Below are 256,176 nucleotides of genomic sequence, written 5' to 3' on the forward strand. Positions count from 1 at the left end.
GGTCCTTTTAGTATCAGTTTAAAATGTATAGCGCAACAGAAAACCTTTTGTCAACATGACCATTATCATTAGAAACCATAAATCATTCAGGATCCATTAAATGTGTACTGGAAGAGGCAACAATAGAGTGTGCAATAAAAATGTGTGATTATCAGAAGTTCCCTTGCTGAATGTCCCATCATTTCTATCTTACCATTTAAGCAGATTTGGCAGACACTTATAGGGGAGGAGGGGGTGAGTTAATGCTATTTAAAGCATTCTGACTTATTTACAATGTTTAAGAGTTGGATTCTCAGACTAAACATACACTGAAAAAGTTGGATCAACCTAAAAAATGATTTCAATTGATGACACTTAAAAAATGTATTCAAGTTTGTTCATCTTACGTTTTTTTACCTTAAGTGAAAAAATTATTTTTACCAGTTACCAACTAAAGAATTTTTTTAAGTTGATCCAACTTTTCACTTTTTATAATAAAAAAACACAGAGAACGAGAGCAAGAGCACCCCCATGTCGGAACCGCATTAAATGTCTGTGTTTTGTTTTGCAATCAGTGTGTAAGAGCATTTTTTTCCAAAACAAGATAAAATTTTGGTTAAAATGTATTATTATTATGTATTATTATCAGGTTTTTATTATTGTGTTTTATTGAGATATCTCGTTTTGGAACCAAACTTTTGTATTGTATTGTGTATGTTGCATGCCTTCGGAACGAAGAAAGAAGAACTATAGAGATATGAAGATATGAAGGATGATATGCCAGATGCAATACTACCCAAGATTTATATGATGTTGGCCTGTGTGTTTTATGTGACCTTTAACCAAAGTGACTTCTAAATGCTACCTTCCTTAAAAATAAGATAATCATATTGACCGAATGCTCTCGGCATGTATTCTATGTTCAATAGATACTTTTTCCTTAAATCTGCTTAATCCTGGCTTTAAGCAGAATCTGCTAAAGGAGCGTTGAAAATCAAGTAGGGGAGAACCGGAGCAAAAGTAACGTGGGATGAAAGTAACAAAGCTAATAGTATGTGTTGAAAATTGATATTATTCTAATTTGATTTAATTTATCTGTTCAAACTGTTAAAAAATGTTTTAATCTTAACAATTTAAGTTTGTATTGTTGGTTGCTTTTCAAACATTTGATAAAACTGAAATTTAAAATAAAAATTTAATTTCATTATTTTTTACAAAGATAAATGATAAAAAAAGTTTGCAGTTGCATATTAATGAGGTCATAGTCATGTATATTTAATGAAAACACGTGTAACACAAAAATCTATCTTGTTCTGTTGTGTTACTTTTGACCCACCTGTGTGTTACTTTCGTCCCTCCAGGTGGGGTCAAAAGTAACAATTCATTACTTATGTTCAAAGTGAAATTATACTGAAGTTGTTTTACATTTTTTAAAATTCCAACTGGTATTGATAGACCACACTTGTGAGTTATTGACCACAGCAAAAAGATATCTCTGTCTAAAACATTATCTTTTAAGTTTAAGTTTTTTACTTTCGCCCCTGCTCTCGCCTACTTCAAATTCTTTTAGAGTTTTAGAGACAATTAACCTGAATTCTTCCTTAAATGCAGTGAAGACAGGCCAGTATGTACAATATTTTTGCTCTTCTTTGTGCCATGAGCCTAACAGCTGCCTGTTGGACCATCTGCAGGCGAAAGCAAAATGAATGACAGATTCCCATTTACAGAGGTCATTAAATGAAATGAATTTAACAATAGCCCCGAGCGAACGAATACAGTTCCAAACATCTATTATTTTAGGACCAAATGTAACACCCAAGACCAAATAAAAACTGTTGAAAGTTTTTTTGCTATGGAATGTCAAACGTTTAGCATCTGCTGTTTTCTATGTCTTTAATGAACATCTTCATGACTGCAGACATTTAGACAGAACGGGAGGATGCTGGTGAAACATGAGCCATTTTTCAAAAGCTGATTGCTGTATCTGATCCAACAGGTTTGTTTGAGCCGGGTGAGGATGATGTAATGCATTAGTGCCCTTTGATAAACGCACCTCTATTAGAAACCTGTCCAAACATCACATGCCACACTCATACAATCTGCCAAAGCGGGGAACGTATCTGAAAGCCGTGACCGGAGGCATGTGACCTGGGCTGGTGTTTGCTGGAGAGAGGCCTATAATAATCCAGATTGCATGTGTCATGAGCTTAGTGTGATCATGGGAAAATAAAACCTGGACAATTTTAGCTGTCAAAGACTACGGCCAGAAAAATCATCTCACTGCAGCGTAAATAAACAGCAGTTAAATAACATGATTAATCCCACCAGGCATAGAAACATTCTGTCTCTTTTTTTTTTTTTGTGAAATTTAGCTTAATGAAGCTCAGAAATTCAAAGTGTCCAAAACCATTTTAAACCAGCCTGCTACACCAGCTTAAAAATATTATGCTATTTATATTTCAACATGACCTGGACATCACTAGGATATTTGAGAGATCTGTAGCTGTAAATAGACTATGTGTCACTCTGACGTTTTGTTTTAAAGCCAGTATAAGAAAACAAAGGAGTACCGTCAGTGCTAAATAGTTAAAGCGACAAGTAAATTGATATCTAACAGGGCTTGAGGATGCCTATGTAAGGTATACAACCCAAAGAGAATGTGCTGCCATCCAAATAAATTGGCTCTTGGCTGTGCACCAGTTCATTGCTGTAGGGTATTCATATGTACAATGAATATTTAAAATCTTACCCTCTTCTTTCCCTCTGTGATCGGAAGGACAACAATCATCAGGTTTCTGACAAGTCTCAGCGTATCTCAATAGAAGATGAGCACTGTCCAAATGGGAATTAAATGCATGCTGTTATTATTTCTTTACATGTTATTGTGCCATAGTTTCCTGCAATTACTGCTACAGGTGACTTAAACTGTGTCTATGCACGAAGACCTAGGACCGGATTTCTGCTTGGGCCGAAGCAGCAGGCACCTTTCTTTAACCTCTAAAAACCCGAGCTTTGGTTAGTCTTTTTTTCAGCTATTTAGAGTTAAGATTAGGAAGAACCAATAAATACAATAACCAAATATTTTTCTTTGAACATGAAACAGTGTAATTGTCCATGTTTGTGTACAACAGGTTCCAGTTACACAGAATTAAGTATTATGGTGCAAACAACAAAAAAAATGTGATGTGCACATATGTGGACATCCAGGTCTTAGGAGGTTAAACTTATAGGCCTCAACCTTGGCTAAGAAGAACTGCTAATAGGCAGCCAACCCAGCATCTTAGCAACTGCCATTGACCTACTGCGGAAACTATTTGTGAATGAGGCACAAGTCCTGAGACAAGTCTGCACCCAGGGTATAGGGCCATTTTTTCATGGGCCATAATAGTGGCTTTGTGAGCACATTATCTGCAGGCCTGGAGCTCCCTACTTGGGATGAGAAGCACGGGAGACAAAGCAGATTGTAATTGCACCAACGGCAGCATACCGTATAGTCTACCCGGACTCTTGTGTAATGGAAAAGATGATTTTTTTCTTCAAAATGAGATATTCCCCATGTAAGAAACTACATAAGCCTGTTTAAAAGGGTTATGTACGGTGCACGCCATCAGGCATCATGTTAAAACATCAAGAGACGCTGTTTTACATCAGACTGACAAATCAGCCTCCTCTTTATGAGAGAAAAGTTGATAAATGGCAAGACAATAGCCACTTTGTGCTGATGGAGAAGGAGGTGGTGGCACATTGTGAGTCACAAAACATCGTCATTATTACGAACACAGGCGAATGGCATGCTTGCAATATGAATAATATTTCAATGCTGATATTGAAGACTTTTTCATGGCGTTGCTGTGGCTTCCCACAAGAGAATCTAGTAGTATGCACTAAAATAACCCAGCTGAAGTCATTTATTTGTTATTTACTTAAATCATCCTACATGATGTAAAGAACATTCTGTAAAAATATAACCTTGATATCTAGCCTATAACCTTAATAGCGCCAAATGTCATATTTAGATTATGGGAGTTTAGGTCACATATATCACTAAAGCAAATACATATTATGGGGATGATTGGAAATGTGCAAGTGTTTATGTTCTGGACTAGGAAAAGCAAATAAGACAGTCTCACCACAGCTGCATGGGTAACTGAAATGCAACCCTGTAAGGGGACGAGATGGATAGAGAAAACACACAATAGACAGAATATAGAGATTTCTATTGTTTATGAAGATCTGGCCTTATTCTGTGTTTCATTTTGGGAAAACAATGCAGACAAAGATGAATCATTTCATGCATCATCGTTCTAAAAAAGAAGTGCGTCAAAGCCTTACCGGAAGCCCTTTATGCAAGCCCACATATTTAATATGTTAATATGACATGATGTCATTTATAACAGATTCTGTGAACACTATAGTGAATGATAAATGCGATACATTTTAAAGGGACATTTCACTTTTTTTGAAAATATGCTCATTTTCCAGCTCCTCAAGAGTCAAACATTTGAATCTTACCGTTTTAGAACCCATTGAGCCGATCTTCGGGTCTGGCGCTAGCACTTTTAGCATAGCTTAGCACAATCCATTGAATCTGATTAGACCATTAGCATTGCGCTAAAAAATAACCAAAGAGTTTTGATATTTTTCCTATTTAAAACTTGACTCTTCTGTAGTTACATCGTGTACTAAGACAGACGGAAAATAATAAGTTGCGATTTTCTAGGCAGATATGGCTAGGAACTATAATCTCATTTTGGCGTAATAATCAAGGACTTTGCTGCTGTGACATGGCTGCAGCAGGCGTAGTGATATTACGCACTGCCCGAAAATATGAAATGCTATTGAAAGTAACCAAGAGGACTATTTTCAGGCAGTGCGTAATATCACTACGCCTGCGGCAGCCATGTTACAGCAGCAAAGTCCTTGATTATTACACCAGAATGAGAGTATAGTTCCTAGCCATATCTGCCTAGAAAATCGCGACTTTTAATTTTACCTCGGTCTTAGTACACAATATAACTACAGAAGAGTCAAGTTTTAAATAGGAAACATATCAAAACTCTTTGGTTATTTTTTAGCGCGATGCTAATGGTCTAATCAGATTCAATGGATTGTGCTAAGCTATGCTAAAAGTGCTAGCACCAGACCCGAAGATCAGCTGAATGGATTCCAAAACGGTAAGATTCAAATGTTTAACTCTAGGGGAGCTGGAAAATGAGCATATTTTCCAAAAAAAGTGGAATGTCCCTTTAAGTTTAAGTGTCAAACAATACAAATACTAAAATTTCCATTTTAAAGAGAGATGAGGTCCCTGTAAACTTACACCACCATTAGGGCTAAATCACTCACAAAGCCTCGCCACACCTGACACGTACAGGAAAGGTTCCTCCTTTCATTAAATGTCACAAACACACACAAGGTACTGCTTGCTCTGAAGAACAGCCCATGTTTCCACACATCATCACCATGCACACAGATCAGGCCACAACCCTCCCTCATGCAGATTATATTACATTATTAGGAAAGAGCATTGTTCCTTGTTTCTTATATAATACACAATGTTTCCATTAGCAATTTCTAAAAAAAAGAGCAGGTGGTAAATTTGCAGATGACAAGGCAAGTTCGACGCAGAAAATTTACCGAAAACTCAGACAGAAAGGGTCTTTGTATGTTGATGTCCTTTTTCCGATGAATCATACATAATTATTCTTTCCAATCCCAGAAAAATAACCATTGTCCTCTGAAATATTATGAAACCAGGCACATTAAAATAATAGCAACAGTGTTTTTAAATTCCAAGCTTAAGTCTCATAATATACTGTAATGATGAAATGAGTTTATCTCAGACAATTTTAAAGATATCAAGGTTATATTTTCACAGAACGTTCTTTACATTATGTATGATGAGTTTATGTAAAAAAATGGTTTTAGCTGTTTTGGTCACATACATTTAAAAAAAAAAAAGAATCAATTCACCACTTTAACATTATCCTACTACTTAACATAGAATGGAATACAAATGCCGCAAAGAAAAATAAGTACATTTTTAGCCTGCTGGTTCTGCACATTATGACAAACTCAAACAATTTATTTAGTGGGAACAAACATTAGCCCCAAATTTCAACATAAGATGTTCTGTTTGCCTTCACATGAACCTCCTTCAGTATGGGTAATGTGGTCCCAGTGGAGGCTTGTCCATCTGACTACATGTGTTGGCAGGGTGAGGGTGGTGGCTGGGTGTCCATACTCTCTTGCACACAGCAGGGTAAAGTGCCAACCTCAGCGGGATGCTAATTACTGTCTCCTCGCCCAGCGTGACAGGGGGTGTGAACGCGCTGTGCACCACACCAGAAAGTAGAGCAGCAGAGATGGTACGGCAACACTCAAGGGAGCCCGGTTCACGCGCATAAACCTGTCTCCTGTCAGCAGACACTTGAAGGTCCATGTCATTTACAAACACATGGTCTTTACAATACCTTATTTTAACGTCCCATGATTGCACCCTTGTGAAATCTCCCAGTGGAAAATTATGTATTTTGGATGTGATCCATTACGCTAAAATTTGTTACGATGACACAGTTTAAAACCATCCGTCTTTTCTAATGTTAATGTTAAGTGTTCAGGCCAAAGTCATGCAAGTTAGGTGAATTGGAGTTGCAAAATTGCATTTCACAACAGTTGGACAAATGGTCAAAAATGGTCTCTAGCTGTCACTGGGGTGGTAAAATTTCAAAAGGTAAACTTAGTTAAAGTAGTTTATATATAGTTTATACCAAAAAGTACATCATTAGTATCTCAAAGTTGCTGTCAACACTGCAAAAAATTACTTTCGTACTTAGTTTTTTTTTTTTTTAGAAAAATATCTAAAATTTCTTAAATCAAGGTGTATTTTCTTGATGAGCAAAAAGAAAATAAGTATAGTTTTTAGACAAAAAATATACAATTTAAGTAAATTTGTCCTTAAAACGAGCAAAAAAATCTGCCAATGGGGTAAGAAAATTTTGCTTAAATTAAGTGTTTAAAAAAAAGAAAACTTATTTTTGTATTTTTTTTCTTCACCCCATTGGCAGATATTTTAGCTTGTATTTTAGCTTGTTTTAAACACAAATTCACTTAAATTGTTTTTTTTTTGTCTATAAACTAGACTTATTTTCTTATGTCATGTTGCTCATCAATAAAAAGCATCTTAATTTAAGAATTTTTTGATATTTCTACTGAAAACAAGACAAAAATACTACGAAAGTCATTTTTTGCAGTGAAATGTATACTGTACCTAAACGGTATCAGCAGCTTTTTAAATGGTCCTGCCCCAGTGACAGCTTGATTTACTTGTGTGTATATAGATCAATAAATATATATGTTAAAAAGTTGCTTCAATTTAAAAAATGAAGTTTCCTTGTTGATATAATTCAACTTTAAAATATTCGTTGACACAACAATTTTTACAAAACTTTTTTGAGTCAACTAATATTTTATTAAGTTTAATCAACTCAAATTTTAAAACAACCAGGTAACTTACTTTTTTAAGTTGAACCAACCAATCTTTTTTAGAGGCCTTGAACTAACTAAACAAAAATATAAGTGATCGAATAAATAAATAAAAAAGTACTGTAAACCTAAAGCAAGCATTTTTACATCAGGTTCATCTGAATTGCAAAAACTAAAATAGAATCTAGATGTACAAAACCACGTGAATCTGATTAGATCTTATTAAATGGGGGCTTTTTTGGGGTTCCCAGTGGTTCAACCTAGAAAAAGTGATAAAGAACAGCCCAGTAACTTAGTTTTGGTAAACCATTCTCTGCAAGCACTTAACAATGGGTAATTGAAATTTGTCTCCCCTTGTGATGTCAGAAGAGGATCTTATAATACCGCCCCTTAATCTGCAATATCCAATCACGGTACTGCCATTTACTGCAGAGAGAAAGAGAAAAAAATGACAGCACAATTGAGTTTTAATTTCAACAAACCTCCATTTTGGCAATCGGTGTTTGCATTTCATTAACTCATTGCATTTTAAAGCACACTCCTTCAAATACGTTCAAGGTGGGAAAACCAAAGATTTATTTCTCATCTTAAAAATGTCCCCTTTAAATCAAATCAAGCTATTTGGTTGCATTGTGAAAGTTAGCGTGTAATCCAAATGTTCCTAAAGTTGTGCAGTGTAACCAAGGTTGCACAACATGACGTGCAACGGAGACGATGCTGGAATGAGTGACTCAGGAAAGAGAGGCACAAATGTTTATTTTTGTTTACCCCACCCCGTGCTTGAATTCTAGTGATATTATGGTTTACTCCTGAGGCAAAAGAAAGCCTTACCGTCAACAAGAAATCATAAAAACAACAAACATATCGCTGTGGGTTAAAACAATATCCCAGGATTATGAAAAAGCTTAAGGGTGACTAGATAATTACTGCTTTACTTTCATAATCTCTCCTAACATCTCTGATTCGAAAACCTGTAAGGTGTAATGAGGTATGGTTGGTATTTTCCGCCCTACCCATGAACTGAGATTGGTTCCACATCATTAGATGCAAAGGCCAGAGGACTTTCCGGGAAAAGGGACGTTTACTGCCATACTTTGTAATTGGAACATTACTTCTTGGCTTCTACATACGTGGAGTTTAGGGATTGTCAATTTAAATGGATCAAGGACCAGATATTGCCTCAGTGGATTTATTGAAATGACAATGAAACCAGTTTCAAATGAGCAATTTAATAATAAACCTCCCCATCCCATGTTCTCGATCAATCCCAGCACATTTCTACACGAAAACAGAGCATGTTTCGACCACATTACTGAATAACATGCATTGGTGTAATTAAAAGGAGGTCTTTATTTGAACACATGGACACCTGTGAGAAATTATCGCATCTCATCTGATTAAATGGGAATATCCTGCATCAAAGACCACCCAAAATCAGAGTATACATGTTTGCTACATTTCCTGAATATTTTTTACCTTCCGCCTCACTTCTCCTCTCCGTCATGAAGTGTTTTCTTTCACACGCCTGTCACCCAATTCTCGCATGACTATTAAACACGTCTTATTAGCCTTTAGGCTGATGTAGAGACTTTCTGCGTTGCTCTTAACAAATAGACTTAAGCAAAAATGAGCTGTATTATGTCACACCACCTCACTATTCTCTGTGCTTTCCCATCAAATGTCTGGCAGGTTTAATGGACGAGGATTAAATGAAAATAAAACGATTTGTAGCCTTTAAAAAAACGTGTGATGCCTCGGGTGGAATGTAGGGCGAACGAGAAGCCGCAGGAAGAGATCAGAGAGTTATGCAATCTGACTCTTTGATAATAAAACCATGGAAAGGATCCAAACCAGCTGTTATTTTCCACCAAAGCCATCGCATAGCCCGTGTCGGTGTCCTCATGCGCTTCAAAGATAACTGACTACTGACACCACAATAAAGATTTCAGACATTTTAAAGAAATTTAGCATTGACAGACTCTGTACTTGCTCAAAAGATACAAAAATATACATGCATTAAAAGGGTTCACTTAAACACTATACTTGTTGGCTGCTTTTATTTAAAGGTCCTGTTCTTTATGTGTTTTTGAAGCTTTGATTGTGTTTACAGTGCGCAATATAAGATGTGTTCATGTTTCACGTGTAAAAAAACGCGGCATTTTTCACACAATTTTCTTATCAGTATACCGCTGTTTTCACTGTCCTCTAAACATGCTGATGTCTTCCTTGTTCTGTGAAGTCCCTCCTTCAGAAATACGTATCGAGTTCTGTTTATGTAGTGTGTTGTGATTCGATAGCAGCTTAGCTTGCCGTTAGCTTAGCTGGTGACTGACGTATTCCTGTGGGCGGAGTTTAGTCGAAAAACTGTTCTAGTGACGTCATTAAAGCAGGAAGTAGAGGACTGTAGTCCAAACCGGCCGTTCGCTGTAGGCTTTAAAAGGCGAATTCTGTTAGAGAAAATATATCGCCTGACAGTGAACTTCGAGCTTTATCATTCTGCAGGTATTATTTATGCTATTATAGCAACATTACACACTAACTAAAGTTAAAAAAATAGGATCAGAAAGAACATTACCTTTAATATATGACTAAAAAGAATTTTGTAATTGCATTAACTAACAATAAGCAATATAGTTTATTTCTATTTATTTATTTTTTACACTGTTAAACATTTCAGTATTACTGGCAGATGTTTGCTAGTAACTTACTGTTGATTTAAATATATGTTATTTACTGGCAACAGTTTGTTCAAAGTTAAATTGACATTAAACATTAACAAGTCTTTATCTTTACAAAATAAAACAGCCTCATGCAAAGCATTCTGGGAACCAAAAGGGAAAAAACAGAAAAAGGTTTATGAGGATTTCTGGTTGCCAGAATGCTATGCACGAGGCTGTTATTATTTTATAGTTTTATTCTCTAAAGATAAAGACTTTTAATGTGTAATGTTCATTTAACTTTGAACAAACTGTTGCCAGTAAATAATTAAAATCTACAGTAAGTTACCAGCAAACAGCTGCATAACTACAGCAAATGCTTTACACTATAATATTAGTAAATGCAAATACAATTGATTGTGTTTGTCTAATGTTAACAGTTTCAACTTTTGATTAAAAAAATGGGTAAATGCTAAAATTAACATGAACTTAAATGAATGAATGCTTTAGGTGTATATCTCTTTGTTAGGTAATGCTAGCTAATGCCTTAACTAAGTACAACTTTATTGTAATGTGTATGAAAAATGTAATTAAAATTTGCAAGGAAATCTGCAATACTTCATTAGCTAAATTTAACAATCTCATGGCAATTCAAACATTTTAAGAGGTGCAGTGGTGGCCGGTGACTTATTTTTTCAAAGGGTGCTTAATGCGAATTGCGTCACAACATGTATGTAGCCCGTCATGTGTGTGGTTTGTAATTTCAAAATTTGTGTTCTGCACGTCGAGTAAACCTACAGTATGTCCATCACATGTCTTGTGAAAATAAGTGCCTGCTGCAGACGCGTCTAAAGGGTTTATGATAAAAGAGACGCTTGTGTTTGCCAGATACTCGCATAATCTCATGCATAATCAGAGTTTACTGTTAAGAGAGTGTCTTGCGTGTTTTTTGTGAATGTGAGCGTCTCTTTTATCATGAACGGTTTTGAAGCATGTGCTAGCTAATGCCTTAGTTAAGGCATTAGCTAGCATTACCTAACAAAGAGATCTACACCTAAGGCATTCATTCATTTAAGTTCATAATCTTGCAGGATCTCATTTTGACAAAACACGTGATGCACATGGTTCACATGACGCAACAAACATAAATTCACGGACTGCCAATCGTAATCTTGTACGATTTGGGTTTAGGGGTGAAAATAGAAGTTATGTTCATTTATTACATTTTCCATAAATTATCATAGATTTTTGTACGACTTCGTATAAATTTATACGAATCAGCTGCCTCATAAAATACGTATGAAATCCATTGAGATCAGGTTGGCTAAATTACCAGCACACTGTAAGAAATATAGCAGGAAGTTTAAACAACTTATTTATGCAAGTCAATTCAACCTACTTCATAAAATTTTGACTTAACTTACAAATCAAGTTAAACAAACATAAAAACATAAAAATATAGGTTGATTTGACATCATTTTTTACAGTGCACAAGACTCGTTGGCTATACGAGATTACTGAAGCAATCCCGAAACTTTTCCCTGAGATAACTTTATTAAGGCTTTGTCAATAATGGTAAAAAAATAACAGATATGTGGCAGGACTAAGGGATAGCTGCCTTTGTAAGGATGAAGACTCTTCTGAGCCTTGAAGCTTAAAACATGGAAAACTCATTAATACATTTACACCTCGATAAATACCCTCTAAATAAATGCCATCTGCTGGGAGAGAAAGAGGTCAGGGTGAAAACAGCAGGGAGGGGGGATGAAACATTTAGTGTAAATAAGTACGATTCTAACAAAGATCTAAAACCAAACAGCTGCTACCACCAAAATCACTCAAAACGGCACCTGTACAGAACGTGCCAATATGAATTTTGGCAAAAAAAGTATATATCAAAACTAACAAACAGAAGCATCATGCTGTGCGGCCCCCGTCTCACTAAAGGCATCACGCACTCCGATTCCTTCTGTTCTCCCAGCATTCCTGCTTCTGCCTTGGCCAACGTCCTAACAACCAGGCAGCTCCTGTTGTTGTGCTTTTAGAACCAATAGAAGTTTTACATTAATCTGCTCTCGTTTGGAGCTCTCGTCCGGCTAATTATCCCATAGTTTGGAGTTTATTAGGTGCTTTGTGCCTTCCTGATAAATGCACTGGAGTGGATCTCAATGGTGAGGCCAGATGGTTATGCCTGGAAGGCAAAGTGGGATCACTCGCCTCTCCAAACCCAGCTATGACTCGAAACACCACATTACGCATGCAAAGATGTGTGTTACTTCATCTCTTTCAACACCTGTTATGATAGCAGGGCATTGCATTGTTTTATGAGGCCTATGAATGCTTTGAACATTGCTGAATATTTATTGGCATGTGAAACGCTTAACCGTGGAAACATTTCATATTTTAAGAAAAATAAAAACAACCAGTGAAATGTGGATGCTTATGATCCACAACATTCCAAAGAAAACACTGCACACTGGTAATTACTTTGGTTTCTTGGGAATGTTGTTGTTTCTTGGAAATGTGAAAACTATAGCTCTGGTCTCCCCCGTAAAAACTTTATCGATATGTTTTGTTTCTTGTAAATGTCAGTATTTGGCACCTTAACGACAACAAGTTTCGCCTTTTATCTGTAGCCTATACTTATTTTCAAAATATTTAAAGGGATTTATTTAGATAACTTTATAAATGGATAGTTCAATTTTTATTATTACTTACTCACCCTCATGTTGTTTACATTTTTTTTGCAGATTTTTAAAGTGCACATTGTCTAAACTCTAAACTGTTGTTTATTCAGTTTTAGGATGTTTACTTATAAATCATGTGTAACAACTGGAACAAAAGTAGAGGAATAAATGTCTTCCAGACACTTAAATGACACAAGTCGACTGGAGTTATTTATTGAACACTTTTGCATCATTTTGTAGCTTTAAGGATTTTCTGGTTATGGGCGGGGATGGTGACCACCTCGGTCTCTCAAAAATAAACAGAAAACCCCAAACAACACTTTAAAAAATCTGTGTTTGGGTTTTGAAGAACAAGCCTGGTCTCACTGTTAATTTGCAGTGTTAATACATAACTTTCAAAAACATAAAACATATACCAAAAAATGTAATACATAATGTATTCTTTTTATATTATACAACGTAACGGACAGAAATAAAAACAATAGTAACAATATTTAAAATATATTTTAAGCCTCTAATACAGTCCTACCCCTATACCCAAACCAGTTTATTAAAATCATGTACTGATAGAAATAAAAACATAACATACAGAAAAGTGTAATCACAATAATTTATTGCAAGATTTCAAAAGCAGAACCAAAAGTAGTTGTGCTGCAGCCGCAATCCTCTCTAGAGTATATAAAGTAATAAGAAGTATTAAAGTTATTATGCAATCCAATTAATTTTAAATGTGGATTACAGCGAATGAATAAAATTACCATCTTTTGTGAATTAATGTTGCATAAGAGAAAACGCCTTTTGTGTGTCATGGCAAACAAACTAAATATTACCAAATAGTTAAATGATTACAGAAATGTTATTCATTTTACGGCTTTAAAGTGTAATCTTGTTTGACAAAACAACTTGAGGCTGAGTAAACAATGAAAAACTTTTATTGTAATATTATTGTGTAAACGATCCCCCTGGGAATTTGTGGAAGTTTTTCTCAAGAACAACTTCTGTAGCTAACTGCCTATACTCAATTTTTATTCAATATTTTTTATTATACTGCACAGTGAAGTTAAAGTGACATATTTGCCAAATGCATGGTAACCCATACTTGGAATGTGACCTCTGCATTTAACCCATCCCGTGAGTAATAAACACACACTTAGAGCAGTGGGCAGCTATAAGGGAACAATGGGGGACAGCCAGGTGCCCTGCTCAAGGGCACCTCAGTAACAACCTCTCAGGTTACAAGCCCGTCTCTTTAACCATTAGGCTACGACTGCACATATATCTGTATAAGTATTTAAAAAGAAAAAAAAAACAGCTTGAAGCAGCTATACCAGTATAAGCTACTATAAGCTTGGTTTCCAGGAGGGTAATAAACTGATAAATAATGACAGTCGGGCTACTTACTCTCCGTTCCCATAGTTTACCACATAATATTGATCATAAGTGAACAATTTACTGTTGCTATGGTTAACTCCTCAGGCAAACATAACTTTTGTTTGTGAGCAACAATTTGGCGGCAGTGACATATAAACGCTCAGACTAACTTGTAATTATGAAATGTTACAATATTAGAATTAAGGTAACGTATTATTAAATACTATTACTAACGACAATGCTTGCGTGCACATTTAAAGCTACTCCACCCAAACATTATGAATAAAACCATTAAACAATGTTCACCTACTAAAACTCTTAAATTACAAGAACTGTAAATTCTCTTTCAAAGTGAACATATTACATTACAGATATTTCTTTGTGGTTGCTATAATTAAGTGAACTTAATAGGACGAAACGGTATTGTAAAACAAACTTTATAGGCAAGAGTTTAAGGTGTGTGCATAAACTGACTCTTCCCAAGAAAAGTTCAGTAGAGAAAAATGTGATAACTAGCCTCCCCCATGCTTGTTATAAAAGAAACCGGATAGAATATTCCAGTCCCACCTCCTCCTCTGATCTTGGAGAGCTGGTTATGATGCATGTAGGTATCCTGAGGGATGGCAAGTCTTGATTTGTCAGAGATATTTATGCTTTTTATAGATCTTTCTATACCATGCAATAATAAATACTATAAAAAGTTCCACGCAAATAAATGACATTATTTATTTATGTATTGTAGTTACAACCAGCAATTAAGTTACTCTGTTATTAGATTTGTCTGTTAGGTCCTAGATGATGTGTTTACTTACACGTTTGTCTAGGATGACTTACATATCCAGTCATTTTATGACAAAAACAAATGTCCCCCCTCACCCACATTTTTCTTGATGAGGGGTTATAAGATCAAGTTTGAGAGATGATAAAACAGGTTTCCTTTCTCTGCCAATTCCCTGAGAGAAAAAGTAGCAGCAGTCCAACAAATCAAAAAGAGCAGAGCCTTAGATACAAGTACATGACTAAACCTAACAACCCAACATTGTGTCTCATGTTTTGAAATTGTTTGCGGTTATATCAGGTAACATTTGGCATGAAAAACTCACACTAGTTTAGACAGCTTATTTTAGATATCAAAACATATTTAAAATGGTGTTAACACTTTACTTGAAGGGGTGTTCATAAGACTGACACCTTCATAATCATGACATGACACGTGTCATGAACATGAAGGAGATTTTATGCACGTTTATGACAACTGTCACTAAGTGTAATTTGTTCAATATGTCATTTTTAATGCAAGGTGGCATTGTTTGAAATGTCTTTGTTATGACAACGTGAAATTACCAAGACAACATAACTGACCACTTTTTATAGTGATACAAATTGAATTTGTCATTAAAATGTCATTAAGTGTTAATACTCTGTCATAAAGTTTTATAACAGCATCATTAATATTTTTCTTGACCTCAACTACAGTGGTACAAATATAATTTGTCATTAAGTGTTAATTCTCTGTCAAATAGCTTTATAACAGTGTCATGAATATTCTTCATGTTTAGGTTTCCTCTAGGTGTTTAAGAAATAAAATCAATCATCCAATAATAATAATAATAATAATAATTAAAATTGATAACATTTTATTTTATTTGCTTTGGGAGACTGATTCACCTAAAATTAACTCTACAATAATGGGTTAAGCCATGCAGCGTTGGGTTCATATGACTGGAAAACAGTTAATTACATTAAATTAATTAATTAAATGATTTAGATTTTTATGCCAGACGATTTCAGAAGATGTATTGTGCACATATCTAAAGTTAAGTATTATCCTTTGATATGTCAGTTGCATTTTGTTAAGGTATTTAAAATTATTTACATTATATAAATTCTAAACATTTATTGACATTTTAATGAGAAGTTCAATTCGGTTGAGGTCAAGAAAAATATTCATGATACTGTTATAAAATTATTGACAGAGTATTAACACTTAATGACATTTAAATGACATATTAATGTAATGTTAACCCATAAAGCTTGGTAGTTCTAAGTTTGATAATTATTCTGCTATATCATGTTTATGAAAGATTTATGACAAGTTGTGATGTATTGGTTTATGTCAAGTTGTCATAACAAAGACATTTCAAACAATGTCATCTTTGCATTAAAAATGACATAATTGAACAAATGATACCTGAAAATCAAATCAAAAAACAAGATTTAAAAAAACAGAAATTTGGAACCAAACTTTTCAAATACAGTCATATACCATCATATGCATATATAATATAGTCCTAAAATATTTCTTAAATGAATAGTTAACCTGAAAATTTAAATTCTTAACCCCTCTAGTTGTTCCAAACCTGTATAAATGTCTTTTTTCTGCTGAACACAAAGGAAGGTATTTGTAATCAAGCACATCTAACATTAACTTCCATAGTAGGAAAAAATTTTATGCAAGTCAATGGTGCTCCAAAACTGTTTGGTTACAAAGAAATTTGTATAGGTTTGGAACAGGTTTGGATAGACTCTGGGAAAAATAATTTTTGAATGAACAGTCCCTTTAAGATCAGATACATCTTAAATAAGCTGGAATTGGGCCTGTCAAAACACATTTAAGTGTGTAAACAATTCTGCTTCTCCACTGAGAAAAGTTTCTCATATTTGCCTAAAATGAGCCGTGAAAACCTCTTTCCTCACTCAGTGAGAGCAACTGGATGGAAGAGAACATCCAGGTAAAGGGATTAGGAGATCAATAAGAAAGATGACGAGGGGTAACGGGTATTCACCAAAGGGGCGTGTGCCTAGAGAGTCATGCACAAAGAGAGGGCATTGTGTTCTTGAGAAAGGTTTATACCTGTTGCCTAACTCTCACACAGGATCAGATCTCATTTGAGCACCATCAGTCAGCACCCCACAGCTCATTTTAGATGAAAATGTCAGTAAAAGGTCAGCATGTACTGAAGAAAGTGCTGCTTTTTATTCATTAGAAAAAAATGAGCAACATCTAGACAAATGTTATGTGAAGTAAAAGAGCATAAAGTGTTTAATTAAAACAATAAAGAAACAAACTTTTATTTCTAGTTTAAAAAAACTTTGTGTACTAGATACTATAAGACAGTTAGAGACAGTGTACGTGTGCTAGTCTGATGCAATGAGATTTGGGGCATGTATGATGCAGTGAAAGACGGAGCATGTGTTCATGTCTGATGCAGTGAGAGTCGGCGCACGTGTGCTATTCTGATGCAGTGAGATATGGTGCATGTATGATGCAGTAAGAGACAAAGCATGTGTTCATGTCTGATGCAGTGAGAGAGGGCGCTCGTGTGCTAGTCTGATGCAGTGAGATATGGTGCATGTGTGCATGTATGATGCAGTGAGAGACGAAGCATGTGTGCATGTCTGAAGCAGTGCAACATTGTGCATGTGTTAATTTGTGATGCAGTGAGTAATGGTGCATGTCTGATGCAATAAGAGATGGTGCATGTGCGCAAGTCTGATTCAGTGAGACATGGTGCATGTATGATGCAATGAAAGACGGAGCATGTGTGCATGTTTAATGCAGTGAGAGACATAGTATGTGTGCATGTCTGATGCAGTGAGTGATGGTGCATGTGTGTATGTCTGATGCAGTGAGATATGGTGCATGTGTGCATGTATGATGCAGTGAGAGACGAAGCATGTGTTCATGTCTGATGCAGTGAGAGAGGGCACACGTGTGCTAGTCTGATGCAGTGAGATACGGTGCATGCATGATGCAGTGAGAAACAAAGCATGTGTGCATGTCTGATGCAGTGAAACATGGTTCATGTGTTAATTTGTGATGCAGTGAGACATGGTGCATGTGTGCATGTTTGATGCAATGAAAGACGGAGCATGTGTGCATGTCTAATGCAGTGAGAGACGGAGCATGTGTTCATGTCTGATGCAGTGAGACATGGTGCATTTGGGCATGTATGATGCAATGAAAGACAGAGCATGTGTGCATGTCTAATGCAGTGAGAGACGGAGCATGTGTTCATGTCTGATGCAGTGAGACATGGTGCATGTGTGCATGTATGATGCAATGAAAGACGGAGCATGTGTGCATGTGTAATGCAGTGAGAGACGGAGCATGTGTGCATGTCTAATGCAGTGAGAGACGGATCATGTGTTCATGTCTGATGCAGTGAGACATGGTGCATGTATGATGCAATAAAAGACAGAGCATGTGTGCATGTCAAATGCTGTGAGAGATGGAGCATGCGTTCATGTCTGATGCAGTGAGACATGGTGCATGTATGACGCAATAGAAGACAGAGCAAGTGTGCATGTCTAATGCAGTGAGAGACGGAGCATGTGTTCATGTCTGATGCAGTGAGACATGGTGCATGTGTGCATGTATGATGCAATGAAAGACAGAGCATGTGTGCATGTCTAATGCAGTGAGAGACGGAGCATGTGTGCATGTCTAATGCAGTGAGAGATGGAGCATGTGTTCATGTCTGATGCAGTGAGACATGGTGCATGTGTGCATGTTTGATGCAATGAAAGACAGAGCATGTGTGCATGTCTAATGCAGTGAGAGACGGAGCATGTGTTCATGTCTGATGCAGTGAGACATAGTGAATGTATGATGCAATGAAAGACGGAGCATGTGTGCATGTCTAATGCAGTGAGAGACGGAGCATATGTGCATGTATGATGCAATGAAAGACGGAGCATGTGTGCATGTCTAATGCAGTGAGAGACAGAGTATGTGTGCATGTCTGATGCAGTGAGTGATGGTGCATGTGTGTATGTCTGATGCAGTGAGATATGGTGCATGTGTGCATGTATGATGCAGTGAGAGACGAAGCATGTGTTCATGTCTGATGCAGTGAGAGAGGGCACACGTGTGCTAGTCTGATGCAGTGAGATATGGTGCATGTATGATGCAGTGAGAAACAAAGCATGTGTGCATGTCTGATGCAGTGAAACATGGTTCATGTGTTAATTTGTGATGCAGTGAGTGATGGTGCATGTCTGATGCAATAAGAGATGGTGCATGTGTGAATATCTGATGCAGTGAGACATGGTGCATGTGTGCATGTTTGATGCAATGAAAGACGGAGCATGTGTGCATGTCTAATGCAGTGAGAGACGGAGCATGTGTTCATGTCTGATGCAGTGAGACATGGTGCATGTGTGCATGTATGATGCAATGAAAGACAGAGCATGTGTGCATGTCTAATGCAGTGAGAGATGGAGCATGTGTTCATGTCTGATGCAGTGAGACATGGTGCATGTGTGCATGTATGATGCAATGAAAGACGGAGCATGTGTGCATGTCTAATGCAGTGAGAGACGGAGCATGTGTGCATGTCTAATGCAGTGAGAGACGGAGCATGTGTTCATGTCTGATGCAGTGAGACATGGTGCATGTAAGATGCAATAAAAGACAGAGCATGTGTTCATGTCTAATGCAGTGAGAGATGGAGCATGTGTTCATGTCTGATGCAGTGAGACATGGTGCATGTATGATGCAATAGAAGACAGAGCAAGCGTGCATGTCTAATGCAGTGAGAGACGGAGCATGTGTTCATGTCTGATGCAGTGAGACATGGTGCATGTGTGCATGTATGATGCAATGAAAGACAGAGCATGTGTGCATGTCTAATGCAGTGAGAGACGGAGCATGTGTGCATGTCTGATGCAGTGAGACATGGTGCATGTGTGTGCATGTATGATTCAATGAAAGACGGAGCATGTGTGCATGTCTAATGCAGTGAGAGACGGAGCATGTGTTCATGTCTGATGCAGTGAGACATGGTGCATGTATGATGCAATAAAAGACAGAGCATGTGTGTATGTCTAATGCAGTGAGAGACGGAGCATGTGTTCATGTCTGATGCAGTGAGACATGGTGCATGTATGATGCAATAAAAGACGGAGCAGGTGTGCATGTCTAATGCAGTGAGAGACGGAGCATGTGTTCATGTCTGATGCAGTGAGACATGGTGCATGTATGATGCAATGAAAGACGGAGCATGTGTGCATGTCTAATGCAGTGAGAGACGGAGCATGTGTTCATGTCTGATGCAGAGAGACATGGTGCATGTATGATGCAATAAAAGACAGAGCATGTGTGCATGTCTAATGCAGTGAGAGATGGAGCATGTGTTCATGTCTGATGCAGTGAGTGATAGTGCATGTCTAATGCAGTGAGAGACGGAGTATGTGTGCATGTCTGATGCAGTAAGTGATGGTGCATGTGTGTATGTCTGATGCAATAAGAGATGGTGCCTTTGTGCATGTCTTATGCAGTGAGTGATGGTGCATGCAGTAAAAGATGGTGCGTGTGTGTCTGTCTGATGCAGTGAGACATGCTGCATGTGTTCATTTGTGATGCAGTGAGTGATGGCGCATGTCTGATGAAATAAGAGATGGTGCATGTGTGCATGTCTGATGCAGTAAGACATGGTGCATATCTGATGCTGTAAGAGATGCTGCATGTGTGCATGTCTGATGCGATAAGAGATGGAATATGTGTCCATGTCTAATTAAGTAAGTGACGGTTCATGTGTTCATGTCTTATGTCATTAAGCAAATAAAAATATTCAGTTAAACCTGTCCACATTACATGTAAAATGAACTGCAATGAAGTGCATTTTAATTAAGTTTATTTAACTAAGATTGTAAGGACACGATCAATAGGAAGAGGTCTCTATATAGCTATCCCTCACTTCTGTCCCGTGGCAGTTTTTGCAGCATTCCTTGTCCACATCCCATCGCCTTACTCCCAGCTGGTATATCTATTACAGTTAGGGAGAGGGGAGTACTAATATTCCAAGCTCTGAGCCCTCCCCTCGGACAGCACGCCAACTATGTTTTATTATCATTTTTGATGACATGTTCATACGAAGTCATAAAACTGAAATGTAAAAGATTCATTTCCATTTGACATGTTTGAATTAACTGCAAATTAGATTAAATTAGATGCATTTTATTGCAACAAAATGCTCAAGAATACCACTACAATAAACAAGCATCAAAAGTCAGATTGCAGTGTAGCATCTTACATTAATCTGTAAAATATGCCAAAGCCTAAAGACTGAGACAAAATCCTTTAGACAAAGCAGTAAAAGCCACAGCCACTGGAGAAATACTATCGTATGATGAAGAAAAAGTGGCAGAAAGAAGCTATATAAAGAGAATGAGGACGTATGGGAGGGATCATGGGAGCAATATTAGAACTTCAATTATAGTTAAAAGTCGTAAAATCCTCCTAAAATTGCCTGATGATGCCCATGAGTGGTGAACTGTGGAGATACTGATGTGAATGACCCAGATCTTCACTATGCAGCTGTCATTAAGACACATAACCAATGTACTTTAATTACACTGTGAGTCATAAGACATGGATTGAAGCACTCTACGATGTTGAAGTTGCCAAAGCGCGTATGACCTTGAAAGATGTACAACATGTATAATGAAACAGATGTTTTCAGCACATCTTGCACCAACAGACTGGTGGTTCTCAGCTAGTGGAAATAGATGACAGATTTATTTTGACAAGGTTGTAAAAACACCTCGGATGTCTTTATGTGTTAATGCCAAATGCTGTGGGTACAATCAAAGTCAATTGTGTTTTAGTGGAAATTCATCTAACAGACTGTTCATTTTCCCATTTATCTGTCATCCCAACAATTTTGAATATTGTTAGGCTAATATTAATACACTTCAATGTTTGTTTTTATTAGTTGCATGATAAGTTATTTTGGATTGCCTTTTGATGTTCAAAGCACAATACGGGTCCTGAAGCAAAACCACTAAACTACACAATTAGGCAAGTGAGAGACAAGGACATTTTCTTTCTTTTACCAAATAGTTACATGTCATTTGGACTCCTAAAATCATCAGTTGTCTCCACAGGGCAGATGTGTAATATGCAGGTACAGACAGGAATTGAGATGATCTATGAGCTCCTATGGTGTGATGGATTGGTCTGCTTGGCAGGGTATGAATGAACACATTGCCTTAAAATAGGTCTGGTCTGTGTTATACATCACAGTTCAAGGAGGGAAATATTTAGGTCAAGCAAGCAGATTTGTGTAAGTGTGTGTAAAAGAAGATCACGTTCTGGACAAAGAGCATACACTTAGTGAATATGTCATCCAAGATGTTGATTTCTTTCTTTGTTCAGTGAAGAATAAAATTAAGTTTTTTGAAGAAAACATTCCAGGATTTTTTTCATTTTAAGAGACTTTATTGGACCACAAGAGTTTACAGTTTCAATGCAGTTTAAAAACCTTTTTCAACGCAGATTTAAAGGGCTCTAAATGATCCCAAATAAGGCATAAGGGTCTTATCTGGCGAAACAATTGTCATTTTCGGCAAGAAAAAGGTACTTTTAAACCACAACTTCTTGTCTTGCACTAGCCTTGTGACATGCATAACATATTGCGTAAGTCCGTTGAAAGGTCATGCTTTACATATATAAAAACGCACACTTGCGGACCATTTGAAACAATAAACTGACACAAAGACATTAATTAGTATCATTCCACATACAACAACGTAGGAACAATCCACACTTATAAACAACGAAGAGGTAGTTTTGCACATAGATATGTTTAAAAAAGGCTAGATGTCTCGCTCGCATTGCTGGCCAATGAAGGTCGATGTCCGCACCTGGTGGCCATCTTGTCTCAGGCAGCTCGCTCACTCATAGCATTGTGTTCTAATGGTGCATGTACTTTAAAAAAACATAACTTGCTCAATTTTCTACCGATTTTCAAACAGTTTGGTTTGTTATAAACGTCAGAGATGTACCTATGACACTGCATACTTATGAATAATGTTCATGAATCCAGAATTATAGCCACGTTGATAACGTTTGTAAGAAACCAAACTAGGGATGCACCGATAGTATTTTTTGGGCCGATACCGATTTAAACAGACAACTTCTGGCCGATACCGATGCCGATATTAAACACTTGTATACAATACTATACAGTTGGTCTATTAGCTAGTTTATTTCTGCATCAAATTATTTTTACCTGAACACGGATTGGATCTAATTAACATTCAACTGACCAACATAATAAGAGAGGCATAAATTAAGCTAAAACAAATATAATAAGAGAACATGACAACCTTCAAAGGTGGTTTTTGCTATTCAGCATTTATTTTATTAACGACATTAACTCATTTTTTTACATATAATGGATTTCTTTATGCAGTTAATTAATAAACAATCGGTATCGGCCTTTCTCGTGCTATTGCCGATATGCCGATGGTTTCAAATTCATTAAAAATCGGCCGATAAATATCGGTGGCCGATACATCGGTGCATCACTAAACCAAACCATTTAAAAAGCGGTAAAAAATTGAGCAATTTATGGTATTTAAATGTACTTGAACCATTAAAACACAATACTACAAGTGAGCGAGCTGCCAAGATGGCCGCTTGTGATGACATTAGAGGCTCCGCCGTAACACATCTAGCCTTTATCATACATATCTATTGCATACGTCATGCATGACCTTTTGACGTGATTACGTAATACGTAAGGTCGTAAGGTCATGTTCACGCGTTATATGGCTAGTGCAAGACGAGAAGTTGTGATTTTAAAGTACTTTTTTGCCGAAAATGACAATCATTTCACTAGATAAGACATTGGTTGGGATTGTTAAGAGCCCCGTTTGAAGCTGCATTGAATCTGCAATTTTAAAATGCATTGAAACTATGAACTTTAGACGCATCTGCAGCAGGCACTTATTTTGACAAGACATGTGATGTACATGTCTCACTCGACACGCAGAACCCATATTTTAAAATTACGAACCACACACATGATGGGTTACATACATGTTGTGACGAACTTTGCACCGAGTGCCCTCAAATAAAGAAGTCACTGGCCACCACTGATTAGCCCAAAGCAGTCAGTGCGGTATGACGTTGTCCATTTGAAATGCCTGTAATCTTTCTTTTTTGAACATAGCGTTTACCAGTAATTACTGGTAATCTTAAAACCTCTCTAACTGGTAAATTAGAAGCACTGATTTACCAGAAAGGTTCTGTTCAAACATGACCTGTTAACTGCAATTTACCAGTATATTACCAGTAAAGACTGTATGTGTGAAAAGTACCCTTGACTGAGTAAGATCATGTCAAAGATTGAAATCAAACTTTCATAATCTCATAATAAGATTATAAGACTTTAACCTAAATTTCACAGACAGGGTCACAAATAACAGTCTAGTATTTATTTACAGTTGATATTTTTGAAGTGTGTGCCAAGATCAATATTTAATCACTGTCATTACTTCACATAACAGAGTTGACGAACCTAAACGAGTGCGAACACAGGAATGTGCAGCTACTACAAATTGATGACGGCTTGTATGGAAACATCAGGTGTTTAAACAACCCATCCCATCCGTATCAAAAGAGCTAAAATCACTTAACTGCACAACACAAGGGTTTTAGTTTAAACTTGCTGGTGCTTTATACACAATTCATTACAGGTTGTGAGAAGGACCTGTTTACAAAGCTACCCCACAGACCACATGCTCAAATTGTCTGTTATATTACTGTGGGATTTCCTCCTTATACAAAGCCTTCTCCCCATGACCTCTCGGTGCCTTTCAACACCAACTCGAGTGTTTCATCTGACAGGGCGCTGTGAATGAATGATGAATTGCCTCAGAATAAAGTGCCGTTTCTTCTGTTGAAAAGTGCTCTCTGCTGACAGGCTTGCTTACTTTAAAGTCAAGGACGCTGCCTCTTCCATGATCCAAACCGGGAGATAGATGAAGCTTGCGTGGCACAGAGATGCCCATGCGTTGTGTGCTGGACTGTGAGATTGACGGGCAGCGGGTGGTTGGGTGACGGAAGAGAAAATGGGCAGATGGTGGTCAGAAGGGTTTTGATTAGGTGTCTCCATAACAAACTGTCTGCAGGCAGGTAAGCTTAATCCTGCAGGGACAGCTCCGACTTATTCGGTTGTTTTAATTAGAAAACTTTGTGCTCCACTTTATGCCCATCAAGGCCATTTGATTGATTCAGTAAATGTGACGCCACACATCTTTGCTGTTTTATATACAATTAATATAAAAAAGCAAGCATAGGTATGTTAAACTGAGGTCTGTAAGAATCGTGCTGTGCAACACAACACAACGGCACGCTTGCAGTGTAAATAGCTTTGTTGATTATAATAGGAGGAAGCTACTGTGGTTTTGTTGCGTCATGTCCCACCACTCACTTGACTATAGATTGGGGGTTAATGACTAATGAGTCTAAATGACTCTAATTGACTTGTTTTGCTCTGTGGTAGTCAGGTAAACTTAGGCAGATGCTAGTGGAAAACTGCTGGGGGGTGAATAGATCGCCCATGCTTGTTGGTTTCCTGTCCCATGCTGGATGAAACGATCAGAGTGGAGCACGCACAGCTGTCAGTGATTCGGTCTGTACGCCCCCACCCCATTCATCCACCAAACACCTAAATAACTTTATACTGTACATCCGGAACACTTGAGAGATCCAGATGATTCCAAAAACTTAATTTCTACTTTATTCAGTTCAGCTTGTTTCAAAATCCTCTGAATGTTTTTGTATAATGAAAGGCTTAACATTGCATTTCCCATGTTTCACCAAAAACAATACAAAAACGCTTAAAAGTGGTCATTGGAAACAAGGCCATCTTTATTTAGCCCTACTTTCTGCGGCTCAGTTTATAGATTGATCATTAAGCAAAACAACTGAATTAATATAGTTAGTGGTGAGGGTCCTAAATTAAACCTTAAAAGTTAAATTTAAACAAACACAGTATTTTTGTCATTTTATGAAAGCTGTTTCCGAGATTAAAAGTTTGCTCGGACAGTGACAATATTTTCCTTGTTGTTTTGTACTGTCATGTGGATGGAAATATGAATATTGAAATGATATGCAGATGAGATTATGCACAGTAAAACTAAGCGTTGTACCTTACAGTGACCAGATTTTTAAAATGAAAAGTGAGGACATTTCCTAGTTTAATGGTCAAAATACCATTGAAATCTTATATGTTATTATCTATGAACTAAAAACGGGGACAAAACATTTTCAAAAAAGGAAAGAACTTCGAAAAACAGGACTGTCCACGGAAAACAGGGACATCTGGTCACCTTATTGTATGCTCTTTATATGGCTGTTTTCAGGACGAGATGATGTGAGATGCAAGTAAGCACAGCCTTTCAGCGACAGGGATTTATAAAATGCATTTTTTTAAATAAAATCCATGGTTTTATATATCTGAAAACTTCTAAAAATCCTCCTTATACACACTTTAAGGAGGACATCTACGCAAAGTTTTATAAATGAAACCCCAGAAGATTTGAAATGTCATTTGTATTCAGACTTGGGAGGGTTACGTGAAACTTTTAGACACAAACCCAATTGGGTCTCGGGTCGAACCTCGGGTTTTTGGATCTAAAACCTTTTTCACACTGTCAGTCCAAATCTGATTTTGATGCATATCCAATTGGAATCCAATCACATTTAGAACGTGTGAACGCCCAAAAACCACATGAAATCAGTTTTTTTCGTATCCGTTTCAGGCGAATAGTCACGTAAAGTGTTAACGCATCAGACGTCAAGGCAGAATGTCGCGCTAGTGTGCCGTCATTGCCATAGAAACAGTGCAGATAATCCAGAAAACGGCAGAACACTACAGGAAATTGTCTGACAGTGTGAACAAGGTATAGGTGGACCTGTGAAGACTTAATAGTGTTCTTTGTGCATGGACCAGCAGGTGGCTCACGTGAGTCATCACTGACAACAGAGACAGAGGCTGTTTCTCAATGTAAAAGATACTTCCTTGGCAGGACTAGTCTTTCCAAGTCACTTCCTTCAGAGGTTAGGCAAGCCTCCTCTTTAGAATTTGGAGAACACGTAAATGGAACAGGCTAGCAAGTGCACGTCATTGCGTCACTACGTCAGTAAAAAGGTGTGCTTTCGGCGCTGTGCGATTCGAAAGGGCTAAGAGCGCGAAGGATACACATATGCATCCTTTCATGTATGTGGGATATTTTTCAAACGAAGGACTCAGTCCTTGGTTGCAATTCCGAGGATCCTCGACATTGGAACAGTCCTTCGATGAATGTCGAGGACGTAGCATTCTCGACATTCTGGCTTCCGAGGATCCTTCTTAGACATTGAGAAACAGCCAGTAACTACTGTACAGTCAAGCAGTGCTTGAAAATAAGTGTTATATAGCAAAATGCTAATTGATTTAGTCTTAAGTGAAACCATTGCAATCCTGAAAGTATTCCCAATTTGTACAAAATGTAATTGTAATCTTATTACTTCCTTTTTTTTTAAGTTACTGTGATGGATTACAGTAACTAGTTTTTTGTATCCAGATTACGTAATCCCGTTTGATTAAATGTAATCAATTACTCCTAGGGTTGCCGGGACGTCACGTATTTTGAGCCTAATTATTTTTGTCCCGTAAGGGACGTCTTGCATCCCATTTTTTGACTGCTACTCTGATCTAAACAGTGACTGATACAACAGGCTTGTTCAACTTCATGCGGTGTGAAAAGAACCAAGCAGCAGATAACATCAAAATCCAGCGAGAGGATACTGCTTTCGAAATTTTCTCGCGGTACTTTGATGTCATCCACCTGTCAGTTCTTGCAGCACCACTAGCAGCAACAGCAGCAGCAGAGCTGATTACAACACTTGATAATGATCTCTTTACACCTTTCATCCAATCACAATCAGTATACGATTGAGAGGGTAAAATAATACGATTTCATGTTTTCTTTTATATATAGTGTGTTATTTAGCTGTTTGTGCATGTATAAGATCTGCATGGTTACAAAGTTCGTTCTAAATTCTGAAGAGATCGCTAATCCAGAGACCTACCTAAAACGCCCCCAAGGCATTTTCAACTTTGCTAGGAAATTCTCGCGCTTGTGATTTACAGACTGTATGAGGCTGTTTACACTTGGCATTAACATGCATTTTCGTCGATCGGATCACAAGTGGACGACGTTAATGCCAGGTGTAAACGGTGTTCAAAACGTTTTGAAGGCGTCCACTTTTGACCACTTTCAACCACATCCAGAGGTAGTCGAAACCACTTTCGATCGGATCGCTTTGGAGTTGCGGAACGCATATGTGGTTGAATGTGTTCGAACAGCCACACGCGACCACCTTCTCTCCGCCCATTTATCTAATCTGAAGTATTAAACAAAAGTTTTACGTCTTTTTTGACTTCTGGCGTGAACATACGGTGAACAGCGCTATTTTTAGCCTTTCATTGATAAAACTACTGCCGGTGTTCTCCGTAGTTTCGTTTTGAAAGCGTGAAAGTTGTGCGATCCTATTTCATCAATTGCGCTGCAAATTCAGAGAAAGCTCCAACATATAAACGTACAAAACACTGTGCAGCATGCATACTTGCTAAACAAGCAGTGGACTCTGACATTATATTAGTTTGCGTCCATATAAACTCAGAATTACTCCCGCTCGGGTTTGAATGACAGCAGAGAGACTCGCCCACCGTCTCACGGACCGTCCCCTCACAGTATTCAGGACAGAAGCGGTCGAAACTGGACAAAAGAGACGGATTTAAATACCAGGTGTAAACGTAACGTGTCTCTCTCGTCCACTTGTGATCCGATCGATGAAAAAACATCTTAAAAGTGTAAACAGCCCCTATACAGGTAAGTGTGCTTTAATTAAAGTATTTAATGTTGACTCTTAAAAAAAAACTACAGCTCACAGAATCTATGCTAGTTTAAGTTTGTCACATAAAAGATTAACATAAAGAGGATAACTTTTTATACCCTTAGTGCAGAAGTCAAAAGTGTTTTGTTTTAGACAGATATTAAAGGTAATATTAAAGGACAGTGTTAAAAGTACCTGCTGTAAGTTAACAAACTATTAATAAACTTGTTGAAAGCCCAAGGCATAAGAGTTATAAATTAATATTTAATTAGGAGATAAGTTATCATTTTGACAAATGGCTAAAATACACACAAAACCATATCCTCACGTCATCTTTTGTCCCGTATTGCAGAGTGAGAAAGTTGGCAACCCTTGATACTCCCCAACCCTGTTTATATCATTTTATATTTGTAGTTAGGGGTTCTGAAACACAAACTAAAATTAAGATTGATGCTTTTCTTACCTGATCACTATCCTCTTATTGACTGTGAAAGAATGAGGAATTTTGAAGGATGTTAGAACTGAGTAGCTACTTATGTTCAGTCTGTAAGATCCCTTTTAAGATACCTGTCAAACATTAAAAGGTACAAAAATCAATTGTATTTCAAATATGTTTGGCTTTACAAAAAAAAAAAAACATTCAGGCGAGTGGCTTTACTGCCCGTTGGGCACCATCTGTTTGCCATCTCACCCTGGATATAACCAGCTGTCTCATGAGAACTTTCTTCAACTGTGTCAAGCTCTCTGTCAATGCCATATTCCACCATCACCTCAGATAATGTTAAGATAACCTGACTTTTTGGATTAGTTCGTACAATATGGCAATGATTCTGAATTTCACTTCTTATCTTGTTTCAAAATGAAAAGAAAAACAACCAGGCAGGAACTTTAAGACGTAAGTAAACCTGACTCGATTTTGTTGGACTCTGCATATCTTTAAAACCATTTCCATTCACTTCCCGCATCTGTGTTTGAACTCTGGGACAATTTTCTCTTTTGTTCTACCCACGAAGCTTCTCACATGACTGCAATGTGTGGCTAATTCTCAGGAATTACAAGTATTATATTGCTTCAATACGTTGACATGCCCTGACAGCTTTACCTTACCAGCTCTCCTTGCCGCTTTTGGGAAACCGGGGTTAAGAGGCAAGCTATGAACATAATGACCAGACACTTGAAAGGATTTGAATGGCATAAAAGAGGCACGGATCCTTTCTTTTGTAAACACAAATTCTCACGGGGACTAGACTTCGGAAAGATTAGCTCCTCTGTAAACATGTGGCTGTGTCACATTGCAAAGCCTCACTGCAGCTGGCTTTACTGCACTGTGGGTAATATGGGATGCTGGCTATTTAATCTGAATGCTATTAAAATCTTTATTTCCTTTGGATTACAACGAGAAAAATAAAACTGGCAGGCTGTCCCTGACCTTCACATCAGCGGTGATTCCCTGTTGTCATAAACCTTGAAAGAGAAATAAGGATCGAGTTGTTCAGAAACTAAAGGTCACGCGAGTTCGGTGGTTGGCAGACTATGAGAATAAACATAGCAGTGTGCACTGAACGCATCTTATGATAAGTATATAAAATAACATATGAACAAATCACCTTTTGTGGGGCAAAAGCATAGCTTTTAGCCTTTCATTGTCAAGATATCTGTCAAAAATCGAACCAAGCAGAAAATATGACGATTCCAGAACCTTCAATAGCACAGTTGCCAACTCTCGCGAGACAAATACGCAACTGCAGCTTCAAAAACAAGCCCAAAATAAGCCCAATATAATATTATTTCGTTTCAGCATTATTATTTAATACCAATAAATGAGCCTGCAACATGTTAAACTGAAACCTCTCCAAAAGGATAAACAAGTTAGCTAAATCTTCTTCACAGGAGATAAAGATAAGAGCATTAATGGGAGCTGTAACATATTTAGCTTAATAAAATACATTTTGACCATATATATCTTCTTTTAGTATTAGTAGACTACTTTTTTTTTATATTACATATGCATTCATACATTACAAAAACATGGTAAAAATGACATATTTACCTTACAAAAGGTGTCCATCCATTACACTGTCAAGATAAATAAATCCACACTAATTGGTGTATAGCGCCATCTAGTGGATTTAACCCTAAACGCAGTTTTTAACGCGTAAGCTCGAAAATATGATTAAGTTTATGAAGCACTTACAAAACTGTTACTAAAAGTTGATACGTCGGGTTTAGAAGCGGAAATTGAATTACCGTTTACGAAAAAAAAAATCCGTTATGAGCTTGGTCTCCTGTGCGCATGTCAGAGAAACTCATGAATATTGATGTACGCTCCACCAATGAAAAATCTGTAAACAGCGTATGATCGAATATCCGAGTTCAACTCTTATTTATGAACGAATCATTTAATCCGATATGTGAACTTAATCAACATTTGTTTGATTAAATTTATTTAATTAGGCTATTTTAGTAATTAATACAAAATCTGAAAAAAACAGCAACTAGAATGAGATTACTTATAAGAACAAAGCAAAAATGTGTGAATTTCTTTTTTTATTTATTTTAATTCCTGTATCTGTCTATCATTGTATTTGTTATATTTGATGTATGTTCACTATTCAGAATATTTGAATTAAAAGATAAATAAATAAAAAAGTATGAGATTACTTACTTCCTGCCATGCTGCAGGGGTTTTCAAACTTTATGATGGCAAGGACCCCCAAATATATTATGCGAGGGACCCTGATCCTAAAATATATATCTATTTATTTGTTGTGTAAAAACATTTAAATTCTTTAAGGTAAATAGTAATTTTGATATTATAAAGACAGCATTTCCAAATAATTGGCTATGGATTTTTAAAATTTTTGTCTTTGTTCTCCTAGTCCCGAGACCCCAGTTTGAAAACCCCTGCTGTAGGAGACGTCCAGTCGCTTTAAAAAAACAACAACATCAATTTCAATAGATTATGTCAAGACACTGTGGGGTGATTTCTCAGATAGGCCTTAGTTTAATTAGGAAATATAACTAGTTTTAACAAACATTCCTTCCTTAAAACATTACTTGTGTGCATTTTGAAGCAAAACAAAGGCCACTGATGTATTTTAAGATATATCAGTTAAGTTGTTTTTAGTTTGGACAGCTTACATTTATTTTAGTCTAGGACTAATTCCTGTCTGAGAAACTGCCCCCATGATTTTATTGTGAAGTCAATGTGTGTCTGGGGAAGGGGTTAACACATTAACTGATGTTATTATTCATGTTCATTTTATGTTAAGCAATAGGCTATTTAATCGAAAATATCTAATATTTCTCAATTCATAGGCTGAATTATTGTGTTTAACCATCTTACAAACAAAACAATGATCATAAACTCTGAAACCTTTGGACATTATTACAACATACAGTAGATGCTATTTAATGCTTATAACTTTTCTGTATTCTCATATAACCTTGTACAAATTGAAAAGTCACACTTGAAAATAAAAATAAAATCCAATCCTGTATTTTATTACAAGTTTAATTCAACATTCACTGTAAGTTAATCAGAATTCTCTAATTCATATTTAACAAAACATTATTACAAAACACATTGTATCATAACCATCAGTCTTTTAATTAGAGGTACTAACAAAAAGCTTCTGCACAAGATCAATAACATTGTACGCTGGGGATTCCTACAAAAAGCTTGGACCTTATTTATCAGTATGTGGTGAAAGTAGGTGAGAGAACGAGGCTGAATATTTATTAACACTGCTTTACTTTTCCTTTGGAAAACCAATAGACCTCTATTTCTCTCTCTCTCTCTTTAACTAAGACATTTGTTAAGTGTTACATAAAAAAAGGACATGAAAAACAGAAGCAACACATCAACAAAAATGGGTATATATATATGAAACAATACAGTAGTTATGGGTGTAATATATTTGCATGTAATATTTTAGTAAAGGACGGTTATGACGGAATACTACGTCAATATGAAGTGCTTTGCACCACAGAAGCAATCACCTGTATCACCTGCAAATGCTGTAACAATTTCAAAACTGTACAAGGTAAAACAGGTAGAGATCAGATGAACTATCATAGTCACTACAATAGCTTTACTGCCTGGCCACAGCATGTTATAAGTTCACATTTAACTTTCCATGCAGTCATGCAAAAGATTCCTCTGAAGTCTCCTCTCTCTGACGTGCAAAAGCAATGAACAACAACATAAAACACCCAAAATGATCCATAGAGCACAAAAATGACAGCCCATCCCAGTGGAAGCTCAGCTCGGGTCAAATCCCTGAATTCTGCAGGTGAGCTATCTGAGGTCCATTAGGAAGCAGTTCATTTGTTGCCAACAGAGCACAGGAAGTTGGCTCACCACTTCCTGTGTTTAAGAGTCTAAGGGCAAATTTCAGCCTTGACGCCCACCAGCTCCTCCATCAAAATGTCCTTCCACACTTCACAATAGACATGCAATACACAGAGCGAATTAATTCATAGGTTAGGTTGTACATTTATATAGATTTATACATATTTATATCATTCATATATTTTCAGGAATGTTAATCTTTTTTGTTCGATGATACAAAATTATTTTTCATATGACACACATATCATAAAAACAGTCTCTTCTTTAAAAAACATTACTTAATAAAAATAAGTTCTATTTGTGTTTCCTTTATTTTACAATATATTTTCTTTTCCGCTCCATCTTCTCATAGTTTGGGATGAGGTGGGTGGGGGGGGTTTATTACAATGGACACTTTGTGCAGCCGCACTCCATGGTGGTCTCTATTTCTTCATGTATGGTAGATCCATCCGAGCACTTGAAGTTGACCTTCCGCCTCCTGCTCTTGGTCGGGGCGCAGCAGAGGCCTGAGTGACAGGCCTGAGGACACTCCACCCGTTGGAATTTACTTGTGGAGGTGCAGCTTTTATGACCCATGTGACGCTTGAGGAACTCGCGAACCATCTCTCCTTGGCACGTGAGCTCTGTGTGGAGGAGGGCACAGAGAACAGATCATCAGAGAAAGCACCAACATTTGGAAGATTTATTATAGTCAACTATTTATTTATATCTTTTATTTATTTATTATAAAAATTTGCCACGCAGCAGAAAAATAAAACCTTTTGAAAGATTGTACTCAATAAAACCAAGCAGATTATTAAGTCAATGTAGCTTTTAAAGATGCACAAAAATCGTACCCGTTTCACAGGTTGGCCCTGTATATCCAGGCTGGCATTGGCACCCTGGATCTCCGTTCTCTGTTAATCTGCACTCTCCGTGCACACAGTGCTGCCCCCTGCAGGCAGCAGGCTCATCTCGCCGTTCGCAGTATTGACCCGAGTATCCTTCTCCACATGAACAACTGTATGAGGAGCCCTTTGGTACACACACACCATGCACACACCTGCGTAGAAAGAGCAAGCATTACTTCCCACTAAATGTACAGGTATAAGAGCTTTTGTTAATTATTCAAAAACATAGTGTTAAATATTTATGTACCTGCTATTCTGGCAGGGGCTCTGGGAGTTTATTTGTTCACACAGCGGGCCGCTCTGGCCCGCGGGACACTCGCACGTGATGCCCACTTCTCCTCTCTGTCTGCAGGTCCCGTGGGCACAAACACTGCAGGAGTGACAGCCCGGTAAGATGCCCTCTACCCCTGCAAGTCCACTACCTAAATCTTGCAGTTCTCCGTTGAGCCGTACATTATGAATGCAACCGTTGAAGGACTGGAACGGTCGATCTGGACCTGGTCGCAAACCCGCTGTGCCAATTATAGAGGGCACACCTGAATAACAAACAGTAGGCACATATACAAGATAAAGATGAAGTAAAACCAATTATACTAAAATACAAATTGTTTCGTCGATACAAAAGTAAAATCTTTCTTACCCCCTATATAGAGTTGTGTGCTTTGGTCCACAGAAGGAGGACGGGGCAGTTTGCCAAGACTTTTCGGTGCCCCCTTGTCCACCACTAAACTCAGGGTCTGATTCTGTATCAGCACCTCCACCATGTGAAATAGTCCGTCATTTACTGACTCCACACTGAGACAAAACAAAAAAGGGACAATACAGGGTCAACTACAGTTCCCACACCTTAGTTAACTTCACATTCAAGGACCCTTTCAAGGACTTTCCAGGTCCAATACCCTCAAATTCAAGGGCTAAATGTGGGACACATTTCATGTGAGAGCAAGGTTACATAGTGTTACCTTTTAAGATACATTCTTACGCCTCCAGGAGTAAGTGCGTCTTAATGTGTTTATCAAATTCAACCAATGGTGAATTTTTTATAAAAAAGACAGGGTGACCAGCCAGGAAGTATATCGCTATCTGAAATATTGTCAAAGATGGCATTACAGGGACGCAGGAAGTATGGCAAGGGAGACGCAGCGTCTCGTTCCCTTCTCAGGAAACAACAGTTACATTTGAACCCAAGACGATTTCATGTGTCAAACACAACTATGCAAAAAAGCATTTTGGTATGAATCAACATTCGCATACAGAAGATATAAGCATTTAAAGCGAACAGTTTAGCATGTGTGCTTAAAAGTCTAGAATTTTATGATATTATCCTACACTACACATGGAATAAAATTGATTTTTTTTTTTAAGAAAACTTCTTGCATAAAATAAATTCAAGCACTTTCAATGACCTGTATCTATGTATGTATATTTTCAAAAACTTTCCAGGGCATTGCATCCCCCCCAAATTCAAAAACTTTCAAGGATTTCAAGGACCTGTGGGAACCCTGCAAGACTCACAAAGCACAATGCCACAGTGATCATCAATGAAGGGTTTCTCAAAACATTGCTACTGTAGTTGGTATAAACACTTCTGGATAGCAGATTTAATCACTTAACCATTAGGCACTGACAGTAATATGAGCTAGGAGACTGTGACAAGAAAAATATTGGAAGATGGGGTCCAAATTGACATTTGGTAAAGTTTCCAATGAGAACCTTGAGTCTAAAAGGGCAGTATAGTTGGTTAATGACTGTTTTAACTGATTGTGACCACTGTGATAAATGAACTTTATGCTTTAAACCTAAACAAAAAGACAGAAATAGGCCTTACAAAATATCTTCCCAACATTTAATAATGACATGGTTTCTACATTAGCCCCGGTCAGGTGTATTTTCAGTTGAGTTTGGCACTGATATGGCTAAATCTTTTGTTGTGGGAAAAGGAGAGCTTGCGTTGGCTATGATTTCGGTCTTTCTTTGACTTCGTACGCTCGAATCACATCCTGCTGAGTTTGGCACCGTGACCGCATGAACTCCTGAGAGCGATTCTGTTTCACACGCTCATTTTTAAACCATCGAAGAATGCCGTTTGTTCACGCTCTTCGTGAAACATCTCATGCACTACTGCTGCTTTTTTGCCTATTTTCTAGTTTCATGCGATGGATTATGTCGTTTGGCCCCAGTTTTGCTTTCTTTCGGGATTGCGCTTTGTTTAAAGGTGAGCCTGCAGTCTTAAGGGTTACGAACTTATCGGTATCCTCCGAACAACCTCCAGATCATGTGAAAGCAGTCGGGGTCAGGCTGTTGAAACTCCCGTTTTGTATTGTAGTAGTTATTGCTGGATTGAACACAAGTTGTTACAGACAGCTAGAGACAGTGGTTTGGCAACGAATGACCGAAACCAATAGAAACCGAGAGGGGGGTGAGAGAAATGATATTGTGGTAAGAAGGGTATATCTTAATCTCAGCCTCAGCACAAAACAAGGTTTTCCTCTTTTTCTGGCTTATGGAGTAGAAAAAATACAAGAGAAAAACAAATCTGAAAAACAGATCAAGTAATCCCTTTGTATTTTCATGAAAAGAGACCAGAATCAGAGACGAAACACTTTGAAATGTATTTTAAAAATACATTCGCAATTATAAAATAGTTATCAGGCTGTTCAAACCCAGGGAAAACACACACAGTACTAATAAAAATGCATATCTTGTAATGCACTGCAAGTCGCTTTGGATTTAGCGTTCTTCGACCAAATGCATAAATGTAAATGTAAAAACTGCATATCCAAGCATAACAAACAGACAAACATTAAAACAAACTAATTTATGCTTTGTGCTGGCTTGCTTCTGTATTTTCCATTGCTGGAATACCGATGGCGGTGCGGAGAGAAATCAGTGTCTCCTGATATGGAGGGGGGGGGGGGGGTGTATGGTTCACTGAGGTCCTGACTGAACAAAGACCCAACACAGGCACATGTGTGGTTTGCATTACAGGCCCATAATTCAATTCCTCTTTCAAAACAAGCTTTTGCAACAAACACTACAGTGTGCTGCTGGCTAGACCCCCCAAACCACCCGAAATGTCTACATCACCACCATGGACGACCGGCTTTATTATCATATAATGACATTTTCATCCACTGTCTCTAGTTTTGACAGCCGTCTCTCATTAAGTCAGTCTGAGGGCCCGCATGCTGGCTGAAAAGGAAACGGTTTATTTTGCAGAGAATGTGGCGGAAACATAATGGAAGAAAGAGGAAAACTCTATTACTGTATGTGAATGAAAACAGACTTAATCAGAATATAAATCTTACCACAGGAAGAGCAAAGATCATTGAAATTGACGAAAATAAGCTTGACTGAGTGCAGTGCAGGCTCAGGTCCACTAAGGGGCAGCAGAGATCAGTTTCTCCTTAACGTTTGCAATCGGCCTTAAGTTCATGATTTGACGGACAGAAAATATCCCGAGGCTGTAATATTTTTAGAATGGGGGGGTGAGAAGGTGGAGTGTTTTTGATGTACGCCTAACCTGCATATTAGCTTCAAGCGCCCCATTATGGAGCTCAATAAAAACAAACAGAAAACCGTGGACGATTTCAACAACCTCATGTCACCTCTTTCGTACGAGGGGAAGTCAATTTCCTGTCAGCTGAAAATAAACTACTCTGCGTATGTGTCGTATATAATGCGGTTTTGCTCGAGGAAAAACAAAGTTAGGAACTATTACCGGTTCCTTCATGTTGGAAAGATATCTAGATCAGCAAACCTGTAGACATATTAAGTTTTCCACATTTAATTATGCGGCACTATCATTTGCTTACACTGACTAACTGATATTGAATGGAAAATGTTACGGGACGCTGCTGTAAAGTCAATTATGCCTGTTTGGGACGTTAGTTACAAGGTTATTTAGCATCTGAGATATCATGGAGTATGGCCAAATAGCTCTAATAAGTCACAGAAGTACTCAAAGTAACAGCTAACATTGAATCCTCTGTAGGTGGCAAAGGGAAGTAGTATTACACTTGAGATGAGGATATTGATTTGTGCTAATTCTGTAGTATATCTCACAGGAAGGGGTTAAAAACATTAAATCTCAGATTTGATTTCTGCTGTCATTATTGCAATCACAGTGGAGCTTAAAACACAATGACCAGGAGAAATATCTGCTTTAAAAACTGATTTTTGTAAAGTTTTGTGGCTTGATTTCATGTCTGCCCATATGGCAAAAAAATCAATTTCTCTGGCCAAAAATATATTTAAAATATATGCTAAATACATTTTGTGGAAAGTAATGTTCAACTGAGTATATTTTTGAATTTAGAAATATATTAAGTTTTAAATTTTTTATATCAGTACAGTATTTCAAAATGTATTTCAAGGGCAAACAAATACATTTCTAATTATACATCCCACATGTAAATGTATTCTTTGCCAAAATATATTTTATGCTAAATACAAGTTAATTTTATATATGTTTTAAGCTGAAAATATATTTCATTTTAACCTTGAATTGTTATGTTTACAGGTTCGTAACATAAACAAAGTTTTTCTTATATGTCCAGTGCGGCATATATGAAGAGCAAAATATATTTTGAATGCTTTAAAATGTATTTTTAAAAAATATATTTCAAAATAAACAAAAATGGGTTTTTAAAGCTAACACCTATATGGCAAAAAAGGTATATTTTTAAATATATTTTAATAAAAATGGCCAAAAATATATTTGCTGAAATCACAGATATATTTGTTGGCCATTTTTTTTTATATATATATTTAAAAATATACCTTTTTTCCATATGGGTGTTAGGTTTAAAGACTCACTGAAGTGCCTATAAATTTCATTGAATTTTAGTTTTGTTTTATTTGATGTGTGGGATGTATCAAGTGGTTACCTTTACTTTTTAAATAACCAATAGTGTTTAGTTTCCCTCAATTCCTGGAAACAAATGAGATGATGAAGTGCAGAATGATGTCCAATCATACATACCGCGCCATATTTAAAGAATGATCATGTGACTTTTACGCACATCAGGTGACCTGTAAATTGTACCCATTGCAGTTTTGCGATATATTCCTTGTACGAAGTGCCTGAAAAGCCACCTAACCCGAGCATATAAACTTTTTGCGATATATGAGAGTTTATGCGAAATCGGCATGTTTCCATTGGGCGCATTTTCAATTTGCGCAATTTGAAGGGTGATGGAAACACAGTGATTCTTTGCGGAAGTCTACCGAAAGTTTGGGGCACAAATCAGTTTGTTTATGTTGTTAAAACTGTCTATATCAAGTAACTACAAAAATGATGTTATATATTACAGACAAATAGCTTTTTATAAGGCTGCACGAGCCCATTATCATGTCCCGCCTCAACTTCTTGTTTTAACAGGAAGTGCATCAACACTGCAAATAAAACAGTTTAGCTTTAAGCTCTAGCACTACAGCATCACCCGAGTCATATCCTAAAATATCCACCTGGTCTGCATTAAACTAAATCTTCTATTTTTACTCCATTAGCTTCATGCGCACTGTAACTGAGTGCTAACCTAGGTTGAGGGAACAAAAACAGACCCTAAAAACAAATCCTGCCCCCTCCTTCTTCACCCTACTGCTGCACAGCGTTAAAACCCAGTTAACATGCCAAACATTAGCCGCTTTTGGAAGGCTGTGGTTAGGCGTGGTGCAGGATGCCGAGCCGTGGGACGGATGAGGGGGGACAGCAATTCTGAAGTTCCCGTTCAATTTCCTGTGATGTTTCCACAAACCACTGTTTCTGCTGAGGAATTGCCCACATCACCGCTTAAACTAATACTCAGATTAGCGTGACATTTAGTAAAGGGCAACGCATTAACACGCTGCATGGGCCCAGGCATTCATCTCATGGTAATGAGGCATTACTGCTAGTTAAGAGCCTCCTCTGCCCTCCTCCCCAGTGAATATTTCCCTCTTACCATACCCGCACCTTCCGCGGAGACAGGATCGCATTGCAAAGATAAGAGTCCTTCACTCTTCGTCGGATCTTAGCCACTCTCCGTCTCTCCGGGGTCTGATCTGTCTCATTTCACACCAATGGTCCTCCTTCCCTTTCTCTCAAGTGTTTCTCCTCTCTTATCACGCCGTCCTTCATCACCGCTTCCATTTCCTCCATCGCATTTCCTTGTTTTCCCTGTTAGAGATCCCTTCTCTTGCTGAGAATCAACAGGGACGAGATGTAAGTAGATCTGAGGGCGACCTGTAGATGGTGTGGGAATCTTACAAGTTTTCTCTCTGATCTTTGCCCCACAGAGCCTTTTAATGACCCAGTTCCACATTTGAAGTCTAGCACCCGCAGAGAGCCACTGAACCAGACTCGGCTCAGGAATGCTCCAACCACAGCCTCGAAACTTCCATGGTGGGAAAACCCAAGCAAGGGAGCTGCCCAGACGCCGTACCCACGTCCAAGCTTTGCGGCGTGGGTTGGGTTACAAACTGAGCAGCAGGATCCAGAGAGGCTCTGTCAGCTCTGGTTCCACATTGTTAGCGTTAACTATGACATGAAGACCTTAGAAGCAAGTTCTCCTGTGTTGTGCAGTGCCACAGCCAAAATCAGCTAAATGAATAAGCGAGGACCTCAAGCTCCTAAACACAAGGTCTCAAGATAACTAGAAGATATGCATGGATCAAAGCCAAACTGGGGATGCCATGATGCATCTTTGCTTAAGTTGGAGTAACTCTGCATTGTGGAACAACTCTGAAGTTGTGGTTGAGCATGAATTGTGCTTTGGTGCTCATAGTACTTAAGGAAGTGCAAATCTGGACTGTGGATCAGCTTTGTGGGAATACTCCGTACTTAAAAAAGTATAAGGAAATCAGAGTCATCAATCTATGCATAGACTTGATTCTAGATACTGCATCCGCAGTCTTCCAAGACAAGTACCCTGCTTGAATTGTTATTTTCCATGCTGAGACTCCCTCAAAGAAATCGATTCGTCCCTCGCTGCAGGCAGCCGGGAAAAGTGGCCCTTTGCTACGGGAACGAGAGGTGCTGGATCAATATAAAATCATCAAGCAGGCAGGCAAGACCCGAGCACCCAGCTCGCCGCTGTTTACCTCCACTGCCTGCAAATACAACTGCCAATCACATGGCTGAAAAGATGCAGTCAGCGACCCTGCACCCCACACACCCCCTTTCTTACCAAATATGTATGTATAGATGGAGATCTCTATCTGGAAATCCTTTGAAACTGTAGGTTATCATTAGTTTTGTGTGTAGACTGGCTTTAAAAGCCTGAATCTGAGCTCTTGAAACCCATTACAGAGCAGCCCATGCTAGCTTAATGACATCCGCAGTGACCCACCAGGCCGGAGTCAGGCACCATCTGCTCTAGACTCAACAAGTCTGTTGTCTGCTGAAAGGGCTAAGAGCTCTGTGTTTATGGGGGCTTCAATGAGACATAGAAATCATGGCGGCCACACCGCAGAAGTGTTCGCATGGGAACCGGGTGAGAATCCCGCCCGAGGCAGATTTGAGCATGTAAACCCGCGGCTCCTGTATGGTTTTATGATGTGTCATGAGCTTACAGGGATTTAACCTGACAGAGAACCAGGAGCAAACTTACCCGCTAACACGCCCTTTTTCACCCTGACCTATTCTGGGTAAGAGTAGGGGGTCTTCTTTGAAAATGCACTTATTTTTATGGAACATTTTAAAATAACGTTTTGAAATAAGTGTGGTTTCTGTGTATATTTTGGTGCAGCCAAAATTGCTGTATAGATGTGCTCACTGTGGAGAACAGAGGTGCGATTGTTTGTCTGTGGCTCTGTTCCAAAACCTAGTGTGCTGCCTCTTTGCCTACTTTATAGGCAGCTGCCTTCAAAGCATCCGAACTTAAATGGGATGTCACAATAAGTACAATATGTTCAGTAGCAACCTATGGTAACAGAGCATGAACATGTTTATATGCTTACAAAAGACACTTTAACAGCCATAAAAACGTGCCACACGCAATGCATTATGAGATTGCCTTGCCAATATAACCTCAGTCACACAGCACTTTGGTCCCAGAAAATGTCTGTAAAATTGGCAGAGAGGCTTTTGTGTGAATGCAAACGTGTCCCGTAAATGCTCTGGGATAGCTCCTGTAAAGAGGACCTAGTAACATTGCTCTAACATACACGTAAAGCATTCTGTGTGAAAAAGACGCAGAAACAATGCGGTAAGGGGCGTGCCATAGTGAGAACGCATGTGTCATCACAACCAGAAGTTATGGTTCAGCTCTTTGACTAAGGGATTTAAATGCACATAAACATTCACGTTGATCTACTGTCGAAAACAGGGAGCTTGTCACTATCCGCACTGAATCTAAGATCATACACCAACATGACAGAACAGTGCCTTATGCACTCCTTATGATTTTGTCATAAACTAAAATGCACGCCGGATAGATGGATAATTAGCAAACAAAATACGTCATATGTCTTTACGGGATCTTTACGGTATGTGTGTGAATGCACGCACAGATTCCAGAAAATCCCGGATGCATTTTTCGTAAGCTCTTGGCAAAAACGGCTTATGTCACCCTGTGCAATAGGAGCACATCTGTGTAAGTAGGATTTTCCCCCATCTAGTGGTGAAATTGTATTTTGCATTCAAACAAATAGTGCTCTCTAGCGCCTCGCTTTCCAAATGCATGTTGCAACTACGGTAGTCGTCATGTACTAACTGATGTCCTTGTCCGTTTCAGCTGGTTCACGTGTTCTGAATGAAAACGCGGTTCGGTAGGCTAGTGCTTTTTGTCCCTCTCTGCTATTATAGTTTATCAGTATGGCAGAACGACATGGAAGCCTCCTTGGCTAACCCGTTCAATGTAAGTAAAGATAAGAAATTCAAAGCTTACAAAAAAGTCAGCAAAAGTCGGCAAAGGTAATTTGATACCAATGAGGACATATTTATGAATAAAGACATTGATTTTGACTAATAAAATACTTAAAAAACTACACATTGTCCCGTTAAAATGCTGTGCGCTTGTATGTGCTGTATCCTCACCTGTACACGGTAGTAGGAGGATACTTTGCGATGTCGTAGATCAACCGGATGTGTCCCTGGTACAGCTCCAGGGCAAGTGGGTCATGATCCTCTTTATACAACAAAACACCATTGTCCTTCTCGGTAGCTACCTATAAAAACATATAAGGAGAGATGATTAGAATAAAAAAAAAAAAAGAACAGTTAAGGAGAACGTCGAGAGAAGTTGGAAGATGGAGGGGCTACAAAACAAACAGTGCACGATAAGTACTCCCATATACACAGCACGACACGCACACTGAGTGAGAGAAAGGCCGCAGGCCTGGCCATTAACTCTCGGTTTAGTCAAGGGTATCAAATGGAACGTCTGTAAGCAGACATATGACAGAAAACAGCTCACATTTATAGAAAAGCACTATGATGGGATGACGAGAAGGAAAAAGGAGCAGTTGATGGGTTATGGGGTGTGGAAGCACCTCTACACATCAGTTGAGATAAAGTGGACTGCTTACTTTCATAGCCTGGAGGCATACGAGCAGTTAATGTATATTTGGTTTCTGTCGGTGGATGTTTCACAGGAGGGTTAAGTCATTAGCACAGTTTTGAGCATGATGTTTAGCACACTTTTACTGTTAACTCTGGAAATAAAAAAGAAAGCAAATTTGATTGCTTTCTATATTTACTATTCCCTTAGCGTGTGCTTTGTGTCCTGCTTTTGAAAGCTTGTTAACACTGAAGCGACTAAGTGACAAAACAATGTAAAATGTTTGGATGAACATATTACATTTCTGTGCCAATACCGATATCTGATAGGATAGATACCGTTAGTTTTGCTTTTTACTCCTTGTTTCAAATCATTGTTGTGGATTCCTAAAAGTGGAGAGCGTGCAAACTGCAATTCTGATGTCATTGTCACCCAACTCAAAATAATCACACAAGATGAGCTCAACATGCCTTTTTTAGGATATAATCTGCCCTGATCATCGGCTGTTTTGTAGAGTGATATATTGGTGCATCACTACATATTTATATTTTAAGTCGGCATTTTTTGCAACAAAGGAATGCATGAACATGCTTGAATGTGACTATCCGTCCAAGTGCCTGTAGACACATTTGCCTATAAACAGCAATGTCCCACAATGACACCAGATACTTAAAGATACTCATTGCACAGCTACGGAGCTCTTTTTAATTTCTCTGACTTTAATTAACATTAGTGCGCCCTCCTGACAGTGGGAAGATGGGCTCATTTTTATCAGATCTAGCTGTGACGCAGACCAGCCGATTGCGACGGATAACAGCCCGGCTCGACCTCGATTACCATAATATATGTCCTCGGGAGAGGCATAATTCATGCCAGTGGACAAGAGGTGACATTCTCATAATGTCAATGAGACCGGAGCTGGCTTAAACCAGCACTGCGGATGAAAAATCCCCCCAACAGATGCTAGGAGGGGCAGATTGCTTTTCATGACTGCAGAGAATGTGAATTTGGCTGAGGTCTGTCTCTAGTTTGTGATATGGTAATACTATATCAGTCAGTCTAAAGAAACTGATCTGGGATCCATTGTTAACAGTTACAGGAAGTATTTAGAAGCGTACCTGGAGGGATATATGCATGGGTGGTCGGATCCTGGCGGTGGGGAGTTCCACGTAAGCATCTTTGCCGAGGAAGTGCACTGTTATCATTTTTTGGCACTTGTTTCCAAAGAAGCCAGGCAGACAGCGGCATACAGGCTCCCCCTCGATAACCAGACACTGGGCTCCGTTTTGGCAGTCTGAATGGTCACATGGACTCGTCTTCTGAAGTAATATCATTGGTGGTGGGTGCTCACAGAACAGGCCACTGTAAGAGGGGGTTAAACAAGATAAATAAGATAAAGTCACTCACTCACCATCCATCCATCCATCCATATATCATCTATCCATCCATCTATCATCCATCTATTCATCTATCTATCATCTATTTATCTACCCATCCATTTATCCAATCTATCTAATCTATCTCATCCATCCATCCATCCATCCAACCATCTATCCATCCATCCATCCATCCATCCATCCATCCATCTAGTATGCCTGATTATGCCTTTATTAGTAGCTGTGGTGGGTTGAGGGACACACACTATCAATCTGTCCAGTCTGTCCATCCATCCATCCATCCATCTATATATCTATTCATCTATCAATCCATCTATCAATCCATCCATCAATCCATCAATCCATCCATCAATCCATCCATCCATCCATCCATCCATCCATCTAGTATGCCTGATTATGCCTTAATAAGTGGCTGTGGTGGGTTGAGGGACACACACTATCAATCTGTCCAGTCTGTCCATCCATCCATCCATCTATCCATCCATCCATCCATCCATCCATCCATCCATTCATCTATCGATCTAGTATGCCTGATTAATGGTGGGATCATGACACCATTAGGTCCTTTATTAGTAGCTGTGGTGGGTTGAGGGGCACACACCAATCCATCCATCCATCCATCCATCCATGCATCCATCCATCCATCCATCCATCCATCCATCCATCCATCCATCTATCTATTCGTCTATCTATCTAGTATCCCTGATTAATGGTGGGATCATGACACTATCAGGTCTTTTATTAGTGGCTGTGGTGGGTTGAGGGACTTACACTATCAATCTGTCCAGTCTGTCCATCCATCAATCCATCCATTCATCTATCTACAGTATCTATCTATTCATCTATCAATTTATCCATCCATCCGTCTATCTATCAATCTAGTATGCCTAATTAATGGTGGGATCATGAAACCATCAGTTCTATTATAAGTAACTGTGGTGGGTTGAGGGACACACACTATTAATTTGTACAGTCCGTCCATCCATCCATCCATCCATCCATCCATCCATCCATCCATCCATCCATCTATCAATCTAGTATGCTTGATTATGCCTTTATTAGTAGCTGTGGTGGGTTGAGGAACTCACTCACATTGTTATAATCAGCCATATTGAAATTCATCCGCTGTGCATCTCAGATTTAATGGTACATTGCCATATAACAAACACCAACTGTGGCTTAGAAGATTACTGCGTGTAGATATGTTTGTACCAGGTATTCAGGTTATCTAAAAAAGTATCCATTTGAGCAAGCATATATTCTTCTCTCTGTGTAAGACAGAGGTAAATAAAGATAAATATCTGTGTGTGTGCACATGTGGCTTAGTAGCTTTATTTTGAGGGGAGAAATTTGATAATGTGGAAACCCTCTTTTTGAAGTCATCCTCAAAAGGTTTTATAAAAATACCAATCATTAGACACCAAGGTAATTCTTACCTGAATCCCTCTTTACAGACACATGTATAACCATTGATAGCATCAACACACTCCGCCCCATGCTGGCATTTGTTTTCCATGCAGTCGTTGTAATCCTGCTCACATTGCTGGCCAACATAACCTGGCAAACATTCACACCTGACAAAAACACCAGAATGAAGAAATGAAAACTCACTCTCAATACAGTTTAGATGCTTTAAATGTCTAACAGAAGGTAATTACTGGTACTGTTACTGTCAAAGCTTTGACTGTATGTAACCTGACCCTCCTCTGGTATCATGGAGGTCATGCTTGTCTTTCTTGTGATGTTTTTTAAAGGGCTCTAAAGGTTTATCCCATTCCCAGCTGAGCTCCCACACTCACCTGTAGCCTTTACTGAGAGTAACACACTTGGAGTCGTGTTGGCAGAGGTCAAACCCAGGAAGGCAGGGGTCAACCACCTCCTCACAAAGATCGCCTGAGACGCACAAAAAGAGAAAGGAACGCACACTGTTAAACAGTTGCCCTCTTCCAGCGGTCAGATGTTTATCACATGCTGAAACACTCAGACCCTCGACTGTACGAGGGCGAAGCTCACAGTTGCGTAGCTAAAGGAACTCTTTGATTAAACAAACAGCATGTGTGTCACGACCGCCCTTGAGATCTACAGGATTTTTCGCATCATTCACCATCTGCCAGTGTTTAAAATGTGTGGGGCTTTTTCTCCACCAGCTTCAACTGAAACAGATCTCTTTGTGTCATGGCAAAGCCCTTCTAGAACGGTCAAGTCAGTGGGATCCACGTAAAGGCACTAAATCACTGCAAACCAGAACCTTCAATAGGATCCCTGTTCCTGTCCACCTGCTGTAGGAGGACATCCGGCCTGCCTGCAAAGGGTCATACAGGGTCCGAATACACTTCATCTGCCCCCCCCAACCCCCATAAAAATCCCATCGCCCGTTAACCCAAACTCATTGAGCAGAACACTTTCGGTCCAAGGCCTCTGTGCACACTTGTTGGGGTGTTGCTAGATGCATGGCACAACAACAGCTATGAAACAGATGTACCCTCTCTCTGCTCCGGCCCTTGAGACTGGGTTCAAGAACTCTAATGCCAGAATCATTTCCTCTCTTGGCCCTTTCTTGCAACAACTGAATATTTGTGTTCCCAAGGGTATTGGTGCAGTTGGGTGTCTAATTTAGATAGCTGATTCACCTATCTGGTTTGTCCGCGTTGTTCCTAACATTTACACTTCATCCGAAATTGCCTACTTTCATAAAGTATCCTGTAAGAGAAGTCACCCTACAAAGATGAAGGAGAGGCGTCGCCATATTAACAAATGTCGGTGATGCGGCTCTATTCAATTGTAAATACATATGGAAAACAGTTGCCCTTCCCAGATGGCAAAAAAAAAAAAAATTTTCCTGGCCAAAAATATATTTTAAATATATGCTTAATACATTGTGTAGAAAATAATGCTCAACTGAATATATTTTTTACATTTGAAAATATATTTAGTTTTAACCTTTATATATCAATATATATTAAAATGTATTTCGAGGGGAAGCAAATACACAAATTTTACATTCCATATGGCAATTTTTTTTGCCTGAATCTATTTCAAATATATGCTAAATACAAATTTATTTTATAAAGTATATTTTTGAAGATGAAAATATATTTAATTTTAACTTTTTTAAAACTGTTATGTTTACAGGTTCGTAACATACCGGTAAACAAAGTTTTTCTTCCAATACGATGTGAATATATTTCCTTGGATTGAAATATATGGAGGGCTAAATATATTTCTAATGGTTTACAATTTATTTACTTTGAAAATATATTTCAATAAAATTTACAATAAATGGCCGAAAAATATATCAGAGAAAAATATATCAGAGAAAAATATATTTTTCTAAACATATTCCAAAATATATTTTAGCAAATATTTGGCAATTTCTTGCATATTTAAAAATATATTAAAAAATATATATGTTTGCCGTATGGGTTGTGGTTTAAATTGCGCTTGTTTAACATCATCTGAATTAATGGCTTAATTGTTGTTATGATGACGAACTCAATCAATTTATTTAAGCTACATTTAAACAAAAGTTTTTTATTATATTTTATTTTTCTATTTTTTGTTGTTGTTTAAATGTAGCTTAAATAAATTGATTGCAACCACTTACCTTAAAAAACTGTATAAATCGAATGAAACATTTTTTCAGTGTATGTCATGTGGTACGTCCGAATTTCATTGACATTTCCCATATTTATATAGAAAGTACACTGAAAAAAATGATTCTTTAATTTACTCAATTTTTAAGGTAAGTGGTTGCAATAAATTTATTTAAGCTACATTTAAACAAAAGTTTTTTGTTTTGTTTTTCAAATTGTTTTGTTTAAATGTAGCTAAAATAAATTGATTGTGACCACTTACCTTAAAAAAATGTAGTAAATTGAATGAATCATTTTTTTTCCAGTGTACTATTTTAACGGTCGATGAGTACTTCATCTAATTCAATACATACTGTGATAGTATGCTATTTCGGATGCAGGGTTAGTCTGTAAAACAACGATTAGCAGTCTGCTATGTTTGGAGCACAACAATATTTTAATAGCTTTACAGCTTTACTAAAACAGTAATTGAAAGCCCTTTATGACATATTGTGCAATACAATGTTTCTCTGGGTTGGCTTTAAAATTCAAGTTTAAAAAAAGTTTAAAACTTCTTTAAGCTTGTAGGGCACACACAGCTGTCTCTCTGGTCCATGGTTAAAGATGTGGGCTCAAAGGCATATACAGACACGCACACACATAAACACACTACAGAACTGTACTCGCTCCAAGGAAGATGGCAAGGAGGCACCCAGTTATAATGACAGGGCCTGCTAAGAGCAGCTGTACACTCTCTCTGTTGAGGAAGAAGAAGTGAGGAGGAGAAACGGAGAATAAGAGTGGTGGTGCCACTGGGCGGCACTTGGCGTTTCTGAAGTAGAATCGAACAGGCATATTTAACAACAGCGGACATCTAAATCCCCTGCGTCAGGACTTATGTCAAAGGCTAGTTTGTTTAGTAAAACTGCCCACTACCAGTCATAAGATGTATATTATTTTGGTTTCCTAATGTTTGCTTAGCTCCCTCAGTTGTGGCAAAAGGATATAAATGCAGCTGGAACAGCCAAGCAACGCAGTGGCCTCATTGCGGCACAACTGAGTAAGACAAAAAGGGTAATATGACTACGAAAATAGTCCGAAAGATCCTGAAATGGGGTTAGAGAGTTTGCAACAGTATGGCTGCTGTTACTTGAAACAGAAAGCGTTTGTACCTCTGTAGTTAGGCGGGCAGATGCAGGTGTAGTTGTTGATTCCATCCACACAGGTGGAGTTATTCTCACAGTCGTTGTCTTCACAATCATCTGGATTCACCTCACACTGCTGCCCCTCGAACCCAGGAGGACACACACAGCTGCAGCAAGACAAAGATCAATACTTAAATGTTAGAACAAAAGAAAAACACACTGCACATGGTTCGAGTGATTTAGGCTATGGTTAAACAACCAAAAATTTCACAAAAACACGACAACCATGACAAAAAGATCCATGTAGAATGCTGTATTATGTCAGGCCAGTAGATGGCGATGTTACTTTGTAAAGAAACACGCATGCATACATAAATACACACAAACAAGATGGAGAAAGCATGGAGCAGTCTATTTTAGATGAATGATGAGGTTTATTACTACAAGTGACTATAAGGCGGACAAATTTTGTAAACTTTGCTGGAGCGTTAATAAACTTAAGCAACAAAAACACAGTCCTGTAGCCCTAAATTAACACATGCGCATCACTGTCATCAAAAATTTGGCGTTGTTTAAAAAAAATGCTTAATCTTGAAGATTTTTGCATTTTCAGGATCTCAAAACAAAGTTGTTATGTAAATGAACAGCCAAACCGCATAAAAACTTTCCTGTTTATTGTTGAAAATGTTGTTGTGTAAGCGGCCCCTTAATTCTGTTGTTTGACACCCAAATATAGAGAGATTGTTTGTCATCAGGTCTGCCATCAGGACAGTGATATTACCGAACAACTTAATTAACGACTTAACGGCTGTAATTTTTGACAAACGGAGAGAAAAATGCTAAATGCAACACCAGCATGTTTTGCTAAAATAAAGAGAAGCTATGATGCATAAGTTTTAATGAATCATACGTAATGAGACATTAATGAACTGTATTTTAATTTAAAAAAAGTAACATTTTTTAAAGTGTCGAAAACTACCTGTATCGGTAATGAGAATCAAAAAGTCGTGTACACAGTGTGACGAGGACATGAATCTTTTCACTAGAAAAATAAAAAGTAATCAGTTAACCTAATGTACTGCCAGATGTTTTTCTTCAAACAAAATCAACTTAATGTAAATATATGTGTGTACGTGTAAACAGTCCTTTAAAAATGTTACAATGGAGGAGAACAAAAGTCATAAACACTTCTTTCTTCCACTATTTCTTCATTTTTATTATGCATAAATATTCTGTAAATAATTTTTTTTTTGTCATTTGAGAATATCTAGTAGAACATCCAATTATTGTTTTCAGAATTTTTTCTTTTACAGAATTGTTTAAATTACTACCGAGCCCTTAAGGTTTTAAAAAAATCTAAAGTTTAGTTTCATGTTCTCACGTGCAACTTTCATGTGCTCACGCAAAACCTTCATGTGCAGAATTTTTTTTAAAGTTTAGTTTCGCGTGCGAAACTATCGCGTGCTTGCGTGAAACTATCGCGCGCGCACGTGAAACTATCGAAACTAAAATTAAAAAAAAATTCTGCACATGAAAGTTTCGCGTGAGCACATGAAACTAAACTTTACTTAATTTTTGCTCCATGTCCCCTTAGGGGCTCCGTAAATTACAACATAAAGATATGTTAGATATAGTGGGATGTGTTACGGTATAATGAGATTGTCAGAAGATAAAGCAATCAAATACAAAAATAATTTATTACCATGTTAAAATGATTGTTTGTGCAAGGTGTTATGATAATTTTTTGTGTTATATTTGCTGTCATATTTCAGTGGTTTCGTGAGAATGACCCTGAACCGCCTCATAGTGGCCTTTTTAGTTTGGAAGCTCAGTGACATATGTTTGCAAAAATTTCCATGGTAAGACATTGAGTAAGAGCAGTAACACATATCTCATCCTGTTGTTGAACCCACACCCGGTTTTACCCATCTACCCTGCCCATTGCCTGCCGGTTGAGCCATAAACTTCTAGTTCACCCCAAGACAAAACTCACAACAATAACACACATTCAACATATTTATTCAGCCCGGTCAAATCTCTTGGCTCATTTGCCGGTTGTGTAATGTCATTGGGAGTTACTCAAGCTCATGTGCCATTACTGCTGGCCGACAAAAATTGTATAGAGGCTTAATGTGACATTACCAAAGCTGCCGAGTGATTTATAAGACACAGGGAATGTTTATTGTCCCATTACAACAGTCCGCCTGTTTCTTGCTTATTTCAAAAGTCTGTGATTAATACAAGCTCTGAATATTTTTAATTCGCTGATTTTGTCCAGATTTTGCATGTCCATACTCAAAATCAAATTCAAAACATTTTTTTGATTTGTGGGTGAGACGTGAAATGATGCGAGCCAGACGCAAACTCACTGCACAGCATGAGCACCAGGGTTCAGCATTAATACCAACCCACTAAGCCATGGACCCGAAATAATTGGATTACCTGTAGTGCCCCTCTTGTCCAGGTGTGAGGTGGCATGTGGCTCCATTACTACATGGCTGGCTAATGCAAGCGTTAATGGGGATCTCACAATTACGACCCTGAGAAAAGACAGACATGAATAAGCTGGGTTAAAAGGTGAAAGGAATAAAAGCAATTTGCAACAAACCATAATGAATTCTGAGCAAAATGTCAACTTAAATGTTAATATCAATTTACCTTTTAAACTCTGGCTATCAAAAGCTTGCTACGGCAAAACTAAAAATGTATGACCTTATTCAGGGTAGATGCCATGTTTAATTTAAGTTAAAGGGATAGTTTGTACTGTATTAAAGCCCTAAGTCACATCTAATTTTCACAACCAATGTTTTCTTGAGATCTATAACAATTTAACCCATTAAAGAAGCTGTATGTCGATTCCTCACAGCCTCATTTTAATTCGCACCAACGTTATTAAGGCATCTATCCTAGGGATCATTGCTCATACTTAAAGACTTTTTCTACACCACTAACTCCAATATATATTAGACTTTCTTACACACCGTTTGTGCCACAAGCCTGAATAATACCTCAAATCATGCAGCCTATTGAGGAGAGATGTGTTAGGCTTACACAAAGATCATAATATCATATCGAGTGACATTTACATATCCTTCGCAATGCCCTATTAACTACATAAAAACACCCTTGCAACTGTGTAAGGAAATGCTCATTTGGATGCTAGCGACAACGTATCAACGTCCTGGTCACTGACCGCAACCCTAGCATTGTAATGATGGTGACTCACATAGGCAAGCATCACTCATATGTTCTTCGAAAATGGTATAATCTAGTTTGTTATGCTGAGCTATATCAATGCCCAGAGCCGGGTTTAGAATAACATTGTGGTTTATAGATGATGTATGAAGAGCAGATCCTTTTACACTTAGCGGTTGTTCCTCTGTGACTAACACTCTCCATTTCAATTTAAAACAAAAGCCATTGATATTTCTGTTTCCTGCGGTCTCATCAAAAAATGCCTCTGCTGTCTCTCTCTTTGTAGCTCATTTGGTAGAGCATTGCATTAGCGACGCAAAAGTTTTGGATTTGATTTCCAGGCAACACACACATACTGATGAAAAATGTATAGCTTGAATGCACTGTAAGTCGCTTTGCCAAATGCATGAATGCAAATGTAGGGCAATAGACATAAAACGCTCTCTCTCTCTTTCTCTCTCTCTCTCTTGCACGCCCTCCCAGTGTTTGATTTAATTCAGTACACTTCAGAACATTCTAATTAATCTTTACTTACTCGAAAGACAGACACACAAACATGCACACCTACAAGTGACCTTGAAAGTCGAGATTTTAATTAAAAAGACAGACCATTGGTTTTTGTCTCGTAGAGGGCGAAGGGTTAAGCTCTTATCTGTTCTTCAGCAGAACAACACTGACAGGAATCCCATAACCAAACAAAAGGCTAATGATTGCACGCTGCGGACCCATAGCGCACACATACATATGCACGCGTGCAGGCTCCACACAAATACTCATGAAACCTCAGTTATAGTGAGTTAGCTCAGGAAGATGGATGACAGGCCTTTCCTGCACGTAATAATGTGCAAAACCCAGAGGAATATTCTCTGGGTGTGTGTAAAAGGACGCCAAACAGCTGCCATCCCAGAATGCATCTGGGAAAGCGCATATTCACCTTGTAGCCAAACGGGCAGGTGCAGTGGTAAGAGCCGGTGACATCGCTAACACAAGTGCCGTTGTTTTGACAGGGGACTGCCAGACAGGGGGCGCACTTGGACATCAGATTCAAATCTGCTGGACCTAAAAAAACAGAACAGAGAAAGTTAAATATAAGAGAGTGCAAGAGATATAGAAACGGGAATGAGTGGAAATTAAAGGGAATTAAGATGTAAGACATTTCATTCGATGCTACTGTAGCTGAGCTGGTTAGGAACACAAAAGTCACAGGTTCAATCCCAGGAACACACATATTGATAAAAGAAAGCAAAAGCGGCTGCCAAATGCATAAATCTAAATGTCCATAATTTGTATCCACATTTTTTGGGTAAAACTAAATTTTCTGTAGGAAATAAGATGAAGACGACTTATAAGGCCTAATTTGGTCTTAAGGCAAAATATCAAGTCCCTATACTGTTATGATCAGAAACAAAACATCCAATGACTCTAGTCCTTTCTAGAGAAAAGACGATTTAGTAAGACTCACCTTTGCACAGAAAGCGGCTGAGGGGGGTTGTGAGCAGCAGTCGGTCCGCCATGTCGGGTGGTCCGGTGCAACGGGCGATGCCAGGCTCTTTATACCCAGCCTTCACCCACTGAGACAACCAGCGTAGCTCACAATCACAGTACAGGGGGTTTGCACCCAGAGCCCTGCATGACCGGAGATGCATTTTAGTCACACAAATTCTTTACGACACAAAGCCAACCTCTTTAGTCACTACAGACATACCGATTGCATTTCCTTTAATTTTGGGCCTAACAAAACACGGGGCCCTTATCCCTCAATGGGGATTTTTCTGACAGTTCTTTTCAATAAAGAAACAAGGAGCTACAGTAACCCCACTCCAAACCGGCAACGGGAGCTACAGCCGGAGAGAAAAAACTAAACATGGCCATAAGGCTCCATAATAGATGCCTTTTAGCTGTAATAAAATTTACAAAGATTTCCTGTGGGGCTCGGTCTCAAAGGCCGCTCTATAGCTAAGCTGCACTCTCTCCAGGTTGCACCCGGTAATGAGGTAAAACTTATAAAGTCTAAAGACCCGAGTTGGTCTCTTAGGCTGAGACTAGGAGCCCACCATTAATAGCGGCAGTGAGACCACACCGGCACACACATACTTACAGATGAGATAGAGATGTCAAGTGGTTGAAGGCTCCTTCGGGAATAGTTGAAAGGTCATTTCCGTGGAGGGTTCTGAAAAGAAGACAAAGAAAAGAAGTTGAAAAAAGCATGGAGCGCTGGGAATAGATTCATTGTTTTCCTCGATATAAATGATGAAAGAGTGCGCGAGGAAGAGAGAGTATAAAACATAAGGGTCAGTCATTCACTTCATGTAGCATAGATTATGGAAAACTGCTGTTGCTGTTTTGCATTGAGATTTAATTGTATGTCGTGTCAGTTCTGTTTAATCATTTCGCCTGTCCTATTACCGGGAGCTCAACCTGTATATATAAACTCTTGTTGCAATCTGAGCCGGCGATCTGACAGCTATGGCCCCCAAAGGGGACCGTAAGCGACAACCCTGGGGCATTTTGGGAAATTAAAAAGTGACAATGATGACTGGCTGGCAGACCTGACCCCCGAATAAGGGGGTGCCCTTTCATCTTTTTAGCATACTGTGCACACAGGGTGTTGATAGAAAGTAAAGCTTGGTGCAGAAAGACTTTAAGGGTGTTTTCTTCAACCATGTCTGGTTTTTATAAAACAAATAAATACCTTTCAAACATAGAAGTTTCAGTTTTAAACAAATATCCAAATCACCATTTTAGCCAATAATAAAATTTATATTTTTTTACACTTATTATTTTTTAGAAAATGTAAAATGTTAATTTTAAATCACCAATTGTTTAATTTTTTACATAGTAAATATACATTTGAAGTGAATCAAATAAGTTCATCAAAGTCCTAAAACATGAACGGGTGAACTTTTATGAAAGGTTTTAAACGACTTCAAATGTTGACCAGTGTAGTTGGATTTGATTATTTCACCCTTTGTTTACAGACGGCTCAAGAATGGTCTCCTTAGGTGTCACTGGGACAGTGCCCTTTCTAAAAGAATACCTTTACATATAGGGGGACTTCATATTAGCCCCTTAGATGTGCATATTGGTACCAAATGTATACACTTCTGTAAATAAATGGTACATATTACAGTAGGATCTCTTTAAAGGGTACTGCCATAGACTGTAAAAAAAAGATGGACGTATTGTCTGTGACGTCACCCATAGGCTCGTTTTTGAAGCCTAAAGTAGGCGATGCCTGCTGTCGCCATCTTGGCTGCGTGTCACCGCGCTTCATTTGCGGATATCCAAAAATGAGTAAAAAGGCGGAACGTGGGTGGAGCTAAGGTGGCTGGTTGCTGAAACCACGGCCACCTAGCTCGACTCTAGTGACAGCAGTGGCAGTTCACCCCTCACTCAAGTGGCCACGCCCTTAATTATGCTTTAAGGCTTAAAGGCGCAGTGTGTAATTTTTAGAAGGATCTCTTGACAGAAATGCAAAATACTATACAAAACTAAATTATCAGGGGGTGTATAAAGACCTTTCATAATGAACCGTTATGTGTTTATTGCCTTAGAATGAGACGTTTTATCTACATACACAAAGGGTCCCCTTACATGGAAGCCGCCATTTTGTGCAGCCATGTTTCTACAGAAGCCCTTAACAGACAAACTTTTTTATTAAGTTGTCTCCAACAATGACATGTTTTTCCGGTGGCGGCTACCGTAGCTTCTCTATGTGTTTCAAAAGCAAGAGGTGAGCAGTGGACTGAGCCATTGGTTGCAATTCGCAACCTCACCACTAGATGCCGCTAAAATGTACACACTGCACCTTTAATATTATTTAAACGGACCAAAAAAAATTGAACCAGGCTGTAAACATATTATTTTCTACTGTAAAGTTGGCCATTTTAACATGGAGGTGTATGGGAATTGACTCCCTTTTGGAGCCAGTCGATGAATTGCCGTTTAAATCACTTCTGCATTGAGTTTATCAGAGAGATCGGAAGGTTGCCCCTCAGGGACAGCCCCAGTGACAGCTAGAAACCGTTTTTTCTCCCCGAACAGTACTAATAAGTAAACTTCTTGTAAAGTATATAATGCAGGTTACATGGATCTCAGTGGTGCAGGGCTGCATGGGGAATTGTATACAGTACACATTGCATATTGTATGTGTGTATAAGATTGATGTGTACTAAGGGTTCACCAGGTAAAAACAAAAGGGTCTTACAGGAGGCGGAGGGAACGCAAGCCATCAAACGCATGGACCGGGACACAGCGAATCTGATTATAACTCAAGATGCTGCAGAGAAACAAAGACACAGAACGCTAAAATGTAAGAAGAGTTTGCAGAAAATGTCGTCTCCTTAAATATTATCATGTTCACATACTTAAACTCTAAAAATGGATGGGTTATTTTTAAGCCATGTTGGGTAAGTATTGGGGAGAAGACACCGCTGGGTTAAAATTTACCCAATGCTGGGTTATTATATCCCATGGTTCCAACATCGGGTCTTTTTAACCCAGCACATGTTCTGTCCAATATTTACCCATTATGGGTTAAAAATAACCCAGCTACTTTTAGAGTATATAAAGTATATCTGCTGATGTTAAACTGTATGACTGTTGGGTTGTAAGTTTAACTTACAGGGTAGCGAGTTGAGTCATGTTGTTGAAGGTGAGAGGGGCAAGAACATCGATGCTGTTGTTACTCAGGTCTCTGCAGGGAAAACATAAACACACAGCATACTGTATTAGATAACACACCTCGAGCACAATGTCTGTGATGGCCATCACAGTTTTACTACACTTGAGATTTGTATTGGTCACAGGTGCGATTGTAAACATTCTCGACAAAAGAGTGTGTAGAGTATGATGCCAATAGCAACAGGAGTTTGATAGCAAGGGTACACACATAAAAAATATACATTAAATCTACACTTTAAGTCACATTGGACAAAATTATCTGTCAAAGGAATTCATGTAAATCCAACGAGGAGAAATACATACAGCAGTGATAGTTGTTTCAGATTGGCCAACTCTTTGGGCACAGATGTGAGAAGATTTCCCTCCAGGTATCTGAAATGAAATGGGAAAACCTGTTTACAAAGAATTTGGTTACAAGTTAACAAATCTTGCAATTAACACTGCACTTTGTTCAAGTTTTTTGTATCAAATAAAATGATTTCTATTTTACTAGTATCTAACTGTAGGAGACAATGTGGATAAGCTAGTTCATGCATAAGAAGTCTCCCCTAAAACGTTATCTAGGTAGGCAGCTCATTAAATTTTAACACAAAACTAACAGACACAAAGATATCAGCTTGTATCGATTCTTTACAAAGTTTGCCCCAGGGTTAATTTTATCCTGATTTTGACACCTTGCACCAAGAAACCCAAGAGAGCTGCTAAAAGGTTCTCAGCTGAGCCCAGCAGAGCATCAACAGGCCCAGCATCACTACTAGAGACAATGACAGACAGATCAGAGAGTTCCCTGCTATCAGATGATAATGGAGTCTGTCAGTGAGAAAAAAGTGCACTGCTCTCAAGACAAAGGTTATTGTTCAAGTCCACAAAAACATTACTTCAGTAAATAAATCAGTGATTCTGTCTTGTATTGGTAACACTTTATAATTTAAAAAGGTTCCAATTGTTGACCTAACCTTAAAGGACACGTTTGGTATTTTACACTTAAAGCCCTGTTTTCAGATTGTTTATGATGAAATTGAACGGTTTTGACTGAAATTTCGACATATGATGCTGGCCCGAGAATTTTCGGGTGTTTCTTGTATCACCTCCCACCTCTATAATGGCTGTATAGGTGCACAGGAACAATCCTTCCTAAAATGCATTAAAGGATTAGTCCATTTTCTTAAAAGAAAAATCCAGATAATTTACTCACCACCATGTCATCCAAAATGTTGATGTCTTTCTTTGTTCAGTCGAGAAGAAATTATGTTTTTTGAGGAAAACATTGCAGGATTTTTCTCATTTTAATGGACTTTAATGGAACCCAACACTTTACACTTAACTCAACACTTAACAGTTTTTTTTCAACGGAGTTTCAAAGGACTCTTAACGATCCCAAACGAGGCATAAGAGTCTTATCTAGCAAAACGATTGTCATTTTTGACAATAAAAATAACAAATATACACTTTTAAACCACAACTTCTTGTCATGTAGATCCGGTCGTGATGCGCCAGCTGACCCCACGCAATACGTCATGACGTCAAGAGGTCACAGAGGACGAACGCGAAACTCCGCCCCAGTGTTTACAAGCGTCTTGAAAGAGGACCTTTCCTACGTTGTTGTATATCAACTGATACTAATTAATGTCTTTGTGGCAGTTTATTGTTTAAAATGGTCCGCAAATGTGCGTTTTATATATGTAACATGTGACCTCCCTACGTCACTACGCATTTACGTTAGGTCGCGCTGGACCGGACCTACACGAAAAGTTGTGGTTTAAAAGTACATATTTTTTATTTTTATTTTTATCGTTTCGCTAGATAAGACCCTTATGCCTCGTTTGGGATCGTTTATAGACCTTTGAAACTCCATTGAAAAAAACTGTTAAGTGTTGAGTTAAGTATTAAATGTTGGGCTCTATTAAAATCCATTAAAATGAGAAAAATCCTGCAATGTTTTCCTCAAAAAACATAATTTCTTCTGGACTGAACAAAGAAAGACATCAACATTTTGGATGACATGGTGGTGAGTAAATTATCTGGATTTTTCTTTTAAGAAAATGGACTAATCCTTTAAACTTTCGTTTACAAAGACGTGAAACTCACCGAGTGGTCAGGGGTGTTCACTGATATGCTCACACAAAAATCGCTGCAAAAGATGCTTTCCAACGGGTTTTATCGTAGTTTTGTCCAACTCCATTGACTTGTATTAGATGTGCTGTGAGGTACGGTATTACTCTGCGCCGGGAACTTTGTTTCTATTCTTGCAATTGGCAAAGGCGTTTTATCGCCACCAACTGGGCTGGAGTGTCTTTTATTCAAGCTCTCAGCGGAAGAATGTACGGGTGTGAGGCGATTGGAAAAATAGGTCCACAAGTTTACAACGAATGCTAAAACACCTGTTGGAAAGCATCTTTTGCAGCGATTTTTGTGTGAGCATATCAGTGAACACCCCTGACCACTCGGTGAGTTTCACGTCTTTGTAAACGAAAGTTTCATGCATTTTAGGAAGGATTGTTCCAGTGCACCTATACAGCCATTGTAGAGATGGGAGGTGATAGAACAAACACCCGAAAATTCTCCTGCTTCCTGCTTGATTACAAAAATCTTCCATTATGTTCAGCAGAACAAATAATGTATACAGGTTTAAAACTACACTAGGGTGAAGTTTCTCTTTTATACCAAATATAGTTACCCGAGAAGCAAAATTGCAGTACATAAAATATTATTTCTTGTTCTCAGACAGATCTATTAAAACGATTTTTTGCTACGATAACGGAATCAGTTTACCTCTGCTATGAACAAACAATTTGTTCTTTTGCTGAAAAACCAACAGAGGTTTGGCACTATATTCTTGTTCACCTTCCTCACTAATAACCGTTTGCTATACAGTATCAGTCTCCCTCTGTCACATGTTATTGTTATCCTGTGATTTCTTGTCTCGTCTCTGAGTCTCAGTCATCTCATTGAATTGCTGTCCCTGTGTCTCTCCATCTGTCTCCATCACTCTGTTTTGTTCATCTTTCTGGGTGTATGAATGGGTTGTGTGCAGTGATAATGGACCTGCGTGTCAGGGGTTGTGTGATAGCACTGTGCTTTCTCTCCATCTGATTGGTTGATTGGATGACAGAAGCATTTACTCAGCAATGGTTCACTGGGTGTGAGCAGACTGCTCATACTTAGAATCACGGTCATCGGTCAGCTTGTGATATGAAATGGGTAATATTATTCCATGCACATGAAGATGTCTAAGAAAACCACTGTATTGGTTATGACAAGACTCCTGGCCATTGATGGTTAAATACATGCCAGAGTCAAAAATGCCGGTTAATATATCTGATGATTGTTCGAAACCTGGGGTAGTGTGGTAGTGGTTAAATGGAATTAAAGGATTAGTCAATTTTCTTAAAAAAAATCTAGATAATTTACTCACCACCATGTCATCCAAAATGTTGATGTCTTTCTTTGTTCAGTCAAGAAGAAATTATGTTTTTGAGGAAAAACATTCCAGGATTTTTCTTATTTTAATGGACTTTAATGGAACCCAACACTTTACACTTAACTCAACACTTAAAAGTTTTTTTTCAACAGAGTTTTAAAGGACTCGAAACGATCCCAAACAAGGAATAAGGGTCTTATCCAGCGAAACAATTGTCATTTTTGACAAGAAAAATAAAAAATATGCACTTTTAAACCACAATTTCTTGTCTTCCTCTGGTCCTGTGATGCGCCAGCACGACCTCACATAAATGCGTAGTGAGGTAGAAAGGTCACGTGTTACATATATGAAACGCACATTTGGGGACCATTTTAAACAATAAACTGACACAAAAACATTAATTAGTATCATTCGACACACAACAACGTCGGAACGGTCCTCTTTCTCCACACTTGTATACACTGTGGCATAGTTTTGCATTCATCCTCTGTGACATCTTGACGTGATGCTGTATATATGTGAGGTCGCACTGGCGCATCACAGGACCAGAGGAAGACAAGAAGTTGTGGTTTAAAAGTGCACTTTTTTATTTTTCTCAAAAATGACAATCGTTTTGCTAGATAAGACCCTTATGCCTCGTTTGGGATCATTTAGAGTCCTTTGAAACTCCGTTGAAAAAAAACGTTAAGTGTTGAGTTAAGTGTTAAGTGTTGGGGTCCATTAAAGTCCATTAAAATGAGAAAAATCCTGGAATGTTTTCCTCAAAAATCATAATTTCTTCTCGACTGAACAAAGAAAGACATCAACATTTTGGATGACATGGTGGTGAGTAAATTGTCTGGATTTTTTTTAAGAAAATGGACTAATCATTTAAGCTGATGAATTGAAAATGTTACAAGAATTAGCTGATTTTAAATAAATTGACATAAAGATACACTTGAATAAAACCTCTATATTAAAAATGAACAGATTAAAGGTCACAAGACCAAAATGTAGCAATATTAATACATTTAGTATTCACTGCTAACTACAGTTGTGGTTGAGACCTTTTCTAAACCGAAGCACGGACACAGTCCTGCCTGGTTGATGATAAATATTTGATACTAAATGAAATAAGATTAAGTTATGAATAATCCATAATATGACCCAAAAGACAATATGCAGAGAGAGAGGGTTTTTAAATAAAACTCACAATTCAGTCGTATCTTTAGGGATACCCTTAGGTAGAGATCGCAACCCTCGATTACTACAACGCACCACCGTGTCCGAGCATGTGCAGGAGTCCGGACAGCGTGGGGTCGACGGCAGACAGACATTCTCTTCCACACCTGAGCGAGACAGAGAGAAAGACTTCAATATTTTATGCATCATGCAAGAGAAAATTTGTTGCTAAGAGATCTAATATAGAAACTCATCAATTCTTTAAAAGGACTTAATAGAAACAAGGGAAAGGATGGCTGAAAAACCACAGGTGTGCACCCGTCATTACACGTTCTCCCAAAACAGCGCTTTCTCCAATCTGCAGGAGCAGTCTGGGTATCGCTATTACAACACGCACTTGCTCATAATAAGTGATACGCTGCATGGGAGTTTAACATCAGCAGCTTAATATTGCTCTTGGCTCGATCGCTCCTCATTTCCTGCAAGCAATACTTGCAGCCTTCCTCTCGAGCTGCTTTCATCCAAACTCCACGAGATGTTATCCGATAAAGTCTAAATTACTTTACAGATTACAAAGAAACAGCGAATTAAGCCATTAATGGGAGGTAATGGAGGCTCCAACAATAACACGCGGGCCAAGATCTGCCGCAAACATGGAGGAGCCAGGGGGGTCGTGGGCTTGTATTACAATAACCAGACTTTTTCAACCTACCAAAAATATCTTCCCGTAAATCAATTTAGCTTTACTTTGTTACTCTAACTGTAATTGCAGAGTGCTGGCTGGAAATAGCTGGATGTTTTGGCGACGATTTTAAGTGATGGTGCCCTCAACCCAACTCGAGGAGGATGAAAGCCTCATTGCGTCGAGCGGAATAACAACACGCGAGTACTGACAGACGACGACTTCTAACTAATGGACCTCAAGCCAGGGTGATTTTTCTCACTTTGAAACTCTTCATTTCAAAGCGCTTCTCTGTCTACAGCCTTAACACAATATTCCCTGACGTCTTAAAGCAGCAAGAGAGTTGTTTCTACTCAGAAGGCCGTAGCTTTGACAGGGAGACTTTCTGAAGCACAGAAGCCAAACCGCAGTTCCTTTTTCTCCGTTAAACTTTATGTCAGTCTCAAGGGGTTCTGTTTTCCTCTCCGTCTTTATGGACAAGTTCTTCCCTATAAAAACCAGAGCGAGGAGAGATAATGTTGAGGCCTCCATGCTCGGCGTTTAATTTGTCCTTACGGTGCCCTCGCGGCGCGGCCTTGTGGGAAGCCGGCCTGGTGCGATTTACTCAAACGCTGGGAGAACGGGAAGGTGTGGAAAATCCGAGGAGATGGAGCGTTGAGAAAGCCCAAAATGGTGTCTAGCAGGAGCCGATTTCATGGCCTGATGTAAGCAGTTTGATTTCATGGGAACTGTAGATGGATGTGGTGTAGATGGCGTAGGCAACAGACCAAAGTAGTAGCTGAGGTCTGCAAACTCTTATTAATGTCCTGACAATAAACCTCTGATTCATGAGGAACCACGTGAACCAAGTCTGTACAGTATGCAACTTTTAAACAGATCAGGAGCAGCAGAACAGTTTGGAACTGAATGAAAACTGAATGTTTGATTGACACACACTTATGTTCATGGAATTAACTCTTTCGCCGCCATCAAGAAAAAACGCTTCCCTGCCAATGATGCGATTTTCTGTCTTTCCGCAATACCGCTATTATACACGCACTGTACGCAGACCCTCGCATATGCATAAAAAATGCAACATACTTCGGCCATAAGTCGCTTAGGCATGACGCACGTTTGCGTGGATATGACTATAAATAAATACCAAATGTCAAAAGTTCAGCAGGTTTTTATTTGTGTATGTGCCTGCTTCGTAACTTTTTAAAATCCAGTGTCAAAACAGAAAAATACCAAACGCCTCTAGTGGCCATTTTTCATTACCTGACACATATCACTGAATTGTGCTAATACAGCACATCTGTGTATGTGGGAGGCCCTTTAAAGCGAGGGGATATGTTTAATTCATTAGCTTAAAGTCCCAAAGTATTTCCAGACCGGTTAACATCCCATACAGCATCTTTAAAGAGGTAAGGCTTTCCAATAACAACACCTTTCAGCCATGGCATAATAATCGTATGAGCTTATTGCTTTAAAATAAACTCTTTAAGGCAGGCACGGATTCATTAACAGGATGAATTCATGCATAAGATTATGTGCTAGAGGAAGCGGCACAATTAATAGAGTTATACCGTCACAGGTGAAATCAGGCATGGCCACATCCTGTATTGGGATCTCCTTTAGGAAGGCAGGTTTCTGGCAGCGTGGGTTCCCACTAACCACCCTGGTCTTCTTAAGCCAAAGTCCCAGCCAGGCTAAGTGACAGTCACACACGTAGGGATTAGACAGCAGGTTACTGTACACAAAACGAAAAGAAAACACAAACCTCATTACTGTATAATTACAACCGTATGCAATCAGCAAGGTTATATTACCACATAAACAATTAAACAGTGGGGGAACTGCGTGGGAGCATTTGCATTTAGATAACAATATTACATGTTGTGTCTACAGTGCAACCTGCGGACATTTTTATGTAGTTTACACAAATCATAATGTTTTTTAATTTAGTTATTTAAATGCATAATTGTACTGTACAATGGCATGCAATTTTTTTTATTGGCTTTGCAACCTTTAAAAAACGCCAGAAAAGAAGTTATAGCCTTCATGAATGGCCATTCAGTCTACCTCAGACAGTTTGACAACTTGAAAGCAAAATGGATAGCTGTGTACTGTAGACCAGTGATTCAATAATATGGAAATGAAACAGACAATATATTGCCTTTTGTCAAGGCTTGCAATGCTTTGAATGATTAATGTCTGAAAATGATATTAGCGAGCTTTCCTCTGCCAATTTTGATTAGAATAATGACTTGACAGAATAATGAATCATCACATCATGTAAATAAATTCGATTAGATTAAATAAGAACCCCAGTTATATCGCTGTTATAACACAGGCATTTAAAGAAAGTGCTTCAGAAACAGTATAAAGTCTGTGTAATAAGACACAGACACATTTTTATCAGGATTGGGTGCAGAGTGATCCATCAAGCGATGGCTATAGGGACCGCTGGACTGAGGCTGCTTCACAACCAGCTTATTGACCCATTTTTCACACGTCCTCTTTGAGCTCTGGAAATTCAGGCACTGGAGCAAAGACCTAAATCATAAAAGTTTAGCCTTGAGTACAAAGCGTCACCAGCAATGACTCTAGAAGGCCCACCGGGGAAACGAGTTGAAGGCCAGCTCAGACGCCCGTCTAACTGATACACACGGATAGCGGCGACCCATGCTGGTACAGGTACAGAGAAACTCTTTAAAAAGCAAATAGAGTAGATGAGAGTGTCTGCTACACTATAGCCTACGGGATAAATTAATGGAGTGTGCTGACCTTCTGATGTTTGCCAATAGACCCTTTACAGCTTAAGTGTATGGGCCCATGTTAACACGACCCTCTCTTTCTCACCAACAATGTGTTTGCCTTTAATATTCTTGCAACACTGTAACACATAACTTCTTTCAAAGGGCAAAAATGCTACATTAAGAAAATGAGAGAGAGAGAAAGAGAGAGGGGGAAGAGGGAGAGGAGGGTATTCTGCATAATTATACTTTATGCCCAGATGTTTCAAGGTTTCTTTAAACTGTGCATTTTAAATATGCACTTTTAAACCCCAACTTCTCGTCTTGCACTAGCCGTGTGATGCGCCACCACAACCTTACATATTACATAATAAGGCGAAAGGTCATGTGTTACATATGTGAAACGCACTCTTGTGGACCATTTTATACAATAAACTGACACAATGACGTAAATTAGCATTATTCCAAATACAACAATGTTGGTACGGTCCTCTTTCTCCACACTTGTGAACTGGAGCAGTGGTTTCATATACGTCATGTGTGATTACATAATACGTAAGGGCGCATCACAAGGCTAGTGCAAGATAAGAAGTGGTTAAAAAGTACTTATTTTTTGGGCCACATAAGGGATCATTTGGAGCCGTTGGAAGCTGCGTTGAAACTGTAAACTGTTAAGGTCCAATAAAGTCTATTAAATTGAGAAAAATCCTGGAATGTTTCATTTATTCTCAACTGAACAAAGTAAGACGTAAACACCTTTGATATCATGAGGGTGAGTAAATTATCAGATTTTTTTATGAAAGTGGACTAATCCTTTAAATTTCTGTTAAACTTAATAAACTGAAGATAAAAAATTAAAATAGCTATTCTACTATTATAAGAATAAACTATTATACATCAAAAATTTTGCACCACTCAAGCAACCTTTGTTCTGACTGCTCCATTCAGCCCTGCAAACTCTCTGTCCGGAAACACTCATCCGCTCTGCTCTAATTTCGGCAGAGGTGGAGGGGTGAATGATGAGAGTAACGGTGGAGAAAAAGTGTCCAACGTGCCTGCTGTACAACAGAGGGAAAAGAATAGCAGTCTCTCTCTCTCTCTCTCTCTCTCTCTATGAATATTTTTAGTTGGCTTATGCTGGACATGGCTATGTCAGAAGCTGGGTAATTAGAGAGCTGGCAAATTGAAGAAAGGACTGAAAATGATAAGCAAAATAGTCTAAAGTGGGTTGATTGAAAAAACTGCCTCTTGAGAAAAGAGTGACACTATCATTGTATATCAAAATTTCCTGTATAGATGGTTTCAGCGGTAACAACATAAACAAACAGCTTTTGTGGCCCAAACTTAATTTCCGGTCGACTTACACATAGAATCAATAACAACAGAGCCCCTCTAGAGTAAATTATTTCTGATAACAAGTGAAATAAATAACCAGTAAAACACCTTAGCTCAAATCATAGCTAAAGAGTATTAACCATTATACAAGCTAACGTTACTGTGTAAAATGTATTTATACAATGTTAACTACAGATCCTTAAATTCTTGCCTGGCTGCCAAAGTGCCAAAAGCTCCTTGGCACAGCAGTGATCCATGCTCGCTATCTCTCCTCGTCTTATGGAAGCGAAAACATTTTTATTTTCCTCAAGGTATTTGTTCCAGAGGTTGGTTTAGTCACTAGCCATACCAATAAACAATCCGGAAGTTAACTTTGGCTCAGACGCATAACCGAGGAAACGCGTGTGTCCTATAAAACCGTCTAAATTAACTGTGTATTGTACACGGTTGCATCTGCATTGTTGGTCTAGGCACGCAATGCATTTGTTTTTCAGTGGCATGTGCCACAAATGCTGAGCTGGGCTAATGGTGGACTTTCTCAACTGAACTATGCATATTTTATTATACTAACTAAAAGAAGCATGATTAATTACAAAGATTTTCATAGCATTTTTCAATTAATTAAACACTATGGGGTGGTTTCTCCGACAGGTCTAAAGCCTAGTCCCAGACTAAAATGCATATTTAAGGTGTCTTAATTTAAAACAGCTTACATGCAATAACGTAAAATATATCAATGCCTTTGTTTGGTCTCAGTTTAAATGTATGTTTGTAAAAACTACTTAAATGTGCTATAATAAGGCCTAGTCCTGGCTTAGGGTGCATGCACACCAAAGCTTTTATGCCGGTGGCCGTCATATATTTTCAATTGGTTCCAATGGAAGTGCTGCGTTTTTAAAAAAAGCTAGCAACTGTCTTTTTCTTCTGGCCTAAAAGTTGGCTTTTTTCCATGCAGAGCACCAAGAGTTGAAAAATATTCAACTTTGGGTGAAAAGCTCAGCTTGTCAATGTCAGCTCTCACACGGCTGTCCAATCACAGTGGAGGAGGGGCGAGACAAATAGCACAGCAACCAACCGATTGATATACAAAGCAGAAGTATCACTGCAACCAAAGCGCTCAGCTGAAGAAAGCTGGCAGTCGGCTGAAAAAAAGTTGTCCGTCGGGAATTTTCAGCCACGTAAAAAGCTTTGGTGTGCATGCCCCCTTAATCTGAACCACTGGCGGTCGGTGACTTTTTTTTCGAGGGCGCCCGATGCGAAGTTCGTCACAACATGTATGTAGCCCGGTTCCTTATTTCAAAATGTGTTCTGTGCGTCAAGTGATCCTATGTCCATCATGTGTCTTGTCAAAATAAGTGATTGCTGCAGACGCATCTAAAAGGTTTACGATAAAAGAGACGCTCGCGTTTGCCAGATACTCGTATAATCTCATGCGCAATCAGAGTTTACTGTTAAGGCCGGGAGTGTCTTGCGTGTATTTTGTGAACGTGAGCGTCTCTTTTATCATAAACGGTTTTGACTTATAACGTACATGTCTTATCTATAATAAACAGTATCTAATATAAACACTGTCAGATAAAAGGTACAAAAGCTGTCACAGGGATGGCACCCCTTAAAATGGTCCTAATATGTACCACAGGTACAGATATGTTTCTTTGAGGCACTAAAACGCACTGTTGAGTCACAAATATGCTCTCTTTAGGTACAAATGTGTACTTTTTGTGTACCATCACAGCTTTTGTACCTCTTTATTTTAACAGTGTAATATGCATGCTGCAGTGGTAAGCTTCATAACGTAAAAAAACTGTTTATGCCTTGAGACTCTTACTGTTTAGATGACTTCATTGTGTAATTTCTTTCTGTTGTTTATGCATGCAAAACTTCCTTAGGTGGGAAAAATGAAAATCATGTCACCCCATCTGAATAAGAACAATGTGAGCGCCTCTGAATCTCATCACATATTTCGAGTGTTTACTGACTGAAAGACAACAAACCATGTGTATTGTTGCACATTATGATGTGTGCCTGATATCGTAATTCATCCGGTTAGAGGCGCTTGTTCTGGTGGCAGTCGTAATCACGTTCATATTTTTAAATGATGGTTCCACTTTGTTATTTTGAATGCTTTACCAGCATCTGTGTCTTTATGAACATCTGTGAGATCTCTTTTTTAATTTCTCTGTTGTTTTTTCTCGTCTTGTAAATCGCTCAGGGCTCTCTTATGAAAAGAGTTCACTTTTGTTTATCAGCTCTTTGTTTACTTCCCAGCAAAATGCTAGGCCGGTATTAATCTGTATTAAAAATGTACCGCGCACAATTCTGGCCAGCTGTTCTTTATTTTTTCCTCACACAATCAAAAACAAAAATGAAATGGTGGCAGAGAGGACTCTGTAAATTTGCCTTTGTATGGACATGATCATCATTGTGCAAAAATCTACTCCAAGCAATTTTCCTTTTCAGACATTTTTGAATAATTCTCCCTGCCCCGGGGGGCAAGCCAACATTTGAAGTTTAAGAACAACCATTTTCGGCCGGGACAAGAAAACATAACCTCATAATTTTGAAAAACATCTGCAAACAATAAAGCATTCGAAAAAATGAAATTCTTCGCCTGAACCGCATCCTTATCCTCTCTGCATATGGAGATATAATAGGCACTTGATTGGTGGTGGTGCGTGACCCGATAGACTGTTTGACTTCCTGCGTGTTTGTGTGCAACGGAACAGAATGTTTTAACCTGAATCAGCATGTGGGTTTGGTACGGACACAGCAGCTTCGGCGAATAGTTTTGTTGGGCAGCGAAGATTGTTTCGCTTTAAATTCGGAAGAATTATGTACTATTATTTTGAACGCTGAAGAATTTTAGTCGGTTAAGGATGCATGACTGACTGAAGTCATGGGGTGAATGAACCGTGCTTGTGTGTTTTGTGGGTGTGGAGGACTTACATTGTGGAGAGAGAATGCAGAGTGCTGAAAGCTCCTGGGGCGATAGTGGAGATCCGGTTATCGTACAGGGAAAGCAGGCGCACGGAGCTCAGTCCGGTGAAGGTGGCGTTATCAACACAACTGATCTGATTACTCCTCAGCATCCTGAGAGAAAAACAGAAGGAGGTCTGAGCGCACACTAAAAAGTTTATCAGATTTTACTGTGCACTGTAAAAAATTCATATCGACATAAATGTATGTTAAAAATGTATACTTGCTTTTTTAAGTTATGTCAAAAAGTAGGTTGAATAAGTTACCTGGTTGCCTTAAAATTAAAAAAAGTTGTGTAAAAATTGTTGAATAACCTCAAAATTTTAAGGCAATCAGGTAACTTTTTTCAGTGTACTGTAACCACATGCACTGCCGGTGCAGCAGACACGATGAGACAGGTCCTGCTTGACACAGGATGAGTCGGGTTTGTGTGTGTGTGTGTGTGGTTGGGGAGGGGTGAGATGCCCAAAGCAATCAGGGTCTCCTAAAGCCTCTCAGCAGCACAAACTAAATGCAAACCAGAGCCGGTCGTGATGAAAAACCGAAAGCAGCAAATTCGACATTATACTCCGACAAACAGGGATCTGAGACAAGCAAACTTAATTTGGACACATACTCCTGGGATTTGAAAGCCACCAAATCCAATATTATAGGGGCATGATTCCATTCATTTGCTCATGTGCACTCCTCTCTCTCCAATTAAGCTAATTATAGAGAAAGAGAGACAGAGCAGACCTTAGGAAAGCTTTCCAACCACCAAGCTTCAGGAATATGCATTGTATTAGCATCTTTGTGACCGATAGCACCCAGCATAGAGGACCCGTACGTTTTTCTGGGAAGATTTGTGCGGTTGACATTTTGATTAGATTTGACAATTTCAGTTTGTCTGTTGCTGAGAGTGGGGAATATTTTACAAAATTGTTTTTTTAAAATGACTATATAGGCGGATCCTCTTTGTCTGCATCTCCAGTGCATTTATATGCCAGAACTGTATATATGATTGCGAATGTGGTTTGGATGAAAATGTGAACCTTGAGGGATACTTAAGTAGGCCCTGGGGTCACAATATATACCTGTTTTAAATAATGTACAGTATATACACTCACCCAATTTTAGGAACACCATATTAATACTGTGTTTGACCCTCTTTTGCCTTCAGAACTGCCTTAATTCTACGTGGCATTGATTCGACAAGGTGCTGAAAGCATTCTTTGAAATGTTGGCCCATATTGATAAGATAGCATCTTGCAGTTGATGGAGATTTGTGGGATGCACATCCAGGGCTCTCGTTTCACCACATCCCAAAGATGCTCTACTGGGTTGAGATCTGGTGACTGTGGGGGCCATTTTAGCACAGTGAACACATTATCATGTTCAAGAAACCAATTTGAAATGATTCGAGCTTTGTGACATGGTGCATTATCCTGCTGGAAGTAGCCATCAGAGGATGGGAACATGGTGGTCATAAAGGGATGGACATGGTCAGAAACAATGCTCAGGTAGGCCGTGGCATTTAAACGATGCCCAATTGGCACTAAGGGGCCTAAGGTGTGCCAAGAAAACATCCCATACACCAGTGGTTCCCAACCTTTTTAGCCCTAAGTACCCCCACAGCCCTATCAGTAAGGCTCAAGTACCCCTTCATCGAAACTAAACCAAAGTTGTGTTTTAAAGACAAATAATTAGTAATATTAATTCATTTATTAATTATAAACCTTAAAGTTAAAAGCACTGACTGATGAAGTATGTTTATTTCAACAAACATTTTGCATTTTATCACCTCATTTGCATTTTAAAAGGCTCAGGCCTAAAAAAATGGCAATTTTGACATGCTATAATTAATTATCTGTAGGGTGTTTAGAGATAAAACTTCACATACGGACTCTGGGAACGCCAAAGACTTATTTTACAAATTAAAAAATTTAATCATATGACCCCTTTAAGGGCCAGATTTGCTAACAGCTTGCGCAAACCATCATTTTGGCGTTAAATAACGACTGAACTTACTAAAGACACACAGTAGATATTTAGCTCTGAAAATGTGTTATTTTTGCGACCTTATTTGTGGAAGTTTTCCTTTTAGAAGCAACATTAATGCGAGGAGAGTATTAAATTAATGCGAGGGAGTATAAAATTTTGCCAGAGGAACATACTTTTAAAAAAAATATATATAGTTTGCCAAGCCATGCTATGTTTAATTTGATGGAGAAAAGAGGAGGAGAAATCACAAGGAGAAGTCAAATCAGGTATTTCAAAACTTATTTTACCCTTCATCTTTCGTCCGTTCTTAGTGTACTTTTACTTAGCTGGAATTTCACACTCCGCAGTCCGCTTTTTCATTGTGATGCCCTGCCGAGGTCTCTTATTTGCTACCATGTACTAAATTGCGCTGCTCTTAAAGATTGCAATGGTCATTATGGAAATGTGCTTATGTCTTTATTGTGCCTGTGTATTTTATTTGCGCCTTTGTAGTAAATCACACGCAAATTTTCCACTACGGCGCTTATTTGGAATTGAGCTCTCACGTCCTTTTTAGTAAATGCCCTAAATTTACTAAAATCTCAATTTAAGTTACTGATAATTAAAGTGTGCAAATAAGTTAAATTATTCTGTTCAAATATAAAGAGAAACAACATGTGTTAAGACATTCACTATAAATACAAAAGACATACGGGACAAAATATGTTAGCCAAAAACAATCCAAAAGTTTTTTGCGTCATTTGAAAATGCAATGGCAGCGGGAATGAATATCATTATTTGAAGATTATTTATAGTTAATAAACTTTGTGTCTTTAGAAACTATTCAGGTTCATTAAAAATAGTCAGATCGTTCTTGAGTTGGACATCGCTATTGCGTTTTGGAGCATGCAGCGCATTTACTCACGACGGCTAATAATTTAATGATAAGATTAAAATTACAAAGTAATCCTTTTTACAATGCTTTCCTCACAAAAATCCATCTTAGGTAAATTACTGGACAAACGAAAGACATTTTTATTAAAAGTAATTGAGATCAAAGCAAAATCTAAATCTTTTCGCGTACCCCCTGGAAACTCTTCACGTACCCCCTGGGGTACGCGTACCCCCGGTTGGGAATCACTGCCATACACCATTACACACCACCACCACCAGCATGCACAGTGGTAACAAGGCATGATGGATCCATGTTCTCATTCTGGTTACGCCAAATTCTGACTTCACCATCTGAATGTCTAAACAGAAATCAACACTCATCAGACCAGGCAACATTTTTCCAGTCTTCAACTGCTCAATTTTGGTGAGCTTGTGCAAATTCTAGCCTCTTTTTCCTATTTGTAGTGGAGATGAGTGGTACCCGGTGGGGTCTTTTGCTGTTGTAGTCCATCCGTCTCAAGGTTGTGCGTGTTGTGGCTTCACAAATGCTTTGCTGCATACCTTGGTTGTAACGAGTGGTTATTTCAGTCAAAGTTGCTCTTCTATCAGCTTGGCCCATTCTCCTCTGACCTCTAGCATCAACAAAGCATTTTTGCCCACAGGAGTGCCGCATACTGGATGTTTTTCCCTTCTTACACAATTCTTTGTAAACCCTTTAGTGTTTCTTTAGTGTAACCTCTCTTGGCATTTAAACACATTTTGAGCTTTTTTGAGTCATTCGATTAGAATTAGAAATTAGGATTTAATTATTTTATTTTATTATTTATTTAGGTTTAAAAGATCCTGCAGTTGCTTGCTATTGCTCAAGTGGAAAGGGAGTTTACCCTTAAAACTTGACACTTCAGCTTATACATTTATACTGTTTTTAATACTACATACAAATGTCCTGTATTTTCTGGTTGTATTCTTATAAAGGACTGAGAAATAATTATATATGATCATTAAACCATTGCAAAAAACAAATCTAATGTTGGTATGGTGCCCTAAGACTTTTGCACAGTATATATCTAAAAGATACCACAGTGATACTCACAATGTTTTGAGTCCACCCAAACCCTTGAACATCCGTCCGTTGACTGACTGCAGTTTGTTTCCTGTCAACAGCAGTTCCAAAACACCCGCGGCTCCATCAAACACCCCCTCACGGATGTCCCGCAGCTTATTGTTACTCAGATTTCTGCAGGGATGTAATGGAAGAAGACGTCAACTGCCATTGAGCCCTGATACACTGTACACTTCTCACAATGTCTCAAACACATCATTTATTACTTTGACAAATGACAGAAAGCACAGGCACTGCTACAGTGTAAATCCGTCGTTGTTTTGTCATCAGAAAGACTATATTTTGATTACATCCTAAACAGGGTTTATGATGATTCACAGGTTAATTTTAAATTGCGCTCCAGTAAAATATAAGGTCAGTCTGTTAGATCCACCCAATTTATAACTGTGCCCAATACTAAGCAATTTCATGCATGATAAATCGCTGCTTCTCCTCCTCAGCGAATGCCATTTTTTTCCCGTTCTTTGAGTGGGCCGCAAATATTGTCTGACAGTAAATCACTTCATGCTTTTGCCCATTAATATGGAATATTCCAGAACCTACTCTTTCCTGTTGTCTGTAGCATTCACTGCACATAAAGCTATTGACCTGAATGTCTCGAATACACCAGTGACATTCAACAGCCCAACCCTTTGGCTAAAAAAAATAAGGCTTGAGTAAAATATGTGTTCGTACATCTTGCGCAGGTTTGGGAGCTTCTTGAAGGCCCCTGAAACTTCCAGGACAGAGATTTCATTGTCGTTCAACCGTCTAGTATAAAAAAGAGAGATAGAGAGGTTAATAGTTTTGCAATGAGAAATGATCACTGAGACTGAAAGTCATGGCTTAAAGGCGGGGTGCATGATTTTTGAAAATCACTTTGGAAAAGGGAGTTGGGCCGAGTACCAAAACACTCTTGTAGCAAATCAACAGTATTGGGGTATGGTCGTGTTTGTTTAGGTAATTTCAAATTTCAACATTGGCTTTTAGAGATCATGCACCACGCCTTTAAGTTTCTTATTCAGGAGTCGGTGTATAGTAAATGTGACTCTCATAAACATTCAGTTTGCAAATAATAAAAGTATAGAAAGGGTAATGAGCTATCCAGATGAATGGAAATGGATAGAATGAGAACAATAAAAAAATCTGAAATTATTGTACACGGATTGTATACTATTTCACACAATGCAATGTGCAAAACCTGACCTTTAATTTTCAGTGCAACAAATAAATCAAATCTTATTTGGTATTTTTAATAGCCAACAGCACTGGTAGCATTCACCGTTAGAAAGATTTATCAATGCATACTTATTTCTTTAAATTATTAATGTTCATTATTAATGTTGTTGTCTTAAAGGGACACTTAACTAATTTTCCAGCTCCCCTAGAGTTAAACATTTGATTTTTACCGTTTTGGAATCCATTCAGCCAGTTTGGCGCTAGCACTTTTAGCATAGCTTAGCACAATCCATTGAATCTGATTAGACCATTAGCATCGCGCTCAAAAATGACCAAAGAGTTTCGGATTTTTCCTATTTTAAACTTGACTCTTCTGTAGCACATCGTGTACTAAGACCGACGGAAAATTAAAAGTTGCGATTTTCCAGGAATATATGGCTAGGACTATACTCTTATTCTGGCATAATATTCAAGGACTTTACTGCCGTACCATGGCTGCAGCATGCGCAATGATATTATGCAGTGACTGAAAATAGTCCCCAGCTATTGAAAGTTTCCAAAGGGACTATTTTCGGGCGTTTAAGTTTAAAATAGGAAAAATATCAAAACTCTTTGGTCATTTTTGAGCGCGATGCTAATGGTCTAATCAGATTCAATGCATCATGCTAAGCTATGCTAAAAGTGGTAGTTCCAGACCCAGAGATCGGCTAAATGGATTCCAAAACAGTAAAAATCTAATATTTAACTCTAGGAGAGCTAGAAAAAAGCTTATTTTCGAAAAAAGTGGAGTGTCCCTTTAATGGAACAGGTAATAGTGGAGTAGTAACAAAACATGAGGAGAAACTGGCCAAAGAACTCATTTTTTTCTCATAGGTGACGTCACATGCTATTTCAGTATAGCTATAAATGTTTAAATTCCTATTACTTTAAAGTATACTATGCTCTTAAAAATTCATCCAGTTTTCAGTATAAACGGCGCAGTAGGCATGTATGAGCCCAGTCAGACTAAGACTGACAAGGCTGGTGCATATAAGGTCTAGACGAGGTTAAGAGAGACTCTTCAAACATTAGAAAGAGCAGAGTATGGCAAATGCACCACGGCTGTCATTTTGCTTCCCCCCAGGGCAGATTTTCCCAGCGGGGCCTGCCATGGGAAAGCACATCAGACATAAAGTGCTGGTTCTTGGTTGCCAGTGTTCCCGCAAGAGCTCTATAAATAAGCAGCTGTGTGCTAGCGGGTGCAAGCTGTAGTCACTGAGCTGCAGAGAGACGGAGAGAACGAGAAAGTATGAGTGTGACAGATGACTCAAGTTGATGGGACTGCAGAGGAAAATCGTGATGTGTCCTCTACACATGAACTCAAGGGCAAACGCATTGTTGTCACCCTGACTACCACTGCCCAGGGAACACAGAGGCTGAGTGGTTAATGGCCTGGGAGAGGCTCCTGACATTCATTTACAATACGAGACCCTGAGAATAAGAGGACGCGAATGAGGTCTCTGAGATAAAGGGACACAGATAAAGAAAGACCACGTGAGATGTGAATGATTTTTGATGTTGGATCTGTCTGTGCGTGTTCTTACAGGTCAGTGGTGTGCTCGGGCAGGTGAGGGGGTATTTTGGTGAGTTTGAGGTTCGAGCAGTCCACCACAGTCCCTTCACACCGGCAGCGCTCGGGGCAAACCAGATCCTGGAAACACTCACCGCTCAGGCGACTGCGATAGTCCTCCGAACCTAACCGACACAGGAGACAAATAACAGAGAGACTATCAAACAGGTAGATCGGACATAAATATATATGAAGAGCTCAGATGCAGAAGCCATTGAACGTCACCTGTCAAAAATGAAATGATGCTAATGATCTTGATAATAAATGATTATGGATAATGAACCAGATGCTTTCAGAACGTATTATACTTCCTTCAAATACTTTGACTTAAAGGGACGTTCACATTATAATGATAACGATATCTATACCTATAAAAAATATAGTTTTAAAAAAAGTTCACACCACAACGATAACGATAAAGATGCATTTTTTTCCTACCTGATGAACGATAAAACATTGACAGCCAATCAAATCGCACACTTGCTGAGGTCTATAACATAAAATGACATCAAGTATCCAGCGCTGTTGCTGTGAAATTCATTACTTAATGCTTTTTCCTACCACACTAACTATGCCAAAAGGTAAGATATTAGATTACACAAACTATCAGATTTACTGTTTAGAGTTACGCAAAATGCAGCTTCTTATAAATGCGACAAGAACAGTATATTTACATATTCAGTGTCGTAAACAATTGCAAAAGTTTTATTAAAAGACATATCCAATATTAGTTAATGCCATTAAAGGCAAGTGCTTTGCGCGAGTGCTGCGTGGATGAGCGAATTAGCATAAATGTATTGTTATAATGTGGACCCTAATAAAGTTATAGTTATCGTTATAACTTAAACAACCCTTAACGCTTTCCCCACTAGCATTTTTTAAAAAGTTGCCTGTCAGCGGCAGCATTTTTTATGATTTTACACAAGTTTTCTTCTTTAAAGGAACAGTATGTAAGAAATATATATCAATTAATCATAAAATGGCCCTGAAATATCACTAGACATTAAGTAATCATTTTCATTTCAAATACTTATATCACTGACAACAGTGGTATGGCCAGGATATTACCATTTAAAGAATGGAGTTGCAGCCCTTAACCGATGTTTATGTTGTCATGTTGTGTATTGGCCATCAGTTGTGTGATTGCAATACAAGTTTTTGCCACAAGTTTTGTGATTGCAGTACCAGTTTTGGCCACAATCCTACATACTGTTCCTTTAAATATATAAAGAAACAATATATCAAATGAAAGAACAGAGCCCTTGCTTTTAAACAGCAACAACAAAAAAAGTTTTATCCTATCTTCATTGGTTCTCTTTTTATTACCTCTCAAATATGGGTAGGTTTCTTAAAAAAGAAACAAAAAGCTGAGAAAAGCTTGCATTTTGTTAAGAACTTTTGTTAGAGATCAGATTCAGAGAAATGATCAAACCACACACAAAGTTTTTACTGTTTTTGATTCAGTGGATGCTTTAGTGTTTTATAAGTTGTGTAAGAGTGCCACCTTGTGGATGATAGCGGAAATATGGATTGTTGTAAAAACTTGTCATTGGCAGGGAAGCAGTTTCTCTTAAAAAAGAAAATCCCGGCCTCATGCTATTTTAAAATACCGGTTTGTTGGCAGAATCCATTGAATAACCAACACCTCTAAGGCTACGTTTACACTGAAACAATTTGAAAAGAAAACATTATCACTTGTTGCGTTATCACTTTTTATTCCGCGTTAGACAAGCGTTTTGAGGGGGAAATCTTTGTGCATATGGTGATGCAAAAGTGTGTGATATTCGATGTAGTATGAACTCCAGGCAGCTAATTGGCAATGCACTGACACACAACAACACCAAGTCACGCGCCTGCGTACAACCTTCTTCCTTGTTCTCCCAGGTCTCGTCCAAAGCCGGCTGGTTTGCTTCCGACGAATTGGTACATCAACAATTTGATGGAGGTAATTAATGCGCCTTCTCTGATCAGTAATACTAGCTGTGAATATTTTGTACAACTGCTGGAAAGACTCGTTTATATTTATCCGAGTTGCTGTGGCAACTTGAAGGTCCGACCTATGGAAATAATCCAACATGTTTGTTGTTATTTTCCTGAACTGGCGCAAGCGACGAGAGCCACCGTGAGCAGATTTTTGCGTCTTTACCCTTTTGACGTCGTTTCACTTTGTTGTGTTTTTAAGCCCCAAAAACACCATCGGCGTGTAAAGGAAAGGCACATCCAATAAAATACTTTTACGTAGTCACCCTTGAGCGTTCTCGTGTAAACAGGCCCTGAGTGCACTAAACAAGAATTGAATGAACAATTGCACATGTACGTGAACAAGTTTTTACCCAATTAAATGAGGTTTACTGAATATATTAGAATATTGACCGAATTTTTGGACAGTGAAGATTAACTGGATACTTTTTGCATGTACTTAAAGTGTTTTGCTGCGAAAGAAAAAATTTAGGCATTTCAATTAATGGCTAATAACCTTGTCATTGTCAATAAAGTGAAATTACTGAACCTAAACATAAGAGCCTGATAAAAATGCTCATTTACAAGAAAAAAACTCAGACGCACTTAAAGGGTTTTGCATCCGAACTTCATATCTGGGTCTTATTTCATCAAAATGAGGCTTATTTTGGCATTACTGTGGCATTACCTTTATGAAAGTTAAAACGCAAAATGTAACATTTCACTGTAACATATTTTACTACATTACAGTAATGAGAATTTAATAAGAATCACCAGCGAATAATGGGAGTCCAAAGTAAAATGTCTGGGCATAAAGAGAATGCATTACAGTAATAGTGGGAAATGAGCAAAAACATGTAAACAGACCTAAAAATAAGCTTCATTTTCTTCATGTAACCTATAATTTCTTATTTTTTTCACATTTTGTGGTGAAATCCGAGGCATTTTTATGAGATTCACCCACACACTCGTAAGCAGAAATAAACACACAAATAAAACCAGTTTTTGGCACTCAACACAAACACACTGCCTCAAACAGACACCTGTATCCACATATTTACACACACACACACACACAGCCTCACTGTCTGTATTTCTTTAAAGATAATGTTGCTGGCGAGCGAGTGGTCAGGTATCGGGGGTCTGGCGCTAAGATGTGTTTTGACAGGAAAATACAGGCAGCTCCTGCGTAACGCGAGGTCCTGGCTGTCTGAGATAAGTCTGCTTTACATCACCCATCACTCGCCTGCCACTGTTTATCTTATTCTCACCATCTCTGCACAGCCGCCCTGATACCTCCAGCCAAAGACTTGCAGACTACAGAAGCGCCACAGATTTACAACTTTAGCCCTTTGAGACCCACACACGAAGGCGGAGAACATAACTAGAGCTCTTCACAAATGTTCTGTTGTTCCCGGGTTAAAGAATGCCACCTTCTCTCCTCGGTGCCACCACACATATCCCAGAATGCCATGCTGTGTGCGAGTGTGTCCAGCGATCCCTGGTGCTTGACGGAACCATGTGAGGCTTGTGTAGGCTGCGGCACATGGTTAGATCAAGCACAAGAGACAGCTGCACCAGAGGCCAGAGTGGAGGAGCGCAGCGGGGCGGAGAGAGGCGGGGAGGAAGAGGGAGCAGCCAGGACACAGCAGCCAGGAAGCCACCCAGAACTCTGGGCCACCATGCACACGGGCGGGGCGGGCCGTCCCCTTTTCTTCATCCGGGGACCACGGCCCACCGGGAACGCGGAGCCGGAAAAGACAAACAGAAAGACAGACTGGAAAGTCACACATATAAGACACAGCAGAGGTGAAAAGGAGTGGAGCAAAGCCCTCTACACAAACAAACCACACGAACACTTGTTAGGCCCTTGCAACCACTCACCGGGGGCCGGCGGCGTGTCTGGTGTTGCACTTGTTATTGCGCCGCTATACTGACGGAGTTTTAATGAGAACAATCTGCAGACTTCATAGCACGGAGCTGCCCGACTCCCACCGACCAATCCTGCGAATTTGGCCGTGTGTGGGGGCTTGTAAAGCTTCCTCTATAAAGCATCTTCATTGTGGTTCACAACAGTCAGCATTGTCCTATGAGCACTCTAAAACCTGGCAGTGTGTGAGAAGAACTGCTCCAGGCCAGAGTATGCCACACAGAAAACGCACACACACACACACACACACACACACACACACACACACACACACACACACACACACATACAAAAGAGGAATGCCGTTTTACAGCCGTGTGAAGCAACATGTGCTGTAAAGAGAAGAGACTGGTGTGCCAAACTTTATGCTATCAACATGACTCATCGGTTTTAGATTAGACTGCATCGGAACGGGCCAGCAGATTGACTGCGGACCAGACGGGCGGGCGGCAGTGACTGTGTTCTGGTTCATTCACTTGATTGATACCATTTCGGAAAGTGTCACCGAGTTTGTGCATCCCACTATGCCGACACCTTTGCAGCATTTTTTAGTTGTCCATGAAGTCCCTTTAAATCTTCGTCAAAAATGATTTAAATGATGACTTGATCAAAACTCCAACATAACTAATCACACTCAAAATAAAATCTTTGGTTTAAAAATATGCTAGCAAAGACTAGCCTGGCTAACACCAGAATAGTCTCATAGAGAATGAGACGTGGTCTAGGAACCCTATGCTCATTTTCTTATATTTGAGGCGTGGTTTACGAATGCCCAGAGGCGTTTATTGGGCGCTACGAATGTCTATCAAATGCGTCTGTACGTAGCTCATAGCCAATCGTTTCAATTATACCAGATGATGTATGTAGTGCGACATAAATTAAAACGTCAACAACTTATCGGGTACGTGTGCACACAGCTGAAAGCTATGCAACTAAACCGGTAGCTGTATATTGATATTGATAAGCAACACAATTTAGTGTCACCTTGACAACCACAGTACAGGCATAATGACAATATGATATTAATAAATACCACTTACCATTTATAAGTTAATTTTACTTTGTCGACGACGATGTCTAGCACGTTGGTCCTATAAAACTCCGTGGCTATCATCTCTTGCCATATCCAAACATCCTTCTTGGATATGAAATTGTTTAATGCCAAAAGTTGCTCTTTTTTTAAATAAACTTGCGTTTATTACTACTTCGAACACTATCTAAGGATGCATTGAAAAGTAACTTCGCGTCTGCTGCCATGTTGGATAAATAAAAACTGCTTTGGTGTGTCGCATAGACATCGTCATTGCCTTGCTGCCCCCTCACTGTTCTTTAATTGGTTCGCTATTTCAGGGGCAAAATTGGTCCATAGCTTCCATGCTAGACTTGCAGCTTGAACAAATTTGCGCGCAAGGCAGCATGGGGAAACCTTTTATTTCAGCAAATCTTTTAGTTCAACAGTGTGTACGTTTACCTGTGCAGCGAAACTTCTTGCCCTTGACCTGGCTGATGCGCTTGTTGGCGAGGCGGCGCGGGTGGCTGCATCGAGCTCCGCTGGTCTCAATCGGGTTGTCGAACAGGTAGTCGGCCAACCACTTTAGATGGCAATCGCACATGAATGGATTTTGAGCGAGGTGCCTGCGGAGATGAAAGTAATAACTCTGAAGGCTTAACTAGAATCAAGGGAGTCCACATAATCAAGTGATAATAACAATACGATTACTATGCATTCATAAGCTGTAGGTGGACATGCTGTTATAAAGTAAGGCCTTTCCGTTTCTTTAGTTCACATTTATCTCACTGCTTGTAATGGCGTTGTTGTTTTGGCTTCTGCTTGCAGTTAATTAATTGTGGGTGAAGTCGGTTCTGCTCAACAGTTGCTTAGATACTGGGGTCTTAGACCGAGCGTGGGTTTGAAGGATGGGGTGTTTACGTCCGTGTGTGTGTATGTAACTCACAGTGTTTTGATGGCACGCAGAGGGGTGAACAAGCCTTTACTGATGGTCTGAAGCTTGTTGTCATAGAGAGAGAGCAGGTTGAGGTTCTGCAGGTCTTTGAAGGTGTTCACTCGCAAACAGTTGATCTTGTTAGCGTTGAGAAGTCTGGAAAGAGCAAGCAATGTTTCATTTGGATTACTGCAAAATACTTCTTATAAGTGATGGATAAAAACATACACTTCTATATGAAAATGCACTTTTATGTTACTGTATAATGAAATGCAATACCAGTACCAATAAAAATGCATGCAAATACATCAAATGTCTGATAAGCACCCTGTGTCAAATGATGATGTATTACATCAGTGGACTTTTATTTAAGTTGTAATCTCTTTGGAGATTGCATGTTGTTGTTGTTGTTATACTGGAATGGGACACTCTATTAAACCTTTATGCCCCTGAGGCAGTGCACAGGCAAAGGGGATGTTTTCTATAGGCATTTAAAAAAGACTTAATACACAATAAGGTCTTTTTATTTCCACTCTTCCAGCCTGAGCGGAAAGTGCTGGTCTGTCTAAACGCTTTTATGTTTCGTTTTAGAGCCTCTAGCGGAGAGCCTGATGGTTGCAGTAAATTCACTAATCTGCCCTGTATCAGTACAGCCATGCAGTGCATAGATTTCACCGTGCCGCAATAGGGATATAAATCACAGTGTGGGATCCACAGTGTAAAAAAGCAAATGCTGGGATTTCGCAATAAAGACTTTACGTAGTGCAACCCACATATGTGAAAAACTAGTTATCTATCCCACAAGATATTAACAAATAGTAATTAAAGGAGCTGTATGTAGGTTTTTGATTGTACTAAAAACAAATATTATATATTTATATGTATCTGTTCACATCCGTTTCTCTGAAAAACAATGATGTTTTTTTTTAAATGTGTGTTTTGGTCTGTGTGATCCCACCCAATGCCAATTTACCCAATAGAGTATTCTGACAGCTCAGTTGCCAGATTTCACGGTTGCTTGAATGAGACTGCAATGGCCCATAAACGCGACTTCCGGTGGACGCAACCTTTGAAATGAGCCGCAGATTTAAAATCCACATTTGTAATTTTACACAAATTTTACAAAAAACATCGCAAACATAAAAATTAGCTTTTCACATCTGTTGCCCTCCTGTACATGCCTGGCAACCCGAGAAAAAACGTCTCCAATATTTCAAATTTAGACTGCGTTACGTTGTGATTTGCCTGAATACCTCTGATGCCAGAAATATGACGCTCCTTACCATGTTTGAAAGATTCGCTCACAATGCAATGCTAACAGGAGTTAACTTACAGGCTGTGAGTCTGAAGCGGGAGGAATTATGAGTATGTCGGTCTTGTCTACCTCACCAATCCCAGAAAGTAAACTTTTGCTTACAATCCGTGTGTTTGTTGTAGTCCAAAAAAACAGATTTACATAGGAGACGATAACTTGCATCATTGTTTACATTATCGTTAACATGTACTAATACACACTTACACACCAAAGGAAATGAATTGTGAAATAAAATCGTGAATTGGACCATAGGTGCTCTTTAAATTTAGCATTTTATAACAGTAGTATTTCTCTGTCTAAATGAACCAGTTTACTAAAACTTCTTTTATTAGACTTAAATAATTTCAATGATACATATAAAAGTTGGAGAAGGCTTTTCAGATTAATACCTCATGTAAAGATGTGTTAGTGATACACTATGATATTAAAAATAACAATGTATCAATTCACTGCACCACTACTTGCTGGAAAAAGTAGCTTATTTATGGGTAAAAATACTGGTGGAAAGTCACTAGCATTAGGGTTGGGTTGGGTTTAGGCTGAGTTTCTCACAAACAATGCAAATTAATGCAAATACTAAACAATAAATCACAAAAACATTCAGCACAGATTAAAATATATAGATGTTATTCATTTAAGTTACTTCTTACGAATTTTAATAAAGCTCCGGTGATTGTATCTGATGTCAATTCCTGGAGTATTCAGTTGCTGAGTTTATCGCCTTCACTCCTGACATCATTTTTCAGTTTCTCTCTGACTTACTGATACCCACACAACTATCATATAGCCCACGTGACAAATGACTAGCACAGTGTTGTGCTTAACTATTGAATGTCATTGTTACAAGGTTTTGTCTTGAAGCAAATGCAGCAAGCGGTGAGTAAATTAATGCCATACACAACAAAAAAGACTGCAATAGTTTTGCGAAACAGCTAGAATGCCCTGAGGTTTTTCTCTGAAAAGGCCTTATTAAGAAAATCCATTAGGGAGGAACTCTAATTGTGGGAAAACAGGTAATTTGTGTCATTATGGGAGTTGACAGCGAAAACATGGGCCGGGTCGCTCAGGTAAATTTGAGGCTGTTAGATACATAATAACAGGTGATGTGAGCTTATTTATGTGCATGCACTATCCATGTGTACGCAAAGAACGCCCATAAGTTTTACCAAAAAATCATTACTACAACCATTAGAGCACAGATTCAACTCAATTTAGCCATTAAGTACAGGAATTATGTTTTAGCGATGTTTCCCATCTACACAAATTGAAGTAGGTGTGAGGGATACGTTTGGCAATCAGGTCCAATTTACATGCTAATAATGCTCCCTAGAGGAAGCGAGAATAAAACTTGGTGCAACTTTCACCGTAAACAGAACACGCTCTGTTTTCTTCTGTTTGAGGTTGACTGCATTTTATGAGGAAAGGGGGTGAAATGTTTTACCTCCCACAACCCACCGAGCAGGACTGTAGCACAGCAGTGTTACAGTACTGTATCCTCATTGTGGAGGACATGAACACATATATTCACACGTACACTTGCACACACAGAGTACATTATCTTCTTGACATTGCAGGTTAGTGAGTCATGTATGCGGCACTCACAGCAGTTGCAGGGAGACCAGACCATCGAACAGTCCTTTGGGGATCTCTGCGATTTTGTTTCCGTACAGGACCCTGCAGACACACACAGATGCAATGTTAAAGAGAGAAATCATTTCATCATCTGTTTTCACCCCTGAATGCTGTTTTTGTTAGAAAAAAGGGTTAATGTAAATCATTCCAATTATATAAATAACGTAATGCAAAAAAAGTTTATAGTGATGACTGTAAAGCTCAAAAATGGATAACAATAAACCATAAAAGTAGTCCATATGACTTATAACTTAGAAGCTGTTCTGAACAGATCACTTAAGTTAAAGAAAACGCTTAGGTAGCGTGCACACGGTGGCCGTCATATTTTTTTAATGGAAGCGCTACGCGTTTCCAAAAAGCCAGCAGCTGGCGGGTTTTGTCAGTGCTGAGCGCTGGTGCTTGCCGAAAATTAAAAAATTATTCAACTTTCAGTGAAAAGCTCAGCTCATCAATGCCACGCCTCACTCGGCCGTCCAATCACAGTGGAGAAGGGGCGGGATAAACATTACAAAAACCAACCGGCGCACCGTTCAACGACTGATAAACAAAGCAGAAGTATCATAGCAACCAAAGCGCTCAGCTGGAAAAAAGCTGGTAGTACTTTTTGTATTTTGTAGGTATGTTTTATGGTCAATATTTCTGTCACTGTTAAGAGCTCTCAAAACTGCTGTGTGTGTGTGTATATATATATATATATATATATATATATATATATATTTGTAGATATCTTATAGAGCTTTGTACATGTTTGAACATGAAGGTATCTATCTATTCGATCATTTTTGGTTGCTTGGATTAAGCGGTTTTGTAAGAGTGTAATATTGCTATGGTGATCTACTGAGTAATAGTTTTTAATCACTGTTTACATTGTTATTATGGCACAACTTTTATTTTGATTGTTGTTTCATACTATGTATGTGGGTGTATATACAGAGAGATGTGTGTATATTTTTGACATATATTTTGTATTTACACTGTGTTTGTGAGTCCGAGCTACTCAATCACCTTTGTCATGTGACTTGTCAGGTGACCCATAGTGGGTATATGTATGGGTCACCATACATATACCCACTATATACCCATTATGTGTTTTATTGTTGAAGTCTAAAGAAGGGCGGTAGCCCGAAACGTTAATTCGGTGATTAAATAAAATAACATATTTTTTGGGTGAGTTCAGTGTCCGGATTCCTTTTTTTGTCTTATTTAGTAGGCGTCCGCCTGCCATTTTTAGCCGCCTTTAAAAGCTTTGGTGTGCACACCCTCTTAAGCTAGAAGTATAGTTTTGTATTTACGCATACGTGAGGCTCCTCGTTCAGCGCGTGATGCAAATTACGTCATCATAATTGTACGCGAGCACTGTACGAGCACTGCTGTATTTTTGGTAACCACATACATTGTACACGTAGGTCGAGCATGTGCGTACAGGAGAATGTAGTATGTAGCCCCGGAGATGCATTGCATTTTGTCGCAATGCGCATGCGTCGAACGTCTTTGTAAACGTACGGGTAAAATAAACTATGCTTTGCATACTGCGCGCGTACGTTGGCATACACGTAAAAAACAAACTATAGCCTACTTTGGGATTTAGTGACAATTCTCTTATTTTACATGTATCTTACAATTTAGGGTTATTCTAACGTCCCCAAGAATTTAAAAGTGACAATTCTTAGTTTTTTTTAAATATTACACTATTCATTTTATCCGTCTGGGTATTTTTTTTTAAATGATGTATCCTCATAAACTTTAATTAAAATCTGAAAACGTACTTCTGCCGTCTTGTGGTGATTCTTCTCTGATGATGTCAGTTTGACAGCATGGGTGGAGCATCTGTTAACCCCGCCCCCTTCCAACTGTCTCTCTGCTTAATTTCTGAATGAAATGCCTACTTTTTTATATCCAGTCAATTCACAGTGGAAAACAGAAGCCACGTCTGCTATTTTTCTAGTGTGATATTCCAATTTACTCGGAAATATGGACGTTTTCACGGAAGTAAAGTTGATTTCTGGGTTATGGGGACTTGCAACAGAGCCCAGGCATTTGAAAGCCATAAGGAAGCTCAGATTTAAAACACCTGTTAATAAGTATGTGAGCCCTAAAGGTTCTTTAAACATTTTTTAACGTCAATTTAAGTCTAATTTTGTGTGTCACAAAAAATGATAGAACAGTGGTTTGGCACAACATTAGGAAGGGTGAGTAAATAAAGACACAGCTCTCATTTTAAAGACTTCAAGCCACAGTGTCTCAGTATGTGTGATCCATGTGCAACTCATCAAGAGTCTTAACACATTTTTATTTCTAAGCAAACATGCGCTTGCGTGTCATCTTGTGTGTCCCGCTTTTTTCGCATTCCCTGCGAGAGTGCAGCCCATCTTTCTCGTCTCATCTGTCTCTTTAATCACACAGTGTGTGTAAATGAGCTCTGTCTCATGTACAGCTGTGTGGGCCGGACCCAGGGCTATAGATCTGACCAAATTAATATGCACACGCACAGTCCTCTGTCTCTTTCTGACTTGTTGAGGTGATTTAAATGAAAGTCCTCCCCTGTGTTCATGCCGTTGCAGATGTCAGCAAACACACACACGCACACACATACAAAGACAGACAATGGCCGTCTCCTCTCTGTCAGGCGCCTGATTTATTCGACAGTCACCCTGTCATCTGACTGTCTACATTTATGCAAACCTATTATCTTCAGCGTTACTTAGAATTGAGAAATGTATTAGTATGCATCTCGCGTGTATGAAATGTGATATATGTCATCTGTGAAATCTTCACGTGTGTCTGTGTGTCTGAGAAATGATGGGAGACTTACAGTGAAGTGAGGGAACGAAGGCCGCTAAACGCATCTTCCGCAATCTCGGAAATCTGATTCTTGCTCAGGTCTCTGAAACAACATCAATCATAGAGAAAAATAGTCATATTGTCAGACAAAACCATCACTATACTGATTTAACGCTTGACAGAATGTGAACATTTTATATATACCTAACAAATTACAATATTGAGGAGGCTAACATACAAAACTGACTCATTAGTATCTAATTCTAATGTTGGGTGTCATAAATTGTAAAATTTCCCAATTATTGGATTTGAATCGTGTTATTGGAAAAGCTGTTATATTGGACTGGTTGGTTGCGGAAACAGCACACATACGAATTCGATTATTTTCACTTGAATTAAAAAAATTCTTGAATGTTATTCTCATAAAGTGTTGTTTTGTTAACGTTAACGGATGCCCAAAAGCATGAGCTCCTCATATCAAGTCACAGGTGCCAAAAAATGAAAAGTACAATAACATCTGAATTCAAGTGTATAATATAATTTCACTCATCCTTGTGCAGTTTGACATTCTTCTTGAAACTGCTGTACAGTATATGTTTTGAACTCTTCAACCCAATTTTATTCAGTGTTTGACAGGAGCCTGCAGCTAGTGTACAGCAATTGCATATAGTAGCTTGGGTAAAGTGTTAAAATATCTGAAGCATAATGCATTATGGACCCGAAAATGAAAGTCAGTGATTGAGCATGGTTGTCGTGTCTAATGTATATTATGTCCAGATCAGGGGTGCCCAAACTCGGTCCTAGAGGCCCGGTGTCCTGCAGTGTTTAGCTCTAACCTGCCTGGAAATTTCTAGTATGTCTAAGAAGTCCTCAATTAGCTGTTTCAGGTGTGTTTGATTGGGGTTGGAGCAAAACATTGGCCCTGTCCCAAATGGCACACTCCGTCCTTGTGTACTTCCTCAGAGTCCACACTTTGATGACATCATGTAGTGCAGACCTTAGGGACGCTTGACGTGAGTCCATGAGGGTGCACACGGAGTCGTATTTTGGGACAGACTCGAGTATCGTGCCGGAAATAGGAAGAGAATTTGCCCATCAGTGTGAACTCCTCCCATCCGTCATCTGATTGCTCTTTCGCAAGAACTTCTGGTTTGGAAAGTGCAAGAAGCCTGCAGCAGTGCGGGGTTCACCGAAGACCACATCAAGGGTTCAAAGGGGGCGATGATGAGCACACTTCAGAGCGTAAAAATGACGGATGGGACACCCTACGGACTCGCAGACTATTTAAGCACGCGCAATTTAAGGCCACAAGACCGAAAATCCACATGAAGTGCGCCATTTGGGACAGGGCCTCTGCAGGACACCAATCATCCACACTGCAAGAAATAACTTTCTTCATATTATTGTCTTATTTTAAGCACAAATATCTAAAACTTCTTAAATCAAGATTTATTTTCTTGAGAAAAATGACCTAAGAAAATAAGTCTAGTTTTAACACAAAAAACATACAATTTAAGTGAATTTGTGCTTAAAACAAGCTAAAAGTTTGCCAATGGGGTAAGAAAAAAACTTTGTTCTTAAACACTTAATTCAAGAAAAATTAATTCACTTAAATTTATATTTTTTGTCTAAAATCTAGACTTATATTCTTGGGTCATGTTGCTCATCAAGAATAAACATCAGATATTTGTACTGAAAACAAGACAAAAATATGAAGAAAGTCATTTTTTGCAGTGGAGGACTGAATTTGGGCACCCTTGGTCCAGGTATTATATTCCAGTATCCAGTCAGAAAATAACCTTTTACTTATACAATGTATGTATACTATGGTAAAAACAGAAAAGTTTATGCTTACATTCTCTTCAGTTTCTTGTATGTGGAGAACGCTCCTGCGGGGACGCTCTTGATCATGTTCTGCTCCAGACGGCTACATAGAAAAAGATGATGTTTCGTTACACGATACTGACTTTCCATTGTGCTAGAAATTTTACATAATAAAATACTTAAAAAATATGGCACAGAGCATACAACTAAACAATATAATTTTCCCATACTTTAGGTGTTTTGTAACTGTACATTTACCATACCCGAAATTACTGTACACAAATCTACTGATAGTATCATATCTCAAACTTTAAAAGTATGTGAGAAGGGTTATGTGTGACCCTGGACCACAAAACTAGTCATAGGGGTCAATATTTTGAAATTGAGATTTATTAATGTATAAATAAGCTTTCCATTGATTTATGGTTTGTTAGGATAGGACAATATTTGGCCGAGATGCAACAAACTGACAATTTGGAATCTGAGTGTGCAAAATAAAATCAAAATATTGAGAATGTTGTTCAAATGAAGTCCTTAGCAACACATATTACTACTGATAAATAAGTTTTTTACATAATTACTGTAGGAAATTTAACAAATATCTCCATGAAACATGATCTTTACATAATATCCTATACATGTTTTGCATTATAAATCATACACTGTATTTTTGGCTTTTGCTACAAATAAACCTGTGCTACTTATGACAAACAAACAAAAAAGATTTATAGCCTCAGGACAGAGTGAAATCATTCTTCTCGAAATCTTTCATTAATTTATGTACTGGTGCTTTACAGAACCCTAAAACCAATAAAAAGTTTAATAAAATGTTTGTTATTGTTCAAGAATGATCCTGCAGATTGTTTGCTTCCCAAGCAACACAGAAACGAATATAGGATGAATTGTATTCCTTAAATGCAGTTTTGATTAAAAAAAATTATTTGGATAAAAATATCACTTTGCAATAAAAATGCAATAAATAATATGATATGCAACACGTTAATGCTTTAAGTTTGCAACATCATTTTAAATTAAAATGAACTTTAATTAAAAAAGTTTCACATTCTTACTGGGCAAAGAAAGCATTATGCTCTAAGTCTCACTAGTCTCTATGCTATCTGCATTGACATAAAACTTTGACTATAGAGTACATACATTTTTAAAGTTTTAAAATCATTAAGTTATTGCAAACCACTGCGATATGCATACAAAATCCGACATATCTCGCAGCTCTAATTCCTATGCTAAGAGCCATTGAATAACATCGTGTAGCTGGCAGTCAAGAGGGCCACATAGAAAGCTGTCCAATGGTTTACGACCAGCCCGTACGTTGAATGTTCGATTTGTGTTTTGGCTCACTGGGATAAAACCGCACTGAAAACAACTCCCTTTGGAAACGAGCACATCCCTACCAAATGTTCCAGGTTATACATCATTTCATTAGCCCAATTTGTTTTGGGACATGGGTTTGGTTGGACTAATGTGACCTAGCTTGCATATCCATTTATTATGCAAAGGTCATACACTATTGACATAACAACAACGGCAAGGAACAGCACATATCAAGGCAATTACCTGCCTGTCCTTAAGGGGAAACAAGGATGTTGGAATCAATATGGATACTAAATACTCTGACCAAGACAATATGAGTGTTCTCCAAAAAGTCAGAGAATATTCAATCAGCCTCACGTAAGACATATACTTGATAAACTGCATATTTAATAAATAAAAAGTCTTATTTAAAATCAGATCACCTCAGCTGGAAGGTCTTAAGGGGAAGATCTGCACTACACCAATGGGAATTAAACTTAAACCTCAGTATACAGGAACTTGCCTTATTCTGATCTCTGACTGCCGTCTAACTGCTTTAAGCCCACAGACAGGTGGGTAAACTTCCAGCAAAACCCAGCCAGATCTATCTGCAGATGCGGCACAACGTTCATGAGCACACTAATGAGGGAGCAAGACTGCACTGCTAATGGCCTTTGTTACATGACAGGTGTAAAAAGGCTGATCAGCACACGGAGGACCCCAGCAGTAAGTACTCATCATCACAAAAGCAGATTTTACACAGCATGACAGCCAAAAACTGAGAATAGGAAAAGTGTTATTTTAAGGAGGGTAGAATCCATACATTTCCACAATTCCTTCAGGCAGATTGGCAGGAATCTCAGTCAAGCCTTTTCTCCGGCAGTCTACAATGTTGTTGTTGCAGGTGCAGGCGGCGGGGCAGACGGATGCCTGGGGAGCACATGACCTTGGCTCTGATTGAGCAGGACCTGGGGAAGAGAAAAGATGGAAAAATAACAGATTGTGAGGTAAATTGACTAAAGACAACACAAGATTTAATGGCAGAAGCGAGCAAATGGAGAACACAGGAACGCATTCTTTCCGACTGTACATACTGTAACCGTTATGAAGCCTCAATTCAGGACTACGAAGATGAAGTTGGCAATAACAGCACGATTCAAAAGCGGTGAAAATTATTTTGAATACAGTACATAATCAGCAAGAACAAGCTCCCTGTTGTTTTATTGTCTTCCTTTGCAGCTTAATTAAGAAACAGTTTTTCGTGCAGTGCGCTTTGTATTTGCACTGTAGGATATTCATCAGCTGTTTAATCCGAGGGAGGGGGCTTCATAAACAGAAAGTGAAAGTGAACTTTTTACAGATGAAACCCAAAGGTCCATTAAGGATCATAGTGTATACTGTGGGTTAATAAAACAACACAATGAAAAAGCCCTAAGAGCAAGCCGATCCTAGACTTCGGGGGGCCCTAAGCAACTTTGTGAGGGGGCCCTGTCAGCACATTCATAAAAACTCATTAACTGCCCTTAAGAAAATTAACCATGGTTTTTCTACAGTTTAAAACAAAAACCCATGCTTACTGTAGTAAAACCATGGTTACCACAAAATAACCATGGTTTTGCTAATAGTAATCAATACACAAAAAAATCATGGTTACTACTCTTTTACCACAAAAAACATGATTCATTTTCGTAAGGGTTAATTTTTTTTTTGAAAATATGCTAATTTTCGAGCTCCCTAAAGTTAAACATTTGATTTTTACCATTTTGGAACCCATTCAGCTGATCTACGGGTCTGGCGCTACCACATTTAGCATAGCTTAGCATAATCCATTAAATCTGATTAGACTATTAGCATCGCGCTCAAAAATAACCAAAGACTTTTGATATTTTTTCTATTTAAAACTTGACTCTTCTGTAGTTACATTGTGTACTAAGACAGACGGAAAATTAAAAGTTGCATTTTTCTAGGCATTAATAGCTAGGAACTATACTCTCAATCTGGCGTAATAATCCAGGACTTTTCTGCCGTAACATGGCTGCAGGAGGCGCAATGATATAACGCAGTGCCCGAAAATAGTCCTCTGCTATTGAAAGTTACCAAAGAGACTATTTTTGGGCGCTGCGTAATATTATTGCGCCTCCTGCAGCCATGATACAGCAGCAAAGTCCTTGATTATTACGCCAGAATCAGAGTATAGTTCCTAGCCATATCTGCTTAGAAAATCACAACTTTTAATTTTCCGTCGGTTTTAGTACACTTATAAACTTATTAAAGATCATGGGCGGCCCCACGATTGCAGCCTGATTCTTGTTGTTTACTTATTTAATGTAAAAGATTGTACTTAACACAACAAACAATACTTCATTAGAAAGGTCTTAGACTCAAGCGTTTGTATTTGACATTCATTTTATAAAGAAAATGTTATAGTAACAGTAATGTCTTAATTTGTGTCACAAGTTATGAAAATCAAAGTCCATATCTGTTAAATGAAATATGACCCTCAGTCGCAGTCATTGAGAAAAATCCAATGCCTGGTCGTCATGTTAGAATTACATTAATATGTAAAATTCATGGGACATTTTGTCTTTTCTGCTCTGTACGGATAGTTTAAAACCATATCAATATGCATCCCGATAGGCGCGTCAACTGCATGCGGATCTGCACAGACCGACTGACAACTAAAATTAAAGTATCATGAGATCAGACTGCTTGTTATGCTTTCGAATGGCTCTCGTGGCACAATGACGTCACCCGCCAACTGTTCTGTGCAAAGCCAAATGAAGAGTAATGGGCCCCCTAGTGGCACGGGGCCCTACGCAGCTTACGTACCCTGCGTACAGGGAGAAACGTCTCTGCCTAAGAGTTTACTTTTACTAAATAGCCAATGCGTTTGCATTTTCCAGGGCAGTCGTGGCCTTGTGGTTAGAGAGTCAGACTTGTAAGTCAAAGGTCATGGATTTGATTCCCAAGGTCGGAAGAAAACAGTTAAGGTTCCTTTCTGGGGGTAATATGTGGCCCTGCCTATAAGAACCCAGCTACAGTCACTTTTTTATTTACTTTTTCCTACATGAAATAATTTTACATAATATTTAGAATGTTCAGTGAAAATATAACCTTGGTATCTTTAGTTTTGATCAAGTAAGGTAATGTCAAAGATTGAAATCAAAGATTGAAATCAAACTTTGATGCTTCTTATCTCAGAAATTATTATGAGTATTATAATATTATGAGTAAACTTAAATGAAGCTATATGTACTGTAGATATAGGAGAGCAATAGCGGGAAAGACAAAGAGACGGAATAAATACTGTGCCATACCTGTGCAGACAAAATCTCTCTTCTGAACATCAGGGACATTGAGACCTCTCATATGGGCGGGGGCCATGCATTGTGTAAAAGGGGCCAGCCCCCTCCTTTGGCGCAGCCAATCAGAGAGCCAGGACAGGTGGCAGTCGCAGTGCAGGTTGTTGGAGTGCAGGCGACTACAGCGAGAGAAAGAGAGAGACAGACAGAGAAGAATGAAGGTAAGATAGTGAGATAGTATCAGATAAAGGTCAGAGGAGGTTTGTATATGTGACACAATATTAGAGTGGGTTATCACTGAGAAATGGATGAATCAGAGCTCTCTGAATACAAACAGAAGATCACCAGTGTTTACCACACACTTGATATAATATTCAATCTTTGATGTACCATTTACATTTCTATAAAGCTTTGGTGATACACATCTAAATTAGAGAGACAATAAATGTGACTGGTTGATATTGTACACAAGATTATAGCATTACCACCTTCGAGACCCCGGTAAGCCTCTCGCAAACCCCCAGAGCCTACTCCCTCATTTCATCAACAGTATGGCACAATTCCCGCTTACACCTTTCACATCTTAATATAAATCTCCCAAGGGCCATTAGACGAAGGGTAGGAGAGACGCGGTTCAATGAAAAAGTGGTGTCAGCATTTCAAAAGGCGCAGCTATATCGGTCACCTACGTCTGTAAATGAAATAACAGTGCAAATCCAGTTAGAGGGACAAAAACTCCTCATTGACAATTTCAGCAGGGGGTGACGGTTTTAATAGAGATTTTCCCATTACAAATCCAGTATCTGGCCCCCTGTCTTTGCGGATTAATTACAGATGAGTGGGATTACAGAGATGGATGGCATGCGGAGCAGGGGCCTCGGTTGCCTCAGGTGTGCAGGGGATGAACGGAGAATGGGCACAACGGGGTAGCTAGGTACGCAACACAACCTATCGACGTGATACGCAGAAAATGACTTGCTGAGGAAGTCTTCTTGTGCTTTTCATTTGTCTGAGTTATTGAATGGCAAGAACCAGGGGGTAATATCATTTGATTGAAGTCCAAAGTGTGAGCGAATGGGTTGCTGGTAAGAAAGGTGAGGTAAACCGGAGCATTTCATTAGAAACATGGAGCCTACCTCCATCCTAAATGAATTACAGACATCTCTAAGCATTTGATTTATTAAGTTGTTTTTACGAGCAACAATTCAATACAGATATATCAAGGATATTAGAGACAGAAAATTCAATCCAATAGAACCGGGTAGCAACGAAAGCTTCGCTGTGGATAATTCAATACTGCCCAGGGAGCAACGCGCTCGACCGTTCGAGCATCAGCAAATTCAATCCTGCGTATGGGGGCTGGCCTGTCTGATGGGCTGACTGATGTGAGGGAGGCTGTGGAGCTGAAACTATGGATGGATCTGAGCACGGGCTCCGGGGAGAAAAGTCGGCAGCCACAGAAAGAGAAAGAGATAGAATGACTGATTGGAGGAGGAAGCTCTTACATCTGCACCAGGGTTACAATGACCCTTAAGACTCGTGTTTCAGACTCTCCCTAAAGCGAGACCCTAAAACTAGTGTTTACCGCTGACATATTTCTTTATTTATGCCTCTACCAGATTTAAAGTTCTAAGAAAAATGACCACGCTCAAATAATAACGAAAGTATCTCAGAGTTGTGTTAATACCGTAGGTCAGCCACAGATGGGAACCATTCTGGCGAGGTTTGGGGACTGTGTAATTATTTGTATCAATTGTGGTTACGGTCTGACAGCGCGAACGCAACGCATTGACACGGGCTGTGTGTAAGAAAGACATCTCAACAGCAAGACAATCCCTGTTGCACAAACAGAGCCTCGCTTTGGCTCTGAAAACTGGCACGGCGTCACCACAGAGCCTGGAAAGGCACTCGAAGCAAGCTGCAAATCCCCACAAGAAGAATAAAGATCTGCTGTTAATGTCACTGAATGCAGATATATGAAGTTCTGATTGTGGGTGCATGCCAGGGGTGCGGTGTCTTTGTGATATATGGTAGACACGCTCTTTTGACAATACCCTTAGGTATTATTATGTATGTACTGTAGTAATACCATGCAGTAGACATAAAACCCAGTACTCACAGTGTCCGCAGCTTGGGCATGTGGTTGAAGCTTGACAGTGGGATAAGTGTGATGTTGTTGTTGTTGAGCGTGCTAAAAGAAAAAGAAAAAACAATGTTAGAAAAAGCCATTTACTTTAATTAGACAATGCATTGAATTATTGTGAATTGAATCATGTTGATGTCACTGATGATGCGCATCCAAATTACAGAAAGCAGACCTCGATCTGCTTCCTGTCAAACCAGTTCCAGTTATCATTAGCACCATTTAGCTTTTTCTAATCTTGCTAATCAATCCATCTTGGCCTACTACTCTCAAATCTAGCACACGCAGGCTTCTGTATGTCCACCTTCTGGAAAAGTGTCTGGGATTTCTCAATTTGGGATTTTAATGGTTCCTGCTCGGGGAGGAGAAACTGCTGAATCTTGCCATCTATGCAAGCTCGGTTTACAGCTTGGGTTTGGGGTCTGAGCGGGTTCCTCTTAATGAAAGGTTTAATGACAGGCAGTTGTGAAACGACTCCACCAACAGCGCCTTTTGGTTTTAATACAATATATTTACGGATTGACTTACATGTGCATTCATCTCAGTATTGATGTGCTATTGCACCAACTGTCTGTCTCGCTTTTCACTCACGACTAGATATTTTGGAAAACAAAATCGGGAGGATGCACATGGTCACTATTTACTGATGATCAAATGGACATTTCCCATCACAGGTCCATTTCTTAAAAGCGGGTGCACAAATAAGAGAAATCAGAGAAACCGTATCCCTCTAAATATTCTTGTGGAACTTTGAATGATATCTGAATATTGATTTTGGCGAAGATACGTGGTGGAACACTTTATTATGAGTGATGGAAAGAAGAAAACTAAATAAATGGAATGGAAAATTATTGTTATTCTACACGTACGCACACTCACACAATTGCACACAAATTACACGGGGTGAAGGAATCCCCCTCGTGAGGAGCTGACCGAATCCGCACGAGAAAGTGATCCTTTTGTCAAGGCCGCTGCGGCTACGAGGTTTCATTGCTGTTCTCTTCTGCTCTATGGAGATGTAAATAGATGGAGCTCTGGGCAAGCCTAAGAGAGGAACGCCCTGTTTAAAACCTGTGTTTCCAACCCATGCAGTTTGCTCAGGAAGGACTCGCTCCTATCTGTAAGCCCGTGGACAAGTAGTGATGTGAGCAAAGAAAAGATCAAAAACGATAAACAGGAAAAGTCGTCAAAGAGGCGCATGTACTCTACAACCCTGACGGTGTTCTGAACAGCTTGTGCTTGCTGCTCGTTTTCTCATTCATATTTCAGCCTCCGGTTTCCAGGATTAGAAACCCAGAGTAAAAATAATCTCATATAGATTTCATTCACGCAATCGTAATTTGGAAAAGATGAAGCCGGGCTGTGCATTGCAGTCACTGTGCATTAAACCTGACATGCTCCCTGCTTAGAGCGATGACCTTCAGAGTCCAGGCACACCGACTGCACCTGTTAATCCAGGCTTTTCTTCAGTTAAGCTTTGCCACAGGAACAGAGGTAGAGCATCGAACCAAATGCCTTTAAAATGAACTCACTGGAGAGATGCTATCTTACATAAAGCAGGCACAAGCCTGTCAATCTTTTCTAGATCCAGCCCTCTGCACTGCAGAGGACCGCCCACTGCTGCAGCATGGGATCTCAACTATTAAAAGCACAGCATGGCCAGACCCTTATAAAGACACTTGAAGATTAATTTGTGTCTTTATGGTTGTATTGTCTTGATTGGATGCACTTTAAATGATTCAACGAGTGTCACCTTGAACATAAATCAAAAACACAGAAAAATTAGCTGCTGCGGGAAAAGTACCGTATCCCTGTATCTCCATCTTGGCCAAAATTAAACCAATGCTTAATCTTGAGATAAGCCACGCTGTAAAAACTGACTGGGTAGGTATGGTTTTATTTAAAGATCTTTTGACGCATACTGTAAGTAGGCAGAATTGGGCAGCTCTCTTTCTTTCTCTTTCTTTACTCGGCTATGTCAAGAAAGCTTTCCCACAGTTGCAAAAGGCTGGAAAGTGGGGCCTTGAGTGCTCTTAGATTGTTTTTGGGCCCTCATTAGATGGACTTGGAGAGGGTCTCTGGATACTTCAGTACTAAAAGACGGCTGCGATTTTAGAGCCAAGGCATTTTGAAATAAGAGATGAGTTGTTTTGGTGGATGCAGGGAGCTGGTGGGGAGGAGGGAATGGACTGAAGTGCTCCTGGCATCTGACTTATAGTGGCATTTACTTGGATGACTGAGAAATCAGGATGCACAGATTTGTGTGTGTGTGTGGTGCCACATCTCTGGTAATTAAAACTAAATATCTTCTAAATATCTACTTCTTTGCCATAAATAGGGATGATGGCATAATTGTATAAATGAGTAGAGGTGTCCCATCTTAAACCCAAACATTGGGTTAAGTTCGTTTCAACCCATGGCTGTGTCAGATTTTGACATTTAGGTAAATTTAACTCAGCAGTTTTGTTGAACAACCCAACATTTCGTAGATCCTTGTAGATGTGAGGTAACATGTCTTTTATGCTCATATGGTTTATGAAACAGTATTATTGCTAATGCAATACAATAGCGAGTTTGCAATGCAAGCGTCCATCTGGGCAAATGTTAGTTTACAGGGTAGTTCCGCGTCAGGGCCTTGAGTTAAAATAAATCGCCAAAGTGCCTCCAGATGTAGTTTGATTTTATTATGAGCGCTCAGACTCCTCCACTTGTTGCAGTGCGACGGGATTCATGTGAGCATGATGGAAATGTTTGCTTAGAGCCGAGAGCTCGGCTAAAGCCGCAATCAGATGTTATTCCGCTAATTCAAATAAATCCATCGAGGATAAACAGAGAAATAACATGATCTGCCGTGCATAATCCCATCCATGTGGTTCGCGTCTAAGTGTAGGCTTATTAAAGAAAAAACACTAGCGCTTGGCATTTGAAACTGAATAAGGTTTATGCCTTCACAGGCCTATATTTGCCTCATCCGAAGGTAAAGAAATAACTCTCCATCCCTCTGCGATGCAATGTGAGAACAGGATGAAAATAGAGAGGCAGGTACTACACCAAATACAGACACGCTTCCCCTGGCATTGATGAGGCCATTATATCCTAAATGAGGACAGATTGAATCTAAGCTGTTCCGTCGCCCTCCCTCTTTTTTTTCTGGCCATCCAGGAGCGAATGATTAATTGCGCGCAAGGGTCCGACTGCTGAAACGCACGATTTGCAGCCTTCCCCATCTCCCCCCAGCTTCGGTGAGACCACACGAAGATAACGCAATGGGGCCATGTCTGGTGGCAAGGCAATTTCCTGTGCTTGAAAGTGCTGTTTGCGAGCTAATGACAGCTCTCTCTCCCCCCTCCGCTCCCCTAATCCATCCTCTCATTTAGCCATCAGCTTGCCCTTTCTCCGCCTGCCTGTTGTCTGTCACATAAAGACTCGTCTATTGACTAAAGACAACCTTTCAATCAGACCCCGCAGAAGTAAGACTGATCTGTCCAGAGGGAGACCAGCCGGCGTAAAAAAATTAAAGATGCATGGAATATCTGATTCAAGTGAATCTGTTCTCCAGAGCTCCCACTGCGGGACCACCGCCGCATAGCTATCGGTCTAGAGGACATTTGTTAAATCTGAAAAGTACTGATGTTTTTTACGGGAGCACGGGGGTTAGAAATGATTAGAATAAGGGGTTGAAGGGGCCGAAAAAAGAGCAAAGCGCTGTTTTATCGTTGCCAAGAGGAACATTCAAAAGGCTTTGCACTGAGAAAATGACGTTTTTAAAACGGCCAAACCAAAAGCCCCGAGAAGCAGAAAATTATATTCTTGACCCTTATGTATGAAATACACAATGTTTCATTCGTAATAGTTTTGGATCAGATCAAACGCCTACTTTTTCTCCCCTAAGATCGATTCTGGGATGTCAGCGTGACCACAGAAATGGGATAGCCTCTCCCAATCAGCGCGTTTCCAAGTTTTTAAGTCGTCTAGGCGTTTTCTAACCAGGATTAATACCCTGCCTCTTCACGCTTCCTTACACAATCAACTTCAACAGGTCTAAAAACACACAGCAAATCCTGAGGTTTACTATTAAGGTCCCCCTGGTTTGTATTACACGCCCTGCCACTGAGTCTTTCTAAATTAAAGTGTGAAAACATCATTAAACTGCACTCGTGGTTAGTAAAGCATCTCTGGAATTAAAAGGAAAAAAATGCTTTTGGTGGGACTGAAGGATGTGTTGCTTATCGGAAGACCCTGATGAGCTGCAGAGCTGTCCCATTGGGTCACGAGTCTACGCCATCTCACTAAATTCACTTTAGTTCGACCAGCAAAGTCTGTGCCAAGCTGTCGAGAAAAATGTGCCGCACGCACTTTGACGAATGACAGCGTTTGGCAGGAGGTGGTAATGTGAAAATTTGGGCCTTCTTATCAATGCATGCTGGGAAGAAGTCACCTTCAGATGGCACGGAAATATCTCTGCACTTTTCTGCTCATAAAATATGACACAGCAGGACCAAAAAAAGAAAAACCTCACATGATTGGATGTTTGATTCAGAGCCAGAATTTTCTGCACAAAAGTGGTTATAAAATATGCAGAGGTTTCAGAGCTTGAGAGAGTAGTATTTGTGCCTCTATGTGTGTACAGACAAGGCTAGGGAGTTTAAAAAATGCAATACTAGAAAAACTCCCTTCGAACATTTAAAACGCATTTAAAGAATTACCCCTGTAGGACAATTTCGATTTTTAAGATGATTCAAAAGAGAAACATTTTTAAAGGCGTATTAGACAAAATATATGACAACAAAATGTGCGAATGTGCCTCAGCTGTAAAATAAATCTGTTTAAAAACATTACAATTTGGATGCTCTTTATGGTCTCATTGGCAAAATCCTTATGAATATTATATTTGTTATTTTAATTACATTTGTAGTTTTTGTTTGAAAGTAAAATGACCGCTTCTGTAATCCGCTTTTGCCATATGTCCCAAACATTCAATGTTGTATTCCTTCTTGTATTTGCAAAAAAATTATGTGATTAATGAACTTTTTAACGTTAAATAAAATATATAACGTCATTAATATTATACACAAAATAAATGTGACAATTTTACATCTAAGCGCATTGTCTAAAGCGCAACGTCTAAATGGGCGTGTCCGAATCCACTTTTGCTAATTTAATGACGGGAAAAATGGTTTGTGCGCTGAGCACATGGTCGAAAAGGGTTGGTCCTATTTTTTTAATGAGTAATGGGAGTATTTTGGGCGTAACGTGCAATAAACCAATGAGAGTCTCAGCTCTCATCCCCTTTAAAAGCCAGTTGCGCTGGCGCTATGTCTAATCCCTATTTAGATGACGGACTTTGTAAACTGAAAAACTAAGCGGAGGAAGAAGATCCCAGTTTAATATTACTGTTAAATAATTGTGTTGTTTTTCACTTGTTTTGAAATGGTTATTCTTTTATTAAAACCTTTAAAACCCGTTTTCTTTTAGTCATGGAAGTAAAAAGTAGGCTTGTAATTGCTTTAAATGTATGGCTATCCAATATCATCAAAAAATAATTTACAAGTATGTAAAAAGGTACTCTAAAAATACTTTATTTGTAACAAACAGGAGATAAAGAATTTACAAACGGCTCTCCGAGCGTTTCAGAACTTGGACAGCGTCCGTTTTTTAAGCATTACTTAAAAATGTTTCTCATCTCACCATATCCACAGGTACAGAGTCATCATATACAATAAATCCGTGAGGTAGCATTTACAAAAAAAAACATTTAAAAACAGATGCATTTGTTTAAAGCAAAGCATTTATTTACTTACTTACCAGGCTGAGGGTGAAGCTGCTCTTTTTGCGCCTTCTAACGTCTCATAATCGATCCTCATTTATTTTCAAGAGACTCAATAATAATCTTTTACATTCAATCCTTTAATCTTTTATATTTAAAAGCGTTTTTGTGCTGCTGCACATTCATGTATGTGTGCAAACCCGCGTTGTCGTCCCATATGTCCCGTTCATAGGCGCATATTACTAACGCTCTCTTTAAATAACAAAAAACATATTGCGCCATTGACTTTAGACTTTAGAGCAGGTTTTTGTTGGTCAATGGCGTAGTCTATTTTAGTTGCCTCAAAATAGCAACACGCCAGCAATGCGCCTGAACACACCTCGTTTTCAGACCAGAAAGCCCATGGCCGCAAAAGAGGGCACAAATGCATTTGCTATTTAAACAACGTGGCGCTAAACGTGAAAATGATAATTGCGCAGGGTGGAAACTAGCAAAAGACACTTGCGTCGCGCATTGCGCTGCATTGCGCCAGGTGTAAAACATTGAGTTTATCTCACAATATGAACCCTCAATTATATATTGTAATTTTTTTTATTTGATTTGCTTTTTGTTTGGCAATGGGGAACACCACCAATGTTTCCCGTTATTAAACCCCAACTTCAATATGTATATAATAAAAAATAACATTGATTAATTGTAAACTCGGAAAAAAATGCACTCTTCTTCTCACATTTAAAGTCTGAAAAGATAAAAACACCTGATTATGCGTGTCTTTCAAAAAAATTATGAAATTCAACAAATTTGAGTAAGTGCTTATACAAAAACAGCACCTTCTAATCAGGTGAACGGATTCACGTGTAGTATAAATGACATGAAAAATAACCAAATGGTGCTCCCTATTAAGAAGGTTTAGGTGTCCTGCAGAGCGAAAACAAATCAGTGGGCTGCCTACCGCACTTCCTTGAGCTCATTGGGATGCAAGTCACGTCCTATGTGAGAAAATGTCCGAGATAGCTTTGAAGTCATTAGTTCAGTCATTAGCGCAGTTATGTTAAATATAAATTACAATTCATCAGCAGAAAGGGACGGTCATTAATTCTCTGTAGTTTGGCAGGCGTTAAATCACTGGCAGTCATTTAGTGGTGGAGGAGGGTTAGCCACAAACCGTTCTGTCTAATCTCTGCTCTGATCACCATTTCCAAACCTGATGGAGGTCTTTAAAAACCTCTTCGCGCTGGTATTTTTTAACTTCTTATTTAGAGTGATCACCCAAATGTTGTGCGTGATGGGAGAGGATGCTTAAATTCCCTGGGTTATGTCGCAGTGCACCATCTATTTTAATAGGCCTTTAACGATCATCATGATTAAAAGAGTTGGTTGGCTTTTGGAGACATGCTTTACCAAACCACAGTCCTCCCAACAATGCTTTTAATTGCAACTGTGTGTTTTGCATTGCATAACTCTCTTCTCATATCAATCACACTCTCTTTATCAATTTTCCAGTGCTTGATTGTGTAAATGTAATGATATTTTTGAATCCTTAAATGAATGTGTACAGTAAAACCCTTCTGTCTCCTTGTGTAATGTATAAACCATATACTCCACTAGCATCCTTTCTACCATCAGTATGACATCATAAACACACGACGACTGACTGTAATCCAACTCTTCGGCAATACAATAGACGGATCTCCATCTGCCAGGCTGTCCTTCAGTCTGAGGTTGGATTAATAAATCAGTTGTAAGACAAAAGTTAGCCCATGCTCATGTGTAAGACAGATGTGGAAACCATTGAAACTCGTCGAAGCATTACTACTTGCGGCGAAATAGCTAACATGCTGGACCTCAAGCGCGAACCATAGCTTAATTTCCCCATCAATAATCTAAACCTGTCATATTCTTCTTACACATTCGCTCCGAGCACTATGGCACAGCTTGGTGTAATTGTTCAGCTAACTATTTCTGTGGGGTCTAATAATGCTTTTCACACAATAAGTAGAGATTAAGAAAGTGAGTTATAAGGCTGAGCTTGTTAACTGGTGTTATTCGACTGGCCGACCTGTGTGCAGGCTCTCCAGCAGTGTAGAGAGATGGCTCAATAAGCAGATATGCGATGTGCATTTACGTTTCGCTGCTCTCCTTGGCTCGCGGGTCCCAAAGGACTTAAGAATAAAATCTGTATAAGGTAAAATCCTGTATTATTAATGTAAATTGAGTTCCAACTTATTAACGCTTTCCCGCTCCCAGTCTCATGTTTGATAAGGTCATTTATGCCACAATGAAATTAAGGTTCCTGCCTATCCATCTCTTCTTGACTTTGAAATCATCTCTAGCTCTTCTACCACCTCTCGTACAGCTGGCGGAAAATGTCTCCCTGCCTAATAATGATGTAACGCCGTGCTACCGTGCGCTCACGAGCCAGGAATTAATGGAGGGGATTGCTTGGCTCTGGGTCCCCAGTGAGCACGCTCATTTGGAGGATGAGGTGGGCACTTAGTGCTCTGCCAATTGGCTTGATGGAGATGCGGCGGTCGGACCCCCCTCCCCGTGTCTTCCGCTTCCAATATCCTACATCCTCTCAGGTTTAGACTGGGTCAATCTAGGGGATACCCAAGCCGTAGAAAGCCCACAAAGATGTGAAACCTCTCCTGTGGTATCTTCTTAAACTTATCCTGCTGATTATTGATATTAGAAGAGATATGTGTCTAAGTGAGTCTAACACCAGTTTGAAACGGGAAATGTGGTTCTACACAAAGGCTAAACACATAGACGCAGTACTTTTAAGCAAGACGGACAAAGTCAAGACACTTTTCGTAGCGGCAACAATGCAGCACAGGATAACAAACGAGCAACTTTCCTTGTCGCATGCTTACACACACACACACGGAGAGGCAGCACCGGACAGGGTGACACTAGACTATGCGCCACAGGTCCACATGCAACACTGTTTGTCCTTCGAGAACAATCGGAAAACACACATACAGTGAGAGTTAGAGAAAGAGACAGCAGTGAGGAGAGGTGAGGAGAGGACCCCGCAGAGGAGGCGGGAGGGGGACTTACAGTATCTCCAGATCGCGCAGGGCTCGGAAGGCTCCATCTTCGATGCAGCTGATGTGGTTGCTGTCCAGTTGCCTGCAGATGAGAGACAGGAGTCAGAAGCAGGTCTGCAGACGAGCGGGGGGCTGAGAGGAGGGGGAGATGGGAGGAGGAGAGGGTGGACGGGGGAGTGGTGGGGGCTGCAGGAGGGAGACAGACACACTAACACACAAAACGCTGGATCTTGTAGCTACTCTCCTCTTCTCCTCACCGCAGTCAGGATAAAGGACCAGCTGGCTAAAAGTGGCCTGTGTGGCTATAACCTCTCTCTCTCTCTCTCTCTCTCTTACTCCCTCTCTCTCTTATCTCATCTACCTTTCACTAGCTCTCTCTCTCTCTCTCTCTCTTCAGACTGCTGACTGTGGGGGCAAAGAGAGGTAAGAAAGAAAGATAGAGCAGGAGGTGGGCTATAGTGCACAGCCCAGCCCGTCTGTCAGTTCTCTGTAAATATTAATTGCATTTTCTCCCCCCACCCTCCTTTTCTTTTTTTTTTAAAGTCAGAAAGGGAGTAATTTCATTACATTAGAGCACCCAATCCATTACAAGCTTTTACCGGCTCTGTCACAGAAACAATTTCATTAAGAGAAGGGGGTTCGTAAATCAACCGGGGTCACGGCGTTGTACGAGCAGACGCGCTTCTTTCTTTTGCCGTCTTTTTCCTTTTACTCTAATTTGCAGACTTTGGGTTTTACCCCTCCTACTCCTGATTAACCCCGCCCCTCCCTTTTTCTATTCTTAAAAGAGAAATGGGCTGAATAAAGAAGAAATGTGAATGCTTTACTTAAGTCATTTGTTTGGCACACATGACTGAAACGCATCTCAAGAGACGTGTAATGAAGAAGAACAGAACATCTCTACCATTCATTTCGGAGAATACTCTCTATTCTTTCTTAAATACATGCATCCGTCCCTATATAAGCTGATGGAAAAGGCTAAATAGGAGCCACCCACAGCAGATGCTTTATATATCACTATGTGTTTCAAAAAACTTGTATGCGCAAAAATAAAAAGTTGGTATGTTGTAACGCCTACCGTTTTCACTCACAATACATAAAATAAAAAAAATGAGATGCCACTTACTTTCGAGAATATAACCAAAGAGTGGATGTTAGGTGTGATAAAACAATCCTGTAGCTTATAGTAAAGCATGTACGGATAAATTGTTAAGTCGCCAAGCATATCGCGTTTGCAATGTGGCTCTTTCATTTAGCAATGTGGAGCCAGATCTATTCATTTAACATGCCGTTCAATGCAGTGTGGTGCAACCTGTGTCAATGTGCAATACAGTCCTTCCAGAAAAACGCAGAGTTTTTTTGTGATTGTTGCGGACAAAAATCCTTGATCTTGTGGCACGTTTTCTTAAAAAATGTGATGGAATATGCGGGATATTTATGCAATTTTATGCAATGAAATTGCGGGAACTTGCCAAAACTGGGTGAACTTGCAAAAACATCGCAGCGCGTAATTACGTCACTTCCTAACATTCCAATGACAACAAAGGAAATGGCTGCGCATGTGTAAAGTAAATGCAACATTTTTCAACTTTCTGCTAAGATATATATGACTTTTTGCTACAAAAATACGGAATTATGAAATCATGCAAGCCCCACACTTTTTGCGAGCAGAAATCTGCAATTTATGCGGCGAAAGTGCGACATATTTAAAAAATGCGACGACCGCATAAATATGCAGACTTTTGCTGATTATGCACTGAATCATGTGATCGCATACTCATGTTTTTCTGGAGGGACTGGTAATATGAGGATATATACAACATGGATTTGTTTGGGAAATTGGTTTGATCTTGCGCAAAAGACTTTTAACCAGGATACTTATGATCATAGGCAAGGTTGTACATTTGTGAATGTGCATAAGTGAATGAGAGTGTGCGATGTGTGTGAATATACAGTATGCGTGTTTGGTGAGTGTTGGGTAATGAAAGTCTCAGTTTTAATTTTCTTGCTCTAATTATATTGGCCTTTAATCATCTCATTCATGAGCCGTGTTGGTACTTTAGGGCTCCTGTCCTGCCAGTGTCCCATCTGGAGTCCACAATAAGACACAGACATGCGTCTTCCTTTCCTTCGCTCGCCTATCAGTGTAATTGGCTGAATTTCATTCATGCTCAATGTCTATTACAACAAATGACTAGCAACTCAGAATCAGAACAGAAGATGATGTGTGATGTGGAGCTGCCCACCCCCAAAAATCATACAATTCGTCTCTCTTCTCTTGAACCCAGAAAGAAAGTGATTTTCAGATCTGTGTAGTACGTCTTGAGTTGTGGGGTCAGCTTTCATGCACATCCCTCCCTATGGTAGCGTGAGGTTCAGCGGGTCGTAGCACAAGCGGCGTACATCAAAAACCAAGCTTTGAGCCGCGTCTGCTAGGTGCAGGAGCTCGTAAAGCAGGCTGTGCCGCACCTCGCCTTCTTGCCCATAATTCAAACCCACGCGTAGTCGCAGCGACATTCTGGGAGCATGAAGCAGGTTTTTTATTAGGACTCAGATGAGAGCTTCCCACAAGGGAACTAAAATGAAACCGTCCATGTATCTTTACCTAAAAAAAATGGTTTACTGAATATGACGCACTGCAGCCAGAGCTACTGTACGTCTTGAGGATGCAGCTCTCTCGTTTATACCTCGTTTGTACCATACATGAGCCGACACCAAGCGGGTCAATCATTTTCATCCAATGTGAATGCAAACAAGCCTAATTTCCAATGAATTTGCCGCTCATCCCAAAACTGACATAAAGGGATCCATACCCTGCTGGTTAAAACACGTTATGTCGATATAAAGCTCATCATGCAAAAATCTGTATGCATTTGCAAACGAACTCATAGGGGGTGTGATGACATTGCCTGCAATCCCCGCTTCATGAGGTTAACATGGCCGGCGTAGCATCTCTGGCAAACAGTAAGAAGAAACAGCTAAGGCCATAAACGCAGACCGAGATATTGTGTCTGGTTTAATAGGGTGCAACACAGACTCTTGTTAGCTTGAGGAACCATCTTGACCATATTAACCAGATGGCCCGGCTATAAAGAGTGTGGGCTGCTTGCTGAAGGGGGATGCTGACTCCAGCAAGCATCGGCCAGTAAAACAGTAGAGATGTAAGGACAATATAAGAGACAGAGATTCAGCCCTTCCTCAAAGCGTGCACAGCCATTTCAAACAGAGGACATTAGGGGAGGAAAAGCATATGAGAAAATCAATTCGTTCCTGGAACGGTGCCTGTACGTCTTTTTCTCCTTCTTGCCAGTTACAAAAAATCAAGGGCTGGACTATTTCGGCAATTAAATCAAGAGTCACCTTGCCACGCGCTGCAGAAGCCGGTGGGAGTAAAAAAGGGAAGGCAGTGCTGCTGATGTACAAATCTCTACTTTTATTTAAATCCTTGTTAGTCCTTTTCTCTTTTTTACAAGCCTCTTGGACAAATGAGTCTTGCCTACCTGTTCCTATCACTCATCCATCAGAGCGTGACGGTGCACGTGACAAAGATGTGATGAGTGCTCAAACACTAAAGTATGAATGGCAAGGGAAAAATGTTTCACTGTATAGTACAGTATGTATGTATAAAATTAATCAGAATATGTTAATTTAAAATAATTATTAGGGATGCACCTATATATACGCCTATAATCAGTATAGGCAAATGAAAGCAATTTTGAACTGTTCTCAACTTTGTCATGTAGCTGGACACGCCCACTTCCTGTCACCAATGGCTGCTGTCGCTCTTACAGCTGAAAATCAGTGTGAACTCCACTGCTTCACTCTCATTGGCTGTCACTCCAAAAGTAGCTCATCATTGGCATAAAGTTGAACTGTTCTCAACTTTGTCACATAGCTGGACACGCCCACTTTGCCGAAATATGTGTGTAAACTCCACTGCTTTACTCTCATTGGCTGTCGCTCCCGAAAGTCACTCGTCATTTGCATAAAGTCAAACTGTTCTCAACTTTGTCACGTAGCCGGATACGCTTACTTCCTATCGCCAACGGTCGCTGTCACTCGTGTTGCCGAAAATCAGTATGAACTCCACTTCTTCACTCTCACAGGTTGTCCCCTCGAAAGTGGCTCGTCGTTTGCACAAAGCTGAACTGTTCTCAATTTTGTCACTGTCGCCAACAGTTGCTGTTGCTCATGTCGCTGAAAATTTGTTGTGAACTCCACTGCCCTACTCACATTGGTTGTTGCTCCCAAAAGTCTCTCGTCATTTGTAAAAAGTTGTAAAAACTTTGTCACATAGCTGGACATGCCCACTTCCTGTCACCAATGGCTGCTGTCGCTCTTACAGCTGAAAATCAGTGTGAACTCCACTGCTTCACTCTCATTGGCTGTCACTCCAAAAGTAGCTCATCATTGGCATAAAGTTGAACTGTTCTCAACTTTGTCACATAGCTGGACACACCCACTTCCTGTCGCCAACAGTTGCTGTTGCTCATGTCGCCGAAAATTGGTGTGAACTCCACTGCTTCACTCTCATTGGTTGTTGCTCCCGAAAGTCACTCGTCATTTGTAAAAACTTAAACTGTTCTCAACTTTGTCACGTAGCTGGACACGCTTACTTCCTGTCGCCAACGGTCGCTGTCACTCGTGTTGCTGAAAATCAGTGTTAACTCCACTTCTTCACTGTCATTGGTTGTTGCTTCGAAAGTTGCTCGTCTTTGCACAAAGCTGAACTGTTCTGAACTTTGTCACATAGCTGGACACATCCACTTCCTGTCGCCAACAGTTGTTGTTGCTCATGTCGCCGAAAATTGATGTGAACTTCACTGCTTCACTCTCATTGGTTGTTGCTCCCAAAAGTCGCTTGTCATTTGTAAAAAGTTGAACTGTCCTCAACTTTGTCACGTAGCTGGACCTGTTACTTCCTGTCGCCAACGGTCGCTGTCACTCGTGTTCGATCGTGATTCGTGTTGCCGAAATTCTGCAAGCTTCCATTGAAATAAACGAGATTGCTAGTCGCTGGCGGTGTGCACGTAGCATAAATAATCAAATATCGTATCAGCAGAAATTTTGTATGGGTGCATCCCTAAAAATAAAGCTAATCATTTATTATTATTACAGTATAACAGAATAGAGAGAGACATGCACTACTTATGAATATAACAATATTTATGATCCTAAAAATGTAATATGCAAAATGTTAAATTATGTTACTGTGCAAACTGAACACGTACCACAACTTTAACTCATTACTTCCAACACTGTTGTCCATCTGTTTTGTACATCTGCAGACACATATTGACCTGCAGAGATGAGTGATGGTACTCTTGTGTCTGGGATTCATTTGACAGAGGTCAATGAGGCCAGAGATGGTACAGACAATCAGTTAACTCATTCTGACTGGGGCGGTTGGCGGACACACCCGTATATAAACATGCTTGCACAAATGTGTGCATCACTCCGAAATACCTAAAGACCTCCCAGTATGAAAAATGATACTTATGGCCCTAAACATTTAGCGAGGTGTGGTGTAATGTTTAAAGTTTCAGGATTCAAACCCAAGAGGGCGATTCTGTGAGGTCATGTATTGTTGAGCAATTAACATTAGACCGTATGTATCTCCAAAAGGGATTTTCCCTAAATTACTACTTGCTAGTGATGATATCAGAAAAAGCCCTGCTTTAAGAAATGTTTCGCACTTCTCTGCACTTTAACATCTGACTCAGCCCACAGTGGAAAAACTGTCTTTCACCATCAGAAAACTGTCTTTGAAAGCTGGTATCAGATACTGTGGGGAAACTGTCCAGAACTTCATTGAACATTCAAGCCTGGGAATGCGTAAAAGCGTTACGGCTACATACCATGGCCAATCTCTGCCAACAAACAGACTAAGTGCACCATTAAAAATGACCTCAACTTTGCGCCCCTAATTCATTAGAGGGAATTATGGAAAAACTGGTCTCAGGATAAGCTTTGAACGAAGTGCAGTAAAGCTGCAGAGAGTGTAGTTCATTATTGCAGCTTGCGCTCGAAAGCCCACAACATTTTTTAAAGAGTCAGTTTACCCAAAAATAAAAAAAAATTCATCATTTGTGTTGTTCTAAACCTGTATGAGTTTCTTCTGTTGAACACGAAGATATTTTGATAAATGATGGTAAGCACACAGTTGACGGTGCCCATTAACTTTCATAGTAGGAAAAACAAATAACATGGAAGTTAATAGGTAACGTTAACTTTGCGCTTACCATCATTTATCAAAATATCTTCGTGTTCAACAGAAAAAAGAAACTCATGCAGGTTTAGAACAACATATTGGTGAGTAAAGGTGAGCATTCCCGTTTTCTAAGTTAACTCAAGTGTGCTTCAAGACGAGCTTTGTTTGCTTTTTACATTTCTAGTAGTTTTTCATATGGAATTATTTACTTGAACGTAGACCACTCTACCGAGTTCAACTCCTGAATCTGTTACGTAAGGGATAATGTACATGCAGATCGCAGATAAAAGCCCTGACAGTGTGATCTTGCGAAAAATCTTGCGATAAAAACCGTTTAATCATAATCCCACCTATTTCACGGCTATTTACTTCAGAAGTAAGATAAGGAACATTAACTCTTTCCCGCCATTGAAAAGTTAACTCGTCAATTAAGAGAATACCCTTGCCTGCCAATGTCGAGTATTTCCGGCAATCCGCAATACCGCTATTATCCACCAGGCGCTTCTCTGCAACTTATACAATGTCTCACATAAAAGAATAATGTTGTGTTCACACCAGCCACAGTAGAGGCGTCAAGCGCGAGTGATTTCAATGTTAAGTCAATGTGAAGACTCACTGACCCGTGACTGGAGGTCTCGCATGTGAGCCGTTTAGCGCGGTAGATGTGAGCCGTTTAGCGCGCGCGGTAGATGCGATTCTGCCTCAATTGAGCACTGCCGCGGCAAACGTTCGAGTTGAAAAAATTGAACTTTGTCGAAAAAACGCACCGCGTTAACCAATCAGGAGCTTGCTCTAGTAGTGACGTGATTACAGGAAGCGAAGTCGTAGAAGCCCCTCCGAATAACGCGAATTTCCGCGTGAATGTCTCGATGACTAGAATTTCATGTGCGGCTTTCACTCACGAATGAAGCGAGTAAACTCATAATGTTCAAGCGGCAAACTAGATGCGGTAGAAGCGAATTTGACACCTCAAACCTTGGTGTTAACCGGTGGTAAGAACTCCGTTTATGTTTTGAGGATCGCTCTGAATCTGATCTCTGTCAAAAGTCCTTCACAAAAATTGAATTATCTCAGCTTTTTTCTCAAAATTAATTAAGGTAGAATTAAATGTTTTGTTTGAAAACAGAGTGTCTGTTCTTTCATTTGATATATTGTATGTTTATATATCTTAAAGGCTCTCTAAGCGAATCTGCGAGACGTTAGTTATTGTTGACGTTTGAAACTGTTTTCAAACAGACGGAGCGTAGCTAACTCCTCCCCCTCCCTTCCGTGCTTTCATGAACGCGCCCAACCCCCACCCCTAAATCCTTTTTGTCGTTTATTGGCTGGAATACTTTGTTTTGTTTTGTGATGCTAGGTTTGGCCACTTGTTGATATTGCCGTTTGTGAAGCCTGGGCTGTCTACAGAGATCGCAGATAGTGAGGAGATGTTTCCGGTATGTAACAAAAAATGTTTTATGGTCTAAAACGCTTCAATTCGCTTAGAGCGCCTTTAAGAAGAAAATTTTTTGAAAGCCTTAAACTTTTGTAAAAATCATAACAAAATGCTAGCACTGACTGGCAACTTTTTAAAACGCTGGCTGGGAAAGAGTTAAAAGACATATTTATATTAAATTTTTTGCGTAATATTAAACTGTACCTGTCAAAAAGATTTGCAGCATCCGGGTTACCGTGTGTTATTAGTTTTAAGCGCTTGTTATCAGTGAATAACAAACCTGCAAATGTCATGACTGGCCAATCAGAATCAAGCATTCCAACGAGCCATGTAATAAGGAGATTTATCATAAACCATTACTGTAATTGCAAATGGCTGTGAAACATTACTCACCAGCAATATCCTGAAGATATTCATCTTATTGAACCATACTGATTAATTGAATTTTCATCAGTGCTAAGCTTATTAACTGTTATGACAAATGATTCAAGGGGCATAGATGGAGGACACCTGACACATTTCTTTCTTTCAGCAAGAAAGATTATTACCTTTCATTCCAGCTATCTGTCTTTGAAATAAAAGGCGAGACTTGTAAAACGCACAGGATGGGTTTCCTCTTTAATGTCGGAGCATCCTTGTCGTTGAGGGAAAAGGAGAGTTTACCGAAGCCTTTATAACTGTAACATCATGCAAACTAATACATACCGGCTAATGGTTGCTAGGGGAGATGAGGGAGAAACACTTACAGGTTCTTGACGGCGGTGATCCCTCTGAAAGCCTTACGAGGAACAGCCTGAATCTGATTCTCGCTCAGGTCCCTGGAGAGAGAGATAGAGAGAGGGGGAGAGATAAAGAGAAAGAAAGATAGATATTAGGATTTGTTTGAAGGCACTTCACTTTCAGGTAAAAAGCGTCTTAGGGAAGATGGACGGTTTGCGGCCGCCCCACTGGAACGATACGCCTCGGCTTTGAAGTCTAAGACCAAATTGTTCTACTGACCATAAATGTCACATCCTCCTTTATTCGTCTGGCCTTTTATCACTCTGTCTGTGTGTGAGTGTCTAATGAAAAACATTTCTAAAGCAGTTCTTTGTAATAAAAGGTTTCATAGCATAAACCTCGCTTTATATGAAGCACTTTGAGTAACCAGAGAAAGACGAAAACATACAAAAAATAAGAGCGTAAAATTAATGCCTGGTTTCTTTAAGGCACAGTTATGAACCAAATGATGTTTGACATGTCGCAATGGTTTTGCTTAACTTTATTAAGCTTGTTTGTTTGGAGGCTCGCGCTGGCAAACATAATTTGAAAACCAGAATGCAATTACTGGCCAAGAAGGAAACAAATGAGATATGGAATATCTGCCCGGCTAATCAGAACGTCTGCTCCGGAGTCATGCCTGCTACGTATAACACAAAGAGACCACCACGTTGGTTAACCTGCCTGACCTTGCTACAACCAATTTCACTGATAAACAATCAGGCATGGATCCAAACACGGTGAGGAATTCTGCCAGAGCTCGTGCGTGGGACGTAATGATGTATCAACTACGGCATTTCCAGCAATTTCCTCTTAGGAGCATTAAAAAACTGCAGTTACACATACCCCCACATCTCCACAACTCGATATGTGTGTTTTCTTTATAGTTTTTTCTTAAACCAATCAAGTTTTATTATAGTAAAAAATCTTAATAACTATGTTATGCTTCGCAATAAGGGGATATGCTATTTCATTTAACTGTTCTTGACATGTTCAGCAATTTTCACATTTTTTTCTTTTAGGCACTCCGGGTACTTTCCTCGCTTGATGCGAACATCATGTTTCTTTGTGTATCCTTCAAACTATGTGGCGTATTCACATAGGAGTGAAAATATTTAATATAACATCCCATGTTTATACGCCACAGAGTGAGAAAATAAAAGCGCTGTTTATACCATCATCATGCTGGGAACGGGTGAACGTATATCTTTGCTCCCTCCCCGTCGCCAACTCGCCGTCTTTGAAAGTCTAAATGCGAAACGCAGAGAAGAGCCCCAGAAACATCTCTTTGGGTTTTCTTTTTAATTCTTTATCAACGCCAAAGTGCCGGCCTTGTGCATCCTTGACTAGTGTAGTGCGCGCCGTAGTACTTTACAGCACTTCACTGCGAATAAATGTTTTATTGCTTTGTTTACTCAGTGGAACCTTTTTCATTATTTCTACAAAAAGGCAAATTGTGCCAGCTAAAAAAACGGCACTTAAGTAGCGCAATCAGTCTCAGTGGTGCTCTCATTGAGAAGACGACTCTAATGAAAAACGACTTGACACTATAAAGAAAAAAATCATACTGCTACGGAAAAGTCAAAAAGTACTATACGTAAGCCATCTGCCTTGATGCCATATCAATTACTCACACTGTAGATAATGAACCAATCTATACGACTTAGGAATTAATACAAGCTTTCCAAAGAATCGGTGTAACTGCATGTCAATTTTCAATTCGGTTAATTGCAGGGAAGCATGGCTTTCAGTTCATTCTGTAAATTCCCCGCTGCAATGTTTTGGATGAATATATTGATTTTTACAGCAAAATTGAATTGAGCTGGCTGCTGGTATACACCCAGATCGTTAGTGTCACATTGGGCATCTCAACAGACACTGAACTGAATCCTGCAAGTTAAAGATACAGATTCAAAGCAGACAGGCATTGTACCAATGCACTGTTTGTTGAAGGAGACCAGCGTTGCCCCCTCCTCTAGCAATCTGCTTGCAAATTTCATTAATTTCATTTGGCTTTGGCCCTGCTCTCGCTGACTGTCAGGATGTCTGCCATAAATCTCCCTTTGATTCCATTACGGCTCCTATGTCCAGACAACCCGGCAACGCCAAAACATATTACAGATAAGCGCTCAGCAACATGCAAGGATATCAGTGGGGAGCGGCATTGAGGATGTATCCTATATCTCACATACTGGATCACCAACACACACAAAATTTGTATTTCCAAAATAATATTTGCAAATAGAATGTTTGTACTAGGTGTAGTTAAAAAATATGAAAAAAATATACATATAAATAATAAAATGCTGCAAAAAAGCCGCCTTGTTTTTTTATAATATCAAGGTTGCACATTGTTTTCAGTTACCATCATGTACTTAAGCAAATAAATTAATAAGAAAATAATAAATCAATATAAAACACAGAGCAATTGCTGTCAAAGTCACGCCATTAAGACTACGTTTACACATGAGCGGCTATTTTCATAAACGGACATTTCAACCTCTCCGGTTTCAAAAATAACTTTGTGCACGCGTGTTAGTTTTCAGAAAAGTGTTCATTGACACGTACCCATGTATTTATGTCGTCAAGAGCATGCCAAACCTCTAGGTGGTGATGTAACGAGAAGCTCAAGCCCACGTAAGCTAATCAGAATCCCGAAAACAGCAACAAATCACTTCCTCTTCCTCTTTTGAACAAGGGCTGTGTCCCATTTCAAAGGCTGTGTCCTTCTAAGGACGTATTTTAAGACCGATTGTGTCACAGCAGCGCAACTTGAGGCTAGTAAGGCCGTCCCCATTCAAAGGATGCTTAGAATGAAGCCTCAAAATGCGTCCTCATTTCTCCGCGCTGTTATGGATAGAACGAATGGATCCTTAACAGCCGAGGATATCTCAAGGGTCATTGCGCTGACAGGCGCAGTGGGCGCGTGCAGCAGGTGACGCCAATTATGGGTCCTCCGAAGGTTAGACCGTCTCATTTCAGTTCTCTTCGCGAACTTCTGAGGCTTCTACCTTGAAAGACAGAGTGCTTACCTTTTTAAGGTCGCATGCTTATAAGGTTGCAGCCCTTGAATTGGGACACAGCTAAGGTCGCACTTTTGGCGTAGGTGCGTGCGAGCTCTGGCGAATACTGTAACGTTGGCTGGCTAAACATCCGTTTGGCCGGAGTTTTTAGAAAGAATCTGTTTTAGAGGAGAGTTCTCCGTTTCCGAGTAAAGGAAGGGCCCAAACAAAGGAAAATGTCCAAATAACTATGTACCTAAGTGGCCATGTTTGCAACACCTCTGGACAGTCATGTTATGGGGAAAGATAATAGATATCTCTAAAATCGCATGCTAAAATCACAATTAAGCAACAATTTTTTAAGAAACAATTAATGCTGACATTAACTATACCTTAACTTTTGTTTCTTAAGCTCAAATTGCTCCAAAAAACACAGTTCTCCAGGCTGTTTCAGCTACTGTGCATGCACGCAGTTTGGCAAGCGCCTCAAGTGACTCTGTACAGAGCCCCTCCCTCAAAAATGTGTCATTCTTTATTGATCCATGATTGGTTCTTTCAACTAGAAGTTGCCAGATCGGATTCATGGAAATAGGAGTTCTCAATCTTGTTCAAACAAATTCATAACCAGAATGTTTTAAGAATATCAGTACATCGGTGCAGTGTAAAAAGCATTCAGGGTGTGTTGGTCAATTCTGTTTCTTATTACCCTTTAAAGACGGCACTCTTATCTTTCAGCTGGAGGTGGAATGGTACAGTTTTACAAGAAAGTAAGTTGCTGACTCCGCTTTTGTAGTTTTCTTCCTTTCTCTAAAGCACAATGGGACGGTCAGGAAAGCCAGACATAAACATCAATTTAAATTAACCAAGAAACCTATCTATCCGTCTGTCTGTCATCCATCCATCCATCATCTCTTTTTCTTACATTGAATGCATATTCTCAAAGTCAAGTTCTGCCTCCTTCAATCAACTTTATCAGGAACAAACTGAAGCCCAGCTGGGTGACCAGATCGCTGATATGTCCCCTACCATGCCCATGCCTCTCTCGCTATCCATCAACCACTGCTTTGCTTTAGTTCACGCTCTTGGCAGGGCTGTTATCTGCATGCCAGATTGAATCTAAAGCATAAGATCCATGCATAGGTGCTGATGCATGTCACTTGCTTCTGTTAAGTCCAAGCAGCACTGACAAATAAGCCCTGAACGCTCATACACGTGCTCAGAACACGTTTGCGCACGCACACCTGAACATACAGTCAGGTGAAAGGTTATTAAAACCCTTTGGCTATTCTCGCAAGATATATTACATTACATTATTCATTTAAAGCACGCACTCGTAAACGGGGCCAATCACGTCGCTTTCATATTACATCTGACCTGAATGCTTTAGGGATGTCCAGTTTGTAGATATTTGTGTGTGAAAGCGAAAAGCACGGCACCCGGCTGTTTCGAAGTACAACCAGGCCGAGTCTACAGGCATGGTGCGGGAATTACAATTCGAGGTTTCGGAATCTGGAGGCATATTTGTTTTTCATCTGGGTGTCAGGGGGAATCAGGCCATAACTGCGACTCGTCGAGCCTGACAGGGTTAAGACAGCAACCTGGCCGGGTCGGGTGCCGTTCGCTCGGGTTATGAGATGCACATTTCTGATTTCTTTCATTAAAGGCACAGCCAGAAACACAAAAGAAAGACGACCCCCTCAGGGGCTCCATAAGCATTTCGTTTTATGAAACCTGAGACGACATCTGTGGATTGCTCATCGCAGTCCGTATCCATTCGGGCAGTGGTCTCACATGATGAGCTGCATGTTCAGTAATCGCTCTCTCTGTTTCCCATCTATTTCTTCCCATCTCCAACATATCAGCAGCTTCTCCCACTAAAACGGCAATTCATCTAACACATATTCGATAAGGATATATAGAAATATATGCATAATAAATACCGACCCATCGCTCTTTTATGGCCCCGGTTATGGCTGTGATGGGCGGTCCTCACTTACTGCTGGCTGGAGTCTCTCTGCTCTGCTTTATGGCCACTTTTAAAGATGGAGTCAAATTAAAACACTATGGATTTCTGGCCTGAAAGACTATATACTGTAATTGGCCTTAAGGATGACAATAGCTCTTAATTACACTGAGTACAGGAGCTTTTTCAAAGGAACCAGGCTGCGGGAAGGGATCTTTTTCTCCCTCCCTTCTCATTGGTAGAGCCTCTCATTCCCTGTCATTAATTGAAGTTATGATTGCGGTCGATCCGTTGAAATATCTTTCTTAAACAGAGACGGGTTCATGTAAATATTATGTTCTGGCAGGTGGCGCGGTACCAACGGCGAAACACATGCTTGGCTGTAAATGTGAAACTCCTCACCGAAGCCTGGAGGATTTTCCATCATCACATTACCTCTCTTTAAATGGAGCTTCCACCTGCAGCGCTGACTGTAGGATGATCAGAGTAAACATTTGTGAAGGTTAATACATTTCTGCCAGTGAAATCAAATGATACATCCTGTTCTGAAGTGCACCAATAATACTGTGGTGGAATTGCGAGGCGCAGGGAAAGGATACGCTGATCTGAAACACATTGGGTCGCGTTCACTAATCATGCATATGCACGCATCTGTGTGTAAAAATTGCATGAATGTTACTTTATCAGTAAGCTTCAAATCTTTCTTAATTTAGGATAACATTTCGAAATAAAAAGGGGAAAATATTGCCTGATGGGACAGATTCAAAATACACAACGTATGCCTACCCTGTATCAAAGATGTTGTCGCACAACATTTGGCTTTACTCAAAGATATTGCCATGCATGTTTTTGGCCTCTTTAGAGAGCGCCGTGTGAAAAAGGACTACAGATACATTTTCAGAGAGTGATAAATTGCTATGCAGGTGATGCAGTGCAAAAAGCCCTTATATGGCGTATTATGCTAATTTGGGGTTTATACTAATTACCAAAAGTGGGCGTGTACTCTTTCATTTATTTGACCATAATCCAAATTCATCAACAGTATAGAATGACCGTAAGAATTAATTTATGAGGCAGAAAATATAGTAGGAAGACCCGTACACATGTGAACGTGACCCACTATCATCACGTTTCTGTAGCTTAGTTGTTGAAACTTTGCGTTAACATTGCAAATGTCATGGGTTCGATTCCCAGGATTCACACATACTGATAAAACTGTTGTATGCTTTGAAATGCCTTGCAAGTCACTTTGGATAAAAGCATCTGCCATAAAATGTGACCCTGGACCATCATGAGGGTCACTTTTTATAAATTGAGATTTATACAACATTTGAAAGCTGAATAAATAAGCTTTTCATTGATGTATGGTTTGGCAGAGATACAACTATTTGAAATCTGAGGGTGCAAAAAATGAAAATATTGATAAAATCGCCTTAGCAACACACATACACATTACTAATGATAAATACATTTTTATATATTTAATCTATATTTAATATCCTATTTTATATATGGAGTTTGGTTCCAAAATGCGATAAACACAATTTTTTTATTTAGTATCTGGTCAGTATCAAAAGGTAAACTCTTAATTTTACGCAAAATCCCATATCCCCCGTGTTATTCTGTCATATTTTCTCCCTTTTTTTCAAACCACAACATACGCCAGTCCTCCTTCTCTGCAGAATGCAATAAATCCGCTCAACAAATCACGGATTGTGAACAATAATGGCGGCGCGTTGAATACACAGAATCCTAGTTTTCCTCATTTACTTTGTGATCAACAAACAAACAAAACTAAATAATACTTGGATGGCACTGATAGACCTGTGGTGGTTTTATGTGGCAGGGAAGAAATGTAAGCCATCAAAATCTAATAATTTACGCGAGGGGCACTCGGGAGACGGAAAAATGCCGGCTGTTGCTTGTTCTCCCAACATCATCAAGTTTCTGTCATGCTAACACATTGACCCCAGGGAATCTTATGAAAAACTTTCCATTATTTTACTCAAAGTCAACGAAAATCGAGCAGGAACAAAACATTTTATAGCTGATCGCTGTCAAAAAAGTTCAGCGATGACGTCCCAAGTTTAACCGCAGCAATGACAGTGTTCTTAATATGTCAAAGTAAGTGTTTTGATTAATGCCATTAATGTTTATTTTTTAACTAGTGAATTATGGCATTTTTTTTTTGTATTTCACTTTCTTGGTATAGAAAACACATTTTTACCGAAATTGTTCAGACTGGATTTATTGCGTTTTGGAACCAAACTCTGGTCAAAATGATCATTGGGATATTAAATAAATATCACGTTCCATGAAGATATTTTGTACATTTCCTACCGTCAATATTTAAAAAAAATTATTAATCATTAGTAATATGTGTTGCTAAGGACTTCACATGGACAACTTTAAAGGCGATCAATATTTTCATTTTTTTGCACCCCCAGATTCCAGATTTCAAATAGTTGTATCTCTGCCAAACCATACATCAATGAAAAGCTTATTTATTCAGCTTTCATATGTTGTATAAATCTCATTTTATAAAAAGTGACCCTTATGATGGTCCAGGGTCACATTTTATGGCAGATGCTTTTATCCAAATTGCCTCCTCGTAATGGTTCATGATAAAAAAAACGCTCACTTTTGCTAGATACTCACTTAATCTCATGTGCAATCAGAGTTTAGTGTTAAATTAGTGTTATGTGAGCGTCTCTTTTATCATAAACTTTTTTGACGTCTATGCAGCAGACACGTATTTTGACGTGACATGCAATGCACATAGGTTTCCATGATGCACCGAACACATATTTTTACAAGACGAGCCACACACGACACCCCGAACACTTATTTAGTTTTTTTAGGAGACACCGGCCGCCACTGATTTTGACCCATACAGTACAATGTATTATTGACTATTGCTACAAATATACCCGTGCGACTTAAGCCTAGTTTTGTGGTCCAAGGTTACAAATGTAAATGTATTAGACCTTTATTAAATCAAAGAAGATTGTGAACATCAGGACACCACCAACGTGTGACCTTGTAAGAAATTGAAAGAGATATAGAAGGACAAAAGTATTGCAAATTAATAAGAATCTGGCAGCATCAGCTTTGTTTCCCTTTCCAGTCATTTAACTGCTCTTGTTTAGCTTCTTACATGTAGCCCAATGTCTTCTTGATTTAATTAACTCTGTGCTTTATGAATAAAAATATTTCACTATTGATCATCCAGAGAGCTGACGCAGGCTAAACCGAGACAGCTCGCTTCATTACGCCGACCTGCGTTTTTTTCTGATAGCGAGGGAGGAGTTGAGGGTCGAAGCCGTTACGGAGGGGGGCATCTAAATCAAAGTAAATGAGCTCAAATGCTCCCTTGGGTGTCTAAAGCATTTTTCGCTAAAGCTTCTACATTCCTCCGCCGCCCCTCGGAAAGACTCCATGTATGGATATTATAAATAGAAAAGGTTTCTTACCCCGCGCGTTAGTATCTATAATGTTTTGTCAATGCTTTAATTAAATTGGATAGCTTAATGTGATTTATTCTGATCTATACACTTTATAGGCCCTAAAAGCCTTTTTGGCCCCAGGCCCGAAATACGTCGAACAAATTCAGATGAGTTAGTGAAGAAAAACGGGAGAGAAGATGAACGCAAAGGGTGATTTGTTATTGGCTAATTCACTTTTATTCCTCGTGTGCCATTTGGTTTAATTTTCTTTCTTCTGCCTTGTCTTGCCCCGGCTCGGCCCGAGATGTACGGAAAGCTTTTAGGATCATTTATAGTCGCAATAAAATGCCAGTTATAAGAGATGAGGAGAGGATGCCAGCTGGTACGAGCTGTGCGCTGTGTAAACTTCACTTTACATCCTCGAAAGGTGCACTTGCGACCCCCCCTTGTTTGACTCCCACATCGGCTTGTACGAGCAGTGTCAGTGTATATGACTGATGCCAGATCTGCTGGTCTGTCTAAATTTTGAGAGAGTAGGGTGGCTTTTGGACAAAAACTGACACTGTAGTGTCCTTTACCAGGTCCTCACATAAGGCTTGAGAGCAAAGGTGACGGAAATGTCGAAGAAAGGATAGCTGCTAATCAGACAATGGGATTTAGGAGCTTTTAAAGCGAGTGGGTTGGTGGTAACAGCCGAGTCGCCTCTTTCTTCTCAATCTGTCCCTCGGCAATCGTAAATTAAACTAAGAGATTAGGAGATTGGCTGGAGGCGGGTGAGCTTCTCTTGGGTGGTGGCAGGTTGGGTGGCTTTCTAGGCCAAAGTTTCCATCCATCTTGTGGCAGTTCACAGTTTCCACGGAGACCAGGAGCCTTGCTGTCCAATTAACTCTAGAGCATGTGGTGCAGATGCCTTAGCGGTAATACTGAGAACAAGGCTTTGTTTGATTGGGTTAAGGTGAATAAGAGAACTGGGAGGAACACGCTAGACTCTAAAAATACTCATTTTCAATTTAGCTTTGGGTCAAAAATGGACAAACCCAACCAATGCAATAAAAGAACCCAGAAAATGTTTATATTTGACCCAACAATGGGTTAAAACAACCCAGCATAGGTTAAATTACAACCCAATAGCTTGGGTTTACCAATTTTTGACCCAATGTTGGGTTGAAAATAACGTAGCATTTTTTTAGGGTGTACAGTACACAGTAAATCTTAGGAGCAAGTCGCCATGGGGTGCACTATGCATTACGTGCATTGTAAATCCATTGTTTATATGGTGAAAAATTGCATTGTTTCAAAATATTGCAAGGCGTTAAAATACTACATTATCTCTCGTCATACATACAACTATCCAGCTAATTCAGTGTCAGCTTTAGGACAAGAAATATCAGGTGGGCACAAAAGCTTTGAGAGTAAAAAACAAGCAAACGGGTTATCTTTGAAGACAACATGAGAATCACAGCAGAGTAAAGCACAAATCTAAACTCTTATCCACCTGTGCACACTCTCCTCATGGCAACTGGTAACAAAGGAATCGCCAGATCATATCTGTCTACAAGTTCCCGAATGCATTAGGTTGGAAGCTGAATAGATAGTAGGACAGCTGCTTGCTTTTGGTGAGCAAATAAGCCTAAGCTCTTTAAAATAAGAATAATCCAGTTAGGGTGGGTAAATGGCTAATGTCTAACTAATCAAATAAAAGGCAAAACGGGTTTAGCCGACCATCTCTGGCTAACCTCAACCTGCCTTCCGCCTCACTGTAGGCTAAGACCGATGATAAATGCAAGACGGCGATGCGGATCGGTTCCTATCTGATTGGCTGGTTTGGAGATTTCAATCATGCACCGTGACCGCACACCTGTGACAAAGTGAGGGACGAGTCTATATATACATAGGGATGACATTCAGCAGTATTCAATTAAAGAAATGAACAGACGCAATAACACAATATCGCAAATCACGTGCACGCCGATTGTAGCTGCAGCCGGGAACGAATGATTATCTGGTATAAATGAGGGTTGTTAAGTCTATTGGCCCCAGGAGGTTTTCTCCGAAATTTAATAATGGGAAACGTGGAAATGGAAAGGGTGGAATATTTTCAGAGGTTACAAGGGCAAATATGAGGCCGTGCGTGCCGTTCAAAAACCTCCATGTTTTAACTAAACAGATCTGCGGAGCTAAAAACTGGAGCCCGCTGTCAAAATAGATTTTCTTCCTCTGTAATTACTCAACATACGAGTACTAAGAAGGTCAACACAGCACGGTAATTAACATGTAACCCGACCTGAGAAAAGTCTAATTGTGTCCATAGAGAGGAAAAGAGTTAGAACGAGTACATGAGGCCGGGGTCCCGCGAGGGCCCAATCAGCATATATTTTTTTAACATGTTAAAAAATATCATTTGCCTTTCCAACAATGGCCACCCAGCAAAGACGGATAAACAAAGGTTTCCATTTATGAATTATTACACGGGTCATCAATTAGGTAAAAAGAGCCAGACCATTACTTAAGCGCTTAGCTAACATGTTTCATGTTAAATATTAGAGAAGAAATGTGTTCCCTGTTTATTTTTTCTTTGAAGATTTAATTTCACACACGGTGAGGGTCACAGCTGGTACATTTATCTTGATCTCTCAGTATCTCTGAAATGGTCTCTCTATGATTACTCTCCTCGCAGCTCATTTAAAGTAACATGAGAATGTGAAGGAGAGAGAGAACAAAGACAGCAAACCAGAGAGAGAAACGCAGATGCATCCTTGACCACAAGATGGAGCCCCCAGGCTTCTCTGCACCTTTAAACCGACCAATCAATAAATTAATCTCCGGCGGAGATGTATTAGACACCCAGCAGGCCCAGTGACTGGAAAGCCATCACATGTGAACACATTAGCACACTGAAGGCTCGACCAGAGATGGACAATTATGGTATCTAAAGGGAGAACTAGTATTTTAACCACAGTAGCCGGGAAATAGGACAAGCAGAACTGCATACGGCACACAGACGGTTAACAAAAAGATACCCTCTAAATACGTCTTTGAAGGAAATTTCCATATGTGCCACACTAACATAAAAACAACTGACGACTGTATTCAGGCACGGCTGTATAAGAGCTTCCAGTTTTATATACTGTAGTATTTACATTCTATTACTCAACTGTCTGTGCTTCATTTGCCCTGGCGCTGAAGGATGAGCACCATTCCCTCCCATTTTCCCACCAATTTGCCAAAAAAGCAAAGTTCCAATGCCGTGTTTGCTATCTGGCCACTAAAAACAAAGTCAGCGGGGGATGGCAGATTGCTGCCCACCTACAGTGGTGCGTTTAGCATGGACTGACCATGTAAGCCACCAGGCATAAAACACAGGCATAAGATTTCCATTTTCATGAGGAAGTCGGCGTGTGGCATTGACAGGGCTTTCATTTTATTCACAGCGGGACAAATGTGCATTGGGGGAATGGGTGACAGAAATGGCCTTTGTCAATAGTGTTTTCTATTATGATGAAATTGAGCTGCCTCAGTTGCCAAGCCACAGTGTGTAAACTGCTTCAACGGATTATTGTCGAAACTTGGTTTATACGACTTTCTTATCAAATCAGCTACGTTGCCACATGCTGGCCGAGCAGGCCTTACAAGTGCTCGCACAGTGACACCAAACATGTCCACTATACATCACCTCCCACACCAGAACCCTGCAGAACCCTACGCTTGCCTTTTAGTTATTCTTATTCAGAAGAGGTACTGTAGAGCTTCCATCAAAATCCAATTTGAGGCGTTTCAGGAGTGGTTTAACAGTGTAGAATGCATATTTCTCACATCAGTGAATACATGGTGAGTCCGCTGCACATGCACACCGCATATACTCCCATTGCTCAAAGCACCCTTCTGAAGAGCCCTGCTGTTACTCTGCCCTAATTTACCTAAAACACCTACTACATAAACACAATATTTCCTGTGCTTCCATCTTGGCTTCCTCTTTCGCTGGCCTTTAGCTCCTGTCTGTCCAGTGCTGGAGACACATTATCATTAGTCCCTTATTGGTCATTGTTTGTTTTTGAAGCTTCACTCATGGGCCAAGACTATCGCTTTTCAGTGCAACATATTTCAACAATACTGGCTGGTGTTGGTTTTTCTCTGAAAGCCAAGAATGTGAAGTCTAAAGGATGGTTAGGACGTACACATAAGCCTCGCAGCTGTTAAATGTATAAACCGAAAGAAATTACACATGGAACCTTGGGCCCTTTAGCGTTGATCAAATATAAAGCTGTGTCATGATTATTTCCTTTGTGAACCTTGAACATCTGCCAGAGCCTCAAAACGCTGAGGCCCTGCTCCTTTAGTCCTTCTTTCACGGGTAAGGGAAACCTTCCATTACGGCTCTGATGAGCAAGAAATTGGACTCTAATTTTTCATACAAAAATAAATGGTGATTTGAAGTTTATAAACAACTGATGAAAAGTCTTTGTTTCGTGCATTGGAAAGTGGAAATTGTTAGCCCATAAACTAATGACAGCTTTATTGTGCCTAATGGGGATATATTTTGGGTCAGTGAGGTAATGCGCAGGCAAAAAAAGCCTTTGCCACGCAATGCGTGTCTTGCGTCAACAAGGGCACGGCTGGTTATGACATTTGAGCGTAGCGGTGTTCATTTTTAAATGGTCTGATTTCACTTTCTTCTGGTTTGATCAGCGAGTGTGGTTCTGCAGGCATTCCCCAAGGCCGTGCGTTAGGCCCCCCTGCGTTTCAACTTAAACGGAATGTTCCATAGATGGTGAATTTTACTTCTACACAGGGGATGATCTCACTGATTATGACATCATGAAAGCAGGTTGATTTATTAAGACCCACTGATGAGGCCGTATTTAAATAAACATCAGCATCCTTTCCAGAGTTAAAGATATGGTCCCCCTGGGGGCTTACAAATGGGCAGGCTGGGGGGGTTTCGGGTTAAGGAGGAAGTTGAGTCGATTCGTTTTAGAATGGAACGAGTCAATGACTTTAACACTTTGCCCCTGTTCGGACTTATTTGCCCCGTGACAATCTCAACCAGGTGTCGGTGGAAGCGTGGGGATACACTTGAATCACCTATGCAGATTACCGTAAGAACAACAGCCTGTGGTGCTGTTAAAACTCTGCTAAATAGCTTGTCTACCCTTGTTAACACCCAGACCAGGGCAGAAATTGAGTTCAGCTGTGGCGTGGAATTACTGAGCATTTTATGTGCTGGATCATAAATCAGGGCCCCTCACGTCGATTGCAGCCCCTCAGGTCACATTTCCACCTTCCTCAGACCCATTTAGCTCCTAGATTTTCTGCCTTTCCGGGGGCAGGGGCTAAGCATCAGTGGCAAACAGCGGGAATGTTACAGAAAGTGTCCCTACTGCCACCACAGTCAGAAAAGATTGTGGCCCACCTGAGTGTAGCAACTATTTAATTCAGTACTGTGGCTTAATGCAGGTGCCTCTCACTGTTGGGGGATTGCCATGCATTGACCAATATGAGCACAAGCTTTTATATAAGTTTCTCACGGTTTGCAAATATGTGAATTAAGTTAATCATAGCTTCAGGGCAAGCATTTACAGAGAAGAGCAAAGGCCAGTGATTATATCGTTTAGGGAATTGAGCTCTGAGTGTTGGGGAACGGGACTGTTCACCTCCAATCTAGTTGCAGAGGGCAGCTATTGTATTTGAATAATGAACCTGAGGGCAATACGGTGTGTTTGTGTGTATAAATAATGACAAGGGTGTGAGAAGCATTTGCCTGTGCATAATGAAAGCGTTATAGGGAATTATGCAAGCATGTGTGCGTATTGGAGAAAGTGCCATATGCTTGTGTTTTGATTAATTGAAAAACAAGCGTAAATATCAAAGACCTGGTTTAGAAGCGTTTGTCCAATGAAAGTTAAACTTAGATCATGCAAAGTAGAGATAAACCCTACAGGTTAAATTCTGTGCACATTGGTCACTCCTAAGTGTTTGTTCGGGTTTTGCGACAGCTGGGAAAATTAGACTTGCTCGCAGCGCTCCTGGTGGCTAAAACCAAGGTTATATATGATCAGGACACTGACCTCCAGCCTCCTGCTGTTTTCGCAGGTCACAGCTTTGCTTTATTCAGCTGTAGAACTCTGCATCATAGCCACACCTGGCCATCTATGAATTCAGCAGATTAGTAAATCGTGGGGTTAACAACCTTTCACTCACTAAACTACTATACAGTATAATTATTCCTTGCTGCGGTCAAGGAGTCTGGAGTTAAATTTGCCAATATGGTCAGAACCATAGCTTAGCAGCTTTGCACATGGCGTGACACATTGAGCTTAGGGCTCATGAGGGTTAGGGAGGCAAAAATGTACTGTTGGCTTGCCTGAATGATAGTTTGGTTAATCTGATTTAAAGAAGGCTTGTATTAAACATAAGACAAAAGTAAACAAAAAGATCACAACATGCTGTGAAGCAATAAAATATCAAAATAATTAGATTAAATTTGAAAGTAAACAAAAATTACAGCACATAAAATCCCACACAAGGAAAAACGTTGATTCAGTCATATTTTGTTATATTCTAAAAACACTTGGTTATTTTCAACCCAGCATTGGCTCAAAAACAAATAATCTATGGGTTGTTTTAACCCTAAATGCTGGGCTGTTTTTACACATTGTTTGGTCAAATAGAAACATTTTGAAAAACAAAACAAAAATATTTTTAACCCAACAGCTGGGTTCGTCCCTTTTGGTTGAAAATAACCCAGCATTTTTAGAGTGCAAGATTTAACTTGACTAGTTTCAGTTTAATTCAATATCATTTCCGTTATTTTTTCATTTAAAATGTTAATTTTGCAAACATAGACCCACATTCAAATATAAATGGTGACTAAAATCCTTCTAAACTAAAGAAGTTACAAAATTGTCACTGGGGCAGTACCTTTTCAAAAAGTACACTTTTGTACCTTTCTGTACCTACAATAAATGGTACATAAAAGGAGCTTTCTAAAAGAAAAGGTACATAAGTTGTCACTGGGACAGTACCTTTTAAAAAGGTCCTAATATGTACCATTTTGGTACAGATATGTACCTTTAAGGTACCAGTATGTACCTCCAAGGTACCAACGTGTACCTTTGAGGAACCAATATGCTCCTTTCAAGTACAAAAGTGTACTTTTAAAAAAGGTACCACCCCACTGACAACTTTTGTAACTTTATTTCTGAGAATGTACATACGTAGCTAATAGATTAATAAAATACGCTTACTTTTTTATTGAATTTACATTAAACACATTTGTACTACCCACTCACAATAACAACAGGGCAAACACAATTATGTTTCATTAATTTTGACTTTAAATTATTATCATTATATCAAGAAATGTATAAGATCCGCTTACAATGCACACTGGGTTGACACAAACTGCACATCACTGTAATTAAAGTTACAGTAAATTAGTAAACATTTGTCCGACAGTTAAATTCATTAAGGAAAATGTACCTTTTAATTTACACAACTGTACCTTAAAATGTTTTTAAACAGTTTTTAAAATTCAAAACATGTTTAAAATGAGTCCATAATGCCTCTAAATGTTTTGTATACAAATGCTACTAACTGCATAACAGCTCATTTTTGATGATTTTTGATGATAAATAGCAGATTTTTCAGCAAGAAAAGCAGATGATGGACATGTTTTGATTTAAAGCTGTGTCTCTGTGTTGTGCTTATACTGGCAGCGACTGAGAAAAGACTCTCAGCAAACAGTACAAAGGTTTAACTTGTATAGATAATAAGAGGTTTAGTATAGATAATAAGTCAAATGAACATAATAATCAATTCAGGGATCTTATAAATCAATATCAGTTTAATGAAATTAAGAATCAATTAAAATCTGAAAATCATTCATCTTTACCCATCCCAAATACAGTACGTTCTCAAAAATCAGTGGTTCTCAACCTGTGGTCTGTGAAAGATTTCATGTCTATTACTGATTTTAAGTTCCTGCAAAAAGGAAGTCATGATTGATTTTACCTTCGTACTTGTGATGTACTTTAAAGTGAAACAGAATATCACACATGGGAAACAGTGGGCGTGGCTTGTGTTTCCCACTGTGGATTGAAATTAATAAATATTTATAACGAACAATGCAAAATAAATAAAATAAGTTTAGATTTTTAGATTGAATTAGTAACAAGACTATAAATGATTTGATATTTGTGTTAACATTACCTGTCATAAAGCATTCCTGTTGTATGAAAAAACATAACTGACAGCTCTTATACCGCGTATGTACACAAGTGTTCAGCACAACGTCCTAACTACTGAGTCTCATTTACAGTAGTTCATTAAACACCTAGCAGTTAATGGCAAGATTACATATTAAAATGAATGGGTATTTAAATGCATAGTGTGTGAACTAAGGATAATTAGTGCACAGCTTAAAACTGTTTTGTGGTTTCCACCACAAATGTGGTGGTCCATGATTTTTTATATTGTGTGCCAACTATTCAAGTTTTAAAACCATTACACATTTGCATCAGAGTATAATCATGAGATACACCACTAATAAAGCCTGATCCTTTACAAGTTTGTATTTGTGAGCGAGTATAGATTTCAGTGCGTCTAGACATTTCTCTAAATCTCAATAGAGGCGCTGAAACAGACCTCGTCAGTACTGCCTCCAGGGCCTGCTGCCCTTTGCCAGATGGCTTTGCAGAGTTTTGCTAACAAAGTCATTAAAATGCCTCATTTAATTTAAATTTCATCCAAGAAAATTCTCTTACCAAACCTCACACACGTACAACTACCCAACCCACACCCGCGTAATCTTTACTGACCCTAAAAGACTGCCCCTCTAGCTAGACCGCTATTAACACCAAGGTCTTGGTTTTGATTCCCAAGAAATAAATGAACTGATAAAAATGTATACCAAATGCCCCGTAAGCAACTTTTGGGCGGAAAGTGGCTGCCAAATGCATAAATGTACTGTAATGTAAATGAAGAGGAGCCTTGGAATGAGTGTTGCTGTTTTTGGAATCGATATTGCTGTCTTGGTCCGTTTCAGAGACAAAATGAGGATCTGTTTGCACTTGAGATGACAAACAAGCAGAAAAGTACTCATCTCTTATGACCAAAGTGAAAAAGAGAAGGGCTTTTATTTCTTTGCCCCTCTTCTGGTCCCTAAACCACATCCCGAATGCAAGCAAATGTGAATTTCAGCCAGGAGGATTTCGCCACTGCATTCGCATTGCTTGACCAATCCCCCAACAGTACTGTAGTTTTACAACAGTAAGTAGAACAGCACCCATCTCACAAAACTCAATTATAAAGCTAGTTAACCATCCCATTCGCTTACTGATTCCTTTGATCCCAATGACTGATAAATGCAATTAAAACCGCTTTATGGTCTTCCTGTTAAATTGCATGCTTTTGCAATTCAAGGAAACCGTTTTTGCAAAACCTTTCATTAACACAAAGTGTCAACAGGCTTTTTAATCATACTGCCACAAGAATAAGCTAAAAAAAAACACTGTAATAAAACCCCATGGTCTTGTTTACACTTTCACAACACCATTTGATTTTGTAATGAAAGTTATATTCTTACTGAGCATTATGGAATAGTCTCAATAATTGGTAAAGTTTAACGAATAAAAACAACAACACACGCAAAGCTAATACAAGATCGACGAATTGAAATGTAATGCTTAACACGATCCAAATCAGGAAGTTTGCTTTACTCAGACAATATCTGCTTGGTTGGTCCTTTCTTTGTAATGCTCTCACACCACAAAATTTGTTAAGAACACTTTCCAACAAGTTAACCGTGGCAGATTTAAAACAGACATCTTGCGATCCCCCTCGTCTCGATTGTCTCTAGAGCTCCACCCAGAGAATCCGGGTCTGTTTTGAATTTCGGATACTCATGTGTTTAGCCATTCAATTTAGGAAATGTGAAGCAGCTGACGCTTATAAATAAAAGAGCAAATCTTTGATATAATTTTTATAGAGTTTTCCTTCAAGGTTTTCATTTTTAATACAGATGCATAAATATGTTTGTTTTTTATGACTGCGGTCCTTTGGTTATTTACAGTGCCAGAGGCTCTGATTCACCGTCTGTAATTGGAATGATATAAATAAATACTCCAGGTTGGTATCTCACTTCTGCCGAGCCAACCTGCGCATGAGTGCATGTGGGATTTTGTTAGGCAGCCAATGATTACAATATCAGCTGCTTAACTCTGCGGTAATTGAGGTCGTCGGATCGTTTAACTCCGTTCCCACTTGGAGACAGGATTGGGTCGGAGGCATCGTTTTTCAAACACCTTTGAAATGATAATGAAACACGCAAGATGTATGAAGGGATTATGCACTGTGGTGGTTCATTGATGTGGTCAATGAGAAAGATCGTTTTCGCTTTTTGCTAGAAACAACAGTAATGCATGAGGCTGTCCAAACATCGATGCTAACCATTAGGATTTACAAGAATCATAACAGTACGGACACAATCATATCCAAATAAATCCACACAAGACTGGACATACAGTATTTATTGGAAATTACGGGCAAGCTCTCTAATATTCCCTTGAGGTAAGCATGTTCGCTTGTTGTATAGCTGTATAATGATGAAGTTGACCCGTGTATGTTGCGCAGTGCAGCCCCTTTCCCATGTGCTATTGATCGCCTATAAATTAAGCTTGTATATTGGTGCTATTTAACCCTGGTATCTCCAGCACTTTTATCCCGAGGTGCTGTACAAGGGCGTACATGATAACAGAGACTAGGGGTGAACTTTAGCTGTAAAAAAAACCCTGCAGATCGCTCCAAGATGTGTGTAGGGCGCAGGGCTTTATGTCTATGGAAGCAATGAAATCTCCCTGGCTCAAATGTTTTTGACAATCTTAATCGGCTTAAAAATGGGAATCACACACTTTACGGTGCTCTGTCCAATGCACTTAGTCCTTCAACTATATCACAATAGCACAGCTTTCTTTAAAACGTACATATAATCTCAGTTCTGAGAGCTTTGAGAGCATAACATTACCTTCTACCAGCTTACTTTCCCGCTGAGAAATGCTCGATGAAGACCTGATCATGATGTTCCGTATCACTTTTGTTCTTATCCCGATAAGGCTACAGTATTTTGTCAGCCCAAACCTGTCTCGCCAAAAAAGATTCTACTATAGTTTGAGATGACCCTTACTTTCTCTTTTGTTCCTATCCTTGTCACATGGTTGTACTTTATGGCATCTGGCTTTCGGATGGGCTTCATATCCTAAAAAAATACCTATAAAGCCTCAATGTATTTTCAATCATTTTTAAAGGGTATCTTGGATATCCGAGAGGGCATTCCTCAGGATGAACACAAATCTAGACTTAAGCATATCCAGACTTAAGCATGAGTACCATATTCTCTAGATAAGTCACAATTCTGCACTGCTGAAGTGTGTACATGTCTATACTTTTTAGAAGTGTTATGGGAGATAAGGGCAATGAGCTTGCAACAGTCATTGTATGCACTGCAAAAAATGACTTTATTACTTAAAGGGATAGTTCGGCCAAAAATGATGTTAAACCAATGATTTACTCACCCCAGAGCTGTGTGAGTTGCATATGTCCATCGTTTTTCAGACAAACACATTTTCGGATATTTTAGAAAATGTTTAAGATCTTTAAGTTGAATAAATGTAATATTACGGCAAAAAAGTGCGTCCATCCTTCACAAATTAAATCCAAATGGCTCCAGGATGATAAACAAAGGTCTTCTGAGGGTAATCCACGCAGTGTTGTTGTAGAAATATCCATATTTAAAACTTTATTAACGAAAATAAATACCTTCCGGTAGCGCCGCCATCTAAGACTCCTCTGTATTCAGGAGAGAGTATTAGCGTAGTGTACGCACTTTTCTTAGTGACGTATGACAAATTCGGAGGGCGGGGGCACAGAGCAGCAGCAGAGTAGCCTCCGTAGGCTGCGTAAGCTCTCATCCTGAATGCGGACGCGACTAAGATGATGGCGCTACCGGAAGGTAGTTATTTACGTTAATAAAGTTTTAAATATGTATATTTCTACAACAGCACCACGCGTATTACCCTCAGAAGACCTTTGTTTATTATCCTGGAGCTGTTTGGATTTATTTTGTGAAGGTTGGACGCACCTTCTTTGGACTTGAAGGTCGTGGACCCCGTAACATTACATTTAATCAACTGAAAGATCTAAAACATTTTCTAAAATATCCGAAAATGTGTTTGTCTGAAAAACGATGGACATATGCAAATCGGACAGCTTGGGGGTGAGTAAATCATGGGTTTAATATCATTTTTGGCCGAACTATCCCTTTAGTATTTTTGTCTTGTTTTCAGTAGAAATATCTAAAAATTCTTAAATCAAGATGACCTAAGAAAATAAGTCTAGTTTATAGACAAAAACTATACAATTTAAGTGAATTTGTGCTTAAAACAAGCAAAATTATCTGCCAATGGGGTGAGAAAATTTTGCTTAAATTAAGTGATACAATTTTTATATATTTTTTTCTCACCCCATTGGCAGATTTGTTTTGCTTGTATTAAGCACAAATCTACTTAAATTGTATAGTTTTTATAGAGTTATTTTCTTAGGTCATTTTGCTCATCAAGAAAAAGTATCTTAATTTAAATTTTTTAGATATTTCTACTGAAAACAAGACAAAAATACTAAGTAATAAAGTAATTTTTTGCATTGTGGTAATTATTTATAAAAAGGTTTTGCATAAAAAGGGCAATAATAGATTTTGACTACGTTCAGACTGCAAGCATTAATGCACAATTCTGATTCTTTGCTCTGATTTTTTTGTTTGACTGTTTACATTACGTGGCTAAAATAAGACACCGGTGTGAACTGGTCATAGTCCTGAACTGCATCGTGTGCGCAAAAGTACACTAATACGTCACGCACGCTGTAATATAAAAACGAGTGTGCAGATGCTCAGCGAGTCTGTGGACTTCATACGGAGCTGTCGACGCGTTTTATCTCAATTTCCCTGGGAGCGAGCGATATGAGAGCATAGGGGCAGAGGCAGTCTGCTCACAGGTCGGTCATCTGAACAACGCTGCAGGAAAGTCAAACACACTTATTTGCGTGTAAGGGGCTTTCGTGTATAAGTGGATGTGCAACAGAATGTTTTACAAACATCTCATTTGTGCATATTTCCACAAATGTGACGCATATTAATCTAGAATGACGTTAAAGTTGCATGACTGTTCAGACTGAATTTCGCATTGCAAAACATCTGACCTGTATCTGATTTAGAACCACATGTGGAAGTGGCTCAAATCAGAATCGAAAATATTTGTGCTGTTAACACTATCATGCAAAGAGGCAGACATGGGTCACATACAGTATGAGCAAAAATCAGATTTTGACTGTAGTCTGAACGTAGTATACAGTATTTGTACTGTATGTGAGTGTGTGGTGATAAATACAGTATATGAGCATATGAAGGACTGAGCGAATCTTTTAGAGTCAGTGCGGGTTAGCGAATTTATGCAGACAAAAAACATTTTGTGCACGGCAAATAATATCTACCCATAAGTCACAGTGTGATGAAACTGAACGGAGACCCTCTCAAAGCTCGAGACCATCTGATAGACAGATGTTTAACAAACTTTTTTAAGGTCCCCTACTCTTTCTTAGAAGTACTGTTTTGTGGTCACCACTGATGTACTGTGATGATAAGGCATCATAAAAATGAAAATAAAGCAATACAGTTCTCTGCAGATTTTCTTTCGAAAACTTAAAAAGGAGCACATTTATCAAGAGCTATGGTTGGGAACTATCAAACTAAATAAGAGAAGATATCAGTAAGAAATACCATGGTACTTTGATGGTGATGAACGAATGCCCATTCTTTTTTCTTAACATTTAGATGGTAATCTGACACGCTTGAGGGAATGCCATGGAATTATTATGGTCAATGCCCAAAATACTGTGGTACTATATGGTATGTTTTAAAAAATGGTTAGTGTACAGTAAATGCAGAGCTCAAATCAAACAATGTACACAAGTCCATATCCCTTTAATATTAGGGAGAAGGGATATAAGCTAAGCAAGTCGATTTAAAATAAATGAACACATTCAGGAATGACTGTGTATGTTTGTGGAGCCGACTTACCCTACATTCCAATTGGCATACTATTATGCATCAATTAAACTATTGAACTATTTATTTTTTTCAATAGGCTTTATGCCCCGCTGCACTACTTCCTGAATTTCAGCCAGCTCCTTGTTTCCTGTCTGCCATTATTGGACAAACTGATTATTCCAGGTGTGCCTGACCTCAGTAGTCACAAACAAACTGATTAATCCAGGTGTGCCTGACCTCAGTAGTCACAACAACAATAATCAGACACACCTGGATTAATCAGTTTGTCCAATAATGGTAGACAGGAAACAAGGAGCTGGCTGAAGTTCAGGAAGTAGTGCAGCTGGGCATAAAGCCTATTGGCCTGTTGAATGCTCTATTCTGATTGGTTGAGACATTGTTGATTTTGGTGTTTATTTTGGTGTTTATACTATAGCAATGTTTGTGGTAACTGTGGTATAAGCAGAATAATTGACTCCGGTCCTTTGAAATAATGCACAACCACGGAAACCACTATGGGTGTGCATTATTTTCTAATAATTCAACGGCCCGTCGTCAGTAATTCCTTACAAAAACTAACGGCTATAGCCGATACACTGATCATTTTAAATTGACTAAAGATCAGCCAATAGACACTGTATTGGTGGTCACTACAATGGTGCATCTCTGGTTCATATGGAGTATGTAATGTATATTTATTCCAGATATCAGATTATATTAGTATCAGTAGAAACAGTATCCATACACGCTGTATTTCTCCGCTATAACACTTTCACAGATGTCTGTGCATGCTTTGCATGACATAACCTATAGCATGTGGCAGTACAAAGCAAAGCGTTCCCTTTGTGTCTAATGCACAACAGTCCCGCGCAAGCAGATCGTGTAGCACGAGGCCGTGAGGTTTATTAAACAACCCCCAGACCATTAAATCAACTTGTTCTTTTGTGATCTACGCAAACCAGTTGTCAAACAAACGATGCGTTTTCAAAAGTTTAAAAGTCGCCACTTACACAGCGTACTGTTCAAAATTTGAAACATACAAACATAATTAGACATTAGAGTTGATTTTCTTAAGATGAAGGCTTAAGTGATGTTCTGATTTTTGGTTATGATGAAAAGACTTCTGGAGCTTGTGCTTCCCATAACTACAATCGGCACTAACAAGACTGTGTCTGAAAAAAGGCAAAAGTGGACAATGTGCTGATTATAGCTGGCTTATGCGTATGACCGTGTCAGTTATGCATGTGCGTCTGTTTTTTGTTGGGGACATTATATTCAAGGTGAAATGAAGCATGACAGGACGTGATTAAAATAACAGCATGAAAACAGGCTCGCCGTTGGGCTGTCCCTGGAAGGCAGTGTGGCTCTTTCAAAATACTGCCCTATCTCTCTTTTTCTCTCTCTCTCTCCTCTCAAGCAGACATAATGAGAGTCTGTGCCAAGGAAACACTCGGCTCATTTTCGGAGGCTTTCCAGGCCATTGGAAAATTGAGCCATTCTGCCCTGTCTCATTAGGAGTGAGATTAGAGTCAGTGGGTCTCCAATGATTGGGATGATTTGTGCTGTAAGGTGCCTCCTGTTTGAAAATTTCGTTTTGCATGTGTGTGTGTTCAAAAGCAACAATAGTTCCTCTCACTTGTGGTGTAATATGTGTACATTTGTTTATACAACAATTTCCTCAAAAATAACACCAAACAAAAATGGGAGCAAACTGTTTTAACTTCAGGGCCAACTCCTGCATTAATGGTTGGTTGCGAGGTCACCTCTTCCCTTGAGCTACACATTAGCCAAATTACAGGCCCTGACAGTGGGCCGATTATTTTATGGAGCAGAACAGGCTAAAAAATGTGTGCTGGGTGTGTATGAAGGGGAGTTTGGGCGGTCAACAGCTATTATCCCGTTAGCGTATTCAGCAGACTCTCTCAACACCTCCGAGCCACAGCTGAAACCCCAAGCTTCACCGCTGCCTCTATTGTCCAGTTCTCTCCACCCCATCAATCAAACACCCTGTCAGTCTGTCCACACACTCCTCCTGGAATAGACATCCACAGGTTGTTTCTTCTCCAAATGATGAGTAATCAGGCCTGAATACAGACCTGAGAGTTGGAGGTGCCAATCAAAACATCACAAAAGCCTTTTACTGGAAATCGAAATAAATAAATCGGTGCCCTGTTAGTTGAACTCTACATCTCCAGCTGTGCCTGAGGTGGATAAAAGTCCGGTTGGTTCGGCATGGCTGCTGCACAGGACTGTGGCACTGGGCAGCGGGTTTCCAGAGGTGGGTGGTGAGGTTTGGTGGAGTGTTCAGGTGCTGATGGCTGTATGTGTGTGGGGGTTTCCCATCACTGAGATGGGTGAAAGAAAAATAGCAGCTTCTTCTCCGAGACCATCATTGGGTCTGGTGTCTCTCTGGACAAGTGACCTCAGTCTAAGGTCATCCTGTATTGCTTGGAGTACCTCAATGTAAAAAATGAGCTTTTTGATGGCCCACAGCAACCCTGCTATGAGCTCAGGACAAAGTCATGGATGTGCATGAAGAAGTAAAACATTGTGAAAGTGTTAAACGGTGGTCACATTGTAGTATTGGGCTGTGGCGACACTACCGCTTAACCTGTTAAGCATAAGTCACTCAGAGTGCCTCTTAAGCCATTAAGCCCCACATTCCATCTGTCTTAGGGCTTCCCCATGAGCACAGAGACCTGGAGCCCCAGTCACAGGGCTTCTGCTCCTGTCATTTAGCCTTTCCCAGGGACTGTGCTGTCCCAGAGTAATGTGGAGAGCAATAAGGTAAAAGCTGCCAAGCTGTTTGATGGATGACACCAGTAAGAATAGCACAGCATTCCATAAGGCAGCATCCCCAGTGGATATGACTTTGGTAAATGATGGTGATTGTACATAAAGGCCCGATCATTAGTCTTTCTCTGGACGCATTAAAGAGCTGAGGAAAGAGCGGTGGTGGAATGAGAGGGTATACCCACAACAATAAAAAATGCATTTGGGGAGAGAGAGAGGGAGCTGAATCAAGGAAGCAAGGAGGAAGGCATTTGTGCCAAATGATACTATCAGGGCCTGCGAGTGAAACAAAAAACCTAACACAACAAAATCAGTGTCCGCATTAGCAATACAAAGGGACGCTTCAGTCTTCTGTTTCAGCTTCGGCAAAAAACAGTCAAGGTGTTTACATTCCATACAGCTGGAAGGTTCTTCTGTGGTTGCGTCTGGTGGAGAGATGGTGGCGCCCTGGTCTCTTGCCTTTGGGCACGTAGTCTGGACCCGGTTTCGCTTGGTTCCAATGTTACCCCCCTAACTACTTCTATCTTTCATAATGGACAGTAAAAGCTGGTTCAACTTAGCAGCAGTGGGAGGTGGGGTCAGTGTGGCATTAAGCTATCTGTGATCCCAACCCGCAGGGATTGTATGCATCCGGGAATCAATAACTGGGGTAAGTGAGCCATACAAAGGTGTAAAATCGGGTTGAGGGGGTAACCCCTGGCCTCTCACAACCAGAGCTCTGCTAACTCAGGCCGTGAGTCTGAACGTGGGGCATGAGCATAATGAAATGGGCTATTGATCAAGGGATTCAAGTGTTTCTCATGACAATGTCATAAAGACAGATAGCGCTATGTAATCACTGAAATAAAGATGATTAAAATAAGCAACAAGCTTTCCTCAGGCACTAAGACACCCACAAAGAAACACATGAGAACTCGTGGTTACGCACTGAGTCAGATCTGGGCAGAGGAGCCAGTTTCTCAAAAGATTAGACCCTGCAGGTAAGGATACCATGGCACAACGTTAATGAAAACCAGGAACCTTGTTCTATCTGCAGCGTCAAATGGCCTACAAGTCTTAGGAACTCTGCCTAGAACATAACCTAATTAAACTCAATCATAAATACTTTGAACAAATTAACCATACTCACGAACCAGTGCACCACATAAATAGCAGAGTTTTTCTGTTCTCTGTTAAAACTATTCACTATTACCTTTTTTCATAGGTAATATCTGTGCTGCACATTTGCTCAGCGTAACACACAAACACATCCTGTGACCATTTCCAAGGTTTCTGTTTGAAGTCTGCAGGAAGGCACTCAGCCACTGTGGTCAGGTTGACGCAAAAGACAGTGGGTGTGAGAGGTTGCCATTAAAGTGAAATTACTGAATCTAAACATAAGGCTGATAAAAATACTCATTTACAAGAAAACATATCACAGAGTTTTGCCTCTGATCTCTTCAACTATATACAGTATTTCAGGCAACAATGCAAAACGTTGGCAAACCTTTACTTTAATTTCCAGCCCTGTTCCCTGTTTGTCTGTCACGACCATCTCATCGAATTTCTGCAAATAAACTTGTACACTGTAGTTTCTTTGCACCGCAACCTTATACTTCATAAAAATCATCTGCCAACCATATCGTTTGTACATGACACTGCGTGTGATGGGATCCGTCGCGCTGTGAAAGCTAATGTGGCTGTTTGCGGTTCAGAGCAGATGATAATACTAAACTTTGACATAATGCCATAGTCTGAGCTCAGCAGGGCTCCAAAGGCCAGAAAAGGCCCGGGCGCCCAAAATAGTGTTCCTCTATGTCGTGTAGAGCTCCGAGTATGCTTCGGATGACTGGAAAACGTCGCTGCAAATGCTTTTGGCAATGCGACCACTCCACTCACACCATCTTTATTATGTGTGATTTTAAAAGCCTTCTGTGATGTTCTGTAGAAATCCGAGGCCATGAAATGCCCACTTTGTGACAAAGGATATTAAAAGGGATGCTGCGGTTTTTAGATATTGCTGGCTTTAAACTGAATAGAGGGGACACACATGGATGGTTTTTATTCATCAATTGTTCATTTCTAAATAAAAACACTGATTTGAGGTTGCAAAACTGAAATGAAAAATAAAGTGTTTTCTTGGCTTTAACCTGAGATGCAGGTAGTTCTGCAATTTTCCCATACAACCTGATAGTGTGCGATGAGGAACCTTGGAGCAATTTATTCATATTCACCGGTCTTAAAGATGCTAATTCAAGTTGTCGTGCACCTGCAGCAATTGAAACTCGCGGTGCTGTTTTACTATTGATGTATAATGCCAAAAACTATTTCACTGACGAGGAACTGGAAGAATGTGGCCCACGTCTGATTTATCTACTGCAGAGACGTTTTTATATTCTTACATGGTGAAATAAAGGTACGTACATACTGGATTAAGGGAGGTTCTGCCCAGTTTAATATCAGCTCCACCATCTGTCACTGGTCAATTTCATATTGATTCAATCAGCATGTCTCGCTTTAAACATTTAATATAAAACATAATCCACCTTGTGCTTCATGAAAGGCATGACGGAAAGCTTCAGTATTCCTGAGGATATGCTTTACTCAAAGGTGCTTAGGTAGGAATGATTGAAGCTTTATAAGTATAAAGAGATGGAAAAACGAACGGTAGGGCTTGCAATAGTCTGCAACAAAATATGAAATATACAAGAGAGTATTCTGAATGCACATTGTTTGAAAACGTAAAGGGAAGAAAATAATAAGAAGAAGCTTGAGAGCCACAAATATGTTGCAGAGATGCATTCAACAATTTCCAAACCAAATAAGAGACTCAAATGAGATTCTGTGAAAAGAACAGCAGTTTGATGCTAGGTCTGTATAACCTTAAAAAAACACTACGTTGGCTGAACAGCAAAAGCAAACTCGCTTAATTAACTGCCGTGGTATTAGTCTACAGCATTACTTTCCATCTTTTGCTGCTCTAGGGGATCCATATTAACCCAAATTTAGGAGGCACATTTATTTTTTTGGCTTCAGAGAAAGGAAAAAAACAATATGAGCTTCACGCAATGATTTCAGCATGGAGCCAATAGATCTGCAACAATTGTATGTGGTTAGAGTCCCTGCCCCCCATGTGGTTAGCATAACCTTAGACATTAAGCAGACATTAAGCTTTCATGCAGTTCTGTAAACGTCATGGGATCCTGAAAAAGTGCGCTGCCACCACTTCAATCACTTCAGATGTTTCTCAAGACGTCTCTTGTCTCTCAATCTAAAAGTAAAAGACTTAAAATGCCCGACCTGCTCCATAGTCTATTTTACAGATGTGCACCCTGTGCCCTGTGTCTTAGTGCCCCGGTGGCCTTGACATGCAGGATGAAAATGTTTGTTTGAAGATGCCTGGTTCTCATCAGCGCCGATGTCCCAATGGTGCTTTTAATCTTGACCTGTCCGACACCTTCCCTAAGGACCTCTGTCTCACACGTACAGACCGAGAAAGATGAAGAAGAGGGTTGGAGGAAGGAAACGAGGTCATCAACTTAACAGGAAGTGCCCATTTTAAAGCCCTATTGCCTGCACTTTTTTTAATTAAGCATTTTGTTTTCAAATCATTTACCAAAAGTGCAACAATGCGTTCCTTTGTACAGCTATTATTTTTTGAAATTCCATATAAGCTGTAGAGGGTTATGTACAGCTTTCTGTTACAAAAACATTTCATCAGCAGTTACCTCACGACGCTAGTCGCTGCCAAATTAGAAACTAGAAAAAGATTAGTCATTACAATAAGATGAAGATCTGTTATGCATACACCATAGAGGGCCTGTGTAACAAGATGCTTAGGGTAGGTATGACTTCCATTACAGCTAAATTTTTTACAGAAAATAAATGTATCCACTGAATCACGTCAATTTTGCCGGACAAACTGTTCTCTGCCCTAGGGCAACAATAGTTGACAAAATGCACAAAAGTAACAACGTATTCCCATTTTTCCAAATAAAATTGCTATATCAAGGAAAACCCTATAATAATTTTTTTTAACTCTGTCGGAGAGACTGAACAAACGAACAATATGAGCAGGACGATTGGAAAAAACCTTACTGACGTTTTCAGTCTTTATGAGAATAGCAGCACCGCATTCGCCTTTATGTTAGAGAGACTTATGATCCTTAAAATCGGCAGAGAAATGCAGACATCAAATTCTGGTGTTACACATTTAAACTTTTTAGATACGACCCCCATGTGTCTTGATAGGAACGCTGTAATTGGCATAGCTCTGGATTAACGTTTAGACTTTAAGTGGACTTCTCTAAAGCTTTGGACCATGACCAGTCTTCTTTGCTAACAGACTCTCCAAGGAGCTCCTACTCCTTTTTATTCTTCTATGATCTTAATAAATTGGCTGAGACAAGTGAAGCTTCAGTCTCTCTATGGGAATGAAGCACCTGACAGCAAGATTATTGGAAAACCTGGAGGATGATGCGAAAGACAGGCTCAATGGCAAAACATGTTTTCATTTTTTTGGACATGGTGGCTTTGAACTGGACACGGCGCAAGCGTAAGGTGAAATAAATCATCAGGCTGCAGATCATCTTTTGTAATTTGGCACGGCAGCATGATAAACAAAATCCCATGCCAAGCTAGCCCAGAAAACAGGACTTAAGCTTTAAGCTTACCTCATCAAAATGTCCTGCATGAATTATTGTTCCCAAACACCAAGAAACACAAGAAAGCTTTTCTGCTTTTTGCCCAGGCTTAGATGAGATGTTTCAGTCCAGTCGGTTCTCGGTGACATCTAAATAACAACATGTGTGACACTTGCAACACCTTCTTTACAGCCTCTAATGTGTCAGTTTATCAAAGAGCTTTCGACTTGCCAGCACATCACAAGCACTGGAAAAGAATCGTGCAAAAAATTGCGTTTTTATATAATCAGACCCGCCTTCCCGATGAGACACTGCAGCTTATCAATAGGGGGTTTGTACTGACAACGTATATCTTCATATAATTGAATTTCCTCACCATATGTTTGTTTTTGATGCAATGAAGGGACAGTTTTGGGTGTCAACTGGGAGCCGTGGAACATCTGTGAGCTATTACATCTGCCCAATCCAGAAGGCAGGTCAATTAAGATGCGACAGGTAATCAAGTTGCCGGAAGCCAATTAAACTGCACGATCTTTGGCACCGTCTACGGTCAAAAGATTTCTAAAAGATGAATTGTTTGATCAGGGTCTGAATTGAACCCCGTAGGGTCTATTATCCAACTGTATACAAAGACTCACTAGATCGGCTTCACATGAAGTGTAAATGATAAAATTATGGTAAAAATGTTGCAGGTGGGGACAGAGTTGTGGGAAGATGGCAAAACAGTGGCTAGGAGAAAACCTCATGGACATCTGCGAGCCATCCCCCGTGGCCACTTGGCTCACTCACAATCAAAATTCCGGATAGAAATTCAATGGCATCTGTGCCCGGCCTCCCACAAGATTTATGCTGACAGCACATTTGAATGCACAGTGACCCAAAGGCGTGCATGTGACTCGGAAGGGTCCGAAGAGCAGGTGAAAAAAGGGGTGTGTATGCGTCCAACTCCTGATCTGTGTTTATCGCTTTTTTAGAGGTTGGGAGGTAATGTTTATGTCAAATTCAGGAATTTCTAATGGCATTCAAAACGCAACATGGAAAAATTCCAAGCAAGCAAGAGTGGAATACTAAACAAAGCAGGCATTTCTCATCAATAAAATGGAGAATACATTAACATTTACATTACAAATACAAGACAGCTCTTGGCTGCCTGGTGCCAGGACTCTGACAGGTCTAGTAAACCAAAAGATCAATAGTTTCCCTAACACCGATCATTTCTACATCAATATGGCCAGTAAATGACACAAGCCAGATCTGAACTCACAAATCCTGCCTAAACTCAATAAATTTGAGCTCATGAATTAACCACCAAGCCACATCTCAGATAATATGTGACCCTGTCTGTGAAATCCAGGCTGATGTATCAATCTAACTACAGTATTAGGAGCATCAAAGTTGGATTTCAATCATCGATGTTAACCTTTGACATGACATTACTCAGTCAATATTAAAGGGGACATTTCACAAGACTTTTTTAAGATGTCAAATAAATCTTTGATGTCCCCAGAGTACATATGTAAAATTTTAACTCAAAATATCATATAGATAATATATTATAGCAAGTTAAAATTGTCACTTTTTAGGGGTGTGCAAAAATGTGCTGTTTTGGGTGTGTGTAACATGCAAATGAGCTGATCTCTGCACTAAATGGCAGTGCATGGTTGGATAGTGCAGATTAAGGGGTGGTATTATCCCCTTCTGACATCACCAGGGGAGCCAAATTTCAATGACCTTTTTTTCACATGCTTGCAGAGAATGGTTTACCAAAACTAAGTTACTGGGTTGATCTTATTCACATTTTCTAGGTTAATAAAAGCACTGGGGACCCAATTATAGCACTTAAACATGGAAAAATATTTAAAGATATCAAGGTTATATTTTCACAGAATGTTCTTTACATTATGTAGGATTATTTTATGTAAAGTACTCCATATCAAAATGAGCACTCCAAAATGACTTTATATGTTGGTAGGCAGGGTCACATACTGTATTGATCATTTCATTTTCAAAAAGCTGTAATAAAGAAAATAATTGTCTAGCAATAACGTTTAAAAATCGAAATGGCTGATATTGGATTTTTTAATGGTAATCCAAAAGGTTTTGCACTAAAATACAGGGAGCTATCTGCAGGAGTGACATGATAGTGTGTGTCCGACAGATCAACAGCCTGTGGTGTAGTATGTACCTTGGCACCCTGCCCTGGTCTTCACAAACTGATGTCCTGGATTCGATTTACTTAAATGTGTTTATAAATTTGACACAAGTACAGAGCTTCCCCCATCTTTTGTTTATCAGTATGGCGCAAAGGTCAAGACTCAATCATTTCTCTCTGAGGAGTACCTGGTGAAGGTCTGGCAGCGTTCCTCGACTCGTGGCAGTCACTCCAGGGAGCAGAAAACTGAGTAGCAAAACAAGCCATTCAATCTAAGAGAAGTGCTCTGTAAGCAACTGGGAGTAAGGGAGTATACCAGTCAAGGCTCATTAGAGGAATACATAAGTCCTTTTAGAGCACAAGGTTTCAAAACAAGCAGAAAGCAGAACCTGTCAACTGATAAAACAAGCTTCGGTCTGATCCAAAGGTGAGCAAGGCACAGAAGTCCTGTCTCCCATGGCAAATTAAAGCCTGGAGAGGCAGGAAGATACTAAGGTCCACCTCATGAATCACACAGGCTCAGTGTAAACTCCAATACCGGGCTTTTTTAATACCGGAAGGACGTGATGAGATGGCAGGAAAAGGTCTGTCTCTTTGGCCTACAGCACAGCAAGTGGTCTAGTAATTAAGGCCGCTCACAGAGACCGTAAAATCCACGAACAAGACCCTTAGTTCACAAACCACACTAGGATATGGTGTTTACACACTCACAAGTGTTCCGCTCTCATTAATATCCCATTCGGTTCGTTGATATGAAGCAAGAAGTATGCAGCCGTAAAATAACCAATGTGGTGACTGCAGGAATCCGTCAGGAAAACAAGCGTGTGAAATAAGATAATTTGAAATTTCCATTCCAAACAAGCCAAGTGGCCAGACTTTATCAAGATACTGACATCAAAGGGCCCACATTCTGCCGCAAAATCTGATACACATAGTGCAGTATTAATGATCTGTAAATTATGCAAACATCGTCGCAAACAAACTGAGAGCTTCATTACCACAGCTAATTGTCCCAAGTGGAAATTTCTATGCCTTTCTTACATACAAGCTTTATTTGTCTTTGAGCGAAGGGTAAAGGAAAGTGGAGCGCCTTTACTGATTTATTCTTTGTCAAATCGTTCCTGTAATGGTGCGACTTGGGATTTTTCTTGAAGACGTACAATGGATGTGAAAGTTAGTTAAACTGAGTGGTGAAGTGCAAATCAGTCTCTTCGACCCAGAACTCTGCAGCTCGCTCTTCCTGCTCCTCGTGCTGAACCGTACTCCCGTCGAGAGTGTGTGGCTGCTTTCCCTACCTTACATGCTGTTTGAATTAGTGTTGACGTCAACACATCTCTGGGCTCTTCTCCTGCTCATTAAGCTAGCTCTAAAGGTAAATACATCCATTTATAAGAGGAAGGTGCTCTCAGTTCAGAAGCCAACATTTTAAAACACCCTACGAGTATTTTGAGCCCGCATCCCTGCCACCCAATCAAACAAAAGTATTAAGGGATTGCTCAAACCAGCAGAGTAATGTTGCCTTGATGATAATGTTACATTTAAAGACTTTCACAAATCATTCGCTCTGTTACAAACCAGTAACTTGAGGATCCATTTCAGGATGAAGGGCAACAAGACAGATCATTGGATTTTGGAGTGAAGCATTTTTTCACAGAAGCGATCATTACAAAAGTAAATACACTATTAAAAAATAAAGGTGCTGAAAGGATTCTTCACAGTGATGTTACGGGAGAAACTTTTTTTTGGTTACATTTCAGTCAAAGGTTCTTAGGCTATGTTCATGTACTGTCACTTTAAATTCTGTGCATATCTGATTTAAACGACTGACTGTACGAATCCAAATTGTGCATCCTGTTGCGTTTTTTCGCTTTCCGAAATAGCTGTATTGGTTTCCATAGACGGTTTTATCAGACGCACGTGCGTTGTCGGGTTAACATATCTGGGCAGAAGTTAACTTCCGGTCTCGGTTTGTTTAATAGTCTGGCTAGTGGCTAAACTGGCAGGCGATTAGTAGTTAACATTGTATACATTATATAGTACACATTTTACACAGTAACGTTAACTCAATGTAGTTTTTGATGTGCTTTAGATATGTTTTGAACCAAGGTAATCTAGTTGTTGTTTATTTTGCTTGTTATTCAGTAATAAAATACTCTAAAAGTATTCTATTGTTATTGCAGTGGCGGCCGGTGACTTCTTTTTTCGTGGGGCGCTCGACGTTCGTCACAACATGTATGTAGCCCATCATGTGTGTGGTTCCTTTTTAAAAAATACGTGTTCTGCGCATCGAGAGATCCTGTGTGCATCACATGTTTTGTCAAAATAAGTGCCTGCTGCAGACGCGTCTAAAGGGTTTATGATAAAAGAGACGCTCGCATTTCCCAGATACTCGCATAATCTCATGCATAATCAGAGTTTACTGTTAAGGGAGTGTCTGCGTGTATTTTGTGAACTTGAGCGTCTCTTTTATCATAAACAGTTTTGACGCATGTGCAGCAGGCACTTATTTTGACGAAACACGTGATGCACATGGTAGGTTTACATGACACAACGCAAGCAAAACACACAAAACTCCGAACACTTTTTTTGAATTAGTGCCCCTCGGATGAGCAGTCACGAGCCGCCACTGTGTTATTGATTCTTTGCGAAGTTTACCGGAAGTTACGTTTGTTCCACGAAAGCCATTTGTTCATGTTATTACTTGCAAAACTATGGATGTGTTTAAAAATAGGTGTGGACATGTTCAAAATACCACAAGGGTGAAGTTCTTTCGAATCACCCTTACTATATTTTGACGTCATACGACTCTCTGTCTGCACATTGCTTCATGAATTCAAAGACTTAATACAGTCATACAATATGACAATGTGTAGGATGTATTTCCGCATACGCTGTTTTATTCCTTGCTGCTGTCTTTACTCGCACATCAACAATAACCCAACAACCTTGCTTCTGCAACAATGTCTAGCGTGCTTACATTTTACGTAGTGTGAGAATGTGAAATAAGCAAAAGATATGCCAAATTTTAGTTCTGAGTGTTCAGAACTAAAGCGGATTTCCAGAAATGCATTTCGAATAGGATTTTAAACCACATTTGAATGTAGCTTGAGATGGATTTGTAAAAAACAGATGTCATGTTTTTTGGTGTTCACACTTGCTAAATATGACCACTTCTTTATGGAACCAGACAGGCTGAGACCTTTATTTTTCATAGTGTAGGGTTTAGTGTCTGCCTTTTTGAGAAATTATATCTAAGACTGCATTACCGCTGGGGAAATCATCAGAAGTATCAAATCGTTGATCGGCTGTCTGACTGTCTTACAGACCAGAACTGGAGGTTTCATAAAGCTTAAAATGGCAGAAGGGTATTGGGAAACGCTCGAGTGATAGCTGACGCTATGTAGAAAAGATTACCGGCGGATGAAGCCCACCGGAGACTGGTTTTAATAAGTGGTCCTCTGGGCCGAGACAACAGCAAAGCACTGGCGAACAGGACAGGCAAATTCGAGAGACTGACACGTGATTGACACGATCTAGCGCTTTAAGCGTCGGCCCGAGCACACTAGCTTTGAATAAACGCTGGGGGTGGGTTTGAATGATGGGGCTGCGCAGCGCAATCGATGAAAAAGTCTCTTTGTTGACATTCCGTGACATGAATATTACCGCTCGATGTATGAGTTAGACTCAAGCTCACCTAAAATGCCAGTGTACCACACAATGACTGCTGTAAATGCCACAGAATATGAGCAATTTCACTGTGATAGTAAATCAGTCTTGACAGATTTTTCGCTGCGGCAATCTAGTGTTTCAGTCGGGAGGAAGCTGAAATGCAAAGAGGGGTGAGGGCTTAGTAATAACAGGGTTTGAATGAACATAGGTCGTTATTAATTTAAAACTGTTTACACGGAGCCGTTCGATGTTTGGAAAAGCCATATCTAGCAATTAATAAATCAGATTCAGGGGTTTATAACGGAAGGGGTTGGTGGGTGTTAGAGAGGCTGGCAGGCTATAGTCCGTTCCCTGATGAAAAGTAATAAGTTCCAGCATTTAAAGTCCACAAGTAATTGCTTTTACTAAACACAAGACCTGTTTTATTTTCACCAGGCTTGCCGCGTTTTAATATTTTGATTCAAAAGCTTCACATCAGTTTTGCACATGTCAAGCGTTTCGCAAGGGTCTTGAAGTGTTCAAGTAACTAGTTGTACATCACACACTTGGCTTTGCTATGCTGATACACTTATGCCCTCATCATGTTTTTTAGTTCAATTCAAAACACGTACACAATATACACTCGCTTTCTTAGATAGACCATATCAAAGCAAGCACAAGGCTTTATGGCTCATAAATCACTTCCAACAGGCTTCCATCGTGTAGTCGGAGCCGCAGCTAAAAGGTGGCGGGCTCTCCGTTTTCTCAAGTTGCTTCCAAACACCTGCTCCTAATCACCATCAAAAGAATAACTTGAATGTGGTGACGTGTTAATATTTCAGCAACACAGCTCTCCCCCGCAAACCCCTTCTCGCAAGCATTACTAATCCGGGGTTAAGAAACAAGGTATGCGATGGATGTCGATGACATCGTCATTAAGGATTTACCCCCGTGAAAGCGGAGAAGCGGTCGCATTGTAGGCCACTCTCAAACCCTCATCTTTTGATCCTGCATACAGTGAAACGGACAGGCCAATTGGGAACCATTCTGGAGACCGTGAATGAGACGTGATTCATATCGAACAAGAAGTAATTGAGATTGAGTGAATGGCAGGGTTTGGCATCAAAAGAATTCCAAGAAGGGATCAATTAAGGCGTTTGGGGAAAATGCAAATCTATAAACCCACCACTCGAGCGCAGGCCTTTGAACAATTGCTAAACTCAAAATAAATAACAGTTTCTCTCTCTCTCGATATCTAGACTGTATTTCTAAGCCCTGTTCCGACTCCCAAACCAGGAATTACTTCTTTGTAATGCAATACACTGAAAGACTTCATTAAATAGTGAGAGGGCATTGCAAAATAACAAAATCCTCCAGGGGAAACAGATCCGGACCAAAAAGTCTCCATACCATACATTATTTTCCCTGAGAAGTTTATAATAAGGAGCGTCATTATTTCTAAACTGTTCAATGTTTTCACAAGACCTCAATGTGTTCAAAATCTGTTATCTATTTTTGATTCCACGCGTCACATACTATTGTTTAATCATAACAATGTTTAGAAGCAAAACAGAGATTAAACAAAGGGGTGCTAGTTTTGGCGGGAGGGGTGCTGGTTGAGGAGGTGTTCGATTGTGCCTCAACCTAGCCACAGATGTTCTGTATTGTACGTGAAATGAGAACCACCTGCTCAATCAAAAAGCATGAATGCTGTGCTTTTCAATACCTCCTAACCCTTGAAATGTTTGGATAATTTATTTTATGTCTGAAACAAAGCGGCAAGAAAAACACATCACTTTCTGATAGCATTTGAAGTATGTCTCTTTCCGTCAGGAGGTAGATCGCTGATTGACCTGGTCTGCATTAGTTCCAGTCATTTTGAAACGATCAGTGCGAATTATCCACACCAGACTACCCTTGACCGGCAGTGCAGAATCAGAAAGGGAACACCAAATGAACTGACAGCCACCACTTCTACCTGGGCCGGTCTAACAATGACTGTTTATCTACAAACCAATTTGAACAAATCTGGCATGAATGTGGATTAATTGGGGTCTTGATTGAATTTAAATTACAACACGGAACGGACAATTAATTTGCTTACCCGTTAAGATATGATGACCATAATAAAAGTGATGTGTCTAGCCTATCAAAAACAGCACTGATACAGCCTATCATATCCATTTAGCTGAGAAACATCTGGACCCCAGCTGTCGAAGATCATATATGGGTCCCATTTAGAGTGCCTACACCAAAGAACACCCCCTGAGGTGAATAGAGAGAAAGATATGGGCAGAGCTGTAAAGTCTGGGATCGCCCAGCTTGAGTTATCAGAAGTGACAGGGCCAGTAAACTTCCAAGTTCTCTCAATTAAGCGTCAGGCTCTCGGTTTCTTCCTCTGGGCAGTGGATCAGGCAGATAAGCCTGTACAGTAGCCAGTGTAGCAGGCTATGGAAAGGACCAAACTACTGTATGTGGTCCTGAGACAGTCCGGTCATAACATTGAACCTTAAAGGGACATTCCACTTTTTTGAAGATATGCTCATTATCCAGCTCCCCTAGAGTTAAACATTTGATTCTTACCGTTTTGGAATTCATATAGCTGATCTCTGGGTCTGGTGCTAGCACTTTTAGCATAGCTTAGCACAATCCATTGAATCTGATTAGACCATTAGCATCACGCTAAAAAAATAACCAAAGAGTTTCTATATTTTTCCTATTTAAAACTTGACTCTTCTGTAGTTACATCGTATACTAAGACCGACAGAAAATTTAAAGTGGTGATTTTCTAGGCAGATATGGCTAGGACTATACTCTCATTCTAGCGTAATAATCAAGGACTTTGCTGCCGTAACATGGCTGCAGCAGGCGTAGTGATATTACGCACTGCCCGAAAATAGTCCCCTTGGTTACTTTCAATGGCAGGGGACTCTTTTCGGGCAGTGCGTAATATCACTACGCCTGCTGCAGCCATGTTACATCAGCAAAGTCCTTGATTATTAAACCAGTTTCAGAGTATAGTTCCTAGCCATATCTGCCTAGAAAATCACAACTTTTAATTTTCTGACAGTCTTAGTAGAAAGAAGTAACTACGGAAGAGTCAAGTTTTAAATAGGAAAAATATTGAAACTCTTTGATTATTTTTAACGCGATGCTAATCGTCTAATCAGATTCAATGGATTATGCTAAGCTATGCTAAAAGTAGTAGCGCCAGACCCGGAAATCAGCTGAATGGATTTCAAAACGGTAAGAATCAATGTTTAACCCTAGGGGAGCTGAAAGATGAGCATATTTAAAAAAAAGTGGAATGTCCCTTTAAGTACAAAAAGTACCATTTACTTTTACTAATCTGAGCATTAGCATGACAAATGATGAGGATAGTGTATACTACCACATGCACTTTCATAAATGAGAGTATTTAAAGAAGAAGTACTGAACATTCTAGGGTAATAAGGCCGTGAACAGATACGTTAGTTTACCCCCTTCATCCCATCGCTTTAACATGACCCTTGGGGCACCTCACAGTTTGGGAACGTGTTGTTTTTGGCAAAGCTCCCAAACACATGTTATACACTACATGGGTAAAGTTGTCATTTAGGAGTAAAAGACACAAAAAGATAAGCAGTGGGCTGTTGAGGGCTCTGGGCGAGGAAGACGACTGACACACAGTATGATGAATGTGAAAATATAGCACTCAAAGGTGTAAAGATCTTACTGCCGGATAAATATTTCAACTGCAATTTACTTCAAACATACATCCAGCCGAATTTCACAACCACCAGAGAAATAATAAGTAGGATTTCTTTCAACACGTATGATGCAGCTGTTTCTAATAAAATCAACACCTATAAGAATTACACTAGGCGTTAAGTTAAGTGTTCAGACTGTGTTTCTGCTTTCCTGTGGATTAACGCTCTATGTGATGGGATTCAGATTGAAATTTGTATAGCAAATCAGAGTTGGCATCTTCATCAATAGTCGTATAGGGCAACTTTAAAATAGTAAAGTCAAACTACTACCTTTGAAGTTCGCCTCAGATCTAGACTGTAAACACCACCATATGTATCTACTGCAACGAGTGTCGTAAACATCACTCATATTTTTCATACTTCTGCACCTTCTTTGATTCTGTACGTCGTCAGCCAGACTCGGTGGCAACATTTAAATACAAAGCAAATAAATTTGGCATTTTATGAGAGACTGAAGCGTCCCTCACCCTCCTACTGTTGTCTGATACTTCTGGAATAATTGAGGAGCACTGACGTTGCTTTTAACAAAACTCAATCAGATCAAAGGGCCAAACTGAGCAGCTGCGAGTTTCTTTAACCCAGCACGCTCAGACCTGACCCATCTACATTGACAAGTGACTCGGTCTGTCTGCTCTTTGGGAATAAGATGTCTTGTTGACGATCATCTGAAACCTCTACTCTTGGGGTCAAGGATCAACAGCACTTTGGAAGCAATCAACAGCAGTCTCCATTTGCGGGATCCGTGCTTTGGCACGTTCAATCAGTTTGCCTGTCTGGATGGAATTAGGTGCAATAGGATTGCAGGAAACACGCTTTCAAAGGGATTTGGAGGTATACGTGCCTGGATAAATTAAACGGGGTCATCGGAGGTCTGACAGTGGAGGTGTTTGACAAGACAAAGTAGATCCTCCAGGTACTCTTACAAGTACTTTTATACAGGTGGGACGCTACCTTTGGGTGGTCCTCTGTTTCACCTTTGTAAATTCCATCCCTGTTGCCTCAGGTGCTACGGTGAGTTATTTTAGTAAGAAATGCCAGATATTAGCACCCAGCTCCCATTATTTTGTAAATTATTACCCTATAAAAGCAGGTACCCAGTGACAGCTGAAAGCGAACATTTGTTTTCGGCTATGTTTTAGAGGCCATATGTTTCTCATTCGTTGATACACACTCAAGAGCATTTCAACATAAAAAATCCCAACACAAATATTTCATCATGAACCTGGCATGTTCTGCAACAGACCTGGAACAGTGACTTATGTCAGCATACCAGAGAAAATTCTCATCAAACATGCAGAGGCCGAAGGAGCGAGACAAGAAAAATTGAACCATCCGATGAAAATGTTGAATTACGTATCCACTTTATAAAAAACGCTCCCACAAGGCCCACTAAAAGGCTATTCGGGCCAACGCCGCTCTCGGCCAATCAGAAAAGGGGAGCTGAGAATGAGTCTCAAGGAAATGAGCTGTCTCTGCCTTTCTCTCACACCTAACAAATCCAGCACCCTCAATGGGTTATCCTAGTTGTTTCTGACCGCTGTTAAGACGTGGCGTCACGGGGTGGATTTAGAGGGGTCAGACACTCAACCGCAGCACGGTGTGAACAAGCGTCAGCTGCTCTGATGCGAGTGATTCTGGAAGCTTCTGGACAAGGTGTTAGACCTCAAAGTCGGCTGAAACACCTCCGGACGAAACTCCTGTTGTACAAGACACATCTGATACATACAAATCTAAACTGAACAAACTGACAAAAATAAGTTCCTTCTGGTGTGTGGGAAAGACCAGACCCCCATTCACAATGCCGGGAAGAAATCAACAACAACAGTTGGCATGTTTACAAGAAATCAACACCACATACAGTAATTTATGTGTCAATAAGTCACAGATTTCATTTTCAAGGCATGTGTGCAGTTTGGAGAAGGAAGATAAGGAATTTATGGGTTCTTGTTTCTTGTTCCTGAAAGATCAATACGTTTAATTACAGATAAAACACAGAACTGGATTTTTTTCTTGTGCAAACACCTGGCAATTAAATTCGCTAGTATCTTTTATTAAATTACTCCTGGGATTTGTCTCGCTCTCATTAAGATCCGGTAGGGGCAAAAGCAAGCTCTGTTCTATTAAAAACCCACTCGACATGCAAAATCAAAGTGGCAAGTGGCACAACCGAGTAATTATCACAACAATAATACTCTACGCAGTGAAAGAAGATGAATCAATTTCCATGTCTTATCTTCTTATTAAGAGATAAAAGACGCGGGAAGAATTAGCTGCGTCGAAGCTGGGTCGGAGTGATTAGGAGGGATTTAATGGGAGCCGGGAAGAGTAAGGGAAGCGCATACTTCCAAGAACAACTGATTAAGTTCATTAAAAATCTAATGAAGAGTCACACAGGAAGCTTACGGATGATTCTCTTTAGACCGTGTTTTTATCAGCAGAACTATCAGCTAACGGTAAATAAAGCTGAGGAAATGGCCCATGTGCATTTTCAAAGAATATTTTAACACATATTAAAATTTATGACATAATTCAGCCACTTTTGTGTGATTCCAAAGCTATAGAAAGTATACAAAAATAAAGATCTTGAAGAATTTTTATGCCATTTCAAGGGGATGTTAAGAACCAACAAGCGAAAACATAAAAATTTAACTTTCCTTCTATATGTGACCATGGACCAATATTTGTCAGAGAAAATCTTGAATCTAAGGGTGCAAACTAAAAATATTGAGAAAAGATGATATTATAAAAGATGGCAACCACTAGGGCTGGGTATCGATTCAGATGTTCTAGATCGATTCGATTTCGATTCACAAGCTATCAAATCGATTCGATTCCGATTCTCGATTCCATTTTCGATTCTGGTTCTCAGGTAGGTTTTTATACTGGATTCTTGATTCAACTCAATGAATATAGATTTCATACAAATACTATATTAATAAAAAAGAACAGTGAACAGCAGTTTACAAGTGGGTAATTTATAAAAAAATGAAAAGCCACAACACTAACATTGAAGAAGACTAGTAATTAGATTAAAGTTAATCTTACGTTCAATGTTTGTGGAAATAAATACGAAAGGAAAAAAAACAGATTCTGCTCTTTGAGAATCGATTTTTATTAGACCACGTTTTAAAAAACGATTAATCGGAAAATCGATTTTTTTGCCCAGCCCTAGCAACCACACAGCTAAATGTACCCATTCGTATTTGTTTATCATACTATGGAAGTCAATGGGAACATTCATCTGTGTGCTTACCATCATTTATCAAAATATCTTCTTTTGTATTCAACAGAATAAAGAAACTCATACAGGTTTAAAGGTCATGTTCTTTCTGATCCCATTTTTTAAACCCTAGTTAGTTTGTAATGTTGCTGTTAGAGCATAAATAATACCTGTAAAATGATAAAGCTCAAAGTTCACTGTCAGGCGATATATTTTCTTAAACAGAATTCACCTTTCAAAGCCTACAGCGAACGGTCAGTATGGACTACAGCCCTCTACTTCCTGCTTTAATGACGTCACTAGAACAGTTTTTTGTCTAAACTCCGCCCACAGGAATACGTCAGTCGCCAGCTAAGCTAACGGCAGGCTAAGCTGCTATCAAATCACAACACACTAAACAAACTACACAATCAGAACTCGTTACGTATTTCTGAAGGAGGGACTTCATAGGACAAGGAAGACATCAGCTTGTTTTGAGGACAGTAAAAACAGCGCTATACAAATGAGTAAATTGTGTGAAAAATATGTTGCGTTTTTTTAAACATGAAACATGAACGCATGTTATATTGCGCACTGAAAACACAATCAAAGCTTCAAACACAGAAATAATGGGAACTTTAAAACAAGACAAGGGTGAGTAAATGGTGAAATAATTTACATTTTTAAGTCACCTATCCCTTTAAGGGCACAATTCCCATTTCGCTAGATCTGGAAAGCTAATTATTTAAACCTACCTGTCACTAAAAGCATGTCGGCTTGTCCAAGATGAGTGCTTAACAAGTCCCTAAGGCACACTGACACAGATGCACAATCTCTGCTGCTGTAATTGAGTTGGTTGTAAGTTACTGTAAGCTCTAAAACATCTTAAAGGTGCTCACCTGGAGAAGTAAGCAGCACAAATGGGGGAGATGGGAAGGAAATTGTTGTTCCAGAGGCAAAACAGCGAAACCGGATATAAGCAAGGTTGCAGGGTTGCTGATCGGATGTGGATGCTGACTGTCAGGCAGTCAGCAGTTGGTATGTGGTGGAATGCCTAAACTATCTAAGCTGTATGTGTCACCACAATGTCAAACAATTTCATCACGTCTCATAATCTCTGTCTGCTACATGACGGCGTGTCAGAGACGGCAATGACAGAGTGTGTTCAATTTATCATGCGGTTATGCAGTACAGCCATCACAATGCAAAAAAGCAGCTGTAAGCCAATAGCACTATAGGTATTATAAAAAAAAGGGAAGCCTCTCTTAAACGTGAACCGATTTGATCAAATTAAGACAACAAATTCTCGATTATTAAATTTAAATTTTTCTTGAATTCAATCAACTAATATTGATCTGAAAAATAATTAATAGTCAGACTCGTAAGGGATAATGTAGAGGCAGCCGGTAGTTATCGGGAAATAAGCCCTGACAGTGTGATCAGGAGTGGACCCGACGAAAAGCAGAGGGTCTTGTATTACACTGAAAGGACTTATTTCCCGATAACTACCGGCTGCCTCTACATTATCCCGCTTATTACACGGCTACTTGCCACATTAGGAAAAAAATCTGGACATGAATATGAATTTTAAACATTTTATTGGCATATTTGTTTTAAATGAACATTTTTGTCCTTCCGCGAAACTTTGCACAGATGCATAAAATGATCGTAATACCTTTTTAAGATCCTCTGCTTCATACTTGTCCGTCTCCATTTCTTTCTCTTTTAGCCAGTCTTTGAGAAGTTTTAATGCCCTTTCTGTATTTTTTTGTGTGTTGGCTTCGTAGCTGTCATGCTCTATTTTGTCAAGTTCAGTCTCAGTAAGCTCTCTGTGTCTTGTCGTTGTTCGTTCTTCTATCCACTGTTTAAATGTTTTGTTTTTTCCGTACATGTTAAAATTAATGTCAAAATGTTCCATTCTTTATTGTGGTTGTCCAGTGTTTGTCACAAGATGGCGCCAAACAGTAATCTTTATTGGCGCGGAGCGATTTTAATTGTACAAGTAGTACCGGCTATGCGTTATTACTTTGGAGAGGTTATTATTTGAAAAGAACGAACCTGCAAATGTCTCAACTGACCAATCAGAATCAAGCATTCCAGAGACCCGTGTAATAAAATAGTATAATGGACAGTTTTGTGACGCATTTGGCGACCTGCTCTCTACCCTGTACTTTCATTAGGGTGGTCTATATTTTTTTACTTTAAAAAGTTCATGCTCTCACCCCACCAACATGTTTGAATAAAAAAATAAAAAATTGGGCAACATTTTTTCAATATTAATTAATATTTAGTGATTGCTCAAGACCTTTGAAGTTTAACACATTCGCGTATTATGTGAGATTTTGTGCTAGCATGTATAATTGCTTAATAATTAATACTTATGGCAGTAATGGACTTATTTGACCATGCACCATGCTATTAAAACTCCTGTTTTAGTTGTGATATGTCTTTCAAAGCAAGAAAGCTTCAAAGTGCATGAAGCACAATAGACAATATACACTGAGACAATGGCTGAAGCAGCACAAAGCAAGTCCGTTATATGGTTACTCGGATCAGAAGAGACTGAAATAACGTTACCCTCCACGAAGCAAGTTTTATGTGTCTTGTGCATTTTTAAATGGTACAGTTTTTGCAAAAATATGTAATTTTGGAAATATTCGAAGGCTTTGAGCAACCTCTAGATATTGTAGGAACAACTTTTTTATTGATATCCTAACACATTTAGGGGGTGAGAGTTGAACATAAAAAAATTGACCCATTATAAGTACAACCTAACTTTCATGTTCTCCCCTAAACTACTACTGTCTGTCAAAAAAAAGGCAACATATTTATTGTCAACAACAAATTAGCTCCAAAGAAGCCTTAACAGGGTGATCAGGATCACAATGTAAAGCAGAGTGGTCTTGTTTCATGCTAAGAAATGTTATTGTGCAATAATGAATAATTTAACAAGACACACATAACACTAAGACACCTTCGTAAAAGTATTAACCTGGCGAACACTGATTTATGCAGTTAAGTGCCGTTACAAATACTGCAAAATGTAATGAATGCAGTTATTCAGACAGCCACGTATAACAAAACAAGAAAACCTTTCTTTTGTTGTGTCAAGATACCAAGACCGTGTTTGTTCTCATAGGCACACACACCAGAGGAGGTCGCTAGTCCCAGGGTCGCCCGGTGACGCTCAGCTATGCCTGCATTTGGGTTGTAAGGTCAAAAGTCACTCAGCTCACTCACAGGGTGCACAGACGCTTGCCGGGCACCCGTCAGCATAGCTTCAAAGCTCCTCCTGCTCCATTATCTCCTCGTGTCAGTCAAGTGTCACATTCAGCAGTTCTCATTAAAGACATAGGCTGATTTACTCGTGGCATTAAAACACAGACTGCTAAATTATCTCTGAATCCTCGACGACAGATACAAACATGCCAAAACAATCCCATACATGCATGCATACATACATGTGTGAGTGTTTACTATTTATTAAACAGTACATTCAAAGCTTGTGTATAAAAAAATATTCCTTTCTTTTCCTATGGATGAACTCAGTGACTTAAAAGCGCCCATCTTTTCTGTCTCTGAAGCATGGCCAACACATGCATTCTGCAAATGTAATCAGTATGGAAGAGAAGTTAGCAGCTAGGTGTTGATGGGAGAGGATCTAGTGTATGCATGCCGATGGTTATACTAAAAACAACATCAGAAATCTTTCACACACATGCACACACAAACGCACATTCACACAGCTTAAGAAAATCATGGCAAAATGAGATTGCAACACTGCCCGGGAAACATAATTGCATTATGAATAATTACATTATGTATTATACACTGCCTGTTGCATTCTATTTTAAGTGAATCAGCTGACTTCACTGGTAAAAGCATCCAGGATATGAGAAATGTCTACTGATCTGCCAAAGTTTATCACTCAGATTTCTCATCATGTCCCTACGAGGGCTGCAGATCTCATCTCTACAAAACCTTGTCAAATTCATATAGCTGTATTTATGATATAGCAGTAACATCTGTACTCTATTGTAAAGTTCAAAGGCTTAAGAACCTATCACACTTATATATGGTTTATGCCCTTAATAAAGTCTGAGGCCGAAGCAGTAAGCTAATGATTAACTGGTAACCTTAGTTAACAGCAGGAATGCAGCATCTCTTTGAAATGAAGGGCCCGTAAAGACAAACCTCTAGAGGGAGAGCAAGTTTCTCGCTAATTTTATTGTCAGGTTGGCTCCCTTTAACCGTTCGACTGGACAAAGCAAAAGTTTATTACATTTATCATGCATTTGTTCCAGATGGAGATATTATCACATTTCTCCAATTCAGAGCCCTGATGTAATTAAATGATGTATTCGCAGCGTGTCCCTCCAAAACCAAGTGCCATGGAAACCGGCCAAGCCGGTGAAAAAGGCAGATAACCTCAATACACTAAAAAATGCTGCTTAGTGACCTGAAATAGAGAAGAGCTTTGGTAATAGATGTTTATACCAGAGTTTAAATGTCACTTACTTGACAAGTAAACACTTGAACTAACTGTAGCCCACCATATTTATGTGAAAGTTACACTCGTCAAAAGGGTAAAAACATCCACAACCAAAATGTGCGTTGGAGTAGAAAATAAATGTACTAGCTGAGAAAATAATGTACCAGTCTAACCAGACAAATTTGTGGGAATGGATTAAGAAAATAAACAGTTGTTTTTGTTATAATTTTCACTTAAAGTTCCCATTCTTTCTGTGTTTTTGAAGCTTTGATTGTGTTTGCAGTGCTCAATATAACGTGTTCATGTTTCACGTGTTCAAAAGCGGTATTTTTTACACAATTTACTTATCTGTATAGCGCTGTTTTCACTGTCCTCAAAACAAGCTGATGTCTTCCTTTTTCTATAAAGTCCCTCCTTCAGAAATATGTATTGAGTTCTAATTGTGTAGTTTGTTTAGTGTGTTGTGATTTGATAGCAGCTTAGCTTGCCGTTAGCTTAGCTGGCAACTGACGTATTCCTGTGGGCGGAGTTTAGTTTAGTAGTTCTACTGACGTCATTAAGGCAGGAAGTAGAGGGCTGTAGTCCAAACCGGCCGTTCGCTGTAGGCTTTGAAAGGCGAATTCTGTTAAAGAAAATATATCGCCTGGCAGTGAACTTTGAGCTTTATCATTTTACAGGTATTATTTATACTATCATAGCAACATTACACACTAACTAGGGTTTAAAAAATGGGATCAGAAAGAACGTGACCTTTAAAAAAAAAAAACTTTGTATAAACAGGTAAAACAATATGGACCACAGCGTCATCCAAGGTTTGGTATTTCCACAAAAATGCATCAAAAACCACCTTCAAACGTAACCCATTTGTGTGTTCCTGTTGCCTATTAGCATTCAATAGAAAAGTTCACGCTGTGATGCATTCAGTAGATTCCTCCAGTCAGGCCAGAGCCTCATGGTTTCCCTCCACACCCCTAAAGTAATGAAAAACTCTCGTAGCATTTTTGTTCCAATTCCGCCGTCTGCCAACGCTCTTTAGTCAGGACCGTTCACCGTAGCAACACCGCTCAGTGTTTGTTTTCTCACAGGAAAATAAACCATAGGCGAAAATATTTGTGTCTTTACAGAGCCGCCCATCTCCGCAGTCAACAGGGGGCCTATCTCTGCGATCCTGTTTGTTTTGCCCAAAGCTAATATTTAAATGAATTCCTTGGGGAAATACACAGCGGTGTACACCATGCGGTTATATCTCTTACATACCGCACACAACTCTATTCTTACTGCAAATGTTTACAGTTCAACCAAAATAAGACAATTTGGCTATACTCTACGATGCTGCGGTGTCTTGTGCCTGATCTCTCAGTCTCTCCGGCTGTAGGAAAGACGCCTTTTTTAATACATTCCCTCAATCCAACTGTCAGCTTTATGATACGCCACATCTGCTTCGAAAGATCGAGTGAGGTCTATTTATAATTTATGGTTGTGTTCACGATCGTGAGTGCGTTTCACAAATACGTAATGGTTTATTCATTAACTTAATGAATGTGTGGCTGTTTTCGCCGCTTTCTAACTACGTCGCCGCTTTTTCCACAACAATAGGGAATTGAGGGCTAACGGCTGTAAAGCGCGGCATAACCCACATTGCTTACATTCCTGTGAACTCTTTTGTTGTTGGGAGTGAGGTGGTTTTGTTGTCACAGCAGGTAATCTCATTGCTCAAGGCTAATTTGAACAAGCTTTTCTCCAATACCTCAACATTTAAATATGAGACAAAGAGATGTAGAACAGCAGAGGTTCAACCCAAAGTCAATTGTGGGATTCTTACAGATGTGACCTGCATTATGAATCATCGCTGGAGTTTTATTATCATCTTATTTGGTTTTGTTAAATAGAATCGAAGCAAATGAGTTTAAAAATGTGTGGAGGAGAGGTTTTACGATAGATGTTATCACCCCTGGAAGAGGAAGACACTAGACCAAAAGCTTCTGACCTCTGGGAGAACTCTAAGGTCTTATGTGGAGTAAGTAAAAATGTCTGGAGACGATTATGTCTCAGACTAATGTAGTGCTGCCGCGAATAGTCGACGTAGTCGACGTAATCGACGATGAAAATTTGTCGACGGCAATTTTTTTAGTCGAGGAGTCGCATATTTATTTATTTCCGTCTCAAACGGCCCACTGTAATTCTGTCTCCTGTCTCAAATGGCTCAATGTAATTCACCTCCACACCAGTCTGTGCGCTGTGCGCGCCCTGCTGGTTCATCTGCTACGCTATCATCTTTCTTCCCTCTCGCCCTGCCTTCACTGCTTTAATTTTGAAAAAATGGCGGTGGCAGGTGAGTCTATGGAATTATGAGTCGGAAAGCTTCCGAAGTATGAAAGTATTTTAAGCCAAGTTGTGATAAAAGAGTGGTCTGTTACACCGTGTCAAACGTCGCCGGCTTATCACGGGAGCACAACGACAATGCACGAGCATCTCAAACGAAAACACTCGGGAGTTATTGACGATACACCCACAGAGAATAGGACAACGTAAGTAACTGTTATATGATTATTAATGAAACGGCGAGCTAGTCAGTACTGTTTAATTAACTCTTTTGAGAAGTACAATGACTCTGTATTTGGATGTTAAAGGCTATCAGTGTTTGCTCGTGATTCCGCCACGGAATCAACACTGGACGCAACAAATAGATTTTTCATGATTCCCATTTACATTTTTATTTTACTATTTTAAACGGCTCAATTCATTGTTGCGAGTGTTCAGCGTCTCTCTCTCTCTCTCTCTCTCTCTCTCTCTCTCTCTCTCTCTCTCTCTCTCTCTCTCTCTCTCTCTCTCTCTCTCTCTCTCTCTCTCTCTCTCTCACTCATGTTGCTTGCAGCGCCTCAACAGCGCGCGCCTCTCTTACGTGACAGTGAAAAGGTGGCAGTGTTTTTAATGTACTTTCTTTTTTGCGTAAACGTCAACATTCACAGATGTCTCTGACAAAGACGACTGATCGAGTTAACATGACTTGAAGAAAGATTAGCAGTAGTGTGAGTCTGTGTGCGAGCTTTCTCCCTCCCTATGATGCTGTATGCCGTGTTCTGTAGTCTATGTAACAACAACAGTGTATTCTCTTATATTTCTGAATTTGCACCGAATTGTCTGCGCTATATCAATCGCATTTAAAATCAAGAAATGGCTCAAAACACAACAACAATTATGAGAAGAGCAACAGCAGTAAAGCTACAATGTAAATGTATGGTGATTTTTGCATATCTAAATCAGGATTTTAGCAGCAGTTAAAGGAACAGCTGGTTGGATAAAAAACGAGGTGATGGGTCATGTTTAGGCACTATTTTATAGGCTACAACAGAACAGATAATATGTAAAATAGCATTCAGTTGTGTTAAAATGCAATATAAGATCAAAGAGTAGAAGTGAAACATTTCATATTTCTGTTATGCATCTACTTTGCACTGGAAGTTTGTATTATTATTTATATTGTTTACATTGTAATTTTTTATTTGGTAACATTTAAGTTATTCATATTGTTTATGACACCGGTGAGTTCAAAATAAAATGGACAATGAAATAACAAACACTTGAGTTTTTTTTTAATTAGTCGTTTAGAATAGTCGACTATTCGAAAAATTAGTCGAAAGATTAGTCGTTAGAAAATTAGTCGTTAGTGGCAGCACTAGACTAATGCAACGCCAATAATACCGTGGCAGTTAACCTAATGTCACTCAAATTATTTTACAAAAGAGTGAATGCTTTTGAAGGCGAACATGTTTCTGGTGAAACTATGTGGCTCATAAATCTAAGACGACACTTGGGCAGACTAATATATAAATCAACTGTATTCCCCTCCCAGCTTAGTGAACTTGTTATCAGATGATTTACAAGTGCCGAGGTGTTTTCTCCACTTAACACATTATCATCATTTTTTATTACACAATAATTTTCCTAATCATTTTGGGACAGCACACCCCCACTTGTACTAAAGCTACAATGGACCTTTCAAAAGTTGAAAGTGTTTCGACTTAGTATGTTTTGGAAACAAGGAACCATCGAAAACCTTTACATGCAGACCAATAATCTACAGCCAGTGAAGGTAGGATGGGAGCTTCAGCGAGGTCCATCGTCACAGAAGAGACCCTTTGTCCCCTCCCCATCTCAGGAATGTTCGGCTGATGGGAATCTCTCAGCGTGAGGCCACATTCCAATCAACTCGTACCCAGCACACCTGCAGGGCACCTGGGGTCACCCGCCTTCACCATGCATCACTAGACACAGGAACCAAGATCTACACAAATCTCCAAATCATCTAAAGCCTATCAAAACTTAGATCAGCACTGAGAAAGCTTTTCAAGCGTCCTGGTGTCCCAAATCAGACGGAAACATTACTAGGAACTAAACCACCATATTTAGACAATGTGTGCAAATAAACAGCATTTCCTTTATAGCAGTGGTCCTCAATTGGACTGGAATTGAGAACCACTGCTTTATAGTGAATTGCCCCCATGCATACTTGCACATATGGTGGCTCTTCAAATGTTTAGACAGTATATGAGAAAATCCTTAGATGTTCCCTTATCAGCTTGAGTGAAAGTAGATGACTAATAAAACCAGAAGATGTCTGCCCTTATTTTCCCTCCCACATTCTGACTTAAAAAAGTGTGGGTATGTAGTGCACTGTAATGCTGAACAGATCATGTGTCAAATGAGCACTACTCCGTGCCATCATCTCTCAAACAAGCTACTCCGTTTTTGTGGTCTAGCCACTATAGAAAGCATGCTTTTGTGGGAGGTCAATCGATACTAGCACACAACAGCAGCAGTTTACCACACAGGCTTACCGGCACAATGAACACACCTGCACTGTCCCGATCCAAGACCATCATTATTCATTTGTCGCTGTTGAGACATGCCCACCTAAAAGAAGCTTGACAGTTTGGTGGACCAGCAAACAAGGGCGTGCTATCTGTTTTCACTCTTTCTTGGCTCTTGAAAATCATTTGCGAGACAAGGTTTGCTCCTCCATTGAAAGCTGCAACCATTGAGAGTTGGATGCTTTTAGACCAAAGTGGAACAATGGGCATTTTTGCAGTGGCGGAGCAGCAAGGTGAACAAATCTTCACAGAAAAAGCCTCATTAGAGTTGAGAAAACTCAAACAGCCCTGCCAGGGCCTCTATTGCCCTAGAGCCCAAAAACAAACAAGCTGTAAAGAAAGAAAGAGAAAAAATAAAAAAGCCACTCAGTTGTTTGACAAGCAGTTTGTTTTCCTCTTTAGCGGAGACCCAATCAGGTCTCACTGCGGACACAGCTGCAGAGATGGGCAAAGCGGTCCGCCCTCTTGTGTGTGGATTTGTCTAGCTATGTAACCAGCACCTTACTGTCACAGGGAGGTGTTCAAACAAAAGGGTTTTAAGGCTAAAGTTAAATTGAACGCCTTTGTAAAGATCCAATATCTTTTCCTCACAGCATGAAAGGTTTAGCTCTCTGAAGTATTTCAGTCTGATCTCCCATGATCAGTCCCTTACCACCGTATACACAATCTGTTGGATCCAGGTAAAACCATACATGGGAATTAACATTCCTACCATGGTTTTGGAAACTGGAACCATTGGTTTTATAACCTTCAACACCTCTCCTTTTAAAGACAACGCAGCGGATGCCTTTTGACTGTTGCAGGAAACCGACTGAGCAGAACTTTAATTTTTAGAGAGAGATTATGTTTGTCAATTATGTTCAATATAATTATAGCAAAGTCCAATTAGTTAAATCACATGACCGCACCAAAGGCACTGAATGGCCAATCTCAAATAGTTTTTCCTGATACCAGGTGGAAATGTAGTCATGGTGCCCAATTTAAAACCCAACCGGGTGAATCACAGACAAACTAGTCCAAGTTAACCATGGCAGCTCATGACCCACACGTGACATTCGAGTATCAATTTCCTTTTCCGAAAAACAAGCAGAAAACGGAAGAAATTAGATTGCTGATGTAAAATCAAGAGGGCCCATTCAACCCAAAAATGCATTCTGACACACTACAGTTTACAGTTAATGTGCATTAGCAATAATTTTACAGTAATGGACTGTAATGTACTCATTTGGACCAATTTCTGCCTCTCAAAGTGCCTTGACATGCACTTCCCCTTTTAAACTCTCCAATGTTTTCTGGTAATTATTAAAGATTACATTTAGATAAGATCCACTCAGACAGAGTATAAGAAGAGCACTTATAGAAAAAGGCATGGGAGAAATTACAACATTCAATATAGTGACTACAGAACAGGAAGTGCCACCTCAGTGGTTTAGTGCACTGTCATAAAAATGCAGCATTTTTATCAAATCAACATTAATTTTTAAGTTACTTTAACTTAATTTGTTAAGTTAAACAAATTCAACTTTGAGTTATGTCAACTTGTTTGTTGTTTTAACTTTATGCCGCATTTGTTTTACATTGTGGCAATAGGCACCACTGGCATTTATGCATTCAATTCATGCATTCAGGCATAGAAATTCATACAGGTATTTATTAACAGGCAGCTGACTTGCCTTAAAGAGACTTTGCAATAGATATGTACTAGTACTAAGCATGCAACATGTACAGGTTGCGTTTATTGGCCCCCATACGGAAACCTGTAGGTGTTTGGTTGTGTTTGTGTTTCCCTGCAAGACCTTGTGTTTGTGTTTAGATGCACATGGAGCTTGTAGGATTAAGTGAGCATTACAAGGCCAGCTGAGGAGTCCAGTGAGGGACCACAGGCTTGCGTGCTCACTCCCAAACCTTCTATTTAGCCCTGCACAGAGCTGTGATTACTGCAGTAAGACAGAGAGCAGTAATGAGCCAGGATGTGCTGGCAAACGCAGACAGCTGTTTAAAGGCAGAGAGCAGAACCCAGACTGCAGCGGGTTAACTAACGCTCCCCATGTGGGCCAGTGGAGCAGCCAGCACACGTACACACACCATCACGCACACGCTTGGGTGTAAAGAAACCCTGAGATGAAATCAGAAGTGACTTCATGAATACGGTTTTGTCCATATACACACATTTTATGTGCAGTTTAGAGACGGGGACAGACAATGGTGCCTAAGCTGTAAACATGCATCTTTTCATCTGGGGCTTCCAGACAGAGGACTTTGTCTCTCTTCAAAGCCACAAGTCTCCATATTTCAACGGTTGCAGCTTGCTGGGCTGTCAGCCACCCTGAAGCCCACACGCTGATTGTGAAATGGGGAGGAGAGAGGCAGGCCTCCTACCAAGCCTTGTTTAGCGCCTCAGGTCTTTGTCCTTCTCTGGATCGCCGCCACCTAATGCCCCCAGAGCCTGTTGTTCAGGCTCAATAACAAAATAAGGACACAGCCGACACGGGATTCGGCTCTTTAAAGCAGTCAAACAAGCTGGCCTTTCTAGAGGGCACACATTTGTAAAAACAAGCGGCGGTGCTTGAAATGAGCAATGAAGTCTTATTATACATCAGTTGGAAGCAATGAAAATACACATTTTTCAATGCACAACATCTCAATGGAGCATCAGATTAATCATCCCTGGTGGTTATACTCTAGGAGTTTAGGAAATTAATGGAGGAGGTTTGATTTCATTTTGGTTGAATTTATATTCATGTGCCCGGACCACAAGCACCCTGCTCGCACAGTGCACTTGGATTGTGTTGATGTAAGTTATTGAAAAGAAATAAAGCTATCTTTCACCGTGAGCCACTTTACACATACAAATTAGTGAAAATGTCAAACTGGTACAAGGCTACTTACCCTAGAAAGAATTTCACAATACAGTTAATCAACTGAGAGCTCGGAAACTGCACCAAAAAATCCACTTTGGGATTGCAATTCCAAAAGTGTAACTTGAGGACAATAATGTCACTTGTTGAAGAGAGGGTCCAGGAGATGCACAAAGCAAAGGGGAGCACCAAAGGAATGCCCTTCAATGATAATAACCCAGGCTTAGAGCTGAGTAAATTGGTTACCAGAGGCTGGCGCTAGGTACGGTCCAGCATTAAGCCAGTGGCTCACAGGCAAGGGAGACTGGCTCAAAGGTTAACTCTATTATTGCAGGTTTCTGAACTGGAAAAGAATGGGAATTGGAGTTTTGATTGGAAACAAATGTCAGGGGAGATGGGCTTGGCGAGGAAGAGTTTGGGGTCTCCTGCAACCGCCGACAGTGTCTTAAAAAGTGTGAGATACATCTTTTTGATGAATGAAAGGTGGAAAATTAACTTGAGAGAATACCGCAATACTAGCGGTTGCATTCGGAACAATATAGGACAATAAAGCGATGGCACATGTTAAAAGCCTATAAACCCAGAGACTCCTTATCGATTTAACACTCCCAGACAAATGTCTCCACAGGTCACATCAAGCAGAGAGTTTGATGGGGCTCCTATTTTACCTCCTGTCAAATCCCCCACCGCCCATGCTTGACCTTGCTCCCAAAACAGCACTCAAGACTTTCTGCATGGCTGACCTGCCGGGCCCTCACCCTCCCAGGAAATCTACCTCCCCGGACCACTTTGGCAACTCTTCCTTGCTACCTCCAAATAAAGAAGAACTCGTAAAAGTAAAGGAGACTTAGAGTTCGTCACATGGCCCTCCATTTCCCTGACCCCCAATCAGCTTTCAACACTGCCAGCTTGTCAGCCAGTTTGGCGGAACGGTCACGCTTCTGCTGAGGAAGGAAGAGATGTTTTGTCATTCCTCTGTTAAGGGAAAATACCCAGAGCAGGCTACATGGATTACCAGGCGTACCATGCATTCTTTTAGGCAAAAATTCATAGTAAATTCCTATCCTTAAGTACATGACCTGCTATAAGGAGATATGTCTCAATCGATCCAAACGCAAGTGGAAAGCACTATTACAAAACTAATTCTCAAAACATCCCACATTTTTTTATTTTAGCACCATGAAGTAACACAGCAATGTAGAAAGTGAACATAAAATCAGAAACAGACTACCCAATTCGATCACAAGTGGTCAGAAGACACGTTATGGCAGGTTTAACTACCAGTATCACCTGACCACACAAAAGTGATCTGACCACCCAAGACAGATATATGTAGCAGGTGTAACCAAGGCCTAACAGTGTTAATCATTTCTCACACGTAGTTCTTTAGAATAACTAAAGCGTGAGAGCCTCATACTGTTAAAGTCTGGAGTGAGTTTCCTCCCTGGCAGCCTCACAGAAGTGCACACTATTACTCACACATTTGTATGACATTAGGCACCACTGCTCTGCTGAGAATATATCGGCAAACGTGCCCAACCGAACGAGGACACGCTAAGCGCATGGTGACCTTTCTGGGAAAATCTCACATTAGAGAGTTTCATTGTAAACAAGATCATGAATCGCGCACGGCACGAAGAGGGATCCGTCAGCGAGCCTCTTAACAGTTCGGGGTATTTTGCGTCTCGCATTAAATGAATAAATAATAAATAAACAAAATTAGCATTGCAGCAGCTGGGGCCACGCGCCACATTACGACTCTAGCAACTGTCACGACAACAAACTGCAAGTTGTGATTTGGATAATTAGGTTTCCAGGGTAATCTGCCTTTCTGATTATAGGATTTATTTATAACCATGCAATGAGTGCCTTTATAACCTCGCACTGCCTGTTGAAGTATTTTAACACAAAGACTGTTTGGGTGCTGATAGCAAAATAAAAATAGGACGTTAGATGTTGGACTGCTACGTACTGTAGATAAGTATAGGGCATATGATATAACCTCGATCTTTATCTTGAAATATTTTTTTAGTGATGATGACTCCGGCTCAAATCAAATGACTTAAATACTGATTTAAGATAACATTCCCAACAAGCATTTTAAAGTTGATTCACCGTTGAATCAACAACAAGGACAAGGTTGAATCAATGTTAAATTACATTTTGATTTAGCATATTGAATCAAATTTGACATTGCAAAGATGTTTTAACTTGTGACTTTCAACATGTGCGAATTAATGTAGAAATATGCCTGATTTTGCAAATGTAATAAACATCAGTAGCGGCCGGGACTACTTTTTTCGAGAGTGCACGATGCGGAGTTCATCACAACATGTATGTAGCTCGTCATGTGCGTGGTTCGTAATTTCTAAATATGTGTTCTGCGCGTCAAGTGATCCTATGTGCATCATGTGTCTTGTCAAAATAAGTGCCTGCTGCGGACGCGTCTAAAGGGTTTAAGATAAAAGAGATGCTTGCGTTTGCCAGATACTCGCATAATCTCATGCGTAATCAGAGTTTACTGTTAAGGGAGTGTCTTGCGTGTATTTTGTGAATATGAGCGCCTCTTGTATCATAAACGGTTTTGACGCATGTGCAGCAGGCACTTATTTTAACAAGTGATGCACATGGTTCACATAACGCAACAAACACATATTTCGAAAACAAGAGCAACATACATGACACTCCAAACACATATTTAGAATTTGCGCCCCTCGGATGAGCAGTCACGAGTCGCCACTGATCAACAATGATATCGCGTTTAGCGTTACCCGTTGTTGCAACATTATATCAATGTTAAACAAACCACCAACATTATTTCAACCAAATTTCAACGTTAATTTTTAAGCTTTTTATTAACCTTTTGCAACCTTATTTCAAACAAATTTTAACATTGCAGGTCGGTCGTGTGCCAGCTGGGTTACTGTCTCTTACATGGGAATAAAGAGACTGGTGTCACATGAAAAACAAAACTTTGAAAATCAATTACCAATGGTCAGTTATACAATATTCCAGATCACTATCCATGCCCGGTCCCCAATATGTTAAGCAAAACACAAAGTTAATATGTATTTCATGCACAAAATTAAGTGTAATCCCATCTTAAAAACATGAATATTAGATCAAATACCACTGTACACCATATTTCCAGTATATCATTACAACCGGATCCTCTTTTTTCTGGTTTATTTGGAAAACTAGAGTTAAATTACCTTTTCATCAACGTGTGTGTGTGTATTGTGACTCTGAGGATGGAGGAAGTGTTGTAAGGGCTCCAGTTCTGTGACCTTGGGCCATGAGCGAGCGTAACCAGGTGAGGGCCTGGCGGGGCCCAGCCTGGCGGCTCAGTTTTCACTCAGCAAATTTCATTAATACGGGCTCCCCAAAGAGCCTTTCATCTCCACAGTCAAAAGCTCTTCCGGACTGAGTGCGCTCATTTATTGAGAAGCGGGGTTGTGCTACTTAAGTATGGTGTTCGGTTATTACTGGAACCCAGGGCATTTTTCAGGTGATTAATGCGTGTGTGTTTGATGGTGGGGGTAAGCTAGTGCTTTGAAAAGAATAATTTTCGTAAATAACTACTTAAATCTAGTTTATGTTGGAGAGGAAGAAATGTGTTACTGTTCCTATGGCGTGTTTAACTCTTTCCCCGCCATTGACGAGATATCTCGTCAATTAAGAGAAAACGCTTCCCCGCCAATGACGAGATTTTCCGTCTTTCCGCAATACCGCTATTATCCACCAGGTGGCGCCCTTCCGCAACTTTTTAAAACCGGAAGTATTGCCCTATGGCAAGCAGCTGCATGTCCGTGTCTGTTTTAAAGATCGCGCTGAATGGGATCTCTATGAAAAGTCCGTCATAAAAATGGAATTATATCTGCTTTTTGCTCAAAATATGGTGTTTTTGCAAAAACCTACCCATATTCAAAAGCTGATTGCAAAAGAACCACTAAAGGTAGGATGAAACGGTTTTTTTTTGTTTGAAAGCAGAGGGTCTGTTCTTTCATTTGGTATATTGTATGTTTATATATTTAAAGAAGAACATTTTCTGGAAGGCATTAAACTTTGGTGAAAATCATGAAAAACGCTGGCGCTGGCTGGCAACTTTTTTTAAAAACGCTGGCGGTGAAAGAGTTAAGTGCTGTGATGTGCGATGTGTCTTGTGATAAGCAAGAGCTCTCTGTGCTAACAACCACTAAACAAGGGAACTGCCACTTAAAAAAAAAAAAATAGCTCTGTGTTTAAAAGACAGTATTATTGACATCCGTGCTTTCTATATGTAAACTGCTAAATACTGCACTTTATGTTATTATCGCAAAACTCTTTAAACAACGAATGCACAGCCCTCACACTTACACACCCTGAACATCCCATTATTATATTAAAGACATTGATGTCAGACAGTATCGATGCAAGTTATTTTTTTATTTGTAGCCTTATCGGAAAGGCAAGGGGTACCATACTCGAAATGTTTCTAAACTTAAAAAAAATTACCGTATTTGTATTGCTTTACTACCTACAAAATTATTTAAAGTTTACATACTTATATTATTTATAATACACATGGTTTTTAATTATATTTTGGGCGCAACCCTCAGATGGGGGACCTGTCCCCCGAGTCCTAGAGTAAACAGAGCTAATAGCAAGTACTCTGTACGCTCTCCTTAACAATCATGTTTGGGTATCCTGGAGGCAATGGAGGTTCTTTAGAGATTCAGTTTGCAGAAATGCATGGTTTGACAGATTTATAGCGATAAAATTCCTCTTGAGATTTATGAAACTGTTTTTGTTTTTGCTCCAGACAATGTTTTTTTCACAGTACAGTGAGGATAATTGTTTACTTGTTATTTATTTTCTGTGTAAATTTAAGAGACATTTACCTGCAAAACCAAGTCTTCCCCTCACCATCATCTAAGTTATTGGGTGCACAGATTACAACAAAACATACCAAAACATCAAAGTTCACTTCACAATAATATCGGTTTCAAATCATATTCAAATTATATATCTGTGACTGGAGACAGTCTGTGAATTATGATCTGCTGACAGATTATTGATTTAGAAAACATGAACCATGCTACTCTGCTCAGTAGTCTTTTAAAACAAGCCCTGCGGTTCCCGATCTACCCACAGAATTAAAGCTGCTTTGGGGGCCGTGTTAGGATTCAAGTCTTTGTTCCAGGAATCTCGCCATTAATGAATGTCATAATTAGAATCAGAGGGGCTTTTGCCGAGTGAGGTCCGGAGTCCCATTGCACCATGTAATTTGACTTGTTTATTCCGAGGAGACTTGGCTGCTGCCCACGGTGGCTTCCACAGCAGTAAGTCAACAGAACGGGACGCCTTCTGCCCGTGACTGTCACTGCACTGACATCTAACAGCACATTCGGCTCTCCTCCTTATTTCCGGCACCATTGTTCCTTCTCACAGGAAAAGCTCTCCTGGGAAGTGGATAGGATGGAATGTCCAAGTGTGGCTTTTACCACAAATCCCAAAACAAGCCTGCTTCTCCTCCATTGGGAATCCAGATTAAATAATCCTAGATTAAAACGTACGCTTTCCTTTCAAGGGGGTAAAAAGTGGCCCAAAACCACAGCTCTGTCAACACGCCATAAAAAAGCAGCGTATGCCACTTTGCGCGGGCCATAACTCTCTCCAGTCACATGAAAAGTAAGCCGGTCACATCGACCCTGGAAGCGTATCAGACGCACGTGCATTAGTGGGCTCTCAGGCGCCTTGATTAGGGTTCATTAAAAGAGCGTTATAGGTGGAACATGGACTCAATTAGCGTGTCGAGAATCTTAAGGGTTAATTGTCTGGGCCACAGGAAACACTGAAGACTCTAGTGTGACTTTGCGACCATGCATTGAGATAAGCGTGAGGCCCGTCCCAGTCCTAAAACACAGTACATCCCAAATGGCTTACGGCTTTTGCTAATCGCCCGCAATTATTAAGACTTAAAGAAACAAATGCATGAAGCCTAACAAGATGTGGAGGATTGTTTCTGTACACATAGACGAGGTCAGCTGAACCACATGAAGAAAAACACTTTACCGGTCAGGGTCAGTGGTGATTACCGAGCCTGCGGCCTAGACATGGACCATTAAAGCCACATGGACCATGCTCTCCTGGCTCCTTACCATTCCAGTTGGTCTTCGAACACACATACACACACACACACAAAGAAAAACACATCAACCAAACTGACAGTGCCCAGACACCTTTTATAAAACCATATATGCCCATATGAGGAAGCAAAGCTTGGAGACTCTGCAACGCCTCATGTTGACTCTGTCAGTGTTACAAAAGAAGCTTAATCAATTTCACATGCTCTCAAATGTGAGACATAGTTGACGCAGTGCTTGAAAATGGGAGCGATGCAAAATATGCCTTTGTGCATTAAAAAAAACGTTGTCTGAGGTAACCCTCCTCGCACCAGGTCATTGCAAAACCGCGTCATGTCCAGCTCTGGCTATCGCTCCTGGAAAAGGCGTTGAGAGCAGACAGACACAAAGATTTACCTCCCATTTGCCTCACGTTGTAAATATGCAGGACGATTGGTCTAGTGACACATATGATGTTAAGTCAAGGGACACCCTATCAACAGAAAGCCTCCATAACATCTCCTCAGCCAACAGCTAATCAACATTAGGACACACGTAATAAAAGCCTGACATATGAACTCTTCAGGGCTGGGAAACTCTTAAGAGGAAGATAAAATTGACGGGGATATAATCTGTGGCCCAAGCTGCCATTATTCTTCATTCACAAGACATCTCTCTTGCTTCGCTTCCTTCTTTCATTCTAGCGTTCATGTGTCCTTGAAAAACCATTGCTGAACTGTGCATTCTTTTCTAACCATTTCCTAAAATTGGTCAGATCCTTGTCTGAGGTGAGCCCGGTTCACCTTCAGTGTAATGTCACACCCTGAATGCTCTGCCAATTACCCTGAGTTCCCAACAAAGGAGAAAATCTGCGGCAGCTAACTCACATCCAGAAACTTTTCTGGGACTTACAGCAAAATAAAAAAGAAAGGCTTTAAACTTTTATTTTCTTTGGTTTGTAAAGTTGCAACACTGTCATCAAGACCCTTGGATCTCGGTTTTCACTTTGCATTACTCATCCTTCTCTATGATTAATAGGTTCAAGTGAATACATACTTTACTGAAATTGGAAAAACAGAGAATGGGGGAAAGTAATGTGGTAGCATGTGCCCATCTCATCTTCTTTTGGTTGCTTCTCACCCCCGTCCACTCTTTGGACGTAAGTGAGGAGCTCAGATCCAAAAGCCGCCAAATGCCACATCTGTCAAGAATGAGCTGATGATATGAACCGAATGCTCTCGGCACGTATCGTAGGTTCGTCAAATACTATAATAGTAAATTAGCATTTTTAAAGAAAACATTGCAGACGGTTTTGCATCTGAGTTCTTTCAATAATTCAGCTAAGCCTTTAAATTTAGTTTTTATAGCATAAGTTTTTTAACCTCTTTACAATTGATATGTTAACTTTATTAAACGTGACACTGTTGCTGATCACATCTTGTCATGTTTCTCTTTCATCCCCCCACTCGCTCGTTCAGGAAACCACAGTCATCTTTTTCTAATGTTTTACCCCTAAATAACCGCTTTGGTAAGAAACATAATCTTACTTTGTTTCCTTTAAAGCCCATGTGGGTACATCAATGGGAATAAGTCACTTTACGGCTGTCTCGTTTTTCATTTTATTTGTGATTTTAGTGCAGGTTCATTGCTCTAAGCCACCGTTGATAAAGATTCCCAAATGAACATGCGCCCATCCTTTTCCATTTCTGGTATTTTCATCTCAGAAAGAGATGTCTGTCGTCTCTGCAATACATACCATAATGATTTACTTATGATTACAGGCCCTCTTGGGGCACGCGGCTGTCACCCTATAGTGTCTCACATTGTTTGCTTGCCAAGTGTGTAGGAAGGCAGTGAATCACGCACATCCCTCAAGTGTTTTTGACCATAGGAGGAAAGCACGCTCTTTTGTTTCATTTTGTTAGGCACAGATCTGCAGTGTGTTGAAGGTCACCAGGGAAAGACAGGGTGGACAACTTGTTCAATAACACGCCTTTGCTGTTGCTTTACAATAATTATTTGATTAAGCAAAGCCCTTGCAAAGCAATGAAACGTATTAACTACTCCCATTGGGTTCGATACTGGGATACTGTACCATTAGAATTAGGGCGGGGGTTTTAAGAGTCAATTAGCTTTTTGATAGCTCATGCACATTTACAGATTCCAGCTTTTACTCACTCAAACATTAACCTGCATTAAACAGCCAAGATGGTTATACAACTTAAAAAAGTAAGTTAACTGGTTGCCTTAAAGGAAAACACAACAGTTTTTCAATATTTTACTAAGTTCTTACCTCAGCTTAGATGAATTAATACATACCCATCTTTTCCCAATGTGTGCACTTTTAATCTACAGCGCATTGTGAACTTGTTAGCATTTAGCCTTGCCCCATTCATTCTTATGGTTCCAAACAAAATTTTGTTTTGTGCCACCATGCTTACTCGTGTAACTACTCATGTAACAGTCTTTAAACAGGGAAAACATGGAAGTGTTTGGTGGCTTCTAAATTCATCCTTGTTTGGAGCCATAGGAATGAATGGGGCTAGGCTAAATGCTAACACATTCACGACGCGCTGTACAAAGATTAAAAGTGCACGCATTGAAAAAAGATAGCTATGTATTAATTATTCTAAGTTAAGGTAAGAACATAGTAAAATATTGAAAAACAGTGGTCTTTTTCTTCAACATTTAAGTGAATTTAATATAAAAATATTTAACTCAAAAACAAGTTTAAATAAAAAATATTGTCAGTTAATATATTTAAGTTGATTTAACACACGATTTTTTTATTTTTAAGGCAACAAATTAACTAAAGCCAGGTAACTTACTTTTTTAAAGGTGCAAAAGAGGATGTTTGTTTTATACATTTTTGCAATATTACTTGAAACTGTCTTTACTAAATGATTAAATACTATTTATTAGCTGCACTGAAAGTAATAATATTAATATACGTCATCTGTGCACAAGATAAGCCCTTAAAAACATCAGCCAATTGCTCATGCGGTCATGGCATAAGCAATTGGCCCTCTGGCTTGTCAATCACTGCCATTACGATCCTTGTGAGAGACGTGCGCGCTCCAGTAACTAAACACAGGCGACGCATGCACATAGTGCATGAAACTCCGTCTTAAGTTTCGTTTTGTTTTCATTGTCGATCCTGCTTTCCTCCTTGAATTTGCACCACGGTAGAGAAGAAACTCGAAAGAGGACGCAAAAGAAAGACTTTTTTAAGCCGCTGGGAATAGGAGAAAATTGTCAGAAGAACGTAATGTAAACAGAGTCGTTATTGGAGAAACATTTCAACGCTGGAGAGCAATGAAGGAACAGAGAGGTGTCAAGACAGACGCGCAGTTCGCAAAATTCTTCCCGACAGGTAACAGTGATTATTCTTTCTTTGGGGAATAATTATTGTTGTACTGTTATTCAAGTATATTGACGTTGTTATTGTACTGTAGTTGTAAGGCAGTGACCAGTCTGCTACATGCTAGTTGAAATGGGAGTAGCGTAGACTGATCTAACGTTTTAACGTCTTATTTGTTTATCATCATTTCACATGACGTGAGTCACGCGATACAGCATATGCCGGTGTTAAACAAACACTCGTGTTCAAATATTCGTGCATGACTTTTGGAAGGCGTTCCCTAGAAATGAGCTGTGAAGGAGGGAGGCTGTTCTTACGCATGCGCTTATTTTAAAAACTCAGTAACCGTTTTTGGATTCTCAGTCTGCGAAAACATCCTCTTATGCACCTTTAAGTTGAACCAACAATTTATTTTGACTTGCTTTAATGAGACTTAATAATTACTTAAATCCTACATATGTCAGCCCACACTTTTCAAAATTTTTTTGTTTTAGTGCCAAGAGAGGTCACACTAAATGCTGACATTTGCCAGAAAAAGCCATTTTGTTCTGAAAATTGTGTTTGTTTACATATTTCCTATATTTTCTGTTTAAATCTTGATAAAGAAAGCGAAAAACAAATATATATGGTCATTAAAACTTTGCTAAAACAACAAAGCAGGTGGTGGCCTAAGACTTGTGGACAAAATTGTATAGTGGAAGATACAGTATGGCTTTGTGATCGTGACAATACTTAAAGGCATAGTTCACCCAAAAATTAAAAATCTTTCATCATTTCATTTTCTCATTATCATGTTGTTACAAACCTGTATAAATGTTTTTTTTCTGTCACAAATGATGGTAGACGGCTGATTGTTACCATTTACTTCCATAGTAGGAAAACAAATATTCTAGAAATATTGTGATTATTGATGACGAAGATATTTTGATAAATGATAGTAAGCACAGAGTTGATGGTACCCATTGAATTCCATCGTATTTGTTTTTCCTACTATGGAGGTCAATGGTTACAACCAGCTGTGTGCTTGCATGTATCCAAATATCTTCTTTTGGGTTCATCAGAGAAAATAAATTCATACCAACAAAATGAACAACATGAGGATGAGAAAATTATGAAATCATTTTCATTTTGGGGTGAACTATCCCTTTAAAATTTAACACAGCTGAATCCACCTTCTCCACATATTTTATTTGTGAACCAGCACCTGTCCAGCAACAAGTAAACTAATACACAACCATTTAAAATCTTCATCCAAGCCCTCGCCAGAAACACCACAAAGCAAACCACACACACAAACACATAAACGGATTGCAATCTAAGATGAACTCCTTCTGGGACCCAGTTCATATTGGTGTTCCGAATAAAATAGCACCATTATGTTACAATCCATCGGAGGATGTTTCCGAGATTTGATGTCCAAAGACACCCTGTTCCATTCCAGACTTCCCAAACACGTTATATCTACAGCAATGAAACACGCATATTCAACTAGTGGCCCCGAACTGTGCATTTTGGGTGCCTAATGACCGACCACTTGGACTCCAAGTTCAGCCAAGTAACTCCTCACATTTCTGTGGCCAGAATGAGTAATGGAGGTTTGAATATCTAACTCGCTTTCTGAAGTCGCACAGGAAGATAAAAAGGAAAAACAACAACGGGAAAGTTGAAGAGAGGAGTCTGTTTTCACTTAGGTCCCCTACGCCCCACAAACCTTGGTATTGTTGCCTAGAGGAGGCTGGCTGTGAGCGTTGCCTCGGATCATAAAAAGAAGCTGTAATTAGCTAAGCGACAATTGAGTTCACAATAAAAGAAGGGCAGCCCCGGCCGTTGGCTTTCGGTTGCTCTCATAAAGTGACCAGAGCAAGCGGTTCTCACTGTAAACGCGTGCAAGAGGGCAAGCCGCGTGTTTCGTTCCACTGACTGCCTCAACCGTAATCACCCATTTAACTACTGGCACGGCTGGCATGCTGACTGTGCCACTTTATGTAAGGTCTGGCATGTCAAAGGGCGATTTGATCAAGTTTTGGAAAGTCTTGACATCAACAACACGAGTTTCTATCCGAGAGCCAGGCACAGGAGCGAGGCTAGACTTGCTGTTGATTCAGATGTTCTTGTAAACACGGCAGCATGGTGCAAAAGTGCTGTCCTGTCAGAATTTTTTCCAGGCTGTGTGAAGGGCAACAGCTCTGCAGCCAGCATAACTACTCAAGATGAGTGCCATAATGCTGTAATGGGCCTTTGTTTGTTTTCCTATTCACTCAGGCTTTTCCGAGATGCGCACTTTCGGATGAAAAACATTCCTCGGGATCATTTTGTGCTTTGTTCGCACTTGCAAAAACAAGTGACACGGCCAATACTTCCAGTAAGGTTGCTGGATGCAAGGTAGTGTTTGAGCATGGGTTCAATAGTTTAACACCCTTGAGGAATCTCTGGGACATCTAATGTACACAATTACTTTAATTCCTCTAAACTGTAGCGCTAAAACCTTTGCATACCGGTGCATTTTAAGGACATTTTAAGTTAATGTTCCTTAGCTACTGTCTAACTGTCTAAGGTAATCTTTTTTCAATGAATCAAGCTTAAATTTCAGTCTGTTTCACAAACAAAGCTATCATATTGCTTTTGAAAGCCTGAAATACAATGCATGTGTCATACAGTATGGACTACATATAGGATGATTTTATGAACTGGTCACCATTCACAATGTAAAAAATCTCAGCCTGTTTAACCCTATCAGAGTATCATAACAAAATGTATGTATCTATTCTTGAACATTATTGCTAAAAAGTAAATATGGGCTTGTAATGAGTGTTTTAACATATTAAAGATCTCCACCAAACAGATAAATACTACAAGGTGGAAGTGTCTGGGTGATTCTAATGGAGCTGTAGTGATGATAGAGAGGCCGACTGTTTAATTTTTCACCTACAGGAAGAGGCTGAAGGTTCATTCGGGGGCTGCGCTGCTAAAGAAGGAAAGTAAGATTGTGCGGGCACCGCAGCGCATTCGTTCTTGCTCTTTAAAACATGTGCAAGCAGTTCTGCCCATTTAAATCCAATTACGATCTGAACCCGTCGTCATGGGAACCACCTGTGATAAACACCCCGGCACATAATGGCCCCAAACTATTCCCCAAATTATAGGCGCCCTCAATCAACACAGCGAATTAGGCCCTTTCTCCTCTCCCCTGCTTCTGTCGAGCGGGTTACTCTATCTAAGCGCTCTTTCTCTAGAGACCAACTTAACTGGACAGCGTACGGATGATTGTAAAGACTTTAAATGAATGAACTACCACGGCTGTGTCTCACATTTTGCATGTTAGCAATTGCTGACACACAGGACTTGTGAAGTGAAATGAAGTAAACATTTAACCAGAATGTCTTTGACACATTTGGGGTTATTTTAGTAAATGCCCTTTCTTTTTCAAGCTTATAACTGTAAAAAAAGTACCTTCTCACTTTGAAGCCCAAAAAGTGCATCCACCTGCAGTAATCCATACAGCTCTGAAGGGTTAAAAAAGGTCTTTTGCGGCTAATCAATGCGATTTTTTAACAAAAAAAAACATATTTTAAAAATTGAAAACAATAATAACTGAAAAAACATCTGGCAATCCTTGTCCTCCAGGCGTTTTCAGCCGTGTGCACAACCCCTTATGCTGCGTTTACACCAGGCACCGTAGAGGTGGCAAAAATGTGCTATTTGCGCGTAGTTGGACGCCTGAACATTTGTGTTCGCTCGCTTCATTCACGAGTGAAAGCCGTGCGTGAAATTCTAGTTATTTGAGAAATTCACGCAGAAATTCGCGTCATGGGAAGTGCTTCTGCGATTCGCTGAGACTCCGCCACTTCGCTTGCTTCCTGTAATCACGTCACTCCTACAAAAAGGTCCTGATTGGTAAACGCGGCGCGGAAATCCAGCGAAGTTCAGATTTCTCAACTTGCGCTTTTTCCGGTCAATTCGCACATAATCTGCGCTTACCGCGTGTACCGTGCCGCAGGATAATAATCCGCGTGTAATCGCGTCTTTGCATTTACTTAACATGTAAATCACCCACGCTTGCCGCCTCTATCACGGCTGGTGTAAACGTAGCATTATAGTCGGGTGCGATCTATATGTGAAAATTAATTCAAGTTCTAAAATGAACCAAGAGAAACCATTACCATCTACAGCTGCGAGAGTCCACTCTATGCTGCTCCTGTATTTATGTATTTATGTAATTGAGTGGATTCAGTGATGTGGAATGACTTCGGGACCTTTTTAAACTTGATTTGGCTTGTTATGTTAATTTAGTATATTCAGCCTCCCAGGTATTTTCTGTATGCTATTGTGCGTCGTGTAAATAACTGTTAATATTACTTTAACATGTACGGACACCTATTCAGCCTGCTGTTCTGTTTGCTGTTTTTTAGTTGAATAACTTGCCTTTCCAGATTAAATGTCTGTTTTTGGGCTTGGATTTTGTGGCAATGGCAACCAATGCTCATTACGCTACAACTCTTTCGTGAATCGCGTGAATTCAAGTTGGCGTTGTACCAGAAGCTAGTTATTATAGTTTATAAAGTTTAAAATATGGATATTTTTCTTACAAAGTCACATCGATTACCTGTAAGACCTTGTTTTAAACCCATTTGAGCCGTGTGTATTACCTCTGTGAATGATGAATGCACTTTTTTGGGGTTTAAAGTCAAGAGTTGTTCCCTGACCCCTATTTTCTACCATTATAAAGCTTGGAAGAGCAAAGACATTTCCTAAAATAACTCCAAATGTGCTTGTCTAAAAGACAGACATGTATCTTGGATTGCTTAAGGGTAAGTATTTGGCTGAAGTATCGCTTTAAATCAGAATGTGAAAGGAGCTTTCTAAAGCACATGGACTAAAATAACAATTGCAGGTATTAACTGGAAAACATTACGAAAAGTGGGCACTACATATTAAAACAGAGCTCAGTGGTTGGAGGAGATGGGTTGAAAAATTAAAAATTTCTTAAGTAGAAAGGTAAAACAAATCATTTGCTATATTTTACAATGTTTTTGTACTTGGAATAATAACACTTGCAATAAGACAGGTAACAAGTATTAAATTGTGTGATACCCAAGTTTTTCAAATCAATTGACTCAGTACATGTTCTCCAAGTTCTTTCTTTCACATTTTTCAGCAGCCATTTGAAATGTTTTATCAATGTGAAGAAATCAATAGCGAACTAATTATAATAATTAAGCCTGCCCCAAGCTGAACTAACTAACATAGTTTTCTTTGTATACAAGGGTGGAGATTTGGTTTAAAGATTAGGGGGGGTTAAAGTGTCAAACATAAATATGTGTTCATTAATCACTGTATAAACATTGGAGGGGGGGGGGTTAATTGCAAGTTTTAATTATTGGGGGGTTATCCCCCAACCCTGCTGGAAACTATTCTTCTGGTCATATAAACTGTTTTATTGTAGGAAGAAGCAGGAAATCTTTAAACATGAATACTGCAGCAAAACACAATTTTCCAAACCATTTCTGACTCTTAAGATTTATCTTATCATACTTTGTATTGAAAACATCTGGTGGCGCTATTACAAAACAGCCACATTGTTAGGTTCATTTTTAACAATCAGACTTTGGTAAAACAAAGTAAATCACCAGTTTTGTCTGCATTACTCTGTGACCCATGATTCCTCACTCTTATTCTCTTTGTTTGGTCTGTGTACAAAGTGACACAGGGCTGCTCGGCACCACTACTACAAGATGTTATCCAAATCCCTTCAGAACAACACTCATAGCAGTGCAGCTTTGGGACACTGGGTGGCTCCGTGGGCCCCACACCATGCAAGAGATTTATTCTTCTTACAAACCAACCTCATCTCTCTCATAAATACAACAAACAGGGTTCCCACAGGCTACCATTTCTCTGACTTTAGCTAACCTGTCAACCAGACCTTTCAGAAAGCTTTCCATCTACCTGAAAGAGGAAAATATATCATAAGACTAAAAGCCAACAACTTGTAAATCTACAATGATTTTATTTAACTCTCAGATTCAGAAACAGGAAAAATAAACTATAAATAGACAATATATTTCTGCACAGATTGTAAACAAAAGATAACCTAAACAACTTCAGAAAATTACTTCAGCATTTATGCTAATGGGTTTATTTGTAACTTGCCAACAATGTGAAACAGAGGCCTTAACTTTCACTATATCTAAATTTACCAGCTAAACATTTCCCCTATCGCACATATTTTCCTTTATTTGGATGCTAAATTACTTGCACATGTAAAGGGAGATTTCACTGCGCACAACATACACATAAGCCTCCTGTCCAATAAAATATATAGCCAGCATTTTAGATTTTGCCTTCAGCTCCAAACTACAGATTGCGGTGAAGAAGAGAATACGAGTGCCGTCTGACCCAGCACATCTGCATTCAGCTCCTCCATATTTCAGTCCGCAGTTTTTTTTCAAAAGTTCAGAAAGTTTACTTCCTGGTAGCAATTTATAGTCCGTTTTGAATTTTACCCTGGAGCCGTATGCTTTTATCTTTGAATAGTTACATGTCAGTACACTTGGTAAAACGTCTGACCTTAATCGAACTTCAATTGTAACAGATGTGTTGCAAGATAAGTACATGTATTTATAACTCTTTAATAAATTGCTATCACACCCTATTTAGCGTTCCCTCCGACCAGGGCCGCCTTAACCTAATGTGAGGCCCTGGGGCTGAGAGGTTTTGGAGGCCCCCCATACCCTCAATTTAAAGTCTCATTTTGAAAAAAAAAGTGTAATATCTATGTAATCTACATCACAAAATGTAGTTTTCCCTCTTTGACCCAGAACACACCATATTATCATTAATAACATATCACTGAGCCCACTTGAGCATAAACACAAGACACTTTATTTAACAACCACACACAGCAACTTGTGGTGAAAATAAAACCAAAAGTAAATATGTTTATAAGCTTTATGTTTATATAGTTTTTGGAATATACAAATTTGCAGAAAATTGCCACTCACTAACTAAATGCTCACCACAGTTGTAAAAATATAAGAAGTTAAAGTTAGTTTTAAAGTGAAAATGCATTTATGTTAACAAAAGATAAGTCTTTATAGACAGAATCTTGTTTTTAATCAGTTATTTATTTTGTAGGCTATTGAAGATATAGTAGGCTATGTATTGTATTTAGTATTCATGCATACATAAGCATGTAAAACGAACACGTATGAATATGCACAAAACAGACAGGGAACATACCTGTATATAAGATCTTTAGATACGGAGATTATAAATATGAATGGTGCGATCAGGGGATGATCATTTGAGATGGTCTTGTCACGCTTTGACTTGCACATTTACCGTTGCGTCGTCTTTCTAGGATGTGTGTGTTTAACTACATCGCTCCAGCTGCGCACGCGTCACTGATATAAACGCGAGTAAACTTAAACTTTATAACAACGAACAGCATTAATATGTTCGGGAACTCCTTTTTTTATTTGGCGGCACAGTATCTTGCGCACGGTTGAAGAGACTTCTGCATGCCAGAGACGCGCACAGAGAGAGCAAGCGCGCGCGCGCGCGAAAGAGAGAGAGCGAGACCTGCACCTCAGTGCTTATTATGAAATTTCAGAAATTACTCTTTCATTTGTTGGTGGATTATTTCCCCTTTCTCTGTCACACTCAGTCTAACATGCAGGAATGCCAAGTTGACAACGCGCACTTAATTACATTACACGGAATAGAAAAATCTGTTACGTCTGATATTTTATTTCACAGTAAGTTACCACGGACCAATCAGCAGCCATGTAACGTGCAGTTAGAGTGATTGACAGACAACCTGACAAGTTAAAAAACAAAATGAACGTAAACTTGGGAGGCCCCTGAACTTGGGAGGCCCCTGGGCTTGAGCCCAGGTAAGCCCGTGCATTAAGGCGGCCTTGCCTCCGACTGCGGAGCGGCTGCAGATCAGCTCCACTGCGTTACGGCTCCGCACTCCGCCGTTCGCCAATACCCAACAGATCCGTATTTGTTGCAGAGCGGCTGCATTCTGAAGTGACGAGGACCCATGAGGTCTCGCAAATTCACGTGATGATCGCGTGATACCTACTTCTGTCTCTGCCCATTATGCCATTGAATTATGACGTTTTTACAAACCAGCCTAGATCACAACAAGAGATCTCGCGTAGACCGAGCAGTACATCAAATCCATCCAAAATTCAAAATTTATGCTCTATCTTTAATGTATTCATTTTAAACTCCCCCTGGCTCTGTTCTTGTCTATTATTTGTTGTTTCTGTATTAATGACTTTATTTGTGTGTGTTTGTAATGTTTGTATTGCAAATATTTAATAAAAAAAAAACACGAGTTCTAGCGTATTCAGGTATGATCACGCGATAAAGTCATGGCTCCGCCCTGCGGAGCTGTCCGGCATCCGTCAAAAATAGAAGCTCTGCGTATTTGTGCCGGAGGGCTGCGGATGGCCGGAGCTGTGACGGATTCGGAGCGCAGTCAGTGGAAATACACACATTGACTTGAATGGAAACCGATTGACTCCGCCGCCGTTCCGCAGCGGATCCGCAGCCGTTCCGCATTCGGTGGAAATCCGGGGTTAGGGCACCATGCCACCATTAGATTTGTTGTTTTTTGCAATGGTATAATGATCATATATAATTATTTCTCAGTCTTTTTATTCGAATACAAACAGAAAATACAGGAAATGTGTATGTAGTATTAAAAACAGTATAAAAGTATAAGCTGAAGTGTCAAGTATTTAGGATAAACTCCCCTTCCACTTGAGCAATAACAGGCAGCTGCAGGATCTCTTAAACCTAAATAAAATTAAATACTAATTTCTAATTCTAATCAAATGACTTCAGGACTTCAGTCTTCTCTAAAAAGCTCAAGATGTGCCAAGAGAGGTCACACTAAATACTGACCGATGCCTGAAGACGACATTAAGTTTTTAATTGTGTACATATTTCCTCGTATTTTCTGTTTGTATTGGAATGAAAAGCGTGAAAATAAAAATGGATGTACATTAAAACTTTGTTAAAACAATAAAGCTGGTTGTGTTGGTGGCCTAAGACTTTTGCACAGTAGTGTATATTTTCCGGTAGAAATTTTGGGGGTTTCCTCATCCATATCTTAGTACAGTACCTATAGTCCAAACTGTGAGTTTCAACCTCCCCTAATGCACATCAATCTGCTTACAGCCATGGGAAACCAGCACCATTCAAGAAAAAAGTTAAGTTAAGCTTTCTGTATATAGTTGGCTTTCTGTCAGGACTCCAAAGTCTTTGTAGCTTGTATTTATCTAAATATGTCTTTGGAGTAAATCACAAAGCTGTCTACTGTAGCTTTTCGAAACCGGCTGAGCACAGCCCTATTTTGGAAGACGCTTGGCTGGATTGAGGTTCATTTCTCTGAAAACAATCAGTAGGCCACTTCTGAAAGCCCTGAGATGAAGCGCTATGGTTTATGTGTTTGAGGCATGTCGAATTATTAGCCAGCTATTGTGGGTAACAGAAACACTGCATAGTTTTAGAAAGCAATGTAATCACGGCAATAGAGTTACACCATTATTCTTTATTACTTGTTTATCGCCATTTAAACAGCAGCACTGAAGCAACAACCGATTGGTAGTATAAGGGGCCGTTTTCTCGACGACGAACAGTAAGGCTCCATTTAGACCACCAGCGTCTAGCAGTAGCAGAGCAACATGAACTCATTCATTTTAATATTAGCTTTCCGACTTCTGGCAACAAGAGTGACTGGGCGAAAGGAAGTGGGCATGTCTAGCAACTCGACAAAGTTAAGAAAAGTTTAACTTTATGCAAATGATGAGCGACTTTTGTGAGTGACTACCAGTGAGAGCGAAGCAGTGGAGTTCCAGATTTAGAAATGCCTCCTAAGGACGTCATTGAAAGAGATGGGCAACACACAGCGTGAAAGTTGCTGCTGGTCTGAAGGGGGAGTAAACGAGAAAGGCTGTTTGTTTACATGGCAATGACATTTTTGGGGTCTCGAAGACGCAAACTTTTGATAACAGGTTTCATAGTGCAATTTTTTTATATTTTCCATGTAAACTGCGTTAATGCAATTCTGTGATAATGCCGATAATGTTGACATCATACGTATGTGTAAACAACAATGGAGTTCTAAACGGACTGTGTTTGTTCTCCTCGAGTTTATTAACGCTTGTTAAGAATTATTTTATTGCTATTATAAGCTTATAAGACTTGACACTGACTGACTATGAAACAGATTAAAAAGACTTACAGTAATACAATATCCACTTATTTACATTGAAACTTCCTGATGGGGCGTACAAACGAAACGCAAATTCAATGATTTGCGCGAGTAGATTACATACAAAGTCAATGCAAAGACGCGAATAGACGCAAATAGATGCAAACTTGTGTGGTTGGCGCAAAAACACTATTCGCCTTAAATGCGTCTGCGCGCAAGTTGAAAATATTCAACTCAAGCGAAAAAAATGTGCATTTGGTGTGAATGCAGCTTAATTTATATATAGAAGATTTCAGCTGCAACAACATAAACAAACAGCTTTTGTGGGCCAAACTTAAATTCCGGTAAACTTTGCATGTAAAAATATAATATATTTTTTAGATATTTTAATATAATTTATTTTTTATTAAAAAATATATTTTATAATTTTTCTGGACTATGGTGCTTAATTTTTAGCAGGGTAAGGCTGGGATAAAAAATAATCAGCCAATTATATAGCTGTGCTGTCAGAACTTATTATTCAATGTCAGAATGTGCTGTAAAAATGAAAATTGTTTTGAAAATTTCTGGAAAGCATTACTGAGAGCTAATTAAGCGAACCAATGAGCTGAATGGCTTGAGAGAGTTTGCAGACTTCTGGAGTCATGTTTGAGAACCAGGCGAAGTTGAGGGATGGTTTGTGTTTGCGAGGCTGAGAGGTCCAGACCCCCTGCCATTTGTTGCATTGAACTTCACCACTTTAGGACAACAGGAGCGGAGCAGTGCACGGGCAGAGAACTCGATGTGTGGGAGAGCCATTTGTTTCTTTTCGATAAAAGAAAACAATCTATCGAAAGGAAAACAAACTTGTCAGCGAGAGGGAGAAAATGGTAGAAACAAAGTCCTTTTTCGTGATACCAAACAAATCTGCGTTCTCAGAGGGAGGGAGATGCCCTGGCTCGGACACAACTTTGGGAGTCAATGGGGACTCTGGAAAATTTGGGGTCTAATCGACCTGTAAAGTCATAAAGGGCCAAGACTGCTGTTCAATGGCCATTTCATGCAGGCTAACTGCTTGGGATAATTGCGCAGGGAAGATTAAAGAGGGAATGCTTAAATTTGGCTGAGGGGAAGGAGACATAAGACAAGATGATGCATTCTGCTTCCCAATTCCTCTTAATGCACCAATCACGTGCAACCTGAGCTTGGGGTAATGGCAGGGAGTGGCCGGGTCTCAAGGGTATCACTGACCGAAATATCCTGGAGTACCAACACCAGGGCCCATTTCTGCACAGGAAGTAAAGTTAATGTAGGGACACATTTAGCTACACTATTAATAAATATGATCTAGTATGATTCGTCATTCTCTATTCATTATACATCAGCGGTTAAGATGCCTAGACAGACTCATATATCTTTCTAAGAACAGGGAGAGGAAGGGCAAACTATACAAGCATGTAAGTGAGCTTGTGTGTGTCTGCATTTATGTGAGGTACATTTCTGAACCCACACAGTGAAATCTGTAACTGCAACCGCAGTCTTTCCAGGCTGCATAGAGCGCCGACCACAAATTGCCTCCGCCAGCCGTAGCGCTGTATCTCTGCGCACGTCTCCCCAACGGCCCGCAGACTTGTCTGTATTTCTCAAGTCCCATCGTACAACACCTCACCACGCTCGGCTACCATCCTCTCTCTCTCCTTCATTATTCATCCGCAACGCCCTCTGCTCCCAATTCACTGTGCTTCTTCCTCCGTCTTACTCAGCGTTAAAATGTGCTTTTTACCTTTCCCTGACCCCTGTCAGTGTTTCCAGGCCTGCTGGCCATGTTCGGTCCCTGCCTCGCCCTACCTAACGCTTTTCCATGTGTGACACGGTTGGTTAGCTCTCTTCAAACTGGCCACGCTTGAGGTTTTAAATAGGAAGGCTACAGGTGAGATCGTTCCCATCGCGCTAATGTCAACAAGCGTAACGAACCCTGACAAGGTTACAAGCGTCACCATAAACCACTACAACCCTGGATAGCCTTTATTACTGTTAGCAGGAAACAGGTAGAGGAAACAAACAGCAGACAATTGAATCAACATTTTTGGGAAGAATGTGATTTACTGTAAACTAAAGTTCAATTTAAAGTCGTGTGTAAGGTCTACACCTTGCCAAATTTTTAACAGCGCGCCAGTTCTATGCAGACCGCAAGCGCTGTGATTGGTCTACTAGAACCCCTCCTGCCAGGAAAAAAAACTCTGTCTAGGTATTTCCATTTACGACAATGGGAACAAAGTGATACATAAGTCGCTGTTTATTTACTTCCTTCACGGCTAGTCTTCTCAAAACACAAGTTTCTGATTCGTTTGTGGGTTAAACTGGCCAAACTGCTTTATCATTGACGGTCGCGCTGCTACTGTGGTTACATGCATGGATACTGTCTAGCAGTGGTCTGCATGTGTGTTTGCACGTCGATGCGGACGACGGCGCAGAAGTATGTAAAAACTGACGTGTAACCTACGCCGTCGCGGCTAAGCCATAGGACATACGCACAACTATAATGAGCCCTTAACACTGTGCTTACATGACAACGAACGATGTATTGAAAAAACTAAAGGTTTTTCCTATGCGTTTATGGAAAATTTCCAATTCACATCCCAGTTTACATGGATCCGCGAGACGACTAAATCTCCAGTTTTAAGTATGCCAGGTCAGATGGCGATGTTACCTTGTGAAGAAACATTACAAGCCTCATCTACTACATACAGATTCATCTACAGAGAGACAAATACAAGATTTTGCACTTTTTTTTAACTTTGTTGGATAAGCGTTAATAGACTCCGCACAAACACAGTAGGCGGCCATTGTTATTTTGGTTATACTCGCGCATGCGAATTAACACATGCGCATGACGCTATCACAGATTTGCGTTAACATAGTTTACACAGGGACAACATTGCGTCGTTATCAAAAACGTGCACTTCTTGACATCCGTCTTCAAAGGTTTGCGTTTTCAGGATCGGCAAATGCCATTGTCATGTAAATTAACCGCCAAACCCACATAAAACTTTTACCGTTTACATTTGAAGTCGTTGAGGTTTAAAACGGCCCTCAATATCCAGTGAGAAAAAATGGGGAGTGTGTGAATGTTTTCAAAGCATTTCAAGCAGGGGATTGTGGGATTGAGAGGCGAGAGCATAAAAAAATTAGGAAATGCTTAATTTTATGTGGAAAAAGAAAGCTAGTGTTTTAATCTGCTGAGGGTGTTGGAGTTATCGGTGTATTCAGTAGCCAAAACTGTTACTTGTTACTATACTGTATTCAGTTTACAAGTGCTTTTTTACTTTTTTATTTTTTTCAAAAAAGTGCAATAAATTGACACTGTATAATATACTTTGGGCTTTCTGAGATAAAGTTAGCCTTCTTCCAACTGTAATCATGCATACAGGAGGACTTTCTTGACCATGTATTTAAAGTCATCATACACCAAACTAAAGACAACCACAATGCTGTACATTTTGCAGACAATTTTGGCAGCATTGAGCCAATTTTTCCACGCCAGTGGACACATACCAGTCTTCTCTGTGAATGCTGTAAAAGCGAATCTTATTTCTGTAAGCAAAGTCCCAAACTCTGTGATCAGCCATGTGTCGCGTATCAGCTAACACCAACTGTTGCAGTTTGCGAATGAAGAAAAAAGACAATCGTATCCGTGTAATATTTCAAACAGCCAGTCTCAATCAGCTCAAAATGCAGACATTAGGGTCAATCTAACATTCAGAAACCCTCGAATTGGTGCAAAGCATTCCAAACTAAATACTTGTAAAGCTTAAAGTCTCCAACAAGGGCACAACCTGAGCACGGTAGTTTCATTAATGACTGTAAATTCATAAATGAACCCTTCCCGATTGCTAAGCCGAAGCCTGTAGTGCAGCTTGGTCTCCGATTCAAAGCAGATTAGGAAAATATTCAAGAATGTAGTTTATCCAAGGAAAACATTCCCACCTTCACCTCTCTATTAGAAGCACAGAGCGAAAGTATGTCACATTAGCTTGGCCCAGACCCTCCGATCATCTTAAAGAATCACATCTGGACGGGTAGGAGAAATAACACGGAGAATTTCAGGCACTGACAGCCTGCTCTTTAAACAGCGTTTGGGAAAGTCAAATATTTAAGCAAGGTCTTTTCCAGTACAATGATCAAAATTAAAACAGTGGGAAGTTTGACCGCAAGCTTTTCCAGGCACAGATATCAAAGGGAAGTGGTGACTTACAGCCGGCCCAGCTTGGGTGTGGATTGGAACAGCAGCTCCGGCAGGACCTGCAGCCGGTTCCGGTTGAGGCGGCTGTGAGGGAAAGAGTACAGGGAAAGGGCAAGAGTTAGTGTGGTCAGAGCAACTACAGCCAGGAGGAACAACATGATATATGAGACGGACATAAAAAAAGTTGAGGGAAGCACCGCGAGATTGACCTTTAAGAGAACACAGATCGATGGGAATGAGTTTGTGTATGTGTGTGTTAGACTCCGTGTGGGTGGGTAAATTCAAGTATCCAAGGCGGAAAGAGACTGAAAACCAACAAAGATAAACAAAGATGGAACGGCTGTTTGACATCGACTACATCGAGTACCTAGATGGATGAGACAACAAGATGAATGTAAATGACCCATCTGTCTTTCTGATTAGAGCAAGGAGGTGGGTCACTATCAAGACTGACCAATCGCTACATTCTAAGGTCAGGGGTTACAGCTGTGCTTGGGCTGATGGGAAATATGTGTACTTCCTCTGAAGAAGGCCTAGGTTATCTCTAGCATTGCTCTTTAAAGACTATTGTCACTCACATGAGACTGGCCAGATAAACTGTGGGCTTTTGTAGGATGACCCTTATCATCAGAGTAAGGCTTTAATGGTAGGATGCAGGGTCACGGAGCTAACCAAAGATATGTGGAGGAGGAACATTGCTGACTTTTAGCCCTTTATCTTCAAGAAGCAAAGTACACTTAAAAAAATAGACGATATGCGGTATTGGCTTTTTTACAATTTGGAATTTAAATGTCTTTCATATTTCAATAGTTTCTCAGCAGAAATCAAATTAAAGGGAAAGTGAGTTAGGTATTTTGCCTCATTCTTCTCCTGAACATGCCCTGGGGATCTCTTATGTACTTTCTCTGTCATTTCTCTAGCTTTTGACACCTACAAAAGCTACAATCATATAGTTTAATTACAAACGTTCACAGTTCCCATATAGGGGTGGTTTCCTGGACCAGGTTTAGATTAATCCAGGATTAGGCCTTGGAAATATAAGATATATAAAACTTACAAAAAAACATTACTGGTGTGCCTCTTGAGACAAAATAACAGCACTGATATATGTTAAGATATGTCAATGCAAAGTGGCACCTCAAACATGCATTTTAATCTGGGACTAGGATAAACCACCCCTTAAAGTTCAAAATGTTCATGTTTCCTAAGAAATTTTAAGAGAGACATGCAAGTCAACGTTGATACTCAAATATAAGATGAGAACTGAGAACTCCATTAATATTGTTAACCTTTAAAAGAGTAACATCTGAGCAATAAAGTTTTCAGTTAAAGCTCGCAGGCCTCAACTCCAGACGTGACCCCGACCGACACAACATGTCCAGAGGCATCCATTCTACCTAACTTTACAGCTGTGAAATTTTGTAAAGGCGCTTCACAAATCTGTCCACATGCTTTGATGTCAGGATTTGGAAAAACAAGGGGGGGGGGGGGTGTTACCTCAAAACTCGACCTTTGTTGAACCGTGGCCTATAAACTAGGCATTCCCATATATTGTAAATACTATGTAAAGTCACAATATGCAGCATGAAAACTTTAAGCTCGGTCTGTTGCCGTATTAACTCTTTGGTCTCAAAGTGGGGTCAGACAAGCTACTTACGTTTATATGTCTGCTGGGTCACAACTAAAAAAGTCACACTGGGGTGTCGGACAGAGAGGATGTGTGTTGACGTCCTGGGCGTCTTTGAGGTGAACATTGTGAAATTCCAAATACGGGTGACATAATGAATAATCTTGAGATTCATATAAACCAAACCCACAAAACATGCAGACAGAAACACATCTACGTCATGGCTGCTAATGCTTATATGGTTTGTCACAAGCACATGGCAGGAGCGTCCAATAGATTTGGTTAAAAACTAACAGAACCGTGCAAACATCTACAAAGCATGAAGTGTAGCCTACTGAGACAGTCACACATAAACAAACTCAGGGACACTATGAGGCTGTTTACACTTGGCATTAACATGCGTTTTCGTCGATCGGATCACAAGTGGACGACGTTAATGCCAGGTGTAAACGGTGTTCAAAACGTTTTGAACGCGTCCACTTTCGACCACTTTCAACCACATTCAGAGGTAGTCGAAACCACTTTCGATCGGATAGCTTTGGAGCTGCGGAACGCAATGTGGTTGAATGCGTTCGGACAGCCACATGCGACCGCCTTCTCTCCGCCCATTTATCTAATCTGAGGTATTAAACACTAATTTTACGTCTTTTTTGACTTCTGCCGTGAACATACGGTGAACAGCGCTATTTTTAGCCTTTCATTGATAAAACTACTGCGGGGTGTTCTCCGTAGTTTCGTTTTGAAAGCGTGAAAGTTGCGCGATCCTATTTCATCAATTGCGCTGAAAATTCAGAGAAAGCTCCAACAAATAAAGGTACAAAACACTGTGCAGCATGTATACTTGCTAAACAAGCAGCGGGCTCCAACATAATATAAGTTTGCGTCCATATAAACTCATAATTACTCCCGCTCGCGTTTGAATGACAGCAGAGAGACTCGCCCACCGTCTCACAGACCACCCCCTCACAGTATTCAGGACAGATGCGGTCGAAAGTGGACAAAAGAGACGGATTTAAATACCAGGTGTAAACGCAATGTGTCTCTCTCGTCCACTTGTGATCCGATCGATGAAAACACATCTTAATACCAAGTGTAAACAGCCTCTAAGACAGTCAAACCGCAGTCCAGACGTTCTCTGACCTTGTCTAAATGCAGTAATAGCTTTCATGTTTAGTCTGACCCAATGGTCAATTTCACAGGGAAGTGTGAAGATTCTCACCAGAAATGAGAAAATGGCTGCTCCCCAGATGTCAAAGGGCAAACAGACTTTTAAATTGACTTTTTAATTCACTTTGTGAAAACATTTTAAACTGAAAGTTCAGTGTGCTCATAAACTGTGACGTATATTCTCAGAAGACATTTATTGCTCAGAAGTTACTTTAATTTTAATTGTATTTAATGCATCAAATATGTTTAAAACAACATAGTTTAGATTATTCATATTTGGTCATGTGTAGCCCCATCTCCCTGCTAAAAAAAAACAATAGACACCATCACAGAATTTTTATTGGTTTTATTGGGAATTTTATTGGTTCTAATGGAATATGGCCCAAAACACACTACAGTGCATTGATCTTTGTTGGCATCTAATGGTATGTATTGGATTGGTTCTATGTATTGGTTCTAATGGAATATGGCCCAAAACACACTACAGTGTAGTGGTTTTAATGGTTCCTATTGGTATTTCAATGGAAAACTTTAGAATTTTTCTGTAATGGTTTTATTGTTTTTTTCAGCAGGGCTGTGAAATCAGGCTAAAGTCTCAATCTAATTTTGAAATTAGGAGCATCAAAGTTTGACCTCAGTTATTGATTTAGATCTGTGACATGATTTAAAGGGATAGTTCACCCAAAAATGAAAATTATGTCATAATTTACTTATCCTCAAGTTGTTCCAAACTTGTATACATTTATTTGTTCTGCTAAATATAAAGGAAGATATTTTGAAGAATGTTTGTAACAAAGTTGATCTGGGGCACCATTGACTTCCATAGTATGATAAAATAGTATGGAAAAAGACAGCCTGATCTTACAAGAATTTGTACAGATTTTACAAGATGGCTAATTCGTATTACCCCGACCCTAACTGCAGTGTCACAGGGGTCAAGGCAAATCGTTATCAAATGTACGAATGTGGTCGTACGAATTAATACAAATTAGCCACCTCGCAAAATACATACAAATTGCTAAGAGACAGCATTATGCTGGGTTCACACCAGCCGAGGTAGAGGCGTCAAGCGTGAGTGATTTCAATGTTAAGTCAATGTGAAGACGCGTTGACGTGCGTCAGAAGGTCTCACGGCGCGAATTAGGCGTTTAGCGTGGCGCGGTACACGCAATTACGCCTCATTCGCGCATCTAGTTCTCGCGAATTGAGCGTTGCCGCGACAAATGCGCGAGTTAAAATTTTTTAACTTAGGCGGAAAAACGTGCCACGTTAACCAATCAGGAGCTTGCTCTAGTAGTGACGTAATTACAGGAAGTGAGCGGAGTCGCAGAAGCCCCTCCCATGACGCGAATTTCCGTGTGAATGTCTCAATGACTAGAATTTCACGCGCGAATGAAGCAAGTAAACTCAAACAGTTCAAGCGGCAAACTAGGCACGGTAGATGCGATTTTGACGCCTCAAACGCGGCTGGTGTGAACCCACAGTTAGAAAAATAATACTATGGAAGTGAATAGGGCCTCTGATCTGTTTGGATATTAACATCTTTTTAAATATTCTCAGCAGAACACATCTGGAACAACTTGAGTAAACGATGACACAATTTTCATATATTTTTCTTTATATATTATTCAAAGATAAAGGTTATATTTTATAGATGATTTCATGTAAAAAAAAGGCAAATTCTCCAAAAAATGACCTAAGCTGGGTTTTCAAAGACTTGGTCATGCATTCATAGTGAAATTTGTGACTTTCGACTGCAGACTTTAAGAACTTATGAGAAACTTTCGAAGACAACATGTGAGATGTCGTCATCTCTAAGAAAAAATTCAGGGGAAACAATAAACATATAAAGACGTTTCATTATTGCTTTCTCATTTCTATAGATTTTCATATAGATTTCATAAAATGCACTTGGACGTTACTTAAAAAAACAATGCTAGTTGTTCCCACAATCATTTCTTCAATCTGTTACAGATACTTACATTCTTTCGAGCTGTTTGAGATCCTGAAATGCTCCTCTCTCAATCACACTGATCTGATTGTTCTCCAGATGCCTGTGGGGAAAAAGCACAACTTCATTATCCAATCAGCTCCAGCGACTCAACTTTACCTCTCTCGGCCCGCCTGATTGATTGAAACGACAGTTGAAAGAAAACCTTAGCATGACTTCACTTTGTCACAACAGCAAATGATAACCGAAAGCTTTTCCTCGTGAAAGCCGAAGCAGATTTCTCTCTGATTTGATGAATAGTGTGGTTGCCCCGCATTCGCTTCCAAAGTGCCTGCGACATTCTCCTCTGAAGACTTTGTCGTATTTTAGGGCCCTTAAAATTTTCCAGATGCATTACAAAGAGAGCGCATCTCCCCGGCTATTTCTTGTTTAGATCTGCGTCTCTTCCAATTAAGGTCAACGCCCATGTGTCGGCCACTAACTGATACTCGGCAACAGATAATACAGGCAACCCCTAAACAAGATGTGATCTCTGACCAAAAAACAACCAAATGGAATCCTGCCTTGGCAGTCCCACCGGGGTTATGATCGATCTTTTTAAAGCAAATGTTTAGACATGCCGCCGTTTTAACAGCCATTAATCCATGTTTTTGTCATATTATTTTGTCAGGAAGAAACAAGACACTTGGCTGTCTTCGGTATAAAGCTCGGTTTATGAATACCACAATCCCGACTGGTAAGGCCAAAAACGCAAGCTGCTCGACTGGCGCTCCAAGAGGACGAACCCAAATTGATATTTTCGCAATAATTGCATTCTTCCCTGATAACAAACCTACAGTATCATATAGCTTGTGCCTCACATAAATCTTAGTCTGAGTAAGTATCTGGCTCATTCATACAAATGCGGGATCAACCCCAGCGTGGTTTATGTATTTGCATTACAAGTAATCCTGTTCAATCCTAACCAGATGGGTTTTTGCGTGTGCTGAAAAATAATAACGGTTCTTTTTCTTCAACATCGCTTCTCTGTTCTTTGTCCCTGTCATCTTTATTAAAATGTTGGTTTTTTTTTCGTAGAAACATATGGGACACAGACAAACACCTATGCTTTCGCAGGAGACCTCTTAATCGAAAGGGTGAGGTAACACACATGGTTATTCTTGCCTTAAGCGTTAACTAAGTGCTGGTTTACAGGCAGGTCCCAGGTCAGTGTGGCTGGCATTTCCCCGATTTACGTCCCCCTCTGTGGGAGAGTGCAGAGGTGTGACCGGGGATTTGTTCTGCGAGCCAGATGAAGGGAATCATGATAAGGAAATGCAAAGACTGTTCACGGGCCGCGGGGGAGAGACTGGTTTTGGTGCATGCATTTGCTGTTAATCACAAACCACATTAAACTGCCTCTGCGCTGCATGGACTTTACTTACGACTGCTCTCTCGGGTGTTTATTTATTTTTTTGTCTTCTTTTTTACTTGTTTATTTTATCTCCATGCCTCTTCTCTATGAGCTCTCTTTCAGGAAATACATTAAACAGCTAACACACTTTCCACCGGACCACGGCTGCCGCGCACCTTTCAGGGCAAGCAACCCATCACCTGTTTATTTTAAGGGTCGGTAATGCGTTTTTGGTATGGAATATACAGTTACACACATGAGAACAAGTTTAAAGATTGGCTAAGACTAAGCCAATGACTTCATGCGATGTTCAGTCAAAGGGTCGCGTTAAACGTGTCAGATTTACTCAGCTTAAAAGTCAGTTTGTTTTGTTATGACTTGTGCCGTAATCCTCCCCGCTTTCAGCCTTGAACCCTTTGATGGCTTTGACTGTACAGACAACAGGGAACAGGAGGGGCGACGATGGCAAGTTAAGGAAGGATTAACTCTAAAAGTGAGAGGTACAGGAGGACGTCTTACAGCACACGCAGGTTCTTCAGGCCAGAGAAGTCCACCTTGGTGATCCGGGTGATGTTATTCCTGTCCAGGTCTCTGGAAAAACAAGACGGGGAGAAAGTTAGTTTATTTCTTTTTCGGTCTCATTTCACAGCTTTTGTAAGCAAACAGTACGTTTAAATACAAAGGTTTCCTGGATCTGCTTCAATGGCCTTAACTCACTGTCTGTAGCAGATATCCGCAGGGCAACGATGTTTAGAGCTGATGTCTGACAGTGAGCATTAGTGCCATGCTGCCGAAAACTGCATCTGAGAGATCGACTTCAGCTCTACCTCTCTACATTTGCCTCACGTTAGCTAAGCTGGAGGCGACTCCCATTCAAACTCTAAACGTTCCCATACACACACATGCGGTTCAGGGTCACGTAGGCGTGCACCTGCCCTTTTCTGTCTCTTGTACAATAACTGTATACAATACAATTCTTTTCCTTTGATTTGTTTATCTGGGTCTGTTTCTTCTTTTCTACACAAAACTAGGACAGCTAAATGCTGAAAAATTTCAAAGTGGCATGTTTGTTCGATATTGCGTTCTGTATGTAAGCAAAGCGAATGAGAAGATGAGAATAAACTGCTCGAGGATGACAGATCGCATGGAAACATTTCTGTTTGGAGAACGTCTCCCCTTGCATCAGAATAAATACATAATACCAAAAAGTATTTTTCCATTCGACCCAATACCTTATGCTTTTCCCAGACCATTCCTTTATCAGTTACAAGCGCGTCTCCGAATGTATACAATCAGGAAATGAGCATACATGCCTATGGATGTGATCTGATGTGGCCGCTGTTTACTAGAGAGCCGCCACACTGAAAAGATTTACTCTGAGGAATTTACATTGACATATAATGGCGCACATATACGCTTACGCACTGACATTGGCCCGTCTCAGTGTGTTTCTCATAATGTACATAAACATTTATAAATCTGATTTAGAGCCATACTGGATTTCAAAAGATTTCCCCAGAACCACAAAACGTACATCAAGCGGACTAATATGAGCCATATAGGAAACATATTAGAGGGGACAAGCGATTTACAGATGCTGGATTTGAAGATTATCCTGTCTTATACTTTACTCTTTGGTTATGTTTCGAATTCTTGTGAGCTGCCTATTAAGATTTTCTAGAGTGTTGAAGAAAGATTTAAAGATTCACGATTATACATTTTCTTGGTGTGTCAGTGTGTATAAGTACATGTTAACTATATGCAAAAGGAACAAACCCCAAAGTAAACAATGACAGGAGTTATCATTTTCAAGTTAATCTCTTGTCTTGGACTACAACAAACACACGGATTGTAGGCAACAGTTTACTTCCTGGGATTGGTGATGTAGTAAAGACCAACAATATCATAATTCCTCCCGCTTCGGACTCACAGCCTGTAAGTTAACTCCTGTTAGCATTGCATTGTGAGCAAATCTTTCAAACATGGTAAGGAGCGTCACATTTCCTGCTGGCGTTAGAGGTATTCAGGCCAATCACAACATACAGATTAGCTGGCCAATCAGGGACACAGAGCTTTTCAAATCGATGAGTTTTTAAAAAAATCTATGCGTTTAAGGAAAGCAGTATATCTGGAGCTACAAAAATGTACGGTATGTAAAAAATGATGGGTTTTGTTCACAATTAACCACGCAAACACAAGGCATTATACCAAATACACAAAATAACGTTGTTTTTAGCAATGAAATAGGTGGACTTAAACACCAAAATGAATTCCTAATCAGTACTTTTACCTCGATCCCTAAATAGGAAATGTAAAATAAAATGCAATCAATCTAAATCTTCCCTTTAAAAGAAACAGTTATCTGGGAAGGTTAATTGCATAATTTCACTGAAAACTTTCAATTTCAATATTTTATCTTGAAAAATATTTTTTCAAAACCCCTTGGCATTTTTTCATGGTAAACAATAAGGTAGCGTGTGTACACCAAATTGTTTACCCCAGCGGCCAGCGTATATTTTCAATTGTTTCCAATGGAAGCGCGGAGCTTTGCAAAAAGCGCTGATTTTGTCCACTTTTTTCCACATTCAGCACTGAACCGAGTTTAAAAATTAGTTATGGGGCGGCAGTGGCCTAGTGGTTCATGTAGGTTGTCTGCAAACCGGAAGGTTGGTGGTTCAATCCCCGGCTCCACCGGACCAAGTGTCGAGGTGTCCTTGAGCAAGACACCTAACCCCAGCTGCTCCCGACGAGCTGGATGGCGCCTTGCATGGTTGACACCGCCGTCGGTGTATGAATGTGTGAGTGAATGGGTGAATGTGAGGCTAATTGTAAAGCGCTTTGGATGGCCATAGGTCAGTTAAAAGCGCTATATAAATGCAGTCCATTTACCATTTAAAAAGCTCAGCTCATCACTTATCACTCAGCCGTCCAATCAGAGTGGAGGAGGGACGGGACAAATATCACAACAACCAACCATCGCATCGTTCAACGACTGACAAAGCAGAAGTATCATAGCAACCAAAGCACTCAGCTGGAAAAAGAGCGACGTGATCACATTGATTTCAATGGAAGCTTGGCACTTCCGGTGACACGAGTGACAGTGACCGTTGGCGACCGGATGGGGCGTGTTCAGTCGCGCGGCAAAATTGAGAAATGTTTAACTTTATGCAAACTATGAGCGACTTTCGGGAACGAATACAGATGAGAAAGAAGCAGTGGAGTTCACGTCATCCGTCTCTCGTCAGTTACTGGAGTAGACGTTACTCATTTGTTTATGAAAACCAGATTTAGAAACGCCTCTTTTGAAAGAGACGAGTGACACACAGCGACAAAATCGCTTATAATGTGAATGTACCTTAATCTGTACTTTTACATCAATCCCTAAACAGGAATTATAAAATAAAATGCAAACCCAAATCATCTCTTTAAAATGATACAGTTATCTGGGTAGGTAAATTGTTGCTTTCTATGTACCATTATTTTATTTTAAAAAGCTTTTTTTTATTTAATATTTAAAGATTAAATAAAAAAATGCTTTTTAGCAACGTGATGCCTAAAAATGTTGTCGGGACGGTAGCGTTTGGTTTGAGGCACAGCCCTCATGTACTTTCAAAAACAAACATGACAAAATCTTTCACACCCATTTTCACTCCATTCCCACACATCTATCTCTCTCTCTCTTTCTCTCTCTCTCTATCGCTGCTTCCTGTTCTAATCTCCCAGTACCTCTCTCTCCCACATCTCGTATCCTCTCACCTGCTTTCAACGTAATCCCACTAATAACACTGCACAAAAATCCTCTCCTCTCTACCCTTCACTTCAATCCACACATTTTTCACCCTGTCAGTTATTTACAGTACGTGTTAACTGCCAGGGGAGTTAACTAAGTCCCGCTTCCTCTACAAACTCAATCAAACCTCCATTCACACTGACAAGGTGGAGTTCACAGATACAGCAGCCCCCTGCTGGCTATTGTTTGCTTTAATTTGTTGAGGGGATAAGGTAGCCATTCAAAAGGCAGGTGCTCCTCGCTAAAGCCGAAAGTATACTCGGGACGTCCGCGTATGCGCGCCGTCCGCATGACGTCATTTTCGTCATCAGGAGGGTGCGCGGACGGCCGCGCGGACCGTCCGCGTGCAGCCCAAAATTTGAGACCGCGCGGACAGTGCGCGTACAGTCCGCGTACGACAGCGCATGCGTGTGAAAATATTTAGACAGGACACTCCACTATAAACAATTATACAAAGGAAATAGACAGCATTTGCACACACACTATCGTTTTTCTTCTTTAACTTTGACTTCTTCCAAGAACAGAAAGCTGTGGAGCATGTTTGTTTGATTCCTGTTCTTTGTTGTCTTGTTGTTTGTTCTAAACTGTGTTTGCAATGGTGGATCAGTTACTTTTCTTCACCTATCCTAATGTTTTAATGTACTCTAAATGTCACCAAATCAGTGCTGCCCTGACAGCCTGTTAGACTAATAATTTGAATAAGAAATCATTAGTATTGCGTATAGTGTCGAACGCGGCCATCCGCGTGTAGCCGCGGGGACCATACCCGGAAAGCTGCGCGGACGCGTGCGCGCGCGAGCCGGACGCGGACGCGGAAAAAAAGTATACCCGGCCCTTAACAATGTGTCCCCTCGGGGGTCCACGGCGTCAGACCGCTCTACCCGGGTCATAAGCCTACAGACCACTCAGCCAAAATGTGCTTGGCTTCAAACAGTAGCACTTCACGTCGGCACCAGACAAAGAGAAGAATCTTTGAAATTTTAGCTGGGGGATATTTTGACTGCATCGCAACATCTCGCAACTGTTGGGTTTACCCCAAACCTACAAAGACGAAAAAGTTGCTTTTTCTTTCCCTATATGATTTTCTGCTTCACAATGCGTTTCCTGTCGTAATCTTCTGTTATTTTCCTCAAAGCCACGCTAGTCTGCCTCACAAAGGCTGATAGGTATGCTCCATTTCCTTTTGAAAACCTGTATGGAATGTTAAATGAGTTTCTTTCTCCTGGACCTCTGATATGATCTGTTTGGTGTTTCTTTATTACCGAAATGTGTTAACAACTTGAACAGCACCCACATACTAATTATCATCGGAAAAGATACAGCAAGTGACATTTCTCATCTCCATCGATGAACTACAACCAAAGCCTTACAGATTAAGCCCTTCATATTTAAATGAACACGTTTGCTGCTGTCAACAGCAAAGTACTGTAATTTCTCCTGCCTATTATCTCTTCATTAAATGACCGTATTTATTAGTCATATCCGCTTCAGAGAAATAATTCAAAGAGGCATCGGAATGCCACTGAACAAAATCACAAAGATGCTGAAGATGGACGCTTTAACAACTTTAATGTAAATGGAAAGCTTCTGTGTCTTATCACAGTTTCTTTGTGTGTGTATCAAATGGAACTCTCCCATAACTGAACCGATCCTTTTCCCAGTTTCTCTGGAAGTTTTTTGGCGGAACGTTTGTTTGTTTGCACTTGTGCGAGATCAAATAGGGGGTCATTATCGTTCACTTGTTGGGTCTTTCATCTCCCGTGGAGCCAGCCAGCAGCAATGTGGCTACCACACATCTTCACTGGACACATGCAGTCCTGTCCCAGAATTCCTGAGCTGTGAATAAACCTTTAAGTAAAACCACCTTGAAAACTTTAAGCAATTCCAAATCCCCAATCGTGTGATGTATAACATAACTGAAACAGTCAGAAATGCGATGTAAGCTGACCGGGAATACAATACAGATTTGGGGTTTGTAATGAAACTCAGAATGTTAGTATCCGAAGCCACGAAAACTTTATCTCTTCTCCTTGATTACATGGCATGGATTAAATTTAGCTTGTGATGATTGCTTATCGTCTCTGGTCAATGGCATTTGTGATAAAACTAGAAAATCATTCAGTATGACTGTATGAGGTGATTGGATTTTGGGGTTGAATTGGTTTTGCATTGGGGATAAAGGCCAACTCATCACCGGATTCTCAAGAGAGATAAAAACAGTGAAAATAAGAAAAGGCCAATGTATCTTTATGCTCTTTCTGTTGTTTATTATGAGCAATGCTGGCAGTTTCCATCTGAGGTAGAGTTTCATTTACTGTAGTAAATATTTTCATTACGGCAAGGTCTGGATGCATTCTCGCCAGAAGGACTTTTTTAGTTCATGCTAAATGGAGCGGACAAAAATGAATTATTTCATTTTTCTATTTTAAGCGTTTACTCTCTCGATTGTTTGTTTTCAGCCTTATAACAAATCGCACAAACAGCCACACTATATGACTTCTTAAATTACTAGAGTAACGTTTGGCTGAGAGGTGACGGGGGCCGTTTCAACACTTCTGTGTGAAAGTCAATATGACAGCCAGGCTACAAAAGGCTCATCAATAACGCAAGTCCCATCTTGGACCGCAGGGGTAACCAAGGAAACCCCACCCCAAACCCCACACCCAGACGTCATTACCAGAAAGTAAGTACAATTTAACATAAGTGACTCCATTGAATAACAGCTTTGTATTATTTATTATTTGTTTTTTTGATCGCATTATTAATATTATTGTTATTTTTTAACAAATTATAGCTTTCACATTTTGCATCTTTTGAATGCACAAGTTTGTTTGTTTAAATGTAGACGCACATCAAGTGTGCTTAAATAAGAGAGCAATTTTGCGCTTCTAGTGTGACAAGCTTTTTCTCAAAGCGTGACGGCACCGCAGTGAGTTGAAAATATTTTAACTTTTCAGAAAGCCACGTCCACACTGCAGAACATGTGACGAGAACCAACCAATCAGCTGCACCCTTTACCTATCAGCATTGTATCAGATAAGCCCTGTTTAAAAATCGACATGAGTCCATGTCTGGTCATCTCAGATTTTGTTATGGAGATAAAAATTAGGATCTGGTGATTTTGGTAGTTTTGTATTATGATACGAGTGTATGATTGTTTTTATTTTTGGCATTTTAGATCAGTTGGACCTGGAAGCACTGCATGACATAAGACTTAACAAGCGGATAGAGAGTGTGCGGCTCATGGTTGCTTAGCAACGACAGATGCTACGGGAGCGCACATGCCCAATTGCTTTGGAAAGCAGAAGAAAAGTGGCACGGTCACATTTTCTGCACGGTTTGGGATGTAAGATGTGATCGGCCCTTAGGGGCAACTTTACTTTTTGCATTTAACTCTTTCCCCGCCATTGACGAGTTATCACGTCAATCCGCAATACCACTATTATCTACCAGGTTGGTATCTGCAACTTATAAAACCCAAAAGTATTGCCATAGGGCAAACAGCTGTATGTCCGTCTAAGTTTTGAGGATTGCTCTGCATCTGATCTGAAAATTTTTTTTTTTGAAGAAACCTACCCATACTTGAGAGGTGATTAAAAAGAACTAATTAAGGTAGGATGAAACAGGGTTTTTTTTAAGCAGATGGTTTGTTCTTTCATTTAATATATTGTATGTTTATATATTTAAAGAAGAGAATTTTCTGGGAGGCATTAAACTTTTGTGAAAATCATGAAAATTGCTGGCGGGGAAAGAGTTAAATACATTAAATTTACCCTAAATAAAACTAATAAAACTAAAAAAACAAATATTTTTTTAATTTACACAATTGTTTCGCTTAGTTGTGATGTATCAAGGCTTGTTATTCACAAGGCTATCATGCTACTGAGAAACATACTAAAGTTAGTAGTGTTGCTACTTATAATTTGTTACTTCCCAATACTGTCCTAGAGTAGCATATATGAGGCCTTAGCAAAAATCAAATCTCATTCAGAAAATCTGACTCGATTCTTTTGTTTACTTGTTGCTAACTGCAACCAAATGTTTGGGTCTCTATTATTGTTAAAATCAGCGAAACAAACGCACAAAACCACCATACTGTAGTTTTATGCAAATTTGTTAGCTCAGGATAAGCACCATGTCATTTCCATCTACATTCAACTGTAACTATCAAGATTGGCCAAAGACAAAAACAAAGCCCCTGATGTGTTGCTTTGGTGCATGGCCCCCAAAACAACAGCACTAGTTAACCTGAAACAGTCCGGAGGCGTGCGCATTATCAAATCCATTCCGCGCATGACACAAGCTTGGAAGAAATGCAGACTTTAGCTTCCTTGTCTTTCTGATTGACCTCTTCGAGATGAGAGGTCCTTGGCTTTCAGACTCGCCAAAGACAGTGCACGTTCCTCTCTGCCAGCTCCGAGCTTTGATGTCCTGACTGAACGAATATTTTCCATACGTTTTAAAAAAAAAGTTTGGGTGGCGTAGCTTTCCCCCCAACTCGTTGCCCACAAGCAGTGCCAGCAGCTGTCTGGCAGGCTGCAGTGTGAACGCTCGCCGAGTGAGAGACTTCACATATGCTCCTCATATGCCCAGTGAGGTCAGCAGGGCACCGGAGACCACAAACCCACCACCTGATTCGCTCCAACACCAGCACAACAAACACACGCACTGTCCCGCTGACTCCCGCCCTGCAAGAATTAAGCATTATAACAACAAACTAAACATCTGACGCAGAGCGTAAGCAGATGCTGATAAACGGATATTTACAGATATACCGTGAGGGAAGCTTCAAAGAGCAATCTCATATAGATTTATTACAACCTATGCTCTGTTGAGATTGTCTTTGCCGTTTTTCTGTTTGGTGTTGCAGATACCTTAAGATCATACATCCACTTATTTTCCTTTCAAATTAAAGAGCACCTATTTCATTGCTAAAACAACGTTATTTTGGTATAATACAATGTGTTTGTGGGGTTTATGGTTAAAAAACACATTATTTTTCAAATACCTGTGTGTCCCTGATTGGCCATCTAATCTGTATGTTGTGATTGGCCGGAATACCTGTGATGCTCCTTACCATGTTTGAAAGATTCGAGCACAATGCAATGCTAACAGGAGTTAACTTACAGGCTGAGTCCAAAGCAGGAGGAATTATGATAATGTCGGTCTTGTCTACATCACCAATCCCAGGAAGTAAACTGTTGCCTACAATCCGTGTGTTTGTTGTAGTCCAAGAAAAGAGATTTACGTTAGAGACGATAACTGGGTCATCATTTACTTTGGGGTTTGTACCTTTTGCATATCGTTAACATGTACTAATACACACTTACACACCAAAGGAAATGTAAAATCATGAATTGGACAATAGGTGCTCTTGAAGACTTTTAAAGACTTATGATTTGGTCATAAACTCAATACCTCTTGCTTCTCTTGTACCGTAGTATCATTTAACCTATATTATACCATGCTCTCTCTCTCTCTCTCTCTCTCTCTCACTTACCAATAAAACCAAGCTTCTTAAAATAATGAATATTTCCTCAAACGTAATCGATTTTCCTAGTGCCAACCTAGGGCTGCACGATTACAGGACAAATGATGATCACGATTGTTTTGCTCAAACTTTTAATCACGATTAAAATGACGATCATTCTTTTAGTGAAGAACTTCATTATTTTTGTTACACTTTACAGCCAAATATTAAATATATTTAATATATCATAAAATATTTTATTGTTTTTTAATATTCACATCTCCCATTCTCTCAGATCTTTTTAAAACATTTAAAATCATTTCGCAAAATTCCGCAAAAGAAATCCGCAGAAATAGCCAAAAAGTTTCGTTTTAACTGTCAAAATCATTAAATATCTTTTATTTCTAACATTTAATTTAGAGCATTTTGTTTGTTAAATTAAGGTTTTTGATGATGACCATGCGGTTAGCTGCTATAAATCTCGTGATGCCAACTTACTTCTACCATAACACAGACCGCGCTTGCAATTATCCACTCTGTATACTAACTCCGCCCATAACAAACAAACACATTGCTTGATTCTAGACCTTCTGTTTTGTGCTTGGTCTTTACACATTAATTCCGATGATTGTCATTAATTAATCGTGGGGCAGACATGTCGTCATCATGATAAAAATACGATTCATCGTGCAGCCCTATGCCAACCTGTTAGCTCTCATTGACAGAGTTAATACCAAAAACGGTATTGTAGCCACCCTTTCATCAAGATCGTAGTTTCATCCTTCCTCATTCAGGTCACAGATACAGACAGCTATCCCAGTTTTGTACCCTCAGCTATAATAGTTTTTCCTATTCATGTTGCTGTTATCATTTCTGTGTAATATGTGTACACTGTCAGAAATAAAGGTACAAAAATTGTCACTATGACGGTACCCTTTATACAAAGGTCCTAAAATATGTACCATTTAGGTACCAGTTTGCATGTTTTGGATACCCTTTAGGTACAAAGGTTTACTTTTCAAAAGGGTACTACCCCAGCTTTTGTGCCTTTATTTTTAAGAGTGTATATAATATATGTGACCCTGGACCATAAAACCATAAGTCACATGGGTATATTTATAGCATTAGCCAAAAATATACATTGTATGTATCAAAATTTGTTTTATATTTTAATGGCCATAAATTGGATATTAAGTAAAGATCATGTTCCAGGAAGATATTTTGTACATTTCCTATCGTAAATATATCAAAAATGTATTTATCATTAGTAATCTGGGTTGCTAAGGACTTTATTTGGACAACTTTAAATGTTTTTTTTTTCTAAATATTTTGATTATTTTTGCACCCTCAGATTCCAGATTTTCAAAATCGTTGTATCTCGGCCAAATAGTGTCATATCGTAAAAATACCATACATCAATGCAAAGCTTATTTATTCAGCTTTCAGATGATGCATTATTCTCATTTCAAGAAATGGACCCTTATGACTGGTTTTGTGGTCCAGTATATATGTAAAGTATCTCTATAGTATGTGCATATGATGCATGCTAAATGCAAATTTCTTCCATTGAGGAGAATAAATCTGAATCTTTTTCCTTTTAAATGGTTTTAAAGGAACTAAAGTGGATTCTATTTGTGGTCAATTTGACATCATCAAAAACATATTGTTGAAAAATATAATAAATGATATCTTGTCTAAGAATCTTAGGCATGAGAAATTCAATAAAAGATATCTAGTCAAAGAATCTCACCATGCGAAAATTCATTACATTGCTATGTATCATAGCAACAAAGACCCAAAACATATTTTCTCATAGAGGATGTTTAAAGTGTGGTAACCATATAAATGTATAATCAATTCCACCAAGATCACGAAACGGTCACAAGATATTAACTTTAACATGCAGTGTTTTCTTTATTCCAAAGGCCCAGACACAACATCAGGGTTAAGACACCCCGAGTGTGATTAGAGGAAGGAAATGGGCCTATTTTCTCTCCTGATAGACAGTGGATAGAAGTGAATAGCAAGTGCTACGACAGCCAAAAATGTGACACATTATTCCTGAAGCGCTAACTGATGTCGGTGGAGCGAATTTGCTATTAAACTCAACAATGTGTGTGCATAACTGGTGCAAATTATAGAGCGACGAAAGTGTGTGCGTCTGAGAGAGAAAGAGAGTGACTGAAATAGGATATTACAGTTTTGACAGGAGCCGCTAATGAGAGCAAAATCATACGAGCTGTCAAAGGGAAAAAGCCTTTCAAATAAATGCACATTTATTAGAGGGAAATGTGCCTGAAGTGTGGAATTGTGGGTAAGCAGGCCTTGCTTAGGGCAGAGGTGCACTCATTACAGTTAAATCAACACTCCAGGGTGCTCTGGTAACATTGCTGGCGTGTTAATCGTACCCGGGAGACGCGGAGACGGGTCCTCCTGGATTTAAGCGTGAAAAACACTTCTGGACGCCGTAACTTTACGTGGGACTTCAGATGATTCACTTCGTATTTAATGAGGAAAATATGTTACGGTACACTTCCACTGCGAAAGCATTCAATCTCATACTTGTCAAACTTTGAAGGTCCTGCATCTGCGCCTAGTTTAAACAGGACCTGAAATGGTATGTTTTAAAACAAATCCAATATACGGAGGGTTGTGACCCTTATTTATTTTTCTCTCCACATGAAAAATTCCACTGAAAAGGCCCCTAGGGGTCAAAGGTTATAAAGTACAGACCTCTGGTCACCGAACAAAGTGAATGTCTTGTGAATGATATCAAAACTTTTTCTTGCTCTGGCTTAATGATAGTAGGCCTATTTATAGCTTATTAGTTGAAGCAAGGAAATGAAGAAGTATATTTACAGTGAAATTCATCAGTGAGTGGTTAGAAGTCATTTAAACACATTAGAGAGTGCAGCGCGCGCCTCTCAACGGACTATTGGTTCTCCAACTTCAACTAATGTGGCCAAGGTATACACACACATTCACACGGTATGGTCATTAATCATGTTAATGTTTGTATAAACACATTAAACCGGATGAAAGAATCGGTCACATCAGTATTGCATGTCTGATTCATTTAGATATGTATGCATACAATGAACAATTAACAACTTTCATTGCTAATTATCTAAATCCGTTTAAAAACTTTCATTTCTAAAAATTAAAGAAATGTCATTTCACAAGATAAGCTCTTAACTTTCAAACTTATGCTTAAATTATTACAAAATGCGGATTATGACAAATGTTCTTTATGAATGAGACTATTAACGAAATAAAATGATTGTATATGTTTAAAAACAATATTACTTAAAAGAGCGTTACATGTCCTTTATTTATTTAGCCTATGTTTTTTTTTATCTCATATCTACTACTAGCCAAATAAATAATAAAACTAATATAAATATTGATGTATAGTATGCGCATAAACTGAATATATATCTACTTTTACAACTTTGCAAACTTAGATATTGAGGTGATCAACTGCGCAAAAACTGACAAATATTACAATTCCCTTAACTTGGGTCGCGCGTACATGGAGAGCCCATATGAATATGCATACATAATACAAATAAACAACATGTGCATACAGTTAGGCTATTTTTGCCGCGGATTGAAATTACATAGCCTTAGCCTACTAAAAGGTAATTGTTTGTATAATATTTCAGTTAAAATAACATGTCGTCAAGTTTAGTATCGTATATTTCCCTCATGGATACAAAAACTGTGTCACCTTGCTACTATGACTATACAGTAGATGCGCGTCGCTGTCATTAAGATGTGTTAAGATAAAGCAATCAGCCGCGTGCAGTACTTACAGTCTTTCGGCATTCCTCGGGATTCCCTTGGGTATGGTCCTAAAGCCTTGACCCTGACAATCCACATGAGAGCCCGAACAACTGCACTTATGCGGGCATCCATTCACAGAGATAAAGCACAGAAAGCAGCACAGCGCTGTTAATAATCCACAATACTTCACCCACCGCATCATATATCCTCTGATAGCAGCCTTATAGCAAGGATAATAAAATAAAAACAAATAAATGCTTGTGTGCCAAACACACAAAATGTATCCACGTTCGTACAAAATCAATTATGTCCCGAGCGCAACTCTCCAGGTAAGACGGGAAAAAGTCAAAGTAACAGTGACCCACAATGCGAGGATTAAACAGTTGCTTCAAACTCTGAAAACTTTGCAAAATACATCTAAAAAAGACAACTTCAACCGTGAAGTCGCATCTGTGTCTCCACAGCACCGAAACACGCAGATGCGCATCAAAAGTTGCAGACGCACATCACTGACTTCAGCAAAAAATAAAAAGTCCCGGGAAAACTCGCAAGAACATTCAAATGCCCAAAGTGATTCTCCAGCGATGCCGCTTTTTAGGTCCAGCATGCAAATCCTCATTGATAGTGATTGAGAAAGTTCAGCTCGTACCTATTTGATTCCAGCCCCCAAACTCTCCGCTGCACGCTCCTACTGGCTCATGCGCGTGATGTCATGCAGGGATATTTGGGGTCTCGACTCGAGAAGTTTTTGGGACTCGGATCAGCCCACACAAAATGCTCGTTAACTCTGAGGGATAAACACGAAAGTCATGAATCAGAAACCGCAGCGCTTAAACAAGAGACACGGCTGTCATGCGCATTTTAGAAATCAAACAAATCCATGCGATTTATTCAGCAAAATCCATTAAAGCAAAACTGATACGATTTTACATCGTAGCGGTGCCAATGTTTAGACGTTGTAATGATTTATAAGCGATTGGTGGACACTTAAAGACTGCTTAAAATTGAAATAAAGCACAAAGTTTGCAAAGTATATTATAAAAGTATTTAAATGAGCGCAATACATTTTAGTTGTAGTACAGTCAGAGCATTTAAGCAAATCACATAAGAAAGAAAGGATATAATAATAATAATAATAAATCAACCTTATTTTCACATTTACCACCCAATATTTCACAGACTAGAAAAATGACTTTAAATTATCTGTTTGTGTTGGATAAGTCCTGTCACTCTTCTGCAAGATTTTAGGTCTCTTTTTGTAGTTGCAGCGCCCCCGTCTGGTGTGAACCTTTAGTTTAATCTATCTGGTGCTTTTACCATACTGAGATGATTAGTATGGTTATGGTGATGAATTAGGTTAAACTGTGGTTTATTTTTCATTCCAGGGAAGTTCCTCTGAATATTCAAATTCAAAATATTATGTCCGCACGTCTTATTTGCGAGCCATTACAAACAACAGACTACTAAAAAAATGATTAAAATAGTGTGGGCAGCATTAAATAACGTAATGGGGGAAATTATTTTGTAACCGGAGCTTGAAGAGGCCTGCTAAACAGGATTACGCCTCTCAGTAGCTCTGCGGTCTTGATAAACATCCGGTATAAGACAACAGATGTGGACGGGAGGGACTTCATTCGATAATGGCTTTTAATGCTGTGTCTTGATCCTTACAGCACACAGAGAGTACTTGTTTAACACACTGAGCAGATTGAATCAACTCCCATCTGCCAGCTTAATTCACTTACATTATTCCTCCTGAAAGCGAAGCGGGGCGCGTTGAGCTCTCGCTGGAAGACCACAGGTACGTGCGTGAGGTTAAGCTTCAAAACATATGCTTTACACTTACTTTAATGCGCACACACATATGGCAGCGACCCTATAAATCTTTGATTTGTGTCAATGAGGGCGATGTGCCAGATTTACAGACTGCTTTATTCTATTCGCTTCTTCAAGTCAAGAGCAAGAATTTCCAGAGAGCTTCCACCTGTGAAACACTGTGGAGAACAAGCATACTAGGGATATCAATACTCCATGTGTGTCTGAACCATCCATCAGATCTTTTGGGGTCACAGCTCGAAATAAAAGACTCCCACCCACGTGTGACCCCCAAACAGCCGTGCTGCACAGTTAAGCACGATTGGGCAATACTTCCATCTTGGAGACTCAGATGTACATCTTCATTAAGATGTGTTTTCTTATGAGTTGTGAGCCTTTTAAGGCCGAGAAATATAATAGTGAACATAATCTGCATATTTTTATTTAACATTACAATACCTTCCTATGTCTTGGCTTAATATGCAAAGACAATATAAGCAAGTAATTTGCAGACTGATGCCAAAACTGTAAATGCCGTGGCTCCTTGGTGTCATATCAAAACATTGCTTTGTTTGTTTAAGACTCCCGACCAGCCCAACTCAGCAATACTGTTTCGAGCAATGGTGTGAATTTGAGGCGGGACTAACTATTTCTCTAATCAATAACGCACGAAGGATGTGGTGCTTGAAAGCAGTCTACATTTCTACACATATTTGTTCACGCTAGCTGGAGCAGAAAGGACTCACGTCAGCTATAAAAACCGGTCCGTAACATATTACAAATACGACATAATGCATTCGAAAAAAGATTGTGTCTACAAATTTTCATTACAACTTGGCTGCGTTGGAGAAAAGTTAAAAGGTTAGTCATTAAGTTGAATTGAAATGCATTTTCACTGAACTACAAATACGCACTATAAATGTCAAAACAAGTGATCTTTTTGTAAAGCGATACGAGTTTTGTGAGTTAAGACCGGTCGGTAAACATTAAACTGACCTTTTCATTTTATGTATTGCACCCAATGGAAAGCGAACGGCCGGATCATGGAGAAACTTGGCATGGATGATGTAGACCAGTGTTTCTGGCAGGAAAGGGAAGGGACGAGCCAAAGACCTGTCTGAGGAAAAAAGCCATTAGCATACCATGAGACATGAGACCGCTTTTTAAATAAAACACTTAAACATGAAACAAAATCCAAACTTTTTAGCAATTACGTAAATCTTACAGCCTATATCCTTTTGCTGTAGGGGGTTGGAGAACTGTCTTATATAGATTTCCCCTTAGTATATATTCCCATTTTTTGTCAGTTTATGCATTTTACATTGTCATCTCTTTGGCTTTGTAACAGAGACGAGCAGGATTTCTCATCTTCCTACGTGGCAATTTCCTCGAGAAAAAAGGCAAACATTTAATGTCACAGCAAAAACGTTATTCCGTTTGTAACCCACCGCTGTTAACTCACATTATGGATCTTATTTCATTCCACCAAGGCCAAACGAAACACAAATGGGAAGTCACTTCACTTTGGCATCGGTTTGCATCGTCTGACACCTTTGTGAACCGGTGCAGGGTGATAATTGGAATGAGGGCCTCCTATGTAGACCCCCGCAGTCTGCACGGTGGCCACTTCAATCACACGGCCAGGCGTTCTGCACGTGAACCTCCAGAGTCGGGTCTGCGTGCGCCCATGAGGCAGCAAGACTGCTTCTGCCACATACGACTGCTAATTACATGCACATTGTCCTAGCGTGTACAAACAGGAGTGGGCAGGGGGTGGGAGTGAGCACTGGAGGTGGAGAGTTGTGACAGGGGCCTGCCAGTAACAACAGCCCGGGGTACGCCGGACACATGCTGTGAGGGCCTGGGCCCCTTTGAGTTCAGACAGCCAGAAACGCTCAGACAGTGCGTTATCCAAGGAACGTAAAAGATCTTTATCGGTGTGTACGGCTCTTTTTGATTTTTGCCGTTTGTTTTCCGCAAACAAACACATGGAAAAAACTATCGCCAGATGTTGCCACAGTCCTCGTAGAATGATTTGTTTGTAATTCTACAAGCTTACATTCCATGGGAACTGCTAAAGCCATTCAGACATCACTGGTTATATCTAACCATTTTTTTTTTAACACATTTGATCTTTGACCTGCCTCTGATGTCAGAATCCGCTTCATCTGATGTGAGACGCAAACATTCCTACAGAACCTTTCACTCCTTCCTTTTCAATTACTCATGAGTGACAGGCGAATGAGTGTTTAAAACGATGTGTGTCCTGCGTAATGCTGTTGGGTGCAGGAACAATGGGAAAGGAAATGAATGGAATATTTCCAACAAAAATATCCAAGCCTAGGATACCTCCTCTCTCCAGTTGTAGGAAGTGCAGAATTAGATGGGCTCAGTGCTACAATCAGAGGTTTTCGTAATGTGGTGGCGGTTAATATGGTTGATCTTTTTTTGAGGAGGTGGGATCTATCTGGTGCCCTCGCGCTCTTCGTGCCTCTATCAGGATTAGCCGATAAACAGTTCCATGTGTGGGGCTAACCCTGACGCTGCAACGCAAGACTTTTTCTCCCGGTATGACTGGAAGATTGATGATCCAATTTACTGGGGAGTTATCATGGACCAAAATACTGAAAAAGAGTGGCTTTAGCTGCCAGCTGTTGGCTCCTCTGCCTCCATTTTCCTGCGGCCGGAATTTCATCTGCATACGGGGATGTGGAGAAGTCGTGCCGGTGTGGTCAGGCGCACGTCTCCCGGTGCAGTTGATAAACTTTACACCCCTCCCGTGATGGTTCCCAGAACCACACTTAGGGCTTGACCAATATTCATGTAAGGGAATATGGATGAATTTTGTGATGGGATGATTATAGGTTGAACTTGCATAGAGGTCTTAGCAAGAGGCTAATGGTCTCGCTCAGCTCTGATTCCTTTAATCGAATCAAACACAAAAGCAAAAACAACTCACCACAAAAACAAATCAAATCGTCGCATTAACATCTCCAAAACTGTGACCTCACAGACCATCTTAGACGGGGTATAAAATTAACACCCGTCGGATGCGGTCACTTGTTGTGCAGTGGGTAATTTTAAGTTAGCACATTTAGTCGATGGTTTTAAACAGAGTGACTTGCAGTGCATTCAAACTCTACATTTATTGGGAATCGACCATAACATTAAAATATCAATATAAATAGAGAGTGGGAGAAAGAAAGGGAGAGATAGATATTGTTGTTTACACTGAATCCTATACATTTTATTTTAATTTTCAGACATTTGTGCTAGGACTAAGTTACTAAACATACCTGTAGATATATGTGTGAGCAATTCCAGCGTTATGGGAAAGTACATTTAAATTTTTGGCTGAAAATGTCACAATTTAAATGTAATTTCCCAGAAATGTATTTATTGCCAATATTTTGAACCATTTTTTTATATTTTCCTTAACCCCTGATGACAAAGTCCAGACATCAGAAAAATAAGTGTATATTTATGTTTCTTTTTCTGATGAGGGAAATATAGTTTACATGTATAATAGACGTGACACGTTTTTGGGAGACAAAATACTTTGTAGGAATTTTGTGAATTAATGCACAAACCAGAAGCAATAATAAGCGGAGAAGGGATGACAAATCATATTTATTTTCTTAAAATTTTCATGTGCGCATATGTGAGGATAAAACATTCTTATGGATGTGACATTTCTGAAAGCTGCACTTTCCTATCTATGGAAAATCATTTGAAAAATGCTTGAAAACTGAAACTTCACACTGGTATTTAAATTAAATTAAACTAAATATTGACATCTGAGATATCAGTATGTTTATAAACTTTCGGTAAGGTTGACGTTTTCAGTGTGTGTTTATTTGAATTTGTAGAAATTTCAGCATTAACTTGCTACTATATCTGGCGGGTAAGAAGTTACTTTTGTCCCCTAGCTGTCAGCCGACCTGTCACTAATAATTACGATTGGTAAACGTGGCGTGTATTTGCGGTTCAGTAATAATCTATAATTAACACCAACCTTTGAGATTAAAGTCCTGATTGAATCCAGCACATGTGGACCATCTGCACTGACCTCCATCCTTACCACTCAGAGCTGTTTACATAAGAACACCCTATAAGCATTCATCACACTTTCTATAGGGAATGATTGGGTTGAACGCGTTTTACGCGTTTCGTTGAAACATTTTAGCGAGGAGCAACCGTTAGCGATTGGCCAATAGAGGAGTATTTGTAGACATCACAGCCAGGCCTGTAGACGCTATATTCTTTACAATGTATAAGTGCAGTCGACATAGCTGACCTTGTGCTGGCCAACATCCATTTCTCACAGTACTGTGATTGCCTGCCGGTCTCTGAAATTCTGTCGGAGCAGAAATTGTTATTAATTGTCAAATCTGTACTAAGTCTATCACTTTCCTGCTTGGCTGGCCTCAACGTTTCCCCCGTTGTATTTTTTTCGCCTTTCAGAGAACCGGAATGAAACCAACTGCAACACAAGTGGACCTTTCGAGGGTTTCGCAGATTTAAAATCAAGGAAACTTAGTTTTTCACAAGGAAAAACAGCAAGGTTTGAAAGCATTTTAATTAACCCGACTTGAAAAAGTGATTTTTGTCCGTGAGAGAATAGCGACAGGACAGAGGTCTAAGGGGTCTCTTGCTGAAAAAGCCTTGTGGTTCAAAGAGGGCAAAGTCACACAAAAGCTCGACAAGGCCTGAACAATGACCTCCTTTTCTCTCTCAGACTTTTGTCAACATGAGAAAATTAGAAATGCCGCGCATTATGAGAAGAACCCTGGAAGGTGGCGGTCGAATGCCAAGCACTTTTTCATTGACAGAAGAGTTTAGCGGCTGTGTTGCTGTTGACTTTGAATGGGCTGGAAATGCCTCGAGTGGCCCGGGACCAAGGAAAACAATGTTCATTGCTGAACTGGCAGTGGGAACTCAATCCCTCAGCAAGCAAGTGGGCCGCAGTCTAACATGGGCACCGAGGCTCTGGCTAAATCAAGCCTGATATTATGTTTACAGCGGCTCCGATGTACAAAGAATGGCTGAGCTGTGCAAACGCAACATTGTGTGGTGAATAAAATGACTAGGGAAGGACTCCAGTATATAAAACCGCAATTGTGCACCGCTGAAGCAATAGTCCAGAGGCTGATCAGAACGGTTGGCCTATCCTTCAGGACACAGTGAACAGATCGCAGTACTTTAGCAACTTTTCATGAACTTAAGTGCTTTAACAATGCCACTAGTGTTGCAAGGCATTTGTGGTAACTGGAATTTGATGATAAATGTGCCAGTTCGATGTGGGAGCACAAAGTGTTTTTCTAAATACGCTTTAGAGTATGCTTTTGATAATAAAGTGTGAAGTACAGGATTGAGTTCATTCATTTATCCCACCTGCCTGAATATAGGCGCAGTAAGCCGCCACTGCTTCGGTCGGATCTGTTAGGTTTGCTTTCGGCTTTCTTTTTTAACGGATTCCGGATGTGAATGATTTTCACTTACTCAGGTTGTCAGGATGTGTTACAGCTGGATTTAAACTAGATCACCACTTTGTATCATTTTGAAAGCGAACCTCCTTCCAGTTTTGTGAGTGTAAATACCAGTGTCAACCATCTTAGATGATTCATGATAAAAATAATCTTTGTCGAAGGCTGGTTTTGTTTAACAATGATGCTCAGGAATAGACTCAGGTTTGAGGGGCCACGTACTATCATTTGTATGCATGTCGTATCATCTGTCAGTGTGTCTAGCCAGGATTTGTCAGGAGAATCAGACGGGATCCAGCAAATACCATGCTACATCAATTTAAGTCTGTCTATTTAGTTTGTCTTTGCAGCTCATAGAAACGAATGAATGAGCCTTCTCTCCCAATTGCCCTGAATGGTGACCTTATTCACAATATTAATTGTTAAATATGTAGCAACAGCAAATATGTAACTCACCGTTAGGCTCCGTGCCATTTGCATTCATAGGAATGAGTGAGAAACAGCACTGGCCGGGATCACGGCTCATGTCGCAAGCCAGGTATGATGAACTTCTGTCACCTATTTAAGCACATGTGCCAGAGCATATGCACAATTTAAGCTTCCAGCTGGCTTTTGATCCCTTTTCAATGAAGAGTGGGTAATAGTCACAGTAAAAAATGGAGGCTTCACAACCACATTTCCACATGTCACTTTGTCCGAGTTGAAAGAGGGGCCAGCACAAAATTGCTCTTTCCATGTTTGTACTGCCAGATTCACTCAGGTCCACTGCAGACTGATGGCAGAACCACAGAGGGATACGAAGCTTCCAGAGACCAGAGGCTCGGGTTTAACGCCCAGCTGTCATTCACTTGTTCCTGAAATAAGACTGGCTTGCCTTCTCTGTAGAGTGGCCCTAATAAGTATGCACTGAATGATGGATGTGACTGGCCAGAAGCAATCCATTCACTGGGTGTAAACTGCAAAAAGAAGAAAAGCATTAGATTTAGCCAGATTACAGCTACATTGAGGGAAAAACGCTTGTGAATGTTTCTAAAAATAGTAGAGGTTTTAAAGCGCCGTACTTTGGAAACATGCAATTTGGAGTTTTTGAAGTCAGGACGCAGTCAGGTCACAAGATTACAGTCCTTATCACACACTAAATGCACAAAACAAAGACATAATCGCGTATTATTACAACAGCACACTTTTTATATAACAGTCTAATTTTGAGCCTTATCACAACTTAGCACAACTATGTAACAATGTATTTACTTGTTGCTTCTTTATAAACCATTTTAAGAGGGGGGAATGCAGGAAACATGTTGAAAATTTCCAGTTAGGTACATAAACAAAATTTTAAAGGAACAATTCACCAAAAAATGAATATTCTGTCATTTTTTTCTCATCCTCATGTTGTTAAATCTGTATGAATTTCTTTTTTTCTGATGAACACAAAAAAATATTTTGATAAATGATGGTATAAGCACACAGCTGATTGTAACCATTGACTTCCATAGTAGGAAAAACAAATACGATGGAATTTAATGGGTACTGTCAACTGTGTGCTTACCATCATTTATCAAAATAACTTTGTGATTTATCACAATACTTCCATAGTATTTGTTTTCCTACTATGGAAGTCAATGGCTATGGCAGCTGTGTGCTTACCATCATTTATCAAAATATGAAGAGTTTGGTTCCAAAACCCAATAAATCTATTTTGACTAATTTCGGTAAAAATGTGAAAGTGATAAGATGAAAACCACTATTTTCTGTTACAAACTTTCACATAGCATCTTTAGGTTAAAATAACATTAAAAATTCCAATCCATAAATTGATTTTAAAAGTTTTATTATAAAAAACTGATATTTTTTCCCGCAAGGTTCAATAAATAAAAGTTTTTTTTCAAAATGCTATGAATCTATTGAATCAATATATAAATGTGCATTCATCTTTGCCATGTTATATTTATTTAGTTGACTAGTGGTATACACTGATTAAAACAATAAACATTAATGGCATTAATCAAAACACTTACTTCATCTTAAGAACACTGTCATTGCTGCTGTTATCCTTGGGATGTGTTCGCTGAACTTTTTTGACAGCGATCAGCTGTAAAATGTTTTGGTCCTGCTCGACTTCGAGGAAAATAATGAAAAGTTTTTCATAAGATCCCCTGGGGTCAATGTGTTAGCATGACAGAAGCGTGATGCTCTTGGGAGAACAAACAACAGCCGGCAATTTTCCTTCGCCTGAGTGCCTCTCGCGTAAATTATTAGGTTTTGATGGCTTACGTTTCTTTCCCATCACAGAAAACCACCACAGGTTTATCAATGCCATCAAAAGTATTATTTTGTTTTTGTTTGTGTGTTGATCACAAAGCACAAGATTAGGAAAACTAGGATTCTGTGTGTATTCAAAGCGCCGCCATTGTTGTTTACAATGTGTGGAATTGTGCGCTGTAATTTGTTGAGCGGATTTATTGCATTCTGTGTTGAGTGGCGTTTATTGCGTTTTGGAAAAAAGTCAAAGCATCAAATCTTAGACTATTCGGGTCACCCCTAGCCTGGACTATGTGCATATGTTATGCAGTGATATTTGTGTATATTGTGGGCATTCTGATATGGTTTTAATATTTTGTTTTTGCATTTATTCCAGCAAAATAAACGCCTGACAACTTGGACTTAGTGATTATAAAGATTTTGTAAATGTAGGCTACAATTCTGGTGGATGAAGGGCCCCACAAAAGGGTAAAGCCCAGGGGCCCCTTACAGTGTTAATGCGGCCCTGGGCATGGACATGGACCCTAGGTTGGGAACAACTGGTCGAAATCCAGGTGTTGACTGGATGAAGAATAGTGTACCCTGTACACAGTCATTCAACCCCAAAGAGTCACAGCTGCAACATTACCCCAATGCAGGTTGGAAAGCAACACCCGAGGGTGCAGTCGCGTGGCTCTTCATCAGCGGGCACTCTGTTCTAAACTCATTATGCTAGCCTGTTAGTTTGTGTGTGTAGTGGGCAGTGATGAAGTATGGGACTATTTCAGTATGTGTTTATATAACACACATACCAAGGAGTGAAACTGGCCCACCTACTCACACTCTGGCAGAGTGACAAACCACAGCAATTAGCCTCTTACACTTATCAGGGAGACCGCAAAAAACACAGGCCACAACAGTGGCACTAGAAGTGGGTCAGGTGACAGAATGGAGGTCGTGTGGTGATGAATGACAGCGCAGCTTCCAGTCTGCGCCAAGCAGAGGTGGTTTATCAGTACCCACTGAGATAACAACTGATAAGATGGGCATAGCTTGCCAATAGCATTGGGTTTTGCAAGGCTTCTTAACTGGCTTAACCAGCCAATCAGCTTAAAAAAAGATCATGCTAATTAACAAGCTTCACAACCTGAGGTTTGATGATGATCAGCATTGTTATTCTGGTCCAAAAGCTGGACCATCCTACTGCCATTTAAATTCATACTGGTCTAAGCTGGTCTTTAAAGAACCCAAGCAGATGATGTTGTGTGTTTAAAATGAGCTATCTGAGCAAATAACACATTATTTTGCACATACCGTACATTATTGTTGCTTTCTGAAATGTGTCAATTTCTACAAAGCTCATCATTCTGAGAAAGTGCGGTGTGCTCTGATTGGCCAGCTATCCAGTGCATTAAGACTGACCGAATTCCTCACGCATACGACAGAAATGTGACGCTCCTTACCATATTTGAAACATCAGCTCCTAACAGGAGATAATATCGTCTGTACTACCTTATCAATACGAGCCCGAATCGGATTTAAAAAAAAACGCAGATGACCAAGCTAATCGATAAACTTTGCCAGCGTGGCTTGAGCAGAACGTAACAGATTGGAAGGTAAGGATACTAAAACATAAAACCCGGGCTACGTCCGAAACCGTCTACTTCCACACTATATAGTAGGCAAAAGCAGTAGGCGAGGTGAGTTGTATGTCAGAATTGATAGTATTTGAAAAAAACAGTAGGCGAAAAGTACCTGGAAGACCTACAAGAGTACTTCCGGCAAGATACCAAAGTATTTTTCGATGGACACTTTGCTATCCCGTGTTCCCCAGGAGAGGAGTCATCCAATTAAGAAAAAGATGGAGGGGTGTTGTTTTATTAAAAAATGCCCTTGTGTTTAAATTGCCCTTGTTTAACATCATTCCAGTTAACGACTATCGTCTTGTTATAATGACGTATGTATCAACATGGCGGATGTAGAACATCCAAATTCATTAATACTATCCATATTCATATTAAATAGTACCTTACATACAGTCGATGATGCAGAACCAACTGTAACAGTATGCGTTTTCGGACACATCCGAAATCGTAGAAACGACAAACTGTCACGGTGGGTAAATACACTGCTCTCTCTGTGTCTCGTGTATGGTGTTTACTCACCTGTGATGTCATGTGCTCGTTATCCCGATTCCCTTCACCTGTGTTGATTGTCTCACTCCAGCTGCTCATCATTACAGACTCTCCATATAAACTCACTCTGCTCTCTGTTCCTCGTCAGATCCTCACTCTTTGTTTGGCCTCCGTGTCTTTGGATTGTTTGTACAGCGCGTGTTGGATGTTCCGGTCTCCATTCAGGATTATTTTCCACTTCAGACCTACACCACCAACGACCACCACAACCACCATCACCCGCTTTACCACCGTAGTCCTTCGTGCACCATTACCATCATCTGGACATTGTGTTTGCTTAAATCCTTGTGTTTGTCTACATTTTATAAATAAACCTGTGTTATTTTCCTGCATCTGCTTCCAGCGTGTTCTATCGTTACACAAACATGAAGTGCTACTCTACACTGCTCAAACTTGAGTTTGAATCATGGTTTAAGTAGTCGGTAGTAAATTATTTAAATATGAAAACATAGGTGGGTGGAATTATACAAATTGTACCTGCTTTGTTGATTGTATCTTAAAAGTTGATTGTGTTTACATCATTCGAATCACAAAAATCTCAGCTTTCCAATGATATGTGACATGTTCAGCTTTTTGTTTTTGAGTTGTTGTATGTCATAAAGTTTACGGTCAAAGCATGCAATGTTCTGCCCACTGTACTGTACATTGGAACTTTAAGGAGTTTGACAAAGGATTTTCAGGTAAGAAAATCCTGAAAAACAATTCCAAAGGCCAAATAATACCCCTTAATACTTAATAGACTAATGGAAAAATGTATTTCCCCATATAAAAATTTTTTCTGACCCTGATGAACACTATCATACATAACACTTCAGGAATGTCCTATTTGCCCTTTGTAACCTGCTAATAATCGATATGTAAAGTCAACCATTCCAACAAAAGTTATGTTACCAAACGTAATGAACTACATACATTACGCAACCCTTAACTGCTACCTCATCCCAGATCTTCTATTACATGCGGTATCCCTGACATGATGACATCAGTGATTTAGAGAAACAGTCTGGTCAAGGTTACAGTCATGTTAATTACACTTGGCTGTACCACTGTGAGTGTGGTCTGTAAATGGGATACTGCCCATATAGTCATAAAGTAGAGTCTGAGGCAACGACCGCTTTTGGGGTCCACCATCACTCCAAATCTTGTAAATGGTAAATCAGTGACAAACCTGGAGACAGCTGCACAGCTAGACATCATGCTTACAAATCTCGAGAGAAAATTCAAAATTCAATCTTTTTGCATTACGACATGATGATTAATGATTACGATGATGATTTATGATGGTTGATAGAGGATTACTGTGCAGCAACTATTTGGTTTCTCGACTAAGCAGTCAAAGTGCTGAACTCTGTTCTTCTGCAGTGTTTGGTAGATGTTATTTTGTGAGGTGTTGTAAACGCAGTAATGTAGGTGTGGTGAGGTGGCAGAAGGCCAAGTGTGTGAGTAGATGCACATGGCTTAATATAACTTTTAAGAAATTGAGGATATACACGGAGAACATTATTTATAAAAGTAATGTGTTACATTGTTGCATGACTCCCTAATGAAGGCATGTATTTACCATTGTTACATTTCATAGAAAATGACATTTAAGATGTTTAACTGCCAAAAGCGGTTTCTTTAACAATAGTCCATGATGTACTCTAAAAAAATGCTGAGTTATTTTCAACCCAGTGTTTGGTCAAAAAAATTACAAACGCAACATGTTGAGTTATAAAATACATTTTTGTCTTTTATTCTTGTTCACATTTCCATTTTTCATCCAGAACATTAAACAGCAACTGAAACTTACACCCTTGGGGAGCTGTGTGAATTACATCTGTATGAAAAATGGATGCACTTTTTTGGGGTTTAAAGTCAAAAGTTGTCCCCCAATCCCTGTTTTCTACCTTTACAAAGCTTGGAAGAGCAGAGGCATTTACTAAAATAACTCCAAATGTGCTCGACTGAAAGATGATGGACATGTGTATCTCAGATTGCTTGAGGGTGAGTAAATCATGGGGTTATTTTGATATTTGGCTGGAGTATCCCTTTAATAGCAAACGCCTCTTAAAGGCTCAGCATGTGTCTGAAAAGGGCTGATCTAATGTGAGCCAAGTTTTCTGCAAGACCTCTGCCAAGCAGATACGTCTTCCTGGCCTTCCTGCTTTCGCTGTGCATCTTCCTGGTTTCTTGATCACTGCTGAGCTCATTTAATGTTCCTGCTTTTCTGCATTTCCTGTGCTTTATCTCAATCTGCACTTCTTACTAAAGACTTCCCCAGACCGGCTGGGGCAGGTGCTTCTCATTACGTGGCTTTGAAGTGGGAGTGGCACGAGAGGGGAGATGGTGGATCAATGATAAGCCCCCGCTCTCCTAGCATAGACCTTTCCAAACTGATCCCCATTACTGGTTTGACCCATTGTGAAGGAAGGGGAACATGAGCCTAGCATGGGCCTGCTGCTTGACATCAAGAACCTCCATGCTGATGGATAGACCTTTGTTGAACAGATGCGTTTTCATTCTGTGCAGGCACTTTTTCATGATACAAAGACAAATCTGTACAAAATCAATCAATTTTGAATAAACCAGAGGAGCAGTCAGAGAAACCATGTGGAAGACTTCAAACCATGTGGAAGTTTACGAGGTATATGGTGCTCTAGGAAGTTGATATTCCTGCTATAGTATCTAGAAGAGTGATGATACTATAAGGGCATGTCATAGCAATGATTCGTTGTCATTTAGGGCTGAGAAGTTGTCAACGTAAAGACACAGAGTACCTTTCAGTGACCCAATGGGTGTTTGGAAACAGCGTATGGATAATCTAGGGAATAGAGACAAAGACCCAAGAAAACACAGTCAGTGAAGCTGAAAACAGTTCCAGTCGGGGTATTACATGCATTTGACGCTCCCAGGGAAAGTATTTGTTTGAAGCCTGTACGTTTTGGTTAGCTGCTCTTTATATCCGGTGCGATTTATCGCTGTTTTGATTGCCCTTTTTGTTATCGGACCGGCAGTGTTTTCACTGGCCGTGAGGAATGTGTACAGGAATGTGTTGATGTTACTGTAAAGCCCAACACGCATCTCCAACTCAGCACCTCCATCTCAGAACGATAAGAGCCTCTATCAGATGGGAAAGAATGTAACTGGCAAGACCCGCCAGATGCCTCGCTGTAGCCCACTCCCTTTTCGATGGCTTAGAGCTTGAATCTACAAGCACAAGAACCTACCTATCAAACGCAAACCTTGGCATTTGGTATGGACACTCAGATAAGTAATCAGACTGTACCAGATTCTGTGGCTGTGGGAAATTATGAAAAATAAAAGTGAACCACTCAGCTAAGACTCTACACAACGCAGACTGTGTCAAAGGGCTTTACACTTTAAAGATGAACACTGGACTGATGTTGAACATGTGCTGCTGGGTGGGATCAAGCATAGTGCACCTGCAGCAATCTGCACGCCTGGGAGCGAGGGTTATCTGAAAAGACCTGCTGGATCACGATCCAGCATTAGTTCTGTCTTCAACACCCTCATATATCTACACTGAAAGATCCAAACAGACATGCAAACAACACACACACATACAGTTTGCAGGCTCCTTGTTGTCGAAACTCGCAACAAGAGGTGAACAATGTCTGCCAGACCTCAAAGCACAGTGCCTTATTTCAAATGCATCCAGGTTCGGGAAGAGAAATGTCATTCCAGTTACTCAGCAGGTTATTTGTCATGCTGCCACCTCTGCCCGCCAGCATCATAAATCAAAATGCGCCATTGGAGGATCTCCATTCAGGTCTCTTTAATCTCCGACCCCTTTTATCAAATGAAACCGTCCCATTCCATGACAGCAAAGAGTCCCAAAACTAAGCTACTGCTTCCCACCACCTGCTTCAAGTTATGGCAGAAGTCTGGCCACTGGGAGACCTTCTGACTTCCCATATAAAGTCCAAAAGAGGAAACTGTGGCTAGTGTCGAATGTCTCGACTCCAGGTGTGACGTCCTTTTATTGGGGCCTCCTCTTTTCTCTCCTTTCGAATGTTTTCTTGTTTTCTCTCTCCCTTCTTTCTCTAAAGATGGGGTGTCTCTGGAGTGGTATTTGTCTTGAGGTCACGGTACAAGCTGTTGTCTCCAAATGAGGCCGTAAAGCGCATGATGTAAAACATTCACCCTGCGTATCGTTCTGTCTCTACTCCTGCCAAGGCTGGGTGAGCTGTATCATAAAACATCAATGCTGTTGTCTGAGTCATAGCCGCATAAGGCCATTGAGGAAAAACACACACACACGTGATCGCAGCCATATGTGTCTGTCTGCGTGTCAATGAAAGCACATCCGACGATTACACACACAGCATTTTAAAGGGTTGATAAATGATGCAATGTTTGAAGAGCAGGAAACTTTGACAGAGTTTATAAGATTTCGCTGAAATTACATTAAGCAGAGTATTGCTGGGATAAAATTATATGTTCGAGCTTACAGTTAGCAAAATTTGTGTCACATGAAGAGAGAAGATGCATTTATCTTGATTTTACAAAGGGGAAAGTAGCGATTTCGAATATAAATCCATGTAATTATACTGTTGCCTGGGTAGAACGTAAACTAAATTGATGGTTGTAATACTTTGGTTCACACAAGCTGATAACTGTAGAAACCAATAAGTAATTTCTCCTGTGTGGAGTCTTAATATTACATTCTGTATCCAACTTCATTTTAAGACTTTAATTAAGATGGTAATCTTAATTAACGCAGTTTATTGATTTCAATACCAACTGAAATGCCTACAGCTTTCATACTTTTATTATGTTTCAGGTTTCATGACCTGTCACAGAATTCTTTTCTCGGGGTAATAATGAGGAAATGACACATGCTAGTAAAAGACACGGATGTGTGGTCGGATAAATAGGATCAGTTCCGTGATTAATCCTGCTTTGTCTAACTCCGTTGGGAATTTCATCAAAAGGCCAACGATTGTTTAATTGCCATCCCTGTTTTTCTCAATGCTTTACCTCCCTCCTCCTCTGCCGGTGAGGGGGTCTCGCTGGAATCCGGCAGCCCTCACACAGACCTGGAATTGCTTTCAGATGTGAGCATCGGGCCTCGGAGAGGGGGATGCCAACGCACCTAGCAAGTGCCGGGACCAGGCAAGCGCTCTTCAGAGCCATGCCAGGGGCTAGAGAATGTGAGCGTAATGGTCCTGGGGAGCAGACCTTTGCGTGTATCCCATGATCCACTGCTGCTTCAGTGTGATCAAAGAAGCAACGAGAACTGCAGATAAGACGGATGGATTGGATTTCAAATGGCAGGATCTATCAAGAGTCCCAAACCCCTTGCAGAGCTTCACCTCCTTCATCTGGTCTGCATTACTGATAAGGACTATTTTAGGGCCGTTTCTACCCACTGTATTATCGATGGATCCATTGTGGGTAAAGGTGCTGGATAACATCTTGTTTGGTGATATTTGTAAACAGTCACGGCAATGGCAATGAAAGTAATGTGGGACTATGAAATTCCCAGACTGCATGCCTACAGAGGCAGGATGAGATATGCATCTTGCTCGACCCTTTTCCAGATTTCAAAGTGAGAAAACTACAATATGGATGAAAGGCTGCTACTGTGCAACCATAGATTGGGTGTTACCGCATAACCTTTTCCAAAGATTGACAACAGAGAGATACAGTATCCACATATGGTGCTGTAATAGTTAATTATAATTTTAATATATGAAGAGTTCAAATGCAAAATGTGTTTTTTGTAAATGAGAATTTTTTATCAGCCTCTTATGTTAAGGTTTAGTATTTTAACTTTTAGGGCAGTTGTAGCCTAGTGGTTATGCTGCGTTTACACCAGCCACGGTAAATGTGGCAAAAACGCGCTATTGGCGCATAGTTGGACGCTTGAACATTTGAGTTCACTCGCTTCATTCGCGCGTGAAATTCTAGTCATTCGAGAAATTCACGTGGAAATTCGCGTCATGGGAGGGGCTTCTGCGACTCCGCTAAGACTCTGCCACTCCGCTCGCTTCCTGGAATCATGTCACTACTACAACAAGGTCCTGATTGGTTAACGCGGCGTGGAAATCCGCAGAAGTTCCGATTTTTCAACTTGCGCATTTCCCGCGGCAACGCGCCATCCGCGGTTACCGCGTGTACCGCGCCGCAGGATAATAATCTGCGTGTAATCGCGTCTTTGCATTGACTTAACATCTAAATCACCTGTGCTTGCCGCCTCACTGATGCTGGTGTAAACGCAGCATTAGAGTGTTGGGCTTGTAACTCAAGTGTTGCCGGTTTGAAACTCACGACTGGCGGGTTGCGGCTGTGGTGCCCTTGAGCAAGGCACCTTAAGCCCAGTTGCTCCCTGGGCGCTGCAGTGATAGCTACCCACTGCTTCAGGTGTGTGCATGTTCACGACTTGCAGCGCGTGTGTTCACTATTCACTGGATGAGTTAAATGCAGAGGTCACATTTCAAGTATGGGTTACCGTACATTGGCAAATACGTCACTTTCACTTTTATATGTCAGTAATTCAAATGCTACAAATATCATTTTAGTCATTTAACAAATTTGACTGTATTTCGTGGCAAAACCATTCAAGTTTTTTTGTCAAAAACTATTACAGCTCGACAACGTTCGCACGCCGTAGTTCATTAAATTCTCCTTTCATGCACTTAGAGGACTTTGCTGAAAATAATCATGGAATTGAACGGATTCTGCCAACAAACGGCAGATTTGAAGTAAAAGTATTTAATGAACGTATAATATGCGCAGAGAGCATTCAGCCAATATGATTTTTGACAGATGGCGTTTAGCAGCTTTAGCATCTGAGATCTTCGTACTTTTTGTTATATTATATCTAGAGATGCACCAATTTTATATTTTTCCACCAATAGCCGATTATTCAGAGTGATATTATCTGCAGATACAAATAGTTTGATGGTTATATTAACTTGCATTAACTAAATTCTAAAGATTACATTTTCTGAATTTTATTCGCTCACATAATGACCATTAATATTGAAACATTAAACTAGTGATGTTTCTTTACATTTTCTATACACAGAGCTCAAATTGCATTTTCCTGTTTTTTTTCGAATAAGAGGATAAATCAGCCACGACTATTGGCCATTTTTAAACTATCATAGCTTTTATCGTCCGATACCGATTATTGGCCAATATAAGGGTGCATCTCTTATTATAGACCATTTTGCAAGATGTAAACAACACTGTTCCAGAAGCACTTCATGTTTCGTTTTTTTTAACACCACATAAACGTTGGGATAAAATACTACCAACAGAACATATAGACCAATTTCGTGTTTGCAAACAGAGATGACGTTTTTTGTGGGCGGAGCCAAACTGGTTGCAGAAAGTGACTGCTCCGCAGTAGGGTTGTGAAGTGTTTAGCATTAAACCGTGATTTTTATGGATCCGGTGTTCTGTCGAAGTCTGATTCCCCTATGTTTCCCTTTAGTGCAATGTTTCTTATAGCGTTTTAATCACGTTACGTTTATTTCTTAGATAGATAAAAAGTTTAAATGGCTTGGCTACTGATATGCATGTATGTATATGTATTGTTCTTTTTTAAAAAATCACTTATTTTTACAGTCTGAATCGCTAAAAGTACATATAAAAGCAATACTATCATGTATTATATATAATAGCGTTTATTAAATATTTCATAATTTTCCTGTTTTCTATTATTTCTTCCTTAATAAATTATAATTGTAACGTGATAAAAACGCTATAGAAACACATGGAGGGAACAAACTTCGACAGAACACCGGACATCTTCTCTACTTATTTTCTATTCTAATTATTAAAAGATTTCCAGATGATTTCCTCGCTCCATTCTGTCCGTTTAAGGGCTTATTGTAATCATAAACACCTACGTTTATCTTCAAATGATGTCTTCAACGAAGGTATTCTATAAAAATGAAAGCCATCTTTTTTGGCGTTCTTATTCTGACACTTAACAGCACAACAGGACATTTTCTAGTGAGTTATCTTGCTCTTTTCACTCGTGTCTAATTCATTTCCACTGTTTTTCTGCAACCGCATTGCGCGCGCATCTTGCAGTGACGTAACTGTGACGTCTACTCTAAATTGGTCTATAGAACTGAATCAAAAAGTTAAACAAACATCTTTAAGATTTATGTGAAATAAAGAAAACAGTTACAAACTGAAACAGGAAGTGTTTCTGGACCAGTGTTGTTTAAATCTTGAAAATGGTCTATATCATTTTGTTACCCCCTATGTTAGAGCAACATTACAAGCTCAAGCTGACATATAAATAAACAGAAAATATAATACAGTTCCTTTGTCCTGTTTGTTCAATCCGAGATAAACATCTGCGACTAAAGCCATTTTAAATCCTTTATACAGAACCACCTGTGAATGACAACTGTGGAAAGTTCTGTGTGTTCTTAAAGTTATAGCAAACAAAGCATTAACAGTGTGTTAGTTGAAAGGACTATAGTGGAGTATGGTGTGATTCTTGTTATCCAAAACTGGGGTGTCAGATCATAATCAGCACCACACCTGCTGAGCTTTCCCAGAAGCCCCTCTGCATGTGGCCAACATTAAATCCATCTAATAGTCAGTTTCCAAGTGAGACTTGATTCTACCCCACCCTCGGATAAATCTAAGCTTTCCTATTGGCTGCGTTTTTGGCAAACGGGCTTCTTATTTAACAAGCATGCATTCAGTAACAGGCTTTTAATCTCTTTGAAGTCATAAAAGAAATTGTTCACAATTAAAACGAGCTTAGAATAGAAACGGCTTCTGGTGCCGGTTTAGTTGTTTACCGTCGTTTTACAGGAATTCAAGCAGTTGATGTTCCTTTCCTCTGCAACTCCTGTCTAGGACCGTTTGCTTCACAATAGCTCAAAAATGATCCTTTAACACATTTTACTGCCAAATGGTGTAGCAGGAAGATAGTTTGCCAAAACACATTTGGCAGTGAAAAACATACACTCCTTTAAAATGACAATAAAAAATTTTAAGATGCTCTTGAGGACTATTTCTGAACTCTTTTCCTGTAGTATCCACAAGCGCCAGCTCTTTGGGTCCGAAGGGCAATAACCAACCCAACAAAAGAGCTTTTTGGCAAACGGATCTGGAATGGTTTGCTTTAGGGAAGAAGTGGCGTGAAAAAAAAAACGCATGCTGCTTCTTCGTATAATTAAAAGGCCATGGATGCCACACTACTTATGGCCTGTAAGGCAGAAGAGAGCGATAGTTCTGTATACTCTTGACTTTTACTTCTGTTGACTTTAAATGAACGCACTGGCCTGTGAGTTCCTGCATGTGGTCAGCAAATAGCTACATGCCTTAAGCCAAATTTTCACATAGAGTTTTTCTGGCTGTTCTCTAGAGGTTATAAATAATAAACTGAACGAGTTTATTTAATCAAAACCTTTCCTTTTCACCCAAAACATCAAGAGACCAGGTCGTTTTTTTTAAGAATTTCCTGGCCATTCTTGTCCAAAACAGTGAAGTTACTGGAGGTCTGGGCTCTCAAGCTTTCAAATATGAATATATGAATCTGACATGATCAAAAGCTCAGCAACAGCATTTGACATTTATGTAATTTTATCATGAAACAAACGAGGACCAGTTATATTAAAATGGGTTAATGAATAATTTTTGTAGATCGTAAGAGTTATGTGGTTCATCTAAAGCTTCTGAATGAATCATGCTCTACATTTCTGCTGTTCCTCTTAAGTACTTTTCACACAGAGATTACGGAAAATACATGCAAATGCGACCCTGGATTGTTCGATTTTGGTTCATTCACACTGCCAGCGATTTTCCGGAATCTGTGCGTGCACACATTCCATAAAGATCTGTGCTCCTGTATAGCTTAGTAGAAAAGATTATGGGTTCGAACCCATGGAAAACACATGCTGATTAAAATGTAAACCTTGCAATACACTGTAAGTTGCTTTGGATAACATCTAAGATCTTGTAAAGACATGTAATCTAAACTTTGCTTATTATCCGTAATTTATCGCTTGAAAAACTATGCGTGTGGATTTTTATTTATGATAAGATCATAAAAGAGCGTGTGACTCAGCTTTAGCCTGAATAGTTACAAGCTCCCTGATTTCTGCTTCAGTCCAGTTTGCAGACATTTTTGTTAATCTTGCATTTAAATCCCCCGTGTCAAAGAGCTGAACAATAATTTCTTGTTGCAATGACACGTACACTGTAAGCCCAGACGAGTTGATTCTACTTAAAAAACTGGCAAAAAAGTTATTTTAAGTTAAACAAACAAGTAATTTTAAGTTAAATTTACTTAAAATTGCTGAACAGGACATTTACATTTTTCTTTAACTGAATGTAAAACGTCTTGTTCCAGTTATACATCCTTGTTTGATTAACTAAACATTTCCTTTTCAAATGGTCAGTTAAAAATATAAGAAACTTATTTTAATGCAGTTTTATAAAAGAACTATGCAATCTTTGCCTCTCAAAAAAAGATGCCTTGCAAAGGTAACATCAAGTAAAGCACAGATATAAACTTCAACACTGAATACACAAGTCTCAATAATGGTGACAGTTTAAAATCTCGTGAAGTGAAAAGATGAGCTCTTGCTCATTACCACAAAAATAATAAGCTATAATGATAACAAAAACAACTGCAGTTAGGGGTGGGTGGAATGACCAAAAATCTATTCCACGGAATGAGTCATTTTATTTCCCGGAACCGAATATTTCACGGTATAAATGTTTTTCAGTTTATATTGTTTTTTGATAATAAAAATGTACAGAAATTTGCCTCTCACTCTAGCTTTTCACTAAATGCCCACTGCAGTTTTAAATTATGAGCAATTTAAAGTAAATAATGTTAAAGTGAAAATGCCCAGAAGATTACAACAGATTAAGTCTTGATAAGACATAATCTTGTTTATAATTGAGTTATTAATTTTATAGACTATTGAAGCTATAGTATGCCTTCATTGTATTTTGTATTTATGCATACATTACATAAAAAATAGGCAATATGTACAGAACAGATATATGCAAAAAATCTACAGACAGGATGAATACCTTTAGCCTATATGAGAGACGAAGCTCTAGATATTATAAATATGACAGGTGTGCCTAGAGAGACCTCTGCACGCGAGAGACCGTCCGGCTGCTGCATGAGGAGAGAGAGAGCGCTTGCAAGAGAGAGAAAGCGAGAGAGCGAGAGTCTCGCTGCGAGACCCACGGTGGATTCACTGGCACTTATTATAAAAATTACAGAAAAAACTCGTTAATTTTTTATAAATTAATTATTTTACATGTTTCTCCGTCACACTAAGTCTAACATGCGGGAGGGCAGAGTTAGCTACGCCCACTTATTTGCATTCCGCGGAATAGACGGAATAGAAAAATCTGTTACATCTGACATTTTATTCCGCAGTAACGGAATATACCGTCATACCGCCCAGCCCTAACTGCAGTAGTATAAATGAAGAGAAACAAACAGCAAAACAACACTCATATAACAGTAGCAGTTAATTTATGCATGCTGCAATGCATGATGGGTAAAATTTTAAATCCAGAGACTTAAATAAGCTAAAATAAGTTGATTCAACTCAAAATTTCTTGTTGAATGAGAGAAATCATGCAATTCGTGCATTAAACTTAAAAACTTGTGTAATGGAGGACATTTTTCAGGGTTTAGGTTTAGTGTACTTATTTATTTGGGTTAAAATGACATGAGGGTTAACAGTGTATGTCCTCACTACAGCACACATTTACGTCACTGTTTCTGCCTTTTGTTTACAGAGAATGTGTTCTGTAAATCTTATGGTAAGGTTACTAGTTCCCCTTTACGGCAGCGATCCCAGAACATTTACGGAACGTGTTTGTGTTCACACAGAAGGTTCTCTGCCAATTTTACGGAAATTTTCTGGGATCAAAGTGCTGTGTGAATGGGATGTTACAAAGTCATTGTGTAGCTTTCAAGGACATCTTTTGTTCTACAGATAAAAGAAAAGCCTACAAGTAAAAAACAATTTGAGAGTGAGATCATTTTAATTTCTGGGAGAGTCATTCCTGTTAAACTATAACATAAATGCAAAGGGCCATTCATGCAAAGCACAATTAGACTGAACATTATAGTGCATAAGGAGAGATATTGTAGAAAGTACTGTAACAGAACCATAGTACAGTGATACAGGGAGACTGGGGCTAACTGTACAGGGACATTGTCACCAAGTGCCATTTCTTGTTATTGACTAGTATCTGTATATTATGGATTGTTTCTTATTTTATATCAGGGGGTTTCAAACATTATGATACCAAGGAACCCCAAATATAATACATCATTCTTCTTATGTACTTCTTACATAAAAATATATAGCCTATCAAGTTATATATTTTTATACATAACAAATATAAATAGCTAAACTAAGATTAATGCTACATTTACAATCCAAATGTATTTGTTATGCAGCAGCTTTGACAATAAATATTGTTTCACAGCAGCTTAAAGGATTAATTGCATATAAACCCCAGTGAGTGAGGGTTTGAAATCATAGATATATACACTAGATGTCGCCTTGGGGTTCTGAGCATGCGTCAAAACCGCCGCCATCTTAGGACAGGGGTCTTGTCATAGGAAGTATCTGGGTAAAGCTGCTATCTCCGCCTGTACTTCGAATTCATGGACGATGCCGGACTTTTGTGCTGCGTATGGATGTTAGGGCTACTAGCACTATGCATTACAGTTAGAAAAAGTCGATTTTCAAAATTTTAAAACTTTACTTTTTTTCTTGACCCAATGCTAAATATGTCTGACTGTTGAAACGAACCAAAAGAAATAGAAGAAAATCTCATTCATGACGATTTATGGTGATTTTATTTCCGTTACACCATTGCCTACAGTGATGCTGATGCGGGGTTCCCCTGTTTCAAGATGGCGGCTCTGTTTGACGCATTCGGTCCAATGCACTGCCGTAGCCAAGGCGACATCTAGTGTACATATCTATGGTTTGAAATAAGGAAAACACACTAGAAAGATACAAAGCAAAAGCAGTATAAACAATTTCAGTATGTAGTAAGAAATGAGAGATAAACCTAATTTTGAAACAAAACAAACACAATTTTACTTTTTTGTCTTTTTCTCTGAACTTTTCTGGGGACCACCTACAAACTCCTGGAGACGCCTGGGGTGCCCGGACCCCAGTTTGAAAACCCCTGTTTTATATTATAATTCTTTTGATTGAAAAATAATGATTTTGTATTATGATGTTGTTGTAGTCCTATCATTGTAGCCCCTCACAATACGATATGTATACCCCTATCTGTTATCCCTGGTAAGTTGTTGGTTATTGTTTGGAAGTAGCTTGTGCTGTTTCAAGTCTCATCTGTTTATGTATTTATTGTTGTTGGATTGTATTTTACATTCTGATTTATTAACTTTAGGATCTGCACTTAGATCCTGCCTTTGCTTCTATTTTTTGGACACAAACTTATTTAAAACCTTTTCAAAAATGTCTTAGTTTTACGTTTCTATATCATAATTTTGCTATAGCTGTAATCAAATACACAACTATTTCACTTCTTTTCATCATGTGTGTAGCAGACACTTCCGGTAGCGCCGCCATCTTAGTCGCGTCCGCATTCAGGATGAGAGCTTACGCAGCCTACGGAGGCTACTCTGCTGCTGCTCTGTGCCCCCGCCCTCCGAATCTGTCATACGTCACTAAGAAAACTGCGTACACTACGCTTATACTCTCTCCTGAATACAGAGGAGTCTTAGATGGCGGCGCTACCGGAAGGTATTTATTTTCGTTAATAAAGTTTTAAATATGGATATTTCTACAACACCACCACGCGGATTACCCTCAGAAGACCTTTGTTTATCATCCTGGAGCCGTTTGGATTTAATTTGTGAAGGATGGACGCACTTTTTTTGGACTTGAAGGTCGTGGACTATGGGTGGACCCTGTAACATTACATTTAATCAACTGAAAGATCTAAAACATTTTCTAAAATATCCAAAAATGTGTTTGTCTGAAAAACGATGGACATATGCATCTCGGACAGCTTGGGGGTGAGTAAATCATGGGTTTAATATCGTTTTTGGCCGAACTATCCCTTTAAAGGAAATGTTTTCTTGAAAAGCCTACAGCTTAAAAATAAAGAAAGAGGAATTATATAGCCATACGGTCCCATTAAGAAAATGTAACATCTGAAGAACCTTTCTGTTTCACAAAAGCTTCTTTGTAGTGGCATAAGACTATAAGGTAATAAAATAAAAGGACTGTGAACTGGCACTCACAAATAAATTTCCAGAGAAATAATAATAAAAATGTGACAACTAGAACCATTGTTCTTTATCACATACTGAACGATTACTATAGTCATGTACTGTATTAATATTTTATCTGAATTTAAAACATTGTTTTTGCTATTATCATATCTAAAATCCATCATACTACTAGAAAAAATAGAGTGTAAGAGAGATAAAGCAATGCATTGTCAAGGTACATGTTCGGTATGGCATTTCCTCATATGATTGGCTTAAAGGTTGTAGATTGATCTAATTTAGGATAAAGATTAAGCCATCTATTGTCTCTCTTTAAAATAACAGGAAAGAAAACATAAGCGAGTGATTGATCGCACGGCCACAAACTGCTCATCTCTGAAGAGAGAAAAGCAACAAAACAAACGAACAGAGGGATTTCCTCTATTTGTCTATAGATGCATGTCATTTTAACTTTATCCAGATAGTGTGTCATTATTACAGTCACATACATATACAGTTATATGTGTCTATGTCTATTTCACACACCACACGCACACTCCCACAAAAACCTTTGCCTTGTGAAGATCTCAAGTAATAAATGATCAGTTGAGACACGCTGACCTGGTCAACAGATATCAGATATTTTACTGAGCTGAGAGAAAGTGAATATCTCTTCAGCGCCTCCAAAGAAAAAAACAACATCTGGACCTTGTCAAGGATGAGAGTTTAGTCTTAGACCGAAAAAGAAAGAAAAAACAGGAACAGAGAGACCAAAATGATTTCAATAGTTTATATCAAAACACATCATTCAGGTTTACCCTAAAGGCTGTTGTTTCAAAGTACTGGATCTTTATCCCAAAATCAAGAGGTATGGATCTGGCTAAAGTAGAGATGGACAAATTAAATATGGCTTATGTTAAGGGAAACAATACGATGTGACCTCTCCTATGTCTTATCTCAGTGCAAAAGCAAGTCAAACACTGCAGATTCAGAGAAAATTAGGCTTTGTTTAAACAGAATGGGATTGGCGCAGCTGCCTGGAGGCATAAATGTTACCACTAACCACATAATGATACAGCACGACTTGCAATGAAAGTCATTGCTATAAATTCACTTAAAGAGTAGCTGACATGATTTTGTCATTTTTGGATCCCCCAGATATCTTTGGATCAAATTGCTGTTTTGTAAATAGTGTTTATTTGCTTTAGTGTGCAGTCTCCTGGCTGTGATTTGTTTGCTCTTGTTTCTGTCTCCCTATACTTGGACTGTGGAAATACGCTGTAATGTCACAATTCCAGCATAAATGTTTTGTTAATCGCTCGGCCTAATAACATAAACATAATGTGTAGAGGGATGTATGTTATAAACAGGAGAAACAGAGTGGAAAGCTATGTGGTTGAAGGGGCTGTGTTCAGTAGCCTATGGAATACTGCTTACTGCATGCTACTGTATGTAGTATACACTTAAAGGCATAGTTCACCCAAAAATGAAAATTCTGAAACCATTTAATCACTCTCATGTTTTTACAAACCTGTATAAATTTTGTTGTTTTGATGAACACAAAGGAAGATATTTTGAGAATTGTTTGTAGCCAAACTGTTTGTGAACCCTATTTACTTCCATAGTATTCGGTTTTCCTACTATAGAAGTGAATGGGGTCCACGAATGGTTTGGCTACAAACATTTTCTCAAAATATCTTCCTTTGTGTTTATTAGAACAACGAAATTTATACTGGTTTGTAACAAAATGAGAGTGAGTAATTGATGACAGAATTTTCAGTTTTGGGTGAAATATCCCTTTAATGCAAAGCTTATTTAAATAGGATACATTATAATATGTGTAGATTCAACTATGCATTTAATACTATACAGATCTATGATACTACCCATAATTTTACACTTTTGGAAAGCAGTATGCTACATTATGACCACAAGCAAGACCTGTTTATTTTAATATAAAAACAGTTGTTACATTCATTTGTAAAGCAATTTTAAGCAACAATGTGAAAGCTCCTGTATGTAATGTTGTGCCTCTGTAAAGCTTACGCTCGATTTAAACGTCATGTAAACGTGGGAGTCAGATTTGAGGATTCTCATTTTCTTTGAATGGGTGATGACATCATGCATTGCCGAACTGAATTGTGGATCTGTCTGTGTCGCGTCACTGGTGTTGCGCGTCTCAACTTCTCAAGTGCAAACGCCATCATCAGCCAATCACGTTTATGCAAGACTGGAGAAGAAACTGGCTCAAAATTTGAGGAAAGATTAATCATTGCAGTAGGTAACACTAATGAGTCCTTCAAGAAAAACGTGATTATGTGATCGCATGATTCAATGCATAAAAAGCCAAAGTCCGCATATTTATGCGGGTGCTGCATTTTTTAAATAAGTCGCACTTTCGCCACATAAATTGCAGAAAATTTTGTAGCAAAAAGGGTACTTACTATTAGTGATGCACCGATGTATCGGCCGCCGATATTTATCGGCCGATTTTTGATGAATTTGAAACCATCGACATATCGCAATAGCATGAGAAAGGCCGATACCGATTGTTTATTAATTAACTGCATAAAGAAATCCATTATATGTAAAAAATGAGTTAATTTTGTTAATAAAATAAATGTTGAATAGCTAAAGGTTGTCATGCTGTCTTATTATATTTGTTTTAGCTGAATTTGTGCCTCTCTTATTATGTTGGTCAGTTGAATGTTAATTAGATCCAATCCATGTTCAGTAAAAATAATTTGATGCAGAAATAAACTAGCTAATAGACCAACTGTATAGTATTGTATACAAGTGTTTAATATCGGTATCGGCCAGAAGTTGTCTGTTTAAATCGGTATCGGCCCAAAAAAATCCTATCGGTGCATCCCTACTTACTATAAATTTACCAGAATGAATTTACCAGTAAATACAAAAAATTGCTGTTCACACATGCAGTGACGTTCCGTCTTTTTACCAGTAAGATATCATTCACACATCAGTATCAAAATACCGGTGAACGCAGAGAGAAAGCGGAAGTTACCTGTGGCGCACGGCCGGCCAGCTAAGTGTTGTATTTGTAAACAATGGCGGGTTATGACTAAATATCCACAGTATGTACTTTGTTATTTTCACATCTGTGGCAAACGCTGACGGTCACGAAGTTGCTCATGACCAAACATTGCGTTAGGCGGCATCAAACGGAACCTGCGTTTGCGCCTTAGGCTTCACAGAGAATGTGCTGGACGTCGGCAATTTGACAAAAAGATGGTTAGCTGTTTTAAAAGAACTTTGGTGAAGAAATGTGGATGTTAGCTTCAGGTGTGCTCGACTTTTAAGCAGCATGTTAACGGGGGTAAACGTGTCATCTGTATAGGCCCGAAGCAGTCAGTGTGGTCTGATGTCGTCCGTTCTAAATGCCGGTAATCCTATATTTTTCATTCACTCATAGCACTTACCGGTAAATTACTGGTAATCTTACAACCTCTCTTACTGGTAAACTGGGAGCACTGATTTACCGGAAAGGTTCTGTTCACACATGACCTGTTAACTGCAATTTACCAGTTAATTACCAGTGAAGACTGTATGTGTGAAAGGTACTAATGAAAAGCTGTAAATGCTCCAAACAGTTTTTGCAAGTTCACACAGTTTTTGCAAAGTCCCGCAATTTTGGCAAGTTCCTGCAATTTCATCCCTTAAAATTGCATAAATTTCCCACATATTCCATTGCATTTTTTAAGAAAAACGTGCCGCAGGATCAAGGATTTTTGCCTGCAACAATCACAAAAAAACTTTTTTGGAAGGACTGAACTTTAACACATTTTCCTCCAAGTTTCACAGACACACCGCCACCGACGAGGGCGTTAAAAAAGCTCTTGCTGCCCTGCCAACGACGCTATATAAAAAGTCTAGTGAACGCACTGATGATCGAAGGCATGCTCTGGAATCCTCTCAAGCGGATGTTTTCGCCTTCAGATTGGTTGCCGCCAAACGTTTCTGCCTTCCGATTGGTTGTTGCCGAATTGCATCATAGCTCATTACCATAAAGTTGAGCTGATTTCAACTCTCCTTGACGCTCACACCGTACATGACACGCCGCTGCTCGCCAGAGCTCGCTGCCTGCTCTCATTGAAAATGAATGACTTCCGGTCACTTTAACGCTCTTGCCGGTGGCAGTGAACATACAGTGAGACACATTTGAGCTGTCTCAAATAACTTGACAAATGTACTTAAAATATGCCAATGCCATTGATTTGTCTCAAGATACACACATATACAACATCTTTTCCAAGGTATGTTAAAATATCTTAATTTAACTAAGACCTACTCCTGGCTTTAGCTACGCCTTGTCTGTGAAACCAGGCCTTAATGTTACTAAATGATACATATAAATGTTACGTAATCCAGATGCTATTTCCGTTTTTGAGGTGGGAAATTTCCTAAATCCGAGTTGTCTAGACATAGCATAAGTCAAGACACTAATGAAAAGTTCTTGTTCTCTTAAGAATGACCATCAACAGTGCCTTATCTTGAACATACTGCCCCCTTGTGGGCTATTATAATGATCTTCACTCACATCATGACATTTAATAGTCTTACAAACACATATTTTTGTGGGACGCAGGCAGACATCAACATTCCTCAGTCGGAAGTACATCACTATCTCCTGCAGCACAACAGTTAAGAATTCCTTTGCTGTTATACCCAGAAATTTACCACCAATTTGGCTAAAAGTGCTTCCCTTAAATCACAATGGGCAGAAATGAAATGAAGATAAAGGCCGTGGAAACTGTGATCTAGACTGCAAAAGGGCCACAGAGGGACCAGGATGTCACCTTTCCCAGCCCCCCGCTCCTTCTCACACAGCTCGCTGTAGAAGAAAAAGGGACGTGTCAGCATGTTTATAGGCCATGGCGTCTGCCATTGGTCTACAATCTGTTTCCTCAGCACCTTCCCAGCAGTCCAATAATTCTGAGCATTCTCAACCCCACACCCCCACCCAAAGCTGGGTCATCAATCTCTCGCTCCACTCTGGAATGGAGACTCGGTTTGTTAAGAAGCTCAACATGACAAAGCTATTTTGGTTCCGCGTAATTCCATCACTCCCATATAAATTCTGCTTTTGATTTATCGTATGCATTATTGCTTGTCACACTTAGTTTATAAATCAATCGGAATTAATCAAGCACTAAAACTCATCAGAAATTCCCGTAAGAGCATGGCTTAAGTGTTCCTCAGATGTTTTCGTTGGATCCTTATATAGAGAATTACAATGCATGATATCAATACTTCTGTCAGATTAAATGAGGACAATGGCTGGATTTAATTAACAACTTGAAACATAAAGCGTAACTGATTGGCATAACTCACAGACAATTTTCTGGCAGCAATAACTTCAGCTATTTTAAAGGAATCGCTTATTACAAAAAACATTTCTCTGCTAGAAAAACCGGAAAGCTGTTATGGCCATAATCATTTTCTCAATGGTTTTTATGGAACTTTATGGAATGCGGCCCCCTAAATATTTAGTTTTTCCTGGGATAGATCAAGTTAAAATACAACATGTTTCTGGAGTTTATAAGACATGAAGCATTTCTGCTTCCTGTGTGGCTACATTTCTCAAAGATTCCAGTTTCAGCGCTGGAATTACTAAGAACTGAATATTTCCAGAATGCAGGAACATTTTTGACATACTATTTCTGGGCTGCCAAAAATGTACATTTGACACATAATCAAACACGTAAATTATTATCTCTATTAAAGCAGGTTACTTTAAGGGATAGTTCACCCAAAAATGACAACTTTATCATTATTTACGTACTCTGATGTCGTTTGAACCCCAAATGTCTTTAGTTTTTTTTAAGTGTTGTTTTGGGTTTTATGGTTAGACATATAAATAAATATATTCTCTCGACTCCTCTCTTCATATATTTTAGTGTCCTGAAGACATTTACTCCTCCAATTTCTTGTAGCCAAGACGGATATCGCTGTTGTTTCAGTTGTTACACATTATTGATGTTTAATCGTCCTAAAACTACCTAAACAACAGTTCAGACAAAGATAACGTGCACTGAAAGAGCGGCACAGGTCAAGACTTTTACCAAATAATGGTTTATATTTTAGTTTGTTTTTACCAAACCTTTTTCTATGCCTGCAGGACACATAAAATATACAGGACCAGTCAAGTTATTTGTTTAACATGTTTGGGTCCTTTTGAAGCTTAAAGAGGTAGTCACCATCCACTCCCATAGTAACCACAAAATCCAAACAACACTTAAAAAAAACTATTTTGGGTTCTGAGAAACAAAGAAATACATTGGGGGATCAAACGACATGAGGAAATATAAATAATTAAGTTTTCGTTTTTTTTTTTGTGAACTATACCTTTAATGTTTTAATATTTGAAAAATGTGTCAAACACATCATTTTAAAGTTTACTACACAGAAATCACAGCATACTGACAATTGTTTAACACCAAGAACAGAAGATTATATACTACCAATATGGCAAGCCATATCACCTTTACACCTGTAATGTAGCACTTTTCCAGAATAATGCATAAAAGAGTTCAATCATAGAAAATGAATGCATAACTAAACAAAATATTAAGAAAGTTGACTTACAAATCATTTTATTAAATGCATCAAATTGTCCACAATGAATAATAACCCTGTTACAAACCCTGTTGTAAAAATGTTCTTTATGTTTTTTCAAGTCATATTCAGACCAAGTCTGGCCAAATTTCTATTAAATAAATTTTAATTGCTGTTAAAAAATTTTTATAAAAAGGTTTTATTTATTGGAAATGCATAAGCTAACACAAGTTTTTTATGATTGTTATAGGCAAAAATTCGTAATCTTTAAATAATGGGTTTTCTTGCGATGGAATATTCGGGATATTTATGCAATTTTATTTGATGAAATTCCGGAAACTTGCAAAAATTGCGGGACCTTGCAAAAACTGCCGGGAATTGCAAAAACTGTTTTCAGCTTTTGCCGCTTTTCAGTGATGTTCACATAATCACGTCACTTCATAACGTTCCCATGGCAACAGGGGACATGGCTGCGCTTGTGTGAGGTAAATGCAAAATTTTTCAACTTTCTGTTAAGATATATGTGACTTTTGCTAAGAAATTGTGGGAAATATGAAATAATGCAAGCCCTGCATAGTTTGTGCACGGAAATCTACAATCTATGCTGCGAAAGTGTGGCGTATTTGAGAAAATGCGTTCCCCGCATAAATATGCAGACTATCTCTTTCTGGGTGATTATGCGTTAAATCATGCGATAGCATAATCGCGTTTTTCTGGAGGGACTGCCTTATGGTACATTCACACGTGGCGTAAACGTTGACGCTTCCCATTCACTTTTAATGGGTGACGTCATGCGTTGCTGAACTGAATTGTGGATCCGTCGGCCCTGCGTCATTGCCGTTGCTCGCGGCAGAAGTTGAACATTTCTCAACGTTTCAAGCGGCAACGTGTGCGTCAGCCAATCAGATCACCTTATGCAAATAACCTAGGCAGAGCCAGCCAATTACGTTTATGGAAGACCTCCGTCAAGCATTAACGCTTTCGTCCCGTGTGAATGTACCGTTAAGTTGTTCCAAACCTTTAAAAAAAATGATGCTTAACAAAATGAAGATATTTTGAAAAAAGTTTATAACCAAACAAGATCTGGAGCACAGTTGACTTCCATAGTATTACTATTAATATGGAGGTCAATGGTGCCCCAGATTTGCTTGGTTATAAAGATCCTTCAAAATATTTCATTTTGTGTTCTCGGAACACAAGTTTGGAACAACTTGAGGGTGAGTAAATGATTTTATTTTTTCGGTGAACTATCCCTTTAACTAACATTTAAAAAAGTTTAATAAATGCTAAAAATGTTTGCTAATGCATTTACTTATGTTAATAAATACAACCACCTTAACCTCCTAAGACCAAAGCTTTTGTTTGTTTTTCTTTAGATTTCTTCCAGCTATTTTGGGGTTAGGAAGAACCAATAAATAAAATTACCAAATATTTTTATTTTAACATAAGTGTCCACGTTTGTGTACAACAGGATCCAGTTACACAGAATTAAGTATTACGGTGCAAACAACAACAAATGTGATGTCCACATATGTGGACACACCAGGTCTTAGGAGTGGTATACAGATGCAGTTTCTGCAATGCATTTAGTAAAATGCATCTGGTGTTGCACCAATTAGATGTGTGAATGACCTACGATAGTTATTTGTACGATCAATAATAGAAACTCACAAATTTGTTAACAGAATTGATATTTCTTCCAGGGTTCGGTTAACAGCTACATTATTCTTCATTATCTCTTTGCTTAAACCACATTGAACCATTTGATTGCACAGGTCTGTCACCAGCTGGTCCAAATAAATCAAGGGCTTGGGTGAGGTGAAGGCATTTAGTACAACAGCACCACAAGGTTGTCTGGAAAACGTCTAAATCAGGGAGTTGTGTTTTTACTGCGAGAGGGCTGATGGTGGGTTCAGACTGATAAGAAATCAGACAAAACAGAAAGCTGAAGAATCGAGCTTCCAGAGAACATCTGCAGAACATCTGAAAAGACCAAACTAATGAAGAGACAATTCTCATTCTATTAGGAAATGAACGCTGCCTTGTTTAAAACTCACACATGGTCTGTCACACACCACAATCGTAACCCTTAATCACAAATTATTGAAAAACAAAGACCTCCCACCCTTCATAATGGGGTCTGGATTCTGTGAATTAGACTGTTTTGATTCATGCCGGGACTGTTAATCTTTTAGGAATCTTACAAGCATTCCCTCTTGCTTATTCCAAAGCTCTTAAAATGCAGTGCCACAACAACAACAACAACAACTTTGGCAGCAATAGCAACGAAATAGCAAATAAACAGCAGGGACTGACATATGAATGGCCAAAAGTGTACAGAAAGCAGATCAAAGAAACATGACGTATGTTACACACCAACAAACATCTCTGGTGTCTTATCAGCTGGTGGACTCTCCCAAACTTTATCTGGCCATCACATACTGCAAACGTTCTCCATCGCCAGGTAGATAATCACCCTATCTCCTCTTCAAAGTTAAAGTGGGTGTATTTTTTACATCTGCTATAGCAACTGTTGTCAACATGAGGAGCGCTAATTGTTGGAAGTGCAAAGAAAACGCCTGTCAGGGTTGGAGATCTGACCGCAAGAGAGAGTGTTATCCAGCGATGGGATCAAGATCGGCCTTCTGTGTAGTTCAGCCAGAGGAACTGGGCTGATATCCTGAAAGGGAAAGGAAGAGGAAAACGCTGGAACGCTGGCGTTGATAGTCACCTTCCCTCCCCTGATTATCTTACTTGATAGAGGAAACGTGACTCTCCGCAGTCCGCACACCCATACAATGTCAATGAAGGAACGGCTCTTTAGTGCTTCTGACAAAAAGCACTTTTGTCTCATATCTCTTGCGAGGAAAAGCCAGGGTGTCGGAGATAAACACAAAAGAGTCACACACTCCATCCTGGCCTGTGGCAAGTTTATACGTGCAACAATACTGGCTCGGAAACACGCCGGCTGAGTTAACAGCCCGGGTTTTGCGTTTAATAATTTGTAATTCCAGGTAAGAGACTGTAAATTATGTACTGTGAGACAGAGCCCTCTGCTTAAATTAGCCTATAAAACATTAAAACATGAGAGTATAGTATAAAGTAATCTCACATAAAGGGGGCACAGAAGTATCTTTAAACTGAGGGGGCTTTAAATCAGCGCAATAGGCATATAAGGAAAAATAAAGCATTTGAAATTGTTATGCTTTATAATTCACAGCGACGGCATGGGTGCGGAATGCATTTGCAGTGCTCAAAACCATTACATTATTCACGTACGGGGACGTCGTTGATAAGTATGGATCATGACATGATTTACAGGTAGACAAACCCAAAGCAACGTGTGATGCATATGGAGCGAATAAAAGTTTTTTTTCTCCTCAAATTTTAAAAGCAATTTTTCTGGTCAAATGCAGACCGTTACGCTGGAAAAGAAATGACAAATAGTATTTATACTTTTGATGATGGCACTCTTTTGGCACCTAGCAAGAATGGTGGGTGTGTTAAGCTCTCCGTTCTTTCCTTATAAATGCAGCGACATGAATTCTACCAGCTCGATGTGTTACTGGGAAACCGCGCAGCTATAAATCTCCAATCCAACCTCTCCGCAGCTATCCCAAAACGGTTTAAATCTGCTAGCACAAAAACAATCTTTGGTTTTTATCTCTTACATTTCTTTTTGGACTGTACTTGCGTGGAGTGTTGTGGTAAACATTATCTTTACGAGCGTGATGGCAGGAATCTTATGAAACATCCTGGCAGGTTGCACAGCACAGAAAAAAACGAAAGGGTTGTGCATGAGGTCATTCATCTTTCAACACTCATGAAAAGGAGCGGTCAGTTTAAGTGACCTCAGCGCTCTGTGTAGGTTGGTATTAATGGTTTTGATCAGTAAAAGGCTAGAAGCTTTGTCGAAGGAAAGCTGGTCACAGACATATGCTGCAACGTGATCTCATGAGAATACGTGTGTATTTTTACGTTTCAGTGTGGTTGTACCATACATGTATTTACTTACGTTTAAAACACACTGAAACGTATAATATCGACATTTTGACAGGACAAATACGTAAATTATTTATGTATTTACAGCTTTACACACGTACAAATTTGTACATAAGTTATTCCTATTCATAAGTATTAAAATAGCGGGCACTGGCCTTTCATACTCATATTAATGACATGTTTTCAGTCATATTTTCTGACTTATTTAAGACAGTTTACCCATTTACCTAATGAAATGATTGTGATATTCAGAGAATTTCACAATATTTAACATTTTAAAACTTTAAAATGAATAACATTTCTGTATTTATTTAACAATTTTTTAATATTTAGTTTGTTTGCCATGACACACAAAAACGCGTTTTCTCCTATGCTGTCTTTTACACTGTCAAAAAAAAGTTTAAAATTGTACCTTTTCTGTCACTGGGGTGGTACCCTCAAAGGTTCAGTTTTGTACCTTTTATGGCTATACAACACATTGAAATGTTGTACCTTTTGGGGGTAACTACCCATTTCCAGGATCAGTTAGGTCCTGTTTACATTAGCGCATTGTTGTTTTGTAAAATGAAAAACTATCCTTGTCTATTTGGGCGTTTCAGAGAATATCTCTCTCTCTCCACATTATACATGACCGTAAACACATGAAACATGATCATTCATGCACATTTGGCATGCGCCCAAGTGGCACTAAGTGCACTATTTAGAGCAAACCGAATGAAAATGATGCACTGTCATGTTAAGGTCGGCTGTCATTTTATTTGTTCTCATTAGAGTCGAAAACGTTAATCATAGTAAATATAAACTTGTTTTGGGTGTTTGTGTCATGAATATGTGTTTAAAATAGTGTTTGCTATAACTTTGCGGTTTCATCTACACGTTATTGTTTACATGGTCGTTGTGACTGGTCATTGTCATCTTTCAGTAGCATAATGGTCATGTAATAGGGGCTTGACAAATCAAGGAAGCATACGCAATGATCCAGAAGACTCAATCAGGGAGCAAATGTGGGCACCAATGCCTTTGTTTACACAAGACTCCAGCTCTTTTTTTTAATACAGGATCTGCAGCGTTTACAGTACAAAGTTCTCTCTTCACAAGGGTCGAAAACCCTGAAGTAGTGTGAATGCCAGGCATACCCATAGCAAAAGTAATGTGCTTTAAATCATTTTTAATCACACCTAAAACGCAAACAAACAAGGGTGCAAACAAACAAACAATGTGTTTATAATAAACACTTCAGTATGTTACATTCATAAGCTGCCATTTAAAAGAGAGAGAGAGAGAGAGAGAGAGAGAGAGAGAGAGAGAGAGAGAGAGAGAGAGAGAGAGAGAGAGAGAGAGAGAGAGAGAGAGAGAGAGAGAGAGAGAGAGAGAGAGAGAGAGAGAGAGAGAGAGAGAGAGAGAGGAGAGAGAGAGAGAGAGAGGTGCATGTGGTATATGATGCTTGAGAGGTCTGCAAAACCCACACGGTTGTGATTACGGTGTGCTTGAGTTTGTTAACTCTGCATGGCTGCATGCAGTCATTTCTGGGTCGGCCAATGTACCCGCCGGCTATGTTGAGTACAATTTAATGCTTTTTACAACCTGGCCCATTACATTTTGATACAGTTTTATTTCCCTAGCTCATGGTAAATCTCTCCTTTTTCCTTAACAAGCCCCCCTTGTCCAGCATGACTGGTTTTCTTTAGGTACCTGGTTTTAACCAGGTCAGAGCCAGATGTGCCGTAGGCCAAACGTAATGGCCGACCGACGAGTCCTTATCTATTCTGTTCACTGCCTGTTTTCACAGTAATGTTTTTCTGAAACGCTGGGGTCAAGTGTACTTGCTGGGAAACTCCTTAAAAGAGACCTGAACATTGTGTTGCCAGCCGCTTTCGATTATATATGCCCTAAAAATCCTGTAAAAAGGAAAAGGGCTCAAACCACAGATGAAATTACTGAATTCTTTTATAAATGCCGATTTTGTTCTTGCCTTCCACGCTACGCAATAGTGGCTTGGCCAGTGCATGGCTCGATTCGTAACACTGACATGTATTTCCACCTTTCTGAATAAATATATTGCATAGCAACTGACCACCCTGTATTTAAACAATCATAATAAAAAGGTTGAATTTAACTTAAAAAATTAAATTATTCTGTACAAATGTAGGGTTGGTTATTTCCTGTACATTTTAATGTGACCATGCCCTATTGACTTCCATGGTATTCTTTATTCCTACTATGCTGTAAGTGGGGCTTATAATCGGTTTGGTTTCAAACATTCCTCAAAATATCTTCCTTTATGTTTATCAGAACAAAGAAATGTATACAGGTTTGTAACAACATCAGGTTAGTAAATTATGACAGATTTTTGGGTGAACTATCCCTTTAACTACCAATGAAATGACTTTTGAAGTGACATTTGTGAAAATATGGCATTTCAATTGACCTTTTCATTGGCATTGAAGTAAAATTACTGAACCTAAACATACAGTAAGTGCCTGATAAAAAAATGCTCATTTACATGTCAAAAACATGACAGATGCACTTTAAAAAATAAAATAAAATAAAAGCACTTCACAGGTGGACATAAGCCCGGGATCCACTGCACGATTTTTGGCTGTCCCAAATGAAAAATTGCCATTGTTAAACAATCATCGTGATTTCTGTGATTGTGGCTCTAATCAGTGGTCCTATGTCGCACAGTAAGAGAGGTTTAATGAGAAATTCAGCATTATCAACGCACAGTGTGTTTGCTGCTACGATCTGTGTACCGGTCTTTGTTTACCATGTTAATAATGACGTTACGATAACGTGTGTCGCAGCTGTCACTGTCTACGATTCAAAGGTCTTATCAACATACAGTCTATAAGATTGTCGTACCCAAGTTTAAAGATTCATGTCGCACAGCAAGTGTAATAAGGTTAATGATCTTGATGGCAAAAATCCTGCAGTGTATCCCAGGCTTTAGACTTTACAACTATATATTTTCGTTCATTATTTTCTTCTCTCTGAGTTTATTAGTGACAAAATTTGTATTAACACTGCCAAACCATAGTAGAGCATGATATGCACTGCCGCGTTTCCCTCCAAGCAAAATTTGGACAAAGAGCAAGGGTACTGCACTGAATCTCAAATATACAATTAGACAAGGCAATAAACGTGTGACTTATATAAGCAAAACCATGAGCAACACACCAGCAATTTTACTTGACACGGATACCCTTAAGCTGCAAACAAACCACAATTGCCTGACATCAACCCAGACTGGTTGCTCATCATCATTCAACCACGATTGCTGGTGAACTATCAATCAGCAGCTTACAGGACGTGGATATGCAGATGTGGGCCGACTGGGCTCGGACGCCAATCAATGCAGCGCTGATCCAAAATCAATGACACAGCTGACGTGTTTAAATGGGCTCGATGAAGCCCTGAGCATCTGTGCCAGCCAAGAGAAATAGAGCCAACCCTCAGACCCAACAACACTGTCTCTGCTTTTAACCTATTTATCTGATAATGTCTTGTGCATATAGAGATCACTAAGGTAAGGAAATAGCCAAAATATACAAAGACTAAAGATAATAACAACATGCCACAGTCTATTCCCCCATTAACCTAAACTGTCAAAAAAAAAAAAAATGTACACATACACATCAGTTTTGATAGGACAGTGTAGATATGACTGAAATAGAGGCGCTACAAACATGGCCGCCAACTGCAGGGACTTTCATTAACGGGACCTCAGCCAAGAATACTCCTTCTACCAATATCTCATTCTCCCTCTATCTTCCAACTTGTATACAGGAATGGAGACAGCAGGCGGAGGATGTGACCCATGCCTCTGTCTGGCAGGAAAACAAAAGTCCATCACGATATATGTGTCGATACCGCAGTGCCAGTGAATCTGTACGCCCACCCCTTAGAGGAATGAGCTCACTGATCACTTGCCATACATTTCCAGCTTGCCGCTAGCCAGCCAGGCCACAGCAGCGTTCTCATGCGCTTGTATTTATGTGTGTGGGCACATATTATGACAAAATCTGACAGAAGCAAATGTGAAGTGGAAATAACCATATTAACAGTGACAACCTGCCCAAGAAGGGTGTTTATGTTGGGTGTTTGTAGCGACAGTACATAGCCTACCACAAATTCATATGTATGAGAGAGACTGGGAAAGTTTATAGGCTATGTGGTATAGCGTAGTAGTACAAGGTAAAAACATGTGGGAGAGTTGAAACAAGCCCTGGAGCGACTGGTCCAATCTTTTTTTTTTCTCAACTTCAAAGAGTCTCACTCATTGGACCTATTGTACCATCAAAGAGAAATGTTCAAAATTGACATGAATAAGTTCCAGTTCATTGGCTGTCACAGAGTATAAAAATAAATGGGACGTATGAAGCAATGGAGAACCTCATTACTTTTCATTAAAAATCGACTGCCAATTTAAATCACATCTTAGGACCTTCTTGTTTCATTCAGGGAAAGTGGTAAAAAGGCTTGCAACTTATTAACCGTTTACGTGCCCATACTGCCACCTCGTGGTAAATAGAGAGAAACACAAGGAAATAGACTGTTTATTGAGATTCATTATATGTCAGGGTGAAACTACTTGCTTAAATTTGACCCCCTGATGAGAAACCAATTATCCAGTCCTCCAAGGATAAATGGTCAGCACTTAACATAAATGACAAAAGGTTACTCATGCTGTTGTCCATCACCCCACAAATGATGGAGATCAGGAGACTAAATTAGCCTTTTTGTGTCCTTGTTAAGGAGTGAGCCAATCTTTCTCTTTTGTTTGAATTATTCAATGAAAAATATCCACTCGGAAGAGATTGATGCATACAGTGGCAAGAAAAAGTATGTGAACCTTTTGGAATTTCATAGGTTTCTGAATAAATTTGTCATAAAATGTAATCTGATCTTCATCTATTCTATGTCAAGGGTATTGACAAACATAACATAGTGTCTAAAGAAACAACCCAGAATGACAGCCAAAGATTTGAAGGCATCATTGGAACTTGCTAACATCTCTGTTCATGAGTCTACAATACATAAAACACTGAACAAGCAGGATATCCATGGCAGGACACCAGGAAGGAAGCCATTGTCAAATAAAAAGAAGATGGCTGCACGCCTGTAGTTTGCAGAAGAGCACATTGACACTCCACAGCGATATTGACAAAATGTTTTACACTAAGATTGAATTGATTGATCTGGAAAAAGCACACAGCGCTACATCTAGCGTAGAAAGGGCACATCATCATGAAAACATTATCCCAACTGTAAAGTATGGTGTAGGAAACATCATGATTTGGGCCCACTTTGCTGCTTCAGGGCCTGGTCAGCTTGCAATCAGTGAGGGGAAGATGAATTTCCAAGTATATCAGACAATTCTTCAAGATAATGTGAGAATGTCTGTACGTCAGCTGAAACTGTGTAGAAGGTGGGTGATGCAACAGGACAACGACTCAAAACAACAGAGCAAGTCCACAACAGAATGGCTTTAGAAAAACAAAATCTGCCTTTTGGAGTGACCAAGTCAGAGCCAAGACCTCAACCCAAAAGAGATGCTAAGAATTGACTTGAAGAGGGCCATGCACGTGAGACGTCATAAGAATATGACAGAGCTACTCAGTTCTGAAGCAGGAAGAAGGGGCTAAAATTCCTCCTCAACAATGTGAAGGTCTGATCTACAGCTACATTAACAGGAAGTGGCATGGTTGAGGTTATTGCTGGGGGGGGGGTCAACCAGTTATTAATTCTAAGGGTTCACTTACTTTTTCCACTGCAATTTTGAATGTTGAATGAGCGTGTTCAATAAAGTTTTTTGTGTAATTACTTTTAGACACATTATTTTTGTCAATCCCCTTGACTTAGATGAAGATCAGATCACATTTTATGACACATGTATTCAGAAAACTTCCAAAAGGTTCACATACTTTTTCTTGCCACTGTACACTGCAATAGGGCTGGTTACAATTGCAACCATTTTCCAGAATAGGGATTTTGGAAGGAAATGAGAGATGTGATTACTGAGACTAAAGTAACTTTTGTGTCTGGAAAGTATTATTATGATTATATAGCATAAGGCATTTGATTATTATTTGTCTTTCGGGATGAAAACAGTATGTTAATAAAAAGCAGTCTGGTTGTGTGTAGTGATGATTACAGTTGTGGTTAGAGAACAGAATGACAGGTTGCCATTTCTGCTGTAGTTGGTTTTAGTGGGTTGGGCTCTTATCTGTTGACATAGTAATGTAATACTGCATATTGTGAGAAAAGCCCTAACCTCCATTCTCATGTGTTAAACTAAACGTTTAGGAAGGAGCTAAAATTTACCATATCAATAACTGAGAAATCACAGTAGGGGGAAATTGGAGTTGGAGTCAAGCATGCATTCATGCATCAGCACTGTCACAACTTTATTTGTTACTTTCTCAAAAACGCACAGAAATGAATATTGAATGTCAAGGGCACCCATTCAGCTGTATAAGAAAATATCTTTCTGTGTAATGTTATTATAAACAAATTTGAAAATGTTAAACTCACAGGAGCGTGTACAGGGTAATTTTCTTGTATAGCTACTGGTGGTATTTCTTTATTATAAAAATAAGTCAAAAAGAAACAAAAGGTTTACAAGATTTATCTTAAGAGGTAACCAAAATATAAAATCAATGTTTTGGCCATCAAATACTGTAATAATAAACTTTATAAATGTATAAGTTATATTATACTTTGAGTAGTTGGAGTTAAATTATGCGATTTACATTTCTACATATAAAGCTATGTAAACAAACAACCCTTACGAAAATTAACCATGGTTTTACTGAAGTTAAAAAAACATGGTTCCTCTACTTAAACCATGGTTACCACAAAATAACCATGGTTTTGTAAACGATGGTTTTCAAGAACCATAGTTAAACCATGGTTACTGTAGTAGAACAATGGTTTTGCTATAAGTAATTAATACACCAAAAAACATGTTTACTACACTTTTACCACAAAGCATGGTTAGTTTCGTAAGGAAACAAATCTAACTACAGAAAAAGGTTTGAACAGACTTATGATGTCAATTTTCAAATAAGAATAATAAATAAATCATAATCTGTAAGTGTAAAAATAGTAAAGTCATCTTATAACTTTTAAACCGAAATTAAACGTCGTAAATTGTGTGTTGTTCAAGCATGTTTAGCGATTTAAACTCACCTAAGGGGTGTATATTGGACGTAATATGTCTTAAAACAACAACTTTTTCCTCATTTTGGGTGTCTCATTCCAGGCTTTGACTATTTTAACCGTCTAGTCAGTGTTCATGATTGTGAACCACGCAGGTGAGGCGTTATCCCGCGTGACCGCGCGATGTCTCTGTTTCCCAGGTAACAAACCCTCAAGCGCGCTGCACGCTGTTCTTTACCTTAACAACGTTTCGTTTTCTGATGCATTCAGTGCTCTTTTGGGATCAATCGACGTCATTTTTATCAGTCCTTAACATCCGTGCAACGCCTTTAAGGTTCCGCTTTGCTGTATTCATCTGCGTTTGCGATAAACAATGATATCATACTTCATATGACTACAACTCACCTCCCGCGGTATGATCGGAATGCGTGACGCGCGGCCTACACGTGAACCTGTTCTCAAGCGTGAAACAGCTGATACTGAAACTTATTATAAAGA

General features: G+C 39.5%; 1 protein-coding gene across 1 annotated transcript; it reads right to left on the reverse strand.

Moving 5' to 3' along the window:
* Nucleotides 1–32,339: 32,339 nt before the first annotated feature.
* Nucleotides 32,340–212,666, reverse strand: slit3 (slit homolog 3 (Drosophila)). The gene is made up of 36 exons (XM_065266536.2): nt 212,011–212,666; nt 199,455–199,526; nt 197,574–197,645; nt 192,810–192,881; nt 113,977–114,048; nt 105,595–105,666; nt 96,744–96,815; nt 94,640–94,803; nt 92,146–92,290; nt 90,043–90,114; nt 88,219–88,290; nt 85,377–85,448; nt 82,472–82,615; nt 81,988–82,151; nt 76,602–76,752; nt 74,536–74,610; nt 73,831–73,974; nt 69,855–69,998; nt 64,404–64,567; nt 62,188–62,323; nt 57,878–57,946; nt 57,516–57,587; nt 57,099–57,170; nt 54,990–55,061; nt 54,354–54,517; nt 53,826–53,950; nt 52,139–52,236; nt 49,724–49,863; nt 46,779–46,872; nt 46,416–46,553; nt 44,701–44,944; nt 43,120–43,250; nt 34,741–34,895; nt 34,348–34,636; nt 34,047–34,252; nt 32,340–33,833 (listed from the first exon to the last, which is right to left on the reverse strand). Exons 1-36 carry the CDS (start codon nt 212,181–212,183, stop codon nt 33,592–33,594), a joined length of 4,563 nt encoding a protein of 1,520 aa, XP_065122608.1. The 5' UTR covers nt 212,184–212,666; the 3' UTR covers nt 32,340–33,591.
* Between the last annotated feature and the right edge of the window lie 43,510 nt (nt 212,667–256,176).

The sequence above is a fragment of the Paramisgurnus dabryanus genome, chromosome 16 (assembly GCF_030506205.2).
Source record: "Paramisgurnus dabryanus chromosome 16, PD_genome_1.1, whole genome shotgun sequence".
Classification (NCBI taxonomy): domain Eukaryota; kingdom Metazoa; phylum Chordata; class Actinopteri; order Cypriniformes; family Cobitidae; genus Paramisgurnus; species Paramisgurnus dabryanus.

Coding starts and splice junctions, on each gene's coding strand:
- slit3 (XM_065266536.2), bottom strand. CDS start 212,183: ATGATGCGGTGGGTGAAGTATTGTGGATTATTAACAGCGCTGTGCTGC. Junction 64,568..69,854: donor CTGCATTCTCTCTCCACAAT/GTAAGTCCTCCA, acceptor TTTTGTGTACAG/TAACCTGCTGTCTAATCCCT. Junction 34,253..34,347: donor AGCCCCTGCCAGAATAGCAG/GTACATAAATAT, acceptor CTTTCTACGCAG/GTGTGTGCATGGTGTGTGTG.